This window comes from Microcebus murinus, chromosome 8 (genome assembly GCF_040939455.1).
Source record: "Microcebus murinus isolate Inina chromosome 8, M.murinus_Inina_mat1.0, whole genome shotgun sequence".
NCBI lineage: Eukaryota > Metazoa > Chordata > Mammalia > Primates > Cheirogaleidae > Microcebus > Microcebus murinus.
In genome coordinates, this window is record NC_134111.1 from 63,090,245 (window position 1) to 63,378,602 (window position 288,358).

General features: G+C 33.2%; 3 protein-coding genes and 1 non-coding gene across 9 annotated transcripts; 1 reads left to right on the top strand and 3 right to left on the bottom strand.

Annotated features, from left to right (window-relative positions):
- Window positions 1–2,645: 2,645 nt before the first annotated feature.
- On the top strand, window positions 2,646–5,714 carry LOC105879305 (cysteine and histidine-rich domain-containing protein 1). Its single transcript, XM_012779476.3, has one exon. The coding sequence runs from the start codon at window positions 2,735–2,737 to the stop codon at window positions 3,665–3,667; it is 933 nt and encodes a 310-aa protein (XP_012634930.2). The 5' UTR covers window positions 2,646–2,734; the 3' UTR covers window positions 3,668–5,714.
- A 26,107-nt stretch (window positions 5,715–31,821) lies between these two features.
- On the bottom strand, window positions 31,822–135,895 carry CALCRL (calcitonin receptor like receptor). 2 transcript variants are annotated; one of them, XM_012779474.3, is made up of 16 exons: window positions 135,647–135,894; window positions 114,150–114,217; window positions 72,440–72,530; window positions 72,176–72,265; window positions 70,994–71,086; window positions 68,692–68,824; window positions 66,523–66,633; window positions 66,309–66,421; window positions 64,795–64,886; window positions 47,371–47,497; window positions 44,236–44,389; window positions 42,951–43,011; window positions 42,802–42,868; window positions 39,037–39,255; window positions 38,841–38,882; window positions 31,822–34,827 (listed from the first exon to the last, which is right to left on the bottom strand). In XM_012779474.3, the coding sequence occupies exons 5-16, from the start codon at window positions 71,045–71,047 to the stop codon at window positions 34,612–34,614; spliced, it is 1,389 nt and encodes a 462-aa protein (XP_012634928.1). In that variant the 5' UTR covers window positions 71,048–71,086; window positions 72,176–72,265; window positions 72,440–72,530; window positions 114,150–114,217; window positions 135,647–135,894; the 3' UTR covers window positions 31,822–34,611. The 2 variants fall into 2 exon arrangements, with proteins under 2 accessions (XP_012634928.1, XP_012634929.1); XM_012779475.2 differs by lacking the exon at window positions 114,150–114,217 and having other exon boundaries at window positions 135,647–135,895.
- Window positions 135,896–161,071: 25,176 nt separating this feature from the next.
- On the bottom strand, window positions 161,072–232,642 carry TFPI (tissue factor pathway inhibitor). Of its 5 annotated transcripts, none has more exons than XM_012779469.3 (8): window positions 232,327–232,639; window positions 195,606–195,722; window positions 188,442–188,639; window positions 184,368–184,418; window positions 179,735–179,911; window positions 178,412–178,507; window positions 162,039–162,218; window positions 161,072–161,323 (listed from the first exon to the last, which is right to left on the bottom strand). In XM_012779469.3, the coding sequence occupies exons 2-8, from the start codon at window positions 195,706–195,708 to the stop codon at window positions 161,217–161,219; spliced, it is 912 nt and encodes a 303-aa protein (XP_012634923.1). In that variant the 5' UTR covers window positions 195,709–195,722; window positions 232,327–232,639; the 3' UTR covers window positions 161,072–161,216. The 5 variants fall into 5 exon arrangements, with proteins under 5 accessions (XP_012634923.1, XP_012634924.1, XP_075861855.1 ...); XM_012779470.3 differs by lacking the exon at window positions 232,327–232,639 and adding an exon at window positions 225,041–225,136; XM_076005741.1 differs by lacking the exons at window positions 161,072–161,323; window positions 162,039–162,218 and adding exons at window positions 164,921–165,163; window positions 165,595–165,619 and having other exon boundaries at window positions 232,327–232,640.
- LOC142872805 (U5 spliceosomal RNA) lies at window positions 161,098–161,213 on the bottom strand. The gene has a single exon (XR_012920891.1). It is a non-coding gene; the product is annotated as a U5 spliceosomal RNA (small nuclear RNA).
- Window positions 232,643–288,358: the final 55,716 nt, after the last annotated feature.

The window sequence follows — 288,358 nt, forward strand, 5'->3', positions numbered from 1 at the left end:
CTATTATTTAATACATTTATTTTATAATAATATATCTTCAGCTGGTTTAAATATCATATTAATAGAAATAATTATTACTGTAGGCAGAAATATAAATTATGGAAATAGTAGAAGCCTGAAAAGAGTTAATTCCAGAGAGATCCAAAAAATTGGTTAGTTTCTGCCAGATCAAAACTATAATGACTGTGGGTTAGAAGACAGCAGCAAAGTGCAGCCCAGGCCAGAAATTTGGACTTGACCAAATGGCTTGAGAAGAGATGAAGTAGCTGAAAGAATCTTGGATAGTGGGTGCAATATTTAGCAACAGAAAAATGTAGAAGAACCAAGAAACTAATCTGCTATCTTTACCAAGGCTAGTAGCCAATATAAAAGATAAAATGAAAAAAGAATATAAAAGCAGTGTTGTTTTTACTCTCATTATCACATTTTAAATCTTTGAAACAGTTTTCTATGGCATAGATAACTAGATCCTGCCTCAGGGGAACAATACTCAAAGAGGGAACTACTAGGAAGGAACAGAAGCAAGACTTCTCTCAGATAACCCAACCAAGACAAACATGAGGAATGTCAGATTTACTAGAGGCAGAGCCATGAAGATTTCGGCCTAAAAATTAAAGGTGAAGACAGAGTAAAAGTACTAGAACAAAAATGAGAGCGGCAGAAAGCCAGAGTTAGGCGACAGATTGAGAATCTGGATACATGATCACTATGGGAAGGGATGGTGGATTGATTCTGAAGTCTTAGATAACATTTCTCCTGATTCAAGATGCCTAGTCATGTCCAGTATCAATATAAGAAATCGCATGGCTAAACGAGACTTCTCTTTCTGGAAATCAAATCTTTTAACATCTCTTCATTGCCCAAAGTCATTAGTGTAGCATTTATCTACTCATAACTTAGCTATTGTTGCCTCCTTCTTCCTATCTGGTACACTCACAACATTTTATATGTATTTCTCCTATATAATTTAAAACATTGTATTAAATTTTTGGTTGACATGTTTTCTGCTGCTTTTCTGCCCATTCCCTACCAACTTTGAACTGCTCAAGGGTAGGTATAGAATAGTATAACAGGGTCTCAAGCAATTTTTGTTGAGTGAATGCACTATTAGTACTCACCTCAATATAAATAAGTATGTTTTTAGCACTGTCACAGGTCATAAAATTTTGCAATCAAATTGTAGTCCACTGTCTACTAGTAACGAAAGTGGTCATTACAGCCAAAACTAACACATTTCTTTTCCTGTTGTGGTGACAGAAGGATTTGCTGAATTGGGGCCTTATTCTTAGAGGAAGTAGGTGCTGAGAGGCTTCGCCTACCCTATCAGAAAATTGCCAATACATAGGACTTTAAAAATTTCTGCAACTGTAGTCTTACTTGGACAAGGGCACAATCAGAAGGCCACAGTTAAAAATACACATTGCAGGTACTTCCCTACCTACCTTTCCGCCCCCTCTTTTTCTGAAACCCTAAAGACAGAAGAAGAAATTTCACCTACCAAATGAAATCCTTTTCATTTCCTTTTTACTTATAAACACATTTTTCCTTAGGATACACAAAATGTAAATATTTACTTTCTTAATTATTTGAGTCACAATCAGTGCTTTCTAATTAATATTTGTTTACATTTTTCTGTCTTAAATTTTTAATCAGTGTATCATTGTGCCCATTAAAGTAGCATGTCTAAAACTTATTGGTACAAAGATAGAAAATTAACATTGCATAATTAGGAGAATTAATTACTGAAGGCAAGCTTTATGCAATCCACTGTCTATTTTAACTGATCTAATAGCAAAGTTTACATACCAATATCATGATGAAAGGCTTGCTTGAGAAATATTATTTTAACCACTTAAGTACCAAAAATAAACCTTCTAAAGTCATTGTCTAATTTTATATCTTTATTTTAAAAGCAAATCATAATGCAGTATGGATTAATCTGTTTCTCTAAGGAAGTTTTGTTAGGTTTTGTTTTTAGCTATTATAACATAAAGTTCTGAGATTACTAAAAAGTAATTATTATAGTATAATTTAACCAAGTCTGGAATATTTTCAGTAATTATTTAAAAATCAGCCAAGTAATTAAGATTTTTAGCAGGTAAAACCAAAATTTGTACATTGTTTCAAAAAGTATTTTCAATTTTAATGACAACATATTTATAAATGTATGCTTAAGCATGAAATGTTCAAGTACCCCTACAATTCTGTTGGTGAATTAAGAATAATAGATATTCTAGTTATACTATTTACAAATTCTACATCTGGTATCTAAACATTAGAAACAACTATTTCTAAATGAAATGAAAATGTTTTATACTTCATAAGATTGCTATGCAGGGTGACATAATTAAATCATATTGTCCATTAATTTCAGAAATATATTTTTAACATTACAAAATAATTTTACAAGAAAGTAAAAATTGACCTGAAAGAGGAAAAATATTCCTTAGGTTTCTTTCATAGTAATTTTTAATTTTTTTCTGTTAGGAGGGAAAAACAAGTAAATATTACAAATGTTATGTTAATATAAGAAAACAGACAGCCATTCATTACAATTTATTACTTTTAGAGCTTTGATTTGGCAAGATTTTTTTTGTTATTTTTAAAAAGGCAAAAATCACTTAGAATATGCATTTGGGGTCAGACCGGTGCTTGAGACAGGGCAGTGTTGGACGCGCCGCGTTGCGTTTCCCGGAGTCTGGGCCTTGCGTGTCTGTAACGATGGGAAAGGAAAATGGCCTTGCTGTGCTACAACCGGGGCTGCGGTCAGCGCTTCGATCCCGAGAGCAATTCCGATGATGCTTGTACATACCACCCAGGTGTTCCAGTCTTTCATGATGCATTAAAGGGTTGGTCTTGCTGTAAGAGAAGAACAACTGATTTTACTGATTTCTTAAGCATTGTGGGCTGTACAAAAGGTAGACATAACAGTGAGAAGCCACCTGAGGCAGTCAAACCTGAAGTCAAGACTTCTGAGAAGAAAGAACTATCTGAATTGAAACCTAAATTTCAGGAGCACATCATTCAAGCCCCCAAACCAGTAGAAGCAATAAAAAGGCCCAGCCCAGATGAACCAATGACAAATTTGGAATTAAAAATATCTGCCTCCCTAAAACAAGCACTTGATAAACTTAAACTGTCATCAGGGAATGAAGAAGATAAAAAAGAGGAAGATAATGACGAAATTAAGATTGGGACCTCATGTAAAAATGGAGGGTGTTCAAAGACATATCAGGGGCTACGGAGTCTAGAAGAAGTCTGTATATATCATTCTGGAGTACCTATTTTCCATGAGGGGATGAAATACTGGAGCTGTTGTAGAAGAAAAACTTCAGATTTTAATACATTCTTAGCCCAAGAGGGTTGTACAACAGGGAAACACATGTGGACTAAAAAGGATGCTGGGAAAAAAGTTGTTCCATGTAGGCATGACTGGCATCAGACTGGAGGTGAAGTCACCATTTCAGTATATGCTAAAAATTCACTTCCAGAACTTAGTCGAGTAGAAGCAAATAGTACATTGTTAAATGTGCACATTGTATTTGAAAGAGAGAAGGAATTTCATCAAAATGTGAAATTATGGGGTGTGATTGATGTAAAGAGAAGTTATGTAACTATGACTGCAACGAAGATTGAGATTACCATGAGAAAAGCTGAACCTATGTAATGGGCAAGCCTTGAACTGCCTGCAATCAAAAAGCAGGAAAAACAAAAAGAAGATATAACAGATTGAGTGGGAAAGAAAGGGGGGAAGCTTTTAGCTATTTCAAAATTCTTAATGTGTGATGAAGTGGTGGCTTGCTGCTGTAATCTTTTTTTGTTCTTGTGTTGTTGCTAAATCTGGCATTTCAGGGTCAAGATGAGGTTTTTAAAAACCAAAGTCAGTTTATTTTTTTGTGCCTCCTATCTTCCTTTTGAGTTATGTAACATTGATTATTCATATCTCCTCACTGATAGAACCATGGTTTGTCCTGTACTTGAGGAAGCTGGAAAATAGCTCATAAACATAATTGCAGTATTTCTTAGTATAATACTATGTTAAGCAGAGAAATATTAAGAACCATTTTTTTCACATCACATTTTACTAATTATTATGCCATAATTAGTAAAGCAAGATGAAATGTCAAAATTTTAATCAGTTTTTTCATGGATTTGTGTTCCTATAATACTTGAAAATAAGGAAGAGATGAAGCTTTGTATTATTTTTTTCCATGTGGCATGATTACTTTTTTTAGGAGGATTAATTCTAAGGTAGTATATAGTAAGTAAAGGGGAATGTATGGATTGGTTAACAAATGAGAATTTGTTTACAACGAATTGAATTTAAAAATTACATCAAAACTTGAATTACTTGCCAAGCATTATGATTTAAGAGTATAGGAAACATAAATACAAGTACAGGGGTGTCAATTTGGTTAAAAGTCACCATTTTATAAGAGTAAGCAATAATGTTAAAAATCTTTTCTGATTATTTAAATGTCTTTGTATGATATATGACTAAATTGTACCTGATTTACAGATTAAATCCTCTTAAAAATTTTTAGATCTATATAAAAAGAAATTATATATATCTCAGCTCCCTGATGGAAAGCTATATCTGTAAAATTATAGACTTAAAGGTTTGTGGAAATACATTAGGGGATGAGAAAACTAAATATACAAACTTTATGACAGTTGTCTACTACATGTTAAATAAAACAGCTTAATTCTTTTGGATTTTTTTTTCATTAAGGTTTTCATGAAGAGCTTCACAATTTTAGTGATATAATTTTGATTATATATTGTATTTTATTTATTAAATACAAGTAACAGAATTAGATTGTTTATGCTAATTGGACTTATCCTTTGATAAGTTACTTTTTGAGGCAGTGCAGAACTCAAAAAAAATTAAGACATGTTATGACAGCCAGACTCTGACAGAACTTAATAACTTTGGGAATTAATTAGGCTTATATAAATTAAAAATGAAAAGGGTGGTTTATTTCTCAAACCCCTTGATGATTGATGATGATTCTCAAACCCCTTTTCATTTTCTTGGTATTAATGGCATTCTCGTAAAGAAAAATTTGCAGAAGTGCTAGTTAATAAAGTGTATATATCATTCTACTACCCTTAGCAAATGACAGATGTAGTTATATAATTATTAAAAGGTTAAGCTCTATTATAAATAAAGACAAAATCTGGCAACCAGACTTTCATGACATTAAAATGCCATTATAAATTTTTGGCAGCAAAAGTTGTACTCAAATAGAATGCATAAATGTCTAGTACTTCAAGATGTATTTTTAAAAGTTATCTTTTATGATTTAGGAACCTGGGTTCATTTTAGAGATAAAGTCTTGTTTATTTGGGGAGAGCAGAAGGTTGATACTTTGATTAAAGGTAATGATTAATATACCTTTTTTAATGCTTCCTTTTTGAGGCTGTTTTCCCTTAAACAATGTCTTAATCCATTATATGTAATTGAACTATTATTTAAAGCAAGTGGATTATTGTAACCTCAGATTCAGTTACAAAGCACTGATTTCTTTTTTATATACAGCTTGCGTATTTAGTTTGGTTACATTAGTAACCATCTTATTTTGTTTTTTATTCCTAAGAGTCTTTGAATTTGTTGTCCAGGTAAAAATCTGAATGATATTTATCTTAGATTTATCCATGAAGGGACACAGTTATAGTTAGGTAGAATATGTTTTACTTTCAATTTGTCAAAAAGTTAATAAAAATATTTAATTTTATTGAATCGTTAAAAAAAAAAAAAGAATATGCATTTGGACACCACCACCTTCATTTAGAGAAAACACAAACAAGTGACCATCAAAGAGTGTTTTCCTGTGTGTACTAAATTTGCATGGCAAAAGTTCAAAACAGCTTGACTTTCCCATCTATCACAAGCTGTCCTGGACTATTTGATTCACAGAAATTCCATTTTCCTTTGGTAAAGGGTACAGTTCCCTAAGACTTGAAGGGAAATTTCAGCAGTGCTCTGTAGAAACGGGTACACAGTAGTAAACACACTATTAGTGTGTATTATTGATGCACACTAAGCTCTTAATTTGGTAATAATAAGAATTTTAATTTGAAAACAAAATACAACCACTAATAAATGGTATTATATTATTTACTTAAGAACCCATAGGATGCAAATAAAAACAAATAATTTAGAATCATTTGAAAGCACAGTATTCAGTTGATAAAATGGACTATAAAGTATATAGAGGATTCAATCAATCATTGACAGCTTTTTGGAAAGAGATTACATGAGCACACACACACATACACACACACACACACACATTTCCTTTTTCACAGTGGAAATATTGCCCTTGTATTTAGTACCCAGTTTTATCCCATTGTTTTTGAAGACCAGGATGTGATTCACTCTAAAAATAGCTTTCTCCAGTATAAGGTTTCTGAACAAAAATAGTTTGTTGTTGTACCATTCAGGAAAGTCTAAAAATCTTGTTTGCATGTGTGTGTGTTTGTGCATGTGTGTGTCTGTGTGCATTAACACTTAGCAGGCTCATAACATTTCTAAAGAATCACCATGCAATTGTTATACATTAAAGAATTATTTTAATGGCTTCAGATGTTAAGAACATAAGATAATATATTGATTCTTATATTTAATGGTTATCTATTTTAAATATCAATCTTTTCTATTTACAGTTAAAATCACTTTTGTTCATACTTGTAATAGTAATAACTTGATTACATTTTAAGGTAAACTTTTAAAATTTAATAATTTTCCTCTTTTAATTTACACTATATTTTGTATATTTTAGGTGAACCAATATCCCAGTGGGGATTTTTTTTAATAAATAAAGACTTTCTGACAAAAAGAATTAAGCAATAAAATGAAATATTGTTTAGGTTTGTGAATAACTGTTTTCTATTGTAGTTCATGTCTATTTTGCTTTAAATGAGATTATATTTAGATTTATATTACAGTAGCAAAGGTATTTCTTAAGGTATCTTTTTTGAATTCAAAAATACTGTTAACCAAAAGCCTCAATGATGTTAGATACAATATCCAGGTAGTGAGATTTTTTTTTTTTTAAATCTTCTTGTCTCAAACAAGTAATTATAGCTTACCTAAAGACTCAACTCAGCAGGGCAAACAAAAACATTAATGCCATTAAGATATGGGGATGCTGACAATGAAATACACATCTTAATTTCGACAATTCAGAGTATAATATTCCAGTAGTTTCTTCTGTTAAAGTCCAAAGTGAACATTCCTTTAGTCTACTTGTTCAAGAATCACATCTTAAGGATGTAATGAGCATTGTAGGGGAGAAAGGATTACCTCTATCCCTTTTTAGGGTGAGGCAAAGAAACACACTGTAACCAAAATGTCTAAAAAAATTTTTTTTTGTTAATGGGAGGTGAACAGGTGGAAGGGGGGAGAAGGGGATGGGTATGCACTTTCATGGTGGGTGCAGGGCGCACCACTTGAAGACTGGACATGCTTGAAGCTCTGGCAGAGCGGGGTGGGTGGGGGGCAGGGGCAAGATATGTAACCCTAACAATATTTGTACCCACAGAATTTGGAAAAAATAAATAAAAAATACAAAAAAAAGAATTCATTCAAGTGATAAAATACATATTAATATTAATGCAATAGGTTGTATTCTTGAGTGACAACACAATTCTAGAACAACACAATATTATTTGAAACTAACATTTTTAAAAATTAAATTCTCAAGTACCTTTTGTAATTGTACCAATTTATACCACCCCAACCATTTTTTCTTTCTTTTCCTTTTTGGGGAGTTTTTTTCATTAATTCCCTACCAGTATAATTCAATGTTCAAAAGCAAGAAGTAATCATTAGGGGTGAGACAAACTCTGTTATGTGTTAAAAGAACTGAGGGTTTTCCTTGTTATCCTATTTTTGCAAATGGTGATGAATATTCATTAAGCTAGGAAAAGATTTGCCAGCTGCAAATCTTTGCAAGGTGCCCTGGTTGCCTGAGCCAGAAGGAAAACAAAAATTATAAAGCCTCTATTTATGTGTATTATAAACGATGAAGAAGATAAACTACCAGAAGTATTCTCAGGAGGAAAAGGTTCTATCTTATATATTTTAGAAATATGTGCACTATTTTAAAAACCTGTGATTTTCAGATTTTTCCAGGATCATCTTAAAGTTATATAAAAGGAATCATAATCATACTAATATTTAGTTTTATTTTCCTTCAGCTTTAATATAGGGATGTAGATAAAGGCTAAGGCTCTTTTAAAAAAGTAACTCTTTGAACTAGCCCACAATTTATATTATATTTAGTCAATATGAATGGAGGTGGGATACTTCTGCCTTAAAAGAAACATATCTTTCTGATAAAAATCTGTTAAATTACTGAAATATCAAAATAATTTAATTCTGTTTTCTTGTGTTAAAATTTTACCACTTTTAAAATAAAAACAGAAATATCATCATATATGATAGAAAAATGTTAACTACATTTACTTCTATAGTGTATCTGCAGATTTTTAGACAAGAATGTCCCTATATTTTAATTCAAGCCTAGAATACACAATTTGAAAATTTTACTTCAACTTTTCCCCATAATTCATAGTGTTACTAATTATTTGATATTTATGTTAATTTATAATAAATGAACATGCATTTGTTCACTTTAAGTCATAATTGCAAATGGTAAAACCATTATTTTGTTCTTAAAATTTTTTTTTATTAAAAGACTTTTCTTCTGGACAGGAAGTACTAAGAGTTTCCCACAGTTTTATCTTTATTATCTTACTGGTTTCTTGGAACCATTTGGTTATGAAAACAGTAAACCCAAAGGAATAGAAATGGTTCATTTAAATCACCTCCTCAGGTTGTTTCCATGACCAAACCACCAGGGGATTGGACATATCAGGGGGAGGGAGGAGGCAGGGGCAATATTTGTAACCCTAACAATATTTGTACCTCCATAATATGATGAAATAAAAGAAAAAAAATAAATCACCTCCCCAGGCTATGGTCCCTTTTTGGCAATTTGTGCTAAGGTACTTACATGAAATGGGTAGTGTCTATCTTCCTAATCCATTGATGTCTAAATGGTTATTCTTAATAAATTATAAAGCTTAATGAGGATTCTTTGCCTCCCTATGACTTTATGGTAATTCCAAGTATCAGTATTCTCCCTTTATGAAAATGAGAAACAGATCTATCTCTAAAGAGTGAATATCTTCTATCATTAAATGATCCTTTGGATCTAAATTCATCATAGTACAAATAGGACAAAAGAGTTATTATGTCACACTTTTATAATATAGTTGAAAGATATTACTGGTAGATTAGTTCTCTATAATGTACTTGTATCTACACATAATCATGTAAAGAAAATATTTTTAATGTAATATAGCATATGTACAGTAAGCTCGTTTATTGTTAAAGGTATATTCATTAGTAGATCTCAAATTTAACTAAATGTCCTAACCTTGACTACTCCTATTGAAACAATCTCCCTACTGCCTTTCATCTGCTGGTTTGGCTGCCTTCCAGCTCATTCTAAATGTCCTATTAATATACAGGCTTCATCAGGTATAGGAAATTTTCCACCTGTTGGTGCTATCTCCCTAGTGCCTAGTGATAGATGCTTAATAAATATTGCTTGAACAAATGAATGAATGAATGAAAATACTAATTATTTGTGATGATGATATGATATATTTATTTGTTTTAGGTATCTGATGTCATTCTAATTGCTGGATGTGACCATAATTTTCTACCTATTATTTTGAGTTTCACCAATTATTGGGGACAACATGTAAAGATGTCTTAATCAAGTGAAATGTGTATGAGCATGAAAATAAAAATCAATGTATTAAATTGAGTTATTCCTATGGCAAAAATTGGAAACTTTATGTATTTAAGCATTGATTCCACACTTTATTTCATGTCAGTCAATTTGCTAGGTGCTATTGATGCAGTGTGGATAAAATAGATAAAAATGAATAGTGTTTACCTTTATGGAGCTTACAATTTGTTTCTGGGAGGGGTGGAATATAACTAGCAATCAAATAACTAAAATTCTATAGTATATTATGAAAGGATAACTATAAACAGTATCTTACCTAACCTAGGGAAAGAGGAAGGAAGTTTAGCAAGGCTTCTCTGAGGAAGTGACATTTGCAATAATTCACAAAGAGTCAGATATTTTTTTGAGGTCTTCAAGAATATTATTAATCATTTGAAACATACCCAAAGAATATTCTTTAATCATTCATTTTAAAGCCCACAAATTATATTTCATCAAATAGAACCCCAATAGTAAGTTATAAATCTAAAATATAAATTAATTAAAAAATTAAAATAGGTAACAATTTCAGTTTTTTCAGGATCATAGCAGAGAATATAAGAGATCATCTTGGCATTAGTTTCAAAATCTGATACTGACAAAATGTAAGATCTACAAAATCACGGTAGATTTTAGAAGATAAAGATAGAGATAGAGAAATAGATGAGGGGTAGGGAAGAGAGAGTCTCCTTCACCTAAAGCATAGATACAATTACCAGCTTCTGATATATATATATATATGTATATATATACACACACATATATATATATTTGGTGTTTCTCTGAAAACAATGTTATCATCCATAGGAAAATATTTTTTCCTTAAATATAGACATCTGAGAATAAGAATGTTATCATTTCTGGACTTTACTTAGTGGTAATGTGCAAAGTCCAAGAGATAGAAAAACAGTTTAGTTCAGTTTAGTACTTGCTAAAAGTGGTATAACTTCAATATGGACTATATGGAATTAATGGCATGAAAGGAATTTCTCAATGCCTAACTCAGGGAAGACCTGAATGGTCATATGTGCAAGTATTTCTTTGATACTTGTTTGGACCCTATATGTTATGAATGAAAATCCAGCAACTGTTATGTTTGGATTTTGGAGTATGTTTCAACTGTCAGAAACAATTTGTAAGAGTTGTGTCACTTCTTAATGTTGTTATGTCTACATAAAATTGTGATTCAAAATTTTTATATCATTATTGCAACACAAGGAAGAAGCATTAGCTGATTTAAAAAAGTATAGAGTTAAACATAAAACTACTTTGTCTTCGTACTATAAAAAATAATTTTATACGGCTCTTTATACTCAGTAGCAATTTTGTTGATATTTGTATTTTCAAGAATTACATTTGTTCAAACTGTAACAGATAACAAAAGGGCATTTCCTACTCTTCCTCTTCCATTTGTCTGAATATTTAGGTAAACTCATCCTTTGAATGTCTAAAATTAGACATTTTCACAGTCTTTATGTTTTGTTTTGTTTTGTTGGTAGGGAGTCGGGTACAACCTGAAACATGGCTCTTTATTCTGTTTTTATTTTTTGTTTCTTTAAATGAACATCTTCTCTACCCCAGACCTCAGCAGGCTTCTAAAGCCATGCTGGGTGCATGTGTGTGTGTTAACTTGTGCGGTCAGCAGTATTGACTCCAGAGGCGAAGTATGGATTAATACCTCCAGTCAAATCTTGGACCTGTTGCTCTTTATCTCTGTAACTGTCTGGAAACTGCTTAACTACTCCATACTTTCTTACATTCATTGGTAAAATAAGGATCATAATGTTATACCCACTTCATAATGACTTTGTGAGGGTTGACTGAGTTAATGTATGTGAAGTGTTTAGAACAGTCCTGGTACATAGAAGCAGGATACAAAATGTTAGCTACTATTATAACTGTCACTTTCCTACATGTGCAGGGGAGACAAATATGTAGGCCTGTGTCCTCCTTATTCTGTCTTTTAGACCCTGAGTAATGCAAGGACAAGTGCAGGAATGAAACAGTAATATCGGAGAAGTCATGAAGATTAAATTGGAAAATATTTTGAAGAGTGCCTGATGTATAAAACACATATATATTATATAAAGTCACATATAAATGAATTTAGCCAGCTTTATATTTTTCTTAGTTCATATACTTTATAGATTATTTTTTATTCATTTATTTTTTAACAAAAAGCACAGCCTGACTGCATGAGTGGACAAGAAATTTGAGTTTTACCATTTCAGAAAGGTACCTCAGCTTTTATTGAGCTAAGACCTTTCAGAATATTTAAGTGTTTTATCCAGTCACAGCTGAGATGAAGGCTAGCTCTGCTGTTTCCTAGTTCTTGGGCAAGTTACAAAAGCTCTGTGAATCTATTTCCTTATTTGCAAAATGAAGACATATGCCTATGTGAAAAACTTATTGTGACGTTTAAAAAAAATAGATTAAGGAACGTTAGCATCATGTCCCCAACATAGAGAAGCACTAAATAAATGGTATTATATGCTCTCTGTTTTTTTTCCTAACAGTATAAATTATAATTTACTGTTTGGTTGACCTCAGTTTTTCTTCTTTCTCTCAGTTTTTCTTCTTTCTCCCATTCCTTCTTCCTACTGAGTCAAATGAGGCAACATTCACAAGTAAACATTGGTGACACAAATTGTACTATACACGTTATAATTTTATAGTAAGAATTAATAACTTTTCCACTATGGCTATTATTGATGTTTAACCTTAGGCCATCTGTTTTCTTTTAAATGTTCTCTCACTATCCCTTCTTTTGTATGATTTCAACTATCATCTTTCCAGGCCCTTGGGCATGAAATTTCAGTCTTCCCTATCTCCTTTTTTTCTCACTCTTTTCATAACCAAAATCTGGCAAAATACTCCTCTGTATTCCTTTGAGAGAAAATTGATTTCATTTGTCCCCACTAATCTATCTTCTTAGAAGAATTCCTGGTGAAAGTGTTAGTCACATCATGTATTTTTTTCCCATCAGTGCTCCTTTGTCCTTTGATAAAAGATCCTTCACCTAACCTCTATATTCTCTTATACTTGAGATTTGAAATTCATTGCTATGGACCTCAGTGTTTTCAGATTTCCCCTTATTGATATGACTTATTTCTTTTTTTTTTTACTTCAGTACATAGCCCCATTTTCCTTCAATTTCCTTTTATAAATTGAATAATTTTTAAGATTCATCAGTATTGTTGACCATTGTGTTAATTTTGAACACTAAGAAATGATATAAATGTGATTTTGATTTATATTATTGAATTAATATTGTTTTGGAATAGGGAAATATAATGTTTAACAATTATTTATTTGTTCAAATCTAGTAAAATTCTAACTCGAGACATTATCATTATGACATTTTTAAACATGTCTGGGGGATGGACATGCTTGTAGCTCTGACTCTGGTGGGACAAAGCCAATTTATGTAACATAAATATTTGTATTCCTGTAATATTCTGAAATTTTTTTAAAAAAATGTAAAAAAAAAGAGAAACTGTTATCTATGTAAGTCTACCACAGATATATTAAATATTTATAATGATGTCATAGTGTTTAAGCAAAAAGAAAATCACATTATTTTAACACAAATAAAATGACACATATACAAAAGAAAGATGTTTTCTAGCTACATATGTGTTTGTTTAACTCGCTGGACAAACAGTGGCTGGGAAAGTGAAATTCATTCTGCTATTTCTTTAAAGTTGGCAGTTATTCCAATTTGATGAAATGAGAAAGGGGGTGGAGAAAAAGAAAAGGTTTGAAAAATATTATTCCACTTGCCTTTGTCTTCTTTGCTAATCTTAATTTTTACTATAACAGATCCATAAACTTCTGACATTCTGAGTTGGGTTGAATTCAGCTGTTTAGAGAAAAGTAATTACAACTATTGTCCCCTAGCCAATATAACAACACACCAATTGTGACTAGCCAAGAAGCCTGGAATTCACAAACTGCCTTATATTTATTTATTTCTTCATGTTGGCTGTTTATCAGGAAGTGACTTCAGTAAAGAGGAGCTGTAATTCATTTAGTAAGTAAACTCTCAAAATCCTAAGAAAAATGGCTTGTAGGTTATATTAAAAAACTTTCAAAATATTTATATGTAAACATTCATTGCATTTAACTTGATGAGCATGTTTTCTAATCATTTGGGAAAATAAGGTCATGTTGATATGCATAAATTAGTATTTAATTGCTTTTGTGAAAAACCTTGATCTATGTACATTGTTGAGCAAAGGATACATACATAATTTTTAAAAAATTTTTCTTTTAATAGTAAAACCAACAATAGTATAGCATATGTATTATGATTTCAAGCATCCTAAAAATAGAGTTCAATGTAAAGTTTATATGAATAAACAGAAGGCCAATTTTGATTGAGATGATTTTGATAGGTGTAGATTTAAAAATATTTTTCCTAATGCTATTTGTAGTAAATGCTAGAACCTTTAAATGACAGAAAAACTCTATATGTTTCAATTAACAGAGAGCTTTATCTGTATTTCAAATACTAAACAAAACACCTAGCAATATTTTTGAGAGCTATTTAATTTTTTAATACACTTTTATTTTTGAATTCTTTTTTATTTTAACTTCAAAAGTACTCTTGCCTTGAAATTATTTCCTTCCTGATCTCATTCATTCTTTTTCCCTTGCTTCCTGCTTTTTAAGATCTTAAATTTGGGGGTGATTATGGGTCCCTTTGAGAATCTGATAGATGTTATTTACTCTTTCCCCATTAATATATATATATATATATATATATATATATATATATATATATACACACACACACACACACACATATATTGCAAGTCATTTCATATCCTAAAGTCCATTCATGGTACTGACAATAAGAACATTTGTTTTTCCATCTCACTCTTCTCTTTTACTGGTATATATAAATACATATTAGAGACAAAATAAATCAACCATAAGAAGCAAAAAGTGAAAGGGCGTGATGATTATGTTCATTGGAATTGACTTGAGATTTTGATTAAGGGTTCTGTATTACAGTTCTGAGCAGTCTCTTGCATATGTATCCACACTGTCAGAGAGCACTTATTATTTGAGGTCAAAGAATAAAAAGAAAATAAAGTCCCTTGCCTTTTCTACATTTCAAATAAGAGTCTACTTTCTTCAGTTTAGACAATCTGCTGGTAGAATTGTATAAAGTTTTCTAAATTTCTTCCTATATATCCTGTAACTTTCACATCACACTTATTTATTAGTTATTTTAACTACTGAATTTCCTAAGTCCAGTCTTTTTTACAACATTCAGTATACTGATTTCTGTTTTCATTTAAAATTTAATTAGTTTATTATAGGAATTTATTAATGATGTGTTTTTAGTAACACAATACTTTGTAAGTCTGGCCAATAGAGACTCAATATTAGAAGACTGTAAATGCTATGAGAGAAAATACACTATCTTTATTCACTATTGACTGGATCTCTTGAATAGTGCCTTGCATAGTATAGATAGTGAAAAAGTTTATCCTATTGATTAATGAATCAATAAATGAATTAAAGAAAGCATTATTATAAAACCAGGCAGGATAATGAAATACCATAATAGAAGTTAATTACAGTAGTTCCTAGTATACTTCAGTGTTCTTAAATACAACCCTCCACCTTTGTAAGGAAGTAGAACAGATATTTGAAATGCCCTTATCTTCGGAAACTCCATCACCAAAGCCACAGATTTTACTCTCAAAGAGAGGTCAATAGATTCTTCCTTAAGGGATAGTTATTATAATATAATTATAACATACCTATCCTATAAACTTTAAGCCAAATCATATTTTAAAAAATTATACATGGATAGACTGTAACTTGTAGTCAAACAATAAAAAGAGAAATCATAACTAATAGCCTACTATGAAACCCTGCCTGTAGCACTAAGCCCAAGGAGCAGATCTAGAGTAAGACAAGCAATTCATACTGATGAAGATAAGCACACCTTATAAGGTGGCATGCAGGTTATATGAGTGATCATTGTTTTACAAAAGTTAAGATATTTAAATTATTTTAAATAAAATTACATTAGGATTTACCAAAATTTTGAACCAGTGTAAATCATTACTACATTGACCACTGTAATAATAAGATGAAAGAAGATATGCAATAATTTTAAACAAATATTTGAATAAAAATCTGGCATGTAGGCATTCATTTATGTGTGCATAAATTCAAATGATTATATATTAGGGATGGAGGCACGGATAAATAAAACAGTACTGTGGAGAAGACAGATATCAAAACCAATTATTCCTATAATATGTAACCATTACTATGATCACCATGTGAATACGAGTCTTTGGGAGAAGAAAACAGAACAACTAATTGCCCTAGGGAGTGAGGAAAGCCATGGATGAGATACTTTTGAATTGCTGCTTAATGATAAACAGCAGTTTGCTGAGAGGAGGAGAAAAAATAGCGTATTCTGGGCGCTGCATTCTGAAGCCAGGCGGTTTGTTCAGAGAACAGGGAGAAGTTCAGTGGACTTGGCTCAATACTGTGGATAAGGGAGGAAACGATGGGTAGACATGTAAGGTATGGCCAGGTTATGAAAAAACCTAATGTTCTGTCATAAAGATTTTGAGCTTTATACTACAGGCGATAGTGAGGCAGAGGGCTTAGGTAGAAAAGTCAAATGATCAAATTTAATTTGGGTAAAGAATATTAAATGTTGCTGACAGCATGCTGATAATTACCTAGAGAGAAGAAAGCTTGGGCAAAGAAGGCCAGATTAGAAGGAGAAATTTGCTCTAAGTGAAAGATTTGAAGGAACTTAAACTAAGGCCATTGAAAGGGAAGACAGAACAAACTGAGACAGTGAGAAAAAATCAGCAGGTTGCAAGGATTGATTGAACACAGGAAAAGGGATGTGTGTGAAGGGAGTCCTAAAATTTGGGCTTAAGCAAAGACAGAAGATGGTGACACTTGTTAGATATAGAATACTGGGGAAGATCATGATTAATATGAAAAGTAAATAGTTCTATTTTAAACATATTGGTATGAGTTGATACTGGGATATTAGCCTAATAATAGCCAATTCTCTTTTTGTCTTTCTTACCTTTTCCCCTCTGTCTTTCTGTTTCTCCAATATAAATATGATAGTTGAAGCTGTGACACTGACTGGGATCACCCAGAGAGAGTGAATATGATTAGAGGAGGTGATCGAGGCATCCATTAAATAGCCTACATTTAAGAGATGATTAAAAGAGGAACTGTCAGTAAAGATGACAGAGACAAAAATGATCACAAAAGTAGGTGGAGAAACAAACAGTAATGTCTTAGCCATTAAATAGGAGAGTTTAACAAAGTCAAGTCCTCAAATTCTGCAAATTCTGCAGAGGCTGAAAAGCAAGAGAACATTGGTGGCCTTTGCAAAAGCAGTAAGTTTGAAAAAGTTGAATTCATTTATTTATTCAATAAGCATTTTCAAAAGGTCTCCTATGTATTTGGCCTTGGCACACAAATATCAGCAACACATAATCATCATGTGCATTGCAATAAAATGAGGCTATGTCTAATCTGTCAATAGTTTTTCCAGAAAAGTAGTTCATTATGGGTAGACCATCTTGGTTGTATTCAGGCTTTACATTGCAATCTTCTCCTAAGCATGATATTTCCATCAAAGATGCATTTCATTGTATGGCATCTATCACTTTCTGGTCCATAACCTCTTTTTAATGAATCAAATGGGGATCTCTGTCAAAATGGTTACTAAATATTTGGTTATTTGAAATAAAATTTCTGCAGAAAATTCTCCTAATTATTCCTATCCCTCCCCTCCCCACCTCCATTATCAACAGTCACACATCATTACCTAAAATTCCTATATAAAATGGGAATTGTGAGATGAATTTTTAAATGTTAACAATTAGAAACACAAAAGTTCCCTGCACATTTTAACTACTTAAAGATAAATGGCACATTCAATTATAAACAATGTAAAAATCTGGCCCCAGATATAATCTGTCACATTCTCACTTATTGCTATGTGACTTTTAGACAAATGACTTATCTCGCTTCAGTTCCACATAAGTAAAACAGGAATTATAATACCTGCCTCCCAGAGTTATGAAGTAAGAAGAGATGAGCTAATATTTAACAAATAGCTAAGAAAGAGTTTGACACATAAAGTTTTGATAGGGATTATTAATATAACATAAAGTACCTAGCAATATATATAATATGTAGTAGCTGTTTAACAAATCTAATCCTAAAACTGTGTTCTTTGAAATGTCCATCATTTCTTAATATCCCACTGGGCATTATAAATATCTTAACTAATTCAAACAAAAGTCATAAAAATTGTTCTTCTTGCCTCCTTGCTGAAGAACAAAAGAAATGAAGACACAATTAAGTTAAGCAATATGGCTAAGGTAGGAAATGACAGAACTATGATTTGCATGTTGCCGTTTCTAACTCAAGAATTCTGTGCAACTGCATACTGTGTGTCTCAGCCTGCTTCTCTTTTAAAACTTCTCCTCATTTTCACCTCTTTCTCTACCTTCTGATTTATTTCCTTTTTCTTGTATTTTGCATTACCCATAAATTGTTACCAGGCATCCAGAAAAACAATTGGTTTCCTGAAACTCCTTAGTATATGCTTGCTCCTGAGATCAGTTACTTGGGAAGTCTAAGCTTACAGTTTTGCATAGGGATACTAGACTCTAAAATCTCTCCAGGGATATCAATGATTTTTATTAGATTTACCAAGATTTCATATACCCAAATGAAATCTTCAAATATTTTCAAATATTTTCACCAAGACAAAGATTTTTTCCCTTCCTGACACATACGCTGAGTTATCTTTTTATTTAACTGAACGCATTCACTTTAAAAAGTGAAACCCATGGACAAAAATTAAAATTACAATTAAAGCAAAAGTTAGTAATATAAGTTTTAGAGCTACATTATCTTTTTTGTTATCTTTCATATGAAAAAGAATAATATCAAATTAATAAAGTGATTGGCTATTATTATTTGCTACTTGATAACTGTTCATCATCTCTATACTTGAAAAGGTTAGAAATGACAAAAGTTCTATTAATACTTTCCCAACTGGTTTTCCTCTGAACTAGAATAAATCTTGGAATCTTTTTGAATGCTTTTATTTATTTGATAGGAAGGAAACTAACAAATCACTTTCTTTTATTATTTAGAATTTATATTTTAATCATTCTCCCTGTTGCTGCTCTTGTCAGTAAAAAAATAATGTTCAACAGTGACATGATGCAGGCCTTATCTTTTGAGAAATCAAAGTGGCTTTTTACTTGGATTCATGAATTCTATAAGCCTACAGTCAAATTGGTAGGATTTACTTCAATTTACTAAATATATTTGATTACTGGTTCTCTCATATATTTAGCAATGTAACTCCATTTTGACTTCCATCTGCTGCCCACCATCCTGGGAATATTGTTTGGGTATCCAAATTTCTCCTTTTATCTAATACAAATTAATGCTGGTCCCCTATATATTTTTTCAATTTGGTGCCTTTTCTGTTAAGTCAAATGTTCCATCTTCTTTTAATATGTAAGCTAAGCGTGAATGGAACAGCTTTATAGGCAAAGAACATGTGTACTTTGGGTCCTAGAAGAATGGAAGAAACAGACACGCTCAAGAGGAAATAAAGACCCCGGAGCCAGCTAATCTAATTTGGAGCAGGACTAACTGAATTATAAATGCAAAATCAACCTTTAGAATTTAAATCAATTATAGCTGTAAAGATCCTTTCACTATTCATCAGTTCACATCAAGATCTATTCAATTGGATTTAAAAATGTTCTGTCTTGGACACGTTTCTGAAAAGTGTATGAGGTAGAAATAAGAGGAATAGAATAAGTTCTCTATTGTTACAATGAATCACTCATCACTCAAAAGTGAGACTTCAATTGCTCAGTGTACTTAGAGATCCTGAGTTTTGAATTATGTATGTTTAAAAATATCAAAAGACACATTTATTCTGGCTTAGTTTATTAAATGAAGCATCCTGATTGCTTGCAATGTAAAAATGTGTTCATTTTTCATAAAGATGCTAGTGTTTTCTATTGATTAGTATGGTTATCATTATGAGAAAACACCAGCTTTTTAAGGTATAAATCTTCCTACAATAAGTTTGCTACCCTCCAATAACAGCAACAAAAACATTTGAACACTTTTTTTTTAGTGTATGTGATCTCCACGTTCTTCTGAATTATTACTTGCCAACATTTCTGTAATATTTTATTTATTTCTTTTTCTTTTTTTTATTTTAGCATATTATGGGGTACAAGTGTTAAGGTTACATATATTTCCCATGCCCCCCTTCCCCCTTGAGTAAGAGCTTCAAGCATGTCCATCCCCCAGACGTTGCACATCTTACTCATTGTGGTTGTATATACCCATCCCCTCCTCCCCCTTCCCACCCTCCCAACACCCGATAAATGTTACTTCTATATGTCCACTTAGGTGTTGATCCGTTAATACCAATTTGCTGGTGAGTACATGTGGTGTTTGTTTTTCCATTCTTGAGATACTTCACTTAGTAGAATGGGTTCCAGCTGTATCCAGGAATATACATGAGGTGCTACATCACCATTGTTTCTTAAAGCTGAGTAGTACTCCATGGTATACATATACCACATTTTTTTAATCCACTCATGAATTGATGGGCACTTGGGTTGTTTCCACAGCTTTGCAATTGTGAATTGTGCTACTATAAACATTTGAGTGCAGGTGTCTTATTTTCATAAAGTGACTTTAGATCTTTTGGGTAGATGCCCTGTAGTGGAATTGCTGGATCAAATCGTAGATCTACTTGTATCACTTTGAGGTATCTCCATATTACTTTCCACAGAGATTGAACTAGTTTGCAGTCCCACCAGCAGTGTAGGAGTGTTCCTCTTTCTCCCTATCCATGCTAGCCTTTATTGTTTGGGGACTTTTTGATAAAGGCCATTCTCACTGGAGTTAAGTGATATCTCATTGTGGTTTTGATTTGCATTTTCCTGATGATTAGAGATGTTGAACATTTTTTCATATGTTTGTTGGCCATTATTCTGTCTTCTTTTGAGAAGTTTCTGTTCATGTCCTTTGCCCATTTTTTGATAGGTTGTTTGATTTTTCCTTGCTGATTTTCCTGAGTTCTAAATAGATTCTAGTTTTCAGTCCTTTATCAGATGTGTGGCTTGCAAAATTTTTCTCCCATTCTGTGGGTTGTCTGTTTGCTCTTGACAGTTTCTTTGGCTGTGCAGAAGCTTTTTAATTTGATCAGGTCCCATTTATTTATTTTTGTTGCTGTTGTGATTGCCTTTGGGGTCTTCTTCATAAATTCTTTGCCTCGACCAATATCCAGGAGAGGGTTTCCAACATTTTCCTCTAGAATTCTAGTAGTTTCACACCTAAGGTTCAAGTCTGTTTCCTAGTGTGAGTTGATTTTTGTGAGAGGTGAAAGATGTGGGTCTTGTTTCAGTCTTCTACATGTGGCTATCCAAATTTCCCAGCACGATTTATTGAATAAGGATTCTTTTCCCCAGTGTATGTTTTTGTCTGCTTTGTGTCCCTGTTCTTGTGCCAGTCCAAAGATATTTTAATTATTGTAGCCTTGTAGTATAGTTTGAAGTCTGGTAAATTGATACCTACTATTTTGTTTTTATTGCCTAGAATTGATTTTGCTATACGGAGTCTTCTTTTTCTTCTCTTCGCTTACATATGAAGCGTAAAATTATTTTTTCTATATCTGTGAAAAATGATGATGGTATTTTGATAGGGATTGCGTTGACTCTGTAGGTCACTTTGGGTAGTATAGACATTTTAATAATGTTGATTCTGCTGACCCACGAATATGGTATATTCTTCCATTTGTTTATGTCCTCTGCTATTTCCTTCTTCAGTGTTTCATAGTTCTCCCTGTAGAGATCTGTTACCTCCTTAATTAATATATTCCAAGGTACTTTATTTTCTTTGTTGCTATTTTAAAGGGAATTCAGTCTTTGATTTGGTTATCACTTTTACTGTTGTTGGCATATAAGAATGCCTCTGTATTGATTTTGTATCCTGAGACTTTACCAAATTCATTTATCAATTCAAGGAATCTCTTGGTTGAATCCTTGGGATTTTCTAGGTATAATATCAGGTCATCAGCAAAGAGCGAGAGTTTGATCTCTTCTGCTCCCATTTGGACCCCCTTAATTCTGCTCTCTTGTCTGATTGCTGTAGCAAAGACTTCCAGCACTATGTTAAACAGAAGTGGAGATAGTGGGCGACCTTGTCTTGTTCCAGTTCTAAGTGGGAATGTTTTCAACTTTTCCCCATTCAGAAAGAAAGAAGAAATTGCAATATTTTAAAGCAAATTTCTTCTTTCTTTCAAGCAAAGTGTTGTCCCTGGATCAAGAGCATCAGCATCATCTGGAAGGAAACGTGTTTGCAACACAAATTCTCAGGTTCCTCCAGTCTGGTTGAATCAGAAACTCTGGGGCTGTACTCAGTAATCAGCATTTTAACATGATTTCTAGGAGATTCTGATACATGCTCAAGTTTGAGAACCACTGCTCTTCTGAGCTATGGTGTTTCACTGTTTTGTGTATCTGGGAACACTTTGGCAGGATGGTGAAGCCTGTGAATCTTTTGTCAGAATAATGGTTTTAAGCATCCAAAATAAAACACATAGATTTCTAAAGAAATAGGTTATATTGAAATTCAGTTATCCAAATATTAAAAACAAATTTGTGATACATTAATTAATACATGTACTTCTTTATTGACACATTTGTATAATAGGATCTGTGGGCAAGACTGATAACTATCACAGTTTTGAATATTGGTGATCAAAAAAGTCATTTTCAGATACCTGTAAGCATCGCAATGTAATACAACTATATCTGTGATTTAAATGGTGACAAATTCACATATATTGCAAATACCATTGTGATTTATGGCTATGTTTATAATGGAAGGAGACACTGAATTTCAGCCAGCAGTTCATGAAAATAAAGGTGTGAGTTTTCTTTGAATCCAAGTTCATAGATCCTCTGAATTCTATCCAGAAACTCCTAGGGAAATAGAACCCTTACAGAATGGATGATTTTCAGCCCATCTAAAAACAATGCTTATCTCTTTATCTGATACATGTGAAACATTGTAAAACAACATAGAAGACAGGATGTGAATCAAATGTGTTCTGGAAGCCATAGAATAAATTGTTCTTCCCCACAGCACTTGTGCTCTAACACCTGTGACAGTTAAAGCACGGCTGATTTAATAGTTTAATGGAAATTACTAACGGTGCTCCATATTTTCCTGGCTCATCATACGTTTGTATGCATTATAGTTTTCGATTTCTTTCCACATGCTTTATGAATCTTTACTTGTCCCTTTATGTATTAACAGGTAAGTCTTGATTGTTTAGAACCTCTTAGAAACTGCAAGATTTCAGGTTTTCTCTTCATGTTACTTCCAACTCCATTTGAGAAAACGGATATTCAAAGTTCACAAAAACAAATAGAGGTCATGGAGCATAAGTCAGTGCCATGCCTCCCACTAAGTTTCATATTTCTGCTTCTGTTTTCTGGCCTCAATGGCCATAGCAGCAAAGAGGCAGGGAGCCAACGAGACCTGGCCACTGATTGAGATAGCAGAGTGGCGATATCAGTTGAATGAAAAGGATGAAAAAGGGATTCCATTTGAGTCACTGCATACTGACTATTCAAACAGGAAATAATCATAGTATAAAAGGATGGACTACTTTCATCATGAGATAGAAGAGACAATAGAGTGTCAGAAAAGAAACATATTCATATTTTGTTGTTGGTACTTTGTACAAAAGGATATTTTTTTTTTGCTAATTCTTTCTTTTGGAATCCATTATTTTAAATAATGTGTTTAATGTGTTTTTGTCTTGCAGCTCTTTTTATTTGCAGATTCGTTTCACAAACTTGATTATTAACCACTTCGGTAGGGCGCTAGCCGGCCGGGAAACCTTGCCCAGAGCCGGCACTCATAGTCCGCACAATAGTCTGTGCTGAGCATTGACGACGAATCTGTTTTGCTCTTGTGTGATGAGGAAAGCTTGAAAGCACTGAAAGCTTGTTTTACTTTACAGGCAGCTTTACTTGTAATGTAAATCAGAATAGGTAACATATACATATATGTTTTCATTATGTTATTTTTAAATGTTCACAATTTTATTTTGATAAATGGAAAATTAGAAAAGTCAAGTTTTGTTATGAATGCTAAAGTCGACACTGGGCTGCGCGTGTTCATCTGCGGCTATGGACTATAGCTGATGCTCATGCCGAAGTGGTTAAGGGGCAGTAGGAGGTCCTTCCGAGGGCTTTATTTGAATACATTTTCTTTTATGTTGTCAATTATTGGTATGTATCGTCTGATAACCTGAAATGGACACTGATTTCTAGTCTTTATCATTTGGTAACAGTGTGACATTGACATAAATTTTCAAAAGTTCAATTTTATTATTTATCTATGGAGGATTATATTGACTTTATTGATTCAGATTTCTTTTTATTAGATGAGGAAAGAGGAACAAACATTTATTGAGGGCATATTATGTATCAAACTCTGGTAGAGGAAGCAATGCATTGCAGGAAAGAAAGTGGTGCTCTAATTGGGCAGGCAGGGGTGGAGGAAGAGAGTGAGGATCTGCAGATGTTACAGCTATCCCAGAGCCAGATGCCAACAGTGAGGAGGTGCAGAACAATGAGACTACAGACTAGGAAGAACCCATGAGAGTCTCGGTAGAGTATAAGCGTCTGCAAAATAACAGTAGTAGCAAACATCAACCAAAGCATTATGGTTGGGCAGAGTGCTGTGTTTTCTCCTTTAGCTTTTGCAAGGACTGTAGAAATGTCTGCAGGCAGCTATAGATGGAAAATTAAGAAAGGAGACAGGGAAAAATCTGTCTAATGTAATAAAGTACTCACTATATTTTTCATGACAAGGAGGAGAGACAGCTATATTTTCAGTTCAATTCTATGTATCCTACATAATATCTACTTTTGGTGAGTCAGACAAAAGCACAGAGAAGAATTTGCACAGTTTCTCTGAGGAAGAGAGTGGGAGGATCATTTGTGTGAGGAAACTTCATGAGAACCAGTGTCTCCAAATGGAAAAAAAAGAAAAAACTAACCCACAAACTCTGAAGTTTAATTCCATGCTTAGGAATACAGCAGATATTTATTATTTTTATTATTATTTTAATGCTAGGAAATGAATTTGGAATGATCTTTAGAACAACAGTGAAGCTAGATTTAAAAGTATATCACTTAAAAAAAACTTACAACTTCTAGAGGAACTCTATTGCAATTTCACTTAGTCAAAGATAAAGATTGTTAGTTACTTTGAGGATTGGCCCATAATTCATAGGACCATGCAGGTAAAATATCTGAACTATAGAGTTATTAGAATAACAAGTAAAACATTAGCTATTTTCATGGTTGTTGCTAAGAATTTTTAAGTTGAGACTTGCTGAAAATAGCAGGTAAATATGGGGTTTAGTGTGCATAATAAAAGCATGAAATAGATCTATGACTAAAAAAAAGAGAAAGGCTTAACTATTTAATATGTACGTTTCAACTGGGGACAGGGAAGGGTTAGTAAAAGTGAATATGGGAGCATATAATTCATTATCCTAACCTGAATTCTTGTATCTGGCACAAATAGTCAGATTCTTCTCTCATATCTTTGGGACCTGTGGCAGGAGTACAAATGGAAGCCTATATATTTGAAATATTTTTTCTATTTCTGTGTTTATAAATAATTGTTCATAGCACTCAAGGTTAGCATTCTCAGAATCCTTTGAGTTTTGTGCAAGACCATGTTAGTGTGGGCAATCTGGCCTTTGACCCCCAAAAGGCCCTTTTCTGTCAATCCCCAGCTCCTCCTTGCACTGGTGAGGCTCTCAGGTATGTGCAGGTACACACTTTAGCCTACACATTTCAGTTCTGCCCACTTCTTCATGTAAACAGCCAACCCAAGGCCACCCCTTACTTTAAGGAGTGCGGTTACTGAATATGAGCATAAGCCATTGGGTTGGAGACTCTGGGGTCCTAGGTGGCCAGGATATGGTTATAAGGGGAAGGTTTAAGCCCTAGGTGGGTATATTTTCTTGTCTCAGATAACAACTTATCACATGGACAGACATCAAGCTAGAGTAAGACCAGAATGGGGTCTCTAAAATGCAGAGACAAAAACAGAAGCCCTTTGTTGTGCATCTGAAACTAGTACTGCAATGCTAAACCAGAATTGATCCCAGGACAACTAGTGACAAACCTATATTCTTGAGCAAACTGGGTTGTATGGTCACCCTAAATTTATGGTGCAGATGCTAGAGTATAATCTGCAGTCTGAGAGAGCTTTCTGGACATAGAATAAAAAGGAGAAAAATGATTCTGGCTGCACTTTTGTTACATGAACATGAAGAAATATAAGTTTAAAGTGACAAAGTGAATTTTAAAGAGGGAGAGTTTTCAAGTTTGCGAATAAACTAGATATCTATGAAGAAAGAGAAGGTCAAGAAAATAGCCATTAGCGAATATCCAGAACAGACTTAAGCAAGAAGGTAACTTTTGCAGAACACTTACTTCAGCAATGAAATAACATTTGATTTAGAGTAGGAACATAAATGTTAGTTTTATTGTTTTGTTTGTTTCTTCATGAGATAATGAGTAGCACTCAGAAAAGTTCTAATAAGTTAATGAAGTGTTATGGATTGAATGTTTGTGTCCCCCCAAGCTGTTACCCTCATTGTGACTGTATTTGGAAATGGGGCCTCATTTAGAAAGAAATTAATTAAGATTACCTTTTGGGATTTGAATTTAGTTATAAGTCTAAAAGCAAAGAGGTGGTAGGGTGGTTCCTAAAGAGAATCAACATTGTCTTACCTGACAACTGCTTCTGGGGAAGCCATTACCATTTCTTCAGACAACACAACATTAATTCCCTCTTAAGAAGTAGAAAGACCCCAACACTACTGTGGGTAGTGAGGCTCTTTCTTTTTTTCTGTGGTTGGGAAGGCTACATCCACTGGGGATGGGGAGACATCTTCCACTGGCAGGGAAGACTCATCAGAATTTAGAGGCTCAATGTCCTGAGCTACATCAGGGTCTTCTCACAGGTCCCCATCTCTACTTACAGGATCCTTTTTTGTCCCAATCAATGCCTTTAATAGGTGATACCCATGAGGTTGGGAGTTTAATTCAACCAACCATAGGGTGAGATTCTGCATATGATTTTCAGCAATTTTAGACATGTGGCTACAAGAGATAAGGCTCACTTTCAGGGCACACCTAAAAGATCTTATATCATCTATTCGGTATGTGATCTGGGAATTTGAATCCCTGAGCTTATTCTTTTCATTTACCACTTTGTCAAAAAATCTTAGGAGTAACCAACTAACGTCACTATTATTTTTAGTTTTCCAAAAACGTTTGAAAGTATATCATAAAGAGAGACACTTAGTTCTTGGCTTCTTATAAGAGTTTGATCAGGAATACTCAATGCAGACATTTTTTGTATCTCTATAAACAGTTTAAGGCATGGACTTTCAGTACTGTTTACTACTAGAGATAGAGTCATTATGGTCTTTAAGTCTAGTCAGATTAATGAACCAATTCCAGAAACCCCAGTCCCAATTCAAAACACTCATCTTTCAAATTCTTTTCCTCTAGAACCAGTCTTAGTACTAAAATTTATATTAGAGTTCTCCAGATAAACAGAACCAATCAGATACACACATACACACATACACACACAGAAATTTATTATGGGAGATTGGCTCACACAATTATGGATAATGTGAAGTCCTGTGTTGAATATAAAAATGTGTTTCCAGAAAATATAAGACAATGGATGGAAGATGGAACATACAGCCTGAAATAAGAAGAGAAAGAGGTAAAAGGAAAGTTAAAAGGAAATTGTGAAGGACAAATTGAAGTAGCAAAATATTCAAGAAATACCTTAAAATAAAATTGTAGGATGAAAATATTTGGGATCTCAGGAAGAAAGAGAGATATATTCCAGCTGAAGTCTGAGAGAAGGATGTCTCTCTCTATAGACTTCTACACTTGACAAGTGACAATTTCAAAACATTTTGGACATTTAAAGCCAAGAAAGCAACCGTTAACAGTGATGCGGCTTGCCCATAGCCCCTTTCTTCCTCCTAGTATTCCAGAGGTGGCACAATTTTAAAGACAAGGATGTGAGAAAGGAAAAGAATGAATGCTTTCTAGGTGATAATGTCATTCTATTCCCCCTTCCAAAGATAATTTTACCCTCCCTTGTACTGCAAAATACTTCAAAAAGTAGTATATACACTCTCTGTCCCCTACACACTCCCTCTGTGTCCTAGTCACGTGCTAGTACAACCTTGTTTTAATTATTAAGTTAGATAACAGTTGCTAGGGCTTATTTCCTTGTCCCCTTGTTTTTCTTTTCTTTTCTTTTTCCTCCCTCCCTCCCTCCCTTCCTTCTGTTAGAGTTTTCATTACTACTTATTTCTTCTTATGAAAATTAGAATCAGCATATCTGGTTTCCAAATAATTATCTACTTTTAAAAATTGCATCACATTTATTTTATAATTTATATAGGGAAATATTGACATCTTTTGGTGATGTTCTTATTCAAGACCATGGAAATCCTTCCATGTATTGATAACCTCTGCTGTGTCCTTTAGTAGACTTTAAGATATATTTAATATAGCTATTCATTTCTTATCTAATTTGTTTCTACATATTTTATCTTCTCTTGTTGCCATTGTAAGTTTGCTCCTTTCTTTCCCCACTGCATCTTCCGACTCATTATTATATATATATATTAATAATATTGATTTACATACAATTACTTTATATGGTGATACATTTCTTAATTCTCCTACTGCTTAGATTAGCATTCTAGGTGTGTCCATATTTATCACCAGCAAATTCTGATACTTCTCTTTTCCAAATTTGTTACCACTATCTTGCTTAGTTTTATTTATGTATTTATTTTTGCATTGTCTGATTACATTGTCTGATTCATCTACTTAGATATTAAATAGTAATGGTGATATGGAAGTATTCACATCTTGGTCCTCGCTCTAGGAACAAAGCTTCCAATATTTCTTTTTTGACATGATACTTTATTTTGGGGCTCAGTATCTTTTATTATGTCATTAGGAATTTGTAAATTTCTTATTTCTTATTATTTTTGAAAATCAAATTTATAGTTGTGGAATTTTGTCAACTGCCTCTCTACTATCTTTGGCAATGACTATATGATATTTTTTCTCCTTAATTCTAGTAATATAATATATTAAATTAATAGATTTCCAAAAATCTATTCATCCTTACATTCCTGAAATAAATCTTACTTGATCATAAAATATCTTTTAATGTTCATTCAATTCTGTTTGCCAATATTTTATATTAGTTATTTTTAATAGATCAATATTCATAAGATATTAATTGTTTTCTTTCCTTTAGTGCAATGTCAGGTTTTGAATTTGATGATATCTTACTTCATAGAGATAATAAATTGCTTTCAAAGCCGAAGATAATTGGCTATCTACAGCCGTCTGATCTACTCTCCCTGTCTCCACTCCACAGGCTCATTGAGGTTCCTCAAACTTTTAAGCACAATCCTGCCACAGACTTTAGTGTTTACTGGTCATGGTGCCAGTAGGACCTACCATCCCCAGTAACCACTTGGCTATCTTATTTTCTTTTTCAGGATTCTGTTCAAATGTCACCCCATAAGGGAACCTAAGTGATCACCTAATCAAAAATAATACTTCTTCTATACAATTTAAGTATTTGCTGGAATGACTGAATGAATTCATAGGTGGATCTGGGGCAGTTGTTTATCTATTATCCCACCAAACTTTTAAAAATAAGAATAAAAATCACAGAACAAAAAGAAAACCCCCGGCGTGTTTGAATTACATTGCTTGGTTGTTGGGTGTATCCTGCTTTTGTAAAGCATGGATATGCAGCCAGAAACATGGACTTCGTGAAACTCTTTGAAGTCAACAGATCTATGAGAGCTGTAGGGTCTGGTCACACACATGCAAGTAGCACATATGGTCTATGTTGGGGGCAGATGAGATGGAGGTGACTTTCTGCCATCCCACGTGTTCTGTTTTCATCCTTTGTTCCATGCATGATATAAGCTGAAGTAAATGTTTCAAGCTAGTTAGCATAATGTTTACAACACTCTTGGAATAAAGCATGGGAATTTTGATCCAAGGGAGGAGTTGTCTCTGGGTCATACTCTGAAATTTTTTTGATATAGCCTCCTATTGCAACATAGAACATTTCATTTTGTACTTGGGAACAATGACACTAAATTTAATTCAACTCTTTTATATAACTACGATATGCTTTTATAAAACTACAATAGCTATGTTATAAAATTATTTGTGTAGTTTGAATTGTAGCATTAAATTGCAGCTTTCATAGACTCAAAACAAAGTTGCATAATGCAAAGGATTTAGTTTAGAGATGTCCAGCTGTTTTGGAAAAGTCTGGCAGTTGCTCAAATAAACACAGGGTTACAATATGACCCCATGTTTCTACTTCTAGGTATATGCCATCCAAAAGTGAAAAATTATGTCCAAACAAAAGCTTGTACACAAATTTTATAGGTGTATTATTTATAATAGCCAAAAGGTAAAAACAACATAAGTGTCCATCAACAGACAAATGGATAAATAAAATGTGGTATAGCCATGCAACCAAATATTATGCAGGCATAAAAGAGGAATGAAATATGAGAAAACATCAATGAACCTTGAAAACATTATAAGTGAAAAAAGTCAGTCACAAAAGATCACATACTGTATGATTTCAATCATATGAATGTCCAGAGTAGGAAAATCTATTGAGACAAAATGTAGATTAGTGGTGCTTAGGGTTGGAATGGGAGTAGGGATAGAGAAGTGGTCTGTAAAGGATACATTGTTTCTTCTTAAGGTCATAAAAAAGTAATAAAGAACTGACTGGCAATGGAAGCATGTATCTGCAAATATACTAAAATATGGTGTATTAATATACTAAAAATTACTTTAAATGGATGAATTATATATTATGTGAAGTATGTCTCCATGAAGCTGTTAAAATGCAGTATGGTTCTAAATCTGTAAGACAAATTTAAGTAGATCTATATTGTAAATTAACACTCTTAGGCACCTTATGTAAATGATCATACCAAACCTTATGAGACTAGCAATATTTTAAATCAAGAATATTCTTTCCTTGAGATCAGTATAATCAAATCAAAAGTAGGGAAGATTGTAAGAAAAAAAATTGCAAAAGGCTTTGAAATTCTATATCCTTGACATATATACATAAAATTTTCTTGCAGAAAACTGATAATGCACATTATTCTTGATCATAAAAATACAAATATTCAGTGCAGTGCAACTTATTATTGCCTAGCAGTTTTGCATTTATTTATAAATTCATTTAAACATTTCTTATATTCTCATATATGTATGTATGATATTTTGAATTATCCTTTGAATGCTAACACCTTACTGGTTCCCTCATAATTAATGAGTTAAACAAAGTCTTTGGCACATTTCCATTTTCATTTGTGTGAGAGTTATGAATAAGTCCTCTTTTAAAATTATCTTTAAACACTTCTTCTTCTTTGTCCCTTCTGGTATTTAATACACAACTACACAATGGAATATAGTAGAGAAAGGAGATAAATCCCTGAACACTGGGCATCCTTTCCTTTCTTTCAGCATAAGAAGGAATTTGCATATATTGTAGTTTACTTGGATTTATTTTAGTTTGTAAAACAAATCAAAACTTTTCTTAATTGGTTCATTGAATTCATTTATGGTTTATTGAAGACTTTGAAGGGGAGATATATTTGTTGATTTTAAAAAGTATACCACTGATTGCCAGAAGAATTATGTTTATAAATTAGATTTTTCAGCACTCCAGTAATATTAATGAAAATCAACTTTAACTCATAACTTTAATATTTTCATGCACTCAAAAAATCAAGACATGCTTTAAGTAGGTAAAACATAAATTGTTTTAATTGATCAGAATATTTTGATTATATTTTTACAGATAAATGGTGGTTTCCATTAGCAGATTAAAACCAAGAGAAAACTGAAATAAGTTCACATTTTCAAGGAAAACTATAAGCAATAAATACAGCACTATAATTACCACTACTTCTATATACAATGGATTACACTTAAACCAACACTAAATTACAGAATAGATATTTTATGAATAAATGCACTGGAAAATAAGTTTAGAAAAAGAGATTTAAATTTTTAGAAAATTAATATATGAGTTTCACAAGTAATTGCAGAATATGGCAGATCCACATTTTAAAAGCTAGAAATTCCCACACTTAGTTTCTAGATACCAAAGAAGTTTGCTTTTAAAAAGTATCAGATTTACTTTTTCTTACCAGTATAATACAAAGATCTTAATTAGCACTTTGGCTTTAGATAAGTCTAATATTTAAAAATATTACTTCTAAAAATATATGGGTACAAAATTAACACTGATTAATCATGAACTGACTGGTACACCTGAAGACTGTACAATAGATCAACCCTAGCTATAAAAGAAATCTGATCTGAATTTAATATGATAAAAACACAACAAAAATACTTGAAAATGATAATATTTTAATATAATGTTCTCTGATAATTCAATATTTTCTTACTGTCGTTTATGGTTGAGACTTGACAGTTTGTCTAGAAGAATGCTAAAATATGTGAATACTGTCAGCAAAGGATTTGAATTTGTGTCTTTGAATAATAAATGGCTAAGATTGAGTTTACTAAAAGGAATTTTTGTATAATTTAGGCAGTTGAAAGTCCAGAACAGTCTGTGTTCCTCTTTATGAAAGCTTGCTATGAAATCCATATATTTGAAACTAAATACCTTTCCATGTATAGATAAATTACATATTAAATGTATTGACTAGATCAATTAATGTTAATTTCTACCACCTTAGATAATATTTCTTGGCAATTTCAACTGACTTCTGAACTCATTATGTATTGACAGCTTAAGATACAACTTATGATGACTATTTCATTAGTTTAATCCATTTTAAGCAGATTGACACACTTCAAAAACAGATACACATAATGACTTCCAAATTGACTTTTAATAATTGTTCTTGTTCTTCAGAGATTTTAGTGAAATATAACATCAGAGAAACTGCCATTTAAATGTCACTTTAATTCATTAGCAAGGCTTTATTCCATCTTTATGTAATCCATAAGCATCTGATACCAATTCTTTCTCAATGATATATTCAAGTCTTTCAATGGTTTGTATGATAATATACAGTAACTCTATTAAAAGATTAAAACATTGTATATGATATATATTGTATTCCTCTGGTCTTTTTTTTTTCTTGAATAACCTGGGACATATATCTTCATATAGTAAAAGTCAGCAAAGTAATAGTTTAATTGTGTAAAATCCATAAGAATAGAAGACTGGCATCAGTAGTTGTTTAAAATTTCTGGATTAGAATGTGAGTTCTTCGTCAAAATAAAAAGAGAAATATGTCAAGCACACCTTGATTAAAGTGTGAATCATCAAAAAAATTCAATAAAATAATGGCCTTATATTTTTAAAATAAATATTTTATATTTTATTATAGATGTTTCTGTTTTTTCGTTCTTAAATTTCTGATGCTGGCATCTGGTTGTCTTTAAAATATTTACCAAATATAGAATTCCAGACTCTATTTTATTATAAAATCAGCCCAGACACAGTATCAGATATTAATAGGTATACATTGTTGTATTATGTATTTGCTTTTCAAAAATTACCTAAGTTGTGTGTATTTGATTTTGAAACTGTAAAATAAAATAATGGAGTATTTACAAGCTCATTTTTCACAATTTTTTTTACAAAATTCCAAGAAAATAAGAAATCTTCCATTGATTTCCTTTACTAAAATGATTGCTAATTTGTCTACACAGTAGAAATGGAAGGGGTAAAGTATCTATTTACAGATATAGGGAAACTGATTTCCTCCTACTTGTGTAGTAAGACAGGAAGTTGCTGACAAGGTGTATTTTAGCATCAACCAAGATGTCTCCCTAATGATACAGAATTAGGATTGAAGATCATATATCCTGTTCACCAAGTCTCAAAAAGGGATATGACATGGAGTATAACTGTGATGTATCAGCAAACGAATAGCTCATAGCAATTCTGCTCAATTGTTTTTCTGAAATAAAAGAGAGCCTACAGGGATAATTCACTCTGGGCCATTTGAGAAGGTAATTACAAAAAGGACTAGAGTACTTCCTGGGCAAAAATTTCAACTGCTCCAATGGAGATGGGATAAAGATTTTTAAAGCAAACAATCAAAAAACTCATTTTTCCTTCTGTCTGTAGGCCTTAGCTAGCTCTCTTCATGCAAGAAGAGTAGAATCATGCCCAATGTGTATATGAAGTTTTACAGTCACTCATTGTGAATTTATGCAGTGTTGTGCCGGAACTGGCTCACATCAGCTCACAAGAGTTAATTGGGGTTATCTTTCCTCCAATTCCACATTCAGTGATAATCAGTTCGGTAGCCTGACATCAGTCACAGTGAAAGTATTTACTGGAAAACATTATAAATCAGAAATTTTTTTCCCTGCATAGAGCTGTTTGTTATACATTTAAACACACTACTAATTTCATGTGATGCTTTTCTTTATGACATTCAAAAATTCATTTAATGTTGAAGTCTTCTGGCTGTAAAGTCATGGATTCAAGTCCTTGAGTTAGAAGTTGCACAAACCGTTAGGCAATGATATCTCTATTTTCAATCGTATAACTTTTCTGGTTTTAAGACAACATTTTCAATATCATGGAAACTTTTCCCATTTAAGTGTTCACTAGGACAGTCATGACTATAACCTGGAATGTCACTGATTGTTGACACTGTGTATGATGCACTACGGAGAGCATCTGAGTGGGAAAAACTGTTTCCAAATTGGATTTTGTATTGATTCCAGTTTCTTCTCAGAATTGCTTGAACCTGTTATTCAAAAAGAAATAATGAACAAAAGCAATCCATTAATTGAAATGAAGATACTATATTTGAAGCACAATAAAATAGGTTTTGTAGAAAAGCTTTTAAAAAATTGATGTTAGTGATTAATATTGCTTCATTTCATTATTTAATTTAAAATATTAAGTTTAGTAAACCATCTTTACATAAGGAAATATATTAAGTTACTCTAGATTCCATTAATATTTTTCATTCCATGCCTTGTCTTCAAAGCTTTGATCATGCATATGTATATATTGTTGTCAAATAGTTAATATCACAAGATTACATGTACAACATCTAGTTTTACATTAATGTCTTTATTAATAGATTGAGAAGCTAATTAGTGAGAATATAAAAGAAAAAGGAAAAGACATAAAAGAAAAAGAAGGATATAGAAAATGTAAATCCTCGTCATCATTAGCAGTAGCAGCAACCTTTTATTGAATGATTGCCATATGCCAGAAATTGTGCTATATTCTAAAAAAAGAACAAGGTATTTTTGCTCATGGAGCTTACTATCTAAAGAAAAGTATTGAATAAATAATTACAAATGGGTTGAATATTCTGAAAAAGAAGTTTAGGAATGTAACTACTCTACTTTTATGTATTTGGATCCCCCTCTGCCCAAGGAACTTGAAGTTCAATGATCTTTCTTCTCTGTTTGAAGTTTGAGATCAGGGCTGAATAGATCATGTATAGTAATGTTGGTTTTAATGAATGTAAGACATTCAGGCCATTTTCTTCATATTGGACTGATTGAGTACATAAGCTACATAGCTTCTGACTGAAAGGAAGTAGAATGTAGCTTTGTATAAAAAATTCTACATAAATGTTGAGAAGTTGACAGAAGGCAATATCTTAGCTGTGAGTCTAGTACTTATATTTTTTAAAAAGGAACAATTAAATTCAATTCTAAAAGTGAAATGCCTTTTGAAATATCTGACTGCTCTTGAAATACCTACTTTGATCAAGGTCATCACCCTATTTCTTCCTTGCAACTAAATCATCAGAGAAACCATAGAAATCCAATTTTCTGAATTGTGGTGTCTATTATAGTTAAAAGTAAAATGAATTAAAGACCTTCAAGGCCTTGTAGACTTCTGTTTGTTTATAATATTCTTTGTAAGGATGTTATATTTTTCATCTTCTCTATGACGAATATCACACCTGTTCATCAAAGCATCAAAGAGGCCACTTTTAATAAACTTTTATTAATAATGAGAAAACATTAATAGAGAAGGGTAACAAAGAAAATTATTACTGGAAGGAAAAATAGCCTGGTGTTATTAAAGATTTGAATATTTTTTCATTGTTTTATGCATGAGTGTTATATAAGTAGAAAGGCAAGTGTTTAGAAAATAGCATTACAACTTTTTATGTCCATTAACACCTGATAAGGAACCAACTTTATACTCAATCTACATCAATTAAAATATTTTAATAGAGCTTCATATAAAAATGTCACCTTGTTCTCATTAAAGAATGTATTTTCAGTTCTCAACAAATCTTTTTGCTCACTTTATAAAATATCTAGCCTCAAGTGTTATTAAATACCCCTTCTGGTGACTAGAGCCCCCAGTTTATGTTAACAGTGCACTTCTTTGTCCAAGTGCACTAGGGATGAGACGGAGGTATCTGAGCGCTTGTCAAGCCATAGTTATTTAACTAGTGAGAAATGCTAGTAGGAAGATGCTGGATAAAATGATAGTAAAATAAAAGAGACATTAAGTTAAAGGCAAGCCATTTGAACTAATATGGAAAGCAAGAAGGAAGCTAAACCCAAGTAAATGATTTTAAGAAATACATGACATAGTTGGAACCACACAAAATGAATTTGGCAGCTGTTTCTTCATATTACGAGACTGGGAAATACTAAGAGGCAATGAGACAAAAGGGGAGGGGTTATAGTATCTCTTAAGATGAGAAATGAGTCATATTCAAACAGAGATTATATCTCTAGAGATGAAGAAAAGGGGACAGATTTTAGAGATGTTGTGAAGAACTGAAGGATTTGGTAACAACCTGGCTCAAAGATTTTGTATTATTATAATTTTCTGATGCCAAAATGTTCTCAATTTTAGGACATGGCAGAAGATCAAGGTTCTGTGTCTCTTTTGCTTACACAGACAGAGTGTAACGGGAGTGTTAGGCAATTAGTTTAGATATTCCCTGGGCACTCGTTCTAAATAAAAGGGCCAACTTCAGATTTTGAGTCCAATATGATTAATGTTCCTGTTTGTACATGTATTTTTGGAAATGAGTGATTTGACAAATCTAATAATGAATCTATAATATACTGAATATCTAGTGAGGATGGAGCATGGTGCTAAAAACTTCACATTCCCTAGCTTACATTAATCCTTGAGAGACTTGTATAAGGACCTTGCTTTTATTTCTGTTTGAGAAAAAGGTTGACACAGACTTCTGAAAGTTCTGAGCAATGTCAGGAAGAAAGTGGCATCTTTGGTATTTAAATACATTGCCATGTTCAGTCTACAGTGCTCCCTGTCACAAATTATTATGCCAGTGATTATGTTTTGAATGTTTAAAAATTATACTTTATAAAAATAAAATCTGTTGCTGTAGATACAGAGGTATACCTTTCATATTTTATGCATATTCTTTGGCACATTGTCCATATCACTCTCATGTGTCTTTAATTGTTCCATCCTATATAGGCAGCATATGGATTGTCTAATTCAGTGTAGACTACAATAAATCTGTAGAGGCATATAAAAATGCTATTTAAATTTTATTTTCCAAACAAGTGATTTGCTTAATTGCATTCTCTATCTATACTTCTCACTGAATTCAGTAAAACAGTTTTTCATCCTCTGCATAACAAAAGAATCATGGAAGTACCACTGAAAGGTATGAAATATAGTCCACTATGTTTGGCAGTTCTACACCCCATTGTAAATAAATAAACATATAAAATAAATACCTATATTTTGAAATTAAAATATATTTTAATTAAAATCAAATATTGACTCTTATTATATGCCAAGAGAAGTAAAAAATTACTTAAACAAAGGAAAACAATAGTTTACAGGTTTTCATGATGTGTACATGAATTCCAAGGTTTATTGTTTTATAAGAATGGTTGTCATAAGTTATACCAAGTGGTTCCGTATGTTCCCCATCTGCACTTGATCTTAGCTTAAAGGCCGAAAAGTGATCTTATGTTCCCCATTTGAAACTTTGCGATAAGCTTCACATATATCAAACATCCATGTCTCACTCAGTTGCTATCTGGTTTTCTACACTTTGTTCAATTCTGCCAAAATCCTCCTACAGGTTAAAATTTGTCAAGTAGATTAAAAACATCTAAAGGTCTAAGTCAAACCACTGAGCACAATTGTGCTGTGAAAACACAATTCATATGCATAGAAAATATGGTGCCAGTTTTTAAAATGCCTGAAAACTTCCCAAGTGGGAAAGCCTTGGATAAAAATCTAGAACTATCCAAGAGCACACTGCCATGGTATGAATTAGAGCACACTATTTTAAATTTCATAACCTACTTCATATCCTCCCTGTATAACTGACAGTTTATTTTTTTTAATCCTTTAGTATCTACCATAAAACTGTTTCAAAAAGCCACATTGTGGGACAGAGAAATAAAAGAGGGAAGATGAGTGGATCCTAATTATTATTAGAGTATATGTTCTATGAAGTTAAGGATTGCCTAACACTGTACCTGGGACAAAGTCCAGATTTAGTAGGACTCAAAGGGCAGGTCAAAAGACCAGATGTATAAAATTCACCGATGAAATACTTCAAAGTGAGGCTGATTTTTCCCTAGGTTTGAACTCCAGTATGACCTGGGCTGTTTAGAGAGTTACAGCTATAAAAAGAGATTCTGTGGTTCTTTTTCCTAATAGATATGGAATTTGAAATAGCTGTTTCTGGGGAATTTATGATTTTATCTTATTTTTAAAAAGAAAATATATGTCATAAATATAGAATGATAGAAGGAATAAAACCAATTGCCATACCTCTCCATTAAAGAAGCAGAAAATTGTAGAGACCAGAAGACCCTGTAAAAGAAAAACAGAATGATCTGAATCCAAATGGAAAAGATACATGTATTTGTAACCAACTTGCTGTATGAATGATCAAGAATAAAACCGAAGCTATATGGAAATTTAGTACCAAATTTCTCAAGCTGCCTTCTTGTCAAGAATGCCATACCTGAAAGTGCATAAGGATATGCATGATGTAGTCATAAACCTCCTCTGCAATTTTTCCTTCAGGTCTCCATGGAATCAGCACAAATTCAATGCCAAGCAATGGCACCAGGATAAGAGTAGCTCTCACAGCTTTCATATAGAGATTGGATTCCGCTTGGTGTGTAACTTTTAACTTGGTGATGAGAACACGTACAATATTCAATAGAAAAAAAAGATTCACCTAAAAAGTAAATAAAATGGCATATGAAAATTATATCATTTAATATTAAGAAATCTTATTGAAGATCACCAATCTTACAAATCTTAGAATATTTTAATGTATAAGAATATTTTCTATTAGTATATTTATCTAAGATATTAATTTATATTTCTAGAATTGTGATTTATTTAATAAGTACATCAATTTTAAAGAACTTAAGTTTTAGAAAAATTAAGTTAGGGTAGAATTATTGTGGAACACATTCAGTTAAGAAATATTTGAGTGTTTTTCTCAGCTCATTTGCTCATGCAATTTTTTAAAATTTTTTCCATGGTCCAAAAACTAAAGCTTTTGAACATTTTCATCTCAAAGAAAAGAACTGTTTATAGCAAATTCTAATTTTTAAAGCATCACCTCTTTATCAGTATCCTTATGACATACTTTCCAAATATGTATTATATCATAATAACCATTTTCATCTTTTGGGGACAATAATCCTAACAATCACTCTCTAAAATAGTACTGTAATCCTCTTTATCCTTATGAGAAGACTGAGTCATACAAGTGAACCAGCTTATATTAAACCTAGACTATCCTGAGTTAAAATCATTTGGTATCCCATAGGGCCTTATGTTAGTTACTTTCTGTAATTACATATTTACTATTTATTGTGCCTTGACAACTTTCCCCAAGAGGCAACATTCCTATTGAAAGAGAGACATAAAACTTTGAAAACACAGTGTGATTGAGGAAACAGGGTCCTGCTGAAATATTAATACATTTATCTCTCTCTCTCTCTCTCTCTCTCTCTCTCTCTCTCTCTCTCTGCTACTACTCTTTCTTATTTTCACCCAAGTCAACATCTTTTACGTTTGTCCATTTCTCTGTGCCCATTTCCATTCCTTATGCCTTCCATAGGATTATGGACATTAACTCCAAAAGAATCCATAGCAGCTAATTGCTATTCTCTTTCCTTTTTTCTCATCCTGATTTCTAGCATCTGCCCTTAGTTTAATGATCTTAAAATTTCAAACTCTAAACCAATATGTAGTTTATATCCATACCCTTTAATAAACTGTAAAAATAATGGTAATGTCTAATTTAATATAGAAAAGAATTAGCAAATAACATACATTTGCTAATTTAAGGCATGTGTTATGAAAATAACTGGGCATAGAAATAGTCCACTACTATACTTAGAGAATTCAATGGAACATATGCTTTAAAAATATATAGCTCACTATAATCCTGATGGAAACACATCTATAAAAAGTAGTATGTTTATAGACACAGGAATGTGATAAAGACAAAAGCAGAATAAGCCATTTTAACAGATGTAAGAATAAAATGTGACAAATCAACATGTCAGCTGTTATTCCACCCATCGTAATGTATTCCGTCCCTAAGCATTCACTGCTGTTCTAAACGTTTTCACTAAATTAAAATTAGTACCAGTCCATAGGAGAAAGATAATCTTTTATTTCTTATAAATTTAGAATGTGAATATTTTACAATCCCAACATACAAAATCATAAATTATATAAACAGTAAAAATGTTGCAATGTAGATCCCTATTATATGAAAATTTCTTAAATGTAAAGTGCTTATCCAAAATGGCAAGTCTGATGTAAAATATGACAATAGAAAGTAAAAATCAGAATTGACAATGGAGTTAATCCTTCTGTTAGCTATTCTATAAATAGTTGTGTTACAGTGAATTGGATGCTATTTTCTATGTTATTTTCCACATACCATAGTTTGGAGAATTATGATCCTTTCATCCTACTTCATTTTGTGTAAATACTTTCACTTATTTTAAAGAGAAATAGAACAATAATTTTGAATTTTTCTATTCTTCATTCTCAAAGTTGACTTGGACAGGCTTTTCCAAGGATTGTGTTTGCTGGTGTTAAATTTTGCATTTGCTAGGTGCTTTTACTTTCAGAACCTCTCTGATTTAGGAGTTTGAGTCACATAACTCTCTGTGCAGTCACATCTTTTATAATAAAATATTGCCTGGTATTTGTTAAAGAAGCTCCTAGGTGGCCCAAACGAAGCATCTTAATTTCTTTGAGCTCTCCTCAGAACAGAAACATGGTATTATGCATAAATTACAAGTGAAGAAACTTTTTGGAGAATTTATTCTATTACAGGCACTGTGCTAATCACTTAGCAGAAAATATCTCATTTAATCTTTATAATACGCTGGAGGTTTGTATTATTATTCTTTCACTACAGATGAAAAAATATAGTCATAGAGAGGTTAAAAACAAAACAAAATAGAACTTGGTTTGAGATACATAGCTAGGAGTGGCAGAGCCAGGATTCAGTGCTGGCTCTTTGAATACCAAAATTACAAAGCCAGGCAGTTTCAGCGTACAGCTTGAGCACAGTGTGTCAAACATGTTCTTACTATGTGGAAGGAATAAAAGAAGGAAGTATTTCTGCCTTTGAAATTTTCACTACAATCTACATTAAAGTATATGAAAGTTTTCATAAAGGGCATAAAAAATTTCATGAGAATGGCTTAATGATGACATATTTTTAGAATGGCTTGAACAGTGTTCTAATATAACCATGTATTAAACTGCAGCTAGCAAATATAGTAAAATAATAGAAGAATATTTTATAATAGAGTCTGAAAACAAGAGTCAGAAAGCTTTGAATTTTAGATGAGAAATATACCATCTTTTAAAATATTAATATGCAATTTAATACCAGCTGTAATTGAAGTATCACTCTTAGAGACTGTAATTGCATTATGATCTCTAATACTCTATGAGAGAAAGCATGCTAATTTGTATTAATTTATTTCCCCATTCAAATAGTTTAATAAAAGAATTGAATGTGACTATTGTTTCTCTGTAACCACACTAACAATGTCCAATTGGTGCACTCATATTAAGTGCTGCTTATTATAATAATAAAATGGTTTAAGCGATAATCTCTTTTGTTAAATTAAAACCTTTTCTTTATTGGAATGTTATTCCTATATAGGTATGTTGGCTTTTCTTGTGTGCCCTGCCACTTTACTAGATCCACCCTCAGTTTTGCTTTGTGCTTTGTGCTTTGAAGCTAATGACTGTGGACTGCCTCATTACCCAGGCTTTCTTGCCTTCTCACATTTGTTGTATGGGCTAATGGGAAGAACCAAGAGTTCAGAGCATGGGAAGAGAGAAAAGCTTGAGCATTTGTTTCTGTTGCTTCTTCCCTGCCAGGCTGTGGTTTTGGTGTAGATGTTTTCCTCTACCTAAGGCCAAAACTCTTATTGGGTGACTCTTCTCAATGCTCATCCAACTCTAGTAATGCTGCTTTGTCTGTCCTCTTTTTGGGTCTAGCCATGATAACAGATTCCCACTGTCAGTCCTGAAGGCTCACTATCCCTTTTGGATTAGTTCTTTTGCCTTTCCTGCCCACAAATCATTAAACTCTATGCATTTAAGCACTGTGAATACGTCATCTATGTCCCCTGGGATCCTAAAGGATATCATAGGCCAGGTGATTCAGGCAATGTAGTTGAAATGTGAGCAATGATGAAGAAAGGAGACTTTTAAGAATTATACATACCAGTAAAGCAGCACAAATTGGGCCATGGATAATGTAGAGGAGATGGGTATCAGAACTGATCCAGCAACTAGGGGGAAAATAGGGACATTAGGTTGAAAATTTTTATTTTATTTAGTACCAATAAAAATCATAAAGAGAGATTATCTTACTTGTCATTGTAATATAAGCTTCTGGCAATGGCATGAATGCAAGCGGGAAGCAGTGGAAATCCTGTAAATATCAAATAAAAAGAAAATAAATTGAAACTTTCCATATAGATTGAACTTTTAAAATATTTAATGAAATGTGAAACTCAAAGATATTAGTAAAAAATCTAGGCACCATATATTTATAGAGTAAATATTATCTGTGCAGTAAAGCAATAACCATGATAAACTGTTAGATATTTATATTTTATGTTTTATGTGTATATATATGTATACATTTTCTTCTAATACAAGTCATTTTGAATCAGTGGACTCTAGAGCTTAAGTTCATAAATGTGCTGCCTAAGCTGTAAGGCTTAGAAGAAATTTAGTATGCATATGCTTTCTGTGAGAAGGCATTGGCCAATATTTGGTAGATTATCAGATATAGGAAGAAGCTGAGATTGATGAGAACTTCCACTCCAGAGAAAGATTAATCCTAAGGAATTATCTGAAGAAGAAGAGAAGGAAGAGAAAGAAACTGTTTATGTACCAAAAATTTTTCAGGTTTTAAACACTCTAAATCAGATCCTTCAAATATGAAATGAAGAAATGCTTTATAAATGTAACCAGAATGTACTAAAGTTTGTGTGTCTGTTTATATATCTCTCAGATGATGGATAGATGATAGATAACTGAAATTTTAGTTTTGTTTCTGAAAACTAGACCTGTTGAACTCATTTTCTGCATTTTACACTTGGCATAATTCTAGTTGTTTTTTTAATGTGCCAGAAATATATTACCATTTGCTTTGTGAGTATCATCATGTCAGGAGATTGTGTGTAAAAAAACAGATCTTTTGCATGCTTTTATTCAATGAATGATTCAATTACTCTTATAAAATGACAATTAAAAATATTTTTAGAATGGAACTTCAAAGCTATTTAAGCCCAATGCATTCATTTTACACATGACAAAGAAGAAGATTTGAAACATTGCAAAGACTAGCTCCCTAACTCATGGTTCTAACTCTATTATTTTAATCATTACATATTCTGCCAAGATACACGTTTTCCTTGGAATATTAAATAGAAAAAAGACATTATTAATTGACTTGTGACTACTGAAAACAATGAGTCAGTGACACTTTGCTTTAAATATTTCAACTTAAGCAATAAGCAAAGATTAATCACCTGATATTATTTAAAAAAGATTAATCATACATATATTTGTATGTACAAAGGAAGCTTGCATCTTCCTAAAGCTTTCTTAATAAGTTGAATCAGCAGATGTGTATAATGGCACTTACCCCAGCCAAGAAAATAATACCACATCAAGTGTTGCTTCTCGGCAAACACGGCCACCACGATGAGTGTGTGTAGGTAAATGCCTTCACAGAGCATCCAAAAGTAATTACAGCCCATCAAGTAAAGATGAATGAACTGGGATACTTTGCAACTAACCTGTGAGAAAAAGAAGCAATATTTAGTTGCTTCTGAATTCACATGTAAGACAATAGTCTAGTTCAGGAAATAAGGAATTTTCTTTTCTCTACACAAAATCTTATACACTAATGATTCAGATTTGCAGAATGTCAACCTTCATACTCATCTAATGCTGCCCCAAAAGTTTTTAGCCACAGACTCCAAAGATTTATAATGGTATATCTATCAGAAAAGGTATAAATTACAAATCTACTTCATTTAATAGAATCTGTATATTACCAATGTGTTTTGGTTATTATGAAGTTATAAAAGTTTCATACATTAATAATTACATTCATTTGCATCTATTTTAATTATGTCATCATGAATTCCTTGATTGTTGTGTTCTGTTGGGAAAAAATATTAATAATTTTAGAACCAAATCATTAAAAGTCTGTATCTTTTAATGTAGAAAGTTATGGAAAGTTTTGCATACTACGTGTTAGCTGTGCAAATTCTTATTAAATAATAATCTAATAAGTCCATCTGTTATCCTATGCAAATATGGGGTTTGAAAGTTTCATGCAAGTAAAAAAGAAAAATTATAGTTTCCCTTCCTCTTTTTCTGAGGTCTCTTTTTTTTCTATTCTTCAAGAGGCAGGAAGAGGGAGGTTCAAACATGGGGTAAAGAAAACACAAAGGAATGAGACAGACTTTACTCCCCTAACATGGGAAATAGATTTAAAGCTCTTCCAGAAATAAATGGCCAATTACTCCCATCAGCTCTAGTTTCCACTCTGGAACTCAGTAAATAATTTAGTGACAATTTGTATTATTTTTGAAATAATTTTTTTTTCACTAAAAAGAAAGTTGGAAAGACAATGCACTGGAAAACAAATAGTGGATCATCATAGTATAGTAATAATATTTGCAAAGGAGTTAGCTTAAAAATATATTTACATATATTGTTTTATTTAATCTATCCTGTTAGGTGTGCATTATCACTAGCCATATATTTTATAGGTAAAAAGCTGAGTACTGAAAAAGTTAAATGATTTGCTAATTTGATTGTGATTTGATTACACATTAATCAAAGCTACATCCTGAACATAATTCTTATAATTCCAATGTTGTTTTCACTACTATACACACTGCCTCCTGACCAAAGGATATTTATAAAACCTATCCTTCATTAAATTCATCTGTAGAATGCATTACATTAATTTTTTTTTTTTTTTTTTTTTTGAGACAGAGTCTCACTTTGTTGCCCAGGCTAGAGTGAGTGCCGTGGCGTCAGCCTAGCTCACAGCAACCTCAAACTCCTGGGCTCGAGTGATCCTTCTGCCTCAGCCTCCCGGGTAGCTGGGACTACAGCCATGCGCCACCATGCCCGGCTAATTTTTTTTTTTATATGTATATCAGTTGGCCCATTAATTTCTTTCTATTTATAGTAGAGACGGGGTCTCGCTCTTGCTCAGGCTGGTTTTGAACTCCTGACCTTGAGCAATCCGCCCGCCTCGGCCTCCCAAGAGCTAGGATTACAGGCGTGAGCCACAGCGCCCGGCCCATTACATTAATTTTTAAATGATGTGCCTTTATGTGCAACACATTAAAGTTCTCCCAAAGGTAAAAATGAATTATTAAACTATATATGTATATAAATAGAAAAATAAATTTCAGCTTCAAATTATATATATTTTTAGATATTTATATCTAATCAGGCTTCTAATTCTTGATTTCATTTAAAAATTAATCCATACACTATTATGACAAAAAGAATTTTCAGCATGCTTCAGAAAAAATATTTCTATGCAGGGTATTGGTGATATAAACAACCAATAAATTTTTCCAAAATAACTACACTTCAATCTATAATTTATGTATTAAACATGTCCTGGTATATAAATATGAGATTTAGAATTTCTTGCTCTGCAACTTTATAATCAAACTCTGAATTGTTGTGGCTTGGAGAAATTTACTCTAAAATGGCAGACCATTGGCTAGTTTTTTTTATATTGCTAATTATACCCCAGTGTGTTTCCTAACCTAGTGACTTTAGAGTGGAACATATACAAGATTAAGCAATCCGGATACACATGTGCAAACAATGCAGGGAATTTTAGAATTTTGGAAATTCCCCTAAAAACACACATAAAACATAGATGAGAGTGTTGTTTATTGACCCATTGGGTGAAAATTCCTTCCTTTCCCTGACTTCAGTTACTAGATAACTTATTCTTGGAAAAAAAAAAATAACACTGTATACACACACATATCCATATAAAAAACTGTTGTAGATATACTATAAAGATTATGAAAGTAGATGATTTTAAAAGTTTGAATGTATGTATATGTATGCAGACATTTTAATTTAAACATATTTACATATGCATTTAGCTTGCACAAAATACATAAATTTGATAAATAAATTTTAAATTGTTTTAACATATGTCATGTAAGGAAACAATTTATAAATGTTTATTGAAATTGTGAACTTTGTAGCTCTTTTTAAAATTTCATACTGTGAAGTTTACTGTCATGTATAGATTTATAATTCTTTTCCTGGTTTTATTGACTTTTTAAAGTGGCCTGATACCAAAAATTCAATTTAATTTAAATTTACCATTTTTATATACTGTTTTTTCCTAACTGTACAGTTAATTGCTTTGATTTTTTTCCATTGGATTGAGTAAACATTATGTAGCCATAAACTTATGTTTATGTCCCATTAACAGTAGGACTCTACAGCCATAAAATGAGGTGAAGATATGTGTAACACATATAAATAATTGAAAGTAAAGAAATGTGTTACTCTTTTTGATGTTTACTTTTTATATTTTGGGGGAATTTGAGAAAATTTACCTTTCTAGATTGGAATATATCTACGTATACTCTCTCCATGTCAGACCTTAAAATATATGTGCACTTAATTACTTATATAATATGTATATCAACATATCAGCACCCTCTGTCTTTCCCCACTAGCTCTTGAACCTAAGTACATAATCTGTTTTACTTACAGGATTTGTGGCTACTAAGGCCTGGTTGTTGGCCACAGCAGTGAGATGAATGATTGTTACACTAGAGTTACAAACAAAGGAGAAGAACAGATTCTTGTGCAAGGTAAGCCTTTGGCAACTTAGGCTCCTAAAAGGCAAGAAAAACAAAGTGTGTTGACATTATTAAATGCTTTTCAATAATCATCATTCAAATAAGATAGATTACCAATGTATAGCAGCTGTTCTAATTTTGGAAAAATTTTTTCTCACCAAGATTCACTCATTTTAAAATATTTATTTGAGAAAATATATAATTCCCTAAAATCTTAAGACAAATAGATTGCTTTAATAGAGGTAGACATACATAGGAGTAAGAAATTTGCCTATACAACGCCTTCATATAGTTTTTTTCTGATGATTTCTGAACATGATTAATATTTTAATTCATTATGCAAATGCAGAAACTAGGATTTAGTGAAGTTAGCTGATCAAAAAATGTGCAGCTAATTAATTTGAACACTTTTTGCCTGTCAGATTCTCACATGGGTAATATTCTTTTTATTATAATGTATAGCTTGTTCTATACTATAGCCTGTGTGTTTTGTGGTGGTGGTGGTAGTGATTATGCAGGCCAACTCTGAGAAAGACAGCGTGTATTTAGAATAGATGAATTGATAAAAATATAGATGTAGCAACCAATGAGATCTATTCAGCTTTAGTGAATTGTTCTAATTGGCCCAGCTGTGCATAAGATATAAAATAGTGTCAACTTAATAGAGTTCCTATTGTATAAAACAAAAGAGAAGAATTGGTTGTGTGGCGTTTACAGAGAAGTAAATTTCAGGAAATAGTGTCATTGATGATAAGTGATGCAGTTCTTCAGACTGAATTCACATCCACTTAGCATGGCTGTCCATATGTAATTGCCTTGACCATGCTTAAGCACTACTTTCTTTGTTAAGCATTTACTCAAAGGCTTATTATGGATAAAGTTTTAAAATAATATAATGCAATCTTCTTAAAGGTGAATACTTAACATCAAGTGCAAACACATATGTAGGAAGGAAACACCTAAAATCTCATTTTGTATGTTTTATAAAATTAAAACTTCATATCATTCAAACCAAATATTTCTACTTTGGAAACTTTAAAAAGACTTTTACTTAATTTTATAACTATATCCTCTTATCCTAAATAGACTGTGTTCCTAGAATATTAGAATTAAGATGGGATGCCACGGTGTTCTATATTTAGAAATGCAAAATTTAGGTTATTATTGAATCAGAAATTTTTTCCAGCTATAAGTCTGTAATTCTACGTATGCTCCAGTATTTTACAAAACCAAAAAGTTAATTCAATCCAAATCAATATGGATTGTGAGTACACGCCTTCTATAAAGGTATGTGTTATTAGGGGAGACTTCTATGAAAGCCTTCATGAACAAGATGGCTCTTGGAATGATTGTTAAGTATGAGTAAGACAGTCATGTACTAACAAGTACATGAAATCTGGCTGGAATCCATCAAAACAGAAACAAATGAGAAGAGCTAGTATTTTTATATTAAGGAGTTGTTCACTTTGACTTGATTTTGCAATATGTAGAAGGAATGAGAGGCAGGCAGGAATCAAACCTTATCTACAGAGTATTGATGATATTTTATGGAAAAGAAAAATTTTTGAAAGTTTTAACAAAGAAATGGTAGGATTCCTGTTATTATTTGAGAAAATTCAACATCAGGAGAAGGACAGCCCTATTTTTGATAAAATGCCATAGCAGCAACATGATTATTTTGTGTTCACTGAGCGTGAAGAGAATTGGTGAATATGAGAAAAGGTCTAGTAAAGAATATTCTTTGTAAATCAGTTATATTATGTATGGCTTATTTCTGTAATTTGTCAATCTTCTATGATGAAAGTTATGAACATATAAAATCTGCCCACATGGTCTTATTTTAAAATGCCTGCTTTGAGCTTACCCTGTGTCTACGGAGTGCCAAGTTTTGTTTAGGGAGGAATTGCTTTCTCATGAAATAAGTACTTTTTTAATAACAGAATTTAAGTAACATAGTTACTTAAATAATAGGAAAAAAAAGTGTTTTTCTTAACTGGACAATTTTGCCCTTTTCTGCTGATCACACTTAAGTCCATTGGTTAAGACATGCAGATATATATATATATTGTTGTATATATATATATATATATATATATATATATATATATAACAAAAATTCATAGTTTTCAAATTGTGACCAAAAGACCGGGAAGGTTTGCTTAGATAGCAAATATGACATATTTGTAAGGAATACATTGGAATCAAGGAAAACAAACATTAAAGAAGACTTTCAAAAATAGTAATGCGTAATAGAAATAAGAGCTGAAATACAGGAGCTAGGAACATAATACAAACGTTTATAATTATAGGTTTATATTAATAATATTCACATGTGAAAAGATTGGAGGTAGTAAAATAAAATGCTAACTGTATTTGAAAAAAAATTAATTTTCTTTGTGTACACTTAAATGAGCTTCTATGATGGTTTGTGTTTCTGTTTCTCTCAGAATTCTCTGTTTTCTCATGACCCTGTACCCACCTCAAACTGTCTTGAAAGAAAAGTACTTAAAAATGAGTTGCTAGTATATATTCTCTTCTAAAAATGTGATTATTGTGAGTATAGCCACAAAAAAGTAGCCTCCTATTCTGGTACTATGTGATAAAATGTTATACTGCATTTCCCTCTTTTAGACTTAATGTCAATATGGGCAAAGTTTTGAAATAATAATAGAATGAAATCCAATTGAAATGAACTTAATATTTAATATCAAAACAAAAATACTTAATATGCATTAAGTTATTTCATTACAAAGACATACAAGTTTATTTTGAGTGTTTAAAAAAATTACCTAGATTGACCATATTTTTTGGATTATCTACCCTATGTAACTCAAACCTAAGACTTCTGCTTTGTCAACAGTGATATCCAGGTTAGCTGTCCAAATTGTAATAAACTGGACCATTGCCAAATCACTTCATTTTGGGTTGTATAAATATATCCTACTGTCTAAAGTATTAATCTTTTGTTTTAGTTTCTTCCATTTCTGCCTCCAGGCGCTGTGTAACTTAAACAAATGCTGGCAGATGCTATCTGACATATGATTTCTATCAATGCGTAGTGGTAAAAATGGCTCAGATTTTTCTAGTGATGCATATTGTTTTCTTCTAAACATATTCCTTAACACATGTAAGTGGCTTGGTACAAATAAAATCAACTTATAAATGAAAATCAAATGTAATGGGTAAACAAATGGTTTGTTTAAATAAAACCCTAAAATATTTATGTATTTTTTTCAAATTTTAACCTGAAATCAATTCTTAAGTGTTCTTATTTTATTCTAAATATTAAAATCAATTATTTTATAGGCTTAGGAAAATTTTACAAAAATTCTCTACTTTCTTCAAATTTTGTAACATCTCTTTCTATCCTAGCATAACCACAGAACAGAAAATGTGGTTTGTGGGTCTGGATTGTTTCCGTTTCATATTCTTTACATATAATTACTTTAGAACACAATTTCAGTATGCGTTTCTGGCAAGCAGAGTTATGGAGGCCGTTGGTGCAAGCATGTTAACAAATCATTACACTTTATATGTAATGACACCATGTCCTTTCAACTCTCTGTTTGAACAATTGGAAGCAGGTAGCATAGAGTCAGCAGACATAGTTCAGAGCGTAAATCTAAATTCTGCTACATATGGCAGTATGATTTTGGTCAAGTTATTTAAGATTTCTAATCTTCGATTTCTTCATCTGTATTTTAGGGGTAACAATTGTACTTCATGGGCTTGTCTTGAAGGTTAAATCAGATATATCATTTTAAGTGCCTAGTATAACATCTAACCCATGATGAACACTCAATATTAAGTTAGCTGTTATTTTATTTTACTTTTTTTTTTTTTTTGAGGCAGAGTCTCACTCTGTTGCCCCAGCTAGAGTGTGGTGGCATCTTCCTAGCTCACAGAAACCTCAAACTCTTGGGCTCAAACAATCCTTCTGCCTCAGCCTCCTGAGTAGCTGGGACTACCGGCATGTGCCAACCATGCCCGGCTAATTTTTTCTATGTATTTTTAGTTGGCCAATTAATTTCTTTTTATTTTTAGTAGAGACGGGATCTCGCTCTTGCTCAGACTGGTTTCGAACTCCTGACCTTGAGCCATCCACCCTCCTTGGCCTCCCAGAGTGCTAGGGTTACAGGCGGCTGCTATTTTTTAAACATAATTATCAAATGGCTGATTTTAATCAATACTTTAATGGTTTTCTGTCACAAATAATAAAATAGCATCAAGGTCCATTTTAGTAAAGCAAAACTGCTTCTATATTAAGTATGTTTTAAGTAACAATGAAAACAGTAAAGAAATATCATCTTTTCCTTACAAAACAGAAGAATTTAGCATTAGAAAGATAATTTCCATATGATGAAGAGCGAGACACAAAGCAACTTAAATTATCTTCCCAAGGATTTTCATCCTTCCTATAGTTGTTACCAAATTACCAAGGTCACTATTATGTTGACCCCAAATAGTATGCTGCTCCCTCTTAAAAGTTCTGTGACTGGCATAGGTAATAGCCTTGCCCTTGGTTTCCATTTGCCATGAGCTAAAAATTTCCAAACTACTTTTCTTAATACTAATCATGAACAAAATGAATCACGAAAGGAGAAAATGCATGCAATATAATGAAAGCCCAGTCTACGAAGTGTAATTATACTTTCTTATTCACTTTAATTTAATTCACAATTGTTCAGATCTTTTCCCAAGAAAACACTTAACCATGTATATGAAAGGAAAGCTCATGTCAATCTAAACACTGCCATAAACAACAGGCAGAAAACAACAATTGTATCAAAAGAATAAGAAGTATGACTATCTTTTGTCTACTGCATAGATACTTGAGTTGATGGAATCACCTGATTATATGTGACAAAAGGTAGATATAACCTCTGTTAATAGCTCTCTTTTGGAGGCTGCTGGTGACCCATTTGGCTAGAATACAGGGTGTCCCAAAAGCCCCTATACAAAGGAAAATTTTATAATGAATATTTTGTAAATAAAGGTACATTTAGCTACAATTTGCCATTTTCCCTGTCTTTTGCAACTTTTGGGACACCCTGTAGAAACAGCTTTCAATCATTCAAATTGGAAAGTCCCTCTGGAGGAAAAATGATGTGTCTTCCTCCATCCTGCTCCCTCCTGCCCTTGCCTTTGCCTGTGTGTGCTGCTTATTTAATGTAACATAGGAGTACTGGGCTGCCTATGGAACTTTCATTGTCATTTTGTGTTGTCAACTGATTTCCTTCCATTTATGAACTGCTGTGATATGACTGTTCTTCCTGGTTTCCTAATGGGCAGGAAACCAAGAGAAGAAAGTCTTTCTGAACCCCTGTGATTTTTGGACTCCAAACACACACACACACAAACAAATGCATACCTTTTTAGCAGTAAAATTTATAAAAATAGCAACCAACATATCTTGAACTTAGACTATCCCAGGAACAGAGATAAGCACTTTGCAGTCATTATCTTTAAATACAACAACTTCTTTAAGTATCATTATTCTTTAATAAAACCAAAGTAAGTTTCTCAAGGTCATAGTATTACTATGTAATCTGTTGAATTGGAATGTTGAAGTTTTTAAGGAAGCAATAAGGCTTTTATCAACTTTATTATTCATTTGCTCACTTACTACTTATTAATGTATAGTGATGCAGCGGTCCCCAACATTTTTGACACCAGGGACCAGTCTCGTGGAAGACAGTTTTTCCATGGACAGGGGGATGGAGGAGGGAGGCATGTCACCACCTCAGCTAGACTTCAGATCATCAGAAGTTGGATTTTCATGGGGATCTTCGCAACCTGAATCCCTCGTGTGCGCAGTTTGCAGTTTCATGGTCCTAGGAGGGTCTGATGCCCTCCCCTATCTGATGCGGAGCTTGGGCGGTGATGTGACGATGGGTCATGGCTGTAGGTGCCTGGGGCTTCCCTCCTTACCTCCGGCCTCTGGCCTCCTGCTGTGCACCTTTTTCCTGGAGGGTTGGGCACTGTTACTAGATACTGGGGAAACAGTTGTGAATAATACAAAAAAGGACCCTAATCTCATGTCGTTTATAGTGGAAGGTAAGTAGGCACATAAATGAAATAATGTAATTCTGAATAGTGGTATGTGCTTTTTAGAAATTAAAACAGGATTAAGGAATAAAAAGACTGTGGCCAGGGTGAGGGGAATACTCAAGATAGAACAGAAACAAGAGAAGTGAGAGGAGAAAAGTATTCCAAGCAAAGATACCCTGAGTCAAAGTCCTGAGCTTAATGTTTTTGAGGAGCAAGAAAAACGGACAGTGTGACTCAGTTCAGGCAAAAGTATATTGTTTTATTCCATTCTATAGATAAAGAAAATGAAAGTCAAAGAGCATAGTTTACAAATGAATTTTTTATTATGAAGTTCATACTCTTTTTGTTGCATCTTGGGTTTTTTTTTTTTTTTGGTCAATTATTATAAAATTATTTATTTTATTCTTTATTTTTCTTATCCCCATCTCTTCAATTTAAGAACTTTTCAGTTTTTGACATCTTAATGTTCCATCAGCAAATGTTAGCAGCATAATATCCAGTAATTCCTGATTTTTGTTTTTCCGAAACTAAAAGGATGCTACAGTTTTGAGGGTTTACTTTGACTTTCTCCTCATACATAGTCATATCTGTGGATATGGTCTAGGAAAATAAACTATGTCTGCAAGAATGGAAAACCAAATTGCAAAACATTGTATGACTTTTGAGAGAAAAATGTTATTTATTTTTATTCTCTATTTCAGATGACAAAGTTTTAATCTAATGAAATAACTATAATTTTTACACCAAGCAATGGATCATCAGCTTTGTTAAAATGATTTGTCATTCTATTTCCATGAAAATTTAGGAATGCTTAAATAGTACTTATATTTTAATTTTTTAAGCAAAAAGATGAATTGTACTCATTAAAAAGTTGCATATTTGTAAAAAAAAAATCTATAGGAATAGAAATATGTGATTTTTAGCATGGATTTATAACTTTAAATATACACATTATTTAAAATAAGTCCAAATTCTCTAATATAATTAGTGTATGTATATTTCCATACCTGGCACTCTCCTTCATAAGCCAGTAATAGCAATGATCTTATAGAGCAACTAGTTTTTTTTTTTTTTTTGGAGACAGAGTCTTGCTTTGTTGCCCAGGCTAGAGTGAGTGCCGTGGTGTCAGCCTAGCTTACAGCAACCTTAAACTCCTGGGTTCAAGCAATTCTGCTGCTTCAGCCTCCTGAGTAGCTGGGACTACAGGCATGTACCACCATGCCCAGCTAATTTTTTCTATATATATTAGTTGGCCAATTAATTTATTTCTATTTATATTAGAGATGGGGTCTCGCTCTTGCTCAGGCTGGTTTCGAACTCCTGACCTCAAGCAATCTGCCCGCCTCAGCCTCCCAGAGTGCTAGGATTACAGGTGTGAGCCACTTCGCCCAGCTGAGCAACTGGTTTTTGTTAAAGCAAATCTATTACTTCTTGTGCTACTGTGTCCTTATTCAAATCTGATACTCTAATGTGGAAATCCAATTATTTTATTATATAATTATAGTGGACATATTCTAAAAGTTTTCCAAGCAATATATATATATATATATATTTTTTTTTTGAGGCAGAGTCTCACTCTGTTGCCCCAGCTATAGTGTGGTGTCATCCTCCTAGCTCACAGCAACCCTAAACTCTTGAGCTCAAGTGATCCTCCTGCCTCAGCATCCCGAGTAGCTGGGACTACAGGCATGTGCCACCATGCCCGGCTAAGTTTTTCTATATATATTTTTAGCTGGCCAATTAATTTCTATTTATAATAGAGACAGGGTCTTGCTCTTGCTTAGGCTGGTTTTGAACTCCTGACCTTGAGAGATCCTCCCGCCTCGGCCTCCCAGAGTTCTAGGATTATAGGTGTGAGCCACCTCACCCGGCTGACACTTACATTTTTAAGCTCTTACCACATTCAGTGTGAGGGGGATGGAACTTTTAGTGCATTTATTAAAATTCATTAATTTGGAGATAGAGTCAGTGAGCAGGGTCTAATAACACATAAGAAAAACTATTGTTAAATAAACAATATCCAATGTTAAGCTGAAGGAACTCTGAAATACATGCCACAGAATAAGATATTAAGGACCACAGTGCATAACAAATTTACAAGGAATGAATGTACCATAAGTTAAGAGAACAAGGATGAAGCCTGGTAGGCAGGGGCAGGTATACTATTCAGGAAAACTGTAGATGACTCTTTTTGAAATTAGCACTTGTCAAATCTCTGACAGTTACAAAGTTGCCAGGTTTTAAATAAACTACTTAAGTGAAAGTTGCCAAAACAGGTACATTACAATGAATTGTAGAGCAAACTCTACAGTTTTCAATGTAGGATTTTTTTCACTATTTTAATATTATAATTAATTGCATTTAAATATGATTTAAAGATTAAATCATGCATAATTTTCAAGAAAAAGTTGTAACTTAATGATACAACTATACTTGATTTAATTCAAGACAACTATGAAGAAACTAAAGAGTTCACAATATTGTTTAAATATGGCCACATATAATCCACAAAAAAAAAGTAAGAATCTGGGTAATTAGTCCAGAAAAGCAGAAATACAAGTACTGAAAGGCTATTTTAATAAGTTAAACTGAGAATATTTTGGCCTACTCACTGGATAGAGACCTTTTTTTTTTTTTTTTTGCTGAATTTTACTTGGGACCTATGGCAAATACCTAGAAGAGATATTATTGTCTATCTAATTGCAAATATGCAACTTGGCTTTTAACTGTTTGGAATCAGTGTCCATAATGTCAACAAAGATGTTCTTTCAAAAACAAAAACCACTTTTTTTTTCTATACAAGTAAGACAGATGTTATATGCTCTCTTTTATCTGCAAGAAGATGGAGGCTTTTGTCTGGGTTGAAAGTAAGAGCAAAGTTTGCTATGCTCTCAGATTTTAAACAGTAATTAAAATCTAATTTGTAACTAATTCCAGTGAAGTTCATTATTTTATTTTATTTTTTTTATCTAAAGCGTTCTGCTTTGTTTTTCCAAGGATCATTATGAGTAAGTCATTGCCTCTCAGGGCTTGGCAAACCCCAAAGTCATGTCTCTTTCTCTTTTACCCTCCCTTTCTGTTCGTTTCCCTTTTATCCCTTGCTCTATTTCCTTTAATTGGCTCTAATATAAAACTGAAGTATATCTGGTGAGTGGTGTTTCATGTCCTCTGTTTCTAATTTAAATCATGGATGGGTAGTAAACTTATCTCTCTGTAAATAAAAAATAACAAACAGTTCCTTAAATCAACTTTTTGTATGGTTCTTGGTTGTTATCAGGGTCGATCAGTGACCCCCAATTACTAAAGGGTGGGGGTTGGGTGGGGGGAAATTTCTTATACCAAAAACTAAGCAAGAGGACTGCTGTATGAGGAACTGGGTTAAGAAGCAGAAAGTATATGCTGATAGATATTTTTGTACACAATGATTTTATGTAAAACACTAGCTTCTCTGGGAATTGTTTTCAGATTAGTTGAAATAAAGCTGATAATTTCTGTTGCCCTTGACTCTACAAGAGAACATGCTTCATGAACCATTTAAATTCAGCTTTTTCTGAGGAGGCTCTGGTCTTCTTTGGATCTGGCTGGAGAGTCTCCCACCTTCTTTACACAGATGTTTCTACTGATTAGAACTTTAAGAGTGGTAGTCTAGTGCTTTTCTTTGTTGATGGAGAAACAAAGGCCAAACAAACTCAAGCCACTTGCTGAAAGCTCCAGATAACACATGGTAAAGTCAGTCCTAGAAGTAAGCTTTGAAGCCAGTTTATGTCTTCATTCCTTAAAAGTTATTGAGTGCCTACTATGTGCAAGATCCTATACTAAACCCTGGAGTGTGTAAAGAAACAAAGCTGAGATGATTCCTGCTCTCACAAAGCTAATTCGGTGATATTCTTTCCATTACTCGTAGTAGATTTTCTAGTAGATGGTTTTGCAGAGTGTATATCAGAAATATCTAAATTCCAAGACAACAACTCCTTCAATATGGATTCAAGTATGGAGTAAGCTATGTGGTATCTTGTGGTCATATAAAAAATCTTATTACTTTTGACTGATTTACTTAACCATAGGTTCTTCTGACATAATTATTATACATTATTAATTTGATTTATAAAAGATGTTCAATGTTTACTTAGTTTTCTACATGAACATTATAACAATTTCTTTGTAAATGTGGTATATCTAAAACTAAAAGTCATGTTCTTTGATTTTTAAAGATCCTACTGTTAGGTAAATAACCAGGGATTCTGGGTCTCCTAGGGATGAAAGTGGGTGCTGTTGCCCCATCTTGGTCCTGTCCCACCCTAATCCTGCCCTGAGCTACTGCCATACATGGAGGAGGAGGAAACACCCTATGAATCTGCCAATCATAACTCAGCACCCCAGCTGCAAAAGAATGCAGAGGAATCTCTAGCCCACAGGCCAAGCACCATAGGTACCATAGAGTCTGGAAATTGAACTAGAACAACCCGCATGTGTAGTCAGACTCAGGTCATGCAACTCCCAAGTATCCAATCAATGTGGCTCCATGGCGATATCTGAATCACAAGGGAGGTCCCAATCCAGGCACTATAAAACCAGATGCAGACCATAACTGTCCCCTTTTTTGCACCCTTTCTTTTGCTCTCCCTTTGATGTGACAGTGGGTCTGGTTGTTTTCTGCATGTATGTATCTTGCTCTGTAAACCTGTATCTTGCTCTTACCTTATAATACTGTCTTTCCCTCCTCAGTAAACCACATCTTTTGCTTGCCTAACTTTGTCATGTCTCGTCATTCTTTGGCCATGGGGACGTCAAGAACCAACATTTCAGACTAAAACCTGACACTACTGGTATAATATCGCTACCAGGGCTAAATATCTGTATTACAATCTTTTAACAGATGGATAAGAAAGAGTGCTAAAAATGCCAATAATAGATAGCATCTTCTGAACTAGACACTCTGCTTAAGACTGCATCTCACTGATAATACTACTATTATCTCAGGCCTATAACAAATCTATGATGTAGATACTAATATAACCTGCATTTTAAAGATATAAAATTGAGTATTAGAGAAACAAAAGAACTTCCTTCATGCTACTCAGCCAGTAAGGGACAAAAGTGGAATCTGAGACCAGTTCTGCCTGTCTAGAGAATACGCTCTCCTTTAATGATGTCTAGACATATAAAAAGTATTTAAAGTGCTTTTTCTCATGTTTTACGTAAGGCCTGCGAATGTATAATAACAAAGGAAAATGATTAGTAGCTTTTCTTCTTCCTGTTCAAAATCTCCATTTTTAAAAGATGATTAAAATCAACTAAAATAACTAAGCCAAATAGGAAGAATATGGATGGGGAGAAACCCTGAAGAAGTTAGCTAATTAATTAGAAAATATGTAAAATTAGGTGTTCAACTAAATAGCGTCTGCATTGCTTAAGGTTTACAATTTCTACCTGTTGAAATTGTACCCATCACTGAAGAGTTTGTTTCAATGAGAGCATAACCTCAGGAAACTTCTGATTCTGAGTCAGAATGAGTCTTTCCTTCCTCTGTGTTCCCAAAGCTCTTCGTAGCTCCGGAATAGCACTTGTTTGTTTGTTTTTTACCTTATATTACTATTATATAAGGGTAATGTTGGATAATCTCATAAGTGCAGTCTATGTGCCTATATGATTGATATGAGAAAATTAGTAGCTCTTATCATTTATTGAGAGGTTCCTAAGTGCCAGGTACTGTGTGAGTCCACAATGCCCAGTATTTGTAAAAAACATCACAGCCCATTATAAAAAACAAAACAAAAACAAAACTGAGCCTTATTTAAAAGCAGAATCCAGCTAAATCCTTACTATTAGTAAATGGTGATGACAAGATTTGAACATATCCCACGTCTTAATACTGTCTTTTACTATCCATTAAAACTAAATTGCACCTGAATTCAAGTGTTTACCTATCATACTAACTCACCATTGAAATATTTGTGTTTTTCTTTTAGCTTACTACAGAGAATAGTTAATCGTACTTTTGGTATAAACTTTAGATATAACCAAGGTAATGACTTGAAAATTATATTTCTACTTTTATGTAGAGGCCAAGAACCACATTTCTTATACTGGCAAGATACTCATTTGCTTTAAAAAGGTTTTGTCTATGTAGCATGCGTCTTTTTTTTTTTAAAGCATGGAGATTTTAGCAAATATTAATAACAAATACATGTATTTATTGCATACAGTGATCTTTATTTTTTTACAAAAACTTGTTTTCTTGTTTTAAAATGAGGACCATATTTGGGACAACACAATTTCTGGCATCTCTTTTGGGATGAGTACTGTGTCTATAGATTGCATCTTTAAAGCTAATTAGTATGTATACACATAATTTTAGTTTTAAAAAAGAATTTTTTCATAGATGAAGTAAACTAATTCTGAGGTTTCCAATTTTAGTCCTTCAATTAAAATTTCAAATTACCTGTGAATATCAATTGAATAGTATTTTTAATAAAACATACATTAATATACATATAAATATATTGAACCTGATTTCTTTCAATTTCTAATCAATAATAAATTTAACTGATCTGTGTAGATTACTTTTAGCTTGCAGAATACTTTAACAAATACTAACTTTCCTGATATTGAGATTATGTATTTTGATTAAAAAAATAACTTTCATTATAATCCTTTTTACTAAACTACTGTTTTAATCATTAACTCTTGGGCTTGGAAGGAGATTAGAGATCTTCAGGTCCAGCTTTGAACCCAATATGGGAATCACTCATTTCAACATTCCTAATAAATTGACATCTAATTTCTGTCTGAAAACCATGAGTGACAGGAAGATCAATCAGTGGTTCATAACATCTTATTTAACTGTTAGCTATTTTCTTAATTGAGTTAAATATTTTTTCTCTCCTTGTTATGCAAACCATTCCAAATTATAGTCATTTGGTTTCTTTAAGTCACATATCGTGCCCCCTATATTTTGTTTTTTCCTGTCTTAATATCCTTGGCATCTTGACCCGCTGATCAGTTGATGTTGTACTCTTCAATTTCTTCACCATCCTGATAAGAGAATTCTTAGGACATCCTGTTTTCCTTTTACATAGTGAACCAGGTGAGTTAGTGGTCTGATTAGAGGTTTAGGATTGAATACTATACATTTATTGGTGTAGTCTGGCTTGCAACAGTGTTTTCACTTGGCAGCCTCACTATTGCCTCATTAGTTCACAAGTGAGCATTTGTTCTATTAAATCTTAGGCTCGTTCACATGAGGACGCTTTGTTCATTTTGCATTTGACTTTATGGACTCAGTTCAGGACTTTGCTAAATTCAAACTTGTTTGGGACCATATGGCTTGGAATTCTAGGAGACTATTGTTTTCTCTCTGACTACTGGTTTTGGCATGCAATATAAGCTATTCTTAACTTTATCTCTTTCAAAAATTTAATGGGCTTAGATATTTTGGCTTCTGACATGCAATATAAAAAGAGACCATTTAATCTGACGGGTCTCAGCTGTATCTGTTTTTAATTTGCAGAGATGGTGGTCTTCCAAATGGTAATTAAAATTTTACCCCATGTCCATTGTCTTTAACTGCAGTTTCAGAAATGTTACAGTAAGCAATTCAGCAATATTTCACTAAGAAAATTTATGCTAAAGGTTAGATCTGAAAAATTAATACATTTAATAAGGCTAGGGAGGAGGCAAAGAGAACATGTAGGGTACAATAATGATTTTGATTTTATATGAATTGTAATTCATATTTAGACATGGGATGTCTAAAAATTTTAAAGCAAAGAATGATAAAATCAGATCTATATTTGATCTAAATCTTTGAAAATATTATTCTGGCTGCATTGTTTCAAATCTGTCTTTATTAAGACAGAAGGTGAATTTGTTAAGTCTAGATAAAGCAAGGCTGCTGTTGATGGCAGTAAAGATGCTGCAAATATTGGAGCGATTTCTAAAGGTTAAGTCCATAGGGTATGAGGAAAGAATGACAGGGAGGGAAAAGGAGAAAAAGGTATCACAGACTGCTCCTAAATTTCTGGCTAGTACAACTGGATTGCTGGCAGTGCCATCTGTAAAGATGGATCACTCTGAAAGAAAACCAACTTTGAGTTAGGAGGGGGTGGAAGTTAAGAGTTTGTTTTGAGGCCAGGCACGGTGGCTGACACCTTTAATCCTAGCACTCTGGGAGGCAGAGGCTGGCGGATTGCTCAGCGTCAGGAATTCGAAACCCGAGCAAGAGCGAGACCCCGTCTCTCCTAAAAATAAAAAAAAAAATCAATTGTCCAACTAAAAATATATAGAAAAAAAATTAGCCAGGCATGGTTGTGCATGCCTGTAGTCCCAGCTACTCGGGAGGCTAAGGTAGAAGGATAGCTTGAGCCTACGAGTTTGAGGTTGCTGTGAGGTAGACTGACTCCATGGCCCTCTAGTCTGGGCAACAAAGTGAGACCCTGTCTCAAAAAAAAAAAAAAAAAAAGAGTTTGTATTGAACATGTTGATTTTGAGATACTTTTGAGATGATGTGTTTCAAGACCCATAAAAAGATATATACTTTTTGACCAAGAGATCCTAAGACTCTGGGTATGCAGTCTAAAAAAAAGATAGTATAAAATTGGGAAAAGTTATATTTGAAAATGTCCATTGCAATATTTTTATTAGAAAAAAATAGAAGCAATGTTAATGCTCAAAAATAGAGAAATTATTTAATGAACTTATAAACTTATAAACCTATTAAACATAATATTGTTTTAAAAACTAGTAACATAAAAGCTATATAATACTATTATGAAAATAGTTAAAATAATTTATAACTGCAATAATTTATATACTGCAATATTAAAACTATAGAAACAAATGAATATGAAATAAAACTGGAAAAATATTAGAAATTGTTTGATAAGATGTTAGAATTATTGGTGTGTTTACATCTTTTATTTATTTAAAAATTGCTAACATGTTTATATTGTTTTCTAATTTTAAAAAATATTGCAAATTTAAGCACAGATCTTCTTTCTGAAGACTATAGTTTGTTTTAAAATAGGGTTTCCATTCTATTTCCTGAGGTTAAAAATATTTAACCTTGTCACTTCTTTATTCAAGAATATTTGTAAGACAGTCTTGAAACCCCTATGATTTATATTTTATGCCCTTAGGGTAGAGGCTAATCTACTTTATACTCAGTCATAGTCATAAGGTTCTTCATGTGAAAAAAAACTTAGTTAATATTAATTACATTTAAATTACTTCTGTATGTTTGTGTGTGTAATGGATACATAATTTTCATGATCTAAAAATCTGAGTTCTGGAGTACTGCATAGAGTTTAGGGCAACTAGTTCTGTAATTTGTTTAAAGAGACGAGGTCTTGTTCTGCTGCCTAGGCTGGAGTGCAGTGGCACAATCATAGTTTACTGCAGCCTCCAACTCCTGGGCTCAAGAGGTCCTCATTTCTCATCCTCATCTAACTATGGTGGCTCAGTTTTATAATTTTAATGCATCAGCTATAAGAGTCAGGAGGCTATACTTTCAAATTTAGACATCTTATATTTTTAAATTATAAATATTTTGTTTACAGGAATAGAGAAAAACATGAACTATTTCTTAAACTGTTTGGTTGCTTTATTACACTAAAGGAGAATTTGAAGTTTTAATTTCATTTTGTATCTTTAAGTTCACTTACTTAAATAGTAACCCAGTTTTATTGTCATATTTTTCCAATTAACATCAACAATTTCATCAGTTGGCATAAATAACATATCACTTTGCATCTGAGGATTGTGTTTAAAAATTATCACTTTGGGAAATGGCTTATTTTCCATTCTTTAGAATAGATATTTTTAATCTATTATAAATCGTAATGAAATTTACCTACTCTAAATATAGCAGTTATTTTAAAAATCTTGTGTAATCTAACAGTGTATTCAAGAGTAAAGGCATGAAGTTTTAATAAGCAACTGATGTGACTTACTAATTACCAAGGCAATGACTGAGAACTGGCAGTTAGTTGTGAGCAAGAACACTTGGCAGCTTATTGTAAAATGTAGTATAGTATATTTAATTATTCAAGGAATATTTTCCATGTTTTAGGATGAAAACTCTTTCCAACTAATTTAAATACATTTGAACACAATTTACAAAAGAAAATATCATATTTAAACATGTACACAAATATTTAATTGCTTTATTTAGAGTGAGATTTTGTTATCTTCTAATAGTGTCCAGATAATGTAATAAAACAAGATGCCATTAAAAATTATTCTTGCAGATTTATAATAATAATAATAACTGATGTTGATTCTTAAGGGCAGATTTTCAAAATGGCAATTCTGATGCAATCTTTAAATCTCGTGATTTTAAGCCCATGAGAGATAATGGTTGATTGGTTGGTTTATTATTCTATAATTCTGAATATTTCATGGACTATGGGCTAAAAACTTGTGCTTAAGTTACATATGGACTGAAAATCCAACTCTATGATAATTTCTGGATTTGGCTTATTTGCATGTGCTGCTACTCCAGATAGTTCTGTAGCTGCTAATACCCAAGATAACTGTGGATGCTTATGAAGAAAAGGACAACAATGGTGATGAAGATTCAGTGAAATATAGCTACTTACCCTCGTCACACTGCATTCTATAATTATTGTTGGTGATCAAAATCATGAAAACCATGTTAAGGCATAAAATAGTATATGCATGATTAGGAATTTACCTTTCTATAAATTTAGAAATCACTTGATGATTGGTTGATTCAAGAAATTGGAGTTTACTCCTCCTCCCCCAAAAGAAATGAATTTCAAGTAAAATTGAAAGTATAATTTAACCTTTTTAATGATGACTAGGAAAAATAAATAACCTAACCACAATATATTTAGGTTATATTTTCAATAATATATATTAAATGTCATTGCTATTATTTGCAAAAAACTCAAGTTCCTATAATGCATGTGTATACTGATATTAAATTTGATCAAAATGTTGAACATTCAATTAAGGCCTAAAATATTTGATAGTTCTCAAAACAAATACAGTTATGTTTATAGATTGGTTTGGGCTCCTTTCTTATTATATGACTTTGTTCTAAAATGCCCACTAGTTTTGGAAAATTGGAGTTAAGATGTTTCATCAATCTCTACACATTTTATAAAGCTAAGAGCAACTTATTTTAATTTATTTTAAGCACCTATATTATAAATAATGTATATTTCACATATTTTGTCAGCACATGACATAAACATACACATAACACTGCATTCACCAAAGACAACTGGTAAATTTTAAAAATATTTTCATATACTTACTTGAAATAAAAGAAAATGCCAAGTGAAATAAGCAGTGATGCAATAGATAATCCATGTCCAATTATGGTCAGGTAAAACAAATTCAGTGCAGTCTATAATTTGTACAAATAAAGAAAATTAGACTTATATCAATACTATGAGTATCTATAATCCTACATGTGTAAAAGCTCAAATACAATGGAATATATTTTATTTTTAAAAACATGTGATCTGACAGCCTAGCCTTATAATGATTAGCTGGCAAACAAATAAATACTTGAAAACATCTGGAACGAAGAATATATAGGGAAATTTATCAAGTCACATCAAAATTTACAAATTGTATGCTCTTTTGTTTAAAAAATTAGAAGTCAAATTTTAAATCCATAAAGTAAAACTTTCATTGATCCAGACTGTATAATATATGACACTAGCATTTTATATTTTATGCACCTTAAATCAAATGCTACTTGATGAATTATTTTCCTCAGACTTAAATACCACAGAAGGTTTTTTCCCCACTGGTTTCTCTTTTTCCTTTGGCAAATTTGACTCTCAGTAGAATAACTTATAAGTTCTTATAATCTGTACAAATGTCTTCCTTCTACTGGTTTTGACTTTTTTCTCTTTTATTTTTATTCATCTGCATTCTATTTATTTGTATCCTACAAATTATTGTGTATTTTTATAATTCTCTTCAAACTCTTCTCTGAGGAAGCATAGAATACTTGGTTTATAAATATAATGATAGCTGGAAGTTATCAAGTGCTTACTATATTGCTAATCTTCTAAGTATTTTTCTTATGTTAGGTAAATCCCTATGAAAGCCACGAGGGTGTAATCTATTCTTACTTTCATTGTACACATGAAGGGACTGAGGCAGAGAGATATTAAATGGCTTGTGCCAGGTCACACAGCTAGGAAGGGGCAGAAACAGGAAGTCAGATATCAGGATTCACAGCTTTAATCACTGTGACAAACCGCCTCTAAATATACACATGTGAAATATGTGAGCATTTTCTATCGAAGCTTTATTATTGAGACAAACTGTGATTAACTTTGACTTTTAATATGTGGCATTAAAAATGGGAATGTGAACGCAAGTGACCTAACAGCCAGTCAGAATGAAAGTCTTCTGTTGAGGGACCAGACAGGGATGTTTAAACCCTGCTGAATTCATCCTGTTTATTTGAGCACAAATTCAGAAGTAATTCTAGAAATTCTACTACAAATGAAAGTTTTTCCTCTTCTGACACTTTTAAGGTATGTTTTCTTTGGAAAACTTGAAACCCCAATACTGAGACATTGACTTGTAAATCCACTGTTACCTAACAGGATTGCTTCCTCCGTGTAATGACAAAATCAGTAATAATTCTTTCCACAGTTATTTTTCTTCATTCTTCTTCTCAAATTGTATTATGAAAAGGTTTATAAGGGAATGGAACGCTGACTGAATTTTCTCCAGTATTATATTGGACAACTAAATGCCTGCACAGACAATGCAAATTAAATTTAAATTCACAATTATTATGTACCTTTACTTTCTCGTGTGTGTTCACATTACACTGGGTATAATTTGTCCATGTTCTGTTGCTTGCTGGATGTCTAAACCAGTTCCCGTCTTGGTCACAGATCTTTGTAACTTTTTCTTTAAAATTAAAAGGGAAAAGAAGGAAGACAACAATGTAATTAATCTAGAGCTTATTAAATAGCTGTCAAGGAGATATGTAAATAAATTTCTGCTTTTACCTGAGGGATCGAAGTCTTGAAAGTAATCAGGGCAGAGCTGCATCGATTCGGTTCCTGCTGCAACATCATTCCAGCACAGCCACCCATCCCAGGTTCTGTTGCAGTAAACTCCTTGGGGGGAATTAAAAATTAGGGATAACTAACTACTTCTTAAGACATAAAGTCTTAAGGTGGTTTCACACTGACATAGAAAAAAGGCTGTCTACTGAAAATGCAGATATCATACTAAAAAAAAATCTATAGCTATCACTGGCTTCTTTACCAAGTAATTATTAGAATGCCTAATTTCTAAATTAAATTTAGAAATATCTAAATATATATAAAGTTTAGATTTAATTCTAATTCTCAAAGGTAACTATTTTTTAATAAATCAAATAGTCCCTGCTGGTTGTCCTTAACTATAAAATAGTAATTAGTGTCCTTACACTTGAAATTCAAAAAACATGGGAACTTGGAAACACATTTTATTTTAGAAACTGTACCCTTAGGGCAGGGTATAAGTATTTTTGGAAGCAAACAAATAATAGTACAATATTTCTCATTCTACCATTTTCACCCTGAAAGATTATTTTTCAGTCCTCTCTAGCAAATTCTAACTCTTTGATCCTTTTCTTTTCAAATGAAGTAGATTGTTTAATATCTCATGTTTTTCTCCAACATGAAAGAAATATCTCTTAAATTAAAAAAATATAAAGTTTTTTTAAAAGGCATAGAGAAATTAACCAATGTTCCAATGTTATAACAGTCTATAATCAGAGAAAATAATTTTTTAACTTGTCAGATATAGATAGAATCCTGAATGCTAAATGAGATGTTTATTGTTTTTAAAAGATTTGCACAGCAATCTCAGAATTTATCTAGCCCTTATGAAAATAAAACAAAATTCCAATGGCCTGAAGGGCCAAATAATTTGAATTAAACAAAAACAAAAACACTTTAGATAATTTTATTTTTTTCTCCTGTGATTTTCAAACAATTATTTAAATAGTTTGCATTCATATATTACTAAGTAAAAGACATTTTTGTGGCCTATCAGAAAAATTTTTCTTGATACAGTTCTAGAAAGCCTCTCAAATCTGTCCATATTATATCTCCAAAAGAAATTATCTAATTAATTACAGCACTGGCAGCATGACAGATTGTAAGGTCTATAGGTTTTCAAAGTGTGTTTTAAAGCATTTTAGTGAGATGTGACTAGGCATTCCATTTAAAAAGTTTCTCTGGTCAGATGGATTTTGGAGACACCAAGTTAAAACAAAAACAGTTCTTTATTATAAGACTTTTTAGAGTATTTAAAATTATAAGTGCATTATGAAGCTTCAAGAAGAGGTATTAAGCAGTGATCCTGAACTCATTTTACCACATATTTTATTATGAAACTCTTACAAAGAGATTCCTATTGTTCAACAATTAAATTTAAAATCTATTTTTAGATACATCTAGATTATTTGGAAGAATTAAAAAAATTAGAAATATCTAAAGAGTATATTTTGCTTTTTTTCACTGTGAATTTTACATTTTATATTTTAAAGATAATCCTGTCTTTGAGGTTTGTCAGATAAGATATAGGATTTGTTTTAGTTTTCCTAATCTGTCAAGTCTACTTATATTGCTCATCTTTTTTCTTTGGCATCTAGATAAATGTCCAGGGCTTAGTAAGCGCTCAATAAATGTTACAAAAGAAGCAAAAAATATCTTAATGGAAACAGAAGCACTGAGAAGTCATTAGCTTTGCTACCAAATGTACTATGCAAAGTATGTGTATTACGTTAAAAAATATTTTTGGAGTCATTTTATTATGCAAGCTCTGATCAAGCAGGTTGTGGAAATACAAACTACATAAACTGAAGGTCAACTGTCACTGATTTAATTAAAGACGTGTCTTTGTTTTAATATTAACATTTATTTGATTTTAAATATCTTTGTGCCATAAAAAGAATGATACTAAACAGATCATTGTCACTATTTTTCTTAGATTTTTTTTAAAAAGATAACATGATGTCATAAAATGTTCTTCACAAATAAATAATTAAAATTTCATACCTACCAGAAAACCTAGCAATGAACCCATTTTTAGTAATGGACCTAAGGAACTCAGAATCATATAATGGGGGTAGTTTTCTTTTTAAAATATGTGAAATTCATTCAGAATTAAATAGTTACACTTACCTTCTGCTTGTTGAATGGGGTCTTGCATAATTTTTTGGTAACATTCATATTGAGCTGTCATGATTTTATTTCTAGTAACCCCCAACTCAGTGAAGTCATCAGGGCTTTCTTCTGATTCTGCTCTGATAAGAATCTAATGAGTTTAAAAACAACAACTTCAGTACTGTGCAAATGTCTTTGCAGAGGCAGTCTGTTACACTGGAAAACAGCATGTGCAGTGATGTACTTGAGTGGTAAGTTGTCTCTCTGGAGAAAATTTTCCAATTTGTACTGTTTGCTGATTTCCATGGTATAAATATCCCCACCATGTCCAGTTTCAAACAACCAACAAGATATCACCAATGGCAGAGTTGGGAAGTACAGTTGGCTCTTGGAAGTTTGTGGTAGTTGGCTCCAGGACATCCCTAACCCTCTGTAGACAGCTGTACTGTAAAATCTGTTCCAACATTTTTATCTGCTCTGTGAATGTAGGCAAGATATGTACCGCCCCCTCCCCGCAAGCCTGTGCTTTATTATAAAATAGTATGAAATAGCATGGAGATAGCATCTGGCACATGGAAAACATACAAAATTTGTTGCCATTATTATGATATGTTAATAATCAAAATAATGGCACATTCATTTATGATTTGGTAAATACAATTTTTATTGTATACACATCAATAAAGGTTTTGGAAAAGTTATTTATTTGTGTTCTTCGAATTTACTACCACTATTTTAAGCTTGTCTTCTACTTTAATTTCTACATGATTTTTTCCTGATTTATAATGAAGCCTGAATAAACCTCTATTCAACCTATTCTCATTTTTGCATTACTTCTTTTAACTATCTTTCATAAACACCTGCCCTTCTTTTGTCCCCTCATTCTTGATTTTCTGTTTTCTAGCAGAAAGTTGAACTTGATAAAGTCAAAATAATAACATTCCCTCATTGTTGTGGCACCACTCAAGTTTCACCATCATGTGCTCACCAGTTAACCTCAGCTTCTTCATTCTTGGATTTGTTTTAATGGCCAAATAAGGATCTATATGAGTGGTGATGTACAAGTAATAAATGGAAATTTAGAAAATCAAGAGAATTGATATTTTTAAAACCACATAGCTCCTGTTCTTCTCATGAAGTTTGTAGGATTGCATAAATCGACATCATTTTTAATCCTGCTTGGAATAAACACTCAGATTTTAACACTGTCTTGAATGGATTCAAGAAAAAGGGTCACAATTTCATAAATTACAATAATCAGTTGGTAACTGTTACAGAACTACCTACAGGGAACCATGTTCTGTGCAGCTCACTGACACACTCAATGGAAAGTATGAGCTGAGGAAATGGGAGTCCAGTTTCCTGAATTCAAGTCAGTTGAAAGATAGCATTTAGGAAGTGCAGAATTTGGACTGCAGCTAGACTTGAAACTATTTTTAAATAGGAATGTAGTCTTTTTCTTTTTCTTTCTCATTTATGTTTTCTGTCTGTTTCTTCAGTTTTTTTTACTTTCATCTTTGTGGGGTTTGCTTGGAAACACCACAGGAAAGTTATTTGCTGACACTGAGTTAGGTGACAGTATGTCTCTCGATTTCTTATATTTGTGAAATAAGTGTACAGTCACTGTTTTGATATGAGGCAGAGAAAGATATGAATAATACTTTACTACAAATAAAATTAAATGAATGAGGCATATAACTCCTCTAACAGAGTAATTGGGTTTTGGACATTGTTTGTATACCTCTTATCTGTTGTCCCACTTCCCCAATATATATATGCAGAATTGCATGTCAGTGTGCACACTCAGACACACATCTGCCCAAAATTTAGTACCAATGTCTGTTTATTTGAATAAATGGGTGAGGAAATTTAAAATACAGTACATGGTTCCCAAATGCCTTTCAATCAATATATGTCAATCAATTGGCAGACTGGAAAAACGTTAATAGAAAAATCACTTTTTTAACAGATCTAACTCAGAATCAACAAGCATAGTTGAAAATATTTTATCTACTATGTATAGCTATACTATAACGTCATTCCATTGTTTTCAAACTCTCATAATTACTTTCCTCGGGTGTCTTGCTCCTTTATATCCATTGATATTCCCCATTCTGATGCTCTTACTGCCTCATCATTCTATCTCTGTTAAAGGACTGAAAACATACCTGAAGGGATATAAATTATTGCTGTGTTGATTGGATATAAAATATAAATGATTTATGTATTTAGTGACCGGTATAATTTTGTTGTTATTAACCTTTATCAATTATAGAGATACTAGAAGTGAAAATGGAAATAATTATATGTTTATGCTTACCATAAAAAAAGGCAAAAGGAACAAAAAATACAGGATACACTTTTTCTCCATCATTAAAGCCAAAATGAAGTATGTTATATAATATAAATCAAACTGTAATAGAAAATGAAAGAAATATAATTGATCAATATTCATGAAATAAACGTAGATGGTTCTCAACAATTTCTTTTAAACTATAAAATAATTTTGCATTAAAGATTTGATTAATAGTCTTATATGCTACAAACATTTAAGAGCATCATAGTTTAAAGTACTGAGCTTAATTAAATACATTTTAATTTAATTAGATATACAAACAGAAACGGTTCATACATATATGATTTTAAGTAATTAGAAAACAACTTGCTTTCTTTGCCTTTACCAAAACTGGGATCAAATGATTAAAATATTAAAATAAAGAGCTTAGCATTAACATAATAACATAAATTTTGGTAGCATATTTTGTTATGAAACTTATCTTTATTTTCTATAAGTATTAATCTCACTTTTAATTTTCTTTCTCTTTAGTGACTTCAAGGGGAACTTGTTCTCAGGCTAGTCTCTTGAGAATCAACATCCATACATTATTAAAATGTCCTTACAATTTAATAGAAATTACTCTTCATTACAGAAAATCAAATCTTTTTCAATAAGAAAATAAAAGATTCCTTAAGAATTATCGAAATTTTTGAAATAAGGTTACAGGAGACAAACAATATCAAATAAGTATTTCTGTTAAATATTTCTGTTAAAATATTTCTAATAGTAGATAAAATTCTGATCTAATAAAAAATGATCCCTAAAATGCCACCCACCAGCTTCCTAATTGTAAGAGACAAATATTGCCAGGGTGAAATTCCTAATGTTTACTCCCTATAACGTCCAGAAATAACCTACTCTGATATATTGTCATGGCATAGCCATAAAATATAATATTCATTTAACTGAGTATGTAAAAATTATATTTTAAAGGAGACAAAAAATTCCAATAAACAGACATTTACCATTGCTATGAACTTAGATTTAATTCTTTTAGGAAACCAGTCATGATTTTCATTATAGAATTAATGTCAGAAAAAGAATTTTTAAAACTTTTTTCATAGGCTTACAAGTTTTATCATTTTTATGATTACATGCAACAAAAGCACACCATTAATCATCACATAGAATGTCTGCCATTACTTGACCTCAGCAGTGACTCACCCAGAATCAGCTTTTCTTTTGAACTGCTACAATCTTCCAAATACTATTTTCTCTTCTATCAGCTATCCTGGGTTTTTATTATTGGGTAATCTTAAGAAAAATATAAGCAAAATATCAGGAAGCATTGTATTAATATTAAATATAAAAAACAGTGTTGTAATAGAATACAATGAATCAAGGTTTCTGCAATTCAGTCATTAATGAGTTGACATTTTAGATTTTATTACGTTTTACCATGAGAAAATCTAATTTCCCAATACTTACATGTACAATTGTCTCCAGACTCAAATCACATTTTCTCTTGGATCATACTCGACATTGACTTTAAGAATTTCTTAAATCCAGAGGTCATGACCTGAAATATTGATTGATATAATAATTTAATATTATATTAATGAACAAAAATTATTTCCATGATAAATTAAACACTACAAAGTAAATACCGCTGCTAAAATCATATTTTATTAAGCTATTCCAAGTTTTAAAATTCTCTTTTGCTTACAACATATTTGCCTTAGTATTAAGTATTCACTGCATGTAATGTTTCAATATAAATTATAGATATAAAATGAGAACAAATTTGGTCTATAAATGTATGTTTTGTGTGAGTAAATTATTTTAGAAGAGTGATTATGTTGTTTTCACACAAAAAAGTTGAATTTTAGACATTTACATTTTTTCATAGGATAGCCAAAATGTTTTCCTTATGCATTTATAATATAGGCAAATACTCTGTTTATTATATCTATATTCATATAATTCTATAAACATTGTAAATTATACTTCCTTTAAAAATAAATTTAAAAAAAAATCTTTGCACAAGAACTTTGCCATCCAATATTTATAACATGGTGAAAGAATGGTTTTTGGGTTTTGTACACATTTTCATTGAAGAAACTTCAAAATAGTTACAGATACAGTATAACTCCTAAAAATTTCCTTATCAGGCCGGGCGCTGTGGCTCACGCCTGTAATCCTAGCTCTTGGGAGGCCGAGGCGGGCGGATTGCTCAAGGTCAGGAGTTCAAAACCAGCCTGAGCAAGAGCGAGACCCCGTCTCTACTATAAATAGAAAGAAATTAATTGGCCAACTGATATATATATATAAAAAATTAGCCGGGCATGGTGGCGCATGCCTGTAGTCCCAGCTACTCGGGAGGCTGAGGCAGAAGGATCACTCAAGCCCAGGAGTTTGAGGTTGCTGTGAGCTAGGCTGACGCCACGGCACTCACTCTAGCCTGGACAACAAAGCGAGACTCTGTCTCAAAAAAAAAAAAAAAAAAAAAATTCCTTATCATATCAATGATAAATAATGAAAAGTTAAAGCAATTTAAAAGACATCATTAGATACGTTTCTTATATGCCTGTTTTCCCCTGAAACTAGGGAATGATATTGGATATTTTACCTATTTGTTGTGATCATTAAATATTTTGACAGTGTCATGGAGTCCTGACAGTTCCTGACTCATGGTTTACTCTCAGCCAAGTTTTATTTGCCATGTAATTTAATATAACATAATCGAATGCCAATATATCCGTCTTTCTTTGTTATAGTAACATAAACATTTACTTTATAGATTCCATATACAAATCACATATCTTTATGCATGAATATACTTTATCTTAAACTTATTTTTAAAACAATATCACATTCTTTATAATTATTCATTTTGCAAAATTGTATCATTCAATCCATGACTATATATGGAAAGGCAATTTATTTTTGTATTCACTATTTTAAATAGGAAAAACTGCTTTTGCAAATCACTGATTATTTGGTGTTTAACATAGTACCTGACACAAAGTGAGTGCTCAAAAAATTTTTGCTCAAGAAATGAGAGATTAAAGCTGAATAAATGATTGATTAATATGGCTTTAAAGTTTCTTTCTTTCTAATGAACTAATTTCTTTCTTTCCAATTGTGTACTCTTTATAAATATATTTTCTCATAATTTTTCTCTGTTATTCCTTTAATAATCACCAGTTTTTCTCTTAGTAAAAATTCAGCAATACGGTAGCAATTTAGTGCAGACAGCTGGACTATTTTCTCCCTAAATATACAGCAACCAATGTAGCAGGTGTCACATTTCTCAGTTATCCCATTTTTCTATTTAGAATTTAAAGGACAGTATATATTACAAAAGTTACAAAAAAATTCCAAACCAGTTACGTACAGCAACCCTTTTTTCAGATATATTTTATTTAAATATTTGGTTATAATTTTATTATAAATATTTGTTTTCCATTAAGAGGAGAAACAACAATTTCCATTTATTCAGGATGCTTGGGACATGAGGTAATCTAACTGAATATTTCACTTAAGTAAATTTTAAAAAACTAGAATATGATAAGTCTTTTGAATTAAACTATATTGACTCTTCCTTTGAATAACTATTGGTCTGCACTATTATTATTAGTTATGTAATATCTCTTGCTTATATGGTTTCTGTTTTAAAGAAATTGTTTTTACCTGATATGATACGTTTTTTTTAAGTCAGAAACCATGCCTTATTTTTCTTTGCATGCTTTGTGACTGGCATTTAATGAACATTTATCACATACATGAATGAATAAATGAATAAGATAATGAACCAGTAAAGTACTTTAGGATCCTGAAGTCACAATGAAAAACACTGATCATAAATATTACTCATCATTTCTTATATTAGAAGGTTTTTTTTAGATAGTGTTTGAATCTGTACCGATAATGAAAACGGGGGCAGAAAATGTCAGCATGTCTACTTTCTTACAAAATAAAATCCTGAAAACAATTCAGTTTTGAAGTTTGTGATTATTTGGATTATTGGAATACACAGTAGTTTACTATACTAAATTTGGAACCCATAAAAGTTAAGCCAAATAAAAAAATCGGTAATCTATATTTAAAACATTGGTATTTCATAGTTTTCCATATAAAAGTATATATAAACATGCAAATGAAAATGCAAATAAATATTATTCTCTTTGAAAATCAAATAGGTTTTACAAACAATTCTTTGATGATTTACATATGAGACAAGATTAAATTACCTTTCATATGTACATGGGCTCAACCAATTGAAGACAAAGTGCTTCAAAAAACACGTTTGGAGTTTTTCCAAATCCAACATATTTGAAAGTCATTTCACCCAGCACTACAGTCATTTTTGTTGTTTATCTAATAGACTTCAAAATCAGAGTTCCAAAAAAGTGTCTGAGTGAAAGATCTCTTAGTGGTCACAAAGTCATCCTGTCACCAATAATTATTGGTGACAGGATGAATAAAGAGGACTTTATTCAACTCACACCATATACTTCTACTTTTACAGCTTTCCTTCTTCACCCTATTCCACAGTGACCTGGAAAATGTGCTAATAGCAACAAGACTGCATTTTGTATTGTGTACACTTATGGCACTCCTGATCAAGGGAGTGGGTCTATGGCCCCTGGGTTTATCAAGGATGGAGCAGCAAGTTTGGGTGGCAGTCATTTAAACACATATGGATACCTGCATTCTTCATGAAATCCAGCAATATCAAATTTATTTGGTAATCCAATTTACTTTAGTTATCTACTTTACAAAGGACTTATCAAAGTTTCCTTGCCAGCAGACACACACAGTGAGTGATAGTTATAGAGGAATCACCATTTCACTAAGAGTTTTCTAGTTCAATAATAGATGGATCATGACTGGATATGTAGAAAATGCCATTGCAAACATAGCTAAAGTCAACTTAGATTGAGTTTCTTATTAGTAGATGTAATGGCAGGATTGTTCTTTGGAGAGTATTTTTAACTGTAACCCTTGGTATAGCTCATTGGTTCTTTGCATACTTCCTCTAACTGGCTGATTCAGCAAGTGGTTCTTTCTTCTATATTTGGCTTATTCTAAATATATCTTTGCTGAAATACAACTGATATTGACTGACTCAAGCTGTTAAGCAAATCATTTTGAATCTCTTTCAAATCTTACTATTTACTGACAACTGAACTGCATGTTGCCTCATGAAATACAATAGTTTCCATGCAATTTTGGGGAGAGATCAAGTAAATAATGAAAAGAGGTCAAGTTAAGTGATTAAGTGTGCCAGTGGATTTTTCCACATGTACTGAGGTTTGTTTAGTAGGAAAAGTATTTCAGACTCTGAAAGCTGAAATTTATACTCTTAATTCAATTTGTAATCACAATAGTACTAGTAGTAGTTACTGACATTTTCTCTTTCTAGCTGCTATTATCATACATCCTATAGGTACTATTTTATTTTCTTCTCAAAATTAAAGTCTGCTACTGGAAGTGAGATAATTTTCTTTGTAAGTAGAATTTTAGAAAATGCTTATGTATAAATATTCCTCATACTTTTGCCCCCAACATCTTCAACATTAAAATAAAAAATGACTTATTTCATTACAGAATGAACTTTGAGAAATAACGTCTTAAAACCTCAAATAACTTTTGAAATATAACTGCCTAGTCACTCAAGACTTCATGTAACTTACCATTCTGATTTCATTTCTTGGTACCATCATAGATCTACCCTACAAGACAATTATTCATAGACTCCCATTTCCAAGTCCATACATTTTAAAAGGGCAATCTTGTTGGAATACAAGAGTGTAAAAGCATTGTTTTATTCTATATAAACATTAGAATCTAATATATCTTAATCAATACTAATTTATCAGAACATAAAAACATAAATCCTGTACATGAATACCAGTGCCTTGCAAAACTGCTTTTTTCCTCAGATTTTTATTTTTCCTACACATACTTTCCATGAATTTGTTTCTTTATAATACTTCTTATTTCTAGTTGAGTCACCTAACCCTAATATTAAAAGTATATGTTTATTCCAAGATTAAGGAAATAAAAATAACTCTCCTCTTCTATTTCTCTATCTCTGAGCTTAGATTTTTACAGGCCCTAGGCCATATTTTTTTCATTTATTTATTCAGTCATAATAAAGTTGGCTAACAGAAGCATTTCCCACACATATCTTATTTGCCATAAGTAACCTGATGCTTTGCTCAAGCAAAGTTAATTAGTGTCCTATTCAGTATATGCTTTCCTTTACTTATGGCATATTCAACAAGCTACACTTCTCAATCAAAACCAGGAAAAGGTACTTTTCTCTATTCCCAATATTCCATACCTGTATGGCAAATGGAAACTTCTTTCTGTCATTCTACACAATCTGGAATAGATTGTGTTACTGAGAAAATTGTCAGAGTGCAAGAGCACTTTTATTTTATCCTTACTGTTTATTTTTGGCAAAACCTGTCTTTTTACTAGAATTGTTATTTCAAGTTATTATCTTTATTTCCAATAGAGTGAGAAAGAAATGACCGTGTAAGATTTTAATGACCCACCTGAACCTAGCCTGGAATGTCCCTCACACCTTTAATATGTAAAGCAGTAAGAAAACTGAAATATAAAGAAGCTTCTCTTTGCTAAAGACCTGGTACTGATATAAGAAACTCAAATGATATGTCCTTTTTATGATGTCATTTGGGGCTTGCATTATTTTTTAAGCTATTGAGTGAACAGGTACCAAATCACTGATGTAGTATAAACAGTGGTCCTCAAACAGTGGGTTCATGGGCCACCTTCATCAGCATCACCACCAAAACTTGCTGAAAATATTAGAATGGCCAAGCCCCACCAAAGACTCTCTGAATCAGAATCTTTGGGAGAATAACTTGGGAATCTACATGTTTTATAAGCACCCAAGTAAATTTTTGGCTTGTTAAAGTTGGGGAAGCAAAATATAATTACATCATCTTCACTGGACCATGCTGAAACCTGAACACTCTTGTATTTCTTTGTCTCTAGGTACTGGCCAGACTATTTTTTAAAAAGCTACTAAGTATAAATCAAGCAAAATTATTCTACAGCATTCTCAGACATAATTAATGTCTCAGAACTCCCAGAGCAAGTTATTCAAATATCTATTTTAAAACATATCATGTCATCTTATAATTATTTCTTTGTATGTCAGTTTCTGCCACAAGATTGTGAGCACAGTAAGAATAGGGCAGGCAACATATCCATCCCTATGGATCCAAACCCTAGCAGAGTGACTGCAGAAAGAGGATATACAGAAAATATTTTTTTAAGTAGATTACTTAGAAAATGAATTTAATCAAGTTGAAGAAAACTTGTGCTTTTAGGTATTCTTAATAATTCCAAGCATATTATAATTTTCTGAGTCATTAACAAAAGAAACAAAAAACAAAAAAAAAAACCATTGCCTGGATTCCACTCCAAAAGATTCTGATTTAGTTCATCTTATATGGGCCCAGGGATACACACTTTTTCAAGTTTTCCAGGTAATTCTAATATATAGTTAGATTTGAAAACCAGTAGCATAGATAGAAGGATCATGTGGCAGGCAAAATAATAAGCACCCAAATATTTCCATGCCCTATTCCCCAGAATCTGTGATTATAGATATGATTTAGGTTTTATATCTTAAAAAAGAAATTATCCTACATTATCATAAATTATTTGAGTAAGCCTAAATTTATAACTTGAGCTCTTAAAAATGGAAGGGGAAGGGTGAAGAGTCAGTCAGAGAGATGAAGCAAAAGAGGAAGCAGAAGAGATACGGAAACATGAGAAAGAGTTGGTCCACTGTTGCTGGCTCTGATGTAGGAGCCCACATGCAAGGACTGGAAAGAGGCCTCAAAGTGGCCCCCAACCTGACAGTCAGAAAATTGGGACTTCAGTCCTACAACGACAAGGAATTCAATTCTGCCAACAACCTGAAGGAGTCTGGAAGCAGATTCAACCCCAGAGCCTCCAAAAGAGAAGACAGTTCTGCCAGTACTTTGATTTTGCCCTTGTAACATTTGAAATTAAAGTCATGCAGGGAATTTCATTCCCAAATATGGCTCCCAGGTATAATGAGTATTTTGAGCTAAAAAACCCTTAGAGATCAGCAGGCTTTAGAAGATACTTTCCCCCTAACTACATGAAGACAGGACTGATCCACCAAGGAGAATATTAGCTTGCAGTGCTTTTCCACGCTGATCCTAAATTACTGTGTAATTTTGAGAAAATCAATTCAGCTCTTTTCTTGTTGCTTTACTTAACTGGAAAATGAATGTTGAACTTGATCTTTAATCTAGTTCTCTTTTCTATTGCATGCTTGTCAGAAGACATATACTAAAGTCAAAGAAACATAGTTTCAAACTCTAGTTCTTGAAATACTGGAATGCTCTCTGAGCTCTCTGAGCTGATTTTCTGACCTGAAAATGTGTGTACAAGTAGTGGCTATTTCATTAAATAAAGGTCAATGTGACTTGTAAATGAGATAATACCAACTAATCCCTGGCACAATCAATGTTGCCTATAATTTTTATTATAACTCATCTTGTTGGATAATTTTAAGTGTTACCTGGTAGATATAAAGAACCTGCCCCATACTAAGTATGCAATAACCATTAACTGTTGCTAATATCTATATCACTTAAAATTCTGTTAGCCATGAAAATTATAATCTGAACTGAATGAATCAGGTAAATCCAGCATGCAAATTTAAGTAACTTGGACAAGGTCATGAAGATGCTTAGAGCTGACTCCAAGTGCAGAACTCAGACTGACTCACATAATGGAGTCATTTACTTGCATAATTAAGGATACATTTCTATTTTGCTTATTCAGTTATTTAGCTTAACCATCCAACTGTTTCACTGTATGTCACTTCTATTCATAAACACATTTATGCTTTCTTTCCCCACATGATTTCTTCTTTTAATTCCTTTTCTTAGTGATATTGTCATATTTGCTTTTAAAAAAAAGATTTCCATTAGTAAATGGCTTGAAAAAGCATTCTTGCCATTCTGGTAAAACATGAACATAAAAATCACATGTATTGTCTCACTTTGGAGCACTTAAATGCATTTTAAATGAACAAATATTTTTTCTTGAAATTCAGTTAGTCATCCTGCCCTATTTATTGAGCATCTATTTTCACTTAGTTTGGTAGAGAGATAGAAGTGAGATATAAATTAAGAATTCTGCCTGGCCTCTTACATATTTCTCTAGTTGGAGAGAGGTGATCTTATACTGATTTTAGAGGCTTAGTTCACTGCTTTTAAACATTATCCATAGAATTCATTCATGAGGATCTAAAGAAGGATAATTTTACCAAAATTTAAAACAGGAAGTTAGTAGTCCTGAGCCTCAGATCTACCTCTGTCAATCAACAAGTTTGCGCAAGTTGCATACCTTTCTAGGTGTCTCACTTGTAACATACGGAATTAGGATAAAAGGAATTTAAATCAACATGAATTTTGAAAAGAAAATTTTGAAAAGGGAAAAAAATGATTGGTATATAGAAAAAGTTTTTGTTCAAGGTAACCTAACCCCCAAATACTCTTGAAACCAAGTGCCTCCTGACACTACTTTTTGTTTTGTTTGTTTTTTGGGATTTTTTTTTTTTTTTTTTTTGTGGCTCAGGAATAAGTCTCTTATTACCAATAGCCTAAGGGAGTTTGAGTTTGAATCTAACACAGTAAAAATGGAATTTGGCTAAATCATTTTTCTTTTGTTAAATGGGAATTCAAGGAAAAGACATGTAAGTAAAATTAAAAATCACTGAGCTTACTTCTACCTCTTTACATATTGCCTCTTTTGAGAGATATTCTTACTTTAGAAAGACCATTTGGGGAAACACTAGTTTTCTCTTTTCCACTGCAGAAAGTCCAAATTAAAAAAGCAAATATACTTCTCCATTAGCCCTCTTGCCAGACTTCTCAGAATGAAATCTAATCAGTTCATCTAGCCCAAGCTAAACTTACTACCATCATCATTGCAAGAGCCTTATGCTCCTGGGAATGGAAACCAACACTTTCTGAATTTGGGCTACATTGGGTTTTTATCTTCTTTGCAATGAACAGAATATGAGTTAGCTAAGCAATTTAAAAGTACAGAATAAAAGAAATCATAAGACACATTAAGAAATAATTTAGCAATGCAAAAATTCAACAACCAGTGAAATAAAAGGAAAAATTATTACATTTATTTCATCAGAATTTTATAGATGACCTAATATATATAAAAACACATATAATAGCCAATTATTAAAAATCAATAAAAATTCACAAAAACTTCTGGAAAGTATTTTATTTTTGAAGAGATACTAAATTTAATTATTACTGTTAAAGTCCAAGAAAACCATATATTTTTAATATTGTCCCATTGATGTTACAGTTTTCCTTTTTTCAAGGTAGATGTTGAAATAAAGGAAGTAGCATCCAACTGATATTTAATAATTAGCATAACAAAAGGATCATGTGTGATATCAGTTAATAGGAAAGGCCATAGTTGTACTGATAACAAATGAGTTAAACTTCCTAATGTTAAAAATCCAACTCAATCACACACTAGCAAGTTAAATAACTTCTGTAAAAATAGTATTCTCATGTGCAAAATAGCTCCTAAACCAGAAAGCTATTATAAAAATAAAATGAGATAATGTAGATAAAATCCTTAGAACTCAATAAATCTTGGTCATTCTTATAATGTCACATTAAAATTTTTAGAAATATAAGCTTATACATGTTTTGATTTATTTACCACAATTAAAATATATCGTTGTAAGTGGAAAATTAACACTGTATTTCAAGGTGATGGTCAAATGAATCATGGGTTTTTTACTATTCTGAAGAAATAATGTGTTTATTTTTTATTTTGTCATTTAAGTAGTTATAGTAATATCAAATAAAGTATATTCCAAGATATGATGTCAATCTAGTTGATATAACTGCATTTTTCCTAATACTGAGCCTATGTAAAGATTTAGCAAATTTTTTTGTACACATTATAATCAAATAGTGACATCTTAAAGAATATAACATGCTAAGCCATTTAAAAACAAAATATAAAACCTTCCACATTTGCCTTTAATTTTAAATTGACTATAGTAGCCTTTACTAATACTATACTGGAACAACAATAAAAAAAAAACATTGACCCTATGCTTACTTGCTTGTTTAATGAACATTCCAGGTTTAACAGTTGAATAACTATTATTAAAGAGAAATAATTGTGTGATTAAGTTTGGGACTTCACTTTATACTTTGAAGAACTTACCCACGGGAATAATTTTCCCATTGTGGGCATAATTAGCCCATTTCCGGTGATTTTGGTCACCCTCTTCTTATTTGAAAGAGGCAAGTGGCCAAATCTCAGTCCAATTAGTAAAAGGTGGGAGGGAGCCTGCAAAAAATGCTTTGTACTTGATGGAACACTCTCTCTTCAGGAGATCTAATGTGGAAAGAATTCATTGCTCAAACAGCTCAGAAACAAAACACATCTTTCCAACACTTTGGACTAAGACCTTTATACCTATTTCCACAAAGTCAGTAGTCAAGTTCTATGTGAAAACATGTTTTCTTCCACCAACAATAAAATTGGAAAATATTTAAATTTGCTGGAATTTTAAGTTGTGTAGTAGTCCATGATCAAAGTTATAATGTTCTTGCTATCTGAAGTTTTCCAATCTTTCTCAAAATAAAATTTATACAGCATCTATTAGCACATCTCAACATTTAGAAAGGACAGGAACTCTGTTGATACTGTCTGTCTAGCACATCTTCTCCTTTCTCTTCATAGGAATTTTCTTCCTATTGAGAATCCATTCACTCTGGTTCAAGTGAGATCTCCCTTTTGGTCATTGAGGTAGGACCTGATTGAAATCTGGTCTGATTAGCACAGTCCTCAGATTTAGGTTGGCTTGGTAATGGACATGTGGTCCAAGCTACACCATAAGAAGTCTCTCTGGAACATTTCTATTAGTGTTATCAGGGAAACTTTTTTCTTTTTATTGAGGTTGAAAGGCAAGTAAGGCATGACTACCAGGCTATCCTCATGCATCCTTCCTATCATGTGGAAAAAACCAAGTCCAAAAATGGAGCCAGAGAGGGGCAATTAGCTAAGAGCTGAGGATTAGTAGAGAATCCTGTGATGTTATTAGAGCTCTTGAAACTAGTCATATTTGAAGTCAGCTACAATCCTAGATTTGGAGGTGTAGTGGAATGATCATTAAGTGTGGAATACAAAGGGTCTATTTTGCGTTCTGTGATTGAATGGACTGAATATTCTTTGATTAGTCACTTTGCTAGTCCCCAGTTTCCTGACCTGTAAAATGAGATGACTTCAAGCCCCTTTTTCATTATGTAATCTAACTATCTACAGATTATTTTCTTTTTCACCAAAGCAGGACATCATTATTCATCCCAAAAGCACATTCCATGTCCAGCCACTGGAAGTTCAGAACTAACTTTTTAAATCCAAATACATCTATGAAGTAATTTTTTTCCTAAATCTGAAATAGACTTAGCAGTATATGCTCTTGGATAATATACAACTAATGTGTGCCTGTGGCAAAATATCTCTACCCAGCTCAGAAAAGTAAATACAACTCTAACGTGAAAATATGTGAATAAATTTTTGTCACCTTAGGTTAGGTAATGATTTTGTAGATATGACATCAAAAGCAAAAGTGGCAAAAATAAATGCATTAGACTATATCAAAATCATTAACTTTTGTGTACAAATGAAACCATCAAGAAAATGAAGAGACAACTCAGAGAGTGGGAAAAAATATTTGCAAATCATACATTTGATAAGGGACTTGTATCTAGAACATGTAAAGAACTCTTACTACTCAATAATAAAATGACAATCCAATATTAAAATGGGCTAAGCAGATATAGAATCAACCTAAGTGTCCATCAACAGATGAATAAATAAAGAAAATGTGATATGTATGCACAAGAAGAATACTATTCAGCCATAAAAAGAATGCAATCCTGTCATTTGTGGCATGGTGGAAGTACCTGGAGGACACTATGTTAAGTTAAATAAACCAGGAACAGAAGGATAAATACCACACATTCACACTCATACGCAGAAGCAAAAAAAGTTGATCTCAAAGGAGTAGAGAATAGAATAGTAGTTACTGGATGATAGGAAGCGTGGAGGGGAGGGGTGATAGGAAGAGGGTGGTTAAAGGATACAAAATTAGAGCTAGATAAGAGGAATAATAAATTCTAGTGTTCTATAGCACTGAAGGGTGAATATAGTTAACAATATTTTATTATAATATTTCCAAATAGCTAGAATAGAGAATTTTGAATATTCCCAATACAAACAATAAATATTTTAGATCATGGTTATGCTAATTAGCCTGATTTGATCACTACACATTGTATGTATCTAAATATCATCATGTACCCCATAAATACATATAATTATTATGTGTCAATTTAAAAAATTTTAAATGGCCAAAGGGTCTGACAAATGACCAATAAGCATATGAAAAAATGCTCAATATTATTAGTCATTAGGAAAATGCAATTCAAAACCACAATAAGATACTACTTTATACTCACTAGGAATGCTATAATAAAAAAGACAGACAATAACAAGTATAACAAAGGATATGGAGAAATTATAACCCCCACACATTGCTGGTGGGAATGGAATGTAAAATGATGCAGACACTTTGGAAAACACTAGGAGTAATTTTTCTAAATGTTAAACATTTGACATATGACCAAGCAATTTTACTTCTAGGTATATACTCAAGAGAAATGAAAACATATGTCTAAATAAACACTTGTATGTGAATGTTCTTAGCATCATTATTTTTAATAGAGGGAAAGTGGAAACAGCTCAAGTCTCCATCGATTGGTGAATAAATAAACAAAATATGATATATCCATACAATGGGACATTATTTGGCAATAAAAAGGAGTACTAATGCATGCTATAACATGAATAAACCTTGTAAACATTATGCTAAGTGAAAGAAGCCAGTCAAAAAAGACACATATTGTATAATGCTATTTATATAAAGTGTCCCGAATAGGCAAATCTATAGAGATGGAGAGAATATTAGTAGTTGCCTAGAACTGGGGGAGAGTGGCAATGGGGAGTGATTGCTTATGGTTATAGAGATCCTTTTAAGAGTGATGAAAGTGTTCTAAAATTAGATTGTGGTAATAGTGGGATAATCCTGTGAATGTACTAAAACCATTGAATTGCACATTATAAACGAGTAAACATTTATGGTACATAATTTATATCTTAATAAAGCTGTTTTTTTAAAAAGCCAATGCATAAAAGGCATGTGTATCTAAAGAAGCCTTAATGCCTAAATGAAGAAACATTTAGTTTCTTCTCTTTCTCTCCTTTTTAAGAAACAGATAACACTCAGATTGTAAAATAAAACACACTAACCAAAGAGCCTGCCTAGCTTACATAGTATATCATGCATGTAAACTGAATTTGATACTTTATTTCATGTTCAACAACAAAAATAATCAACTCCTTGATCCATATAGAACTGTTCTGATTTGTATAGGAAAGTACATTTTTCTTAGAATTTGTTTTCAGAACCTATTCATAGTTTTCATTTCATGTACAAAATAATGGATTTCTTTTCATAAATAGATTTTTACTTATAAAAATTAACTTCAGACATAGTTGAGGCAAAAGATCTAGTTATATACTTAGAAAATGTCCCTTAATTTTAGATAGGATTTATAATTGTTTATATTCTCCTGTCAGTCATTTCATTTCTAAAATTTTAAATGTTGATATCTTTTTCACATAGGAGTAGAAAATTGGTAATTGATGTATAAAACTGTAAATGTTTTTACTCTATTTGTGACATATTTTAATTGGGTTATTATGGACAACAATATCAAAGATACAAGAGAAATATTAGGAAGAATAAAAAAGAAAATATTAAACTTCGGTTCATTTTTAGAAATTAATCTAGGTTAGAAATTTTACATCCCAACTATTTCCCTTCTATGGAGCTATCATAAGGTGAAAGAAAAATGAATGAAGGAGAAAAAGGAGAAATTGAGAAAAGAAAGAGGGAAAGAAGGAAGGAAGGAGGGAAGGAAAATAGAGAAAAATCAATGTGTCTCAAGTAAATGCACAATTTATTTCAAGTTAATTACTGTTATTTTTATTAAAAAGTAAATACAATTTTATATACAGAAATTTGTTTATCTACGATGTCTTAATTTCTTACAGCTATTAAACATGAGTCCATCTTAGTTAATTTTATCTTCATTTATTTATTCATTCAAACTTATTTATGTAAAACCAAATATGTTCCAAAAGTTATTTTAAGTTCTGGGGACTCAGAAATGCTATATTTTCTGCTCTCAGAGGTAGCCAAACCTTGCAGAGGAAGAACGACATTTACAAATGTGGATAATAATAAAATGTTAGTCGATAAATATTTTTAGTGTCTAATTGATCAGTTGTAATGACGCATTTCACATGGGGCAAGTATGTGCCCATGCACATGTGTGTGTGTGTGTGTGTGTGTGTGTGTGAGAGAGAGAGAGAGAGAGAGAGAGAGAGAGAGAGACCAAGAAGGCGGGGGAGAGAATGGGAGAGAGGTCTACATGGAGAAAATGACATTTATATGGAGTTCATAATGCCAGATGCTTGAGAAATGCAGAGTACATGAGTAATGAATCTGGTAAGACAAGAAAGCAAATTAAAGATGGTCTCTTCTGTCACATGAAGGAGTTTTGATTTAATGCTTTAGGACAGAGATTTTCATTTTGAATACCCACTCTGATTTACTTGTAGTGGCAGCAGATTGCTGTACTGAGCAGTGTTAAAGTTAGTCTAGATTTGTGAGAAAGAGTCCCCTGATGCATTAATGATGTCTGCCATGGGCACCATCCTGAGAAAGAATGATATGTATTCCATATATTTGCTAATCCTGTTGCAAAAAAAAAAGAAAGAATAACAATTGGGGAGGTGATCAATATGACAAGATTTTCATTTTAGAAAGTAGGAGAATAAATTCAAAGATGGAGGCAGGAAGAGTTGTAGAGAGATAAAATAGAATTCTACTGCAGAGACTTCTAAGCAAGTAAAACAAGCATATGATCATGAGAACTGGAACTAAGAATAACAACAATGAGGAGGGAGGGTGCTATGGATTGAATGTTTATTTCACCCCAAAGTTCATATGTTGAAGCCCTAACCTTCAGTACAATGGTATTTGGATATAGAGCTTTTGGGAGGTAATTGAGTATAGATGAAGTTATGATGGTGAAGCTCCCAGGATGGGATTAATACCCTTATAAATAGAAGAGACAGGAGTGTTCGCTATGCATGTATGCACCAAGGAAAGACCACATGAAGACACAACCTGGAAGGGGGGCCTTCATCAATAATCCAACCACGCTGGCACCCTGATCTCAGACTTGCAGGCTTCAGAACTGTGAGACATTAACCTTTACTGTTCAAGCTATCCAGTGTATGGTAATTTGCATGGTGGCCTGGACTGACTAAGAGTTGGAGAGAAATATTTAACATACAGAGATATTTTTTTTAAAAAGGGTTTCTTGGCTGGGCGTGGTGGCTCACGCCTGTAATCCTAGCACTCTGGGAGGCTGAGGCGGGGGATTGCTCAAGGTTAGGAGTTCAAAACCAGCCTGAGCAAGACCCTGTCTCTACTAAAAACAGAAATAAATTAATTGACCAACTAAAATATATATATACAAAAAATTAGCCAGGCATGGTGGTGCATGCCTATAGTCCCAGCTGCTCGGGAGGCTGAGGCAGCAGGATTGCTGGAGCCCAGGAGTTTGAGGTTGCTGTGAGCTAGGGCCTCTAGACTGGGCAACAAAGTAAGACTCTGTCTCAAAAAAAAAAAACGGGGGGTTTCTTCTATAAAGACATGAGAACTTAGCATGTGTAAGAAACCTAAAAAAATTCCTAAAATTATATCATGAATATCTAAGTAGATTCCAATCACTAATATAGGGATTATAGCAGAAGAAAAAGGGATAGTGGGAAAATATCCGAGCGCAGTTGAGACATCTTGAATAAAAAAGGGTCTAAGATTGTCTAAATAGTTCTGGAGATCAGCAAAGGAGGGTCTTGAAATAGACAGGTCACACCCATCATCACATAATACAATAGTAGTTAAAGAAAGGTGACATTTTGTCTAGAAAAACTGTCTATAAAGGAGAAGGGAGAAGACGATATATTCTAAGAAATGTGTATTTGAATTACATTAGAGCACAATTCCAAACAGTGTTGAAGGTATTCGAAGGAAGTACGAAGGTGTGTTGGCAGAAGACAGAGGATAGCACTTTCTAGGGACAAGGAATTAGAAATACAAACACGTGAATACAGAAATGAGCAAGGTTGTGTGAGTCAAGGTAAAGGAACAGGCGCATGAAATTCTTTGGGAAATTAATGAGTGGAAACCTGGATAGGATATGTGACTGGAGGCATTAGCTAGACACAGTTCCATGATGCACTCTATGAACTGCTATAACTTTACACATAGCAAACACAGCTTATTTTTAATTATTTACTCCTGTGACTAAGTCTGGGTTGTAATTTAAAAATAGATTTTCCAGTGCAAAAGAAGTTGCACAGGAAGGAGCTCCTTGCTGAATTAAGCTGTGCTTAAGTGAGAACTGCCTCTTAAGAACAACACGTTCCCTGTGAAAAAAGATGGCAAATCCATTTCAGTGAGCCTAACCTTTACGGAGTGCTATTATCAACTCAATTGTATGTTTTTTCCTGTTTCACAAACATGTTCCCAAAAGACTTTTAAAATAGCATTCTTTCCTGCTAAATTGTTGTGCCAAGCACTTTTTCTGATTCACAGCCTTCACCAGACCAGGATGTATTAAAAAAAAAAAAAATGCCCTGTCACGCTTGACAGGGTTTAATAGGCCTTAACGAAGACAGTGACACATTTTCTTAACCTGATTGCCCATTTCTCACTGAATCTTAATTGAGACATTACATTTCATCGAAATATGAAATCCCTGAAGAAACTAAAGAAGCAACATCCTCCAAAAAAGTCACAGTGTTGAATCAGGCCATCTAGTCAAAAATCTGTCCACGAAAGTAGGATTTTTTTTCTAACAAGGAGAAGAAAAAAATCACCACAGAAAATAAAACTTTTTTGTGAAAGTTAAAACAATTAAATCAATCATATGAAATGGTTCTCTAGGTATCTAGTAAGTGTCATGTGTGTGTAAAAGCAAACAGCCACAACATCCTGAGGTCTGCCTTGGTCATTTCAAAGTGATTTCCAGGCCTTGCTGGAGTACTTTGCTCCAACTGCAACTTGGCTTGTAGTACATGCATATCTGTCTTTCCGGTGAGGAGTTTCCTCACTAAAATGCCTTCTGAGCTGCAATAACAATGGCCATCTCAAAAAAAAAAAAAAAAAAAAAAAGATGAAAGTAAGTAAAAGATAAACAGTGTCCCATGGACACTTTGGTGGAGGAGGCTGTGGCTGGACAGCTCACATCAGGCTTTCTAGAGCAAGAGTCGATATAGTTATCTCAACAGTTGCTGCTTTTGGCAGCAGATAACAACAATGAAAAATAATACCACTTGGGGACTTATACAGGGGAAAGAAAAGATAGAACAATAGAAAGCGAGACGCACTGCAGAGAGCCCAGGTTTTGCATGGAACAACTCTGGGTTTGGATACCAGCTGCCCTATTTATTAACTTGAATTCAGGCAGAAACTTAGCCTACAACTTTTACCTTGTTTCTGTAGCTATAGTATGGGGAAAATACATGTAGCAAAGGGATACTGTGGAGGGTTAAATGTAATAATCCACACATTCACCTATCACAGCATCTGGGAAGTGATAATTGCTCAGTAAGTGATGGTCTCTCATTCCTTTGCAGAAGAAAGACGATGTCTTGATTTGTATATATGCCCCAGTTATAAGACTTGTAATTACATGTGAACATTTAACAATGCCAACTTTTGTAGCTCTCTATAAACATTTAACAACACCAACTTTTGTAGCTTTGTGGACTGATGAACATGTAAGAATTTTACCATATTTAAGAGTGAGGATGAGCATTTGTCTCCAAAAATCACTTGTTTTCTTATCAAAACTGCTTTTCTCTGTATACACAACCCTGCTGACCCTTGCTCCATTAGCCTGTGCCTTTTTAACTATGTACCAGTCCTCCCTTTTAAGATTAGTCATAAACACTCAAGTATCTCTCATCTTTTTTCATCATCCTGATGGTAGTGTTATTAAAGAGGTAAAAGCTTTTATGCTTTGTCACAAACACAGACTCTAAAATGATTTCTGCATTTGCATTATCAATTCTTGGCTTTTATTTGCTTCATCAATATCCTAGATGAAGAAGAAAACCACTGGAGCTAGAGGTGTCAGATACATTACCTCGAAATAGCAGGGGGTTATTAGTTGGAGATAAATTGGTATAAGGAAGTAAAATATAAATGGTTGAAGGAGAAAAAAAAGCCTGCAGTGATTAAGCTTAGGAAAAAGTTTGGTAGTTTGGAGGAATGGCTGCTGAGTTCCTGAGAGATACTTAGCATGCAAGAACTAGGGAAATAAGAAAATATGTTCTTATGAAGTGGGCCCACTTAGACTATTTAAGGCCCATGTGTGTGTACCTTTGTGTATCTGTATGAAGAAATGTGTGTGTTTATGTTGCATATATTTAAATTATTTTGGACAACCTAGAGTTGCATCTGTTAATATAAAATAGTGCCAATATGGGCTGTGAGGCAGCTGGGCTTTATCACCTCATTGGTAGGATGGCTTGTCAAAATTTGACACCAGACCACCCTGCCACCATCTCCAGCAAAACAAAACAAAACAAAATTACCTGATATGTGGTGTGTGACTATCAAGTTTATCATCTAAAATGATTTTTAAGCTCAAGAATAACTCAAATAATTTGTTTTGTAATATTACATATATTTGATTTAGTTCTTACTATTATAAAAATTATTTGTAAGAAAACATGTACTTTTAAAAATTAGAATTTAATTCCTCAACTAGTACAGATATACAGAATATTTAGTTCACATTTGAAACTTAAGTTTTCTGCTAAATAGCTTCACTATAAAAAACATCTTATGAGAGTTCCCTCTCTGCAAAGATGTGGGGTACCAGTTGGTGAAAAAAAAGAAAAGGCAAAAAAAAAAAAGAGGAATTGGGCTAACTTTTATTTATTTATTCATTTGTTTGTTTTTATTGATGGTCTTTTTAACCAACCATTGCTGATAATGCTGTAGCTGGTACTTAAAAGACCAATAAGTGTTTGAAAAAAGATGTGGTTTGGTCACCTTTTGTAGTGTGTGCATGTTTGTCTATGTTTGTATTCGTATATGATGGTAAAAGAGAGAGACAGAGAGAAACAGCTAAAACTGGAAGACAGAAGACAGAAGGACAGTCCTTCTTGGTTTATTTCCTGTCAAAGAAGGAGTGATTTAATCAATATTATTAAACATGTAAATTAATGATTCAACTGAAAACTCCTTAATCAGATGTATGAAGAGAAGAACTCTGGAAAAAATACAGTTATTTTGTACAATAATGCTAACAATAATTTATGAAGTATTGATCCTTTGTGAAGCATCTAATTACTGATTATCTTTTCAGGACTTGACTCTATCATCCCCAGGAAACCTTATTTGAAGAACTCTTACTTTCTTCACTTTCCATCGACGTTATGCCTATACCAAAGATAGGTTGAATGCAACATCTTTCTGCACCCTCTAACATTACATTATCACACTAGCTAGTCAGGTCAGGGTTTTGTTTTTGTTTTTGTGAAAACTTCCCCACTAAACATAAGTGCTGGTTGAGGTCATTGCCTTACTAATCATTAGGTTCCCAGGGTATTTCCTACTACGCATTAATCTTCACTAAGTTTTTAAGTGAATAAATAAATGAAATAGTTATCCATTACAAAATATGCATCCATAGTCATAATATTTGACTTTTTTTAATGCTTTACAAAGACTGAGCACAGTAAAATTCGTAGGTATTTAGGGCAAGTAAAGACTACTTAGATAATTTGTTTTGTCCATTTGTAAAATAAGTAAGGAAAATCACAAAGGAATTGTTTTCCCATACTTTTGAAGAAAATAACCAGAAAATAGTAGGCAATAATAACACCATGGCAACCAAAATGAGAACTCTGTGAACAAATGGTTCAAATAAACCATTTACTTTAATTCATAGATAATGCATATTCAAAACTTCAGTAGTATATTTTTGCCTATTAATCCTAGAAATTTGTGCTGATACTTTTATGTCACAAAAGAAAAAATCCAATTTTAATAATGAAAGAGTGAAAAGTCATTGGGCATATAGTAAGGACTGAGATGTTGCAAAATATGAATATACAAAGCTTTGACATTAAAACTCTCTTTAGCAGCAAGCATATATTTAGGTAACATATTGCATTTTAAAAATCCAAATAGCATTAAGACAAATATGAATAAATCCAGTTTCTAATTTTAACCAAACCTGGGGATTACAGAGGAGACAGAATGAAGGCTGGTTCTAGCAATAACAGGTGTGATTCTAAGGCTTACCTTGCCCTGTACATGGGTTTTAGTAATGTTCCCATCTCTGCATGTTGTCTTGGTTTCTGTTATTGAGCAAGCTCTACATAATTTGAGCAAAACCAAACCATTTATCTTTTGGTGGCCTCAGTTCTTATTTTTTTTAAGCTTTTACAATAAAAGTATTAGACTAGATTCTAAGGTTCTTTAATTCTATTGTTCTGAGGGAAAAAATTTCATTGTTATGGCAACTAAGACACATATGTTAATGTAAACACATTATGTATTGAAAGCCAAAGTAAAAAGAAAAGTTTTCTCATTAATTTACTTCAGATATACATGAAACAAAATATTACAGTTAATAACATAATGCTATTTTCATATTTATTTACGTATTTATAAAATTTATTTTTAGATTTTACTTTCTAGCTAGAGTAAGTTTCTTTCTCCTCTCAGTGCCTTAATTAATAAAGGAATGAGGTAACACTCTTAAGAAGCATGACGGTATTTATTAAAGTTTATTTAAAGCATAATTAAGAAATAGAGAGTCCAGACATAAACCCATATTAAACATATGAATGTTCATAAAACTGTTATTTACTATATATTTTTCTTTTAAAAAGTTACCATAATACAGAAGCCTAAATGCCTATTGCAGGAATAAATAAATGAATTTACTATAAACTTGTACTAGGGTCCTCTCTTCTGTACAGATGAGAGAAAAAAAAACGTAAATCAAAATAAAACTCCCTTCTGCAGCTGGTTTTGTTTTTGCTCTTGGGATAATCTAAAAAAATTTTGGATTTTATTGTAATTCATGTACAAATTCTCACATCTCAGAAAAGCTATCAGCAAAATTTTAATAAAAGAAATTAAGTAATTTAATCACTGTATAGTGGAGTGAGATAATTATATTCCAGCACTAGTTAAAGAATAGCTACCAGGGGTCCTCAAACTATGGCCCATGGGCCACATGTGGCCTGCTGAGGACATTTATCTGTCCTGCCGGGTGTTTTTGCTGCCTCTCTGGCTGTCCTGCTTAGCAGCTGACTTGTCCCCGGGCCCACAGTGCGCATGTGTAGAATGTGCGCCACACTCTCCAACGGCCCTCCAATGGTCTGAGGGACAGTGAACTGGCACCCTGTTTAACAAGTTTGAGGACCCTGAGAAAAATAAGATTTATAAATGCAGTTTTTCTTTATCATTTCTAATTCCATTCTCTCTCGTGTTCTGTATAGTTAGTAATTAAAACAATGTTTCACAGAAGTACAAAATTTGCTTTTTCTTAAAAATAAGTAGCAATCACATTTTAAGGGGAGCATGAATAAATTAATTCAGAGCACATAAAATGTTCACAACTGCCCTCCGTTTGAGGTCTGAAGTCTTTCCTTCTCCTGCTTCCCTTCCTTTCCTCCAAGCCTGTCACAATCTGGGTGAACTTTTTGTAAAGGGATGTTTTACATGTGAATGCCTTTAATTGACTCCCTTTACCAAATAATGATGGATAATAGCCCTGTTCTCCCTGGGAAACTGCTTGCAACATCAAGTCTTTTTTCCCCCTCCATTGGGTCAGCTTTTCAAACTTATGTGTTTTGATTCTGGAAATAACTTTAGTAGAATATCTGGATGTGTCTCTCGACCAACGGAGATGCTATTGTGATCTAAGCATCTGTCAGAAAATAAATATTTTCTTGTTAAAATACTAGGATTGAATAACTTTAAGCAAGGGACATTTGGCAGCAAATATTTAACTTTGTAGTAATATAAATTTAGTGCAATGACTGCATTCACCATCAAACACAGCAACAGTCCAGTCAACTTACTGAATGGCATTCTGTATTCTCGAAAAGTTTAACTTTATTCACACATTCAACAAATGTTTATTGAGCCACTAGTATGTGCCTGACCCTTGGCTAGGTGTTGGGAAAATAGTGATAAATAAAAGGAGATTAGATGCAGGCCTTTATAAAATTATAAGGGGAAGACAAGTATTAGTGTAATATTCATAACATTTAAAACTACAAATGAAAACAAATCCTATGAAGGAAGAAGATGACCTAGTCTGGAGGATCAGGGATTGTTTCACAGAGGAAGTGGTGTTCTACATACTTGATATCTGAATGGACTGAAGGTATGGGAAAAACTTATGCAAATGCCTCCTATCAGGAAGGAATGCAGGCCAGAGGGCAAAAGAGAGAGTTGTGTCAGATAGGGTGTGAAAAAAGGAGGGACCCTAACAGGGGGAGAGTTAGATGACTTTGTTAAAGACTATGGCCTTTGTCTTAATACACTGGCAAACTTGTTTCCAGTAATTGGCTGACAAGAAAAGATTTGGTTTAGTGCTCAGGAGCAAAAGTCAAAGGGAAATGGTTTAAGGAGTGAGGGAAGAAATCAACAAAAATAAAGAGTTCTTTTAAGAAGGTTGTGAAACCAACCGCCTTGTTCACAAATCAACAATGGGGTGCAAGGTCAGAACTATGGAAGGGGCCTAACTAAAAATAATACACAGACCTACCTAAAAATAATTATAATAATTAGTAAATGTCCCCCTGTAATTGCCACTCTGGAGCCACACAGCTGGTGGTTATAAAGATTCTTAACTTCTCCCAATAGCTGATGTCCATAAGCAAGGGTCCTCAAACTTTTTAAACAGGGGGCCAGTTCACTGTCCCTCAGACCGTTGGAGGGCCAGACTACAGTTTTTTAAAAAAACTATGAACAAATTCCTATGCACACTGCACATATTTTATTTTGAAGTAAAAAAAACAAATGGGCAAAAACACTCGCATGTGGTCCATGGGCCGTAGTCTGGAGACGCCTGCCATAAAGGTTCTTAACTTTCTCCGTAGACAACATCGCCTTTTTGAAACCTAAAGGTAGCTTTTAAGATATCTTCTGGATCCTACATTCCAGTGGATTAGTTGACCCATCCAAAGGACCAGTGGCCCATATCAAGAAACCTACTCAACTGGAATTGTGACCCCAGGGACTGAAACAACACAAGATGATTTCTACACCCCTAAAATTTTGCCCCATTTATGAACCCAATTGCCTAATCCCTTGCCTGTCAAACTATCCTTAAAAACCCTGTATCTTAAATTCTCAGGGAGGCGGATTTGAGAAATTTCTCCTGTTCCCAGCTTAGCCTATGTGGAATAAAGACTCTTTCTTTGCCTTGTGAACCCTGCTGACTAAGTGTATTGGCTTCCTCTTGGGCAGCAGGCATATGAACCTGGTGGGCAGCAACACTTGGCTTTGTAAAGGGAGAAGAAATGGGTACAATGGTGGATGTAGGAGGACCTGCAGAGAAAAGAGTTGTATTTTTAGATGAGAGTGCCTTGAATATTTAAAAATATTAATGGGGAATCCTTTGAAATGAAAAGTTTGAATATAAAAGATACCAGGGATCTTAAATTCCCCCCAAATTGGAGGAAACAGGATGCAAAGCAGCATTGGCAAGCTTTAAATGTTGAGAAAGGAAAAAAGGATACTGAGTCTGATAAGCTTACAGGTGTGACAATCTGCAGGTTGAGGGAGTTGTGTTCTGTAAACTTGTTTTGCTTTGAAATACTGGTTGTTGGAAGGGAAGGAAGAAGTGAAGTGGTTAGCATTTATACAAAGTGCAGAAGGTCAGAAAGGTTATTTTAGACCTGGAAGAATATATTGGCTAAATATATCAAGTAGGATTTCTGTGCAAGAAATAAACTGGTTTGAGCTAAGCTACAGTTTGCTAATGAATAGGGGGGTCATCAGTTCCACAGCCCACAGGGGAAGGATTTTAGGGCATAAAGAAGAATTGATGGTTGGGTCAGAGGATCATAAGGCACTCCAGGCTGGATACAGAGGTCCATGTGTGCACTGTGGGATGAGACCATGGTAGAGGCAGTCAGTCTCAAGGTGTGCGTGTGTGTGTGTGTGTGTGTGGGGGGTAGGTAGGACCATGGGGTTCAACGGCATTTAGATAATTGTTTCTGACGCATCATCCTTCAAACTTGTATATAAAAGAGAGAATCAATAAGTATTTGTTATTTTTTCTGGTGTGTGCTAAAAGAATGAATGCCATGAAACAAAATCAACTTCAGTGACTGAGGAAAGCTTAAAGAACGTAAGTTCTTTTACATTATAGTTGAAAACTTTCCTAACCAAATTTTCTCTTGCTTTGGGGTTCGGGAGGCCAAGGTGGGAGGATTGCTTGAAGCCAGGAGTTTGAGACCTGCCTGGGCAGCATAGGGAGATACCCCTCCCCTGCCAAAATCTCTACAGAAAATTTTTTTTTAAAAGTCAGTCACATGCAGGTCTGTAGTCTTAGCTACTCCAGAGGCTGAGGTGAGAGGATGATTTAAGCCCAGGAGTTGGAGGCCGCAGTCAGCTATGATCATGCCACTGCACTCCAGCCTGAGCAACAGAGTGAGACCCTGTCATAAAAACAAAACAAAACAAAACAAAACAAAACATATAGTAACCCTAGAAGTACTGAAAGAAATGTACTAAAAATACATTTTTAACTCTATCATAAATTGCAATAGTTTAACATTAAGCAATTTCTGTGTATACCTATAAATAAAACACTACTATAAATACTATTAAATTGATTCTCATTCATGAGTGTATGTATTAATGATGTTGATAACAGTATCTGCTACAGAGATACTGTTACTATCTGCTAAAGAGCTTCTAGGTGAAACAACTCATCCACTGCTACAGTTTCTTGGCCAGGCAAAGATACCTTCTCCAAGGGAAGCAACTTATAAGGTAGCAATAACCCATAATAGGATCTAGTGCTAAACGGATGAGTTGAGCCATTTTAAATCTCTTTTTCAAAATTTTAATTAAGAGAAAATTAATTATTTAATGGTAGATGATGGAATGAAAATGATACTTAGAGAAAGGCCAAGATACGGAATCAGCGCCTTAACATATGATAAAGGATATAGAATCAGGCCCATTAAATATCATGAAGTATTGTGCAGACGAGGCAGGAAGAAGCAGAGATAAGGATAAGCTAAAGGAGTAAGGAATGTGGTAGAGAGTGATATACTGAGTGAGGGGAAGGATCAGCACCTTTCTGATGAGAGGCATTGTGAGGCAGAGATGCAGACAAGAACCACGCAGCTGAGACAGTAACAGCACAGGTCTAACCAGAGTGAAGTTACAGGGATTCACACACTGAAAGCTGCGAGAGAGCAGCCCTGGATCCTTCTAGCTTTAGAATTGAGTTTCATCTGTGTGAGATAAAGCTCTAAGTCTTTCCTGGTTTCCTAAAGCATTCCTGCATTTCCTATATCCATTAGTCAGAAGAGCTTGAGCAGGTGTCATTTCTTGAAATCCATAGTCTGTATGGACTGTGGATGATTTTCCCCTTGAGTGGCCCCAAATTGGAAGAGTACTGAAGGAAAGACTCTAGAGAGTGGGGACCACTGGTCTTACTGTGGCTTCTGACTTGAGCGATCTTTGCAAATTCACTTATTTCCCTGACCCTCTCCTTCATCTGTAAAATGAAATATTTAAGTTAAATTATCTCTATTGTTCCTCACTGTCTAACTCTTTCTGGTTTCACATGAAAAGTCTGCTTTTTAGTATATTGAATAGATCTTTACAAAAGATATGACTATATTTGTAAATTAAAACAGACTATTATCAGAACTATTTAAGCTAAAGACAGCCTCTGACTGGCATTATAAAGCTTTTATTATTATTATTATTATTTTTGTAGAGAAGTAGAGGGTACAACTGTGATGAGTAACAGTTGAATCAAACCTTACAGGCGTAAGGCTTAATATAAAACTCAATGGGACATTTAAGTAATGTAAATAGCTTTCAGATTTTCAAGTCTGGGATGTCTCAAAATATTTGTCACTTGGTAAGTAACTCTTGTTAAGTAATTTCCAACATAGAAATAACTATATTTATAGATTGCTTTCTATAAACTGGTATTGTTATAGTTAATATGGATGATAAATATGCTTTGTTTTCTGAGAATTTACAGTCTAGCAGAGAAAGCAAAATAAACACAGAAAACATTCAGTTATCTTGGTTTATGATATAAGGATTAATCTCTGTAAGTTTTCATGGAAGGGGTTATTCAAGTGGGCTGAGATGCCCAGAGTTATGGAAGTGGAAGCTCTAGAGAGGAAAAGTATCTAAGTGTGTACTTAAAGAATAAGTAGGAGAAAAAGTGTGTGTGTGTGTGTGTGTGTGTGTGAGAGAGAGAGAGAGAGAGAGAGAGAATATTCCAGATAGGAGAAGTAACATGGGCCAAGACAAACACAGGAAGAAAAGCATGAACATCACATGGACATAACATTTACATCTGAGAATTTCAAAGAGACTTAAACATCCCTTGTTTTCTTTGGTGTTGTATATTATTATATGTGATTATTGTCAGCTGTTATATTTTAAACTTCATAAGTGAATTACTACTTTATCTGATTGCTGCTCTATCTATAACTGTTATATCATGACTTTTAATTCTATCTATCCCCTCCCAAATGAGGAAAGCCAGAGAATGTTATAAGACTATAACAATGTTTGACATTGAAATTTACATATCAAAAAGACAAAGGTAAGGGCAGATTAAGTCCCTATCAAATACTAGACATAATTCTTTCAGTCAGCAATCTTGATAGGAAAACTGCAAATTAATTGTTAATGGCCTGACTTTGAAATATTCCACTTCATTCAAGCTATAACTTGTTCACTGACAGCACAAGAACTGACACACAAAAAAACTATTTTTAAGTCTCAGTAGATGTACATTACCAAAAAGGGCAATCCAGAGTTGGTTTGCCCACACATATATCTCAGGCAAAGAAGAGTTATTTGGCATTTGAAAAGATGGAAAATTTATATCTAATTATGCAGTTAGACATTGATTGAGGTCGTATTGCATTAAAAATAAATTGATACTATGTATCTATGTAACTTGGGCAAATTACTCTTTTAATCTCAATATATACATAAATACAATGAGGGTAATGGTATTATATCATATATAGTGTTGATATGATTATTATGTGAAAAATCAGTATGTAGAAAGCTAAGAACATTCTCTGGCACATAGTAAGCACTCAATAAATATTAGTCATTACTATAATGCAAATTTAATATTGCTTTTTTAATGGTTGTCACCCAACAGGAGGAATGCTAAACATCATATCTAAATTGGGACAGCAGCAAAACAAATATTTTATTTATGTGCAAATTTTATTTGTAGGAGGGAAGTTTTGGTCATGTTTTATTAGGGTGTGAGTATGGGAAAGTCATATAATTGTAGTTGCCTAAGAAAGTCAATGAGCATATTTTTATGCAAGAAAGTTTCTGAATTTCTCAATATTAGTCAACCATATTTCATTCTTAAATATAAAAATAACTTGAAATAAAAAATTATAAATATGTGGCCACATTTTGAACCCACTACCCATGTCTTAGCATAGGTAATAGCATGTCACAATGGACTCATTTAAAATCCACTTTGCATTAAGAGGGTCATAATTATCAGCAGTCACACTTGTAAGAGACTGAAAACAATCTTTTTTTTTCATAACAGAATAAATAATGCCTAAATTCAAAGTACATGTGTGAATCTTGCCTAAAAATGGTATCTAACCGGCATGCTATGCATGATATACCATCTGCTATCTTTATGCCAACTACACAGAGATTCACAGAAGTGGAAGAAAAAATTATGGAAACACCAACTTTGAAGACAGATTTTATGTAGGCTATGGAGGCATTCCCATTAATGTAGAACTAGACTCAAAAACAACCATTGCCTACCCACCAGACAAAAGTTGACACACACATCACCCCAAATTTACCATTTTCTTTGAAGCTCAGAAAACTGATCTGTACTCATTATGAAATTAGTTATTATAAGTGCTTTTTTTTTTAAATCAAGGCAGCCATTCTTTTCATACTTTTCCCGCCCCCATCCATCCAGGAATTTGATTTTCCAGAAAATAAGATATATATTCTATTTGTTGATTGATGGATTAATTTGGTTAGAAGTAGACACTGGTGCTGTCACAATAATCTCTGTGGTTAAATTTTAATCCCACAAGTTAAAATCTAATAGGCAAAGAATAAAGTAGCAAGAGCCCTGGTAGCAATATATCAAGCTTCCTGAAGAAAGAGGTTTTTATGCATTCTATTGGTCAAAGTGTGAGAGCTTCAGAAGACAGGATAAAAGTGATATTGGGATATTGAATATAAGACAATCCCACATTAGATAAATCCAAATAAATACTGAGACAGATATTGCCTAGATGTTGGGACTTTTGCTAAAAAGCTATGCTTACATGCCTGCCTTTGACCTTTTCACATGAAAAAGGGGTTGTGTGACAGGACCCTAGAGAATAGTGAGTATAGCCAAGGCCAATTCACAAATTGTGTCTGTGGGCAAGCAGGTTTGTCTTCAGGCAAACAAAATAAAATAAGCAAATAAAAAAACTGGCATGACTGAAAAACATTGAGGCACAAAGAAAATCAGGATGTGCAAACACCCCTGTGAGAATGCAGCAAGAAAGTGGCCATCTAAAAACCAAGGAGAGAGAGGTGTGAGGAGAAAAGAAACATACCAGTATCTTGATCTTGGACTTCTAGTCTCTAGAACTGTAAGAAAATAAATTTCTCTTGACTCATCCTCCTAGTCTGTGGTATTTTATGGCAGCCCTTGCAAATTAATATATTTGGATTGGGTCAGCTCGCAGATCTTGACTGTAAAGTGAAAGCTTACAAAAAATTCCAGTTTTGTAAGTGGTACTTTAAAAAATACACTATTTTAAACACATTCTTATTAATGAATAGATCATTTTATTTATTCAAAGATGAGAACAAAGAAATATATTTTAATTTTCAAAAGGAGAATTTATGTTAACTAAAGGAAATGTTTACTGTATGTGAGGTTAAACTGAAAGATGCTAAAAGTGTCTTTCTTGGATTAGTTTAGCTAGTGGTATAAATCTGCCTCTAAAGGTTCTATGATGGCATAATGAATATAAATGACACAATATTAAGCCATTCTAAATAATAGGTTTAAAATGCTATAATTAATAACCATTAGTTCTAGAGCCACATGTTATTCTTTTTAAAGCAGAAGCTGGCTCATATACTGACTTAACCTTTGTACTGCTAATCATTCAACCTTTAGTTGCTATTGTCACACCAAACCACAAATTCCTAACAGAAACTACCCCAAAATCTATAAAATGAAACACATGCTAACATTCTGAAGAGAGCCTTCAGAACAAGAACGTTAAAAACATTTTTATGTAAGTCGTTGAAGTTAATCGAATCTGTTGGTATTAGTAAAAGATCATATTTTCCCCAGATAATGAATATAAGAGAGAATTTTCTGTTTTCATATCAAGAATAAGTTTGATTAAAAGAATCATTTAATGAACTAGTTTTGGAAGAGATCAAAGTTCTTTCATGAGGTTATTACACAATATTCATAATGAATATATTAGAAAAATCTCTTATTTATTGAATAGCTGTTTTGTCAAAGGCAAAGATAACATTGTTGCTCAAACAGGCTGTCATAATCATATTTCTTCTTCTTTTGAAATTTTTGTAGAATAAAAGAAATACCCTTACAGGAACAGGAATTGACCTGTGGTAAAGATTACTGTAGAACAAAATGCCTTTACCAAGTTTCATGTATTTGCCTACAGCTGCAATAAAACTCAGGGCAGATAAAAAAAAAAAAATTGTCTGCTAAAACCATCTATGAATTTTTGTCAACTACTACCAGGAGGAAAATAAATCATTAGGGCCTCATACAACTTAATTGAGAGTTTAAAATAAATGGGAGACAATACAAATTTATATCTCAGGAATATATATATTTGAGTGGCATCTTGAGTGAAAAGAAAAAACAATTTTTAAATGTACATGTTAGGGGATATAAGAGTAGAGGTGTAGGGAAGCTTATTGTTCAGAACAGTGGAGGAAAGACCGCAAATTTCTAATGTCTAGTCTTGGATTATTTATATGGAAATGCAGTAACAATCCATGTCATTTTAAAGTAGACTTAACATATCTGAATATTGTATGCTATACTTGGGTTTTGAGAAAGGATTGAGTTAAGATTGTCAAAGCCATTTGAGAATTTCCTTTGACCACACTAAAAGGTATCTGTGAATACTTGTTTATTATATCATGGCTGATTTACAAGAATTGACTTGCCTTTCTTAGCTAGAACTATCTATACCAGGGATGGATTAATCCTTATGGTTATGTAGATCAGCAAGACCTCCCATGTAGAAGTTGCTATATTCATTTTTTCCCATCTGAAAATAACTTTATTAGGAAATATCACATGCCTTCTTATTGCTAGGTGACTCATCTGAAAGCAAAGATCCCTAAAACAGCTACATAACAATCTTATAGTTCACATACTATTTTCCTAAGTTCAAACACTTTCAAATCTACTCTTGGTTCCATACTACTTATATATTTATCTTTTTTTTCCGGCATATTATGGGTGTACATATGCTAAGGTTACTTAATTATATCTAAATAATAATCTCTTCCATAATTATTCTCAGCAGCCTCTGGATATCAAGTCATATTATCAATAATCCACAAATTCCTAATTTTATCTGCACTTCAGGACATCAGACTGCTGGTGTCCTAAAAAGTTCCAAGTGTTTCTTATAATCTCTAAAGTGATGGTTTACAAGCCAATCTGTTTTGTAGAACTACCATATACCATTCTTTCTCCAGTGCTCTGACCTATTTTGTCTATGTCCTCTGCCCTTAGAGTCAATTGAACTGACTTTGCTCTTGCCGTTACATACTACTGTATCCTGACACTATCTGTTGATGCTTTCATAGTCATCAACCCTTGGGGTGCCAGAGCCTGCTGTGTTCTCTGTGAAATTGGTAAGAATGGCCTTCAACTTTACTCTTTACTATGTTAACCCTGGGCCCCAAGGATGCACAATTCCTGTCCAGACTTTTACTAATTCTCTCATTAAAATGTATTCTTTATCATCATCTCTCTAGAATCTCTAAACCAGATCATATGTCCAGTAAAGGACAGATGCCATGCCAACCTTTGAGCCTTTCTGTCCTCATCATCACAGGTGAAACAAAACAACAGAACAAAACAATACAACTTCCTCTTTCCTCTTCAGCAAAGTCCAAAGCTCCTTTGCATATTATTTCCAGTATATATTATAGATGCTGGTGGGAATGTAGGAGGAAGTGGGCAAAAGGAAGGGCATTTGGACCAAACATTCTATCCTGGTTCTACCTTACTAATAAAAGCAGAAATTGTCAGGAATTCACGGAGGTGCATTAAAAATTTATTACCGAAAAAGCAAAAATAGATACTAGAAATTATAATAAAGGATGCATATCAAATTATATCCACATGTCAGGTGTTCCTTATTACTGAAATTTCAATTGAGAGTACCTTTAGAAAATAGATATTTATATACGGTTTCAGGCATATTAATAAAATCAATGAATTGAAACAGTTGCATTTAATAAATACAGTGGATGCTTTATTTTTGTCTCCTTCACCAATGTGAAGCCAGTTTGATGCCCCTAATAACAAGTTCAGATTGATACTCCTGATAACACACCCAGCTTCATCTTGTGTAATACAGTATATTTTTTTCTCCATCCTGTTCCAATATAAAAAATTACTGTCTGGTCAGTTTCTTAAGTTAGAAAATAACTTGACAAATTCAATGGACAATGGATTGGATATGAATCCAAAGCAGTGGTTTCCTGAAGTCCAGACTTAACAGTATGTGACAATTTGCTTTGGGCATTGTGAAAGCGAAGTTTTCTCAAATCTGTCTATTAATAGTGAGGATCTTACAGCAAATATCATAGAATGGTTTGTTGAGTTCCAAGTTCAACATATAAGAAAGTGTCCAGAAGAACACATTAAAAAAATTAATTTGTATGATAAATGAAGGATTGATTATAGATAACTTCTAAGAGACAGGATTAGGTAGTTTGTAGGCATTTTATAGAATAGTCAATACAAGCATATTGAAGAAAAATGGGCCCTAATTCTGGTTGTGACACTAGGATACTATTTGGTTTGGTAGCTCTTTACAATGGGAATTGATCATTGGGAATTGGCTACTCAATTTCTCTTACTTAAGGTTTAAAGGATATTTATTTGATGCTATATAGACAAAATATTTGAAGGAAGTATTGAATTCCTGTCTGGATATTTTGGTGTCACATAAAACAGCCTAAAAAATTAAGAGTGGTTCTAAAAGTTTGCTTGAGTAAACTAATTATTGGCAAGTCCACTTGCCAGGCTTACTGAATCATGTTCTTACTCTTCTTTAAATCCAGGGTCTGTTTCTCATGGCAGGAATACTTTAAATTCAGCATATCATAAGCTGCAAATATTTATGTTGGGGTTTCTTTTGTGAGATATCTGTAGCAGTCTGAGAGAGCAAAGAACATTTAGCCACAGTGGAAACTTCCTGTAAAAATATAGTAAATGACTATGTTTTCCTTATAAACCACACTCTTTATTCTCCGCAGGTCCCAGCCATTTCTCAAATATTTTAGATAGAAATCTTCTAATTTTAACATGAATCAATAAATACAAATGTTTTCATTTGTTTTTAATAACTACTAGAAATGTAAGTAGAATATTGTCAAATATTTAGCAGGACTCTATATATTAATGCAACAAGCCAAAAAGCATGTGGTCATTCATAAGTATCCTCTGACTGATAGAGTAATATAGACTAATATAGATAATCCTGAAAAGGTATAAAGATGGGCAGTTTAGAAAGAGCTAGCTGTAAGGTAAGAAGAACTAGCAGATTTGTAACATTGACAGGTGTAAATAAATTGTATTATAGCCTGATTGAAAATTTCACTTTATCATATTAATACAGGGGTATACATATTTTAGGAAGGGGAAATATTTTATCAAAATTGATATATTCCAAAAAAGAAAACTAACATACTCAGAAAGGAAGCTTAAGTAAGGCCTGGGAGACACAATGGAAAACAAATGTAACAATAATAATATACTTAAGAACAACAAACAAGGTTTTTGGTGTTAGTGTTATTGTTGTTGTTGTTTTAATGTGGGGGTTTCCACATGGGGGAAATCTTCATCACATGGACTATTAGAATTCATTTGGAGTCTAATGGACTGTGGTTGAATTTTGGCCTGAGGGGTCAGATTATTAATGATATGTCTGAATTTATCCCACAGAACAAACTTTTAGAGTCTGATGAAACTTCTCCATTAGATACTCTGTTCAACTGATTGTTTATTTTAAAGGTCAATCCATTTTGGAAAAAGACTGTGGAGTTTTCCCACATTTTATGATGACATAAATATTGACAACGTCTTGGTTTTGCTAGCATATAATTTTATACATTAGCAAAAATAAAGGAAGCTATTTGCTAACAGTCATGCCACAAATATAGTTATTTCATATAGAATTATAAAGCCTCAGTTGCAATGGAGCTTTCTTAACTTCATTATAATTTATTATCCTTCATAACAACAGAGAAGCCCTTTTGGTATCTTCAACCCATTGCTTGTAAATTGTTATGTTTGTTTGCTTGCCAGTATAGCACATTTCCATTTGATAAATGTAATATTGAATTGCATTATCCAAGATTCAATTTTTTCTCCTGTAATTAAGTCAAGTTTGGAAGATGAAGTTAGTTGCTCTGGTCACAAATGCAATGTCACAATGAAAAGCATATTATAACTCATCATACTTTCATGATAAGAAAAAACTATGCATATTTATTGATGAACTTATTCTAAGAGTGTTCCCCATGGGGGGAGAAAATGCAAAGATGAATGAAACACTCTAGTCAAGAACAGTGTCTTTCAAATTTTTCTGTTGATACCCTCTGTAAAATAATTTTGAAAGAACTTCACTCATTTCAATTGACAGCTCAGTTGCAAAGCATATAATTTTCAGCACATTTTAAATGTTGACATTTGAAACTATAAATGTTATATCATTCTTTTAAATGTTCCCAAATATACAAGTAAAAGAACAATGCAATATCTACCACATTCATTATAAGTAAATGAATGTGCCCTTCTTAAGAGATAGAAATTGTACTTCTTTTCTTTCTCTTCTTGAAATCATAGTTCACTCCATTACCCACCTTTTCCCTGACAGAATTTTATTCTATTGAAATATAGTTTTATATTTCAAATTATTTCTAATGGTTCCCCTTGAGAGTCAGGAAATTTTATTATACAGAAAAAGAAGGAATTAAAGGTAGAGTGCAATAGAAAAGACAAAGAGAGGTAGAAACAGATCACTAGATGAATAGGAAGCATTTTTTTAAAGCAGGTAGCATTTTTTTTTTTTTTGAGACAGAGTCTCTCTTTGTTGCCCAGGCTAGAGTGAGTGCCGTGGCATCAGCCTAGCTCACAGCAACCTCAAACTCCTGGGCTCAAGTGATCCTATTACCTCAGGCTCCCGAGTAGCTGGGACTACAGGCATGCGCCACCATGCCCGGCTAATTTTTTCTATATATGTTAGTTGGCCAATTAATTTCTTTCTATTTATAGTAGAGACGGGGGTCTCGCTCTTGCTCAGGCTGGTTTTGAACTCCTGACCTTGAGCGATCCTCCCACCTCGGCCTCCCAGAGTGCCAGGATTACAGGCGTGAGCCACCTCGCCTGGCTAGCAGGTAGCATTTTAAAATCTGTGATGTTATCTACATTTTCCTTTGCAGTTGTTTGCATTGCTACTATATAAAATTCTCCTAATCTTTTTTCATAAAAAATATTTATCCTACTCAGAAGCTTCTACATGTAAAAATATCTACATGGATCAAATTTTTATTTTAAAAAATTTTCTGTCCAAATGACAGTAAATGAATGTTTTCAAAAACCTTCCCAGATTGCATCATTACAATTTTTATCAGAAATAATGATGATATTGATAATAACAATAGCTAACACTTTTGGAAGGTTTGCTAAACTTCAAGCACTAATATAAGCACTCACTATTTAGGCCTCTACTTGTATCTATTAATATCTATTCATATACAGAGTGGCCGCCCAAATATGGAAACACAAATGATACATAATAAATGAGTCACAGATATTATACTACATTATAATACTTGAATAAGTAATATTTAACTTTCTAGACTTTATGATCACATTATAGGAAACATATTAGGTAAGTACTATAATTAACCCAGGTTTACCTATGAGGAAACTGAGGCCTACTTGGTTTACTAACTTTACCAAGGGATTAAAAAGTGAACAATTCAGGAGGTGGTTTGGCTCTAGAGTCTATACAAAATAAATTTATTATAGATTTTGGTATATAATTTGTTATAGAATTTGCCCTAAACCCAACAATAACATTTTATTAGTGATATATCCTTTAACGAGATAAAGAAAGATAAAACCTCATGTGTCTTTTTAAAAGGAGGCTTGCCAAACATTAATGTATGCCTTATCCCTGTGTTTGTGGCCTAGGGGACTGTTACACCTTGCAAAAATGCTCTGTAGTAACACTCAGAATGGGTGAAAGAACACTTGTGAGGGGTGAGTAAAGAAGTCAAAGGAAGATTGTGGAAGGAAAGGTGGAAAAGGAGAACTGGCTGGAAGCTTGGACCTTAGGAGTTTACTATGGTAGATCAGTTTTAGGAAGGAATTCAAATGGAAGTTGAGTATCTGGAAACTAATTTCTATAAAACAAGCTATCCCTGCCTATGCTTTAGGGGTACGCATACATCATTTTGTAAATCATTAGTCTAGAGGAAAGTGTAAGACAGATTAAATGATGAAACTCAATTATCCCCCAAATAAAAACATGTTGCTTTTGAGACCACTATGCTGGGCAATGTAGTCAGAAAGATAAATAAGACATACACTCTAATTTAATGTAAATAAAATTAAAAAGGAAAAGAATACATAAATAATGTTGTGTAAGTTTATTATGTACATGAGTATAACATGCTTCCTACTAAATTTCAATGGCAATTTATTTTTATCTATTACTACATATTAAATATTTTCATAACATATCTGAATTCCTCTCATGAAAGGGACTGCTCCCTCTGATAAAATACAGTAAAAATCCAGCTGGGATAGAGCAGACTCCTGGTATAAATATTAATATTAGTAGGTGCCCAGATATTAGAAGGAGTCTCCTCTTCATGAGTCAAGATTAGAAAAATACATTATTTTTACTCCTGGGAGGGAAATAGGAAAATGAGTGACAAAAATAAAGAATCGAGTAAAGGCAGAATAGAGTTGAAAAGATGGAGAGATGCTGGAACAGATTATTGGGAGATCTAATTGACATTTAAGAATGGTGATGTCTACCACTTGATATGAAGTTCTTTGTATGGCTGGTACATGAACCTCTCCTAAATCTTTTATTGCAAAAATCTTCAATGGGGTCTAGTATGCCCTGATACAATCTGTGTCAGTGGAATTTTTTATGGAGGTCAACGGAAAGGCTGTTTCAGGGATCAATACAAGGCAGAACAACTTTATGTACTAGAGGAGGGTCTGATTAAGGGCAAATTAGCAAGGAGGACTCAGGGAAGCATATTCACAGGAATTTTAACATTCCTACCGTTTTACAGGAAGAAGAAGAATATGGACATCTTCCAGTGGTTAGAAGGAATATTGGTAGACTTTCACGGCACTGAAGATGAGACTCCCAAGGCACATGATCAAGTACCATACCAACATTTACTTGTTGAGGGGAGGTGTTACATTTAGGTTTATGCTTTATTTTGCTGTGGTATACGAGTGTGTAAGGTAACATGAATGACAAGTATATACAGAAAATATTCATCACCAATTATGCTAACCTCGTTCTGTTGAATCCATAATTTTCATTTTAATTACATTTATTGGACATATTGTTCATTATATACCAAAAATGTGAATAGGTTTTTTTTAAACATTCTGTTAAGAAAGTACATCATTTGATTCTTTAAATACTTATAGCCTGTAGGTCATTATGTCTCTTATATACATGGTAATATACCCATTTTGAACTCTGAGCAATAGGACACTGTACTGTAAAATTTTCAAAGGATGGTAAGATAATTGTTCATGAAGTTGATCTCTTAGGCACATTTCAAAACACTACAGGCAAATTTTTTCTGTAGTATTTTAATACAATTTACAAACATGTTTATTGAATTTATATGATGTAGTAGGCACTATCAGGTATACTATTAAGAGAGTTAAAAGAGTTTTTCATAGATGCCTCTTTAATTTAGATAGGAGACAAGAAACATGGACATGAGAAAGTAAAGGATAGAGGACAGAATGTGAAATTAAATGACAGAGATAAAACCATTAGCCAAAGTTACCAGGAAGAGTTAGAATTAGGGAAGACCTTAGAGTTTATTTAGGGCAATTTTTTTATTTTTTATTTTCAGGTCTAGATCAATCTCCTATTTTACAGATGTGGTAACCAAACCCTAATCTATTTATGTGACATACCCTGGTCCAAAATTTAGCTAGAAGGAAAGAAGTATTACAAACCAGGCCAGTCCTCATTTTCATTGCATACCAGTGTGCCCACGCTCCTTGTTTTCCCTGGCCTTTTTATCAGATGAGATAAAGTTGCCAAATCACTTACAACTTGGAGAATTGTTTGCTGTGGTCTTGGATTGGACAAACATATTCATATGCACCTTCTTTAAGAAAAACAGTGCAAAACCACAAGTGCAAAATTAAATATAGGCTCTTGGAAGGGTCTTATTCAAGTGAAAGTCCTGGAGTCTAAGCTTCATTCGTATAATGGAAAACCTTCCCTCTTTCGTATTTACATTAATTTACTTCCCATTGTTCTAACCAAACTGACCCACTCCTAATTCTCTGAACTACCCATATTGTTTGCTGGGAAACTTTCATCCTGCCCTGTTGTGAAACTCTTACCCAACCTTCAAGAACCAGACAACCTTCCCCACAATATAGAGCGGTTTTGAAGAAAATATATAATTCTTTGATTGACATAAAATATTTTAAGAAATAGATATTTGTATTCATAAATGCAGAATTAAAATTTATAAAGATGCTGTTTATAAAATACTCTAAAAATATAATCAAAGAAACAAATAATTCCAAAATTCAACTGAACAAATAACAAAAAACAAAGCAAATGGAACCTAGAATCCAAAATAATTTTGTTAATATAATTTAGCAAATATAATAAAATTTTTTGAATTTTAAGTCAGTAATGGAAAGGATGAACTATTTAGTTAAAAGTGTTGATACCACTGTCCATTAATTTGAATGAAAAATGTATCTGAGATTCAATTTCAGTTGGATTAAAATTTAAGTGCAAAAATGAATTTATTAACTTATTGGAAATTTATAAGATAATATTTTTACTATCTTAGAGTCAGAAAGAACTTTCAGCAAAATTATGAGACTGTAGTGATACCTAGAAATGGATCCTTCTATTGCCAAAATTCAATCTAGCCAGAAACATTCCCCTTATTATTTTTTTTTCTTTCCCACCTCTTGCCCATCTGTCAGGGCAAGAGTCTGCTAAATGATCATGTAAACAAAACCATGCAAAAATACTTGTACTTGGAGGACTTGAACTATTACAAATCACATCATTTGTTATAAGGAACTTCAGATGATATTTTATTTCCAGCTCTTATTTTTATGGCAGAACAGTTATAGTCAAATATTCCAGAATTTTAGAGTTGTAATGAACCTGAGAAATCTTATAGGATAACCTGCTCATTTTGCAGATTTAGAAATAAAAAGTTCAGGAGAGTTAAGGGATTTGCTTTATATTCTACAGCAGTTATAGATGAGCTAAGTCTAGGATTCCCCTCTCATAAGTCTCAGTTTTGTATTCCTTTTATTAGGTTAAAACTAAACCATATATGACTCAAACAAATATAATGGCAAATTGCAATTCTAGTTCTTAGTTATATATTTTTTATTTTATTATTTTTTGTTTCCCTCCCCCACCTTATTAAGGTATTGACAAAAATTATAAATATTTATAGAATGAAGTTTTGATAAATGTATGCATTGTGAAATGATTAAGTCAAATTAATTAACATATCCATCATCATACTTGTCATATTTTTATGGTGAGAACATTGAATATCTACTTTCTTAATTTTCAAATATAAAATCCATTATTATTATTAACTATAGTCACCATACTGTGTAATAGATCTCCATAACTTATTCACCTTCTCTAACTAAAACTTTGTACCCTTTGGCCAACACCTCCCCACCAGTCCCTAGTAGCGATCATTTTACTCTCTGTTTCCATGAGTTCAACATTTTAGATTCTACATATAAATGAAATTATGCTATATTTGTCTTTCTGTCCTTAGCCTATTTCATTAACATAACATCTTCTAGGTTAACCCATGTTGTCACAAATGATAGAATTTCTTTCTTTTATACGGCTAAATAGTATTCCATTGCATATACAATTTTTTCTTTACCCATTTATCTACTGATAGACACTTAGGTTGGTTCTGTATCTTGGTTGTTATGAATAATGCTACAATGAACATGGGAGTTCTGATATCTCTTTGACATGTTGATTTCATTTCCTTTGGATATATAACAAGCATGCTTGTTGGATCATATAGTAGTTCTATTTTTAATTTCTTTTCATTTTCTTTTTTTTTTTTCTTTTGAGACAGAGTCTCACTTTGTCACCCCAGCTAGAGTGCAATGGCATCATCATAACTCACTGCAACCTCAAACTCCTTGGCTCAAATGATCCTCCTGCCTCAGCCTTTTGAGTAGCTGAGACGACAGGCACACTCCACTGCACCTGGTTAATTTTTCGTTCTTTCATTTTTTACTAGTAAAAAATGGGTCTCATTTTTGCTCAGGCTGGTCTCAAATTCCTGAGTTCAAGCGATCCTCCCACCTCAGCTTCTCAGAGTGCTAGGATTACAGGTGTGAGCCATTTTTAATCTTTCCAGGGATGACTTTTTCCAACCTATTTATTACTATAATTGGAATTCATTTATACCTTAAACTCTATTTGTTACAACTGCAATAAAAGGAATTATGAAAGCACCAATTAACTTCTCTCAAAAAATATTTTACCAGTGCTCTGCAAGTCCTGTGCAATCAAGCGCATAAAAAGAAAGAATTTAAATTTGGACCTTTCATTTTAAGCCAGTTCCAATTTACCTCCTTCAAGCTATCAACTATATGTTATAATTTAAATGTTGAAAAGATACTTGCAAAAAATATATTGTAATCCTCTTAATGTCCACATAAAGACATGACTTGTACACACATAGAGGGAGGCCAAAACCATTTCTTTCCTAGTAAGTGAATTTTTTACCATTATGTGATCTTTTCTACATATAATCATTAAGCAAAATCAGGGCCTTATAAACATTGATCTGGCACCACATCACACAAAAATATTCAGGAAGAAAAATCCAGCTGTCAGATGTAAGTAGGCATTTTCAGCATTCAAACCCTGCACTAAGGAACAGTGAGTCATGTGAAATGTAATGTGCAAAGGAAGCTGACACATAAAAGGATAGAAAAACAATGATGAGTTCCCAAAGACATGCTGTGGGAGAAAGAACAGTTATAGAGGGTCTATTTTTGAGTTCAGCAGTATGATTTCAAAATTTAAAAATCACAGCTTAAGTAAAGAAAAAGAAATTATGTCACCCAGCTTTGAATTTAACAGAAAATAATTTAGTAGCCTTTATTTTTTTATTAATGTTGTTATAGTTTATTAGGATGACACATGCTTGAATTGTTGAATATTTTGCAGCCTAAAAATAAGTTAGGGTAGGAAATCTACTTTAATTCAGTGGGGAAGGAGGCTATGAGATATAATAATAATTGAATAATTAATATTTTACTTGTCATGGTACTTTAATGCCACCTGTAAATAAAAAGACACATCCATCCATAACAGTAATCTTTTAGGAGCACCTCTGAAGCCTATAGTTAATACTCAGGATTGAAATTGACATTGCTCTGCCAAGGGAATTCTAAAAATATTTATTTAGAGTAGTTTAAATTTTTAAAACAACTCATCCCCATTTTCCTGTACCCTTGTTTATATTTAATAAATAAGGCATCCTCTCATGTTTTGATTATGAGAAAGTTTTACATTCACTTACAGGAATATAACAGTGACTATGTGAATCAGAAAACAAAGAACTCTACAGAGGAAAGGATTTTAGTTCAGATAAGCAGCCTAGCCCTATTATTTTATAATGTTAAATGTATTTTATATATATAGTGATAGTTATAGTAAGTTTTCTATAACACACAAATATATGATGTCTGTGGCTAGTATTACTAAATTACTAATAATACTAAATCTGATAGGACACATTTAAATTAATTTAATGCTCCCAGTCCTCTGGCCAAGGGAATAGGAACCTGAGGGCTAACTCCACTCCTCCAAATCCCAAGGATATAATTTTGTAAGTTTGATGGATGTCTGTAATGCCATCTTTATTAGTATTTTGTTGGATTGCCTTTCAAGATTTTCTTTCATTCAGAAGTTAACTCTATATCATTCTGTGAAATCTTTCTTACTACTGTTGACATGTTCTTATTGTCCTTGGCTTTATGGGAAATCCAACATATTATAATACTTTTATAAGGTCATATATATTCTTTTGTAGTATATCCAATACCTGAAGGTAGGGCCATCCAAAGTTTTGACAGGTGACAGCACAAGTGGTTGGTGTATCATCGTAGGACCCTGGTAACAAGAGAACATTTCTGTGAATTTGGTATTATTAGTGGATAGTGGGATTTCACAGAATTTAACTTAAAGTTATATACTAGTTTATTCCTCTGTTAAAACCATAAATATATATTTTTATAGTTGAATGGAAAGTTGGGAGGAGATATACCAGGTACATTTAGGTTATCACCATCCTAACCTAGAAGTCATCAAAAACATTGTTCTGGCATCTTGTGTCCTAGGAATGGGGTCTCTAGATTCTAAGGGGCACAAATACAGAGGCAGATAGTCCCCTTTGCCCAATGTCTGGGCACCAGGAAGAGGTGGAATCTCTGTATGCATGGCTCAAGTCTAGGAGCTGGGGATACAGCAGGCCCTGCCCTCATGGGGCTTATAGTATAAGGAGAAAGTGAACAATAAATGGATAAATACTAAAAAGTTCAGTGGTGATAAGTGTTGTGAAGAAAACTAAAGCTGGCTAAGGGAGTATAGGAAGAAGGGTATGATGGTGGTATGCCAGACAGAATGGCCATGGGAAACCTCTCTGAAGAGGTGGCATTTTTGGAATGACCTGAAATAAGGGGACAGATCATGAAATGTTCAGGAGAGACAATGTTCTCAGAAGGGATGACTTGATCAAAGGCCCTGAGGTGGAATGACTTGGCTGGTTCAAAGGACAAAAAGAGGCTTGACATATAGTGATAGTGGAGTGAATAAGGGCAAAGAACAGAGAAGAATTTGGTCAAAGAGGGACCCAGAGGCTACATCGTGTCAGTAATAAATTTTAACTCTCCTAAAACACAGAATGTTACTAAAAAGTTAACTTTCTCCACTGCTGAACAAAAATTATGTACATAAATGTAATTTATATACATTTTTTCAGGCTCAAACTCATGTTGAAAAGAAGAAATAGTATGATCTAGTTTACCTTGCTTTGTATTTACACAGTATTTGGTCTTTATAACGTAAAAAAAAGTCAAAATTGTGTTTTGCAAATGATTTATCTTAATTAACTCATATTGCAATTTGAGAGGCTTCTATTGACCTTACAATTATGGAATATTAATTTTCTGCTACACCGACCTATAATCTGAGTTATTTCCAAAGATTTCTATAAAGTCAATAGGAATGTTTAGGTGAAGACTCAAATGTATTAAGAAAGCTTATTATTAAAAGTAATATCTGCGATCAAATCTTTTGTGAAGCAAAACGCACTTTTAATTACTTTGTAAAATTACTTTGTTTCACACTTTTGCATATTTTAATAATTTATTATATGTCACTACAAATAGTCTACTATATGTTATATTAGGGTCATGATCTGGTCATTAAAGAGATAAGTATTTATATATTAGCAGACAGTCTGCATATATAGTCATGTGCCATAAAAAGATATTTTGGTCAGTGATAGACCACATATATGACTGTGGACCAATAATATTATAATACTGTATTTTTATTTACCTTTTTTGTGTCTAAGTATGTTTAGATACACAAATACTTACCACTGTGTTACAATTGCCTATAGTACACAGTATAGTAACATGCTTTACAGGATTGTGGCCTAGGAGGAAGAAGCTATACCATATAGGTTAGGTTTGCAGTAGGCAATACCATCTGGATTTGTGTAAGTATACTCTATCATGTTTGCGCAATGATGAAATCACCTAATGACACATTTTCTCAGAATGTATCCCCATCATTAATGATGCATGACTGTACTTAGAATATGGATTTTCTGAAAGCTATTTTGGAAAAAATAAAGTTCTTGTCAGTCGCAGGCCTTATTGGCATATATATGGAATTCAGCAGGTTCAAAGTTGAAGTTTGTTTTGAGTATTTTCCCAACATACTAGAAAATGCTACTAGAAATAGAAATAACTGAGGAGGATTACTTTTTTTTTTCCTGCATGGTTCCAAACATTTCATTTTCCATCAAAGTTGAAAATGCTGTGAAAGCTGGAGCTTGGGGCTCATTCTTTGCCCTCTAAAAAGACCCCATAAGTGCTTCTGTATGCCCCAAGGAATAAAAGGTCTCTTAGGGAGTTCAGGGGTAGCAGCCCTTTCTCTTAGATGCCTGTGTCTTCTGTAAGGAGACTGTCATCCTTGGAGGCAGGCCAAAACACAACCACACTTCCCCCACTGGAGCATTTCAGCCACAGCACACAGCCAGTCTGGTGGCACCACAAATAGCCAGCTGAGCTGCCTTGACAAAGTCTGCTGTAGCTGGGTCAGGGTGGGAGCTGGGAATATATACACTTTAGTGTCCCTGAAGGACAGAGACTGCTGTCATTGCTGAGAAAGGGAAGTGTGAGTGGTTTGTGTGTTTCACAGCTGCCTGCATAAGCTAATCTTATCAAGAGGAGCCCACCATTCCTCATAGTGTCACAGTGCATCTGCCATTCTCCTGCCTGAGCATTCTTCTGGAGCAGGGGAGCACCCAACCCTCACTATCACAGCCAGCGATTGAACCCAGGGAGGCTTGAGGGCTAGTTTGCCAGCTTATTTTCAGTCTGTTCTCACCATGATTCAAGCACATCATCCAGGGGCATGGAAAATGGGGATTACCTAATCTAGTCCACCACTGCTGGCATCTGAACACTCTCCCAGAGCTCTGAGGTCCAACAGACCCAAACTGCCAGTAACACCATAGTGGGTACCTACCAACACAAACCAAGAAGCAATGTACCTATACCTCTCCATATTGAGAAGCAGAGCTCCTAGCAGAGGAAAACAGGTAAAGCACAAAGCTATGTTTTGAGCTGAGGGGAAGAGGTTCAGATGAGAAAGAACCAGCACAAGAATTCTGTTAATATGAAAAATCATGCATTTTGACACCTCCAAAGAATCATGCTAGCTCTGCAATAATGGACTCCAACCAAAAAGAAAGTTTTGAAATGTTGTACTTCGAATTGAAAATATGGATTGCATGTAAGCTCAGTGGGATCAATGAAAAAGTTAAAAACCACCACAAAGAAACCAAACAAATAATTCAGGACAAGAATGAAAAATTCACTGAAGAGATAAATATTATAAAAAAATAACAGAACATCTGGAAATGAAGAAGTAATTTAGGGAATTTCAAAATATAGTGGAAAGTTTTAATAAGAGACTAGACCAAAGAGAAGAAAGAACTTCAGAGTAGAAGACGAGGCTTCTGAATTAACCCAGTTACACAAAAATAAAGAAAAAATAATCAAAAGACATGAGAAAAGTCTCTGAGAAATATACAATAATATAAAACACCAAAACATAAAAATCATAGGTATCCATGAGGGACAAGAAGAAAATCATAAAGCAAGGAAAACCTATTTAAGGAAATAATGGAAAAAACACCTGTGGTCTTGCTATAGATTTAACATCCAAATACAAGAAGGTCCTTGAATTCCTATAATATTCATTGCAAATAGGACATCAGCAAGGCACTAGTTATCAGTCTGGCCAAAGTCAAAGTGAAGGAGTAAATTTTGAGACAAAAGCATTATGTAATTTACAAAGAAAAACACATCAGGCTATTAGCAGACATCTCATCAGAAACCTTACAAACCAGAAGGGATTGGGGTCCCATCTTTAGTATTCTTAAACAAAATAAATGTCAGCCAAAAATCTTGTATCTTGTAAAACTAAGTTTCATAAATGAATGAGAAATAAAATATTTTCCAGACAAGCAAACACTAAAGAAATTTGTCACAACTGGACCTACCCTACAAGAAATGCTCAGAAATGCTTTAAACACCAAAAACAATGATCAATACTCAACTCATTAGTAAAAATAGTAAATGTAAAAGCTCACAGCCCTTATAAAACAGTAACACAAGGGATAATACAAAGCAACGAGGTAACAATCAATATGATGACTAGAACAGTATCTCACTTATGAATATTAACATTAAATGTAAACAGTATAAATGTACCACTTAAAAGACATAGATTGACAGAATGGATTAAAAAATCCAACTGAAATATCTTCTGTCTCCAAGAAACCAATTGATTCATAAAGAGTCTCATAGACTCAAGGTAAAGGGGTGGAAAAAATATTACACATAAATGGAAACCAAAAGCAAGCAGGAGTAGCTATTCTTATTTCAGATAAAATAGATTTTAAAGTATCAACAGTAAAAAAAAAAAGAGAGAGATAAAGATGGCCATTATATGTAATAATAAAGGGATCTATTTAACAAGAAGATACAACAATTCTAAATATATATGCACTTAACACTGGATCTCACAGATTCCTAAAACCAACACAACTATACTTAAGAAATGATAAAAACAGCAACATAGTAATATTAGTGGACTTCAACACTCCACTTACAAAACTAGACAGATCATGAGGCAAAAATCAACAAAGAAACACTGGATTTAAATGGGACTCTACAACAAATGGACCTAAAAGACATTTACAGAACATTCTACCCCCAAACTGCAGAATATACATTCTTCCCATCAGCATATGAAACATTTTCCAAGACAAACCATATGTTAGGCTATGAAAAAGTGTCAGCTCATTTTAAAAAATCAAAATCATACCACATATTTTCTCAGACCACAGCAGAATAAAATCAGGAATCAATTCTAAGATGAATTCTCAAAATTATGCATACAAATACATGGAAACTAAACAACCTGCTGCTTAGTGATCTTTAGGTCAATGACAAAATCAAGAATGGAAATCAAAAAAAATTTTAATTGAATGACAATGAAGACAAAAGCTACAAAATGCCTGGAATACGACAAAAGCAAGGCTAAGAGGGAAGTTCATATCACTAAATGCCTCCATCCAAAAGATGCAGATTAACAACCTACTTTGATACCTCAAGGAACTAGAAAAGTAAGAACAAATCAAACCCTAAACCCCCAGAATACAAGAAATAACAAAGATCAGAGCTGCACTAAATGAAATTGAAACCAAAAGAAATACAAAGGATCAATGAAATAAAAACTTGGTTTTTTGAAAAGATAAACAAAATGAACAGATCACTATCTCCTTCATTAACCAAAAAAAAAAAAGAGAGAGAGAGAGAGAGAGGATTCAAAAAACTTAAATCAAAATGAAAAAGGAGACATTACAATTGATACCTCAGAAATACAAAAGATCATCTGAGACTACTATGAACATTTCTATGCACACAATCTAGAAAATCTAGAGGATATGAATGAATTTTTGCAAAAACATTCCTAACCTTGAATAAGGAAGAAATAGAAATCCTGAACAGGTCAATATTGAGTAGCGAGACTGAATCAGTAATAATAAACCTCTGAACAAAAAAAGCCCAGGAACAGATGGAGTCATAGCTGAATTCTACCAGACATACAAAGAAGACTGGCATCTATCCTATTGAAACTGCTCCATAATATCAGGAGCCAAAAGTCCTCCCTAACTCATTCTACAAATCCAGTATCATCCTCATACCAAAGCTATGAAAGGACACAAGAAAAAAACAAAGTGACAGATCAATATCCCTGATGATGCAAAAATCATCAAAATACTAGCAAACCGAATCCAATAATAATTTGCCATAATCAAGTGAGTTTCATCCCAGGAATGCAAGGATGGTTCAATATTTGCAAATCAATAAATATGATTCATGAAATAAATGGAATTTTTTTAAAAATATAAGATTATCTCAATAGATACAGGAAAAGCATTCAATAACATCCAGTACCCTTAATGATAAAAAAAAAAAAAAGCCTTAGCAAACTAGGCATAGAAAGAACATATCTCAAAATAATAAAAGCTATTTTTTTGAGTTCTAGATAGATTCTTGTTATCAGCCCTTTATCGGATGTGTAGAGAGCAAATATTTTCTCCCATTCTGTAGGCTGTCTGTTTGCTCTAATGATAGTTTCCTTGGCTATACAAAAGCTTTTAAATTTGATCCAGTCCCATTTATGTAGTTTTGCTGCTGTTGTGATTGCTTTGGGGGTTTTCTTCACAAATTCTTTGCCTAGACCAATGTCTGAAAGATTCTTCCCTACATTTTCTAATAGAATTCTTAAGGTTTCATGCTTTAGGTTTAAATGTGTTTATCCATCTAGAATTCTAGATTTTTGAAATAGGTGAGAGTGGAGATCCAGTTTCAATCTTTTGCATGTAGCCATCCAGTTTTCCTAGCACCATTTAGTGAAAAGGATTATTTTCCCCAGTGTATATTTTTGTCTGCTTTGTCAAAGATTAGATGACAATATGTGAATGGTTTCACCTCTGGGTTCTCAGTCCTGTTCCAAAGGTTTATATCACTATTCTTGTGCCAATCAAATGCTGTTTTAGTTACTATAGCCTGTAGTACAGCTTGAAGTCTGGTAGACTGATATCTCCCAGTGTGTTCTTTTTGCTTAAGATTGCTTTGGCTATATGAGGTCTTTTCTGGTTCCGTACAAAGCGTAGAATTATTTTTTCTAAATCTATAAAAATGATGCTGGTACTTTGATGAGGATTGCATTAATTCTGGAGATCACCTTAGGTAGTATGGACATTTTAACAATGTTGATTCTACCAATCCATGAGCAAGGTAGGTTTTTCCATCTGTTTACATCTTCTACAATTTCTTTTCTTAGTGTTTTGTAGTTTTCCCTGTATATGTCTCTCACCTCTTTCATTAAATATATACCTAGATATTTGATTTTTTTTGAAGCTATTGTAAAAGGTACTGAGTTTTTGATTTGAGTTTTGGTTTGACTGTTATTGACATATAAGAATACCTCTGATTTATGTGTATTAATTTTGTATCCTGAGACTTTACTGAATTCATTTATCAATTCAAAGAGTCTCATGGTTGAATCTTTTGAGTTTTCTAGATATAATATCATATCATCAATAAATGGGCAAAGGACATGAACAGAAACTTTTCAAAAGAAGACAGAAAAATGGCCAGCAAATATATAGAAAAAATGCTCAAAATCTCTAATCGTTAGAAAAATGCAAACAAAACCACAATGAGATATCACCTAACCCCAGTGAGATCGGTCTCTATCAAAAAAAAATCCCAAAACAACAAATGCTGGTGAGGATGTGGAGAGACAGCAACACTCTTACATTGCTGGTGAGACTGCAAATTAGTGTAACCTCTGTGGAAAAGAATTTGGAAATATCTTAAAGAGCTAAAAATAGAAATACCAAACCATTAATAGCACTATTAGGCATCTACCCAAAAGAACGAAAGACATTCTCTAATAAAGACATCTGCATCTGAATGTTTGTGGCAGCACAATTCACTATTGCAAGGACGTGGAAACAACCCAAGTGCCTATCAATTCATGAGTGGATTATTAAAATTTGGCATATGTATACAATGGAATATTATTCAATTATAAGAAATGACAGTGATCTAGCACCTCTTATATTTTCCTGGATAGAACTTGAGCCCATTATCCGAAGTGAGGTATCATAAGATTGGAAGAATCGGCTCCACATGTACTCACCATCAAATTGGGACTTACTGATCAATACTATGGTGCTCACATGGTAGTAATATTCTACAGGGATTAGGGGATTGGGGTTAGGGGTAAGCTCACAACTAATGGACACAGTGAGCATTGTAGAGGGGAAGGGCATGCCTCTAATGCTCGCTTGGGTGAGACAAAGACATAAAATGTAACCAAAATGTTTGTACCCTTATAACATCCTGAAATAAAAAAATCTATATATCCCATGAATATACACAATTATTAATTATCAAGTAAAAATAAAATTAAAACAAAATATAAAGGCAATCAAGTGAATTCCAATATGAGGAATCGTGTAAATGACAGAAACTCTAACACCTTCTAAGATGTTTTGACATGTGAGAAATAATTTTTTGCAATAGGTAGAATGAGAGACTGAATCACTTTCGGAGATTTGTTGATTTTAAATTTTCAATAGAATAAAAAAGAAAACACAACAACACAACACACATACACACACAAATAATGGAATTATTTGTTTTCCTCCTTCCCTTATTTTTCAAAGGAGATTTTGATAACTATTTGATGGAGTTTTGAATAAAGAGGAATGGAAAGTTAATGATATGATTCTACGCATTATCAATCTGTGTTTTTGTTCATGATGAGAAATATTATTCATAAATTCCCAGCTTTAAAAGCAATAAAACATATATTTTTTTCCTTTACTTGGCTCACCTAACCAAAGAGAAGTGCCTTCAACAACATGAAGTCACTGTTACCCAATTAGAAACAAATGTTTCAGAGGAAAATTTAATTCATTTTCATACAAATTCACTGTGACTCATAATCAGGGAAATGCAAATTAAAACCAGAATGAGATACTATGTTACACTCAGCGGACCAGTAAAAATTACAAAGTTTGACAATCATACACAGTATTGGAAAAACTATGGTGCAATAGAAACCTCATATCCTGTTCATGGTTGTATAAATTGATACAAGTACACTGAATGCTAAGATCCTGAAATCCCACTCAGAAACATATTCCCTAAAGAAATTCAGACGCATGTGTACCAGGAGATATGCAAAAAAATTGTTTATGATACATTCATATAATGGAACACTGTAATAGTGAAAATGGAAAAACCAGCTGTACTCATTAACAATGATGCATCTCAAGAACATAATGCTGGGAAGAAGAAGCAAGTCTCAAAAGAATATATTCAGGATGATTCCACTTTCATAAAAGTAAAAATAAAAACAGAGAAATGAAATAATATATTAGTTAGAAACACATACATAGGTGGTAAAGCCATAAAGTAAAATAAGGGAATGATTAGTACAAGTTTAGGGTAATGGTTTACTTCTAGAGATGTATGTGTGAGTGAGTCAAGGAAAACCATGATAGACAATCTTAGTTCTAGGCATACAGATGTTTATTTATTTAAACAGTGTATTTATGCCATATATAATACTTTCTATGTAGGAGATTTAAAAATTATAAGTTCTTTTGGTAGAAAAGTATGCAGACTGTGATTCCTTACTCTGTAATCAAGTGTTTGTTGTGAATCTATGAAATGTAACATATTTGGGATAGGTCAAAGGGTTTGGGTGGAAGATGGAGCTGCCTTACACAGTTATGATGAATTTGAAAGTTTACTATATGATTTAGGTGTATAAATTCTACATGATTTCAGGTTACTTTCTTAGTTATGTAGAGGGAATTTTTAAACACCAATGACGACTAACCCTTGAATCAATGTGTGTATGTGTCTGTATGTGTGCTATTTACCCCTGAATCTAATGGTAGTGGAAAGGGTATATAAAGTTATATTTTGGATTACTGCCAAGTTCCTAAGACTTTTAAGCTAGAATGATTCAGACAGGAAAAATATGCCCCAAATCACAAAACTAATAATTCTTAGTCCAGAATTAAAAGGGAAAATATTATATATGTCTTGTTATTTATGGTTAGTTCTATGTAAATTTATACTTATTCTTTAGTTATTTTAAAACACAATCACTTGATTTAAACATGTGCCTTGTTCACTCTCTGATTTTGTTATTATAAGTTTGAACTTAGTGTGTTATTATGTCTTACACAATATCCAGTGTTCGGAAAAGAGAAAACTGTCTCAGGGCACACAGGGATCATTTAAGCATCACCTCCATCTGTGCGCTGAGCCACCCCTGACTAATTCAGTACATTTGGAATACACTGAGAGATTTTCATTTTACCAAACAGCCCTGCTGCTTTAAATGGAGTGTGATTAATGTAGCCCAACCTATTGAGAAACTGTCCTGAGAGACTGTGACTTACCAGTAGGTCAGACTCTATGACACCTTCACTCAAAAGTAGAGTCATTATCTTGATCAGTTTGGTTCAATCCTTAAAACATGAAGGCAGTAATCACCACCCAGGAGGTGGTGTTTTCTTCTCACAAATTCTTTATAAACATTTCTTAGCTTAAGGAATAACCCTTAGGCTTAACATTCAATCCCATTCCCCAAAGAAATAGGTAGATAAAGTTTTTCCATCTAAAATTTTAGGCCAAGCAGCTGGAAGACACTTATATACCAACTAAAAATGGTACCCATTGGAGTACCCATTGTCCATGGCCATGTATCCAAAGCATCTCATCTTAATTCCTGTGATTTAACACTAGATTTTTGTGTCCTAATTTTTCTGGCAAATATATCTTTTTGAACCAATTTATCTTCTTTTATAGCCTCTCCTTTTATTTTCTCTCTCTTTTCCTCTCGTTTCTGTTCACTTCCCTTTTCTTTTTCTGGTTTTTATAACTTTGAAATTCCAACTTCCTCTGGTATTCTATCAATCTTTTCACTTAGTAAGCAATAAGCAATAATTACTGAGTTAATTTTATTCTTACAGTCATATCTTTCCATTCTCTAGATGAGTATTTTTTCTGAATCTTCTCTGTTCTCCTGGTTGGCCCTTCACTCTCTAATATTTTTCCTTCGTTTCTAATTTTATCAACTTTTAGATGAATCTCCACACCCTTTACCTTGCCACCTGTCAAAGACACTGTCACCAGACTTGTGACACAATGCTGTATCTGGGATTTATTCAAAAGGAGAAAAGTTTAGGGTGTGTAATATTTTAAAATTATATGTTTAAAAATGTGATACATATACACTGGAAGAGTGCATACACTTCTTTAGAAACATTGGAGGTGAGGAACTAGGTAGCAATAGGAACTAGTTAAAATAGGGCTCAAGAGAGAATTCTTAATAACATTTGTTTGTGGGTAACATCATGAATTACAAAATTGACTTATATGCTGTAAGCTAGCTAGTTATACCTCTGGTATTACTCTGATGCTTCTAAGCATAGAATAGAGATGCTTAACACAGTGAAGGTGATCCAACCTATATAAGAGCTAAAAGACTACTAAAACAGATCTGAATTTTATACAACATCTTAAAATCCAGTGTGGAATTAGGATCAAGTTATAACAATTAGCAAAACTATTTAAAAGTTATAGCAAATTATTTTTACACTCAGTTTAGTATCAGACTAGTATCGGACTTCAAAATAGACTTTCTTTAATCTACAACTAGTATTTTATTAGAAAAGGTTTCCAAGACTATTTGGTGTCTCTGATGAATCTAGATGAGGGTGAACAAATATTTTGGCACAACTTTTTTTCTGAACAGGAATGCTGGGAGTAACTACTTGCCATTGTAGTACCAATACATTGCCATTGTATTGGTACTAGCTTGAGAAAGTGTGAAGTGTATGCTCATTGTGAGAAATTAGTCATCTCTGCACATAAATTTTAAGTGCAAAAATACTGAAATTGAAATTTCTACCAAGGCTTTTAATTATGTAAAGTGTATTTTAAGTGCATTTCCACTATTTTATCAAGTCCATTCAGATTAGAAATTGTCATGCTTTTGTCTTTTTAAAATTATCATTAGTCCCAGATTTATTTTATTATTATTTTTCTATTTTAAGCTACTTAGGGCAAGGAAAATATGTTATAAAATATGGAGTTGTCTCACTATATATAAACACACCAGACAATTGTGTGACAAACTGAATGTAGACTAATTCTTAAAACAAAATATAGTTTTTGTTAGGACATTCTTATCTTTATGTTTTGTAATAATAACTTAATCATAAATACACTGTTTGATAGTGACCACATCAAATAAAGTCAGAAAGTTCTACAAGAAGAGTTAAAGAACAGGAAAAGACAGTGATAAGAAGAAGACATTTGACAATTTCTTTTATGTTTTGAGCAATACTTCATCTCGGTCAGGTTTGTTTAATTGAAACTAGTATGTTGCTATGGCTTAAAGTCCAGTTGGTTGTGTTATTAGAGAACATGTTGAAGAACAGTAAAATTACAATTTGACACATTTTCTATACACATTTTATTTGAATGCTATGAATGTATTTTTGACAATTAGTCTTCTTCTCAAAGGAAAATTATTGTTTTCCTGAAGGGTATCATATATGTGCTTGAAGAGAAAGCCTTAATTGTGATACTTCTAGGTGGATGAATGATTAGCCGTCTGTTTTTTGAAAAAACAAAGTTAGCTCTATCAGTCTCAAACAATTGGGAAATCTAAATCAGAAAAGAAAACATATTATTATAATGTAAGTTATGTCGATTCAGAAGATATATTTTGTGAAAATCCATAAATTATGATTTTATTTAATCACAAATATGTACTTTAATTTATAAAATAGTCCTTTGGCTTTAAGTTTAGAAAACGTCCAAGATTATATAATGATGTAAGGCCATTGACAGTTGCCATTCTATTTAGAGTTATCTTTAAATATTTATAAATCAACACTTAAAAGCTTAATAAATAAGAGATTAACAAACTCTTACATTAAGTAATAGTGTAAAAATATTTGTTCACTCTCATCAAGATTTAGCAGAGACACCAAACAGTCTTGGAAATTTTTTTTAACAAAATATACTATTTACAGATTGAAGAAAGGCTATTTTGAAATCTGAATAATAGTCTGATACTAAATTGAGTATAACAATTTACTATAAATTTTAAATAGCTTTGTTAATTATTACAATTTGATCTTAATTCCATAGTGGATTGTAGGAGATAGTATACCATTCAGATCTGTTTTAGTAGTCTTTTAGCTTTTATACATGTTGGATCACCTTCATTGTGTTAAGCATGTCTATTCCATGCTTAGTAATATCAGAGTAATATCAAAAGAATAACTAGCTAGCTTGCAGGATGAAATATAATCTTAAGTGATATGACTCATCACTTAACGTAAGATGTAAAATGTTTTGGCAATTAAACAGAATTTGTATTCCATAGTATATTTTGTATAAAAATTCATTTACTTTCTTTTAATTTCATTGCTAAATTATTATTTTTTCCTTCTATAGACTCTTTAGTGCTATTGTCCAGAAAAGCAATAAGTAATGGAGTGAGGCTTTTGTTGGGAGGCAATAGTTGGCAAGTATGCCAGTTTCAACAAGAAATTCTGCCAATTTTAGCCATGGTTTGGCCATTTGGGGAAAGGCTTTAACATTCTGTGTTAAAATACTGAGCAACCTTCTCATTTACCCTAGTTTGAAAGGTCAATCCTTGGAATTCAGTGAAACCTGAATGCTAAATACATTACAGAAAGCAACTTTACTAATTTGTTTTCCCATAAGAAGATAGTAAAACATAAATATTAGGTTGACCTCAGATATTAAAGTGTTAATAAAATTTTGAATGTTTTCTTTTTGGGAATGTATTCCCAAAATGATTCTAACACCTTCAGAATTTCAGCTCGGCATCTATTGTGTACTGCATACAAAATTACTAAAAGTCAATATCTAGTTTTCTGTGAAGTAGAGAGTGGTATAAAGAAACATTCATTCATTCATTTAATTATTTATTAAGTAACTTTTAGGCATCTACCATGTGCAGGCAATTTTCTAGGTGCTTTGGATATAATACTGGAAAAAAGTAGCAGAAATCTTTGCACTTGGGGGTTTACATGTAAGTGGCATGGAAAGAAAATAATAATGTAGCAAATATGTAAACTATAGTAGATGTTTTGGTATAAGGTTAGAATGTCATAAGTGCTAGATGTGAAAAGGTTGGACAAACTAAAATAGATAAAGAGAACATCTAATGTTACCTATCGCTTCTGAAGCCACAGGTAACATTAAAGGTTTTGAACACATGCAGTCTTTTATGATACTTGAGTTGGGAAAGTAGAGAACTTGGTGAACAAACTTCACTTTCAGGGTTAATATGAAAAATTATACACTTAGTGGATATTTTTAAAGAATGTTTGAGTTATACCAAAGCTCAAATATAAACTCTTTGTTAGTTTTATTATATTTATTTTGAAGGAAGTAGGCTGGAATCTGGTTCATTAAATATGGACATATATTAATTTTATGATCAAAAAGGCTTTTCAAACTGATAACTTAGAATATAGTACAGGAAATTCTTTTGGAAAGTGCATAGTTAAGGAAGTTAACTTTTGCGAGAAATTCAATTAATTAAAAAATTAAGTAATATTTAGGAAAATCATTTTTGGATTTTACTCATCAGGTTGTTCTAGACCTTAAGATTTGCTCATATCTCATTTGAAGGCCTTCCTGTTCTAATTAAGCCAAACACTGTGCAAAGCTTTTTTCTTAAGAATATTACTTTCTTTAGACACATTTTGTTTCAAAAATTAAAAATTTCTGACATACAACCATGATATTTACAATGGAATTAGATGCAAGGAAATACTTTCTGTTAGTATGAAAGGTCAAAATTATATTAGAAGTGATTGAAAAGAAGATATTTCAGAATATCTTAACCAAAGCACATAAAATTGTGAACAAAGTAGAATCCATTAGGTTGTTCTTTATTTCAGGGTTGTTTTTTTTTTATGTTTCATAGAAAATTCAATGTTTCTTAAAATAATAAATATATGTATATTTTATATGTATATATCTGATTTATTAGACACGAATGAAAATATCTGATTTATCAGGTTTAGTCACTTTAGAAAACACACTAGTTTAACATGGAGTCCTGATCTTGTGAGAAGATGAAAAAATAGAGTGGCAGCCAGTAGTATATAAAGAGTTCAGACTTTGATCAGCACTGTCTTTGCATGACACTGAGGTGGAGATGATATTGTACAGACCAGGGGACCTGTCTTGCTTACCTTCAACACCTAGCACAGGGCTTGGCACATCATAAGTGCACATTAAACTGAGGGCCATGCTGTTTAATCCTAGCATCCTCTAATAAAAATAATTGCATAGTCCTAAGAGTTAACATATAAATGTTCTATGACAAGTTGGAGTGAACAGAAATCAAAATGCTTTCTTTCTCAAATAAAATACACTGCAATAATACCAAATTTTAATTTAGTTAGAGGAAGAGCAATTTTAGAAGGCCATATGTGGATGACATACAGGAAAATATACTACTCTTGACCACCTGAGGCCAGAATGTAGCTACTGGACATGTGGTTTGAAAGAAAGTGAGGGTTAAGAAGGGGCAAGTGAAAGAATTTAGAGGAAGGAGAGGACTACAGAACGGGAGATGGGAAATTACCAATTGCAGATTGTACCTGTTATACAGTTTTTCCTAGAGGTCTGCAGTCATGTCTTCTGTTTGTTTGTAAATAATCTTATAGGCCATTTATTTCTGATGTCCATGTCTGTTTTTTGAGTGCTGTCCCTTACTCTTTGATCTCTAAACATACTTAAGGTGGCTAAAAATACATATACATATAGTTTACCTCATTCTAAAAGAGCAATTGTCATGTGAATTAATTGGAACACAGTTTCTTAAACTGAGAGTCCAAGAACTCTTAATGGAGCCATCAAAAAGGGAGACGCCATGAAACTCATGTAACTATATGCTAAACGTGAATCTGTAGGAATGTAGTTTGTTTGTTGTTTCTGGAGAAAATATTTATAGTTTTCATGACATTCTCTCTTTTTTTTTCGTTTGCTTTTTTTTAGAAAAACAAACAGAAGTTTATTAACATATATATCTCATATACACATGGGAGATACCCAGGGAAATGAGTAAATCTCCTATAGTTTTCATTACATTCTTAATTTGGGTCATAATTTATAAAATATTCAACAAGAAATTCTTAGAATAAATTATGTTAAATAAAAACCTAAATGTGTTTTTTCCATCGTATACTTTCTTTATAGTTTTTGAAATATAATAAATAAGGAAATATAAGTGTCTGCCATTGGGCAGCAGTAAGAAGTACCTGTAATCAAGACCTTTTTATAAAAATAAAATAGCCAACAAAAATTTAGAATCCTAAACATTGAATTTATTGGATCATTCTTAATGTTCTTTTCATTTTTAGTTTCTGAAGCTGTTATAATAGTCAAGACTAAAAATTTCTTGACAGCCATCTAAATTTACCTCTAATGTACTATATTCCACAAAATTCACATAAGTAATATAAACAAACTCATGTAAATAAACTTATTTTTATTATATTGTGTTAGAAGAGATTCAGTTTACATTTGGTGAATCATTATTCTTATTCTACTTTGTATGACATAAAGAATGAGAGGTATAATAATAAATAATAACAATAGTGTAACAAAATATTTAAGATTTAGGATTGCAATAGACATAGGTTGAAACCAGAGCTTTGTCAGTGAGGATTATGTAACCTTGAGTTTCACTGAGTTTCATGTGTGAAAGGAAGAAACAATCATTTTTCTTTAATATATCTTTTTAAATTGTTACTATAAAAGCCCATTTTAAATGCTCAAGTTCTATAGATAAAAATAATCAACAATATTAGTTTTGTTAGGTTCTGGCATGCATTATCTGATGGAAAAGGGGCGATCATTCTAAAAATTGCGGTGATAAACCACACTTGCTCACTTTCCCTATCTAATGAATAGGATTGTATTCTAATTGTCTGTATGTTTTACTTGGAATGAGATTTTTGCATAGAAACAAATTATGTCTTCAGTCCTATTCACAAAAGACTTATGATGATCAGTAAAATTTATTGAACACCTACTAAGCGCCTAGTGTTGTGCTAAACATTTTCCATGTATTATTTCATGAATTATTCACAAAACCTGACAAGGCAGTATGATTATCACTTCCATTTTATAGATAACATAGAGGAACTAATCAGTGGTGAAGTTTGGGTTCATATGGGGGTGATCAAAATCCAAAGTCCATTAGGCTGCGCTTCTGTAAATAATACATATCTAAATTTCTAAAATTAATCTATAAGTTAATTTTTTTGCCTTAATTAAGAAAGTATATTAATTTTTAGAGAAGACTTAAAACCAAAGTTTTATTAAAAATAAATTTTGAATGAAGGCATATGCAGATTGACCAATAAAACATTAAACATGTTACTCATATTAGTTTTCCATTAACTAAGTCAAAAACAAGCCTCCTATTTTGCCTTACACCTGCAAATAACCGTAGAATTAGAAAAAAAAACCCATGGTTTTGTGTTAATGACACTCTTTTCCCATAGTTTTTATCATTTTATATTTTTTTATTTATGTGTATCTAGTACTTACCAAAGTTACAATTTTCCCTTTAAATTATCCTTAGAAGGGAGGCAAAATTGAAGTTTCTATGCAAAATATCTGCATAATGATTGGAATTAGGTTAATAATGAGCATGAGTTAAAATTAACACTCATTTGTAAAATTTATAAAATTAGTAGCTGGATACAAGACAAATTTATATTAGTTTTGATTGATAAAATCAAATCTGTGTGCTATGAATATGCTATTGATCCCCCACGTGACTAAGCTGTAAGGAGAAGCATAAACCATGTAGTTGCTACTTAACTGGATCATGACTATTTAATATACCAGTTGATAAGCTCAGAATTCACTACTATTTTATGTGAAACATAATTGAGCTTAGATTAACCTAAGCATGAATAGAGAACTATTTCTTGTTTATATAAAAGTTTACACCATATTGATATTTTTTAATTAAAAAATATGTTCCATGTTAAGTGGCAAAAGATTCTGTGAAAATTGGGGTCTATTCAACAAATAAAATGTAAAGCTATATAGCCTCAATACCATAGGAGTTATTTATTTACGTATTCATTTTGTTATGCTGGGTTGATTTGGGTTGGTATTTTTGTCCTTTCAATTTACAGTTAGGTAAAAAAATATATATTTAATAAAACCATTTTGACCACTTTTGCAAACAATATCTTGCTTTGTTAGTTTTGCATAATACTGTCCCTTAAATAAACAAATTTTAAAAAGGGAAAAATGTGTTCTAGAAAATACTTGCAAGTTATTATCTGATAATAATTCTAGTATCCTAGGAATCTTGAGTTTTCACAGTCAGTAATACTATTTTATTTTGTGATCATAGGAAGTAAGACTTTGTGTCCTTAAAAATTATATACATTTCTTCTTTTTTTTGTAAAATAGCTTTTTAAATTAAAAATTAAATTAATTTGATTTTAAGATTACTCAAATATGAGAAAATGTAGAGATTATTTGGTCAAATTTGATTAAATAAAAAAATTATAATCCTAATTAGACAAAAAAATATAAACTGGACTTACTGAGGACTTATGTTCAAATTTGAATTGCAATGAAATAAAAGTATGTTTCCTGTTAGTTAAATTGGTTTTGTTGATTTTATATCACATTTCTAATGCATATTTTCTTCTTTTTTTCTAAATCATGGTAGCTTAATATTTATAATCTAAATTTCACTAGTTATAATTGTATCCTACCTATTATTTCTTCAATTTTACACTAATTAAGACCATGTATTTTCAAAATTATATACCAATTTATTTGTGAAAACTATCTGGACACTTTATTAATAGTTGTCTCATCTATTGATGAAAGAATTTGGACAGTAATGACCACAGGAATAAAAGGGAAAAGGTGAAGTATCTGGTTAGTATGTAGACCTTATCTTATATTTCTGGTAAATTTTTATTTTCTACCTAATTGTATCACAACATTTTTATGTATTAAATGAGAAGATTTCTTGAAATAATTTGTAATCTAGCATGGTACAAGTACTTTGGTAAAAACAGAGAGTATTCCTGAGAAGTTATGAATGCTTATATTAATAGTTTATTATGGCCTTCAAAACCAGACACAGAGAAAGCTTTTAAATATGTGTCCATCTTAAGTGCATTCTCTAAAATTCTGATTAAGTCAAGAACTAAAATGTGCTACAAACTTGACTCTCTTAAGAGTGCTTTTCATTAGCACCATTGCAATGATACAGCTTATGTTTATGGGTTAAAAGCTTCTCTGAATCCCAAACAAAGATAAGATAGGCAATAAAGCTAAAGACTTCAAGTAAGGTTCTTTGAATATATTTGTATTCTAGAAAGCTGACACCATAATCATTATATCTTTAAAAAGAGAATTATTTTTTCAAGTTGAATTTAAAGTCATATATAGAGTATGAAATAAGTTTTGTTTAGTGAATACATATTTTGATCCTTTAAAAATTATTTATTTTTCCTACAGAAGTCTAAGACAACTCTTAAAAATTAAGTTGCTATTAAATTTTAACCATGTAGATAAATTGATTATAAAATATTTTTATAATGGTTCCAAATATGGTCTAAGTTAGAAATATAGAATAGTGCTAGTAACTGAAGTTCAGTTACTTTTTACATATTTATCAAATAATTTTTCCACATAATCTATAAAGCATAAAATTTAATCTTGTTTTAAATATTATTTTTAATTTTTTACTGGATTTTATTTCTGTTATGCATGAAAATAATAGTATGCAGGTGAATGTAAATGTTCTTAAATATGCCAGGTGTTGACTCTGTTGAAATGTCATTATAGCCTAGGAATCACCAGTGAGAATAGCATATACACTTTGGCCATTCATTTATATTAATTTTTTAAATTATAGACCCAGTTTTAATTTTTAAAATTTTTCTGTTATTCCAAGTTTTTCAAAGTGAATGAATAGTTTTATATATTCTAAATATCCACATATTTTAACCTTTAAAATAATGCTTTGACATGTGATAAAATAAATTAGAAAAAAAAATCCTGAAATATAACCTAAAGCATATCTCTTTAAGAAATAGAATATTCAGGTAAAACATATATTTCAGCTCACATCATTCATATAATTTATTTCTAAATTCCGTATTTCCTTTTACATATTTAGAACTGACCGCAGGCTCAATGCATTGATTTTATGATGCTACAGGAAACTATCATCTAGAGAAGCAAATTAATTTCTTTATGGCTAAAAACCTACTATACTGGTACTTTGACATTTTCTTATCATTAAAGAAAGACAATTTTAGAATATAATAATATAAATTTTTATTTCAAACGTCCACTTCCTCAAATAATGTCTTTTTCTAATGACCTTCATTGTTCATTGTCTAGTGTTTTTCAACAGTATTTTTTGAAAACACAGATCATAAACCATGCTATTAGTACAGTCATAAATATTTAATTAAATTATGCAAAGAAAATATGGGTTTGAGGCTATCAATTAAATAAAAAATTAGAGAAGTTTGGGGAGTTACTCATTATAAAATATATAATATTAATATGGTACCTCCTTCTAAGAAAATAATTTGAATTAAAAATGGTGTTGTTTTAATATTTGTTACTAACCCATGGCATTGAGTTATTTCATGTGTTGTTTCTACTCTCTCTCAATTATATAATGGCTATTCAAAATCACACCCTAAAAAGACTTTTCCCCTTTCTCCATATATCAGGGAACTCAGTACAATTAAGGATTGAAAAGAGATAGAAATCAGCCACAATACTTTTAAAGAATCACAAATGTAAGAATTAATTAAAGTTTTTATGATATTGAGAAATCTGTGGAAAAACTGAGTTGAAGATTACTAAGGAGTTACTCAGGATGTTTGTAGTCTACTGCTAATGTGCCACATTATGAGTGATTAAGTACAGGATGCTTCCACTGAAGGAATCCTCCAGAATATAATTTTATTTAAGTATGAAACTATATAATTTAAAAATTATGTCAACGTAATTTGAAGTCAAATCTGACATCTTTCTTTAGCAACAAACTTGTGATATCTCTATACAACTTTTTAAGTAGACACTAGTTTCTTAAATTGTTCAAGACAGTCTGTACTATTGGAATGAGCATTAACAGATGTTTTATCTCAACATTTCAGTAAGTTTTATCCTGGAAGTAGTTTTTTTAATACATACTTTAATTTTTATGTTTAATTATCTAACATGCTTGTTTGGAAAAATGTTACATTTTTTTGTCCACAGATATCTTGATATCATGCCCTCCCCCCAAAGCTTGCAGCGTAATACCAGTTAAGTTGAAGTACTCCCTTAGCTAAAGATTTTGAAATTCAGAATCATTATAAAAATCTCTGTATTTTCTCAAGTCTAGGTTTTTTCTTTTTTCTTTGTAGCTGACCCCATGATCCAAATACAGCGGAAACAGTTCAGGATTAACAAAAGAGAGATTTAAACACATCAGGCAACAACAAACAATGAAAATTCCATTAGTTCAATAATTAGAGATATATGTATAAATGGAGGTGAAAGGCAAATAGAAGGCAGATATAATAAATCCAAAGTGATTACTGTTTTTTAAAACTCAGCAGCATTTTGTTCACCCAGAGAGTGAGACAGACTCCGAGACCCCACAGTAGTTATTCTTTTACCCCTTTCCTAGAATACTTAATAAATGGAAAGTTTAAAGACCCTTCTTGGGGATAAAATGTTTTCCAGCTGTCAAGATTCAAGCTTAGTTAATAGTAGAACTAATTTTTAAAGCCATTGTTCTCTGATTAAGATGTTTGTTCAGAAATATGCATTTTAATCCACTTAGATTTTTATTGCTTGTTAAATTTATTTTCTAGAATGCCACTGTAAATATTACCATCTAGTAGTAATAGATTTCATGTGCATTTTGGGGTAATATGCTATAGTTTCTCTAATATGTGAAATAAATGAGACTATGTTTCAACATCATTTCAATGCCATTTACTATAGTACAAACATTGTCAAACTACATGAGAATACAACTCAAGATAAATATATGTATTTTGAATAATGTACTTACCCAGCACAGCTCCTAAGGAAATTCTTGGTAAAATATTCTCAGGATGGAATTTGATTTTCTGAGATTCAGCAGAAGAGATTTACCCTCAGGCAAGGAGAAGAATGAAAGTCTTGCAATAGGATCCTGCAGGCAGGATGAGATCCACTTAGCAGAGCTTGATGGTCCTAAAGCAGGAGGTGACACTCTGCTGGAGAGAGAAGGGTTGTTCTGAGTAGATTGGAAGTGTTGTCAGATTGTAAGTGATCAGCAGCAGAAGGGAAACATCAGAGCTTCCTGTTACATCACTCTGACCCCGCCTGCTGTTAGTGTTAGGTTACTTTCTTTCTCAAATAGCATACCCCAGGAAAGCTGCACTCCTTTCCTATTCTGAGACAAGAGCAAGAAGCAGCCTGAACAGATAGAGATCACAGGCTGTGTGAATACATTGTTACCAGTAAAAGCTGGCTTGCTTTCTTCACCTTGACTGAGTTTTGTTAGAACTTGCCAAACAGAGCTGCCTGTGATTTGAAGGAAATTTGAATATAATATTCTGCAAAAAGAATCAAAGGAGTGAGTGTGTGTGTGCGTGTGTGTGTGTCTGTGTGTGTCTGTGTTGAATTAGTTTACAAAACATCCTGGAAAAATTTTACCTAACCCATCTTTTAATAAAAGAGCCACGCTCAATTAACTATATACATCATAATTCTTATTTGATTCTTATTAATATGAAGCTATGATAATCAGACATTCCTTTTCATAATTAGATTAAGAAACTTTATCCCGTAGTTTTTAAATATTTTTTTTCATTTTCTTCATGACATAGTATATGTGTGTGTATATGTCATAAAATAATCATGTCTGTGTGTGTGTGTGTGTAGAGTATGGATTTTTTCTTAATATATATTTAAGTATATATGTCAGAGAAATAACCTTTTGAGAATAATTAATAATTTTAAAATAGTTGCACATATTTTAAAATATTTTATATAATTATGTCATCTAAAATCTAAAAAATTATTTATACTATAATATTTTATCTCATAATAGCCTTAAAGAAAATGCAGATATTTTTAAATATAATATTATGAAACAATACAAAATATATATTTTAATTTTTTAGAAACAGTTTTATCTCAAAACTTAATTTATTCTGAATATGTTTAATAAATCATTGGATATGATCAGGGAAGAAAATTATAAATTTGAAATGCATTTATCATTTTTTACAATATGGTAAATGTGTGAAGTGCAACAGTTATAACCCTGCAAACAGCACTAAAAGTTACATAATTTATCTGGGTGTAAATTTTCTCATCTGTAAACTAGAAAAGATGGATCAAATAATACCTAAAATCACTTTTATTTCTAAGACTTTGAATCAACAAATTTCATAATATTTAGAAATAGATAAGATATTGTGAGGATCATTCCATTTTTGGTAAATTAACATCAGAGCACAGAGAAATAGTTAAGTTACAATAATTCAGAAATAAAATGAAGTGCCCATAGACTACTGAAGGTGGTAAAGGCAACATAAATTAAGGAATATCATGTTTCTGAAGCAGGGTACTCCTGTTGACATTTTTATTATCTAGAATCATGGAAGAAAATTATTACATGATCTTTGATTTTAAGACTAGTAGGAACAAGGTCAATAAAACATACATACCTAAAAACAGGATACATATTAATTATTATTAATTATAGTTAAGAGAAAAAACTTATAAGAAACTGAGTTACATAAGTAGAGTTATAAGGAGATAGAAAATAACCAGAGGAATTAAATTGTGATGTTACAGAATATTATATTTTGAGTTAAGGGCTTGGTTTTGATTTGCTTTAGGGGGATGTTGAGCTGTACCTTTTCCGGAGCTGTTTTCTTAGGCCCATGAGAAGAAAAGTCAAATTAATACAAGCTCTACAATGACTCTTTAATCAGAAAACAAATATGAATATTCCTGGGTGAAAACTTTATTGAATTCTTATGTGGAGCTAGCATACTGCTCGGCGAGTCATCAAGAAACAAGCAGAAAGTATTAGGACTGGACCAAGAGATAAGAAATTCTAGTTCTGGTTCTTATATTTTCTGGCATGATCTTGCCAAAGCTTTTTAGGCTTGATGCTCCCATCTTGAAATTCAGAGCAAAATCTCTTCTACTATATATCAAGTGCTATACTTAATGGGGAATCTAATAGAAGTTATAGTATTTATATTTAAAGTATTGGTTAGGTACATAGGCCCCTGGTGGTAGTCCATGAAGACTTATAGATAATTTTTTGTTAATATCATCCATAAGCCTTATTTAGAAATAATAGGAAAATCGTATCTCAGTAATCTGATCCTTAAGAGTTGCCATTTTATAAACTTCAGAAGAAATAAATGGCACAAGGACTTCCAGGTAGCTATTCTGGGTATACTAAGTTATTCAGGGGCAAGTAAAAAGATAGATCACGGAAACTTCTCAAATACACATGGAGTCATGACAACAAATATTTGGAAAACTGTAGCAGAACTAAATGAAAATATTTCAATAATCAATGAGGCCATTCTGAGCCAGTGTGGCATTAATGAATACATTAATTTGGCCTCGTGTATAACATAATTATATGTATCTATATATTGTAATCATTCTCCAGAAGATATTGAAGCCACTTGCAATAATTTAAACAGTGGTAATCAAGCCTGTATTTTGAGTTACATAATGTACCAGTTGTGCTTTAGAGAGTTAAACAAAAATAGGATGTGCCCTCTATCTAGTTATTTACAGCACAGATTGACGAGCACAGAAGGAATCAAGTGCTAAATTTCTGTGTAATTAGCTGCCAACACCGTATCTAGATGTAATGATGAAGAGTACTGTCAATAAGGTTTTCTGTGGAAGTAAGAAAGAGTGTATATTGGCGTGGTGGCTCATGCCTGTAATCCTAGCACTCTGGGAGGCCGAGGCTGGTGGATCACTCAAGGTCAGGAGTTCAAAACCAGCCTGAGCAAGAGCAAGACCCCGTCTCTACTAAAAATAGAAAGAAATCAACCGGCAAACTGAAAACATACATAGAAAAAGATTAGCCGGGCATGGTGGCGCATGCCTGTAGTCCCAGCTATTCCGGAGGCTGAGGCAGAAGGAGTGCTTGAGCCCAGGAATTTGAGGTTGCTGTAAGCTAGTCTGATGCCACAGCACTCTAGTCTGGGCAATAGAGTGAGACTCTGCCCCCCCTCCCCCCCAAAATAAGAGTGTATATAAAATGATCAACAGTGACACGTTTTACATTTAGGAATCCTACATGCAAATTTGTGCCTATACTTAAGCCTTGCAGTCCCATGTAAGGCTTACAGCACCATTGTCTCTCAAAGGGAGTGCTGGTTACCATGTGACATGCACATTGACTCAGAATCAGGAGGAGGCAAACTCAAAAGTCTCTAGATTACTGTTTATATTGACTATGTTAGTTAAAGCAGACCAAAAATGTGGTTTAACAAATTTAGTTTCTACTGACCAAACTGACCACTTATTTTGAATTTGTGTGGATACTGCCTTGGAGCATAACTTAACCACAAGAACAAACAAAACAAAACAGAACACTTTTACATGAAATATATTAAAAATGGAACTTCCCTGGTGAGAGTGCAAGAATAAGGAGTCAAAAGAAAGCATTTTAAAAATGATTTATATGACGTATTTAAGTTATTGTATTGTGAATTAATAATTTCTCTGTGTTCTTAATTGTCTGAAAGTCATTATGTATACTTGGGAATAATTTATACAGTCAACAAAATTATTTGTAACCTATATTAAAAATTCACCAATAATTTGAGGAGATACACATAATTCTTATAATCCTTACATCAAAAAATTCTCCTAGCAAAGAAATCTGTTGACCTAATCTGTTATCATTTTACCTAGCAATTGCTGTTAGCATTTTTTAAATTACTTCCCAAAACAAACCAAAATAAATTGTATTTTGTAAAAAAAAAAAATCTGTATATAATGGCTGGGCAATTGAGAATGAATATGCAATTGTATATAACTAAAACCAAAGAGCCTATTTTTCACTCTAATTGTGAACACAATTATCACTGTACAGGAAAATATAATGTTGCTCTAAAAATATTTACAATGAATAAGAATTTGAAAAGCATAGAAAACTAAACTCAAAATGAGCAGTCATTATTTCAGGTCCCTATACAGATAAATAAAATTATTTTACAGCCAATACATAGTATTTCTTCTAGTATTTTATAATATGTTTTCTTAAGAGAATCAAATAACAAAAAAATAATTTGCCAAATATTTTCTTTTTTCTTTTATTTTCACTATGTTCTCATGGATTTGGATCTTCCAGGGAACTCAATATTATCCTACAGATATTCCTGAGTATTTGAGGGGTGATTATTGCTAGAATAAACAGCTAATACCGACAAACAAGCTGTGTTATGGACTAAGTAAAAGTGATTTTTAAAATACAACAGAATTATAAATGTTTTAAATGAGAGAACAAAATAAACTTCCTGAGGTTAAACACCTTCAATAGGGTGATCATGTGTCCCAGTTTTCTAGGGCAGTCCCAACTTACATTCTTATACTCAAAAGTATTCTGGGATGGATAAAAATTATACAGTATATGGTCAATCTGCCATATTTATCCATTTAGCACTGACAAATGGTACATAAATACTAAGAGTGAGTAAATGAGAAATTCATTTGGGAAACACCTGAATCTCCTTTCCCAGAAGAGTTTAAAATAGATATTATTTCTAGAATAGTTTTAGTTGGCATTGAAAATATGCCCCTTTTAATTCTGGATATGCATTTATTGTGAATTTTTTCCAAAATGCTTTTCATTTGCTGAATATCAAACTTGATCGTGAAAATAAAAAGTTTATTTACATTTGCTAGGCATTTGACTTAAGTAGCATTTGACTACAGGACCAAGTCCTATATTTTGCTTAAATAATATAATCATTAAGTTCTAAAGATGCCAAATAGTATTAATGTTTTTCCAGTACTATTTTTTTAGCTATCATCATATTGATATAACTTACAAAAGTATTATTAATTTATATTTTTTTCAAAAACTCAATCATGTTTAAAATCACTCTGTAAATACAGTGAAGCTTTAAATATAAAGGAATGTGGAATGATGTATAATGCATATATTAAATGATGATGCAATGTATTTGCCTCGGAATTCTTAAGACTTTTGAGAAAGTGTTAGAACCCTCTTCATATTTAGCTTTGAAGACTTGGGTATTTATAGTCTCATCCTGCCATCTAGTGTTAAACATTCTCAAATTACAAAGAGTTGCTCTCTAATCAGAATAAAAATGAAATTCTATCTCTTTTCTCTAATGTAAATTCTCAAAAACTAGGGAAGGTTTCTAAGAAAACCTTCTGATGCACAGATGCACTTGATAACTACGGATATAATGGGCAGGTACTTATCATAGACTATACAAATTTAAGCTTCTATATGTAATACATACATAAAAATAGTATGTGCTTCATGAAATATTAAGTGCAAAAGCAACTGATCACTAAATAAATGTTTAAATATGATATAAATTATTTAAAAAGTACAAATTAAAATAACATAATATTTTTGTCTTCCAATGTGTATGTGTGTGTATATATATACACACACACACATTATATATATGATTCAATCCTGTATATGTATATGATTTAAAGCTAGGCAACTCTGAAGCCATGGCTAGGCCAAAGTGGACTGATGCCTATGTATCTTATCAGAAATATGAAGATCTTCAATATCTCACAGCAGAGTGAAAAATATCTCTCACACCTAAAGGCTCTACTATATCCATTCATGAAAAATATTTGTTCTACCACTATATGTTAGAAAAAAAATCAATCATTAATTGTCTATAATCCTGCTCTGGCCTCATACATCTGACATTTGAGAGAAAGAGTATTTGGTACATACTAATTACTTCCAAGATCTATCTCTAGAAACATTTTTATCATCAAAAAGTAAGGTTTCTGAACAATAGTCATCCATTGACCATATATTAATTGATCATCTACATGTGCCAAGCATGTGGATAGATGCTGGTAATACAAAATTTGGTAATAGGAACATAGTCCCTGTTCTCAAGGAATATACTATCTGCCCTCAGGTGGACATTTAGAAAAAATACACTTATTTTTGCTCATATTGCTCTATATTTATATTGCTTAGAATCAATATCTTCAATAATTGAAACAGACCAGGAATGAGTAGATTAAATGGTAGAATGTAGGGATAACCTACCTCTTGTAGAAAATCATTTTCTCTGAAGATAATAATTATGCTGGAATTGAAAAAGGAAGAAATTATGAGTCTTTGCATAGATTAGAAAGAAGTGTGTTCTTGGTAGGGCTTCCCAGTAGGAGAGCTTGAGAGAAGGATTTGGGTGCCAGTGATTTATTGAGGTTTTACTCTTTAGATTTTAGAAAAAAGCAAGCAACAAGGGAGGGAAGGAAACAGGATTGGAAACAAGAATGAAGTGAGCAAGCCTGTGGTCTAAGTTAAAATTTGTATTTGACCTAATCCACAGGAGTTGGGCTCTGAAGCACAAACTGGGTTTCAGAATTGTCCTTCCTTGAAGCAAGAAGGTCTGTCTTAAGTTGCTACTTATTGGTTTGTCCTTGTTGAATCATCAGGGTATGGGGAAAATATTTTCTAGGGAGAGTGATTGCCATCAGCTGAGGACTTTTTTCTGAAGAAGGATACAGCTGGGAGCTGTTAGCAGTCAATATTCTCAGCAAATGAGAGATGAGTGCATCAGCTTAATAAAAGGTATATGACACCACTCCTGTGCCCAAGAACTCCACTTGGGGTCTTGAGTATTGCTGAACCCTGTCCATGACCACTGGTGTCTGCATAATTCTCCTGATGGCCTAATATGGGCCCACCAAACTTGCTGCTATCACCACAGATAGTACCTACTCACACACACCTGGGGACCTGGGGACTGGCCTGCCCATTCCATTGCAGCCACCACTAACACCAATTCCTGCCCACATACCTACCTGGCCCACCAATGCCACTATTGGCACCAGAGAAAGTCCCCTGGAGGTCTAAGCATCAGACTGTTTGGACCCACTTACATTGGTGCCCATGTATACCTACTGGAAGCCCAAGGACAGGCACTTTTAGCCTGCTGCTGCCACAACTGGGGCCTGAAGACTGACTCTCTTGGCATCCCCATCCCCAAGAAAATTTCACCACAGACTCCACTAACAACTGTAGCCTAAGCCACTGAGGAAATCTCAAATATCACCAATGCTATTTATAGCTAAAGAAACCATACAGAGACTACACTACTGCATACACTCACAATCAAAGCTAAAGTGTACAACCCAAACAATACTATAGGTACATTCTCAGAGAAATGTTTTCCCTTATGAAAGCCAATACAAAAAATTGGAAGAAGCAACTGTTAAACCAGATGCACAGATATCAGCACAAGAAACGTGAAAAAACAAGGACATATGATGCCTCCAAAGGAACACAATAATTCTCCAGCAACAGATTCCAATGAAAAGGAAGTTTATGAAATGCCAGAAGAGGAATTCAACCTAAAGGAGCTCAGTGAGATATACATGAACAGAGATAAACAATATAAAAAAGTCAGAAAAGCAACCCAATATATGAGTGAGAGCCTCACCAAGGAGAGAGATATTATAAAAAAGAACCATACAGAAATATTGGAAGTGAAGAATTCAATGCATGAAGTAAAAAGTATATTTGAGAGGAAATAATCTCAGAATTTTAAGACAGATTTTTTGAAATAACTAAAAGAGAAGAAAGAAAGGAAGAAAGGAAAGGAAGAAAGGAAGAAAGGAAGAAAGGAAGAAAGGAAGAAAGGAAGAAAGGAAGAAAGAAAGAAAGAAAGAAAGAAAGAAAGAAAGAAAGAAAGAAAGAAAGAAAGAAAGAAAAAAAAAAAAAAAAAGAAAAGAATTAAAATAATGAATAAGCCTACATGTTATAAGGGGCACTATAAAGTGACCAAATGCACAAATTTTGAGTATTCCAGAAGATGAAGAGACCAAGGAATAAAATGTATTCAGTAAGAGGATATAAAAATTCTAAATATATATATAATCAATACCAAAGCACCCAGATATATAAAGCAAATATTAGTAGATATAAATGAAGAGATATACTATAATACAATAATAGTTTGGGATTTCAATAACCCACTTTTAGCATTGGATAGATAATCTAGACATAAAATTAACAAAGGAACAATGGATCTAATCTTTACTTTTTACCAAATGTACATAATAGACATGTACAGAACATTTATCCAGCAGCTGCAGAATACATCAACCCATGGAACATTCTCTAGGATAGACCTTATTTTAGGCCACAAAACAGGTCTCCATAAATTTTTAAAAATCAAAATCATACCAAGTATCTTCTCAAATGAAAATTGAATAAAACTAGAAATCAATAATAAGAGGAACTTTGGAAATTGTACAAATAACATGGAAATTAAACAACACATCCCTGAATGAGCATTGGGTCAATGAAAAAATTAAGAAGAAAATAAAAATAAATTCTTGAAACAAATGGAAATGGAAACTCAACATACCAAAACTTCTGGGATATAGTAAAAGCAGTGCAAGGAGAGAAGTTTACAGCAATAAATGACTACATTAAAAAAGTAGAAAGATTTCAAATAAATAATCTTATGATGCACCTCTAGGAATTAGAAAAGCAAGAACCAGAGGCTGTGAAAGTCTTGTGTCTAAGGGGATGGGGATATGAAGAGAGGTTGGTTAGCAAGTGCAAGCATATATTAAATACAAGAAGGAATAAATTCTAGTGTTCAATAGCAGAATAAGCAGTGACTATAATCAATAACAATATATTACATATTTCAATATAACTAGAAGAGAGGACTTGAAATATTTCTAACACATAAAAATGATAAATACTTGAGGTGATAGATACCCTAAATACCCTGACCTGATCATTACACATTTTATACATGTATCAAAATATTAGATGCACCAAATAAAAATCAATAAATGTTATACATCAACTTAAAAAAAGTGTGTGGAGGGACACTAAAACAGAGTCTACTAAAAAGAGTATTACAGGTAAATAAAAGTTGTTAAAATGATGTACCTGGAGTGTTACCAGAGCTTGGAGACCAGTGAGCAAGAAGAGAGCCCCACATGAATACATGAGGACATGGAATGTAAGGCCACGTAGACTGTAGTAAGGAATCTGTATTTGACTCTGTGTGCAATGGGTCATATAACACTAGAAATCTTTGTTCTAGTGGTTCTAGAGGTTGAGGTAAGGAGACAAGTAAAAAATCTTTTCCTGGAAAATGTTTTTATGGGTTTCTGCAAGGTAGTAATTTAATTTAATGTCCACGGTGTTAACCATAGTCCCTTATAAACGATACTCATAAAATTCATTTCTCAAGGTATTTTTTAATATTCAGAAAATAAAAAATACTACACTTGAAGGACTCTCTTTTTGGATTAATTATAATGCATAAAAATTCAATTTTGGGTTATATTAATGGGGATACTGTCATATCTCACTTAATGATGGCAATACATTCTGAGAAAAAAATGTTATTTTGTTTTTGTGCAAACATCATAGAACATACTTACACAAACCTAGATGGAATAGCCTACTACATGCCTAGGCCACATGGTACAGCCTATTGCTCCTAGGCTTTATGTTACTGTACTGAATACTGTGGACAATTGTAATGCAATGGTAAGTATTTGTGTATCTAAACATAGCCAAATATAGAAAAGATACAGTAAAAATATGGTATAAAAGATAAAAAAATGGTGCAACCGTATAAGGCACATACCATGAATAGAGATTGTAGGAGTAGAAGTTGCTCTGGGTGAATCAATGATTGAGTGGTGAGTGAATGTGAAGGCCTAGGACATCACTACTTTAGACTTTATAAACAATGCACACTTAGGGTATGCTAAATTTATATAAAATATTTTCCTTTTTAAAATAAGTTAAACTTTGCTTACTGTAACTCTTTTAATTCATAAACTTTTAAATTTTTTAAAATTATTGTACTCTTCTGTAATAGCACTTAGTTTAAAACACATTGTATAGTTGTATAAAATATTTTCTTTCTTTATACTTTTCTTTTTTTTTCTTTTAAAACCTGTTTATTAAAGACTAAGCTACACACACATACACACTAGCCTAGGACTACACAGGGTCAGGTTCACCCATATCACCTCCACCTCCACATTTTGTCCCACTGGAAGGTCTTTGGGAGCAATAACATGCATAGTGCTCTCATCTCCTATGATAACAAATGCCTTCTTCGGGAATACTCCTAAAAACCCTTCCTGAGGCTATTTTGCAGTAACTTTGTTTTTAATATGTAGAAGGAGGACAGTGTAAGATGATGATTAAAACTATAGTATAATAAATACATAAACCAGTAGTAACATGGTCATTTATTATTATTATCAAGTGTTATGTACTATATGTAATTGTATGTGTTCTACTTTTATACAACAGGAAGTGCAGTACGTTCGTTTATATCAGCATCATCATAAACAGATGAACAATGTGCTGTGCTATGATGTTATGGACAGCTATGACATCACTTGGCAATAGAAAACTTTCCCCTCCATTATAATCTATGGGACAACGTCATATGTTAGGTCCATTATAGATCGAAACGTTATTATGTAGGCGATGATAATATTTTTAAGTACCTAACAATATCTAGTAGCAGTGCTGGGTCTCTGTTTTAATTTAGGGAAAGTTGAGGTAGAAAAGTAGCATTGTTGACAGCTGGCATTTTCCCCAGAAATATGCTGTACTCTTTTGACATTTTCTTTATTTAATTGTATGAAAATTTTATTTCCACTTTTTAGATGAGGGAACAGAATCTTAGTAAGTTTACACAACTGGAAATTGGCAGACCTGAAACTTGAAACTTAAGACGTTTGCATATTAATCTTGTCCTCCTTCTTTACAACATATTACCCTCAATTTTCCATTATTTGTAAAATATTTAATCTGGTAAATTATTTCAGATATTTTTGAAAGAAAACTATATGAACAATAAGACAAATTATACCAATTATTGGGGCTTCAGTTAGATAATTCCACATTGAGAAAAAGAAAATTGTGAGTATTAGTAAGATAGGAAAACACAGCAGAATGCTCAGCAAGTTTACATTAAAACATCAACCACTACTGTGGTTGTTTTTCTATTTTGTATTCCGGTTTCTGGATCATGTTTCCCAATATTGTTCACATGTGGATAATAACCTAGGTTTCTCAATATTTGGGAAGATGGCATGGGAGTGATGGTGCTCATTTTTTAAACTTTTAAAATTTCTTAGAAATATAAGAGATATTTAAATATTTAATATATAATATTTAAATTTATTATTAACTTTATTATTAAATTTAAATTTAAATATTTAGTATATAAATATTTAAATATTTTAAGATGAGTTTTATTTTAACATGAGTTTTATTAGAGAAATAAAAAGAAAAATTCACTGATTTTTTACCCCTTTTTACCCATGCTATAGAAGTTTCCATATTAAAAATATTAGTACCTCTTAGGCAATTATCACAGAAACAAATTATTATAAAATTTACAAAATTCTCTAATATATAATTATTTATATTTTCTTCAATCTTGTTAACAGTAAAACCACTATATATTTATGCTCATTTCTCATTTTATAAAATTACCTTAGGAGACAAATTTGCCTAAAACTGACTACTTTACTTTTTAATAGCCTCTCCTATTTAAATAATTGTTATATCTCAGAGACTTTATTCTAAACCTTTGAAACATTAATTATTCATTAAATTGTAATGCCAGTCACTAGCATTTTATTGAATCCTTATGAGGCAATAAACATTGTGCCAAGCCCTTGTATGCTCTCATTCATCTGCTCTCATTCATCTGCACAACCATTTCACAGACAAAACAATAGAGGGTGAGAGACATGAAGGTCTATTGAACTCAAATCTAAGTTGATCTACAACTAAATGCACACGAAACAATCACATTCATTGGGTGTCGGGCAGATGGGGGGGAGGAGGGGATGAGTATATACACACATAATGAGTGTGATGCACACCATCTGGGAGATAGACATGATTGAAACTCTGACTCAGGTGGGGCAATGGCAGTATATGTAACCTAAGCAGTTGTACCCCTATAATATGCTGAGATAAAAAAGAAAAAAGATTATGCTAAGTTGATATGAATACAAACCCTATATTCTTTATATTTGATTTGGCATTTGATTTGTCTTCCATAATCTGTAATGTATTCTTCATTGGCATCTGATGGTTTATTGGCATCCAGCAGAGATGAGAGAAGCTGTAGGATGCACTGGATTTTAAGGATTTTCTCAGTAACTAAATTCTGTGTGTTCATGTGAGGAAGAAAGATAAAAGGAATATGTAAACAGTTACATAAAAATCTTCTTAACATATAAAGCACTTAGATTTACAATTTTAAAGATTCTTCTCATTGAAAAGTGGCAGATATTTTGAGTAAAATATGGTAATTATTTCTTCATCTTTGGAGTAGCAATTTCTTGGCAAGCTGTATCATTTAGGTAGCTCACAGCTGTTCATATTTTGGAACTCTCTGGAAATTTCCCTACAATGATTTATAAATTTTGTGAAACATTGCATTGACAGTGGGGAGTGATTAAAAAAAGAAAGAAAGAAAGACTACTGGGAAGTCAAAGTTTTTGCTTTTTGATTCCAAAAATTGACTAAAAAGAAGGAAGTAGTAGTTTCCTCTGGTTTCTAACTTGAGAGCACCTACAACTTAGAAAGAGAGTTCTATAAATTTTTAGAAGTACACCCTTTGTGAAAATACAGATTATAGATTAAAACCCCAAAGACATTCAAGTTCATAACTGAATTAGCTGACGTTATCTCACAATTAATGAAGAACAGCAACACATCAGTAATGTCGACAGGAATGAGTTGATTTGGGCTACAATTAGGAATTTTTAAAATAATTTATTAGAATAAATTGTAGATTGAAATAAAAGATTGTACTAGAAAAATTGAGTTTTTGTTCTTAACTAAATTTGACTAACTCTTTTAAGAATTATTAAACAGTAATTCCACTACTGGACATATACCCAAAAGATCAAAAGTCACTTTATGAAAACAAGACACCTGCACTCGAATGTTTATAGCAGCACAATTCACAATTGCAAAGTTGTGGAAGCAACCCAAGTGCCCATCAATTCATGAGTGGATTAATAAAATGTGGTATATGTATACCATGGAGTACTATTCAGCTTTAAGAAACAATGGTGATGTAACATCTCTTGTATTTTCCTGGATAGAGCTGGAACCCATTCTACTAAGTGAAGTATCTCAAAAATGGAAAAACAAGCACCACATGTACTCACCAGCAAATTGGTATTAACGGATCAACACCTCAGTGGACATATAGGAATAACATTTGTAGGGTGTCGGGCGGGTGGGAGAGGGGAGGAGGGGATGAGTATATAGAAACACAATGAGTGAGATGTACAACGTTTGGCAGATGGTCACGCTTGAGGCTCTGATTCGAGGGGGAGGGGGAGCATGGGCAATATACATAAACTTAACACTTGTACCCTCATAATATGCTAAAATAAAAAAAATGAAAAAAAGAATGCTTAAACAAGACACTAAACACTTTCAAAATTGTTTCCAAACTTTTCATGAGCTTGAAATACCTTGATGAGTTAATATAAATCAGATGCTCATTTCTCTGGATATGAATATATGTTATATATACATATCCATATAAAATACTGAAGGAGAAAAAAGTTAACGATTACAGAAAATGTATTTTAGTCACAAACAAATGACTAGTTTGTTTAGTCAACAACCCAAATGTTTAGGCATTCAGAATCTTGTAAAGTAAGTTGAGACCCCTGTAAGTAGTAACCTGGAAACTTCCCATAAAATCTTTTGATATTTGGGAATTTATCAGGCACTAAAAAGGGAAGTTATAGGTGTAGTCAGTTTAGAAATGGTAAGCTGCTTCAATATAGGGTAGTTTTAAAGAATATAGAAGATTGATGTAAATGACAACCTTTTATACTAGAAGGGGTGTGGATATTACCAACAGAGCCTAGTCGATGTTGATTTTTGTTTATAATCACAGAACTTCTCAACATTTTTTGGCTTACCATATGTTGGTATTGGATGCTTTTAAATAGAGTATTCTCATAAAATCTCATAAAATAAGTGTGTGTGTGTGTGTGTGTGTGTGTGTGTGTGTGTGTGTGTGTGTGTAGAGGGGGTGTGTTGGGTGGGTTTCCTTTGCTGAGTACAATACACCATTTCAGCAAAGGAAACCTGTGTCCTTTTGTTCTATAAGAGTTCCCGCTCCCTCCCTTCCAATGTTCAAATTTGAACTGTCTTTACAATTAATAATAAATTATCCTGATTACTAGTTTTTGCTTTTGCCAGATCCCAATGTGGCTCAGTTATTGATCCCACCATTTACAAAATTTATATTTTAGTCATTATAAATGTTTGTTATAATTAATATTTTTACAAAAGACTGCATTATAGTATTATTTATCTTGATTACTGAGATATTTTTATGCCCTCTTAAATAATTTGCTTGAGGCAATTACCTCATTTGCCTTACTCAAGTCTCAGCCCTGCCAGTGAGATTCCAAGTTTCAGATAGTGTTTACACCACCTAGGATGACTTGTGAATCAACCCGGTCACTCAGAAAGCGGTATTTCTCTAAACATGGTGTTTGGATCAAGGCTGGCCATAAGACATCTGGGTCAATAAGCATGAAGCTGGGACTTTAATTCAATTCAAAGTTTTTTAGAAGACTGTACCCAAGGAGGATGTCGACCTTAAATTCTAGAAATTATCTTGAAACCCTGTGAGATTAGAGGCAAAATTCACTGGCTAACAAAATCAAGAAGCATAGATGGACTGAGTTATGATGACTTTACATGAATCTCTGAATCCATCCATACTAAAGTCAAATAATGACAGTCTTTTTAGTTTTGTTATTCAATATCTCTGCTTTGTTTTGAACTAATTGCGCTAGGATTTTAACAATCCTAGCACAAACTGATAAGGAAATTTTATTTATTGTTTTATTTATTATATTATGTTCTATGGTTAAAATCCCTCTTTCTTCTCTCTTTCTCTAGTAAAATGAATCACAACACACCACTACTATCCAAATCCTCTCTTTAAAAGTGCTGTGAATAATTCTAGCCCAGGAACTATCTAAGTAGTTCAGAGACTGGGCCTGAGGGACTGACAAGAGCAGGGTTTTCTGTTCTATATAGCAGCATGCAGGAATAGCAATTAAGATGCATCCAAGCTAAAGTCCTTAACAAAGAACTGAAAGACTAAATACAAGTCTGGAAAAACTAAATACAAATGCTATTTTTATAAAACTAGATAAGAGCAGGAACAGCTGATGAAAGAATCAACACACCCCCTAAATATTAAGTAGCCAATTAATAGTTGGCTATTTCAGTGTCATTTTCTTCCTGCTTCTGGTATAAAGATGGGTCAGGCTGAGTACAATGGTAAGGATCAAAAGTTATTTATATAATGTATAGTTATATGATATATGTGTAAATATACATGTTTATATTTATATAATTATATATGAAATAATTGGTAAAAATACATGTGTAGCAAAGTAAATGTAGAATGTATGAATTGTTAAGGCATAGCATACTGATTTGCTTGACAAATAAGAAATAATACATGGATGTGTACTTGAAATTAAAAAGGAATTATTAGAAAATTCCAATTTAATAACTATATCTTTCAGTTAACAAAGAGCACTAAATTATTTTCTATGTAGTAACAAGTTCATGAATACAAAAATCAGACTTTATTATTTAGGGTACTATATTTTACTTCTTATAATGTAAAAAATAAAATCATTTGAGTAGTTTTCAGCATGACATGTTAATTTTGAATACAGAGAATAAACAAAGTAGGTAAATACACATATATACTATATAATGTAATTTTATATAAAATTCACAGTTAAATGCATTTGATTATGCAAAATGAAGGAAGACAATACTATCAAGAACTTCCCTTTAAAAAACACAGTAGGAGAGAGAAAAATGGCGGAGTAGGGGTGCCCTCCTGGCTCTCTGCTCCCAGAGCAAAAAATGAAGAAAGCGAATAGCCACACTCCAGCGATCTGCACTTCCACGAGACCAGCTTTTCAGGCCTGCAGATATCCAACAGGAAACGGAGGGATAAGACCATTTACAGCCTAAAGCAAAGGTGAACCGATCATTCTTCCGCAAAACTTGGGGATTCGGAGGCACACATCAGGGAGGGAGCGAGGCGCGGCTTAAGCCGCTGCCAGCGGGCAGTGGCGCCAGCCCTAACCGGCACTGAGAAACACCCCTTCCTACACCGAGCTCCACTTCCACGTAGGCCAGGAGGTGCCTGAAGCTGGTGAGAAGTGGCAGCGTGGGACTAAGCTGTGTGGAGAGAAGACTAGAGCAGGGAACGCGCTGAGTTCTCCAGAGCACACAGCGGCCACAGTTTAAGGTGGGAGAGGGTCCGCGCGCAGCAACCGCTCTCCCCGCAGCAGGATCCAGAGCCCGCTCGGGCATCTCCCTGCAAAACACTCCCAGGTCAAAGTTAAGGGGAGTTTACACAGCAGGAGGCTTTGACTTTGGATATGGAGGAGGTTTGGGATAGCACTAAGAGGTCAGAGTGCGTAAAGTTAGACTCCTTGATCCATTAGGACCCCCCTCCCTCTGCCCCTCCGGCACTGCTCCGCCCCTGCATTCCGGTGCTGACTCGGCATTCCAGCGCTGACTTGGGCTCGGGGTTTGGAGAGGAGGCACAGAGAAAGCGCTGGTACTCGCCGCTGCTCCACCAATTTGATATTGGACCGTCACTTGCTGCACAAGGGGCACTGACTCTGTGTTCAGAGAGTGGACCCCTGCCTGGACGGGGCAGAGCTACAGGGGAGATTGCCCTTGGCGGATTTAAGGCAGAGAAAGGTTGCCTTCCTAACTCTCCTGCGACCCGGAGCCCCGCCCTGGGCTCCAAAGTCTCTGTCCCAGCCGTGGGGGCGGAGCTGAGATAGAAACTGTTCTCATTCCTGCCGCTTATCTCCACCTGGGTAATTCAAGAGACAAGAGGCAGGGATAGGTGGGTCCCATTGATTGCCTGCCTGCTTTTGGTCAGTCTCACCCTGCACAGGTCCCCCACGCGCTGTGCCCAGAGTGTGGAGCCCGCCTGGGCAAAGCTGGGCCTTGCAGGAGGCAGCCGTCAGTGGTTATAAGGCAGAGATATTTTACGACCCCCACATCCGGGGATTTGGGGCTAGGCCTTTGGCTCCAAAGTTTGTATCCCCGCCTTGGGGGTGGAGCCGAGATAGACACTGCTCCCATTCCTGCCGCTTATCTCCACCTGTGGAATTAAAGAGACAGAACAAGGGGCCTGTTGGGTCTGGCTTCAGGACAATCTCTCACTGCACAGGTCTCCCGCGCTCTGTGTCCAGAGTGCAGAGCCCGCCTGGGCAGGAGATACCCTCGAAGGAAGCTACCCTTAGCTGCTATAAGGCAGAGAGTCTTTACATCTACCACCGTCCTGTTCCTTGTGGCTGAGCCTTGGCTCCAAAATCTCTGCCCCTTATCTCCACCTGTGCAATTAAAGAGACAGAAGACGGGGATCCCTGGGTTTGGCTACGGGCCTGCTGGCTTCAGGACAGTCTCTATCTGCACAGGTCTTCTGCACTCGGTGTCCAGGCCCTGGAGTTTGCCTGGGCAGGGCCAAGCCTTGTAGGAAGCAGCCTTTGGTGAATACAAGACAGAGAGACGTTACAACCCACACACTCTAGTGACTTGGGGCTGGGCCTTCCGTTCCAAAGTCTCTAGCCTCGCCTTGGGGGTGGAGCTGAGATAGGAACTGCTCCGGTTCCTGCCATCTATTTCCACCTGTGTAATTAAGGAGACAGAAGACGGGAGGCCGCCGGTGCAGCCCGGACACCAGCAGGAAGGGTAGGGTAATTGGCTGTTTCCCCTCCACTACATCTTGGACTGTTGGCTCCCCAGCGGGTTGAGAGACCTGCAGACACCACCCCAGCAAAGGCTGCTGACAGAGAGCAACTCCACCTACTGGCTCAGAAACTAAACAAGACGTGTGAATACCCAAATGAAAACCTAAAGGAAAGAAACAAAACTGAGCAAAATGGGAAGAAATCAGCGAAGGAACTCTGGAAATATGAAGAAACAAACGGAAAACACACCCCCAAAGAGGAGCACCAGCCCCTTAGAAACAGACAACAATCAAAACCTGGCAACTAAAATGACAGAAGAAGAATTTCGAATGTGGATCATAAGAACATTCACTGACCTGCAACAACAACTCAATAACCAACACAAAGAAACCACAAAAAGCCTCCAGGAAATGGAACAAAGGTTCACTAAAGAGATTGACACAGTGAAGAAAACTTTAACCGAAGTCCTGGAGATGAAGAATGAACTCAGGGAATTACAAAATACTGTGGAAAGTCTCAAGAACAGGGTAGATCAAGCAGAAGAAAGAATCTCAGAGATTGAAGATAACACTTTCCAATTAAATAAATCAGTCTCAGAAATACAGCAGAGAAACAAGAGAAAAGACCAAAGCCTACAAGAGCTGTGGGATTATGTGAAAAAACCTAACATGAGGGTCATAGGGTTAGCAGAAGGGCAGGAAGACAACACTGAAGGGCTGGACAAGCTTTTTGAAGATATAATAGAGGAAAATTTCCCAGGCCTTGCTCAAAATCTCGATATACAAGTTCAAGAAGCCCAGGGGACCCCTGGGAGATTCAATGCAAACAGGAAGACGTCATGTCATGCAGTCATCAGACTGACCAAAATATCAACTAAAGAGGCCCTTCTAAGAGCTGTAAGAAGAAAGAAGCAAGTAACCTACAAGGGAAAGCCAATACGAATAACACTAGACTTCTCTAATGACACTTTACAAGCAAAGAGAGACTGGGGCCCCATTCTCACTCTTCTGAAACAAAACAATGCCCAGCCTAGAATCCTATTCCCTGCAAAACTAAGCTTCATATGTGAAGGAGAAATAAAGACATTCCCAGACAAGCAAAGCCTCAGAGAATTCACCAAGACAAGACCAGCCCTAGAAGAAGTACTCAAAACAGTGTTACACACGGAACACCATAATAGAAACTCACGGATATAAAAAAAACCAACACCCAAAGATTAAAGGCCAGATATCTCTATGGATCAAGAGAGAAATCAAAGCAACAACATCCAACCCAACAGAATGAACAGTAATCTACCTTACCTATCAGTTCTCTCAATAAATGTGAATGGCTTAAACTCTCCACTCAAGAGACATAGGCTGGCTGAATGGATAAGAAAATACAGGCCAAGTATATGCTGTCTTCAGGAAACACATCTAACCTGCAAGGATGCATATAGACTAAAAGTAAAAGGGTAGAGATCAATATTCCAGGCAAGTGGAAGCCAAAAGAAGGCTGGCGTGGCTGTTCTAATTTCAGACAATTTAGTTTTTAAAACAACAAAAGTTGTGAAAGACAAAGAGGGTCATTACATAATGGTGAATGGCACAGTTCAACAAGAAGAGATAACAATTTTAAATATATATGCACCCAACTTAGGTGTACCCAGTTTCATAAAGCAAACCTTACTGGATCTAAGCACATGGATTAATAGCAACTCCATAATTGCCGGAGATTTCAACACCCCACTGACGGCTCAAGACAGATCCTCCAAACAGAAAATTAAAGAAATAATGGACTTAAACAAAACTCTAGAACAATTGGGCCTGACAGACATCTACAGAACATTCTACCCAAAATCCACTGAATATACGTTCTTCTCATCAGCTCATGGGACATTCTCTAAGATTGACCATATCCTAGGACACAAAGAAAATCTCAAGAAATTTAAAAAAATAGAAATCATACCATGTACCTTCTCAGATCACAGTGGAATAAAACTAGAAATCAACCCTAACAGAAACACACATTTCTACACAAAAACGTGGAAATTAAACAACCTCCTACTAAATGATTTCTTCGTAAATGAAGAAATCAAGACGGAAATAAAAAACTTCTATGAAGAAAACGACAATGGAGACACAAGTTATCAACTCCTCTGGGACACAGCTAAAGCAGTTCTGAGAGGAAAGTTTATCTCCATAAATGCCTATGACCAAAAGTCAAAAAGATCACAAATAGACAATCTAATGAAAGGACTCAAAGAGCTGGAAAAAGAAGAACAGATCAACCCTAAACCCAGCAGAAGGAGTGAAATCAACAAGATCAAATCAGAACTAAATGAAATTGAAAACAGGGAAGCTATTCAGGAGATTAACAAAACAAAAAGTTGGTTCTTTGAAAAAATAAACAAAATTGACACGCCACTGGCTAAGCTAACGAAAAGCAGAAAAGAGAAATCTCTAATAAGCTCCATCAGGAATAAAAAAGGAGATATCACAACTGATCCCAAAGAGATACAAGATATAATTTATAAGTACTACAAAGATATTTATGCACACAAACTGGAAAATGTGGAGGAAATAGACAAATTTCTAGCAACACACAGCCTCCCTAGCCTCAATCAGGAAGAAATAGATTCCCTGAACAAACCAATCTCAACAGCTGACATAGAAACAGCAATTAAAAATCTCCCTAAAAAGAAAAGTCCCGGTCCAGATGGCTTCACACCCGAATTTTACCACACTTACAAAGAAGAACTAGTACCTATCTTGCAGAAACTATTCCACAACATCGAGAAGAACGGAAACCTCCCCGACACCTTTTATGAAGCGAATATTACTCTGATACCAAAACCAGGAAAGGATGCAACAAAAAAAGAAAACTACAGACCAATATCCCTAATGAATATAGATGCAAAAATTGTCAACAAAATCTTAGCTAACCGAATCCAGACACTTATCAAAAAAATAATCCATCATGACCAAGTGGGCTTCATCCCAGGAATGCAGGGATGGTTCAACATACGCAAATCTATAAATGCAATTCACCACATAAACAGAAGCAAAAACAGAGACCACATGATTCTTTCAATAGATGCAGAAAAAGCTTTTGACAACATTCAACACCCCTTCATGATACAAACACTGAAGAAAATAGGCATAGAAGGGACATACCTAAAAATGATACAAGCCATTTATGACAGACCCATAGCCAACATCATACTGAATGGGGAAAAACTGAAAGCATTCCCACTTAGAATTGGAACCAGACAAGGCTGCCCACTATCTCCACTTCTATTCAACATAGTACTGGAAGTCCTGGCTACAGCAATCAGACAGGAAAGTGGAATTAAATGTATCCAAATAGGGCCAGAAGAGATCAAACTTTCACTATTTGCTGATGATATAATATTATATTTAGAAAACCCCAAAGGTTCAACCAGGAAACTCCTGGAACTGACAAATGAATTTAGCAAAGTCTCAGGATACAAAATCAATACACAGAAATCAGAAGCATTCATATATGCCAACAACAATCAAATCGAGAACCCAATTAAAGACTCAATACCCTTCACAATAGCAACAAAGAAATTAAAGTACCTAGGAATATACTTAACCAAGGAGGTAAAAGTCCTCTACAGGGAGAACTATGAAACACTGAGGAAGGAAATAGCAGAGGATGTAAATAGATGGAAATCCATTCCATGCTCATGGATCGGCAGACTCAACATCATTAAAATGTCTATATTACCCAAACTGATCTACAGATTCAACGCAATACCTATTAAAATCCCATCAGCATTCTTCACAGATATAGAAAAAATAATGTTACGCTTTGTATGGAACCAAAGAAGACCATGAATATCAAGAGCAATTCCAGGCAACAAAAACATATTGGGACGTATTAATATACCAGATATGAAACTATACTAAAAAGCTGTTGTAATTAAAACAATCTGGTATTGGCACAAAAATAGGATTATTGTCCAGTGGAACAGATGTGAGAATCCTGATATAAAACCATCCTCATATAGCCATCTAATCTTTGACAAAGTAGACAAAAACATACTCTGGGGAAAAGAATCCTTTTTCAATAAATGGTGCTGGGAATACTGGATAGCCACTTGTAGAAGGTTAAAACAGGACCCACAACTTTCACCTCTCACAAAAATCAACTCATGCTGGATAACAGACTTAAATCTCAGGTATGAAACCATTAGAATTCTAGAGGAAAATGTTGGAAACACTCTCCTAGACATCGGCCTAGGCAAAGAGTTTATGAAGAAATCCCCAAAGGCAATCAAAGCAGCAACAAAAATAAATAAATGGGACATGATGAAACTACAAAGCTTCTGCATAGCCAAAGAAACAGTCATGAAAGTAAACAGTCAACCTACAGAATGGGAGAAAATTTTTGCATCCTACGTATCCGATAAAAGGCTGATAACTAGAATATACTTATAACTCATGAAAATCAGCAAGAAAAAAATCAAATAACCCTATTAAAAAGTGGGCAAAGGACTTGAACAGAAACTTTTCTGAAGAAGACAGAAGAATGGCCAACAAACATATGAAAAAATGCTCATCATCTCTAATCATCAGGGAAATGCAAATCAAAACTACAATGAGATATCACTTAACTCCAGTGAGGATGGCCTTTATCAAAAAGTCTCCAAATAACAAATGCTGGCATGGATGTGGAGAGAGAGGAACACTCCTACACTGCTGGTGGGACTGCAAACTAGTTCAACCTCTGTGGAAAGCAATATGGAGATACCTTAAAGCGATACAAGTGAATCTACCATTTGATCCAGCAATCCCATTGCTGGCCATCTACCCAAATGATCCAATGACACTCTACAAAAAAAGACACCTGCACTTGAATGTTTATAGCAGCACAATTCATAATCGCAAGGCTGTGGAAACAGCCCAAGTGCCCATCAATCCAAGAATGGATTAATAAAATGTGGTATATGTATACCATGGAGTACTATTCAGCTCTAAGAAACAATGGTGATATAGCACATCTTATATTTTCCTGGTTAGAGCTGGAACCCATATTACTAAGTGAAGTATCCCAAGAATGGAAAAACAAGCACCAGATATATTCTCCAGCAAACTGGTATTAACTGAGCAGCATCTAAGTGGACACATAGGTACTACAGTAATAGGGTATTGGGGAGGGGGGAGGGGGGGCGGGTATATACATACATAATGAGTGATATGCACACCATCTGAGGGATGGTCATGCTGGAAACTCAGACTTGGAGGGGGGAGGGCATTTATTCAAACCTTAAAATCTGTACCCCCATAATATGCCGAAATAAAAAAAAAACACAGTAAAAATAACATTCATATGCATTATACATTGCAAATCATCTCAGTATATGTCTTTCTTAACTGAGTAATGAACTGATGAACTCAGTAATTATTGTTGGAGAAAGCAATCAGTTGATGCACCAATGTGCTGTTTCTATGTCCTTGGTGGCAACTTGCCACATGACCTAAGGAGATTTTGCTACTTATTTAAAACTATTACTATTCCTAAATAAATGACAACAGAGCATATTTCACAAGGGCTTTTGATTTCTAAAAATCTCAAATACTACAACAAAGACCCAATTTAAGGCAATTATTTATGTACTGAACATTTTAAATCAAGATATAAAATTTTCCTTAAGGTAAACAAATTGACAGTATTCGGTAGTAATCTGAATATCTTATGCCATAGTCGAAAGTAATTTGGAATCATATGTTGGGACTTTTCATACTCCATCTTGAAACAAGTGACTCTGTAGCTGACAGCAGCTACACCCCGACTTCATATGAAATGCCTGGAGGGGATCAGATTTTTAAATAGGAAATCAGCATAAAATAAGCTGAGTAATTAAGATTATATTCAGTGAATAGTGACTGCTCTTCACTAAACTGAAGTAGCCATGAGAGAGAAACTATGGTTGGTAAATCCAAAAGTATATATCAAAATTAAATTGTGGGGGTGAGGGTTGTACAGTTAAGTACCAACAAGTGAGTCTTGGGGGGATTTTGAGTAGTGGAGAAATATAAGAAATTTCAAGGAATAACTCAATAATGATTTAAATGATACAGTAAAGAGTAAAAAGCCTAGGGTTTGGATGAATCTTTTGAAGAAGGAAATAAGATTTGGAGACTGATTAGAGGTGGTATATGAGGGGAAATGAAAGAAAAATTGAGTTCAAACTTTCAAGACTGAGGAACAGACAGAATTATAATACTATTGTTAGAGAGAAGTCATGAAGAGAAACCAAATGGATGAGGTGATAAGTTGTTTCTAAATGACAAGTTCAGATTTAAATGGGAAATTTGAGGTGAACACCACAGAAATCAATGTCTCAGAGGCTGTTGAGATGCCAGACTGCACACGGCTCAGCAGAGAAAGACACAGGTCTGGATTTAGTAAATTAACTACAGAGAAGTGTTAAGCCCAAGGGTGAATAGCACATGGGTTTTCTAGTAGAAATTTCCTTACTAATAATTTTCTCTTCTATAGAAATAACATACTTTTTTGAGCATAATTTACTAGTTACATAGTGTGCAAAGCCTAATGATAAATGAGTAAATTTGAGCAGGTTTAATTATTCTTACTATTTTTAGTAAGAGAAAATTTTGTCAAGCAATAAAATTAGGAAGTGCATATTAAAAAGTGTCTTTTGATTGCCATTAAAACATTTCTATTTCATAAAGTTTCTTCTTCTTATGAGATATATTTAACACATAATTATTCAATTATTTTGACTGACAGTATGGCCTATAATCAAACAACAAAAAAAAGTTAGACCAATCCAAATCAGGCAGGCACATGAAGTAGAGTTGACTGTCCTTTGTTCAAAGAGAGTTTGGATCAATATTGATGGAAGTATTGGTTGGTACAAAAAAAGATAAGTATAATCTAGGGAGGGAAGCACAAAATAGGATTGTATTATCAACAAGTTCCTTCCAAATGCACAATTGAGTGATCTTTATCAGAAGCAGGTGTTTGTCACCATTTCAGATGTGAAATCCAAAAAGTACTTGTCTGTTAATAGCTGTATTTCTTAAGGTGGTCACAGGCTATAAAGGAGATCATCATACATATGATCATAAAAAAATAAGGGAAATGAAAAAGTGGACTATTTGATGTGGCCAGCAGTTTGATAATTTGTAGTTAAATGACAGCTAAAAAAGGATCAAGAGAATAGTAAATTCACATTAGCCAGTTAATAAATTATAGACCTAGAACAAGCAATTTGGCCAAGTTAGAAAAGAAACTCTGGTGCAAATGTATTACTAGCAAGTACCATAAGCATAGAAAATTGCTTCATGAACACATCCCTTTAAAGTATTTTAGCAAAGGAAAAAATAGAAAATCATAGTGAAACATTCTGTGTAAAATATTTAGTAGAATTAATGTTCCAATAATATAAAAAATTTATGTCCTCTTTTTATTAGCCTTGCCAAAGCAGGCCTCAAAAAATTGATCAAAAACTCAGAGTTGTTCCTCTCCACAGAAATCTTTAGTAAAAGGCAAAAGAATTATTTGATCCAAAAAAGAAACCAGGGTATAATTTATATCTTTTTAACAAAAATTTCTTCATATACTATTTTCACTGACTGCTTCTTTCTCTTTCTTTTGGTTTTAATTAGTCCTCCTTTAGATATTCTTTGGATGAAACCTATAAAAAGAAGAGTAACAAATTTATGTATGATGAAGTAACACAATGGAGCATTTTATCTAAAGTTTTCTCAAGTTATCTTTTAATATTTCAAACAAAAATATTAGTTTAAAGCCTTTAATTTGCCTTTGTATAGAACACCCTATTTCTAAGGAAGTCATTTTGCATATATGAGTTAATAAAAATGGATACGCATGTGGTTGATTTTTATTAATAGTTCATCTACAGTTAGAAATCCATGCTACTTTATTTAAAAAAGTATAAATATAACTGTATATGGTTAACATAATTACAGATGATTTTTATTTACATTTTCATACTTTCTATTCTATTATAAACATGTATCATTTGTACATTCAGAGGAAACTAATAAATACATTAAAATTTTGTGCATTATAAGAAAGCTTATAGGTATTTTGGTATAATCATTTAAAATGAATACTTAGTATTTAAACATTAAGTGAATAACATGTTTAATTTGCCCTGAATTGCTTCTTTTTCTATGAAGACATATTAATAGGAAATATAGTAATATATCCAGCAATATTATGTAAATTTATTTGAAAACAGAATATTTATTAGCTAAATAATACTTTGTTTTTTATAATAAAAAGAACAGTTCCATGATATTTTTAATAGAATAAAATTCATTTATAATTTCAATACAATTGTTATTTCAAACACTAGTGAATTCATGGGAAAATATCCTCCATACCTTTTTTACATGTCCTAAGACATGCTTTTTTAGAAGTGAAGTTATTTTCATTTCCCCCACATCCACTGTACTTAAATGGGCGGCATTTCCCAATGACTGAATTGTAGTAGAATCTGTTCTCATTGGCTTGACACAATCCTCTGTCTGCTGGTGTAAGACACCATGAGGGGCCATGATATTCTAAAAATATTAAGAAAATGTGGTAAGCCACATGTGAGAGTGCATTTGAGGCCTTCATGTTATATATTTTTTATAGATTAGTCTTATGGCATATCTATATAAAACAGTAATCTGGATGAATAAAAGTTGTGTTTAATAAAAGTCATGTATTTCAATTTCAGAAAAATGCTTAACTAATTCCCAAGTGTCTACTATACTGAATTATAAAGAGCTCATTTGCTAAAGGGAAGTATTATGACTATTCATTATATGAACAAACCAATTGTAACCACTATTCAAATAATTGAATGATTTAAAATTTATTTTACATATATTAACATTTACATATCATTTGTTCATGAATGTCAACTTGGAAAAAATCTTGATGAGTAAAGTTTTTATTCATTGTGTGAAAAAAACACTGAAGTTGGGGAAGAAGTTTAGTCTCTTGGCTAAAAACATTCTGAATAATATAATAGAATACTAATTTAAAGTGCAGGAATTCAAGTGTGGCAAGTTTTAACTTTCAGTAAAAGAGCCCAGAAGAGAGATATTTGATTTAGTAATTACATTTTTTTCTTGTGAATTGAATCATCAGTTCTAGATAAGCTAAATATTTTTGCAAAGGAAGCAATATTGCTAAAGCCAGTAAAATGCAACACTGGTTTGGACCACACATGAGCTGGTCTGTCAATGGGACCAATCACTTTCAAAACAGAAGAGGAAAATGCAGCTAGAGTAATAAGAAACATTCATATGCTAAAGACAAAAGAGAAAATTAGTTTTAGCTTAATAGTAGTTTTTAGCTCATTTGGGTATTCCTGTTATTAGGGGGAAACTCTAATCGTAGTACAGTGGTACATCTAAACTGATTGATGTTAATAAACTAGTACTGCAAGTAAGTTGTTGGAGGGTGAGGAATCAATGTAAGAAAACTCTAGTATCTTTGTCAAATAGTGAGATGTGATATAGCCAATACTGATGAAGAAAATTTGCTAAATATTTAATACTGGAAGGAAATAGAACTCTGAGAAATATAGTAGTCAATGAAGGTGAACAGACTATGCATAAGCAAGAAGCAGTCTTTTGGCAAACAAACCCCAGATGCATAGACTGTATAAGAAAAAAAAAATAAAATGAAAGAAACAGAGAAAAAATGAAAAAAAAATTTAATGCGATAAGCACTTTTACTACTTCTTGCCTTCTAGATATTTAAATAAAAATTAGAGTATCTTGATATAATAACTCATGTAATAGAGAAAACATTTTTGGAAAATATGAGAGGGAGTGAATGTGATCAGAAGAATTTATAAGAAGAAATTATAGAAAGGTAATATTTTTGTGTCAAAATTCAAGAGCAATAATCACAGAAAGAATTTTACATTTTATTTCTGTTTTTGACAAGGTATACACACACTGATTTTAAAAGAAAGTCCTAAGATCTACAAAATTAAAACACTGTTCAAAATCATGTAGACCTTTATGTTTTAAACCGTCCTATGTGGGAATTATAGTATATTATTTTAAATAAATGTTATTGTGTATATTAGAGGTTTTTAATCAGATGTTATGAGATACATATAGATAGTAAAATGGTTACTATAGTGAAGCAGATTAACATATCTAACATCTCACATCTTCACAATTTTTTGTGACAAGAGCAGCTAAAATATACTTATTTAACAAAAATTCCTAATACAATACTATTTTATTGACCATAGTCCTCATGTTGTATATTAGATCTCTAGACTCATCCTTCATGATTGCTATTTTGTATCATTTGACATGTTATTGTGCAAATAGCTCTACTATTGTACAAACTTTTCCAATGTGTGTGATGTGGATTCTCATCATTCTACAGCCTAGAATATGAAATGATTAATTGCCATCACCTTTATCTCATGAGCTTCCAAAGTCATCACCTATATACAGAAATAAAAGAGATACACTAGACACAATTAGACTGATTTGAGAGAAAGCAAAAAGAGAGAAAATTGTTATTCTTCTTTTTCTCAAACACCGACAGATGCTTCCAAATAAATGTGCATGATAAAATGACATATGACTTATACATCAATATCACTTTAGCATTTTGCACAGAAGATGTATCAGTCCACAATAAGTTGCAGATAATATATGTGAATGTATTTTTAAATTGTACCCTCCTTTACCAATGTTAGTTATTATAATATATCATAATAGCAATTCCTGAACTAAAGCTTCTTTATTCCAGGGCAGAGATAATTTTCTGATGACAGAGAGCGAACTCCTCCTTCTTTTCCCCCATAGATAACCTATATTAAACACAGCCCCATAATAAAAGAAAGGCTATTTCAAAGTGAGGTTAAGCTAGCCTGGTTCATCTGGGGCTACAGACCCTGGACTGGAGGTACCACGGGAAGAACATCTGTTATAGAACAAGATCCTGAAACACCAAGTGAAAACTGGAACCATAGCGGACCTTTCCAGTCGAGGTGAAACCATGGAGGATATACTCACAGGTGTGGTGGGGAGCTATATCCTTCTGTCTTCCTTTGACTATCCAGTCATCCAACTATGTTTGCCATTGACCCAACCTACTCAGAACCCAGAGGAAAAGAGTTCCCCATAAAAGCACATGAAGCAAGAGAAGGCAGGGGATTGGTTTTGAGAGCAGTTTGCCAGCAGAGATGACAGCAAAGAAAATTTCACTGCCAGTTAAATTATTCAAGGCATCAGATTGCTACTACCCGACACTCTGCGACTTCTGAATTAGGGGATGTCTGACATGCTGCTTCTGACAGTCTGGGATCTGGTTTGCAGACACAAATTGCCTCTGTTTTCAGATACTTGTTCCTGTTCAGAGTGCCTGTCCATGACTCAACCGTGGCAGTTGTTTGTCTCACTTTGTTTGCCCCGATTTCAATCACTGCTTACACAGATCATTCAACACAACACAGCTTTGACCTAGATCAATAATGAGGTTCCTAACACCAGAAATAAGAATATTTTGATAGTGAGTTAAAATTTGAAATAAATCACTAAGGATATTGTATTATATGTAGTTAACGTTTAAAAGTTTTAAAAATGCAATAAATTATTATCAGGGAGGCTTTATAAGGCGGTTACTCTTCAAAAGATAAATTTTATCTGATATGTAAACTAATTAATTTCTCTTAAGATCACTTTAACTTTGAGCACTAAGACTATGATTGGGTTACTGTAGCATAAACCACAGTATAATTAAAGCAATAAAGCAGACAGTTTCTTAAGGACATTTTAGCTTTAATATTTTTTTGAGTCCTTGATTATCTTCTAGTTAAATCTCCAAAGGTGAGGAAATTAATTTTTTGTACCCATGAGGATATAAGCTTGTTTTCAATTAGCAAATTTATTCTAAATATAGATATGCACTCACCTACTCAAAATCCAGACTTTGGTATCTACAATGAAAAAAAATATAAAGGTTTTGAAGTAATTGCACAATGTGATATTTTTGGGTCTAGATTATAATTATTCAAAGAAATTTAAGATAGAATAAAAAGACACTAACCTGACTTTTGTTCATTTTCCAAAAGGAATTTAATGATCAAATGCATTATATCTTGATTCCGCCATTAGTAATAAGTTGGTTAGCTTCTGTCTAGAGTTTTTGACAGGTTTCAGAAGGATCCTGAATCCTTCTGAAGGATCCACTTTTTTTGCCATCAGGAACTACTATGATTTAGTACAGGTGTCCTCAAACTATGGCCTGTCGTGGGCCACATGCGGGTGTTTCTGCCCGTTTGTTTTTTTACTTCAAAATAAGATATGTGCAGTGTGCATAGGAATTTGTTCATAGTTTTTTTAAAACTATAGTCCGGCCCTCCAATGGTCTGAGGGACAGTGAACTGGCCCCCTGTTTAAAAAGTTTGAGGACCCCTGATCTAGTGTGACTGCTAAACTCTACGGTGGTGCTCCAAAGTCAGTTTTACATGTAAAATGGTTTATATAAATTTACTTTGCAATTTCTATAGTAAACTTTGAATCTTATGCTCACTTTGTTTCTTTGCTGTGGTGTCTTTTCTATAATTCCCATTTTGCATGCCTATTTAGACTTTGCTTTTATCCAACAAATTAGGTTTTATGAAATAACTCATGACTTGTTGAGCAAATTTTTTGTCTTCTGAAACATTTTTCCACAAATTATCTTTGTAAAACTTTCAAATAATACAAAGGTTTAAGAAATTTAAAACAAAAATTCTACATAATTTGATTTCCTGCCCTTTAACCACTATTGGTGGTTTGCATATCTCAAAATTGTTTGCATATGCATATGTATTAGTGTACTGTTCTACACCTTATTACTATGCTTGATAATATTTTGTGGCTTTGTGTCCACATTTTTGATAGATATACCTCATTCTTTTTAATGCATGTACAATTTTTTAATGAATTAACTATAGTATATTTGTTCAATTTATTACTCATGGATATATGGATTAATTTTTTTAATTCCACATAATGACTCATGAACATTCTTGAACACTGGTTTAGATGTTTCTAAAGAAAATATTTCTAAAATTAGAATTATGCAAAAGCAATATTCAATTTAGAATTTGGTAGATGTGAATTTTCCAGTGAAAGTTTGTCAAAATTTGTACACCAATGATGGTATTTAAAAGTGCCTAAACTTTATTTAATAAAATATGGACCTTGCTCTCATACCTTTATTTACCATAAATCAGTTATCCCCCAACCTTTTTGGCACCAGGGACCAGTTTCATAGAAAAAAATTTTTCCACAGACTGAGGAGGAAGGAGAATGGTTTGGGGATGATTTAAGTGCATTACGTTAATTACATTTGCAGCTGCTCCCCAGCACTAGTATCACTGCCTGGGCTCTACCTCAGGTCAACAGGTATTAGATTTTCATTAGGAGCCTGCAACCTAGATCCTTTGCATATACAGTTTACAGTAGGGTTTGTGCTCCTATGAGAATCTAATGCTGCCACTGACCTGACAGGAGGTGGAGCTCAGGCAGTTATGACAGTGATGAGGAGCAGCTGTAAAGACAGATGAAAATTCATTCACTTGCCCCCTGCTCAGCTCCTGCTGCGCAGCCCAGTTCCTAACAGGCCAGAGACTGGTACTGCAGGCATAAATCACTTTTTCTGTCTCCCTTCACTAACAAAAGCAGAAGGGTACTATGTGGGACAAGTAATTGCTTACAGCTCCCTAAATGTTCTGTGAAATACCAGTCACATAGAATTTACGATGCCATTGATTTTAAGATGCATTATTGTTTTATGCACTACTTATAAAGAAAAATACCATTATGCTATTATACACTATCAGTTATAAGCTTAATCATGATGTGAAAATGTGAAAATATATGAATCTTAGAATCAATAAAATATAATTATTTATATTTTTGTGCCAACACACCAAACTCACACACACACACACACACACACACACACACACACACACACACATATACATCACATTTAAATGAGAATGGAAATGGTATATTCTATCCATTGGGCAAAAAGCTGAGAGAATGTGCTATCAGTGGAAGAAGTGATTACTAAAGAGATAGTTTTCTGAAGTAGGGAGCTTAGATGTTTGCTAGGTTACAACGTTAGAAGAAGATTCTTTTGTGCTGAGCTTATTCTGAATTGTTGGGGCTCCTCCAGAAGCTATTTCCAGTCTGTATTTACTTTGTGATGAATTTAAAAACAAAAAAATACAAAGAAATCGTAAAATGAAATATGCTGAAATGCTAACAGTGATTGTGTAATGTGAATATGGACATTTTTTCATCTCTTTTTCTACTTTTCTATTTTTTTAAATTGCTGGCAATTATACTACTCAAGTTATATATAACAAGAAAATAATCTTTTTTTAGAGTGAGTCGATTTCCTGGAATCATATAAAAGGCTAGAGATTGAAATCTGCTTCTGATTAGGAATAGGTAGTAAAACCTGTCCCCCTCTCTGTACTACAGGAAGAATATGCAGCTCCATTCATTAATCTGGGAGAAATGGTATTAAATGGTGGAAATTAACATTCTATATTAAAGAGAAAAGAGGTCAGGGCATGGGAAAATAAATACTGTGGAGTATTTTTTTTTCTTTGTGTACTGGGCTCTTTAGCTGGGGATAAAATGTAAAAAGTGGGTTGCCAGGGAATTTGAAATGGAAAGGTCATGAAGTATAGACTGTGTAAAACCTTATTCAGATGGAGAATCTGTCCACACATTAAAAAGAAAAGAAAGAAATTGAGTAGCTATTTGTTGGGTGGATTTCTTTTCCTAGATACTGCCTAATCCATGGATAAAGTTCACAAAATCATATTTATTTAGGGATTTTTCTAAGCAAAGCCATAAAAAAAGAAAGCCATGCTAAAATTATAAATTATAAAATTGTTATGAATATACTTTATTATAAGATAATTATGTCTAGAATACATGAGTAAAAGTTTTCTTTAGGACATGTGAAAAATGTAAATACTATCAGATTTTAGCAAAAGGTGAAAATGTTCATTTAGTCCATTGATCATCTTTCTAGAAAGAATGGGATTTTAATAAGCAGAGGAGATAGAGGGGCATATGGGTGAAGGAAAGTGAGAGCACATAGGTCATATGCTGTCATATTTCTGGCATGTTTGGGGTACTTTGTAAACTCTAGGCTATCTGAAGAATAAGATACATGAATTGGTACAGTGGGATGCAAGGCTGGAAAAGTACATTTAGAGCAAATTAAGAAGTTCCTTGAATAGTAATATATTTGGATCTTATGATGCAGACATTAATGAGCCACTGAAAGTGTTGAAGAGTGAAGAAGGCAAGTTCTGATAGCTTTTGATACATGAAGCAGACTCAACCAGGCATGTGTAGGTTGAATCCAGTAACTTTCAATAGAGAAGAATATCAAAGGACCCTAACTAAAGCAGTTACTATGGGAGTAGCTAAAATTTAGAACCTGATTGAATTTGGGCAGGGAGAGAGTTAGAGACGAGGTAATTTTAGTGTATCCAGACCAGTTGACTTAAAAAGTATAATATTTTTCTAATGTATTATGAAATATCATTACAGAATAAATTGTACTTATAATAGTTTTATAATGTGTACTATTTTGTGGCTTTCTTTCTTTGTGGCTTTACTTAGAAAAACCTCTGAATGAAGATAGAATTGTAAGCTATGTCCATGGATTAGCCAGTATCTAGGAAAATAAATCCAAGATGGAAGATGGAAGCTAAAACTCAGGTTTTGAGAAGACAGAAAAATTTAATGTTTTAATTTAATTTAATATCATTTAATGGATACAATATTATTGTTACTGTGTCCTCCCATAACCCTTGTGCAGCTCTCTGTCTCAGCATGAATAGATAGGCATTGAGGTCATTTATTTACCTGTTTCCTTCCCTATTTGACAGTACAAGGTAAAACCACCCTCTTGCTTATTATCTGTATACTCCCAGTCCTTGTGATAGTTCCGTTATGTAAAAGGCTCTCAATGTTTGTTGAACTGAACTGAAATCTAAAAGTACACAGACTTGCACCTGTCATAAGATGAAGTTGGAAATATAGGTTTACAAGCCCTTCAATTAAAAATAAGATCCAAAGACACAAAAAATGTATGTGTATTTTTAAATTAGGTTTGAATTTTATAAATGCTGTGTATATATATATATATATATAATTTCAGATAATCATAGTATGAAATACATTAAATGAAGATACTTCAGATCAAAGCTGCAGATGTTATAGTAAAATAATCAATAATAAAATGTACATAAGTAATACTTGTAATTATTTTATTTTTTCTGCTATAAAGCTAAGATGAAACTGGGTGATTATCATCATCGTCATCATCATCATAAAAAGCTCAGAAGTTAATATTTTAAGCTCTATGTGCACAGAATTGAGTTGAAAATTTTATATTTCATTACAATCTTCACAAAAGTTTTGAGATATTACTCTCTACACATAACGAATGAGGAACAAGAGGCCGAGAGAAGTGGTTTGATTTTTTCAAAGCCACAGAGTGAGTCCACAAATAGCAGAACTGGAATTAAAAACCACATATTTCCGTGCATAAGCCAATGCTCTTAACCATTATAATAAGTCATTCTAAAAACTAACTTGAAAATCTAAAAATAACTGATAAAAGTATTTAATAATTTTGTCACATAAAAAGAAAATTGTCATAACTTCTCTTTCTTTCATAACTGGTATCCAAATTCCCTCTTCTCTGAAGCTCAGGTTCAGAACATGATACATGCATCTTACCCAGAGTTACATGTGTGAAGTTGAGGTTTACTAAATTTGAAGAGAGAAAGATATCTAATCAAAATAGGCCACCAAACGAGGCTAGAGACAAGTCTGAAGGGCAGCAGTGCTGAGCCAAACGATATTTAGAGAGCCCACACTTGAAGGAAAGAATTATTGGGTTGGCATGTTGAACCTGGACTGATTCTAGAAATGACACAGCAAAGTTCCAGACTTTTATGTTTGTGATCATATTGGCACTGGTCAGTGATATCCATTTAATGGTATCAGATATGATCAAAAGCTAGAAACCCCACTCTGCCGCATCCCTAGAAAAGATAGAGTTGGGATTTTCCTAGTTGACACATTTTATATCAATGCTTTTCAACTTCATTTCTGCAAAAAATGTCCAGTATTCAAGTAGAAAAAGGGCAGTCAGAGAATTATATACAATGGAAAGTAGCAAAGGCTTTTCTAAACTATTCCTACCTCATTACTAACCTGCTCTATAGTAATCAATACAAAATTTATATTACAATAGGGATTTAAAAAAATTTTTTTCAAAGTATTATGGTGATAATAATGTTCTTGGTTATAAGGATCGCTTTTGTAATGCTTGAGTCAGGATTATAAGTGTGTCCATCACCCAGATAGTGTTCATCATACCTATTAAGTAGGTTTTCACCCATCTCCTCTTCCCCCTCCCCCTGATTGATTTCCATTGAGTTATACTTCCCTCCATGCACATATGAGTTTATCAGGTAGTTCCAATTTAAAAGTAAGTACATGTGGTGTTTGTTTTTCCATTCTTTAGATACTTTACTTAGGACAATGGTCTCCTGCTTCATCCAGTTGCAAAAGGCATTAATTCATACTTCTTCATGGCTGAGTAGTATTATTAATACATGGTATACATATCCCACATTTTGTTAATCCACTTATGAGATGATGGGCATTTGAATTAATTATTTATCTTTGCAATTGTGTATTGTGCTACAATAAACATTTGAGTGCATGTGTATTTTTATAAAAATGACTTTTTTTTCCTTTGGGAAAATACCCAGTAGTAGGACTGCTGGATTAAATGGTAGGTCTACTTTTAGTTCTTTGAGGAATCTCCATACTGTTTTCCTTAGAGGTTGTATTAATTTGCAATCCCACCAACAGTGCGTAAGTGCTCCTTTCTCTCTACATACAGGCCAGCATCTATTGCTTTTGGACTTTTTAATAAAAACCATTCTGACTGGGGTAAGGTGATATCTCACTGTGGTTTTAATTTGCATTTCCCTGATGGTTAGTGATGTTGAGCATTTTTTCAAATGTTTATTGGCCATTTCTCTATCTTATCTTGAAAAGCTTCTGTTTATGTCTTTTGCCCACTTTTTAATGGGGTTGTTTGATTTTTTTCTGATTTGCTTAAGTTCTATGTAGATTCTGGTTGTTAGCCCTTTATCAAATGTATGGCTTACAAATATTTGCTTTCACTCTGTACGTTGTCTATTTGCTCTGTTGATTAGTTCCTTGGCTGTGCATAAGCTTTTTAATTTAACCAAGTCTCATTTATTTATTTTTGTTGTTGCTGTGATTGCCATTGGGGTCTTCTTCATAAATTCTTTGCCTAAGCCGGTATCTAGAAGAATTTTTCCAACATTTTCTTCTAGAGTTCTCATGGTTTCATGCCTTATATTTAATTCTTTTAACCATCTTGAATTAATTTTTGTGAGTGGTGAGAGATATGGATCTTGTTTCATTCTTCTGCGTGTGGCTATCCACTTGTCCCAGCACCATTTATTGAATAGGAATTATTTTCCCCAGTAAATAAATAGGGATATTTATTGCTTTAGCAAAAAAAGAATGCTCTATCAAGTTAGTGTCATCAATTTATTAGTGTTTATACTTTGGGTTATATTAATTTGTAAATAAGTTTTGGTTGATAGTTATATAATGGACATAAGCTTAAGGAGTATCTTCCTACTATTTTACTTGTTCATACAAAATTACTTATTTAAAAAATTTGGTTTACAAATTGGAAGTCTGTGATGTTTCCTTTTTAAAAATATGTCTGTGTATTATTCAAACTTCAGAAACACTTCTCTGAAGGACTCTTATAACAAAAACAAAAATTGATCTTTGTTAAGACTAGAAGTGGTCCAGGAAGAAAGGGATTAGGAAGGTAGGCAGTGGTCATCTAGGGTGACTGCATTTGGATGGCAGCAATTTTGGCAGAGATGAAGTGTCACATTTTTATTCCTCACCAGCTCTCCTGCCAGGAAGTAGAAGGCCTGATGGATACTCTCCAGAAGTTGTTATCTATTTTTGGAAAGCCAGCTTGTTAGAAAATCAGTAGAGGATGCTCCAGATTTACTACGTAGGCATATTTAGATTATAGGGGATGTTTCTATGCTTCTTGGCCTGAGACCACATTATGAAAGGCAAGATACTTCTCTAGAACTATAGAAGTAGATTGTGGATGAAAGGAGGTTTTTTAGAACTATCTACAGTACTTGTGATTAACTGTAGTATGCAGCTGAATGTGTAAGTCTTGAGTTGATAATATATTTTCTTTTCAGAAAGTTTCCACACTTGAAGTATTCCTATTACATGTAATTATATCTTCAAAAAGAGGCCTAATAGGTGACAACATTATCTTGCAGATCTGGAAATTGACTGTATCAGTGATGTTGTTTGGTTGTCACTTAAGCTTTTTGTGAGCAAAACACCTCTTCCAGAAGGCCAATGATAATCAAAACTTTTGAAAAACACTTGAGAACATTAGTTTTTCTTTGGTAGTTCGACATTTACTAATGAGATGTAGTGAGAAGACTATATTCACTATGCATGTAAATATTCAAACTTTATTAGTGGTATGCTATCAAAGGCAATACATATACATATAAATATTAAGTAAATGCCAAAATAACAAATATTAACAGGTGCATAAAATATTATCCAATCCTAAAAAGAACATGGATGCATGAATGCAGAAGGCGTTCAGAAAGACTTGGTAAATATGATCAGCATTCTTCCAACCATCATTTGTTCCTTCTTTTGTAACTGTGAATCATAAAATTAATAAATAAAAACTATGAGTCATCTGTCATGCGCTTAACACTTGGCTTAATGCTGGGATTGGGGATAGTCTATGAAAAAACTACAAAAAACTACAAAAAACACTTGTAATCTGGACAGTGAGGCAGACCAAATATAATACAAATGATATGAGTATTAAATGAATCAAAAATAAGAAGCCAAGGAAAAGAGGGAGGAAGAGGTTTCATTATGGTCGTGAAAAGGCAGTTGAGAGAAGGTGAGATGGGCCAGTGAATTTTAGGTGGGAAAAATCACAGAAGACATCATATGGAATGAGAGTGGATAATTTGTGTTAAGTGACAATGAAGAAAGCAATGTGGATGGATGAAATATTTTATATTTAAGGGACAGCAAGAAAATATGAAATAGATAGAGGGCTAACAGATAATGCAAATTTAAGCCAAGTGAAGGAGGCTAAATTAACACAGAGAAGAAATATACTCATTAAGTATTTTTTGTTTGTATTTAATTTTTCTGTAAAAGAAAAGGGATATGTAAATTTGTTTGATTAAGCTTGTTTGATTAAAGATAGCCTACCTATAATATAACAGATGCATAGGATTAGGACAGTGATCTCAAAAAGATCATATATAATTCATAGATATTTGATTCTATCTCTCTGTCTCAGTCTCTCTATCTCTGTCTGCCTCTCTTTCTATATAAAATATATTATACTTGACTTATGTCAGATATCTGATTATATTATGTGTATTATATACGTACAGTATATCCGAGTTATACTGAGCTCTGTGATATCTATTTATATCTCTCTAACTCATGTCTACATCACCTGTTTGCCTAAGCAAGTATTCATTTATGCTTATTATTTTAAAATATCATGTCTCAAAATATATGTGATTAAAAATATTGAAATATATTTTAAAACTATTTTTAAATATAAAACTATTTTTATAAAGCTAAAAAAGTGACTATTTCAAGTTTTATCAATGCATAGATATTTAAAATAGGTATATAACTTAATTTTTTTAACATCGCCATGCAGTTTCATTAGTGTTCCATTTGGATGACATGTGATTGTTTAGATAATCTAAACATAAAGGGCTGATAATCTGAATCCAACAAGTAAGCTGAAAATAGAAGAGACATAAATGCACATTTCATTGGAAAAAGCAATAGAATTTAATGAATGGCTGGAAGAAGAGAGGCAATCAGAAGAAATTATTAACTGTTCAAACTGGAATAATCAGAAAAACAGTGGCAGAACTCTGAAAGGATGGAAAGCTGGAAATGCTGAAAAGATAAAGAAAAATGATACAAATAAGCTTTTTCTGGCTTTGAAATCACATGATACTTCTCCATGCCAACAATCTCAACTTGTTTCTAATAAACACATTTGAACTGTTTGAGTTTCCATATATGCATTAATTTAGCTTTAGCCTAAATTCTGCTTTAAAGGTTAGTTGTGATTTTGTGACTACATGCTTACAGATGCATTTATCTGAATAATTAGAGATTTCACAAGTGTCTGAATAACAAATTTCTTCTACAAATGGGAATTTACAAAGACTCATTTTACAGATGAGAAACTAAGGCCTGGAAAGTTAATGGTATTGTTCTGAATTACATGAATAATAATAATTAGTAATAATGCATATACCAGCTAAATATCAGGTTCTGTCCTAAGAAAGCTGTGCATATTGACTGAGTTAACCTCACAACAAACCCTATCAGGTTACTACTATCAGACTACCATTTTCATTTTACAGTGGGAAGATGAGAGATATCAGAGAGATATCTCTGAGAGATAAAGAAATATCTTAGGGTCACACAGCTATTAAGTGGAAGAGCTGGGATTTTAACCCTTGTCTTTGGGCTCAAGGGTCTTTTATCTGCTATATCATACTGCCAACCCAAAGGGGGAAATTGAGAGGAACCAACTGTGGTGGTTTTCAATTCTGAAGATTATGTACACTATTCAAATATTACATTTAAGGATTGTTATTTAATGAGAATAATTTTAAAAGAATGCTATTCCACTTAAATTATGGGGCAGATTATTATTCCTGTACACTGAATTGAAACTTTAAAGGATTTCCATCTTTTCAAAATAACCTAATCCCCACAGAGTGCCTTTCACATTTGATAAAACCCTTGAACAACAAGGTTTTCCATAAATGAAGAACTGTATTTCCTTAAACTATAATAATGTATTTATGTAATCTGAGCAGTGACAGATACAACTATATTTGAGCTGAGAAATCAAGAGGTGTCTTTATAGATCTCAGCAAACCCTTTGGAGGGAGTGGAGCAGGTATTGTCTAATTTTTAAGTAGAGAAGAGGGACAGCTGAGTCCCACCTTCTCCATTTTGGATGAGTTGGGCCAGGGATGATGTAGGTCTTAGGAAGAATGGAGGCGTAGCTTCATTGACAACCTTTACGTGTTAAGCCGCCCTTACTCTCAAACTTCCCATGGTAATTGCAACATATTTTTATGTTTTAGACTAGGAAGCTTGCAAAACAAAAGAATTCATTATGCTCCTAGAAAAAGAGGAAAGGGAGTCAAATTGGCTATACAAATATAGATTTTGAATTAAATGTATACAATCAAAAATAAAATAGTTTTCTAAACAAAGGAGACAATTGCCTTAATTTTAAGTGTAGTTGCTATGAAAACATTATCCCTTAAAAGTATATTATTTAAATAAAGATCCATATTAATTTTTTAAATTCATGTTGTCAATTCTTACTGCTTCTTCAGTTAATAATTTACTCATAACATTTCATTTGTTTATTACAATTTTCAATGTGCATCTACATAAAAATATAGAGAGGATATATTTCATGAAATGTTTAATACTCATTAATATAACTTTCTTACACTTATTTTCATTGCCTCCTTTTTGATATGGTAGTATGGTTGACAGAAATCATGAATTTTATACTTTATAAAACTTCAAGGCAAAACTATTCCCTAACCTACACTACTCATTTTAATGATAAATGACTGACGATCTCCACTTTAATGGATAAAATAATTCAAACAAAAAATATTGGGGCATATTGAAAACTGATCTCACATATTTATTTGTTGATATGTTATATCACATGTATCTTTAAACTTACTAATAATTTTTGCATTCTAAACCTTTCACAGCAATATAGTTTAAAGTGGTTTTGAACATGTGATATTTAACTAGATAAAACAAAATACCATTGAAAGACATAGAGTTGGAGAGACATAGGAAATAATGCAATGAAATCCCTTAATTTTACAGGTAAAACATCAAACCACAAAGATAATTATTATCATAAGGCAGTATTTAAAAATTAGGCTTAAATTCATCTGACATTGAATTCACTGCTCTAATTGTAGAATCTAAGAACCTACAGGCATTTAAATATACCACATTATCCAACTTCCACTGAAAGTTTGCATTCCCTTTATGACACCTTAAGTCCTATTAGAACATTGCTTGAATACCAACAATTTAGGGAATTTACTAATCTCTGAGACAGCATCCATTTTTGAAGTTCTCACATCAAAAATAAACATTTAAAGAAATTTCTACTTTAGCCCTCACATATTAATCCTCATGCTTAGGCTGGGTTTAAGGAGATAAAACAGTGAAGATGGGTTATGGGGAGAGTCTAGAACAGGTAGGACTCATGGAGGCACATACGCAACTTAATCCTCCTTTCCCGTGATAGAGTTTCAAGTACTGAGAGCACATAGTATGTTCCCTCTTAGATCTCCTTGCCTCTGTAAGCATGCTTCATATTCCCTCTGTGACTTCTAAGGTGTGGCACTCAGTGCTGAACCAAGTCCCAATGATGATTAGGTCAGTGTGGGACTAAGCTGGACATTCACAGGCCTCATTCTAGATAAATCATAATTGACATTTGCCATGCTTTAAATCCATCTGGCCAGAAGGTGGGTTTGGGGGGCTGTTGTTTTTGGTTTTTTGTTGTTGTTTTTTGCTTTTATTGCTTGCTTGCAATTTGTTTTTTGTTGTTGTTGTTGTTTTATAAGGAGGGGCCATTCTAAGACATTCTGATTCTGAATCCCATCTGATTCTGATACATGGCCAGGATGGAGAACTTCTGGACCAAACACAATTTTTTTTTTATATATCCTAAGGTTGCAATTTTAATACCTACAGAATTCCTTAGACTCATGCCAAGTTTACACTTGACACGTTCACACAGACTGCTTCTAAGCAAAATCTTCAATATCTTAATGAGAACATGTGATTTTTACAATTCAGCTAGGACCTTTATATGTTTAGGTCGTTTCTAACTGCCTAGATATTTGTGGTTTCTGGTTACGTTTTCCAGTATTTTCACTTTTTTCTCAGCTCTGCATTTTTGTGGGACTATTTCCTATATGTTTGTTTAAATCTGATAGATATGTTAACAGGGTAGCACCCAGAAAAGAGACCTACAGAAGGTCAAAAGAAAATTCTCTTCCCCAGAGTGACATACCATTTGGGTATGGTTATTCAACCAACTTCTAATACACCCTGTGACTAACACCAGAGACTGTGCCCAGTGCCACTGACATTAAAAGCACTTTAGACTCCCTTTGACACACTGCTGCCAGTACAATAATTTGCCATCATATACTGAGGCTGATAATTCCTAGTACTATCTTACAGGATAAATTTGGCAGAGTTAAATATCATAGGAAAATTTCTTATGTGATACATAATCAAAAGCCTACTTCAAAGCATACTTTAATATAGCTTTAAGATTTGTCACCTGTATGGGATTGAACGTTTTAAGCACTTTGAATCTCAGTATTTCAATACACCATTATTAAATAACAGAACAGGTATATAATTTTTAAAGGCATATTGTTAATACACAATCCATTTCTATTGTTACCATGATAATGTTTTTCTGGAAGCAATAAAAACAAAAAGATTCTTACCAAAAGTTCTGGGAACCTTGGTTGGTTGGGGAGTCAAGGAATTATTATTCCAAGCATCAAGCTGGGTTTTAAAATCATCCACCTGGAATTCATTCACTGGAAAAAAATACAGCCAATTAAAATACAAGAACATTGTCACAATCTCATACTTGTATACATGAAGCAAAGCACAGAGTTAAGAAAAGTAGACTTCTAGCAATTTTATTCACATTGCTATGTTAAATTACTAAATAGTGAATCTTTAAATATATATATTATAAAGTAATTTCTATAAATAACTTTATAGATCTTGGTCAAAAAAATGTAACAGTTAATGTTTGAGTCATTCCTTTAATAAATATTGTGGGCAGATAAAAGTGATTGATTTTAGGTGATATCTTCCAAATTACTATTTGTCCTGAAATTTTTATTTATAAACATAAGGGATTTCAGCAATTCTACAGTTGTGCTGAAATTATACTGCAGTATTCTAAGGAGTGAAAATTAAATAATGTAACATAAAAAATAATATAAGAGCTATGGAAACAGTTTCCACTAGAGTTAAATTTATTAATTCTTAATGCTTTAAAAAATTTTTTATTTCAGTATATTATGGGGGTACAAATGTTTAGGTTATGTATATTGCCCTTGCCCGCTCTTCCCCCAAAGTCAGAGCTTCAAGCGTGTCCATCCCTCAGATGGTGTGCATTGCACTTGTTATATATGTATATACCCATCCCCTCCTACTCCCGCCCATCTGTCCGACAACCGATGAATGTTATTCCTATATATGCACTTAGGTGTTGATCAGTTAAAACCAATTTGATGGTAAGTACATATGGTCCTTATTTTTCCATTCTTGGGATACTTCACTTAGTAGAATGAGTTCCGGGTCTATCCAGGATAATACAAAGGTGCTATATCACCATTGTTTCTTATAGCTGAATAGTTCTCCATGGTATACATATATCACATTTTATTAATCCACTCATGTATTGATGGGTTGCTGGTGGAACTGCAAACTAGTGCAACCTCTGTGGAAAGCAATATGGAGATATCTCAAAGAGATACAAGTAGATCTACCATCTGATCCAGCAATTCCATTACTGGGCCTCTACCCCAAAGAACAAAAGACATTCTATAAAAAAGACATCTGCACTTGAATGTTTATAGCCACAGTGCTTTTTTTTTTAAAACATACAAATCTCTTTCAAATCCAATGAATACAAATATCTCTTCATTTGCATGCCTAACACAAAATTTGAGTAAACTTGGACATATTCTAAGATGCCTTATTTTTAAAAGGATGCTTATGAATAAACTAAAATGAGATGAGGAACTTACATGTACCCTCACAGGTGTTCTTGCATTCTTCCAGAGATTCAAAGTTGTTTTGATTGCCTAGGCATCCACCATACTTGAAACGTTCACACTGTTTTGACTGATTGTTATAAAAATACCTGGTAATATAACCTCGACAGATTCCAGGATCTTCTTCCAAAAAGCAGAAATCTGGCTTTTCTAAAAATTATATAAATGTCAAAAAGCAATATTCTTTTTTTGCTAGATAATTTAGTCATTTTAATTAAATTTATAAATGATGGGCTAAGATCTTTAAGGAGTAAACATAAAAATTAAAGATAAGAGGTAAAAATATAATGTTATCCACAACTATAGAATATTAAAATTATCTGTCATATCTACTGTGTATTTAGAATAAGGAAGAAACAGCTATTGAGACATGTTTTGTGACTGGTGTTTCAATTTCTAAGTTTCTCTATAAATATATACACCTATTATATACCCATAATAATTAAAAATAAAAAAATATAAAATGGTATGTGTGAGTAAAAGATGGAATATTTATTTGGAGACAAACTGTTACATCTAGATATAAAAACATATCTATGTAAATCATAGTAAATTAATAAGGAAGTAACTATCAACTATTTTATTAATTGAGAGAATGGAAGATATTAGGTTATCTTAACATGTCCCACCCTTGCCTTGTATGTACAAAATATTATGGCAAAATGGGTTTAATTAGTTCTATTATGTTTATATGTAAAACATTTAGAAAAGGTCTGTGAATATTTCATGTTATTGAAGTGTGGAGTATCATTAGGGAAAGCAGTGTAGTGTATTGTTTCATTAGGAATGGTTTGCACCTGCAGTGTGAAAAACATAAATTAGGTCTAGATGGATGTGTGTATGTTTGTGCATGCAACAGAGAGAGAGAGAAAGTGCGTATGCACAAGAGAGATATCTGAATTCTGCCAAAACTGCATAACTGCTAAATAGTGGTTTTTAACATTTTTCTTTCCTTTTTCTGTTTTAAGACTGTCTGAAAAAGATGGGCTTAATCCTTTTACTACAAAAGCATTAACATGAATATGTCCTAGATATTTTGGGATAGTCCTTTATTCTTTTCAACAAGTGGGTTTGTTTTTTTTTACATAGATAATCAAATGTGACTTAATTTATGTCATGGTAATACTTTCAGAATGTGTATAAATTCACAAAACCCAATTAATTTCTTTGTAAAGACAATGTGTCCTCCTAGATTTCAGTTAAGAAAATATGATCACCATATTCCAAGTAGCACGCTTACCTAATCTCAGTTTTAAAACACTTAGCTTCTCCAGTATAACATTTTTATTTTATTTCATTTAATTTCATTTTTTATTTTATTTTTGACACAGGGTCTCACTCTGTCAGCCAGATTGGAGTGGTGCGGTGGTTCGATCATAGCTCACTGCAACCTCCAACTCCTGGGCTCAAACTATCCTCCCGCTTTAGCCTCCCAAGTAGCTGAGACTACAAGCATGCTACCACAACTGGCTAATTTTTAAAATTATTATTTTGTAGAGATGGAGTCTCTCTATGTTGCCCAGGCTAGTCTTAAATTCATGGTCTCAAGGGATCCTCCTGTCTCAGCCTCCCAAAATGTTAGGGTCACAGGTATGTGCCACTGCTCCCAACCTGAAATCATTTTTTTTAAATGTGTATCTTAAATATTTTCTATGAAGAAAAAGCATCTTGAAAGAAACTGTATTCAATCTAGGGTCTGACTTAAGACTTGAAATTTATGATTCCAGTGACTGGGAGAGGGGAGAATAGTGACAATACCATGAATTATATATAACATAGGTCATACTGGAAGGTCTAGCTCATGACTAATATAATTTTTATTTATGTGTATAAACATATTCTTTGTTACCTCCAAAGAGAAAATTAGAACGGTTTAAATTTTTTTTTTATTTTTTTTATTTTTTATTTTTTTCACTGTAGAGGATGGAATCAAAACGGTTTAAATTTTTAAAAGTTGGAAAAGAAGATTTGAAAAGTATAGAAGCTTACATGACTATCCTTAGAAGTTCCTGTATTCTTATGTAGAAATTAATATCTGTACTAGATAGGACATCCTCCACTGCTGTGCCTCTTTTTTTTTTTTTCTTCCAGGCATTGGAATGGCTCCAATAGTGCAGAGGAAGAAAGGAAATACATGTTCAGGGATTGGAGAGGCTTTTGCAAAAGTCTAATACCCCTTCTTTGATAGCGCTCCAAACCAGGCTAAACACAGCTGTCATAAAAGTTGTGCCAATGTGATCTACATTACCAGCTCTGTTTACATGCATCTACATTGCACAGCTCTGTGAAAACAATTGAGGTAATTTTCAAAATCACTATGATCACAAGGCATATTGGGCTTCAATTTTTTTTAGGACAAATCTCCAATTTCTCAATTTATTTTCCTGCAGCTATATTGTCATAGAGGCAAAAAGGAACTGTGGTTTCCTTTTGCATCCTAAAGCAACTATCTCAGGGAAGTAATGCCCATAATTATTTTACTATTTAAAGGTCATGTAATTAATAATGCTAATGACTTCTACCAAAGTTGTAGACCTGGAAAAGAACTAATCTCCTATAAAATTTATTTTATTAAATAAAATTTCCTATTATAATAGTTTTAATCATCTGTATTCTGCATCTTCTCAAAACACCAATTTCAAAGTTGACCTTATTTATTGTTTATCATCTTTTTTTTCAGAGTGAATGTTACTATGATTTTCATATTGCCTTTTATTTTTCAAAGTGAATGTTATTATGGTTATAATACTCAAGTATATTTTATGAGAAAAGAAAAAAATAACTCTACATTTTTATAATATTGTAATAAAGAAAAAAACACATTCAATTATGATCATTTTGATTTACTTTTGTCTTAGTATATGTATTTTATGACATTTTAAATCATCTTAACAGAGGGCATAAGAATTTTATGTTTAACCAATGTGGTAGGTAAAAAGTATTGCATATAAAGAATAAAAAGCATAAATTATGCTAAGTATAATTTAAAAACTGTACAACTAGAAGTTGCTATTATTCATATTAAACCTCATTAGAGTACATAAACCTATTTTAAGTCAAAGTCAAAAATTCACACATGCATGTAAAATAATTCCTTTTAGGACTACCGTTTAAAATATAGTTATAAATCAAGAAATTAATTCCCATATTCTTTAGACAAGCAAAATAATATTCTTGTTGACTTTGTATAGACAACCCCAGCTCTAAATTGGTGCTCAGTTTAAACTGAGTAAGAGAGAATGAGGACATGAGCAATATATCAACTTTCATAAGCCATGGGATTTTTACTATTGATTTTTCTTTAAGCCTACATATTTGGGAATTGACTTAGATCAAATTTTATTTCAAAGGGATTGTAATAAATCTCCACTCTCTTTATAATTACTCTAATGTGAGGAAGCATATTACAAACTTCGAATAGGTAGGAATCTTTGTTATGGATTAGTTTTAGGATCTAAACATTTTTAACATGCATGTAAATAGAGTTTTATTCTTTAATTTTTGTGTATAATATAAAGTAAAAAAGGTTAAATTCTGAATTATCAAATGTACATTTTATAGCAAATTTTTACCCGTATATAATTTTTTTCTAATTCTATGCTTTTGGAAAAAGGTCTTAATATTTAAATGTTGGTATTTCCTTTCATGAAAATATCTTCTTTTACTTCATAGACAAAATTCCCTTTATAAATATGCTGTATTTTTTAAAAACCATAAATAAATACATACATTCACTTATGTTATTTGTAGAAACTTTGCCATTGAATTTATTTTATTAATTTTGATTCAAATTCTGATTAGTGAATAAAGTTTAAAGATTATCATTGAATCACAGAAATTTTCAACTCTTTCCCAGACAACTAAATCAAAATAAGTAAAATTAAAATGCACCTTGCATTTTGTGCTCCTTCATGTCCTGAGTTAAATAATTTAGTCTCTTTGTTTAATATTTTCTCATTCAAATGTAAATGCCATAAATAATAGGACCAAAGCAGTTTCTAAGTCATTACTAAAAAGAGAGTGATTTCCCTGATCTATTGATAACATTGCTTTTGCTGATATATTCATCAAAAAGTAATTATTTTTAATTAAAAACAATAAATAAAATAATTTAAGTCACAAAATTAAAAATGTGCTCATGTACGCTAAATAATGTTGACAAAGGCAATTATTTATTTTTAAATATCTCCATTTACTTTTGCATACAGAACTATTGACAATTCAAAATGTGTCCATTCAGGGAAATATTTAATAAAATTTGCAAAAGCCACAGAATGCTGAGATTAACAAAGGATTAGAGATCAGAGAACTAAAGTAAGACTAGAAAGATGTAAATTACTATCTGGAAGATGTTAAAATAGCATGTGTGGCTCTGGATTGTAAGTGGACTAAAATTAAATGTCATGGTGCATTAGGATGAGAGTACATAGGATGTTTAGAGCCTTCCCCAGCAAATATCATGTCTACATTTTTCTAATATTTCATTACACCCAAGGAAAAAAAACACCATTTCAAAGATCATATGAATTTATGATCAATCTCATATCAGAGAAACCTAGGAATTGAATATCTAGATGCCTTATATAAATGCTAGTAATTTACACACCTGAATATTCAGCTTCTCTGAATGTTGTCTTTGTAAACTTCTTTCCATAATCTGCAATCAAAACAATATATGTATGTTAATTGCTACAATTTATAAAGTAATACCTGAATTTGAATTGAACAAACTAGGATGGTGTATTTATTACCATTAAATTATTCTTATATAGAATTTAATAAAAATTAAATTTCTTTTCTCTAAAAATTAATTTTTTCTATTTATTGTAACCATGAAGCCACTTCATTTTAATGTAATAATGTTTCCAAAACTATGTTAAAAGTTTCTAACACATTTACAAAAATGAGAATTCATGACTAAATTTGCTGTTCAGAATATCTAAAATTAAAATGATTAAGCTTTTCAAAAGAAGACAAATGGCCGATAAACATGAAAAAATTCTCAGCATCACTAACCATCAAGGAAATGCAAATTAAAACTACAAAAATATATCAACTTGCACTGTAAGAATGGCTTTTATTAAAAAGTCCAAAACAACAGATGCTGAAATGGATGCAGAGAGAAAGCAACGCTTATACACTGTTGAGGGGACTGCAAATCAATACAATCTCTATGGAGATTGTATTGGAGATTGAATATGGAGATTCCCCGAAGAACTAAAAGTAGACCTATTATAAAATCCAGCAATCCCATTACTGGGTATCTATCCAAAGGAAAAAAAAAGACATTTTATAAATATAACACTTGAACTCAAATGTTTATTGCAGCATAATTCACAATTGCAAAGATGTAGAATCAACTCAAGTGACCATCAATTCATGAGTGGATTAACAAAATGCGGTCTATGTATACTGTGGAGTACTACGCAGCCATAAAAATGATGAATTAATGCCTTTTGCAACAATTTGGATGGAACTAGGGATAGTTATCCTAAGTGAAGTGTCTAAAGAATGGAAAAACAAATACCACATGTACTCACTAGTAATTTGGAACTAACCAATGAGCACACATGTGCACAGAGGGAAGCAAAACTCAGTGGAAATCAAATAGGGAGACTGGGGGGAGGGGATGCATGAAAACCTACCTAATGGTACAATGAACACTAATTCGGTGACCTGCACACTTATAGCCATGATTCAAGCATTACAAAAGTGATCCATGTGCTGCTATAAATATTCTAGTGCAGATGTCTTTTTTATAGAATGTCTTTTTTTTTGGAGGGGGGGGTAGATGCCCAGTAATGGGATACTGGATCAAATGGTAGTCCTCCATGTAGCTGTTTGAGGTATCTCCATATTACTTTCCACAGAGGTTGTGGAATAGTTTTCAGTCCCACCAGCAGTGTATGAGTGTTGTCATCTCTATGCATCCATGCCAACATTTATCGTTTTGGGACTTAATATGCTCAAGTAAAAAGAAATAATGCCAACAAATAAAAAAAAAAAACAACCAAAAGTGATCCATGTAACCAAAACCATTTGTATCCCCATAATATTTTGAAATAAAAAATATATAAAATATGAAAATAATTCAGGCAGCTTGCTTTACAAATAAAAGTAGATAATTTTTATAGTGAGTTGAGAATAGGGATGGAATGAACCAGCATCATCTCCTTTCCTGATTTCTTCTGTCTTGTTATCTCAACCCAATTTCAAGTTTCATTATTATTACCAGACTCAGAGAAGAAATGAAGAAAAGGCATCTGGGACATATTATTGGTACTAATTGACCGACACTAATGTGCACATATGGGGAATAACATTCACAGGGTGTTGGGCAGGTAGGAGGAGGAGAAGGGGATGGTTAAATCCACACCTAACAGATAATTAGTTGTTCATTCAGAGAGACAGAAAGGTAGAGCAAGAAAGGAGAGAAACAATATGAGTTGGATTATATGTCCTTTTAAGCCACTGAATCATCTTTCTTAAAACAGGCAGATGATCCTTCTACAGCCAAACTCAAAGGGGACCCTAACTAGATTTCTTAGGTGTTTCTGTACAAGTCCACCATCTCCCACACATTGTTACAAAAACTCCAGCTACCTCAGCTTCCTAATTTCCAATATTCACCTACTCTCTTCTGGGAGACCATCATCCTGTACTTGATTCCCTTTCCTTAACTGTGGTTCAGAATAACTTCATACAGAAAGCAGAGGATATCGGAGGGCTCATCTTACATGTCTGTCTTCTCTCAGAGATCAGAATTCTGTGATGCCTTTCAATCATGTCTGCAATCAACTGCTTTATTCATTTTGTCCAGTTTTTAGTACTTTATATTGGAAGAAAAAGTCCAGTTCTAGTTATCTATGATGGCTGAAGATTGAATTCTCTCTTTAGGTGATTTTTAAAAAGTTTAGCAGCATTTTTCCTATGTGCCAGTTATAGCCTTAAGAGTAATCTACTGTATAAAACACTCAGACATTCATACAAAAATATGAAGTGGCTTTTGAAGAGATAATGAGGAGATAGGGGCAAGAGACTTACATTTATATGCTAGTCAGTAATGATGTTATGAAAGAGTATAAGTAGGCTGTCACTGATGAATGAAATGATTACATTTGATTAACTTCTAAAGAAAAGGATAACTTTTACACAACGGTAAACTCAAAGACTTGTGAGTTATTAAAAAAAAAAAAAAGAAAGAAACAGGTATGTATTTCAGGAAGAGACCAGTTGATGAATATAAATAGCCCGTCAAGTGAAAAAAGCAAGGATTACAAAGAATGGGTAAATCAGGCCTCTGGCCATGATATTGAAGACTAAGAGTGATTTTCAACTCAACACAAAAAGATACGTGGCTAACAGGTATGAGAAAAAACGGGGTATAGAAATCTGTGATGAATGGAAAATGACCAGGCCATTATAAAAACCAAAGGCACCACTGAGGACCACTGAGCTGCCTAAACTGTGTCAGTAACATTCGTAGAACATCCATAGAGAGGAAAGAGGGAAATAAGTGCCCAGAGGCTAAAGAAATGTCTTCATGTCTATTCTCTTATGTTAGCTCTAGAGCATACAACAAAGCATCTTATAGAATCATAGAGGAGAGAAGTTCTCTTTTTCCACCACACTGAGATTTTCCCCCAGGCCAAAAGCATCAAGATGCCAAGGCTGTTTAGTAAAACTGTTTTGGAAAGCATTATCAGAGTGAGAATGCAGAGGTGCCTGATTTGCATAATACAAGACATCCAGTGTTACTAACTAAAGATATCTTCTCCATAGTTCAATCCAACTAGCTCTAAAACCATGCTATGGGGGAATATTGGGCTAAAAACTAGGGACATAAAGGCAACTCATACTATTTTATTCCTCAAGTAGTTCACAACTCAGAAGAATAACCTGAGATAAAAAGATTCAAAATTTTGACCAGTAATTACTTTTAATTTTTCTTAGTGAGAAGAGATAAAACCACATATAACATTGTAATTCGTAAAATTTGCCAAAACGTTAATAGGATTAAGCAGAATATAGTTTAATAATTTAATATAATATGATGTTCTTTTAACCTTAGTAAAATAACATAAAAAGAAAAGTTGAGTTTAGGAAAGTATACATGGGTTAGCAGGGATGATATTGTCTTTTTTACAGTATTTCAAGGTTCCAACAGAAAAAAACCTAAAATTTCATTTATATGGTTCTACTAGCTGATGCAGTTTAGAATTTTCCAATTAGGAAATACAAAGCCTCAAAGTGAATTTTCAGGTTCATGATCATGAGAGAGGATCATAATGAGAGTATTGTGTGGATAAAGGAAAGACTAAGTCAATGTGACTAACATTTACTCTCCTGTCAACTCATAGTGCAATTCAGGGAAGCTGAATTACATTCACTTCATACAATGATACTTCACTGTTCTGTGCATTTGAGGGTTTTACTTTCTTTTTTTATTATGGAAAAGAGTACAGGACAATAAATGAGGCTGAATATATTTTATAGTAATTGATTTGAAAAAATTTAAAAAAAAACAATAGTTGAACATGAAAGCTAAGTATGTGAAAATAAAAGATTCTTTGGAATGTTAAAAAAGTATCAAATTATTTTTTTCCTAAAATTACCAAATCTAAGATTAGACCTGATAATCCTTAAGGCTCTTGAGTAATAAAGGTACTCAGAAACCTACCTCTCACACATATTTTTTTGCACTCTTCCAGACTGTCAAATCGATTCTGATTTCCTTCACATCCCCCATATACAAATTCTTCACACTGTTGAGTGAAAATATTGAAGAAAAATCTCTTCATCATTGCTTTGCATGGGCCATCATCCGCCTTCAATGCACAAAATGAATGCAGAGGTTTCAGTGGTGGCAACGCAGTATCTACATGGTAAAAATAAAAGATATAACATGTAATCCTCCATCAACACTTCAATAATATTCCTTTTTTCCTCTATAATATGTCCTGATTTAAAGTAAAAGTACAACAATAAAATATGCTGATAAGAAACCATAAAAAGTTATTCAGTTATCAAAAAGGTAGATAAAAGTTAGTAAATTCACCAAATGAGACATATTTTATAATCTATTAAAGTTTAATAGTTGATTGCTTATCAACTATTAAAGGAAAAATGTATTATAATTTTTTTCTAGATTTTTGTTAATAGGTATTGCTTAAATCTGTGTCAGTTGACTGAGAGGGAATTGAATAATAGATGTAAGGCAACCTCATTCAAATGCATGTGTCTACAACAGACCCCTACATTTAACTCAGTTAATAGATAATTCTTTTGAGTTTCTCTCCCTAAACCACAGCTGTGTCACTTTTCACACATAAAACAACTCTTTAAAAACAACAGTATATTCACATTTATATATATATACATATATATCTAATATACATGTGTTTTATATGTATCATACTATATTGAACCATTCCCTAATTATGAAAATTAACTTGTTTGATGTTACATAAAGAATACACTCCATGGGGCATTCTTTTACTTACTGTGATTGGTTTTTAATAATGCTGAAAAAACTTAAACAATGCTTTTTATATTTTAAATAGAATGAGGCAATTCTTTTGACCTTGAGTTAAATTTTTTTTCTCTAAACATTTAGTCATTAATTTTAATAATGGAAATATTTCCTATCTTGAGAAGGGACAGAATGAGACTCTGTCTCAAAAAAAAAAATCACATAAAATATTTTTATTTTATTTTTTTATTATTTTTTTTAGAGACAGAGTCTCACTTTGTTGCCCAGGCTAGAGTGAGTGCTGTGGCATCAGACTAGCTCACAGCAACCTCAAATTCCCAGGCTCAAGCCATCCTCCTGCCTCAGCCTCCTGAGTGGCTGGGACTACAGGCATGCGCCACCATGCCCGGCTAATTTTTTGTATCTATATATTTTTTTAGTTGGTCAATTAATTTCTTTCTATTTTTAGTAGAGATGGGATCTCGCTCTTGCTCAGGCTGGTTTCGAACTCCTGACCTCGAGCACGCCCGCCTCAGCCTCCCAGAGTGCTAGGATTACAGGCTTGAGCCACCGCGCCCGGCCGCACATAAAATATTTTTAAAGCATGAAATTAAGGAAAAGTTTGTGGATGTATGATCATCTGAAAGGAAATCCAGTTTAAATGTCCTGTAACTTCAAAAATTATGTGAATGTTTTCTAAAAGACAAAATATGCAAATAATAAAAGTAGGATCAGATAATTTTATCAAGTCTCTTCCACCCTTAACCTATTATTATTCTAATTATATATTTTGAATCATTAATAATATCAAGTATAGCTATATTTCAATAATGTTAAAACGCTCTAACAAAGCTATTGGAATGTTACTGCTAATTTTTATGTGAGTCATAAAATGATAGGTAGTCCTTGTAATCTTGGAAAAGTTAAAAATATAGCTTTCTATACATAAGTTGAAATTTTTATGCTGTTTGACTCATATGACACTGATTATTTATGAACATATGAATTTTATCTCAGCTACTAACACAAATTTTAAAAAATTTGAGGTGAATTTATAAAATACCATTTCACTATTTGATTTACTTGATAACTGACTTAACTATTTTTTTAAATTGAAATAAATTGAGCAGACAGACAGAACTGATAGAACAGTAAGTTTTTCAGACCCAAAATTTGATAACGTAGAATAACATATGACGGGGAATAATTATGATAGACGGATACCTTCAGCACTAAACACAGTTGTAATGAACTAGCTAATTGGAAAGTAATAATTCTGGCTAAACCTTTAAGTAAAATTGAGTTTTATACACCTGAGCAATTGTATGTTTCAACTTTCTCTGAGGTTATGTTCCATTAACAAAATATAAAGTTTCTTTTTATCAATATGGTATTTTTTATAATTTTAAACCAAATAAACAATGCCCCTAAATCCAATAAATATCTATAGTATATATGTTTATAACTTTATCAAAATGAGTTAATAATTACTGATGAACATGTACAAGTTTAACTGGCATTTCTTTTCCTTTCTAATTCCTTAAAATTTTATGTTGAACTTATCTGAAATATGATAATTGGCTTTAAAGAGTCTCTCAGATACATCAAGAGTTTCAGGTACCTACAAATATGAATATTGCATGGTAAAAATTTAGAATGATAATTTTTCTTAAATATTTTTAGTCTTCATTGAAATTCTCTACTTTTCTTAACTGCCATGCACAAGTACTTTTTAAAGAGAAAGTCATAACATAAATATAATCATACTTGAGATAAATATAATCATACTTGAGAGGGTTGCAAACATATTTTCCATAGAAAAATATCTGTATATAAACAGCCATGACGTATAAAAACCATGTTTTCTCTCTTCATCACTGAAATTATAATTGTCAATTTGAATTCAAAAATCACTGAAAGCTTTTTCTGAATAATGCATTTACAAATAATTGTAAATGCGTTTATATTCTCTGCATTTACTTAAGGATTTTATAATGCCATAACTGACATTTTGAGTTGTTAAATTGTGACAAGTCAGAACGTTTTGCATGAAGACATTAAGTGGAGCATCTGACTTAGAGCAAGCCCACAATAATATCTTTGAATTATCACTGTATCTACACTATAGACACATATTTTGGTACTGATAAAATTTTGATCTATCAGTTCTATAAATATATGATCTCAGAATCATATATCAGAACTCACATACATAATTTCAAGGAATGAACCAGGAATAAATATATTCTGGCATTTTGAATCTTATAGGGATCTTAAAGCTGTATACCATTATCTCAGAAATTCCTGTAGTACTTCTCATATAGTATCACGGTCCTCATTTCCAAGTTAATGTTACTTTAGAACTTTAGAGACAACAAATTAAGGAAGCAGTGTTTCAGACAGACATCTTTAATATAAATATACAGAGCTTTACATGTAAAATACAAGAAACTTTATCTTAACCTGAATTGCCATATATATTTAGCAAAAACATTTCTTATAAATCAATAATTTATATCAGATTTTTTTTTCATTAATGATTCCTCTTTTTACTCTTAATTTTTTTTTTCCTTTGTAGAGAGATGGGATCTCACTCTGTCGCCCAGGCTGGAGTGTCGTAGTGTGATCATAGCTCACTGCAACCTCCAGCTTCTGGGCAAGCGATTCTCCTGCCTCAGCCTCCTGAGTAGCTGGGACTACAGGTGCACACCACCACAGCTGGATATTTTTACATTTTTTATAGCCGCAGGGTCTCACTATGTTGCCCTCGCAGGTCTCGAACTCCTAGCCTAAAGATATCCTCCTGCCTCGGCCTCTCGGAGTGCTGGGCTTACAGGTGTGAGCCATTGAGCTCGGCCTCTTATTATTTTTTGTACTCCTTATCGTCAAGCTAAATTTTTTCCATTTTCTGTATTAAGGATATTCTCACCCCAAACTCAATCTGCTATTAAGTAATGGTGCCACCAGGTGGTGGTAGTGCACCACAAAACAAAAGATAGTAAACTGCGAGTTGAGCAGTCACGCCTACTAGCAATGACAACACCTAATGTTTACTGAGTAATAACTATGCTCTGGACATTTTGTAATTGTATCACTTAATGATCATAACAACCTAACCTTCTGAGTTATGCATTTTTTTCTCCATTTTATAAATCATAAACTAGCATTTCAGAAATTAAATAAATGGCTCAAATTCACACCATAAATGATGGGTTTTGAATCGATCCCATTTGTTTTTACACCAGATATCTCAAACTTTCTTTATAACTGAGTGATATTGTTACAGATCCATGATTAAGATTCCAAAACTGACATCTGCATCAAGCACACAGATTCAGTTATAAAAAGTTCTGCTCAGTTAATAACATTTCTTTCTAAAATTCACTTTGTAAAACTAAAAATGGCTTCATGGTGGAGGCAAATGATAATTTTATAGCAATTTGCTAAAGAGAAAACACTTAAGTATTAACTTTTATTAACTATATTTTATTATTAGCTTATTCACCTTTATCATTCATATTTTAATGTATTTCCCAGAGGAATCCTATATTAGATTATTCTTTTGTGCTGTGAGCTTGTGCCCCACATCTGAACACAGCATCCCTGGAATTGGGCAGTGGCCAGGTGTGCTGTCTGATCCACAGTTCCCTGATGCTCCACTCAAAAGGGATAGAAGTCTGCCCTGGTTTTCATTTCTTACTTTGAATAAACCTTTATGAATGTTAATAAATGTGTACTGAGCATGTGTCAGGCACTGTGCTGTCACTGCAGATATGACAGTAAATTAGGGGGCAACAAGCAGTTCCTCCTTCATGGGACATACAGACATTAGAGACTGACTTACATAAATAATTAGGAATTTCTGGGTGCTGTGTGAGCATATAATAGGATAGCTAAGCTAGCCTCAAGAGGTCATGGATAAACTTCCTGAGACTTGAAATTGAGACTTGACAAAAATGCTGACAGAGACAAGGATTATCTGCCTCTTGCCAAGAAACTGGAAAACACAGGGTGATCTAATAGGTATTTAATCTGATGAAGCCATAAAAATAGGATTATGGCTTATTTAATCATTTTTTAATTGATGAAATGTATTTTATATCTCATAGTTTGAGGGTTACATTCTTACTTTCCCTTTCCCTGTGTCCTGGGATGTTGGATAGAAGGCTCACTATAATATTTCATACCTGAGAATATGCCATGCCCTTGACTGCTAGAATTCTCCTTCTCCTGGAACTTGTTTGTGAATCTAGGGCTTTTGGGTAACTTGCTAAGAGTCCATGTGCTGCTTGTCTCTCTGACTAAAGGATTCAATTTCTCCAGTAGTGAAGAACACAGACAAGTACTGTTGGCCTTCTCTGCATCATAAAATGTGCCAGATGTTTTTTTATGTGGTTTATATAACAGCCATATGGAATTAGTTACTTACATCATTTATTTACGGCTTAGAACCTTGGAAGTCAGAGAGTTTAAATAACTCAATTAATTTCACAAAGGTACTAGATGACAAACCACAACTACAGACTCAAGACTGTTTGATTCTGAATACTATAAAATATATCTGCCTTTCTCTAAATGTTCCCTGCTAATCTTCTCTCTCCCAGCCCAAAAGTATTTTTCTAAAGCTGTTTTTATTATTTCTGTGGTCTTATCAAGAAGTTAATTCTATATCATCCTCTTTTCTGGTGGATTGATTTTTGAAAAGTCTACTATTGACTTGTGAGAGAAGCAATAAAACTGTACATATTTTTCTATAAATAACAGTACCCTATTTCAGTTGAAATGGATGTTGGTATGATCTTGGCATCATGTGATAAATTATATCTCCAAAACAGAGTTTATTTGGATGTGAGATCATGTTATTGCAAAATGTATTAAAAACAAAGCAAAAACAAAACTAGGTAAGACCGTGCAGCTAGTCAGCCAAGAGGACTTCAAATCTAACTTAAAGATCAAAATTCCTTGTTACCCATCTAGGTTTGGAAGCTACCTTAGAGTGATTTTAAATTATCACTTCATTATTGATGAGTTAACTCTGGTTTATGGTCAGCTGTGGCAGCAACAATTTCAGGAACCTCCTGACTAATGGGTCTTCTCAGTCTGATTGAGGGAGACTGGAATGGGAGAATACCAGGAACATTTGGACCCATTCTCCTCCCACTTCCCAAAACTGAGGCTGCCTGCCTCTTCCCTGCTGGGACTGACTTTATCTTCTACATCCTTTGTTTCCATAAACCCTAGAATATTAGAACTTTAACCCAATCCCTTTTGAGAAAAGAGCTGAATGAAGAAACTCATCTCATAATGATCAAATTCCAATTTGCAAAAGGCACATTATAGTATTACTGTATTAAATAATTTTCCATCTCCAGGAAATTTTTGTAACATCACTTCCCCTTGCCAAGCTCTCAGGTCGACATGCTTAGATGAGTCTCCTTCCTCTTTGCATGGATGGCAGTACCTATGCATGCTTCCTTCTCTGCATTTACTACACTATACTGAAGTAACCTTCCACTCTTCAGTCTCCCTATGAAATTGTGAGATTCTTGAGAACCTGGTCTCAGCCATTGTTGTTTCCCTAGCACCTTCCACACTTTCAGGCACAGAAGATGTTTTATTCAATCTTTATTATGATGAAGTACACTGAACACAATCACTTTAAAGATTTATTAGAGATATGAAATAAGAAGGTGTTTATAGAAATCTTTTGCACATCATAAACTGCTATACAAAAAGAAGGTATTATGTTGTTAATATCCTATCCCTATTTCCGATGACTTGAGATTGCTATCAATAATTTGCTAATTTGCCACAAAATGTTACTTTTAAGAAAGATATACACAATCACTGTATAGTCTTCTCTTGTTCTATTTTTTATCGTCAATGTTTTTATTTTTTTGATGCAGAGCTTTATGGGATAACTTGTATTACCAGGTCCTTTGCTGTCCTGCTTGACTAGATTCTTACACTGAACTCAAAAATTCTTACTTTGGAAATATAGGCAAGAATGAGAGAATCCCTGATGCCTTAGAGGTCTGTAGTTCCCTCTCTTCACACTTTCCCCACCCCAGGGTGGCATCAAGTGCCCTAGAGAGTTGTTCCCACACTATTTTGCTCCTTGCAATATCCCAGGGTTATGCCAGTGTTTGTAGCCTGAAGAAAGGGAAGTCTTTCAGCTAAAGTGATCTTATTTTTGGACTAAGTTTTTAAAAAGTAGAAAAAAAAAGACACACCAGGTATAAGAAGTTTCCAAAGAAAAAATTCACTTCAATAAAAACTAATTTTTCTACACAAAGGAAAAATATGCTAGTGTTTGGATTAAAACTGAGAGCTTTGACTAGCTTAAAAAAATAAATGCATGTAACATTTTACCTGTGATATTTGTATGTTCTTCACCTTCCTCAGGATCAGCTTTAAGAGGGGCAGGGGCAAGACTAAGCAGCAGAGAAGCCCAAAGAACATGTTCTTTCTTCATTGTATAAATCACTTCTGAAATATAGAATCCATACACATCTAATAAATAAAGTGTTAATGTGTACTTGACTACAGACTAGTAGAAATCATGCATCCTTACAAATGCAAATTTCTATGACATTTAACGTAGGTTTACACACATCTCTCTCCACACAATCCATGAGTAATATGTAAAATATGTATGTAGTTTTCAAAATTATGGACAAATGCACTCAGTGCATATATTCAATAATATTCAAGTATACAGGTCATATTCTAACTTTGAAAATGTAAGTAAAAGGGCAATAATTGAGTGACATTGATAACGATGATCACTATGGCTAACTATGTATTAAGATCCATTTTCATGTGCAATTCTACTTTCTACATCTTTCTTATAACTATTCTTCTTTTTTAGACAGAGCTAATTATATTTTTTGTATTTTGCTATGATTTCTTTAATACAACTTTCAATTTCTGATTTCTCTTTTCCTCTGCTCTGCTCTTTGTATTAAAAAGGAAATACATATTTACAATTTTCAACTTTTTAAAAAAAATATGTTCATTTTTATAATCAATTTCTTAGCCAGGTTTTCTATGAGATAGCAGAGAGCCAGAACTGCAGACAAAAGAAATGTCTAACATTCCAGCCACTCCTATTCCCCAGTTCATCCTCCCTCAATTAAGTGAGCTATCTGATTCAAACGAGTTTCACAGTAAAGTGGCTTTGTGAAAAACTGACACTTTTACACTCTAAGGGAAACAGCTTTCAGCAGCAGAGTGAGACACTTCCTGCTTCAGGATGATTTAAAGGTTCATAGCAAAAAATAAAGAAAAACACCTCTAAATACATTTTTTTTAAAAGATTTTTTCCTTTGTATTTAAAGATGGAAGGAAATGTGTAATGTGCATGTAGCACAGGAAGAGAAAAAAGGGAACACGTGCTCATGTTCTCAGCCACTAATGTCACTCAAGTCAGGAAGGAAAGGGAGATCTTATCAGTAAACAGTCACAAATGCAGGGACAGATACTCTATCAAAAACAATCTAGAATTCTCTGGTTTTGTCTGTAGTGGCTCACAGCTTCAACATAGACCATTAAGGTGTGGATAGCCTTATAATAAATAATAAAGTAATAAATATAATTTTTCTTAAAATTTCACTAAAATCACTAGTGAAACATATAATCTATTTTCTCACACTTTGGAAATGTTAACTCATTTGATTTTTGGTCAGTAGAAGTGTTATATACCTTGTAAATCATACCATAAACTGTTTGAATTCACAAATATCTGTGTATGCATATGTACATGATAAGATAACTTTGAAGACTCAACTTTTATTCTTTATCTTACTTTTGAATACATATTTTTCCAACACTCTCCTGTTTCCATTTGATTACTTAAGGTGTAAAATCCTGTTCTACTTTGAGTGTAAAACGAAGCACGTTTATTTGTATCACGTGGCTTAGGGAGCAGGCTGAGGTTGGGTGCTGCTGAGGAACTTGAGAATTAGGGTTCTAATTCCAGCAAGCTCCTTTCTTTAAAAATGGTGGCTTACAGTGTTATCCAAATAGTAGTTTAGAACATTCCTTAGTTGTAAGGATCAGAAGCCAGCTCACAAATATTTAGATCATGGGTTCATTTATTCTAGAAAATGTGAAGCAATCTAGGAATAGAAGGACAGGTTTGTGTTGGATCTCAGAGACAACTAGAGCCAGGGAACTGGCCACCACCAGGTACCTCTCTTTGCTGTTACACTCCTTAGACAAGCTTGATTTTCTCTTAATGCAGCCCAATTTTCTCCACTCAAGCAGGATGCCTGGTCACTGGCCCTGGGTTCTAAACCTTAAGAATTCTTCCATCAAAAAAACATGACTACTTCTCTTTATGAAGCAGGTTCAAACAGCTTGGAGACTAACACTGATAGGTTCACCTTGGAACAAGTGCCACCTTTGGGACTAATCCATTTGAGTTGGGAGCTACAGGAGATCCTCATGGATTTGGTGGACCCTACACTGGTCAGAAGTCAGGATTAAGAAAATAGTATTACAAATCTTAATGGAAGTATGGTTTTGATGGTGGAGTGGACTGGTGTAGCTCTGACAAGGAGGGGGTTGTTGCTTCTAGAAGAAGGGTGGAGTGTTGGACAGATAAAACTATGACTATATTCTACAGCAAGCCATAGTTAATTATTTGCTGATCCAGAACTTTGTATGATACAGTCAATTTAAAAAATAGATGAGCACAATGTAGCAAAATACACACACATCAGAAAGAAAAAAGGCAGGTATATAATTTAAAGAAAAAAACAGGAAAACAAACAAAAAGCAAATAAAGTACATGCATTACAAGAGCAATACAATATTCAAATTTTTACAGAAAAATCCTATTGTGAGTGATAGCAGATTTCATATAGGGATGAAAGCATGTACCAAATCTGATATTTAAGTGTCTCTTTTTTCTTTTTGAGCAACCCAAATTGCTAACATTGGAAAACACAAGTTGATAAACACCATCCAGGGATCTCTTCCCCTATAGTCCTGCAGGGGATTGCCTGTGAGGAACTGCTTGATAAGCACATAGTCCTGGTTTTCTGGTAGAAATATTCTCTTTAAAAAAGTTTCAATTATTTAGAATGGTTTCAGATTTACAAAAAAATCTTGAGAAAAGAGTACAGAGACTTCTCTTGTATCTCAAACTCAGTTTTCCTATTTTTAACATCTTATATTAGTATGGTGCATTTGTTACCATTAATATACCAATATTGATACATTATTATTAAGTGAAGCCCATACTTGCATCAAATTTCCTGTTTTTCCCTAGTCTCTTTTCTGTTCCAGAATCCCATCCCGAATACCATACTACTTTTAGCTGTGATTTCTCCTTAGCTCCCCTTAGCTGTGATAGTTTCTCAGACTTTCCTTGTATGATGATCTTGACAGTTTTGAGAAATACTGGTCTGGTATTTTACAGGGTGCCCCTTTATTGGAATTTGTCTGTTTTCCTTATAATTAAACTAGGGTTATGAATTTGGGGGAAGAAGATCACAGAGGTAAAGTGATATTTTAATCACATCATAACAAGGGTATATATTACCAACATGATTTATGACTGTTGATATTGACCCTGAATATCTGGCTGGGGAAATGATCATGAAATTTCTACACTATGAAGTTACTTCCTACCTCCTCCTTGCCATACTGTACTCTTTGGAAGGAAGTCACCATGTATAGCCCACACTTTAAAGAATGGAGAGTTTTGATCTCTCTCCTTAAGGTTAGAGTATCTACATAAATTGATTGGAATTCTTTTGCATCAGATATTTGTCTCCTCTCCTCTATTTATTAAATTATTCAATCTTTTATATCAGTATGGACTCGTGAATATTTATTTTATACTTTGTGTTATAATCCAATACCACTCAATATTGTTGCTCAAATTGTCAATATTAAACAAACATGAGTTCTTATATATGTGTTCAACACAAGTCATTCTAGCCTCCTTTCTTGTCCTATCTGTAACAGGAAGAATGAAACTTGATTCTCACCATCTACCAACCATTTAATTAATTGTTCAATTCTAATATACATGAATAGCAATATTAGAATTGTTAACTCATATCCTCTCGGTTACAACTTTACTAACTAGTGTGCAGTGTCTATGTGCAGCTACTTTTCCCTTTATATTTATAGACTTCACTTATTTCCAAAGTTACTTAAATCTGCATTGCACCTTGAACACCTCTGGTGAGGTTGTTTCCTACATTTGTAATACATTGAGATTTTCTTGTCACAGTCTATATTCTTTTCTGGGATTCCTGACCTCTTAAATCATATTTTTAATTAGTATACATTGTAGTACACTCTGTCATATAGTTGCAATCATACAGGATGTAGTCTTTTAAGATTGGCTTCATATGCTTAGCCATATCCATTTAAGGTTCCTCCATATCTTTTCATGGCTTGATAGCTCATTCTCAGTTTTTCTTATCACTCAGTAATATTCCATCGTATGGATTTACCACAGTTTATTTACATATTGAAGGACATCTTGGTTGCTTACAGTTTTTGGTGATTATGATTAAAGCTTCTGTAAACATTTGTGTGCAGCTTTTTTTGTGTGGACTTAAGTTTTCAAATCAATTGGGTAAATATCTAGGAGGGTGATTGCTAGATCATAATTTAAGACAATGCTCTCATTTGTAAGAAACTGGCAATCTGTCTTCCAAAATAGCTATACCATTTTATATTCCCACCAGCAATGAAGGAGACTTCCTGTTGATCTACATCCTCACCAGCATTTGGACTTTCAATTTCTTGGGTTTTAGCTATTTTAATAGGTTTCTACTGGTATCTTATTGTTATTTTAATTTTCTGTTTTCTGATGAATGATGACTATATTTTCATTGCTTATTTGCTATCAGTATATTTTTTTGATTAAGTATATTTTCAGAACTTTTGCCCATTTTTAAATTGGGTTGTTTGTATTCTTATTGTTGAGATTTAAGGATTCTTTGTATATTTTGGATAGATGTTCTTTATCAGATATGGGTTTTACAAATACAGTCTGTGGGTCATGCTTTTAATTTTGTTTTTAGTGATTTTTCTGGATTCTACCAAAGGACTTGGTGGACTTTGATTTCTTTGGTCTTGCATCACATTGTGCTAATGTGCCTGGAAATACACTGACATTAAAAACCACTATCTAGGTATAACAAATAGTTCAATATCTCAGAGTTCATTAGTTTTAAAGTACAATTGGAATATTTCCTTAATATTTTGACTTATACTTTCCTGCCTTAAAGTTTATTTACACATTTTTTCCTACAGAATCATATTTTTGCTATTTTACTTTCTTTCTATTTAGTTGATATCTCATTGTTTGGACAACTATAGCATTATTTTAAAGGTATAAATTTTTATTGTATATTATTTCTTTGATATCTTGCAATTGTTCAGTAATCTAATCTTTATAATTTATTTAAACTTTCTTGTTATAGAAGTCAGCTTAATAGAGTTCATAGGTAACATCAGACTGTTTATGACTCAGTGGCTGGATACATTTATAATCAGGCTTCTAAATTAGTTAAACCTATCATAGGTGTACTCTTGTACCTGGTTTCTTTCAAATATCTTTTTCAAATACCCTTTTGTATGATTTATCAAAATATAGTGTGATAGTACAGTCAAGAATGCTTTGGGCATTTATTTAAATTCATGAACTATAGAAAACCATTGTGTTTCAAAGAATATTTAACAGTTTGAAGTTGACTTAGTATTTTTGAAAATGGAAGTAAAAATACAATTTTTTAATAATTTAATTTAAAAATTGAGCATGATTTTTGCATCATCAGAATTAATTAGTCATACTGATTCTTAGATTGGGAATCTTTTTTTGATTTATTGGTTTAAGAGTCTTTTGGTAAACTTTCATTAATTTCTAATTTGGCATCAGAAATTGTTTAAGCAAGGATATATTATAAATGTGTTAAAGCCTAGTTGTGCATGATAACATGTTAGATACTAATGTAAATTAAAAAGTATAGGCAAAGCCTGGGACACTTAAGAAATTTACATTCAAGATATCTTGAGAAATAATGCTACAGAAAAGGAACGTCAATAGATTTTCTGAACCAGAAAAATATTTTACAAAGCATGTTGTGATTTGTGCTTTGTTAAAATCCAGGGTATGTGGAAGGAAAGTGAGAAAGCAATACAATAAGTGGAATTAACAGCTAGAATATCGCAGAGAGTCACATTGAAATTATAAACAGGGCTATCATTGGAGCTACAGACAAAAGGGCAGATGTGAGAGACTCTCTGAGTTAAGTATTGATATAATTGAGTAATTGAGTAGATAAAGGATATTAAAGACAGAGGATTCAAGAATATCCTAAGTGAGTTGTTGTGCTATTCATACAACTAGATAAACTGAAATAAGTGCTGATTGCTGTGCATATTATGGATAAATTCAGCCCTGGAAAGATTGCATTTGAGGTTATTAACTTTTCTAAGTGGACCAGTATAAAGGCAGTTACAGACATGGGGCAGCAGCTAGGTGATGTTCTGCTGTGTCATCATGATCTTCATGAGGCAGGATTGTTTTACCAATGACTTCCAAAAAGTCATTCCCAACTACATCAACTTTGTTTCCTATCAGTCTTTCTCACAAACACTTAGCTTTATGGACTCCACCTAACAGTCTTTTGGGTTCACTGAAACTCTAATACTTGAATACTCTAAGGCTATTCTATGTGTAGTACTTTGAACTTGCTATTTCTTATGTTGGGGACACTCTTCCACCAGATCTGGAATGGAAAATTCCTTCTTTATTCAGGACCCTAGTCAGATATTCTCTTCACCAAAAGATCTTCTTGTACTGTATTTAAACAGAAACCACCACCAGTTCCTCCATCTCTCTCTATCATCATAACCTGTTTTTTTCGATTATCTGTCCTTCATTATTGAATGGTAAGAATTCTTTTTATGATTATGAGTATAAATTCTTTGTTAAATATATGCATTGTAAATATGTTCTGTCCTTGACTTGCCTATTGATTTTTGTACAAGTGCCTTTTTAATTTTTATAAATCTGATTTGTAAAAAATTCAATAGCAATTAGCATACTCACAGACTTTTACAATATCATCACAGACAATTTTAGAACATTTTCATTACCCCATCAGGAAATTCTTCACAGTTTAGCCATCATCCCCAACTCCTCAATTTCCCTATCTCTACATAAGTATAAAACAACTATTCTACTTTCTGGCCCTATATATTGCCTATTCTGGAAATTTTATTTAAATGGAATAATATAATATCTGCCTAATAACGTTTTCAAGGTTTATCCATACTGCAGCATATATCAGTAATTTATTTCTTTTTATTGCTGAAAATATTCTATACTATAGATTTTCCACAATTTATTTATCCATTCATCAGTTAATGTACATTTGTGCTGTTTTTACTTTTTGCATATCGTTACTAGTGCTGCTATGAACATTTGTACACAAGTTTTGCTGTGAACATAGGTTTGCATTTCTCTGGGGTATGTACCTAGGAGTAGAATTGTTGGATTATATGGTAATTCAATATTTAGTCATTTGAGGAACTGTCAGACTGTTTTCCAAAGCAGCTGCACCATTTCACATTTCTACCAGCAATATCTTGCTTCATTTATTCAATAGCACTTATCACCATTTATATACTTATTTGCTTACATGTGTGCTGGCTCCACCACTAAAATGTTTTCCATTTTTAGCACAGGCATTTTACATAACATTCATAATTCTATGCCCAATACTCAAAACTATGACTGATGTAATACTTGATGAATAAATTAGAATAAACTTTGTAGGCTAAAATTAAGCTGCTGTATAGATCTCTGAATATATGTATGTAGTTTTATTTTTTCCAATTCCACCAAAAATAAAGAGATCAGAAACAAGTATTATGAAATGGTGCCATCAATATTTTTTTCTAATTATGTCTTTTGTATTGCTTATTTTACTTACTGCTTATTTACTTATTGCTTATTTTTCTAAAGGTGTGGAATATTTCAATTAATATTTTATTTAAAAGGAAATTTTTAAAAGAAAATGGAATGCAAATGAAGCAGGTTTAATATTTATAAAAGTTTGCTTAAGTGATAGGTATTTTTAAAGTCAAGGGAAAAAGATAAGAATAATTGCTGAAATCCAAGCAAAAGTTAAGTGTGTGGAAGAGATGACTAAAGAAATGTGTGATTTAAAAAGAGATAATTAGGTGAAACAAATGCATTATTTGCTATTTAACCATGTATTTATGATATTAATATCCATTATGAGAGAATATGTGAAAGACAGGGGAGTGGTCTGAGTGGGATCAACTAAGTGAGGAGCAAAAACTGGAATGGAAAAGGGAAGAACTTTGGGATTTTCACTTGTTAAAGATATGAGCTCTTCTACGTACGAACTTCTTATTGACTGTAATCCCCTTAAGAATCCTATCCTAAGAAGTATGATGTGTATCTTAAGGAAACTAAGGATCAGAAAGGAGATATAACTTCCTCAAACAGAATGAGACAGAGTAATATTTGCACTCATCTCTCTCTGACTCCAGAGTTCATGGATACTTTACCATACAGAGCTGACTTCCCCCAAATTAGTCAATTTGTCTCTACCATTTCTGGAAAGCCTCCTGCCTCCAATTGCCTACATGATTATTCTGATGTGCTTGGTTTATCACTGTGTGGAAACAGCTCTCTCCTGTGGGGAAACCAAGGACCCTTAAATCAATCCAAAGGATGCCCCATGCCTTGATCCCAAGTGGCCCCTTTCTTACTATTTTCCTCTCTTCCTCCCTTCTTCCTTTCTTCCCTTTCTCTTCTTCTTTCTCTCTCTCACATTTTTTTTAATTCTTTCTTTTTTAAATGTGTTTGCTTAGTGGTTAAGAGGAGGGGTTTGGCATAAGACCATGTTATGGACTGAACTGCATCCCACTTCAAATTCCTATGTTAAAGCCCTAACCCACAGTACCTCAGAATGCAACTGTATCTGGAAGGAAGGCCTTTTAAGAGGTAACTAAGGACAAATAAAGTCATTACAGGCAGGCCCCAATCCAATATGTCTGTTATACTTATAAAAATGTTAGGACACAGATACACACAGAAAATACCCATCATCTATAAACAAAAGGGAGAGGCCTCAGAACAAATCAACTCTGCTGACACCTTGATCTCAAGCTTCTAGCCTCCAGAACTGTGAGGAAATACATTTCTGTTGTTTAAACTACCCGTCTGTGATACTTTGTTAAGCAAGCCAGCCGTAGCAAGCTAATACAGACTATAGAGCTTCAAATGCCAGTTCTGTAACTTACTAATTATGTGAATTTGACACTACATTAACTGTCTCTTTGTTTCCATTTCCTCAACTATAAAATAGGTATATACTGGAACCTACCTACCATGTATTTATGATATTAATATTCTTTATGTGTAAGGATTAAATGTAAAGGAATTAAAATGGTGACTAGCTTAATAATGCTAGCTATTATAATTTTTATAAGTAATTCTTGACATCATCTTGGGTGCATTGTAAAAACAGATGCTGAATATTCATAGAGTGTATCCTGTGTTGAAAATGTCATTTCAGACTCTTTGAAAGGTCTAAAAAAATAACTGAAACATAGCCCTGATTTAGAAGGGGGTTAGGGCCAAAATAAGAGAAATTTTGGTTCTAATATGGTTAGGTATGGAAGCCGACAATTGCTAGACTACAAGTTGTAAAGTGAAGAAGTACAGATCTCAATGTAAAAGGCATGTTCTCCTGATGATTCAAATCCATTGGAGCTAAAATATTTTGGTACTTTGGCTTTGCTGGCTGTAAGAGAAAAATTCCAAGGGAATAGCAGAGGATATTGAGATCATCCCATGAGAATTTATGGAATGATCCAAAGAGCAAGACACTCACATAGAATGAAAGAGACTTAAAGTAGGGTGAAATTATGACATTAGATTTCCAGTATATCATGTTGGGAAAGGCATGATCCAATTATCAGGCAGTAGTTGATCTACTATATCATTAGTTTGAGGGTACACACATTATTTTATCTTCAAGTTAATGAAAAACCATACATGGTAAGTATATATTATAATTGTAGTGTTCATATACTTTAAACTTTCTAGATCAGAGTTTCTTTATCAAATATTGTTGAAATGTCTTTGTTTTAAAAGTTTTACTATTAATTGATTAGCTCAATGAGTACATTACCATGTCTAAAAGAAATTTAATTTTAGCTGCTTCTTTATTTATGGTATACCAGTGAAATACAGGAGAGACAAAACCTGACAACCAGAAAAGGAGAAAAAAAAGTAACTTGAAGAATCTTTCCAATTTTCTGCTCAGCAGTGGCTAATGTTGTTATCCTCTTGGTGTTTATTGCTTCTATCTACTCAATTTGGCTGATCCCCAGGGGGTCTATCCTTCTACCCACTAGATCCTGCACTTTTTTTTTTAAATCATTAACCTCTGTTCTTTTTATTTTTTATTTTTCAACTGTTCCTCATTTCAGGTGGATTTGCTGCACACTGATACCAATAAAAATGAATAAAGAAAAGGAAACATTAGAATAAAACTATAGTGTGGGAGGGAGACAATAAACTCTACAGAGATTTTTATAGTTTTCTATTTTCTTTTTATGTTTTCAAGTTTACTCTGTATAAGTGGTATTCTCAATAGAAAACTCCAAAATACTTACATTAATGAGGGTCTGGTAATGGATTTTTGTAAAAAAGTTTTCTTAATAGACTTCTAACTCTTGTTCCCTAATGGAGAACTTGCAGGATCTCAGGGAGAGATTTGAGAGTCATATTTTTCTCAGGAAAAAGAGTTACTTTCTGAATAAATACATTGTGGAAATACAAATGTTTGGGCAGCTTCCCAAGGGACATCTAAGGCTGTGCAACTGCACATTTGCCACATACCAAATTCTAACAAGTCAGCACAGAGCCTTGTTTATCTCTTTATTAACTTCCCCCCTGGGTCCCACATTTTTGGAGTATTGAGTCATCCATATAAACATTATTTTTGCATTAAGATTATTTACCTAAGACATAAAATAAAAATAAAATATCATGAAGTTCACTTTATGGTATCTATATCAAATATATTTTAAGAAATTATATTAGAAAGACAATGATATATTGTTACAAAACTTTTTAAAACAATTTACCCTTCTAAAGTGATTTCTTACCTATTAGGCTACTAATCTTGATAATAATGCTGTGCAATCAATTAGGCAGGTATGTTGAATTTATGTTGAAGATGTGTGATTTATGTTCCAATATGATGTGTTAGATGGCTAGTAAGTGACAAGACTAAACTAGATTCTGAGCTGCATTATTCCAGAACATCCCTAAAATAAACAAGATAAATGGAATAGAGACTGAAGTCCAATTTGGAAAAATATAATTAAAAAATATATTAATTACTAATGTTTCTCTATACTTATTTCTCTGGAAATATTACTTTAACTGCAGCTTGAAGAAGATGGTTAGAGAATATGACCAAGAAAACTACCAAGTTTATCAATACTACAAAGGATAAAAATTGGTTTCTCTGATTTGCTAATTTTACAAGTACAGTTCATTAACCAATATATGCTTTTACCTTGATCATTATTATAATTTTGATTCAGTGAGTTGCCTAAATGTTTTCTATACTTTGGAGTGGGGAACCTATGGCCTTAGGGCCACACATGTCCTTCTGGATCCTTAAGTATGGCCTTTGACTGAATCCAAATTTTACAGAACAAATCCTTTTAATAAGTTTGGATTTTGGTCAAGGTTGTAAAACTTGTGTTTGTAAAACCTAAAACCCTGGGGATTTGCCTCTTATACCTGGGACTAGGGCACAGAAGTTTACCCAGCAGTCAAAGCCTGAATGAATAGACTTAGAACAAGCCTAAACAAGGGATGTTTGAATGAGAAACTTGAAAAGCTGTCAAGTATCATATTTTCTTCTTTCTCCTTAAAATTTAGAAGACATAGAAACCATACATAATATATACACACACTAAAAAAAACTTCATTACAGACAAGGGCAAATCCTATTTTATTGGAGCCTCATTTCAAACATGTAATTATAGTCAACTCTTGAATTACCTGGGATTAATTTTTATACTGTAGATTAACAGTAATTTTTATACTGTTTAGATTTTCTCCCTACATGACATTTTGTAACCACCGGGTGGTTAAATTACAGTTTGTCATTTTAACACACTGACTGACATGTGAGTTGTATTTAACTCATGCTAGTTTCAAGCCTTGAGCAGTGTGAAGCAAAACCTTGCAGTTGGTCCACAAAAATCTCACTTGTTGATGTTCTTATTGTTACAATTAATATTGACAATTTAATTCTAAAAATGTGGATTACATTGCGTATAACTCACAAAGAACAATAAAAAATAACACATTAGAAAGCATTGTTTTATTTTAATTAAACACTGTGGCTTCAGGGGTTTTTTTTTCTAGTGTGGCAGTCACTGTGTTAATTATAATAATTAATAATCATAATGAAAATAGCAGTTTCCATTATTGCACCTTTATCATTATTTTGTTTTTCTCATTTTATTTCACACTCATCTTAAGAAAATGTTATCCTCATTTTATAGAGGAAAGAAAAAGGGTTCAAAATAATAAAATAAGTTGTCCAAAAAACAGCTCGCCAGTGGGAGTGTAAGAATATCTGATTCTGAAGCAAATGCCTTCAATCACTTCTCTATATTGTCAGGTTTTTAAAAATAGTGGTGGTGAAAGAAAATTTAAATATTAATAAAAATCATATTTACACAATGATGTGTGGATTAATGTGATTTGTTTTGATAGAAATGGTAAATAAGAATTTGAAAAAGATGAAAAAAATTTGATAAAGGCAGTCACCATCTTACAATGGAATCGTATTTCAAAATATATTGGTAGGACCAGTTATTTGAAACTCTAAACATACTATGTTATAAATGAAATTCACGTTGATAGGCAAAGTAGTAAATAAATAAATGAAAAGGCTCAATGCTTAAGGCAGGTAGCCTTCAATGAACTAGTCTAGGTTAGAGGTTTGGCAAGAATGCTTCATCAGACCCAGTTTAAGGGACTTTCCTTTGCTATCACTTCCAAAGCAGCCAACAAGGCTTCAAATGAATCTTCATCACATAAGAACACAAGTTATTTGTGGATAAAGCTCACAGGAACTGTCTTAGTCTACTAGGGCTGCTATAACAAAATATCACAGATTGGGTGATATTCTATTTTTCTTACACAACAGAAATTTATTTCTCACAGTCCTGGAGGCTAGGAAATCCAAGATCAGGATACTGGCCAATTTGGTTCCTGGTGAGGGCTCTCTTTCTGAGTTGCAGATGGTGGTTGCCTTCCTTCTATGGCCTCATAAGGCCTTTCCTCTGTGTGTGCAGAAAGAGAGAGAGAGAGAGAGAGAGAGAGAGAGAGAGAGAGAGAGAGAGAGAGAGAGAGAGAGAATATCTTCCTCTTTTTATAAGACCACAATCATATTGAATTATGATTGCACTCTTATTATGTCATTTAACTTAATTACCTCCTAAATTCTTTATCTCCAAGTACATTGGGGGTTAGGACTTCAACATTTTGTAGGGACACAATGCAGTTCAGAGCAGAAAACTTCCTAGTCTTTCAATGAAGTGCCTCTAAATTTGGTCAATAAATTTGTCTCAGAAGTGAGGATGACTACCCTTCTCTCAGAAGAGAGGTAGAGATACATATACTTTCTAATGTGTAATATAATAGCTACAGACTTCCCTCTCCATTTCTTGCTGCATTATGAAGCTTGAGGCAGGACTGGTCACAACCTATTATGTTCCTATAAGAAATATAGAAATCACTTACCTCTTGTATTCTCTGTTTTCTATCAGTTTGCCCAAATTATGTGGTTTTGTTTTTGTTTTGTTTTGTTTTGTTTTGTTTTTTTGGTGGTTATTTCAGAGGGAACAAATGTCTTGGGAAAATAACTATACTCTGCAAGTCTCTTCCAAAAAGTAAATGTCTTTTTTTAGTTCACAATAAGGACAGTCTTGGCAGAGATAACAGACCCTCACTGCCTAAACACTTCTCTACCCTCACTCTTCAAGTGCAGTTGAATATCACATGTTAGAGAGCAGAGAACACTGCCCTGAAGATCAATTCTTATAACCTGATTTGGGAATTAATTTGTTTTCTCATTAGTTACTTGTGCGGGCTAACTATGAAACTACTCAAAAGTTTTATTCTGAAATTGGAGATTCTACTTTTCCCTTCTACTTCTCAAATGCCTGCCCATATTCCATGCTTGTTACTCCTATTCTCACAAATCCTGTTGAATGGACAATAATGGAGTCACACCAGCATCTGCCAAAACTGACTCACCAGAACATACTCAGGTCAACTACTGCTCTATTGGAGAGAAGCATGGTAAAGACTTCCATAGAGGGCCAAATATAGAGCAGACACTATGGTGATCTTAATTGTTTACATTGCAGTCTCTGGCCTAGCTCATGACTAAGGTTCTACGATAAACTCTATAGTCTTTCAGCTTTCAAGGTTCTATTATATGAAATGTTTATTGTGTCTACATGAATTCTGTTCCATGACACATAATGTGATATATTTTATCTGCACCTTATTTACATAATAATCGGTTTCTTTCTATAGTTATTACAAAAACAACAGAAAAACAAATGTATTCACAAGATTTTTGCTATGTGTATTTTGTAACCATTTTATTCTAAATAATTGTAAATAATTGTATTTAGAATAATTGTATTGCCATTCAGAGATACAGTGCTAATACACAATTTGCAGGACTCTATAAAGGTGTTTATTTCTTTGTACCTAAGGAGTACCTGTACTCCTTTGCCTAAGGAGTGTATGTGTGTGTGTGCATGTGTATGTGTTCTTTTCAACTTTATCAATTGTTCTTTTGGATTTCAATAAGCATTTAGTGGCTGCTACTCTGGACAGTATAATGGCTGGGAGCAAATTAGAGAAATATTTTATAGAGCATGATAATGCAAAGTAAGGATTGGCAATAATAAATTTCTAGATTTGCTCTCATATGTTTTTTTTTCTTTCAAAATCATTTAAGGATTAAAAAGAGATGAGATGGAGCAAATGAATATATTGATATTTCATGTGTAGGTAAGACAGCATGGTCTTGAAATGTATGAATAAATGAAATGTATTGAATATATATAAGAAAGAAATAAAAAGATCCATGTTTGATTATCAATTTTTTTAAAGGAAAATCCATTAACCAAGATTCAAGTTTTTCATCTGTTAAATGAGGCTATTATAACCTACTTGTATTTATGATAAGTAAAAATAATATGTGTAAATCACACAGCACATAGTGAGTAACCCTAGTAGATTTTCCTTAGGACAATTTTATCCATGCCTGAAGACTTCAACATCTGTAATTTTCTACACAAGTAGAAAATGCCTCCAGATAAAGTTTGATGAGAGTAGTTAGAGAATTAGCAAAAATTGCCTCATTTGTTTTCAGAATGATAGATGGGATTTATCCCAAATCAGACAACACAAAAAAAAGAAATTGAAGGTTTGTGTGGGGGGAAAGTAAGTGTGAAAACAAAGAGTTTACTATCCTTAAATTAAATAAGCATGTTTTGTATCATTAGCTATATTCAGAGAATTAATGACATCTTTAATATCACCACTATCACCCATCATATCATCCTCATTTATAACCCTTACCTATTTGAGTTTAGTTTGACACTAAATAGAAAGAGTTAGATACAAATTCTTCTCTGTAGAAAATTATAAAATAAGATGGAAAAAATGTGTGTCAATGTATCATACTATGCTCAAAATCAAAGAAGTTGAGATGTATACTTGGTATAGGTGGGTTACTTCTCTCAATAATATGAGAGTTATAAACTGGAAGAGAACAATATCAGGAAGATAGATCCTAGTTAAAGTGAAATGTCAAAAACCTTTGAAAAATTGGAAAGATATCTTAACACACTCAGACAAAGAGTGAGCAAAATGTGTGAGAAATTCTATATGTGTAAGTCAAATGAAGGAAGAACTGTTTTTATATAATAAACTTTCTTAGAAGAAAAGAATAAACATTTAATGAAAAAATTAGGAAGCAGGATTAAATAATGACAGATTGTTCAAAATTCTGAAGCACAAAGTGACCCAAACAAGCAACATACTATATAAAAATCTTCAGACACATTATCATATATATCCTCCATAGTCACATTATAGCATGACAAATATTTACCACACACACTTAAAAAAGACATAAAACTAAAAATTTCTCATAAAATATATATTTGAAAGTTTTTATAGCATGATTTAAAGTATATTCTGAAATATCAGAAAACTAGATGCCTCTGGCTCATGTTTTGGAATGAGAAGAACCTATTATATGTAATATAATATTGAAAATAGGATTGGAGAGAGGTAGCCTGATTCATGAGGAAATTAAGAAGTAAATTCAAGACAATTTTATGATTAAATTGATAAGCCGAGTAAGGAAGAGAGAGGAATCAAGGACACTTAGAGCTATCTTCTGACTTAAGCAAAGGGGTCAAGGTTGGTTGCAGGCACTGAGGTATGGAGCCTAAAAGAAAAAAAGCATATTGTCTGAGAGTTCAAGGTGAGGTAGTTTGAGTTTGAAGTATTTGGGATACCACCAGTGGACCCATAAAATAAGAAGCCTAGTACGTAGACATGGAGCTCAGGATAGAATCTCTGCTGGAGACAAAAATGTGAAAATCAGTATATAAATGATGATTATTCCTCTGGAGTGGATGAGATTTATTCACTTAACAAGTACACATATATACATATAGCACTTGATACGGAGAAAGCACTCTTCCAAGTGCTTCTACAAATATTAATTCATGTAACCCTCATAATGACTATGAAGTGAGTGTAGAGATTAGGAATGAATATCCCAGAAGTAAACTCTGAAAAACAAGAAAGAGAAAAATAACTTTGAGAAGACTGAGTAGAAAGGGCCAGTGAAGTAGGAGAAAATCTGGGAGGATGTAGTGACACATACAATAAGGAATGTATTTTCAGAAATTGTCACAGGTCAACAATGTTGAAAGCACAAAGGGTTCCAGAAGGCAAGGACTAACACATATGCCTGGGATTTAGAGACAATGACATCACCAGTACCCATAGGAGAAAGATTTGTTAGTATGGTGCAGCAGCAGCAGGTAAGCTGGGGTAGGCACAAGCACAGAGGCTGAGAAAACAGCAATTTAGAATATGACTTAATAAATCTGTGCTGAAAAGTAAGAACATTTGAAGGGAAATTTTTGTGGAAGGTATAGTTTTATATGGTTCTGCCATTAAAGAGAGAGAGACAAAAGCTAAAAGTAAAAGATATTAAAGGATGAGATCCCAGGCACAGATAAGAGGGTCTAACTTTGGCTTAAAAAAGAGATATATCTTCCATTAAAACAATAGCTTTCCTTGGTTGGGCTAGAAGATACAAACAAATTTGCAAAGTTTGTATGACAGGTGTGTGTGTGTGATGAGAAAAATTTTTCTTGCTTGGAGTCATTTCCTTTGTGAAAAAGAGATTGAGATAGTCTTTCCAAAATGACAAGGAGTCTAAGAATGGACTTATAAAAATGTAAAAGTTTCATGTTTTTTCTAGGTAAAGTGAAATAAGGCATTAATAATTTATCATTCAAAGATTTCTGGGTTGCTTGGATCCTAAATCATAAATTCATAGTAATTTTTGCCTTAAAAATTTGGTACTCCTTCCCTCCAGATTAAACATTTGAATAATTCATAATTGGATTCTATCAGCTGGACAGGGATAAAGGAAAAAGAGTCAGGACTTTAAGAGGAGCAGGTAAACGGTAATATATAAGGGGGTTGGTACTTAATTATCAGCTAATAACTTTTTCCACATGTGTATGTTCTTTGTCTAGAAATGTAGATCATATTTTAAATTAGTAAAATCACACTTGAGAATAAAAATATGAAAATGGCTAAGTGCATATTCATGTTTACTTTAGCAGAGAAAATGATATTACATTTGAAACAATGTAGGCTTCCAACATTATAACATTATTAGACAGGGTGACACATCCATCTACCACATGTAATATACACAGAATTAAATTTGCAGTGTTAATGACTAGAAGATAATGTGGGGAATAATCAGGGTAGTATGAATTTTAAAAGATGTACATAAAAATATATGTGTATTTTAAGATCAACTAAGCAAAAATTGGTGTTCATATAGAAAAAGATAGTAAAGGTAAATACATTAGGTCAATGAGATTATGGATGTATTTAAATCTTTTTTCTTCAGCTTTTTAACATGTTGTTTTTGTCATTTTGTTTGTTTGCTTATGAAACAACCATTCCCTATCACTTTACAAAGTTAGTAGACTCTTTAATATGTTTATAAATCCAGCTCTTTGGGAAAGATATCCTATGCCCACCTAAGGAATAAATCTTCATTAATCCACTTTAATCATGGTAATTCCACTTTCTTTTACTGTGATTGGTTTTGTTAGAGGCAAGGACCCTCAAAGACCCTTAGCTCCCCTATGACTTGTCCTACGCACGGGCTTCGCCCTGGAAAATTCCTAGGACAAAAACAACACCCCACCCTCCAGCTATAGCTCCAAAAAGAATGCATTCCAAAATGCTCCAGGGTGTGCTAACTGCAATTGTTCCCAACCACCTGCCAGGTTGGGGTTGAGTAATCAGTCACAAACAACCTCGATACCGATAAGATGCTGATTGGGGCTGATTAGCCCAAACCCAAGACTCACCGTCACCCCACTGCATTTTTTGTTTCTACTTCCTTGTTTCTGTATGCTTATAAAACCTACTAAGAATCTAAGTAAAGTAGACCTTGACAACCATTTGCTTGGTCTCGTTCCTTTCTCTCCCCCATCTCTTTCAGGCAAGGTCCCCCTTAACCCCCGGGAGTAACAGAAGGTCCCGCGGGCCGGGACAAGTGGCGCCCAACGTGGGGTACGAGGTACGGACTTTTGTCGGATGCACACGGTTTACAGATAGTTCTCCGGAGAATCCCTAAAGAGACCTCCTTTCTGCCGCTCACAGAATCGACGGTCTGGTGAGTAGATTTTTTACATTGTCATCCCAACGAGATGGGCCATTCTTTGTCTAAAGAGGCCGTTTTTATCAAGGATCTCAAGGCCTCGCTCAGAGAGAGAGGAATTAGAGTTAAGAAAAAGGACCTAGTAAAGTTTTTTGTGTTCATTGATCATGCTTGTCCTTGGTTCATTGTTGGTGGACCTGAGATTCACCCACGCAAGTGGCAAAAGGTAGGCAGAGATCTAAACAATTTACTTCTGAATCAGGGCCCAGATGCCGTCCCTGTATCCGTTTTCTCGTACTGGGGACTAATTAGAGATATTGTTGAGGGGGCAGATTCAGACCCCAATAAAAAGCAGCTGCTCTCAGTAGCAGAATTCTGCCTCCGACCCGTGTCGCGGTCCGCTTCGAGAACGTCTTTAAAGACGGCCGAAGGGCCAGCTTCTCCTAATAATCCTGAGGGACTAACATGCCCTTCCTCAGTTTGTATTAATATGCCCCCTCATGCCCCCTCGGCTGAGCTCCAGACATCTAGGGACGAGCCCTCGATTAGTAGGCCAGACACCAAGACCCTCTATCCTCTCTTACCCGAGGGTACAGCCCCTCATGCATTCAATTACCCAGTATTCAAGAAACAACCCCTCCGAGAGTCCCTCGACCCCGCAGAAGAGGCAACCCTCGAAGAGGAAGCGGCCCGATATCACAATCCCAAATGGCCTCCTCCTTACGCACCCCAGATTTGCGCACCTTCATTAATGCCTCCCCTTACAATGCCCTTACTTTTTCGTGCCAAAGAAGACTTAAGTCAAAGGGTTATGCAATTAAAAGATGTCTCACAACTTCAAAAAGAATTTACCCAGCTTTCCAAAGACTTGTCCTCCCTCCAAGATACGCTTAAAGATTCGGTCTTCATTAGCCACCCATGTCATGAGACCGCCCAGTCACATGCCACCTTAAATAAAAAATCCTTAAAGTCCTCCCATAAAGCCCTAGCATTCCCGGTAGTTACCAGGTCTAATAGGCAAGGTGACCTTGCTGCCCCTTCTTCTAGCCAGTCCCTGCCCCAAGATTCAGATGATGAGAATACAGAAGAGAAAGAAAGGGAAAGTGAAAGTGATGACCCCCCCCCCAGGAGACAGTTCCGGGGCCCACTGCAGAGCCCACTGAATTTCGCAGACTAAAGTTCAAAACCTTAAAAGAACTGAATTCTGCTGTTAGGACGTATGGGCCCAATGCACCCTTTACCTATTCCCTCCTAGAGGCAGCCTCAGGGGGCGGCTACCTGCTCCCCGGAGAATGGGTCAAACTAGTACAGGCGGTCCTTTCTCGTGGGTAGTTCCTCTCTTGGAAGGCCGAGTTTCTCTACCGCTGTCAGACCATGGCTGCTAATAATTTAAAAAACCCCAATTCTGCATCTTGGACCCTTGAAAAGCTTAGCGGACAAGGGAGATTTGCTACTGAACAGCACCAAAGGAGACTCCCAATTGGACTTTTATCCCAGACCGCCGCAGCCGCTTTCGGCGCCTGGCCAACACTTCCCTCTACGGGATCTGTTCTTACTCCCCTGACAAAAATCACCCAGGGAGCTCAAGAGGGTTTTAGTGAATTTGTGGGCAGGCTTTTAGAGTCTGCAGAACGAACCCTCGGACACAAAGATGAGAATAATAGGCTTATTAAACAGTTAGCTTATGAAAATGCCAACAGCACCTGTAGGGCCATTCTTAGAGGCAAACTCAAAAATAAAGACCTTAATGACATGATTAGAATGTGTAATGATGTTGACCCCTTTACCCATAAGGTATCGCAGGCCGTACAGCTTGCGGTTGGGGCCGCCATCCAAGGGACCGCGGCACAGAGGGACTGCTTTAAATGCGGTCAACCAGGGCACTTTGCGAGGCAGTGCCCCCTAGCCGTCTCCTCTGCTACCTCTAACCTCAGTGAGACGCCAGGCAGGCCCAGCCCAGCCCTCCTCCTTCTGTCCTCACTGTAAGAGGGGAAAGCATTGGGCCAATCAATGCCGCTCCAAGACTGATGTCTTTGGAAACCCCTTGCCCCCCCTTTCGGGAAACGGGCCTGAGGGGCCAGCCCCGGGCCCCCTGTCCTATTCAATTTCAGTCGGCCTCGGAGAACAGCCGACAAGAGAGCCCTCAGACTTTAGACTCCTCCAAGCAACCACAGGAAGCGCAGGAGTGGACTTGTGTGCCTCCTCCAACACCATATTAAGACCTGAGGATGGTGTTCAAATTTTGCCCACTGGCTCCTTTGGACCCTCCCCCCCCACCCCCACCCCCCCCCCCGCTAATATGTTCTTTTTTATTCTGGGCCGAGCCTCCTCCACTCTTGCGGGGCTCATAGTCCACCCCTCCATAGTAGATAGTGACTTTACCGGAGAAATTAACATCTTAGCCAGTGTGCTTACCGGCCCTGTGTATGTCTCTAAGGGACAGCGCTTAGCTCAGGCATTACCCTTGCCCCTTAATACATCCTTCCCACCCTTAACCACCCTCCCTAAGTCAGACAGATCAGGACTAGGGTTCAAAGACCATTTTTCGTAAGGGCCATTGATCCCCCTGCACTTCAGGCAGATAAAATCACTTGGAAGAGTGACTCACCTGTCTGGATCGATCAGTGGCCCCTCCCATCTAACAAACTAGCCGCAGCTACAGCGTTGATGCAGGAACAATTAGCTGCCGGACACATAGAGCCCTCTACTTCACCATGGAACACCCCCATTTTCGTCATCCAAAAAAGGACTGGCAAATAGCGGCTGCTACAAGATTTACGGGCTGTTAACCAAACAATGGTTCCCATGGGGGCACTCCAGCCTGGTTTGCCTTCGCCCGTAGCTATCCCCAAAGGCTACTATAAAATAGTCATTGACCTAAAAGACTGCTTTTTCTCCATACCATTGCACCTGGATGACTGCAAACGCTTTGCTTTCAGTCTCCCAGTAGTAAACTGTATAGGACCCTCTCCGCGCTTCCAATGGCGAGTATTGCCTCAAGGCATGGCCAACAGCCCCACCCTTTGCCAAAAATATGTGGCTCAGACAATTGATTCTTTTAGAATTCAACATCCTCAGCTATATATAATTCATTATATGGATGACATTCTTCTCACTGGGGCCGACAAGGCAACCTTGCTTCAAGTTACCATGCAGGTTGTCTCAGCCTTACAAGCTCGAGGCCTCCGCTTGTCCCCTGAAAAAATTCAGGTCTGCCCCCCTCACCTGTTCCTAGGCTTTGAATTGTTCCCCAATAAGGTCCTCTCCCAAAAGGTGCAAATCAGAAAAGACTCTCTTCAATGCCTTAATGATTTTCAGTGCCTTCTAGGCGACATTAATTGGCTTCGCCCATATTTAAGATTCACTACAGGACAGTTAAAACCCCTTTTTGACATCCTGCAGGGAGATGCCAATCCAACCTCTCCACGCTCCCTAACTAAAGAAGGGCAGCAAGCGCTTAATTTAGTCGAGCAGGCCACAAATGCCCAGGCCATTGGCTACTTCTCTCCCCATTCCCCCTTGTACTTCATTGTCCTCCCTACCCTCCTCCCCAGCTGTGTCCCCTTTTCCATTTAGCACATCCCTATACCAACCTACCCTGCCCGAGGGGCCCCCCTCCTCTGCAGAACTAATTCTCACCCTAGTCAATGCCTCTGTCAGGACCATCCGAGAGGCCAACAATTCAAAATATCAGGAGTGTTGAGTATGCTACTCCCCCTGGCCTCCCTTCTATGAAAGTGTCGCTACATTTGGTAAACCATTATTTACTAACGACACCAGCAAACTCAGATGGGGCCTAGAGACCCATGATGGCCTGACACTCAGCCAAATCACAGGCCTAGGCCTTTGCCTTCTTAGTCCAAAAATGCTCCCCCCCGCACCCTTAGAGAAAATATGCAATCAGTCAATTACTGTCAACTCCACTTTTCAGTATATTCAGGCATCTAACACCTCTTATTTTGCTTGTTCTTCCGGCCTTACCCCGTATGTAGTCACTGCAATGTTCCTTGAGCATAGAGAATATTGTGTGTTAATCATGCTCTTCCCCAGACTCACTATACGTCCTGCTGATGAATTGCTTAAATTTTGGGAGCGCGGCACCACAATGCCCCGAGAAAAGAGAGAGCCCATCACGGCCATAACACTCGCAGTTGTTCTAGGCCTTGGTGCCACAGGGGCTAGAACAGGCATAGCCTCTCTAGTCACCTCCAACCAGCAATACCTACAGCTCTCTGCTGCCATCATAACGATCTCCGAGAGCTACAGCAGGGCCTAAAATATCTCAAAGAATCCCTTGTTTTGCTTTCTGAGGTAGTGTTGCAAAATAGAAGAGGCCTAGACTTAGTGTTCCTCCAAGAGAGAGGCTTGTGCGCAGCACTTAAAGAAGAATGTTGCTTCTACGCAGATAAAACAGGTCTGGTAGAAGATAGCATTGAAAGGGTTAGACAAAGCCTAGAAGATAGAAAAAAACAGAAAAAACAAAATAAAGCATGGTATCAAAATTGGTTTTCTACATCCCCCTGGCTATCCACATTGCTTCCCAGTGTCTTAGAGCCGCTTGTAGGCTTTCTGTTGCTCCTCACCTTTGGGCCTTGGGCATTCAAAAAACTAACTGATTTTGTCAAGTCACAGGTAGACGCAGCCACACAAAAATCGGTCTCCGTGTTTTACCAACGGCTAGAACTAAGAGGCTCCAGAGAAGACCTCCATGAAGAGTCTCCCAACACACCCACTGAAGGTCTAAATTTCTCAGACCTTGCCGCAGACATGGAACGCAGTTGGTTCCAAAAGCTGTAGAGATGCCCTTGACGGGATTATCGCGATGCCGTATACCAAATGCACACCCCGCCGACGGTGAGGTGACTCCATGACGGGAATATTGTAGGTCCATGCCCGGGGCACACTTCATAATCAGAAGTGCCAGAGCTAGATGCCACCTACATAGCCTAAGACAGAGGCCTCACCTTCACGTTAATGGCCCAATATTATATTTGGGGTGCTGGTCGCGGAAGCCCATTGCATAGCCTAAGACAGGCTCTCCACCAACCTATATAAATCTCCCTCATATTAATAAAGAGAGGGGGAGATGTTAGAGGCAAGCACCCTCAAAGACCCTCAACTCCCCTATGACTTGTCCTACGCATGGGCTTCGCCCTGGAAAATTCCTAGGACAAAAACAACACCCCACCCTCCAGCTATAGCTCCAAAAAGAATGCATTCCAAAATGCTCCAGGGTGTGCTAACTGCAATTGTTCCCGACCACCTGCCAGGTTGGGGTTGAATAATCAGTCACAATCAACCTCAATACCGATAAGATGCTGATTGGGGCTGATTAGCCCAAACCCAAGACTCACCGTCACCCCACTGCATTTTTTGTTTCTACTTCCTTGTTTCTGTATGCTTATAAAACCTACTAAGAATCTAAGTAAAGTAGACCTTGACAACCATTTGCTTGGTCTCGTTCCTTTCTCTCGCCCATCTCTTTCAGGCAAGGTCCCCCTTAACCGCCACGAGTAACAGAAGGTCCCGCGGGCCGGGACATGGTTTGGATGTATTTATATGATAAACCTCTGGCTAATGAGGTGAGAGGAGATTTATGCTATCTTCTAGGGCTGGGGATAGGGTGCTTTTGAAAATCATCCTTCCACTTGTCCTGTCTATATGTTTTACCTGTGGCCGGGGCAGCCATCTTGTAATATTGAGGAGGACTACCCAAAATAAAAAGGATCTGCCATGAATGATGGAAATAAGAAAATGAAAAGAAACTGGTTCCCTGTTGAATAAAACTTGTTGAAGCATCCTATGTCTGTACTTTGGATAATGTGGGATGATAAGTTTAAACTCATTATTTAAGTTACTTGTATTGTAGTGTGTTCCTATCAGTAGCCAAAACTCAGCCTGTCAGTTATTTTGCTGTCTTTACTTTCACAAACAAGCTATTAAGCAATTTTTAAACTTTTTTGATTGAAGGCTGCTTAGAGGATAAGAACATAATATTAATACCACAAACCAAAATCAGAATTCTCTTTTCTTATCATTAAAACTGTTTTGACATTAAAACAATGCCTAAGTTTTTGCCAGTGAAATGACAGTGAAACTTTGAGACTATATTTTATAAATATACCCAGATTAAGATAAAATACGGGAAACAATGAAGCAAAACATTCTGAACCTAAGTAAATTAATATTAGAAACAGAGTGATATAAAAACAAGCAAATAAAAAATGGCAACAAAAAACAAATGCCCCCAGTAATTGCAGTCTCTATTGACTAATCATGTTTACTTACAAATTGGCCAATTCACTATGGAAATGGTTTTTGGATTTGGATTTTATTATAGGAAGTCATAATTTTCCAGAGAATTACTTCATGTGAAATTTCCTAATGTCAGCTAATGACTCAAATCACAGCACATCTGCATTTAGATTGTGACCACTTCACTCAAAGGAAAAAAAGGATTTTTACTCTTTTAGATACAGAAGTAATTATCATATCTGGTTTTATAAAGCAGGGGAGTTTCTTCTAGGAATAAAAATGTTCAAAGCTATTCACTGCACAGACATAACATCTTGTTTTCATAGTATTAAAAAAAAGTAAAAGAAAAAAATTCCATAGAGAGGAAATAGCAATACAGGCAGAAAATAGTAGATATCTTCATGTTACAAGCAACTATAGTAAAGCACACACAAACTAAGTTTATTTAAAAAATGAGAACTGAAATGGAGGCAAGGTCACACAATTATGCACTGTTAGAGCTAAGAGAAACCATAGAGATAAGTATCTGAAATATCAAGACTTTTTAATAATAAGAAAACTGAAGCTCTGAAATTGATTTCTTTTCAAAGTCTCATATTTGCATATTGGAAGTTTCAACTTAGACATAGGAAGTGTGACCATTCAAAGAAAGAATAACTGCAAGCCTCAAAAAGACCCCCTGTTCCAAAATATAGTTTCCTTTTTTCCCCCAAAAGTGAAATTTTGATTACTTACAATCTCTAAAAATTAGCATTTTCATCCAATCACAACTAGGAAATTTTTATTTTCTAATTTGGGTCAAAGTTCTATAAGTAAAATCTAAGCTAAGAAACTTATGAATTAAAACAATTATCTTTCTTATTTTTGTTGTTTATATTTTTGAAAAGTAAAAATAATTTTTCCCTAAATTCTTGTTGTCAGTTAAGAGAGAAGAGTGAGAACCCTAAGTGTGGGGAAGGAAAATGAGAAGCAAGAGAAGTATGGGGATGGTAGAGAGATAATTAGAAAGTATAGAACAGGAAAATGTAAATATATTTCTTAAAATTTGTAATAGAAGTCTGAAGAGAATGTGATATACTATAGACCTTTTACTACTGAAAATACAATGAACAAAGTGAAATAAAATACCATAGAAACACATAATAAAAGAAATAGTGCTATGTCCATTGGCACTAGGACATAGAAAAACAGTTGAGACCTTCCTAACAGGCATTGCAATTCATCTTGATATTACATTTTTTAAATGTCAAAGATCAATAACTAAAATTAAGTTAGTTTTGTCCTTTCCCCTCAAAGTCTGTTTCTTTCTCAGATTTTATTTCTGCTTAAATAAATATGTTGAAGACGTCTTAACTTTCTGCTTCTAATTATCTCAACTTGTAGTATGACAAAAAGAGAGAAAATCTTAGCTCATGTATGGGAATTTCTCACAAAATGTTACTATATTATCTTCATTAGGAAAAAAGGAATAAAATTTATACTCAATATACCTGAGGCTAGATTTTTAGAACATTTGGTTTGATACATGATGAATCAGATAACTTTCTGATTAGAAAAATATTATGGTTTCAAATATTAGCTCAAGTTTTCATCCTTAAGTACAATAGCCATAACAAATTAATAATGATCAATTTTTGCACTTTTATCAGGGATGGTATATCTGGTAGTCAAAATAAGCCTTCTGGTAGTCAAAATAAGCCTTAAGGTGAAAAACTCTGGGATTTCTGATTGTGTGCTAATGGAAAGTATCTGGAAGGAGCCTGAGCTTGGTTCAAGATTGGGACTATAGCTGCTAGTACTTCACCCAACCCTCCAGAGTACATGGTGAGTTCAACTTCTCTGAATCACCACTCTAAAGAAATAAGATGCCCCTGACAGCTGAGTCATGATCTTCCAGGAACCATTAACAAGTTGATCTTCAATCACTTCCATTCAGATAGGAAAATGTCAGAACCATGCAGGATGAGAACTATGGATCCAGAGAACGACAGGCAATTGGTGCCACCTTTTCTAAAGCATGTGATTAATACTTCCCTTTTTTCTTTGTTCCTCATACTGAATGCTTATTATGTTACATATTTAAAAAGACCAGTGTAAAATGTCATTCTTTTTCTTTTCCTATCCAAATCCTAACCTACCACATAATAATATAATCAGGATTCAGATAATGTTTTCCTGTTAAATGCCCTACTTAACTCCCTTAATTATAATTCTCTGGGAATGATGACCAGTGATTTGATTTTTTGTAAAGTACATCAAATCTTAATAATTATGTTAATTTATAAATGATTAGAATTTATCACATTATACTTTTCATATTCTGAAAAGGATCTAATATACAAAAATGCACAGTTAATGCTCAGCTTTAAATATATTAAAAATTGAATCTGCTTATTCAAGTATAATGATAGAACTGAAAGAGATCTCAAAATGGTTCAATTTCTTCCTTGCCTTTCTTCTTTTCTTGAAGATTCCTTATCTATAAAATATCTTATCTCTTCTCCTCCACCCTCTCCCCATGCCATCTGCCTTCAAAATATTTATCTTGCTTCCTTTATATCATTGCTTGACACTTTTTTTGAACCTAATTGCATAATATATACTGTTATCATTAGATATTTAAGCAAGTCCCAGATACATTTTTCATGGTGGTGTGTAAACTCCTGAGAGATCTGAAAAAAAGTGTGTGCTTCCTTCTAAAGTGCAAATAGACACATGCACAGACATTTTTTTAACACACATTTTTGGAGACCATTTACGGACAACCACTTGCTCATGTCTTTTATAGGTGAGGCTTCCTGTGCCTTTTAGGGAGGATAGCTGGTCCCTCTTCCATCTGAGCATGGAGATGATAGTATGGAATGCAGACAAGCAGTGGTGGGGAGAGTAATACTGAGATGATAATGACATGGCAAATACTGGCTCCTAAGGAACTTCTGACTTTTTTGAGGACTCTAATTAATTATTACTAAGAAAGGCTTGAAAAGAACTGACCAGAGCTGACCACATATGTATAAAAAAAAACTCTCTTGCTATATGAGTTGAGCTTAATCTAAATCCCCCCAATTAAATATCTTTCTTCATTTGCCACATTTTTCAGCAATTCCTCAGAGCAAATATACCAAAAAATGTTAATTTTAGGAAGCCTAGAATTAGAATAAAATTACTGACACTGAAAGGAAGGCCTGGATCTTTATAAGAAAAATTTCTTATCTCAAAATTTTTGATAACCCACATTATCTCCAAAACGTGAATGCCATAATTTCTTTGGTGTGTACCTATTTCCTTTCTTCACTGAATAAATAGCTTTGCTAAATGAGAATAAAAACAGAACTCAAATGAGATGCATAGGATCTTGAATAATGTTCACATAGTTATAAAACCGAATTCCAATGCTAATATAAATTATTCCTACTATATTTGTCATTTGAGAGTATCTGTTTGTCCCAATAGGTATAAAAAATTGAGCAGGAAGCATCTGAAACTGTGTTTCCTTTCACACAAAGAAAAAGTTTTAATTTATATTTACTTTACCCAACTTTCTGTATATGAAAGTAGCCAGAAAGCAGGGGAGAAAAGATAGTTATGAGAATTTTGATAGGAAACCATTAGGAAAATCTGTAATTCCTCATAAAACTCTGGAGTCTTTAAGTAAATAACATGAAACACCAACAGCTTTGGAACTGCCTGCTGAACAAGTGACAGCTTGATTGGTTTTATGCATGTGGAGCTCATTTGTCATCTAGAATACAAGAGAATGACATATTAGCTTCTAAAACAGCTATTGTTAACAGAAGAATATAATGAACAAATAAACTGCTTATCTGAGATGAAATAAGTATTTTTTAGAAATTATGAATTTAAGTTCTCCATTGTATAAACATGCAAGTGTATGTACTCACCTAACATAGTTCCTGGGAAATAGTAGGAAGTAAATGTATGTTTATCTTAACCAGGCAAACTGAAAAATTAAAGGTCCTGTTCCTTTCAAATTATTTTTTTCTATTTTTGTTCTTTATTGCTCTTGAAGAGATCATTAAAATATGATTTTAAAAAGTAGCCCTTCCACTTCCAGCCAAAAGGAATTAATAGGATTTATCCATCCACTTGAAATATTAAATATCTTTTACAAATATAAAATTTATGATATAATATTGGTCAGTGGACATTAGTGGTCCATTAAGATTGAAAACAAGAGCTTAGCTCTACATTCCTACATTTGCTCTAGCAGACTGAGTGAAAAGATTTTCTATACTGCAGTTAACAGGACTCTAAAAGAGCCCTGTGGTCTTCCTGAGTTTAGGAGACAAAGCAGAGAGTCTGGGAAAGCCAAGGTGGCTGGAATATGCAGGGCAAGGTATCAGACAGGAGAGAACTATACAGAAAAAGAAATCGAGAGCTCTTCAGATGGATCACAAGTCTTCATGTGAATACTGATCAGGGCATACATGAAAGAAAAGTACCCAAGTCTGGGTAAAGACCCACCTGAAAGGGTTAGAGGGGACGGCAGCACATGGAGCACACATAAAGCTGGAATAGTTCCTGTCCCTAAGTTACAAAAATCTCAATACATGGAGCATCTAGCAGAATACTCAGAGGGTTGTTTGCCTGAGTAGTGAGAAAAAAATTAACCATAGAATAAACATTTCTCTTGTATTGCCTAATAAACCTTAACAGCAAGACAAGAAAATATCAAGCTGATTCCAAGTAGATCAACTTCATCCCAAAAGAAACCTCAAGAATACTTATAGAAATACAATACACATGTACAGCAACAAACAAGGTAAGACTAATAATATTAGGCATCCACATTAAAATTCCTAGCCATGCAAATAATAGTAAAATAAAACTCATAATGAGAAAATTCAAAATGACATAGAAATGACACAGAAAAGAGAATTAGTAGACAATGATATTTAAGTTTATAATTTCACTTTTAATTAAAGCTGTAATCTATATGTTCAATAAGCTAGAGAAAATATTGAGTGTAGAAAGTGAAGGTTTAGAAAATAGAGACCCAAACCAAGTTTCTAGAGATGATAATTAAAATATCTGATATGAAATTTATACTAGATGAGATTATAAATAGATGAGGCATTGCAGAAAAAAAGATTAGTAAATGTAAAGACATAATGATAGAAACTATGCAAATTGAAGTATATAGAGAAAAAAATGACTAAAAGCCATGAATGGAGCATTAATGAGCTGTGAATTAACTTCAAACATCCTAATTAATAAACACATAAGTAGAGTTCTAAAAAGAGAGGAAAAGAACCTGAAGAAGAAAAATGTCACCAGATGGAAATGGGGATCTATATAAATGAATGAGCATACCACAGATGGTAACTACACAGGTAAATATAAAAGATTAAAAATTTTAAATCTCTTTAAAAGGTAATTAGTTCATCAATTTTGACAAATGTACTATAGTAATATAAGGTGTTAGTAAGGGGAAACTTGGTCTAGGGTATATGGGGACTCTATCATCACAGTATTCTGTAAATCTAAATGTATTCCTAATTAAATGTTTATTTTAAAAAGATTACTCAGTGTTTGAAGCCAACATAATAACATTATGGTGCACCGGATATAACATAGGTAAAATCAAAAGGCATGACAACAATAGCACAGAGGGCAGGAAAGGAAAAGTAGTATACTCTTTGAAATTTTTTATATGTACTAGAAGAGAAGTAGCTTAATATCACTTGAAAGCAGACTGGGATAAATTAAACATGTACAGTAGAAATACCAAGATTTATAGCAAATAAGCCAACAAATAATATATATATACATATAATAGTCAGCCCAAAAGAAGGCATAAACAATATAAAAAAGAAAACAAAAACAGAACCAAGAGAACAATGATTGTAGCATGGCAGATTTAAACACAAGCATATCAATTACCACATCAAATGTCAAGATAAATATTATCTGAATGAATAACCCAACTGTATGTTGTCTATAGAAATACACTTTAAATGTGACCACACAAACTAACAGTACAAAGACAGAAAAGGTTTTACCATTTTACACCAATCAAGAGAATCCTGGGGTGGCTATATTAATATAAAATTACATTTTAGAACAAAGGATTTTAAAGGTGATAAAGAGAGTCATTTTATACTGAAAAGGGAAAAATACACCAACAGGACAAAATAATCCTAAATGTTTAAGTAACTAATAACAGAGCATCAAATTACATGAAGCAAATACTGATAACTGGAAAGTGAAGTAGATAAATATAGAATTATAGCCATAGATTTCAATAACCATGTTCCACTATGCAATAAAAAAAAACTACACAAAAATATTTAGTAAGGATATGGAACATTTGATCAACACTATGAACTAACTTGATCTAATTGACATTTATAAAAGCTTGCATTTCACAATAGCAGATGCATTTAATTTTGAAGAGCACAAAGAACATTTACCAAATTGTATCATATTCAGAGCCATAACATAAGTCTCAATAAGCCAGAAATTATTCAAACTATATAAAATATGTACTCTGACCCTAATGTAATTAAACTGGAAATAAATGGAAAAAATATTCAAAATCCTTGGGAAAATACCCAAATATTTAGAAACAAAATAACACTTCTGAATAACCCATGGATCAATGTTAAAATCACAGAGAAATTAAAGAATATTTGAAACAAATAAAAACACACAGCACATCAAAACTAAAAGTAAGTTAAAGCAGTATTTAGAAAGTAATACATGGCAAGAAAATAATAAAGATCAGAGTGAAAATCAATGAAATAAAAATAGAAAAAATAAAGTCAATGAAATCAAAGGGAGGCTCTTTGCCAAAAAATATTAAATTATTAACCTTTCAATATTAATAGATATGAAAAACAAGAGAGAGAAAAGGCACAAATCATTATGCTTATATCAGGAGATTTGACATCATTACAGATTTTATTATGAAGAAATATTAACTTTATGCCAATAAATTAGACAAAAAATTTGAAATGGACCAATTCTTGAAAAACACAAAGTACTAAATCTCACCCAAAAAGAAATGGATAACTTGAATAAGAATTCTACCTAATATTTAAAGAAGAAATAATACCAATTTTATATCAACTCTTGCAGAAATTTTAAGAGAATGGAGGGAATACTTGCCAACTCAGTCTATGAGGTTTGAATTAGCTTGGTACTAAAAAAAGAAAAAAGCAGAAATTTCATGTAAAAATATATTTCAGTTTCTAGAAGGAAGATTCTTTTTTTGTTTTTTAAAATTCGGGCAACCAAAATTATCATATTTGTACTTTTCATCTATTAATAAAGAAAATATAAAGAATATCATCAAGAATCTGGAATTCTTCAAACTGAATTCTTATATCATTTTTATAATTGTTTATTGTGGTAAAACAGATATACCCTGAAATTTGCTATTTTAATCATTTTTAAGTATACAACTCAGAGACATTTATTATATTCACAATGTTATGCAACCACCACCACTGTTTATCTCCAACATTTTTCATCATCCCAAACAAAAACTCTGTACTCATTAAGCAATAACTCACCACTCATCCAGCCCTTAGCAACCTCTAATCTGTTTTCTATCTCTATGAATTTCCCTATTTTAGATATTTGTTTAAGTGGAATCATATGCTATTTGTCCTTTCACATCTGGCTTATTTTACTTAGCATAATGTTTTCAAGGTTCTTTCATGTATCATGTATCAAAACTCCATTCCTTTTACATGTATGTATAATTGATATCAGTAACACAAGAAAGAACAAGAGCAGGTACAAGAAATTTTAATATAACCATTTTGATTCATTTTCTAGATGAAAATTACTCTGGGACTTTGAAGCTTCCTAAAAGGACTTTAATAGTATGATCAAAATATTAACACTATGGTGCTCAAAGGGTGGTGGTGTTCACCAGGGATTTGGGGGTTGGAGGGGTAGTCCCATATCTGAGGGATGTGGTGAATATTATGGAGGGGAAGGACAAACCTCTAACCCTTGCTAGGGAGAGGCAAAGATATAAAATGTAACCAAAATGTTAAGAAAAAAAGAGAAAACATTTGTTGGGTGTGGGGCAGGTGGGAGGGGGGAGGAGGGGATGGGTATATATACACATAGTGAGTATGACGCACACAGTTTGGGGGATGGACACACTTAAAGCTCTGACTCAAGGGGAGAGGGGAGACAAGGGCAATGTATGTGACCTTAATGTTTGTATCCCCATAATATGCTGAAATTAAATAAATAAATAAATACTTTCCTCAGATTTATTAAAAAATATATTCATAAATGACATTATTGTAGAGACTCACCCCATTTCTGATTTTTACTCTATTTCTAAGCCTTGGGAAATGATCAATGAAGAATGCAGTGATGCTTAGACATGAATTATTATGCAATTCAAGGAGTGAAAAGAAATAGATAGGGGTCAAGAAAGGAGTAAAGATAAAATGGGGCTGGCGGCAGAGTAGCAGTGGCTCTGAAGGGGCGGCATAGTTCAAGGGTATCAGTAGCACACTATGCTTGATAATGACAGCACTGCATTTTATCAATGTCCTATTGATGGGTATTTTCAAATTCCTAATATTGAAATAGCCTTCTTATGCCCCAGTCAATGGCATATAATACATCACCACATTTGGATTAGGGAATTAGCTGCAATTATTTTAAGTCCCCCAAGAGATTTGTGGTCCATCAGATGGAACCACTGGGATAGAAGTACTGCAGCACTGAGATATCTATTATGGACTATGGTGTCCTTTTATTCTTTGTTTTTAAAATAATTTTAATGTGTGGTTGTTCCAACTAAAAACACAGAATCTCAAAGGGAGGCTTGAAGAAAACTAAAAACAGGGGATTTGACATGATCCCAGGACTTGTTACTGTTGGCTTTGGGAAGAAGAATAGTGGAGAGACTAGGTTACTCTCAGCCTTTTGGTAGCTGAATCTCAGGCTCTGGTTCTACATGGCACCTGCCAGTTGGAGAAGTGAAGACAGGCAGACAGGGGTAATGAAAAGACTGGGCTACTGGAGTTGATAAGGAAAATAAAGAAAGCAGTCATCAAGGACCTTAGAGAGCCAAGAGAGATGGTCTGTTGTGAAGAAAACTCATTGGAAAAACATGCATCCTTTCCTCATTTTGGTAAGATTTAATATTCAGAAACAGAGACTTCAAAAGGCACTCCATGTTTACTGAATTCAGATTTCTCCTAAGGCACATATAAGTAATCAGAAAAAAATTATAATGCTGCTGTATTTCTATAAAAGATAGCAACAGCTACCTATGACATTAATGACTTTAAAAATACTTTTGTGTTTTAAAAAGGCATCCTGTCAAGTTAAATTCCCCAAATGAGTTAATTACTGTAGATGGTAAACAGAAAAAGGGTGGCTGGCTGTAGAAGGTCTTTATTGAGAATAGATGAGTTGGATTACAGTACAATTCTTAGACCATTGCCACATAGCAAAAATAAAATGGTGATATAATTAACTCATTTTAAGCTATATTATCATTCAAATCATTAATTAATACTAATACATAAGATTTTTTTGAAAAATCCTGTTCTGAGCACTTTCCTTCATTTTTTAAAATTTTATTTTTAATTATTATGGGTACATATTAGTTGTATATCTTTATAGGGTACATGTGATGTTTTGATACAGGCATACAATGTGAATTAATCAAATCAGGGTAGTTGTGGTATCCATCACCTCAGGCATTTAACATTTCTTAGTGCCAGGAACATTTCATTATTGTCTCTCCTTTTTTATTTTACTTTTTTCTGATGAAGATGTTTACTTTGCATCTTTTTCTTCTATTAGGCAGATATAAGTTTTTAAATGTCTTAAAATTTGTGACACTAAATTTAATCAACCAACATTCTTAAAGAATCTATAGCACATTTACTATTTGGTTAGATTGCCAGGAATTCTGAAATTAAATCAAACCTTTTGAGATTGGCGTTTATCCTTCAGTAGTTTGTCATCCTGCCCACTTACCTTTTGAATCTGGTAAGTAACTAAGGTCAAAAAATTAATTCTTGAGAAAGGAGTAAATTAATACTGTAAAAACTGTATTTTAATATAAAAATATTTTCTCATTTTATGTATTATTTTTTTAATTTAAAAATAATGTTTATGATAAAAGGTTCTATTAACATAGTTGTACAACACATAAGGAAATGAAGTATAAAGTTATAATCAATCAGACTACTAAGCACCAGTTGATGGCATAATCCATTTGAATAAGAACCACATTTCCAAAAGGAGTTTTGATCTATTCATTGGAAGTAAAACAAATGCTTAAATATATCATACTGTACCTTAAAGGAAAACAAACAAACAAACAAACAAACAAAAAATCCAACAACTTGTCCAATTCAGCACATCTAATAGAGACATAAACCAAATAGTAATATATGTATGTCATTAAAGTTTTCTAACAAGATTCTACGGTCATCTAAAGAAGACAAATTTGATTTCCCAGTACAACTATTAAAATTGTTAAAAGTATTTTAAGGTGTTACTTGTATTTGAAGATTTTATGTTAGTTATCTGTATTTGCATTAATATTTTTCCATCTCTATTCATCTCTATTGATATTTCATATCCTTTTATTAAACTATAGATCCCAAATTAGTACTTTATACTCAAGCTTTCTAAGACTGTTCACTATTTAGTGTAAGGATTAGATGAGATATGGATAATATGCATTGAAATAATCATGTGCTAGCATGATGAATTTTTAAAATCCTTAAAATGTTTTATAAAAGGATATTGTCAGGCTTAAAAATTTTGCAGTATCTCAAAACTGTCACAACTTTTCTTCTCTGATGTAAATATTATGTCTTCATACATAAAATATGACTCTCTGGGCTGTATATTTCCTGCTTGGGTTCTGCCCTGTGTGTTTATGTTATCTCATATTATACAAAGTCATTTCGTGACTAATTTCCAGAGCACTGAGTCACAGTGTGGCTGTTGCTTATCTTTTCTTTTTTTCCCACATGGTACTACTCTTGGCCCTCATTTTTCTTTTATACCAATAAGTTTTTTGTTTTATAATTAAATAACTGTTTGTCTCATTGTAGTTTTGTGGTTGTACTGCTAAATTATGTGCTTTCTTTTTCTCCCAGAAGCAAAGTTTAATATGGTTTCATACCTAACGAGAAGATGACAGTAATCTATTGCTTTAATTTACAAAACTGTACAACATAACAGACTCGATCATAAGTATTCGCATTTAAATACCTTGTAATATGAGCTTTAGTTTTTGGAGACTTGTATTTACTTAGATTAGTTAATGCTAGCATAAAATATTTAATTTAGATTACAATAATTCTAATGTTTATATTTCATTTTAAGTATCACCCACTAATGACAATGAAAGAAGTTTCTTTAAATAGAATGTTATCAGTCTCTTTACTATAGTTCTTTATATGTTACTAATAAAATTGAAAGGCAAACCAAACCTTCAAAAAATTCCAATTAACCAAACACAGTTAGTAAATAATTTTGCTACAGTCTTAAAGTAAAGTTTAAACTATAAAAAGGCTACATCTCACCAACTACTTAACACAATTGTTTGTGGTCTTAAAAGCATAAACATTGCACATATATTTGCTTAAGAACTAAATGCAAAATGCTGAGAACTTAATTTCACATTGCAATTTGAATTTACTTTGTTTACAAGGAAGGGCTTACTTCAGGGGAAGAGCCAGGGGGTCCTCCCCAACACCATCGCCCCTCAGAACCCCGCTTTTCCCCCACTGCCAAGTACTCACGAGTCAAATCTCTGAAGAAAGTTCTTGGAAAGATTTTTTCAAAGCGGCGTCGAGGTTATTTTGTTTTCCCTTCTAGGTACTGAAGAGAGGATTTATCTTCTCTACGGTCTTTTAAACAGATCAAGAAACTAGGAAGCAGAGAATACTGAGAGAAATGCAATCTGATCCTACCAGCAGTGAAAGAGCGAGGTAAGAATTTGACGGTTATCCAGCCCTAAGTCCCTCCTGTCTATTGGAGCAAAGAGGGAGCCTGAGAGCCTTTTTTCAGAGATCACTGGCAGTTGGGAATAGCCCAGCTTCCTGTTAGGTCACTCCAACTCCGACTCTATTTAGTCTAGTTTTGCCAAACTCTTCAAAGCCTTTTTTTTTTTTTAATGGAGGAAACAAAGGAAACACTTCACACTAAGATTTCAGATGTTACCACTTTTGAATAACTATTTCTTTTGCAGTTTATTTCTTATCTTTGGAAGTTTTCATTTATTTCATACATTGCTAATATATTTATGAAAAAATCTGAGGGCTACTGGAGGTCTCTCTTATTATTAGAGAGACAATCTAGTGCATTATCTATTGCAGAATGTCAGGCTGTAAGTCCTCAGCTACTTGCTAGCTTTGCTACTTCAGCCAAGTAATTTCAGTTCTCTGTGCCTCAGTTTCTTTTTACCTAAGATGGTGATAATAAAAGTTTCTAGGCTTGGTAGACATACTAAATGGCTTAATATTAATACATAAAAAGCACCATCATGTAGCAAACCTTCAAAAAAAGTTGACTATCATTATTGCTGTTGTTATTATTATTTTACACAACATATAAATCATTAAAGATGTCAAAGTTGTTCTGCTGTTGGTCCCTATCATTAAGGTTAACCCCTGGTATCTCTGTAATGGAATTATGGTCATATTAGACTAAAATCAACAGAGATTTAATAAGATGGCAGAATCTACTTTACCAGGATGGCTAAATTACTTCAATCAAAAAAATACACCAGTTTCTTGTTTTCTCCATCTCAGATGCTTTTTGTGCCTTTAACTTTTCTTGCTTCTTTCCTTTGACTTCTGTGTAACGAATAACCTTTTTTTGTTGTTGTTGTTCGGGTTTCCCTTATTTTTTTTCACATTTGATAATTTAATACATTCATATAGTTTGCAAAAGTCAAATCAGTGTACTGGGATATCCATTACCTTAAATATTTGCCTTTTCTATATGTTAGAAGCTTTCAAATTTTTTTCTTCCAGATATTTTGAAATATTAATAGGTTATTGTAAACTATAGTCACCCCACTGATCTAACACTAAGTCCTATTTTTTTTCTATCAAACCATATATTTGTACCCACTAATCAACTTCTCTTCACCTCCCCCTCCCCGCTACCTTTCCCAGACTCTAGTAACCACCAGTCTATTCTCTATCTTTATGAGATCCACATTTTTTAGCTCCTACATATGAGTGATAACATGTGATATTTGTATTTCTGTGCTTGGATTATTTTACTTAACATAATGACCTTCAGTTCCATCCATGTTGCTGCAAAAGATATGCTTTTATGGCTGAATAATAATCCATTGTGTATATATACCACATTCTCTTTATCCATTCATCCAGTGATGAGCACTTAGGTTTATTTCGTATTTTGGCTATTGTGAATAGTGCTGTAATAGAAGCATCACACTCCTGACTTTAAAATTTACTACAAAACTATAGTAACCAAATTAGCATGATGCTGGCATAAAAACAGACATATAAATCAATTGAACAGAATAGAGGCCTGAGATATAAATACACACATTTACAGCCAACTTGTCTTTGACAAAAGTGACAAGAGTATATACGCTGTGGAAAGAACGATCTCTTCAAAAAAATGATGCTAGGAAAACTGGATAACAATATTCAGAAGAATGAAACGAAATCTTTATCTTTCACCATACATAAAAAATCAAATCTAAATGGATTAAACATTTAAATATAAGATCTGAAGCTATGAAACTACTAAAAGAATTGGAGAAATGGTCCATGACATTGACCTGGGCAAAGACTTTTTGGGAAAACCCTCAAAAGTACAGGCAACCAAAGTAAAAATAGACAAATGGGAATTACATCAAGCTAAAAAGCTTCTGCACAGCAAAGGAAACAATCAACAAAGGGAAGAGACAACCCACAGAATGGGAGATATTTTCAAACTCCACATCTGACAAGGGATTAATAACCAGAATATATGTAATGAGCTTAACTCAATAGCAAAAAAAAAAAAAACCAAATGATCCAATTTTAAAAATTGGCAAAAGATCTGAATAGATATTTCTCAAAAGAAGACTTATGAAATGGCCAACAGGTGTATGAAAAATGCACAACATTTCTAATCATCAGAGAAATACAAATCAAATCTATAATGAAATATCTTATTCCAATTAAAATGGCTTTTATCAAAAAGGCAATAATGGATGCTGGTAAGGATGAGAGAAAGGGAAACCCTTGTATATTGTTGGTGGGAATATAAATTAGTACAGGTATTATGGAAAACAGTATGGAGGTTCCCAAAAAAACTAAAAATAGAACTACCATATGATCCAGAAATTCCACTACTGGGTAAATATCCAAGAGAAAGGAAATCAATATATTGAAAAGATATCCTCTTGTGTGTTTTTAATATTAGTTGAATAATTATTAGGTACCTGGCACATTAGTTGTCTTATTTAATTCTCACAACTGGCTTAAGTAGAAGATCCTTTCTGTATTCCCATTTCACAGGCCTACGAAGGTTGACATGTGTGTGGAGCTGTGATTCAAATCATGCAGTCTGACTTCAGAGCACAGATGCATAAATGCTCCTCTATACTTCCTTTTCACTCAAGTTCTGAACTTCATGTTAACAACTCACACCCTTGGTAGTTCATTCCCTGCCACTCAACCACAATCAACTTTCCTTCTCACTCAGATTGTTGTGGAAACTGACCTGTTCTTTGTAATATTAATAGAATGGACACTGATTGAACTTTTGGCCAATATATAGTGTAGGTAGAGGTGAGCTCAGCCTGTCAGATTTCCTTTCTTGAAAACATAAACTAAGAGCTATAGAAAAACTAAATAGTGTAAAAGAAAATAAAATTTCAGGACCCTCTAAATTTAATATGCCAAGGGAAATGTTAAGCTCTGGGGACTAAGTCACGTAACTTGTTTTCAAACCTGCTACTTAGATTATAGTTTAACTCTCTTCCCCATTGTTCTTGTTCTTAATTGACTAGATCAGAGACCACCGCTTGCTTCCCTCTTCCAAGCACTAATCTTTGTCATAGATTAACTGCCTCCTTTATTGTCCTGTACTTAAATCAGACCAGATGGTGCCCAAGATCCCATGACTGTTACATCTTAAGTGTGAAATGTTAAATATACCTTTTCTGAGAGAAAAAGACAACCTTGACTAATAAGATCATGGTAACTATGCATTAAGCCTTACATAGAGAGATGTTGAAATTCTGTTAAGCTTCCCTAAACTTTGTCTATGTAAACAATCCCAAACGTCTATACTTTGGAACCTGACTTCCATTCTTTGGAATCTGTGCTTCACTGGTGACCCATTCTCAAACTTTATGCTTGAGTAAAATCCCTTTAAACTAGATTCTGATCCTTTGGATTATTTTTGGTTGACAACAGTAAATGTCAAACTATTAAAAGTCAAGAGGAGAAAGGTTTGGCAGCCATAAGGTCTGTGTGCAAGATGGTTGTGTGGAGAAAGCTAGTTGACAGGAAATGACAAAAAGACTAGAGGAAAGAGAACATGTAACCTCTGGGAGAGAACTAGGGAGAAAAATGAAAGCAAGAGTAAAAGTGAGACACAAATGTGAGCGTGATGCCTGAGCTCATCTACAGCCGCAGTCCTTCCCCAGGCCTACTTAGTTTTCCTAAGTACTCAAGAACATACAACCTTGTAATAAGCCCCTTTTGTCCTAAAGACATTTAAGAAATCTCTTTTTCTTATAATGTTAAGAACGTATCTGGAAGAGCCACAGCCTAGCTGATTATTATTACTATTATTATTTTTGCCAGAGATCATCCATTTCATAATTAGCTGCAGCTGGCATTAATGAAAACTTTTCATTATTTTGTTTCCCCATGTAAGTTACACAAATTTGGGTATTTTTGTGCTCAAGAGAATGTGAGAATTTGATCTTAAGGTATTGTTAAATCAGCCTGATGGTATAACTTACAGATTCTGTAGACATAGCTCTTCTCATCCTGAGGCTTATGTGAGATCCAGTTTGTGGTTTTATTGCTAGTTTGCTATTCCATTGTGCATTACTCTAAGTTATTCGGTTAAGATACATTTGACTATATGCCATTGTATATTAAACCTGTCTATTATCTAATCAGTATTTGGATATGCCAAGTATTCACCTAATACTAAATACTCTCCATTTCTCATGATATTCTGTTATTTTTTCTTTACAATTCACACAATTAGAATAACATTCTGGGTTCTTAATATGATCTAATATATTTCTTGACCAAGATATAAAAATCATCTTTTTTTCCCTTTGCTTTTTCTATCAGGAGACATTTCCTAATTTTGTCCCTCAAGAAACTTGGCCATTAAAATATATATCGTGCTTCAAGTTCAGATAACTCTGTATGATTGAGACATAATCTGCAGGGAAGGTGGTTCCTTATCAGCGTTGTGACCAGAGTATAGTTTGTTGTAGGATAGAGAACCAAAGTTAGAAATAATATTAAAACTTCAAATTAGAAGTTTTGATAAACTTCCAAAACAAAATTAAATTGTATCATATTGAACATCCATGCCGGGCATTTTTGTCTACTTTAAATCATGTGAAAGATTAGCTATTCCATTATTTTAAAGTTTAACCAATTATTTTTCATACGAAGTGTGACTGCAAAGGTGTTTAACTGGATTGGGTGAGGGGTGAGTCCTCGAGCTTAACTCTTTGTCTCGATCTTCATTCTTATATCCAGAATGTAAACCATATACTTTTTGTGGTTCACTTCTCCAGCAAGTAAATGCCTGAAGACTGATTAGCAAATGGAAACAATGCACATTTTCAGATGTCAGGTGTAAAAAAGAACAGCACCTAGGCTTTACCAAATTATGGTCACTAAAACTCTGTGATAGGCAAGACATATACAAATATTGATGTAAAAATGTCTCTGTATTTATTTCATCATTAATAATATTTATTTAGCTCTTAAGCCCCTATTTTTTGCCAATGTGGCAAATGTAAGCTTGTCTTTTCTAGGTGTTTACTACTGACTAAATTACTAGTCAAAATTTGCCCACTTTGGGGTAAATCCAGGCAATTCAGATGTCTCCTACTCTCACTCCTTCCTTATTCCCTAGGGCATCTGAACCTTTGGGGGTGTTTGGGGAAGACCCCTGACCCATTCACTGCCCTCTGTCTTGACTGCTTTCAGCTGAGAAGTTGTGTTTATTACAACCTGTGTCCCTGTGTCTGTTACAAGTTGGCCAAGATTTAGAATTAAAAATATGTTCTCAGTTCAGATCATAGTTCTTACAATTTAAAGTCTTGTATTTCAAAAATATCTTCCCTCCTGTAGGTTGAAACATTCATTCAAAAGTTACATGAAGCCTTTGCTTTTAGCTTAGTTTTATCTGCCTTGGGTAAAGGTAAGGATAAAAGGATACGGAAAAAGTTATTCTTGTAAATCTAAGTACTATTAACTACAGTCCAGCCACCTCATTTTTAGCCAAATTTAATATCAAGCTCATCTTAACAACAGTTGAGATGCCTAATATTAAGTGTTAAGTATGAGCTTGAAGTCAGAGTACCTGCATGATTAATTTATCTTCAGTCTGTTTTCTCTTTAAACCATTAAGTGGCTAACCATAAAAGAATCCATTTCATATGGAAGCAGGGGCAATTAGGGAGAAGGGCATACTTAGCTTCTTTTCCTGCTCCTCTCTGCAGGAGATTATATTTTTTATTCAAACATATTTGCAGCCCCTCCCTCTAGATCCTTCCTTGGTAACTAGTGAGAAGAGTTTATTTTCCTCCCCACTAACATAAGGTTTTGCTACATTACTAGCATTGGCAAATAGAATTAGCAGAAAAAAATACACACATATATATGTAAGCAACAGCTGAGTAGAATTTTTATAGGCTTTATGGGAATTTTATGAGTTTTATGTTCTACATATTTTTTTTTCCATTTTTTCTGTCAGATGATTGTGATGTCTGAGATAAGGGCTGTTATTTCAAACTGGATCACAATAAGAGGAAATGGAGCTCCAGCACAAATGACCCACAAAGGTAATTAAAAATGAACCCTTTGCTGGCAAAAGCTCTGTAGATCTGGGAGTACTTTGTTATCAAGAATAACTTAGGCAGAAATGAATAATGCACTCTCTACCCCTATGCTTTTTTTCCCTTTGAGATACACTATCTTTATGGAACCCACATTTTTACATAATGTAACCCTAGACAACTGCACTAAATTGAACTACTAGACCCCATGCCTTCCATTTCCTATCTCTTTTCTTCTTCCTATATATTTCATTGCAGGATATGAAGCAATCTGGGGACAATGCTTTCTGGAAATTTACTTGGGGTAAATAACTGCCTTTACAACAATTAAACAATTAATCAATTGAAATATCTTGCAGGTTAAAAAGTAAACTCTTGTTAAGCAGTGTGGTAATAACAAAGGGGTTTTCATGAATTTCTGGTCACAAGCAAGCTGATTCTATCTGCAGGAAAATTCCATCTTCTTAAATTAGGTTGAATTTTCACATGGATATCAAAATAAATTCACATATCCAAAACTCAAGCACCTGAATCATTATGTTATTTTGTTAGATCAAATGTGTATTTCTTATTAATAAGATATTCCTTGCTAATTTAAAAATGGGAGTGATTATTGAGAAGTACTTGTAACATAGGGGACCATGAAGCATTACTCCTGGTATGAGCATTGCTTAGCCCTCAAAGGAGATGTTTTTCAAAGAAATATTAGTCAAAACTTGCATCATTAAAAGGTTAACATCTTGGATTTTGAGCAAATGCTTTTCTTTCATTAGATAAAACATATTAAGTAAGAAAATGGGGAAAGCTAATGTGTTTAGGCATTGCTTTTCACAATAAAATATTACTACTGATTGTTATTTTTTTTTAAAAAAATGTAATGTGCCACACAGAAGAAAAATAAAGCAAGTGGAATTTTTCTGTTTTTCTAAAATCAGATATTCTATTACATAGCATAGTGATACTACTTAGAACTTTCACTTTCATTAATATGGTTACTTCTTAATCTCATTTTTTTGCTTTTCTAATTCTGTATGTGGAATCTGGTAGTATATCTCTAAAATGTGAATAAAGAGGTATTCTGTAAATCTATTTGCTTTTTATTGATTAAACAGGGGTTTCTCTTATGTCTACCTCTGTGAAATAAGTCCTATGCAAGTGACATCAATTATAAAAGTGTCACACAGTCTTAAGTCACAATAAATTATATAAATAGTCTTGCATAGGGAAAGTAATATTGCCACTGTACTTTGCAATCTTTTGCTCAGATTTCTGGACCAAATATTAGGAGAGAAATTTGAAAGCAGAGTGTGTTCAGAAGAGTGAGACAAAAATCATGTTATTTAAAGTGTACAGATTTAGAAACCTTAAAGATATATATGCCTCTCATATCCTAAGAAAACTGAGCATTCCTGCTTAGTAAGTACTTAGATAAACAGAACCTAATGTCTTATGTTCCCTCTCTCAATCACTATCCCACAAGGATAACAACTGTGCTACCTTCTAATAATAGCACAGATTCATTTTCCCTGGTTTTTATATCTTATGGAAATGTACTTTTTTGTGTCTTGTTTCTCTTATTCAACATTATTCATATAAAGTTTATCCATACTGTTGAGTGTAGTTACAGTGTACTATTGCCATGTAGTATTCAATTATGTGAATATACCACAAGTTTTTTATTCATTCTACTGATGATAGATGTTTGGGCATTTTCAGCTTGAGTTTATTAAGAAACCAACATATAGTACATATATTTTGATGAACATAAATAAGCATATCTGTTGCATATGTACTTAAGAGTGTGTAGCTGTATCTTTTTTTTTATTTCAGCATATTATGGGGGTACAAATTTTAAGGTTTCAATAAATGCCCTTTCCTCCTCTCCCTTCACAAGTCTGAGTTTTCAGCATGACCATCCCCCAGATGGTGCACATCTCACTCATTATGTAGGTATATACCCGCCCCCCTCCCCACTCCCACCTGCCCAATACCCTATTACTGTAGTACCTATGTGTCCACTTAGGTGCTGCTCAGTTAGTACCAGTTTGCTGGGGAGTATATGTAGTGCATGTTTTTCCATTCTTGGGATACTTCACTTAGTAGTATGGGTTCCAGCTCTAACCAGGAAAATATAAGATGTGCTATATCACCGTTGTTTCTTAGAGCTGAATAGTACTCCATGGTATACATATACCACGTTTTATTAATCCATTCTTGGATTGATGGGCACTTGGGCTGTTTCCACAGCCTTGCAATTGTGAATTGTGCTGCTATAAACATTCGAGTGCAGGTGTCTTTTTTGTAGAGTGTCACTGGATCATTTGGGTAGATGCCCAGCAATGGGATTGCTGGATCAAATGGTAGATTCACTTGTATCGCTTTAAGGTATCTCCATATTGCTTTCCACAGAGATTGCACTAATTTGCAGTCCCACCAGCAGTGTAGGAGTGTTCCTCTCTCTCTGCATCCACGCCAGCATTTATTGTTTGGAGACTTTTTGATAAAGGCCATTCTCACTGGAGTTAAGTGATATCTCATTGTGGTTTTGATTTGCATTTCCCTGATGATTAGAGATGTTGAGCATTTTTTCATATGTTTGTTGGCCATTCTTCTGTCTTCTTTAGAAAAGTTTCTTATATATATGTTCAGCTTTACTATAATAGATACAGCAGTCATACAGTTTCCCAAAGTAATTGTGTCAATTTTTAACTGTTTTATCCAGCACAAGCAATATTATTAATTTGTTTATTCATTGCAGATTTCAAAATCATAACCGATGGTAGAGATAAGACCCATTTAAATGGACTTGCCACATAAAATAGAATGCTTTGATTAATTAATCATAATACAATATTTTCTCTGAGTAGATTAGAAAGAAAAATACATGCTTCAAAAAATATGAAGCAAGCTGGGATATTTAACTTTAGGAAGAAGAAGCTGGGAGGGTGGGGAGAGTTCATATGCCATGTATTACATCATATTACAGTAGTTAGAAGACTGTTATGTGGAGGAGAGAGTAAATATAATTTATTTTGCTCCAGAAAGAATTAGGTGGGTGAAAATATTGGGGACACAGATTTTAGCATAAAAATCTAGATAACTTTCCTACCAATCATAGTTTCTAAAGATGGGATGAGCTGCCCTACGGTTAGAAAGTGTGTGCATTTCTAGGAGTGATGAAAGAAGGTGTTATATGGAAGCCACTCAGAAGACATCCTGTCTCTGGATGTGAGAACCGGAGTAAAAGATCTGGAGAATTCCCTCCACTATTCACAATAGTTTGAGTTCTTTCATCCTTTGATCAATACTAGGGAAAGTGTAGCCATATATATATAATAGCAATAATACAAATAACAAACATGATAATAGTTAATGTTTATAGATGGCCTACTGAGTGCCAGACATTATTTTAAATACTTTATGCTTAAAAAAAAAAAAAACATTTAATCCCCATGACAAGCCTGTGAGAGTAGGTAATGTTAGCTTTCCCATTTATAGGTCAAGATAAATGTTTAAGTAACTTGTGTAAGTTCAAACAGTTAATAAATAAGTGTGAGATTTGCATCCATATAGTTTGGATTCTGAGCATACAGTCCTAACTACTATACCACACTACCTCTCTGTTTTAGAATTTATGTTACCTTTTATGTATTTCCATAGCCATAATAATAAATATTCATGTTCCTTCTTAAATTAAAAACAAATGTCCAAGGCTACAACTAGTAATTCTGAAATTATGTATAATCTGTAACCAGAAATTCTATCTCTAACATTATAAAAAAAAAAATTGCATCCTGCATTTGTGCACCAGTAAATATTTACAACGATAAATACAGTATTTTTGTAAAAATACAAAATTGAAAACAATTTCAACATTAATCAATGTGGAATGAATAAATACATGTGGTATAGTCATTTGATAGCATATTCCTTGGATAAAATAAATATAGTAGATTATTTATAAATATGTATGAGCATGGCTAGAACTCAGAATAAGGCAGTAAGTAAAGTAAAAATCAAGAATAATATCATTTTCATAATTTTGAAAATACATACACAATAACACTGTTAATATATATTTAAGTATAGACATATATGCAGTAAAAGGACACAAATATATGTTAGTTTATTGTTCTGAAAGGGAAAGGAGAAGAATGCAACTGGGAATGGCTATAAATAATAGTATTGCCTTCAATTATATGTGTAATATTTTATATCTTTCATATAAAGTACTAAATAATACTATATTTTATATACAATATTGATGACAAGTTATAAATTATTACATATAATGTATGTATAGCAAATATGATGAAAATGCTAATATTTATCATCGAGTGGATTTGGGGATATTTTCCTTGTTCTTTTTGATTACAGGTATTTAAATAAAAACAAATTGAGCACAGGAGTTCGAGGCTGCAGTGAGCTGTGATGGCGCCACTGTACTCCAGCCTGGGTACCAGAGGACAAAGCTAAGCCATGTCTCTAAAACAAACAAACAAGGAAACAAAAAACCCCAAATTAGAACATATAATAACAAGAAAACATTAGAGAATGAACATTTTTATGGTTTATTCTCTCCAAAATATTTAATTTTTAAAATTCTAATATCTGCCTAAATTAAAGGAAAATAATGGTTTGGCATCAAAGTAATATTAAAGAAAAGAATTAAGTTCATGAACATTTATTTCATCTGATCATTCTTATCACAACATAATTTAAAAAGTAGGTATTGTTTTACTTTTATAAAATGACATTGTTCCCTTTTATAATATAATATTCAAAGTCATGTGAATAAAAGGTAAAAAAATGTCTTTCCTGATTATCTGCACTAGAAGTGATAACTAACAAAGTGCTAATATAATACCCATGTGAAACTAACTGCACTCCTTTTCTACACGTACCGATTTTTCTTTTCAACAGGTTTTCCCATAAAGCAGCTGAAAATTTTGGCAAGATGTGTGAATTTTAACCTACAGCTCTCTTTGGCTGCCAGTGCCAGGCATGCATGGCAACAAATGCCTTCAGAATTTCACTCTCAGAAAAGGCTTCTTTTTGGCTCTATTTTCCTTTTCTCTTGAGGAAAGCATACAAACAAACTTCCTTTGTGGTATGGTTTCTTTACTCTTTCTAACAGAAACATCAACTCTGTTGAATGTGAGTTGTGTAACTAAATAAATTGAAAGCTATGTTAGCACTCTAAGCATGCAATCTTGACATCACTTTAAGTCTTGCAACATTAAGTCTAAATCTTGACACAAATATTTTGTGGCACAAGACAAAGTATACAAGATAAACTGGCTATTTCTCTTTTTGTGTATGCTTTTTTCTCTTCTGTAAAGAATTGATGTGGGTTAGAGGTGACTAGCAAACTAAATCTCTTGTTTCTTCCTGTCCCCAACTCTAAGTAGAAGATAAAAACATCAGGATGCGGCCTTCTTTCCCACTTGCTTTTTTACCCCTTCTGGGAAATTCCTTAAGAGAGGAAAAAGTCCAGATGAAAAAGGTGGCCTTCTGTGAGAATTTGATAAGCTGTGAAAAAAAAAAGTTCAAATATTTGTTCAATCTCTTATCCCAGGTCTGGCATGTGTGAACTGTACCTGATAAATAAGTGTATTGGTCTGCTCACCATGTTCTCTTAAAGTTTAAGTTTCAGTAGTCACCTGAGTTTCAATATCTACTCTACTTATTTAGGATATTGGTCTGGAGAACCCCTTCAAAGAAAATCAAGTGTGAGGACAATGGAAAGGGGTTGTCTTTTCTTTTATGATTTTCACATCTCTCAGGACTCTTCTTGCTTCTGCACTGGAATGTTAAGTCTTAGAGTTTATAATTTTAACAATTTTGTGTTTTATTCTTTAATCATCTAGACTGTAATTGTTTTGCTTTTATTTATTATAAGTCTTTTTGTTTTAAGTTTTTCATTTTCTAGACCTTTTATTTTAATTCCTTTGTAACACTCTCAATTACTCTTCTAATTTATATTACTTGTATTCTATTAAAACCATTTAATACTATATCCCATTTATAATATTTTATTTTAACTAATTTTATTATTTTCAGTATTTCATTTTTTAGCAAATATCATAAGGATTATTATCAGCACTGTATTAATGTATTAATACATAATGTATGCTGCTCATGTGTATGAATAACCAGGAAAGTTGGGTCTTTATTTCCTTCTAGTTAACGTAGCAGCAAGCCCTGTATCCCCCTAAGAGAGACTATCCTTCCCTCAGCCAAAGTGGTACTCAATGACACTAAGATCACCACACTGAATAATTTGGTAGACCCACAGACAAGACTTACCTATCCTGCCAGAATAGACACTAGAAAATTGCATGACAAGTCTATTTTCTCATACCACAAACCATTTCCTTCTAACTCTTTCTGGGAAATTATGTGTAAGGATAAAAAAAGTTTTATTTCAGTTTCCACTACCAGCATCGATTTATGCTGATTTATATTTCTTTACAGGTTGGGTTTGAGAGATAATTACTTAACAATATATTATCTTATTTTATCTTTCTTATTGAATACAAATACTAAAGAAAGTTTATTCTCAGAGAGAATTATCTTTACATCTCTATTTCTGTTGTTTTAGGTAGCAGACAGGAAAGTAAGCCCTTGATTGATCCTGGCCTCAGGGAGCTGGGATGATTAGATAATACAAACCTGCCTAGAATTTCACAGTGCACAAGACCAGCCAACATCCTCATTCCTTCCTTGATGATAATTTCAAAGCTTCACAAATTCACAAAAGGATCACATGAATTAAGTCAAGACCAGTTCTTACATTATACTCATTTCCTTAGTTGAGAATAGAATCTCATTTTAGAAAGGTTTCAATTCTGCAAAGCAAGTAATGCATAGATGACATGGAGTCATTATAACTTTCTCTAATTTATTGGCCTTCTTGGTGGTTAAATTTAATGTTTGTCCCAGATTTATCAACTTAGGCACTATTGACATTTTTTTCAGGTTTTTTTTTTCAGCATATTATGGTGAATAAATGTTTAGGTTATGTGTGTTGCCTTTCCCCCTGTTCCCTCCCAGAGTCAGAGCTTCAAGCATGTCCATCCCCCAGATGGTGTGCATCACACTCATTATGTATGTATATACCCAACCCTCCTCCCTCCTCCCATCTGCCTGATGCCCAATAAATGTTATTCCTATATGTCCACTTAGGTGTTGATCAGTGAAACCAATTTGCTGATGAGTACATGTGGTGCTTATTTTTCCATTCTTGGGATACTTCACTTAGTAGAATGGGTTCCAGTTCTATCCAGGAAAACACAATAGGTTATATATCACCATTGTTTCTTATGGCTGAATAGTACTCCATGGTATACATATACCACATTTTATTAATACACTCGTGTATTGATGGGCACTTGGGTTGTTTCCACATCTTTGCAATTGTGAATTGCACTGCTATAAACATTCAAGTGCAGATATCTTTTTTATAGAATGTTTTTTGTTCTTTGGGGTAGATGCCCAGTAATGGGATTGCTGGATCAAATAGTAGATCTACTTGTATCTCTTTAGGGTATCTCCATATTGCTTTCCACAGAGGTTGCACTAGTTTGCAGTCCCACCAGCAGTGTAGGAGTGTTCCTATCTGTCTGCATCCATGCCAACATTTATTGTTTTGGAACTTTTTGATAAAGGCCATTCTCACTGGAGATAAGTGCTATCTCATTGTGGTTTTGATTTGCATTTCCCTGATGATTGAGCATTTTTTCATATGTTTGTTCACCATTATTCTGTCTTCTTTAGAAAAGTTTCTTTGCCCACTTTTTGACAGGATTGTTTGATTTTTTTTCTTGCTGATTTTCCTGAGTTCTAAATAGATTCTAGTTATCAGCCCTTTATTGAACGTGTACCTTGTGAAAATTTTCTCCCATCCTATAGGTTGTCTGTTTGCTCTCATAACAGTTTCTTTGGCTGTGCAGAAGCTTTTTAATTTGATCAGGTCCCATTTATTTATTTTTGTTGTTGCTGCGATTGCCTTTGGGGTCTTCTTTATAAATTCTTTGCGTAGGCCAATGTCTAGAAGATTGTTTCCAATGTTTTCCTCTAGAATTCTAATAGTTTCACACTTAGGTTCAAGTCTGTTACCCAGGTGAGTTGATTTTTTTGAGAGGTGAAAGTTGTGGATCCTTCTTCAGCCTTCTACATGTGGCTATCCAGTTTTCCCAGCACCATTTATTGAATAAGGATTCTTTTCCCCAGTGTATGTTTTTGTCTGCTTTGTCAAAGATTAAATGCCTATATGAGGATGGTTTTATATCTGGGTTCTCTGTTCTGTTCCACTGGTCAATGTCCCTGTTCTTGTGCCAGTACCCAAATGTTTTAATTACTATAGCCTTGTAGTACAGTTTGAAGTATGGTAAATTGATACCTCCCACTTTGTTTTTATTGCCTAGGATTGCTTTTGCTATACAGGGTCTTCTCTGGTTCCATAAGAAGCATAAAATTATTATTTTTATATCTGTGAAAAATGACGATGATATTTTAGTAGGGATTGCATTGACTCTGTAGATCACGTTGCATAGTATAGACATTTTAACAATGTTAATTCTGCAGACCCACGAGCTTGGTATGGTTTTCCACCTGTTTACTTCCTTTGCTACTTCCTTCCTCAGTGTTTCATAATTCTCCCTGTGGAGGTCTTTTACCTCTTTAGTTAAATATATTCCTAGGTACTTTATTTTCTTGGTTACTATTGTGAAGGGAATTGAGTCTTTGATTTGGTTCTCAGTTTGACTGTTACTGGTGTGTATGAATGCCTCTGATTTGTGTGTATTGATTTTGTATCCTGAGACTTCACTGAATTCATTTATCAATTCAGGGAGTCTCTTGGTTGAATCCTTGGGGTTTTTTAGATATAATATTATATCATCAGCAAAGAGTGAGAGTTTGATCTCTTCTGCGCCCATTTGGATGCCCTTAATTCGGCTCTTTTGTCTGATTGTTATAGCAAGGACTTCCAGCACTATGTCGAATAGAAGTGTAGCTAGTGGGCAATCTTGCCTTATTCCAGTTCGAAGTGGGAATGCTTTCAATTTTTCCCCATTCAGTATGATGTTGGTTGTGGTTTTGTCATATATGGCTTGTATCTTTTTTAGGTAAGCCCCGTCTATGCCTATTTTGTTAAGCATTCTTATCATAAAAGGGTGTTGAATTTTGTCAATTGCTCTTTCTGAATCTATTGAGAGGATCATGACTCTCAATGACTATTGACATTTTGGGACAGATAATTCTTTCTTGCAGGGGGCTGTCCTGTGCATGGTAGGCTATTTAGCAGCACAACTAGTCTCTATACACCAGATATCAGCAGCGACTGCCCCTTAGTGGCGACAACTAAAAATGTTTCCAGACATTGTCTAATGTCCACTGGAGAACAAAATCTTTCCCCATGTAGAATCATTGTTCTACTCTGAGCCCAACTCTGGAAAACCTTCTTGCATCTAAGGGGTTCTATCTTACTGCCTGTTCCCCTACTAACTGACTGCACATTCTACATTCTCTCTCTGAATCAATTCTCCTAAAATTCTTTGCTGAGAACTTTGGAACTTTTGGGTGGTTTCTCAGGAAAGTTCATCTGAGTGTAGAATGTGGTCATTCTCTCAACTGATTTTCATTTCAGTTAAAATAAAATACTAGTAAAGCAAAATATCTCATTAAAATTTTCTTTTAATTATAGAAAATAAGAAAAGCATAGGAAATATAAAATTCAAATAATATATATTATCATATGCATTTCCAACTATAGACATTAATTTATATTCTCAGTATTAGATCACTCTACAGATATATGTTTCTGTTTTCAGAATGGATTATATTGGATTATATTGAGTCTATCAGTATGTGAACAGCTTTTAATCACCTAACATCTTCTTTAAATTTTATACATCTTCTAATAAATTATTTTATTAGTTCCCTGACTTTAAATTGCAAATATGCAATTAAATTTATTATTTATCAAACCACCATACTATTGTTGGAAAGCTGCATGTATTAAATGAGTGTAAAAGATCTGAATGCTACAGGAAATGCATTTTAGAAAGCCTGGTTTTCTCTGTTATTATATTGGTATTAGTTATTTATTTTATTTCAGAGGAATTATGCCCTAATGCATGAAGTCAGCCAGATTGTTGCCATAGATCTGTTGACTTCTATATTTTATTATGTACATGGCTACATCTTCCAATAGTGGTATGATATTAGTAGAATGTTTACCTCCCAGGGACTAAGATTCTTCTCTTGCAATATGATAGGATTGAAATGAAAAAAAGAAAGAAAGAAATCCTTAGCTGATAATATTTCTTCTATGTTACTACAACATCAGAAAAAGAGAAAGATATAAAGACATAGTAGCATTTGTTGAATAGAGAAGATAATGTACCAGACTTGGGTAGGTTTATTCAAAAACATGACTTAGATCAGGGTACAAGTTCATCTGAGTGAGGATTAGACTAAATGTTATATATAATGTCTACAGAGGCACATTAGTGTATCTGTATTGTATTAGAATCTAAAGGTTATGTTCATGATCATACTGCTCAAAAAAGTTTTAAATGATACCAGATCATGAGTTCAAAAAACTGAATAGACTGCTTTTTTATTCTATTCTAATCATTTGATAATATAAATAATAATTTGGATGGTAATTTGGATATTTTTTATTCAATGTAGTTTTATTTTTATCTCACTCTATTGTTTTCCCTAATCTTTTCTAAAATGAACCAAAAAATTATATTGGCCAGTGCCATTTGGAACTCTGAAGAAAAATGGCTCACTACCATGGTTGTTTAGTGATTATCTCCTTTTGTCTAATGATACAATACACAGTCTACCAAAGTAGAAATGGTTGGTGGACAGAGTTTGTTTAATTTTTGATGCAAATTATGAAAATATTGTTGACAGATAATCTTTGTTTTAGAAATTTAAAAAGTGATTTCTTGTAAGTTTGTAAACTTTTTGTTAAAATATTTTAATTACAAACTTCTTAGAAAAAATTTCAAAGTAAAAATGTGTGAAATAAACTGCATATAAGCATATCACATGAACATATTTATTGAGCTCCAAATATACAACTAACACAGTTCAAGAATTTTTAAAAACAACAAAGAATAAGACAACCAAACCACTTTCTTTTTGCAACTCTCATTTTGATACCATGAGGTGAATTCTGCCAATGAGCACAATTCTTACTCAGTGAATGAAGATTTCCGCAAACTAAATAAAGAATGTCCTACCTTTTAATATATCTCATTTTAAAGCTGCTAAGAAAAAAGTTATGCCAAATCTTTACATAAAATTCTGTTTATTTATGCTTTTTAATTTATACAGAATCATGTTAGTATCTTGTGACCATTTTATTGATTATTTAATATCCAAAATGTGAAGACAAATTTTTATTCATATCATATCCTGATTGATTTATTAAAATTTTAGAATCCCATGGTTAAAATATTATATCTTTATATCAATTTCTAGCCACTGGCACTTCATACTTTATGATAGTACCCACATGCTAACTCTCCCTCTGACACTTTTTAAATTTTTTTCCTCACTTTTCAGGCAAAACATGAAAATATTTTAAATTTGGAGTCCATTGAGTAACAGAGAAGTTGGATGATCATTTTCTTATTGAATATTTTTATTTTTTCTTTTGTGAATTGCTATTTAAGTTCTTTGCCCATTTTTACATTATTTTACATGTAGTTTTATTGCTTTTTAAGAGTTTTCATTTAAAAAGGGATGCAACACTGACCCATGATCCAACATGGATGAGCCTTGAAAACATTATGCAATATCAAGGAAGTCAGATGCAAAGGGCACATATGATATGATCCGGGTGTCCTCAAACTACGGCCTGTGGGCCACATGCAGGTGTTTTTGCCCATTTGTTTTTTTACTTCAAAATAAGATATGTGCAGTGTGCATAGGAATTTGTTCATAGTTTTTTTTAAAACTATAATCTGGCCCTCCAATGGTCTGAGGGACAGTGAACTGGCCCCCTGTTTAAAAAGTTTGAGGACCCCTGGATGATCCCACTTATATGGAACATCCAGAATAGGCCAATCCATAGAGATTGAAAGTAAATTGGTGGTTGCCTAGAACTGAGAGGGGGAGTAGAAATGGGAGGTGCCCGTTAATGGAACAGGGCAATTTTGGGGGACAAAAGTATTATAAAATTAGATTGTGGTGATGGTTGCACAACTCAGTGAATATGCAAAAAAACCCATTTATTTGTACACTTTATATTTTAATTTTATTTATTTATTTTTTAGACAGAGTCTTGCTGTAGCGCCCCTGGTAGAGTGCAGTGGCATCATCTTAGCTCACTGCAACCTCAAACTCCTGGGCTCAGGAGATCCTCCTGCTTCAGCTTCCCAAGTAGCTGGGAACATAGCCTTTGGATACTAATACAATGCAGATACACTAATATGCCTGTGTAGACATTATATATAGCACTTAGTCTAATCCTCACTCAGATGAACTTGTACTCTGATCTAAGTCATATTTTTGAATAAACCTACCCAAGTCTGGTACATTATCTTCTCTACTCAACAAATGCTACTCTGCCATGGTTCCCGGCTAATTTTTCCACTTTTTTTTTTTTTTTTTTTAAGTAGAGATGGGGTCTTGCTCTTTGTTCTTGCTCAGGCTTGTCTCAAACTCCTGAGCTCGAACAATCTTTCCACTTCAGACTCTCAGATTGCTAAGATTCCAGATGTGAGCCACTGCACCCAGCTACTTGTGCACTTCAAATGGCTGAACTGTATAGTGTGTGAATTGTAATATATCTTAAAGCTTTTTTTAAAACAGTTCTCATTTAGTATCCCACATTTTCCTCTTTTAAATAGCTTAAAATTGTGATGAAGTTTAACCTGTTCTTTGTTTTTAATAATTAAAACATGTATCAAGTTTCCAAAATGGGATTCAAGAAAACAAACTCAGTCACTTTTTATTAAAAAAAATATATATACATGCATATATGTACATACAAACATATAAATGTTTAAGAATAAAGTGCAATATTCCTCCTATTATTAGATAGTATTGTCTTAAAACAAAGAAATATATACAGTTAACAGTAATATTAAAATAATAATAAACATTATTGAGCACCAATTATATCCGTAACTCTGTTATACCTTTTTCAAATAATTATTTTAATCCTTAAACAATCCTTGAAAGGCTCTATTCTCACTATTTTAAATTTACAGGAATCTGAACATTGGAAAGCTTGATTAAATTGGCTAGAGATTTAGCACTTACAGAGAGTAACGGACAGTAAGTAACCAAGCATACTTTAAACTTAAATTTGTTGGAATCCTTTTTGATTTTTCTAATGGACACTACTTCATTGGCATCCACCATGCAAGTGATTAGAAGGCAAATAGTAAATGACATTCTGATTCTCATTAACAAGGCCTTTTCTGTCATTATAAAATTATTTTAAAAATCTTTCTTGTTTTATAATATTTTCTTCCTAACTCAAAAGACTGAAGATGTATGCAACAAGGTCTTTGGTTGATAGAAGTCTTTGTTTGGATAGGAAAAAATTAGAATGTGATAAAAAATTTTTAGGAATAAAGAGGAATATGATGGTACTTTGAATACTATTCTCTATCAAATTCTAAGGAAATGATTCCTTTTTGTTCATAGAAACAAGGGACTATTTGTGGTTAATTACTGCCCTCTGTTGACAATATGTTGTATCAATCTTAATTTAGGTTTTAAGAGTTAGAATGACAAGAAACCTCATCTATAAAGATGAGTAATTAAATCCCCCCAAATTGAGATATCTTTCTCAAACATCCATAGCTAGTCAGTAACAGAGACAGGACAAGATTCCAGGTGTCTTAAATTATGATCAATCTTATGCTGAATAAATTAAAAACCAATTTTTATTAACATTTATACATTTTCTGAGACTCAAAAACAAAGTTTCTAATAGTCAAAGAAATTTAAAACCCTCTACCTACAGCCAACCTATCTTTGACAAAGCAGACAACATACACTGGGGAAAGGAAGCCGTATTAAATAAATTTTGCTGGGAAAATTGGATAGCCAAACACAGAAGAATGAAACAGGACCCCTATCTCTCACCACTCACAAAAATTAATTCAAGATGGATAAAGACTTAAATGTAAGGAATGAAACCATAAGAACTTTAGAAGAAAATGTAGACAAAATTCTTAGATATTAGCCTAGGCAAAGAATTTATCACTAAGACCCTAATCGCAATTAAATCAAGAAAAAAATAAATAAATGGGAATTGATTTAAAAAGTGTCTGTATAGCTAATCAACAGAGCAAATAGACAACCTACAGAATGGGAGAAAATATTCACACACTATACATCTGATAAAGGACTAATATCCAAAATCTACAAAGAACTCAAACAAATCAGCAATTTAAAAAGGCAACCCTACTAAAATTGGAATTTTAAAAATATTTTATTTTTGAAAACTTTGAAATCAAATTTATATTCAGGTTAAAAATAAATCCCACAGTACAGAAAAGTGAGAAGTGGAAAATAATCATCTTTCTTTCACTTTCTACTTGATCTCAAATGTGGCAACTATTAGCTGTTTCTTTGTTGTTTTGGAAATTAATTATATATGAATGTAATATTTTTTTAAAAAATTGAAATACGGTTCTCCAACTTTTTTGTAAAAAACTTAAAATGTACATTTTAGAGTTTATTCCATGTAATTACATAGAGATGTAATTTATTATTTAACCTAGCTCCCTTTTATTGACACTTTTAAAGATTACAGACAAGTTTAGAATGCCCTTAATTTAGGTTTGCTTGATATTCTCACATAATTAAATGCAGGTTGTGCCTACCTCCTAGGACACAGAAGTGAGTTTGTTTTGTTCTCATTTTATTCCATCAGGGGGCGCTTGATTTGGTTTGTCTCATTGATGATGAATGTTCACTGATCACTCAATTAAGGTGTCTGCAGGCTTTTCCATTGAAAGTTACCCCATTTTTCTGCTTCTGTGTATGAGAAGAGTTTGAGTGCCAGAAATGCTCAGCTAAGATAAAAAATCAAAATAATTACCCTGTCAAATCCTTTCTCTTGGAGAGCAGGAGTGGAATTGATCTTAGAATTCTAAGTATTGTTTTCCCCAATGTGCTGAGTGTTCTAATTTGATTCTAATTCCTTTTTCTAGAGGAACACACAAATTAATAAGGTATTTTCAACAGTTACATATGGAGAGAAAGGAAACTTTTGCTTTATTAAACTATTCATAGAACTCTGAAATTTGTTAATATGTAGGTCTATACATAATATATGAAGTGGAACAATAATTCTTTTTATTGGCAACTCTATGAACACTGAACACTAGAACTACTGACAGTTTTTTTCTTAAAACATTTAATAAGACTTGACCATATTTTTAAAGATGACTTGAAAAATTCCGTTTCATGTGGCTTTTTGTTTTAAATTTTGATATTTATAATACATTTTTACTTTGCATTTGTACTTAAGAAATAATTTTGAATGCTTTAGAACGGGGTGGGGAAACTTTTCATGTTAGAAGGCTGCATTAATTTAGCTGTAATCAAATAAGGCCACGTTCAAGAAACTTCAATTAGATTTCAAAAATGTACATTATTTTATAAAAATCTAACTACTATGTACTTAATAATTACAAAAAATGAAAACTGTGAATTTTAAAGTTAACTAACCTTTTAATGACTTTGTTTTATGTGATTTTTGTTAGAAAGCACTTGAATATTTGGTTGCATCATGGAGGCCTGCAATTTCTGCTGATCCTTTAGATGGATATCAGTCATTTTTTACCTTACGGGTATTTTGATTTGGGTTAGGTAGGAAAATGTAGATTCTCAGCAATAAGTGGTTGAAAAGCAAGAAGCATTTTTTCAGGCATGTTGCCAAAGGTGTGGGTTTTCTACTGCATTTTTCCGTATTTCAGTTGGATCTTTCTTAGAATCAAACAATGTCACCTATTGAGAGCTCAATCAATTCCATCTGTAGTTCTTTAGGTGCCTTGGTGATATCAACTAGGTGAGGCTGAAATGCTAATTTGAGTGTGATGTCATGATTCTCAAAGTCAGTGAACTTTCCATTGCATTCTCTAATTAATTGATCTGTAACAGCTGCATATTCTTCAAATGATTTGCATATATCATCCTGTTCATCAACAACCTTTGCTAACTAGGGAAAACGTTCATCTGAAATTCCTTTTGAAGAATTGTTTTGAAAAAGGATAGCTTTTTTTTGAAATGCTTGCATATTTTGCCACATATCATATATAGACTTAGTTTTACCTTGCAAAGAAATATTAAAATTGTTTTGATTTGACATGATATCACATAGAAATACTGCATTCCTATAGAAATCTTCTTTCAATAATTCACTTTGCTGATTCTGTTCTTCATAAAATTTAACTCTTTGTTCTTGCAGAAATAAAATTTTGGCTAACACCTGTCCCTGCAATAGTCAACACACTTTAGAATGATATGGCAATCCACACCGAATACTTCCTTGTTCAACTTCAGGATGTTATGAAACTGACAATCCTCAGTTGCATTTTGCAAGAATGCAGTTAAGAGTACTTATAACTTGTTGCAAAATGTCACTTAAAATAGTAGCTTTAACACAGAGATTTTGCTCCCACAAGATACAATGAAAAGAAATGAGAGCATCTGGATCTGTTAATACTTTTTTTTTTTTATCTGTGTAATAAATCCTTCATGTTTTCCTGTCATGAAAGATGCAACATCCATACATACACTCACTAAATATACCAAATTCAGTCCAACTTCACGACATTTATCTTGAAAGTTGTAGAAGATATCTATTCCCTGTGTTCTGTTAGCAAGAGTGGCCAAAGTGAGAAACTCTTTGTAGCAAAGAAAGTCTTCTGTGATGACCTGAATGAAGTATAATACCTTCACTGAGTCAGTAGTTAAATTGATTCGTGCAAAGCAATTGAATAACATATATTTTCCTTTTGAAGTATTGCATGAAGTTCTCTTAAGTTGAAGTGTAATTCATGCTGATTATCAGTTATAGTTCTCTTTGAAAGAGGTATCTGTTTCTACTTTGAAATGTTACGGGAGTCTAAACATCCGACAACTGGGACAATGCATTATTTCAGAATTTCTACATACAAGGGAATGGCTTCCCTTTTTTTCCTGAGTATATAAGCTACTTTATAAGTTGCTTCAGTGGCATATTTCCAGGCCTTATTGCTTCTTGAAAGAATTGTCTTTGCCTTTGCATTTCATCTTTCAGTTTCTGCAACATAACTTTTTTCACCTCTCACTCTAATTTAAAGTATTTATGGTCCTTATGAGTGTTATAATCCTGATGAGCATTGAATTTCTTTAATGTTGATATTTTAGTATCCCAAAGAAAGTAAATCATCTTATCTTTAGCAGAAATAAGATAATATTGCAATTACCAATCCTCCTTAAAAAATGTTTTCTTCCATTAGCATTCTCTTGGTCTTCCTTGACATGATGGACTGTTAAGCAGACAGAATTAAAAAATAGTGTTGAGCTGTGCAACTATTCACAAATTCCACTGCAAACAGAAACATAATGCACCAATGTCAAAAGCTCACAACAGACTGGTGTACTTGATCCCAATAAACTCTCACCAATCAGCCTCATACAATTGTGGCACCAGTCAGGTAGGGGAAGTTAGAACTAAATCATGAGTGTAGCAGCTGTCTATTTAGCCCTTAAAGCTTACTAATGTTCTAATTGTGCTGGTCTATCTGGGAAGATAATTTTGTTCACACTTATTTTATTTTTTGGTATTTTAAATACATTTATTTAAAAAATAAAATAAAAATATAAAAGACAAACAAAATGTATTAATAAAATAAAAGAATTTGCTCTGTAAAATTTGGATTCAGTCAAAAGACCACACTTAAGGACCTAGAAGGCCACATGTGGCCTTAAAGCTGCAGGTTCCCCACCCTGCTTTAGAAGAAAAAACTTTTTGAAAGCATGAACTTTTAAACTGTTTATATTTAATTAAATTTACATTTTTGGCAAAATATTTAAATTGTATAGACAAATAGGGTAGAACAAAATGATTTGACAATCTTGATTACAACCTAATTATTAATTTTTCTGAAATTAAGTCAGGGAATGTAAGTGGGATGAAATAAACACATTGATGCTTATGAATTATTTATGTATTTAGCTTATTATTAATACAAGTATCACTGGCCAATTAACTGAATACTTAAATATGCATAAAAAATTCAACTGAGATGTCCTGATATTTTGTCAACTTTCATCATGTAAAAATTCTAGCTTTACAACATATCTTTCATTTTTATCATTATGAAATAAATTTGTCTCAATGGGATAAAAAATGTTTTATGTAACAATTTGCTAGCTTTATTAATAACTTTTCATATTTAACATATAGTTACTATTTTGCATTGCTGCTTCCCACCTCTTTATAATACAAGCAGAGTATTTACTGAAGCATCCGTTCACCAGCCCTTTGTTGGCTACCTACTACATGCTGCTACAGGGACTATAGCAGTAAACAAACCAGGTAAACATTCCTGTTTTTTTGGAACTTACATTTTAGTACATTTTTCATCAAAGGTGTCAGGAGATATATTCAGGAATATAACATAGCTTTTTGCCACTTAATATCACATACAAACTTTCCCAAATTTTCTTTACTGGCAGGACAAATTTTGGCTGAATCAATGTGTGGTTTTTGTAGAATGTAGTCATACTACAGTTGGATTTATCAGAAGATTGGAGAAAAAGTTTGGCCATAAGAAAAATGAAAACAGAAGAATAGAAAAATGTCAATGCAGACAATAGTATGCTCAATATTTAATAAGTAAAATTCAAACGTGGAAAGAAACGAAAATATAATTTAAATCGAGTTTTTATTTAGGGTTAGAGAGATATTATGGAAGCTGAGCAGAATATGCTTGATTAATTGATACCATAGCATGCAATAAGCAATCACAAAACCACATCCTTTATGGCCCCATGGAAACAAAGTGATAAATAGCTGCTGTCCACTTTGCAGGTCAGGCACAGAAAAGCAAAGTTAATTAGTACTGTATTTGCACATTCAGTTCCATTAACAGCAAAACCAATTCAGGAAAGAATGTTTTCATGGCATGATTTTTTTTCCTGAGTTCTATTAGTATTGTGTCAGTTTTATATATTAGTGACTCATGAGACAGCTTAAAAAGCGGGAGTTCCTGCCCAAACCCACCTTGATTGAGAAGAATATCATTTCTACTCCTTTAGCAATAGTCATTTTTCTTTCTTTCAATGTAGAAGTCATTTAGAATCCAGGTGACATTCAATATAACTCAAAATTACACTAAACCATGAAAGCATAATGACAATACTCAGTTTTCCTCACAAAAAAAACCTGAATAATGAAATGTTTAAATCACAAGAGTAATTGAAATGAAAAATTTTCAAGTTTGTTTTAAACTCAGTGAGTGTCTGTACTTTTCCTTTTACAAATTTCAGTGTCAACTGAGTAATGCATTTACTTTAGGATGATGTTTCAGGTTCATTTGCCTGTAGATCCCTAAGTATGGAAATAATCTTCAATATTAACATTCCTTTATAGCACCTGGGGCAGGAAGCTGTTTTCCATCTTTGGATGTTTCTCCTGATACTTGTTCTGTTCATACTTTGTTGATAGCATTTACCACTCATAGTCAATAAGGACCCAAATTTATTTTACTGTTTGAAACAACCTTAATTCCAGTCCATTCCACAGTCTTTTTTCCTCTTTAGTAGTAGCCAATAACCAGAAGTTGGAATAAATTTACTTCATGTACGATGTTGTACATTTGCTGTATATAATATTTATACAAAAATTTGCATAATTTTTTCTTGTTTGAATGGTAAATAAATAGTATTATATTCATTTTATTTCAATGTATATAATATGAATATATAAATAATAATATATTTTTTTCAAATTGTTTTTATTTTTTGCAACTTGTTCTTCTGAATAGATATGTAGGAGTGGAATTGCTGAGTTGTAGCATAAGCAGTTATTCAATTATATGTGCTGTTAAATTGTTTTACAAAGTGATCTCAACATAGCACAGTTTAAAAGTACTTTTTTCTTCACATACTTGCCCAAAACTGCTGTCAGAGTTTTTAATTTCTGCCAAACTAATAGTTAATAAATGATGTCTCATTGTTGATTTGATTTTTATTTCTCAGATTTCTTCTGAGGATATATTCATGATTATTGCTTTCCTCTTCTGAGAAGTGCCTGTTCATATTCTTTGACCATTAAAAAAAAATTGGTTTTCTGGTCTGTCGTGTTCTTGTTTAAATAATAGATGTTTGTATTTATTCTGGACAAAATCCTTTGTTGATTGTATGGCTTGGAGATGATTTCTCCAAATATGTATCTTGGCTCTTTAGTCTGTTTGCAGTATTTTTTTGTCATGTGGAGATTAATATGGAACTAGATAAATATATCAATATATTCTTTAATTTTTGCATTTAAAACCTTGTTTTAAAAATTCTACCTAGCACAATATGATACATATATTATTCCACATTTTCTTTTAAAATTTTACTTTTAAGTCTTCGTCTTTGACATCTTCACCTTTGTCATATTTCAAAGTTCTTTTGGTTGTTTTTAATGCTTTATATCTTCCATATGCAGTCTAACATCGGTTTGCCATTTTCTTTGAAAAAAATGTAATATTGACTGGTATGTCATGGAATTAATAAATAATTAATTAATAAACACTTAATAATTATTTATTATAAAATATTTTATATTATTATAAAAGATAATTAATTAATTAATAATTAATAAATTTGTGGAGAATAATCTGGAATAGTTCACAAAAGCTGAAATTCAGTGACCAGATAGATGTACTAGCCTTAGCTAGGAGACAAGCAGCTCATCTATAAAAAGAGAAGTAAAGGCTAATTAAAGATTGTCCTCATATAGAGATGTGACTGGTGTGGTCACACAGAATGATGTACCCAGAAGAGACCTGTACTTACTTGGCTCAATGCTCTGCTGTCCCCATCTTGAAATTTGAGTAAGGGGTCCACATTTTCATTTCGTACTGAGCACTGAAATTATATAGCCAATCCTGATCAGTATATACAGTTGCAAAACATGGACAGATAGAGTCCTGAGCGTATATGAAAGTTCTCTTCTGTTGGCCTTTATTTCTTCCAATAAAATAGAAAGTAAAAGTCATCATCTCCCTGTGCTATATCCTGGGCCATTTCCCTGGGTCTCATATTCAATTCACTAATTCTCTCTGTGACTTATGTGTGATTTGGGTGAACTAAAAAATTTTTAATTGCAATAACTATGTTGTAATTTTAGAAGTCCTACTTAATTCCTTTTCAAATCTGCCGTTTCTCATAATTTGGTGCTTGGGCCTTAATGATTTTAGTTTATTGTTTCATATTTAATGACTCTGTACATATTCTTTTCTGGTCTTCTTTTCCATGCATATGTTTTGTCTGTTTTTTGAAGTTTTTAAAACTCTTATTATCCTGTGGGCTATATCTGCTAGTTATCACTTATGATGTTAATAATTTTGGAAATGTATTCACTTTCACAGTGAGATTATTTGATTCTATTCTATTCTGTTTTTGATTGTGTATCTTTTCAGAGAGATCATGCATTTTCATATGTCAGGTATCCCAAATGACTGCTGTTAGCCCCCAGGAAAACTATTTGTTAACATTTCTACATGTAATTTGTTTGATGAAATTGTCAAAATGCATTGAGTTTATTAGAATAACACAAGTTATTGCCATTAATGGAAAATTGTAATAGAAAAGACACAATCTATGATGTCAATGATATAATTCACTCTTCTTGAAAGTAGTACCAGTGTGAAGTGCAAAACCTGCACAAAATTTTATGAAAGTGCTGATTTTACCTATTTTTAAGATTTTTTTTTTAATGGAACTACCTTTTAAGATTCTCCCCCTGCCCTGCCCTTCTACCTTTCTAAGCCATTAGAATTGTGCAGATTTGACTTCAACCTCACTTGAAAAGCATGCTCTGCTCTTTGCTTTTAATTATCAAGGGAAGCTTATATTCTGGCTCTAATTCCAGCAAAATAGTCTTATGATCTACTTGTTCAGGTAGATAGGGATTTCCCTTGTCTGCCTTTTCAGTAATTGTGCAACATTCTGTAGACTTTCAGTACTTTGCAGTTGCCTCAGTATTAATGTCCTGTCTCATATAGACTCAAAACTTATTTCTTGTCCCCAAGCGTATGTAAAACCAGACTTAGTATCCAGCCATAGCCACATGATCAGCTCACTACTTCCATGTCCTATCCTTTTTTTCCCCCTGACCCAGGGGATTTCACATTCTTTCCTGTAAACACAGCAATACATTTTATTAGAAAAGTTATATTTTTATTCAGCACTTTAAGGCATTTGTAGCAGAAAAGTTTGGCATAAACTTACTCTTCCATATTGTCTCAATCAGAATATTTTGAATTGTATCTTTTAACTCAGGAATTTACATTTTCCTTCAAAAAAAGAGGTTACAACTACCAGGACAAAGGTGAGTTTTTGAATTCCAATTCGTTGTTAAACTATTTCTATAATAATATTCCTCAAGTCCCAACTCCAAAACCTTCCTCTTTACTCTCAATAGATCTTATTTTGTATTGAAAGAGAAAGGAGACTGCCAGGGAGTGTGTCACCAAACTTCCTGTTCCCAGCAGGAATCTTGTCTCTATCCATATCCTTTTGTAAAAAGTTGTATGAGTTGTGGTTGAGGTGAAGTGAACAGAATCTACTGTAGTTAAGGATTAATGTATTTATTAAAGTGCCCTACATGGGTTATAAATGTTGAGAGGGTTGAAGAAAGGGACTCTAATATAAACTTCCAATTGGAGACTGGTGCTATTGTGCTGATAATGCACCAGCAGCTCCCTCCATAACAAAGAACTTGTCTGTTGCATCCATAAGTTGTCTTCATAGCTGTTGTTTTCAGAAAAATACCAACACACACACACACACACACACCATTACACCTGCTGGGTTCAAAACTATGCTGTCTCTTACAATACAGGCCACCAATTAGAGAATCATGCATATTGCCTCCCTCATCAATAACTCAGTTCTGATTCCAAACCTCATGTGAGTTTATTTCATTATGGAGCTTAAAACACATTTAGAATTCTAGCTATGAGATAATCAGGAATTTTTAAAAAGCTTTTCTATTCCTGCAACATAGAAAGAAATACTAAAAGGAAGCTGGCATATATATTGGATAAATAAATCCACTGTGTATTTGGAGGATAAATAATATCCCCCAAAGATATTATTTTAATTTTATTTTCTTTTACATATCCAGGCATCTTCAATTAATCACTCCCTTAACTTTCTATCCACATCAGCTCTTTCTGTTCATCAATAACATAATCAGTTGCATCCATCTTTAAAAAGAAAGCAAATTATTCCTAAGAGTTGCATCCTGTTCAGCATTCTACAACCTTCTGTAGTCAAGACTCCTGAAATGGTCAATAGTTTCCATCTGCATTTCTCCACCAGTCCAGTCAATACAAACTTCTTTTCACCCACACTGATCTACTAAAGCTCTTCTTCCCAATGTTTTCATATTTTAAAAGCCAAATGGATTCATTTTAATGATCATCTTGACCTCTCTAGACTTTGGCCTCTCTATATGCTTTCAGAATAGTCACTGTTTCTTTCTAGAGATTTCCAGATGATTTTTTTATATCAATGCCTCAGTCTTATTTTCCAGTTCTTCTTTCTCTGCTCATCCATTAATTGCTATATTTGTTGTTTTTATATACATTTTTTCTGCTAATCTAAAGGCCACATCTAATTTATCCCCTTCTTATTCTATCAAATACACTACATATATATTGAATCCCAGTTATTATTCTCTTTCTAATACTTTTATTCTAAATATAGATGCTATACATACAACTACCTATTGGATGTACCCACTAGATATTCCAAAGACATCTCTAGAACATAATGTATAAAGCTGAACTATGTCACTGATTTTCTAAATTTAATCATTCTTCTTGATATCCTAGCAGTTCTCCATAATATTTTCTTTTCCTCATGTCCTGTAGATTACGGCTCCTAAATAGTTTTTTAAACTTTTCCATCTCCTTTATTCCCATAGCTACTACCTTGCTTCTTCATTTCTCATTCAACAATCACAAAATTGGTCTCCCTAGCTGCAATCTCAGCTTCTAATTTAGTTTCCACATTGATATGTATGTGATCCTTTAAAAATAAAACTCTCATCATGTCAGTTCCTATTTAAATTTGTGATGTATCAACTTTACAAATATCTATTGAACACTTGCTATGTTCAGGCACAATAGAATATAGTCTACTTCTAGCTGCCTCAGAGTTAATAACCTAAAATACTCATTCCAGCGGTCAACCTAGCATATGACACTAAAATGAATTATTTATTAACTCCCTTAAATGACAAAATTATTTTCAATAATGACCATAAAGTTAAATGATACATAATATTGGAGGAATTATATATACCAAAATAGTCTTATAAAATAAGTTTTAATGTAGATATTATTTAAATTTAGAAATATTTTTTATGCATGGTGTAAAAATATTACCAAAATATATTACCAAAAATATTATCCTTCTTAATTCAGACTTTGTTTCAACATTTTAAATTTTAAATGCAGATATACAAACTCCAAGTGGTCAAATAGAATAACAGAATTTAAATCATGTAAGTTCTATTCTTCCTTTTTATAACTCTACTATCATTGTTTATTTTGAATTTACTCTTTAGATATAAAAATATATATTCCTCACACATATTCTTCAGGGGCCAGATAGCCAATTGGCACAGAAAGGGAACTGGTATGATTTTGGATGGTTGTGAATTGAGCATTCAATATTATTGGGAGTTCTCAAAATTAACTTCTACATAGAAAACAATGTTTATTAAAGGATAATTAGTAAAATTGGAGCTTAATAGTCCAATTATCTATTGATATCTAACAAAACACATTAGTAGCTTAAAACAATGACAATCATTTATTTAGCTTGCAAATCTGCAATACAAGTAGGTTCAGTGTAAATAGTTTGTATCTGTTCCAAGTTTGTATCTGTGGCACCAGCTGGGGCAGTTAGAAAGACAGCTGGGTGCTGGAATCTGAGGATTGAATCACTAACCTATCTGACAGGTGAATTTTCCTCTTATCTGGGGCTTTAGCTGAGAGTGAATCAAAGAACACATGGACTGGGAGGAGTTAAACAGGAAGGACAGTTTTAATTTAAGACTATTGCAATTAGGGAGTGATATTGAAGTCAACCCCACTGAAACAAAAGGCAGAAGAATTTTAAGCAATGGGTGTTCTGGTGGAAAAGTATTGAAGGATGTTAATTAGAGGGAGGTTAGTCAATGTGATTAGGTCATCTATATTTACTAATTGGTGTTTATTTTATTTTATTTATTTATTTTTTGAGACAGAGTCTCACTTTGTTGCCCTTGCTGGAGTGAGTGCTGTGGTGTCAGCCTAGCTCACAGCAACCTTAAACTCCTGGGCTCAAGCAATCCTACTGCCTCAGCCTCCCGAGTAGCTGGGACTACAGACATGTGCCACCATGCCCAGCTAATTTTTTCTATATATATATTAGTTGGCCAATTAATTTCTTTCTAGTTATAGTAGAGATGTCATCTCACTCTTGCTCAGGCTGGTTTGGAAAGCCTGACCTCCAGCAATCCACCCGCCTCGGCCTCCCAGAGTGCTAGGATTACAGGCGTGAGCCACCGTACCTGGCCTACTAATTGGTGTTTATCAAAGTTAGATTCCTACCCTCTCACAGAGACTGAGTTAGGTGCAATATTCTTCTTGATTGCATCTCAAAGGTATGGCTTTAAGGCCCTTGAAAAAGACTTCCTAGATTGTAAAACTGCAAGAGACTGGGAGAATATTTACATCTCAAAGGGACAGAAAAAGAATGTACAATTGCAATATTTTCTCTTTAAGTAAATGCTCTAAGAAGAAGATCAAGGCCTATAGATAGGAAAAAACTGTCTAAAGTTTTGTCAAGCTGAGGGGAATGTTAAGTTCTTAAGGCCATCTTGGTCAAGTGTCATCAGAATTGTCTACACGTGACCTCTGCAAGTGACTGCTTGACTTCCTTACAGTAAGCATGGCTAGGTTCCCAAAAGTAAATATTGCCTTACAAGAAAAATCTGTGACTTAACCTTGAAAGGCAAATACAGAATTACTTGTGCTGCGTTATGTCTATTGAAGCGGTCACAAGTCTACCCAAGGCATATAGAGGGGAAAAATATTCCAATTCATGATGGGAGAGTGACAAAATTGTGGGAGAGCATAGGGGACTGGAAATATCACTGCATCTGTTTTTTAGAATACAATCTGTCACTCGAATATATATTACTAAAATGCAGTAGAAAGTGCAGAAATTGTTTAGAATTAGATGAATTTTTCTTCTGGGAAGAGTATTTCATCACTGACATTGTTTAGAATTGCTAGTGGGTGCATAATTTAAAAAAGACCAAGTTTATTTTATTATTGCTTTTACAGTTAGATAAAATGCACTCGATTACCGTCAATATGTGGGAAGCCCCTTGTACTGCAGTTCATTATTTAATAACTCATTTTCTTTTGCTTGGGGCAAATCTAAACAATATTCCTTGAATTAATCTGAATAGTCACTGGATGTCACTGTTGCTTTACCAAACATGACTGTTTTGATCATAAAGAAAAAATTATGTAGAGTATTTTCTAAATAAGCACTAAGCTAATCCATGTCTTAAGTCCCTGTCAGTAATGTTTAGGTCAAAGCTACCTAGAATATAAAAAAATTGTAATTGTCTTTTAACATATATATATACATATATATATACATATATATATATATATATATAAACATATATGCTATGTGTTTCTTCCTAAGCTTATAGTCATGCTTCAAATGGAATTCATTGAGAAAACTGTATAGAAATAATAAAGTTATTTGAACAATGACTTATTTTTCACAACAAAGGAATAAGCCTTAGGCTACATTTGGTGCATGGCTAATATTAAAATTTATCCAGGCATAGTGGCTTGCACTTATAATCCCAGCTACTCAGGAGGCTGAGGCAAGAGAATTGGTTGAGTCCCAAAGTTTGAGGCTTCAGTAAGCTATGAGTGCACTACTGCATGCCAGCCTGGGCAACAGCGTGAAAGCCTTCCCCATCACCCCAAAATTTAAAATTTTATTACTCACAAAATATTTTAAATCATATATGCAAACAAAATATATATTTATATATACTCAAATACTAAAAACTTATACATTTAATGTAAAATTGGAATAAGTTCATCCTACATACATTTTCCACTGCAATCTGATATAGTTACTGAAAATTTTATGTAATTTTTATGTAAAAAGAGTGTATGAAAGAAAGAAGTTTGCCATCACCACCATATAACCACAAGATACCATAACTACCAAATAAAACTGTATGTACAGATCAGCTTATTTTGCAAGGTGCTTTTCTTCTATGGCTCAGACATGCTCCACTCACCATTCCACTGGCTAAAGTTAAGCATCCTTTCCCCAAGGACTTTTATATTGGATAGAACCTTCATTCATTGTATCACTTTAGCACATTACATATTACTTATCTTCTTTTAAAACATTCACCACCCAGGTCAATACCAGTGGAAGCAGTTGAAAGTCCATTTGCCCTACTGGCTATAAACTTCCTGGCACAGTGGCACAGATTTGGCTTTATTGATTGCTAATGTCGCACATAGAAGATTATGTGTTAAATAGTGAAAATTTTGTTAGACAATAACCACTTTGACCCTGCAAAATGTTACACCAGAAGTGATTTATAATGATAATGAGTATTGCTAAATTTATTGTTGGGGATAGAGATGAAGTTCTAAACTAAAATAAATTACAATTGACAAATAATTTTATTAACTATTCCCTGAATTGAAAAACACAAAAATACATATTGGAAGACTTTCAGAACTTACCTTGTTATATACCTTTTATATGCTTTTATTTTCTATTGTATTCTACTTTAAAACAATTACTTACATTTATCATCATTAAGAAAATAATAATGAAACATTGTTGATATATACATCATAATTATGATCAATATTTTAGGTTATTACTTATGAAATATTCCATTTCCTTAAGAATTAAATTTGATAGTTGATTTCTCTGACATTTTACTTTTACACTTCTTTTATTTTTATTGTGAAGGTACATCCTCAGTCTTTCAAACCTACGATTTGACTCGTGATTATCTTTCAAATTTTTCTTAGAGCAATTTTTGTGAAACCATGGGTAAGTCAAAAATTCATGTTATTTTCAAATATGAGCTCCATCATGGAACTAATGCAGCACAGCCAGCTTGAAATTTGAATGAAGTGTTTGGGAAGGATGTGGCTAATGAACACACAGTACACTAATGGTTTGAGAAGTTCTGTTCTGGCAATTTTAATCTTAAAATGAGTCACGTGGGCGACCTGAGACCAACGTGGATACTAATGAGCTGAAAGCTGTAGTAGAAGCAAATCTATCTTAATGTACCTGTGAATTAGTAGCAAGATTTTGGGCTACTATTCCAACAATATCGGACCATTTGAAACAAATCAGCAAGGTAAAGAAGCTGGATAGATGGTTTCCACATGAATTAAACGTATGTCAGAAGAGAAATCGTCTCAAAGCTTGCCTTTCGTTGCTGTCACGACATAAAGGCGAACAATTTCTACAACATATTGTTTGTTATGTGTGATGAAAATGGATTCTTTTTGATAATCACAAGAATTTGGTACAATGGTTGGATAAAGATGAAGTGTTGAAGCATAGTCCAAAACAGAATATTCTTCAAAAAAAAAGCCCCCCAAAACTAATGGTTGTCTGTTGGGTTGGTCTAGTGCTGGTATTATCCACTATAGCTTCACAAAACCTGGCAAATCAATTACAGGGATGTCTACTGCAACCAGTTGGACAAAATGATGTGGATGTTTGTGATTAAGCAGCCAAGAGTGATCAACAGAGACAGGCCAATCCTCTTGCAAGACAACGCAACCACGTCGCACAAACAATATTGCTCCAACTACAGCAGCTGGACTTGGAAATTCTCTATGATTCATGGTATTCGCCAGACCTTGCAACAACTAACTAGCACTTCTTTTAGGCTTTGGATCGCTTCTTGCAAGGAAAAATATTCAATTCTCAACAAGCTGTGGAAAGCTCCTTTCACAATTTCATCACCACTGTCTCTCTAGGCTTCTTTGCTGCTGGCATGAACAAGCTACGTCAAGATGGCAAAACTGTTGACAGTTAAGGTGCATACTTTGATTAATTGTACTGCTTCTTGTTTGATATATAATAAACTACACTTTTGATTCTAAATCAGGTATTTCATGTTTAATGGCCTAAATAAATATTATTTTGATGCACATTTATTTATGTATTTATTTATTTCAGAGTATTATGGGGGTGCAAATGATTTGGTTACATGAATTGCATTTGTACAGTTTAAGTCAAAGTTATAGGTATGTCCATCACCCAGACAGTGTACATTGTGTCCATTAGGTATGATTTCACCCATCCCCTCCTCCCACCTGCTTGATTAAAGTTGAGTTTTACTTCCATGTGTGCACATGAATGTTAATGAATTAGTTCCAATTTAATCGTGAGTACATGTGGTGTTTCTTTTTCCATCCTTGCCATATTCCACTTAGGATAATGGTCACCATTTCCATTCAGGTTGTTATAAAAGGTATTAGTTCATCATGTTTTTATGGCTGAGTAGTACTCCATGGTATACATACACCACATCCACATTTTATTAATTCACTCATGAATTGATGGGCACTTGGGTTGATTCCACATCTTTGCAATTGTGAACTGTGTGACAATAAACATTTGAGTGCAAGTGTCTTTTTTATAAAATGTATTTTTTGCCTTTGTGTAAATTCCCAATTGTGGGATTGATTCTAGTATTAAGGAAAGCACTTTTTAATATAATACTGTCTGTGAGAGACTGCTAGTTTCCCTCCATATTAGTTTAACCAAAAATTTTGTCTTCCAAATTGGAAGTCCCCTGAGAGTGAAAAGGAGTTTAAATCTAAAGGAGGAAAAACAGCTGTACTTACTTAAACTTAGGCAGCAAACTGGGATATGCAGCTACTCTACTTAAGATTAATTCTCAGCTTCTTTTACAGTGATGACATTTTTAAACTAGAGTTATATTCTTCCAAATAAAAATTACTTTTTCCAGCTTTCCTTTAAGCTACATGTAGTCATGTGTTAATTCTGCTGGCTGAAATGTCACTGGTGATAATCATCTCATATTATGTAGACAAGGGCATCAACTAAGAATGGCAAAGAGGATGGAAGGAACTTTATATCTTGATATGATATCATAATGACCACTCCTGATTTTTATGGAGCAGTAACTGTGACTGCCAAAATTTTTAGCAAGAGATAAATAAACTTATATGTCTTTTTAAGCTGCTATTATTATATGTCTGCTATCTGTTCTTTAATTTATCCCCAATAATAAACACAATAGGCATAAGTAAACATGTGTAGAAAATAAAGTGTATGGTAAAAATATTTCAGAATATTGAAAATAGTTAGATGTATTTCTTTAGATAAATGTTGATTAATTTATTTAGAGCAATAACTTGGGACAACATAAGTAGAAAGTATATATCTGGGAATCCTAGTAATTAAATTAACTAATTGATAATTGAAGTAATGCATTAGTTTTAAGAATATTATGGTATTCAAAGAGATGGATAAATTTATCTATCCATCCATCCACATAAGACCCAAATGCTGTTAGTGGAAGATTTGCATATTTGCCCAACTTTGAATAGAATAAATTAAGCAAAATTAATATGATTTAACATATATATCTATGTAGCTGATACAGGATGAATATCTCTTAAACAAAATGCTTGGAACTAAAAGTCTTTCAGATTTGGGCTTTTATGGATTTTTGAACATTTGCATATATATAAGGTATCTTGGGGATGGAGCCCAACTCTAAAAATAAAATTATGTTTCATATGCACCTTTAGAAATAATTTTATACAATATTTTTAATAATTTTGTACATGTTACAAAATTTTAATTGTCTTTTGACTGTCACACATCACATGAGGTTAGGTGTAGAAGTTTGCACTTGTGGTGTGATGTCAATGCTAAAAGGTTTGGATTTTGGAGCATTTCAGATTATAGAGTTTTGGATTAAGGATACTCAACCTATGTAAGCAATTACTACCCTATTTAATTCTTTAGTATGCATTATAAAGCAGGAAATCAGTGGAAAACAAGTACAGCATTGAAATGTGTCTTGAAATGAAGCTTATGTTTTTCCTGACAGATTTATTATCTTATATTTTGAAAATACCAATGCTACCTTTGCTGTGGAATCTGCTATGTTTTAAAAACTAGTCATTGTTTTGCTTCTCTACTTTCAAAAATCAATACTTACACTTTATTCTTAATAAAATCTTATAATTTATAAATATTTTTGTACTCTTACTTGATCTTGATTGATCTGACAAGTAAGTTTCAAGCTTTAACATGCATTTTATGTATTGCTGCATACAAATAAACTAAACACATTGGCTTAAAAAGGTATCAGCAAACTTTTTCTGTAAAAGGTCATATAATAATTATTTCTATACTACAAGTTTCTATTGAATATTATTATTCTTATTTGTCTCTTAAAAATATAAAGGTGATTCTTAACACAAAGTCTCATACATAAATAGATTTCAGGCTGGATTTAGCCTGTAGGTTGTAGTTTCCCAGACCTGGCTTAAAGCGACACTATTTTAATTATTTATAATTTTGTGGATCAGAAATTTTGGCTGGGCTCAGCTGAATGGTTCTTTTGCTGGTCTCATCTGGGGTCATTGTTGTGGCTGTGATCAATTGACAGCTCAACTGGAACTATATAGTCTCAGATAGCCCAATTCACATAGCTTGAGTTGGTGCTTGTTATATGGTATGCTTCTTTCTCTCTGTGGCCTCTCTCATTCTCAGTAGGCTGGCCCCAGCTGCTTCACATGGTTTTCCCAGGGTTCTAAGAAGGTGATATTGGAAGCTGCAAGTGAGAAGGCCAGCCCTGATTCAAGGCGTGGAGAAATGAATGCTGCCTATTGATAGGAGAGTTGAAAGCCACATTATAAAGCAGTGCATATACGTGCACAGGAGTAATTATAGCAGTTATCTTTATAAGCAATATATCATGATTTTGTGATCTGGAAATTTGGTGTTTTTCAATGTCTAGTGATAATACGTTTTCCTAGAAAGGAAACATATGACAAACTAACATGGAATACCAATTTATTAATTTTAAATAGGACTAATGACTGCCAACTACTCAAGAATGCTTGTGTCAGCCAAAATAATATTTTTTCCTCCATAAGCAATCAACATGGAAGGTAAATTTTTTTATTAAAAAGTTATTTGCTTCTTAAAGAGCAAATTGTATTGCGTTTGAGATGGGGGATATAAAGTATGGTAGGGGAAGTTAAATGTTAAATTTTTTAAATGTTTACTATGTTTGGGACAGATGCTCTGAATTGGCTCTGTCAACATACATAATAGCTTCCCACTAGACTGTCTTCCTTTACTGCAGAGGCGTAAAGTGCAAACAGAACTTTGCCAACTCCCCTGAAGCTAATGTCACCTAGATTCTGCCATGCGGTTGCTCCATTATGAGAGTTAGAAAAAATAAATGTATGGCAGGACTTACACAAGATGACATTAGCACATCTTCCAAGCACCATGATTGATGCTGCTTATATACATACCTTGAAAAGCTTCTGGCAGCCCAGTTAACCTTTAAATTCAATATAGTTAAAATTAACACTCCAGGAAAAGTTCTGTAGAATTTGACCACTTAATTCAAAAATTTTCATGTAAGAATTAATGCCCACAGATAGCTAAAAGTGTTCTAAAACAAAAAGAAGATATTTGCTTATATATTTCCTTCCTTAATATTAAGACACATTTTAAGGATCTCATACTAAAAACCTCATGATATTTGCATGTGACCAGAAAACTAAAACAATGTAACAGCATAATCCATAAAATATCCCTTGGATATAGAAAAATAATATATGACTGTTATGCCTTAACAAATTTGTAGAGAAAGAATGGTTTGCATAGGATTGACATGCTAGCTTCCTATTGCATGGGATTGACATGCTAGCTTCTAGCTACAGAAAAATAAAGATTATCTAGAACTCATAGCTATATAAAAGTGAACATTAGATGTATCAAAGACCTCAATATGAAAGGTAAAATATATATTAAATATAAAAAATAATATAATAATTTTATTACGATAATGTGAAAAAGTGTTGTTATTTAAGTCCCCTATGAATAAAATATATTTACATTTTTCTTTGCTAATGAACACTACAGAGAATGCAAGAAGATTAATTACAGACTGGGAGAGGATGACTGAAACCAAGGGATTAGAACCTAAATTACACAGGAAACTGTTTTTCAATAATAAGAAAAACATGGTAAACTAGGAGGAAAAAGTCCAAAGTATATATGTATTTATCAGAAGGATTATCTGATATCTAATATTTTTATGAGGAGATATTCTTCACTAATAATCAAATAATTAAATATAAATAATTAAAACATCAGTGTTAGAGGGTGAATATTTATCCTGGTTTGCCAAGGAGAATCTCAGTTTATGATTGATATCTCTTTGCAGTTATTATCGCTTAACTATCAAAAATATCCTGCTTTGGACAGATAAATGAAATATTTTCTTAATAGTTACCATGTTATATGCATCAGATATGAAAAAAATAGCAAGTCAGACAATAGCAAGTGTTAGTGAGAATACACAGGATTCAGAGCAGGTTTATTTTGTGGTGATGAGTGTAAGCTGGAAAACCTATTATGAAGAGCAAACTACCAATTTTAGTGAACTTGTGACTGTGTATTTCCTATTATACTGCAATTTTGCTCCTGAGCACATGTTTAAGGGGCATTCTCATTATTCATTATTACACAGCTGTCTGTGGTGACAAGTCCTTAAACAGGGAAATAGAAATATGAATTGTAATGGAATACATGCAGAAGTAGGGACAAAACTAGGTAAACATACCAGAAGGATCTTAAAATATAATATTGAACTAAAAATTTGAAAAATATATTAATAGGTGAATATCATTTGTACAAATTAAAAACATATATGCCAAATCATATCACTTTTTAAAAATGAAGATATATGCACATTAAAAACATACTGAACCCATTAGCATGGACAAGGGTAGGAGGGTGCACAGGTAAAAACTAATGATAAAGAGAAAAAAATTAAATGTAAGTCAAGAAGTATCTTGTATAGATGATAATACTATGACCTGGGATGAAAAGTACACTTAATTCTGCCCCTTATATGATCATAACTCATGAACACATAGTATATATATGTACATATATAATGTGACATTCATATATACATATATATGTAGGGTTTAAACTGCTCAATCTTACACTATGCAAGAAATTAGTTTATTTATTTCTTGCATGACTTAGGAATTAGCTTTTATTTTCACTTTCTTGAGCCTATATCTCTGAGTAATAAAGCTAATTAAATTATTTATTTATTTATGCATTTATTTTCCCTTCAATTATTGGAACTATTTTCTTAATCTGTAATTCTTCATTAGGTGAACAGGAATGGTCAAATTACTTTAAATCTTTGTTTGAAAATTGATTCTAAATTTTAAAGAAAAAGTATTAGTATGAATATACCCAGGAATTCAATTAATTACAGCAGACTAACATTGATCAGTTATAAGAACAAACCACTTTTCAATTTATCTTGTGACTATGTAAATCAATTGCTGACACCACCAGCAATGATCCCTATAGACTGATTCTTCTATATTTTAATTAGCTTGGCTGTTTGCTTTTGGCTTTTGTGAAAACAGAACATAATAAAGAGAAGCATAATTACACAAATAAATTTATAAATAAGTTATTAACATCAGAAGATTTCTCTAACTCAAAATTCTAGCAAATCATACAGAGTATCATTGGTTTTAGTCTAGCAATGAGACAGTTATGTTTATCTAAATGAAATATGTTCATTAAAGGGTTTCTCTACAAATTTTTCTAACATTTACTGATGGCCCAGCACTTGACTCTCCTAATTGCTTTACATTCATCACCCTCATTTAATTCTCATAGTAGCCCAGTGAATTAATGTTTATTATGATTCAATTGCATACAGAGCAATCCCTCTATCTAATTCAAGCAGGGAGAGATTTAATACAAAAAATGGGAACTTATTAAATAACATAAAGGTCTGGAGGATCAGTCATTAAGTTGGGTCCCTAAGAATTACTTTCAGCAAGACATCAGAGAACTGAGGATTCCATCTGTGACAATCACAAACCTGTGAAATATGGTCACTTATTCTAGAATCACACTACCTTAATTATAATCTTCCAGTAAGGTAACCAGAAGAATTGATGGCTCTAGGATCCTACTCTCTTAGCTGAAGACTAGGAATCAGAAAGCTACTGATCAACTGTTGCCCTCTATTTACTCTACTGAAAGAAAACAGACACCTTAGCCTTAGCCTCTCTTCCCTACTGATTGACCTCCCGAATCTAAGTTTCAAACAAATGCATCAACTTAGAAAAATATAAATCACATCCAGAGCCATAATTGCAAGGAACCTGGGGAGCGTACCTTTTAGTTTTCTGCCTATGTACATTAAATGAGTTGGAAAACATGTTGAGTGAGTCAAGGCCAGGGAACGGAGTTGGAGGAGTTAAGTCAGCTGTCAAGACTTGCAGCCCCCAACCCGCCACCAGTGGCCTGGTACCGGTCAGGTCCGGTCTGTGGCCTGTTGTTAGGAACCTGGTCTCGCATCACCTCCTGAGTTCCGCCTCTCTGCCCTCCACCCTCGGCAACCCCCACCTCATTCTGAGGAAAAATTGTCTTCCATGAAACTGGTCCCTGGTGCCAAAAAGGTTGGGGAGCACTTATTTAGCAACATATGTTCCTAAATTTCAACTGTAGAAAACTTGAATGAAAAGCACCAGTTTCATTCAAAGAAGGAAAAAAAAAATTAAGACACACAACAAAAACTATAAAAATTGAAAAAAAAAAACTCTGTTCGTGTGTAGACAGTGAACTAGTATAAAGTTGGTAGTTCATATGAACCTCCTACTTTTAAAACTACACAGCATCTGAAACAACCCAGGTTCTTAAAATGCTGCAGCAGTATTTATATGTGATTGCTAAGTATTTAAAATAGCTATAAGACTAGATTTTAGAGAATAATTTTGAGTATTGGCTATCTTGGTATTTGCTAGTAATAAAAATCAACACAACAAATGTCTTGTATCCCTATCCCTTTTGACTCCTCAGAGAGTCCTCTGAAGTTTGGTTTCCCTTACTCTCCATCTTCTCCACTCCATTTCCCTCTAGCATTCTAAGTAATTTCAGTTAGGAAACCCAAACCACAGCTGGGCGCATACATAGGTTCATACCTGTTAATCCCAGCTACTCTAGAGGCTGAGGCAGGAAGATCACTTGAGCCCAGGAAGGAGTTCCAGGCTACATTGAGCTATGATTGTGCCTCTGCACTACAGCTTGGGTGACACAGCCAGACGCCATCTATAAACAAATAAAAAAATATATCAAACCACAATATAATTTTGGTTGGGAATGCTAAATTCATATTTTAGTAATAACTTATCAACGCATCTATAAAAATTTTGACTAAAAATAAGGCATTTATTTTAACCTGTAAAATTGATGTTTGTCTATTTCAGTTTGACTTTCAAAGCAGTTAATATTATTTATGTATCTATTTATAGAAATTTAGAATATAAACATGGCAAAAGTTGTACCTTTATTTTAATGAGGAGCTTAATTTATTACATCAAGTAGTGCCTGAAATTAAAACTTATATATCTATATTTATATCCATATCCATACCCACACCTATTGCCATATTCATTTATCTTTTTATTTGCCTGTCACCATTTATATCTGCAGTTTATGCCATAGATTGCTTTTTTAAGTGCCATAATTATTGTTTAACTCTCTTTTATTAATTATGAGATCTACACAGAACATGATGCATAGATGAGCTATTTTAGGTTTAATATTTTGTAGGGAGGTCTCTTAATTTTTAAAATATAAACCTATTGTATCATAAAATGACTTTGCAACTTCTTGCTATAAGTACAGTAAGTCTGTAGCTATTTCAAAAGTAGAAGGGAAAAATATTTTGCTCAAGCTAAAAAATTCACAAACCGCAGTTTCAAGAAGGCAAACACCAATTTAAAGAGAAAACAAATATACTTTGACTTTTGAAAAAAAGCCATTACACTGATAAATAGAATTATACTATAAAACTTATTTAATGTTATCATTTTATATGCTCAGAAAGACAAAAAATAAAATGAAATAGAAAATGAATATGGTCAGGAACTCTTAAAGTAACATCAGTTTTGATATTAGAGGCTAACAAATTCTAATCATTTGCTAGAGTAAAGGTAGCTTGTTTGAGTTTCCATAAATAAGCTTTGCAATTTATGAATAATTGGCAGCATACCTATATATTTATAAAAGATCTTTTTTAAGGAAACATATTCTTTATAATGGTGCTATCAATTCCCTCTCAGGTAGAACACAAAATGTTAAGAGTAAAATACTATATGGTCAGGATCAACCAGTTCAAATAAATCTATTAGCCTATCTATAGTTTACAGCTACTTATCCTGCCTCACAATATCTAAGATTTTTTTTTAAAATTAAGACCTAACAAAAACTGAAAAAGATTTGTTAATAATTGCAATATACTCAGTAATATTTAATTGAACATTAATACTGTGTAAGAGAATATAATATATATTTATTTATAATTTTCTCCACATTAAGAAATTGAAATATCCTTAGTGAGGTAAGACCTTGAGAATAGTCTTATACTATCCCCATAGGCTGTCATTTCCTTCTGAAATGAATGAAGTGCTGCTGATTCCTTTTTGTTTGTTTTGTGTTTTCTTTAGACATGCTGATTTGTGATGTCATTTTCACTTATGTGAACCATCGTTTTTCAGTAGAAAATTCCCATACTCTCACTGTTTAGTTTTAAAAGAGTGTTCGCAAATTCTATTGTTCCAATATATTGTTTCTGCATATACATATTCATTTGTCCAAAAGTATATGCCCACTAATTTCTACATATCGTTGGTCCATGTATTTTTAGAATTTTATTTTCAAGTGCTATTTTATTTAAAAATGGCATGATTTTTAAATAAAATAGATGATTTAAATAAAAATAGATGATTTACAGAGAATAGAAATCTTTAATTTGTCTAAAGTGAATGGAAGGCTTATTATTTAAAATAACTTTTTTATTCACTATAATCACATAAAAGAAAGATATAATCTTAGAATCTTAGAAAGATATAATCTTAGATGGTTAAAAGGAATAATCTTAGCTTAAACTAAAATGGAAAAACTTACTACTGTATCATTAGTTTTCTTATTTTGATATGAAATATTTAACAAAAGCACAGACCAAAACCAGACTGACATATTAGAACCACTGATCTATAACATTATATAAGATGATTAATTTGTTCCGTTGTCTCATCATACCCTCCAACTGGCATAAGGTAAGACTTGTGAATTTCGTGGGTGTGGGGTCATTGTTACACTTTCTTTGACATAAAAGTGCCTTCCTGGAACTAATACTTCAAGGATGTCATTGATTAACATTTGACCAATAAATATTATATATATTTGTGTTAAATGATATGAGAGAAAGAGAGGGAGACATCATGGTTTAAAGGGATACTAAAATCTATTAAAGAATCTCAATTATTATGGCTACTGTTTCTTATCAATCTAATTGTTGGATAATTTATATATCTTAAAATATTATGTTTATCTGTAGCCCAGAGGTATAATAATATAAAGAAATATCTTGGTCCTATCACAACTTCCTCTTGCCTGTCAAATTATATAACATTTTCAAATACCTATACACACTATGGGAAATAAGTTTATTATAAACGTTCACATCTCCTACTAACTTTACTCTGGTCCCAATATAGAATATTAAGACACATTTAGCATAAGTTAGCTTTTTTATTTTTGTTATTAAGGGGGGAAGCATCAGTTTTACTTAATTTATATATGCAATACTATGCAAAGGGAAAGGGTTTCTAGGGAGGACTGTAGTTGTGAAATGAACAATTTCTTGAATTCTAAAGATAGAAAAAATCTTGTGCATATCTTCAAAGAATCTGTTATTTCACTTACAACTCAGAAAGCCTTAGGAAGGAAATTAATATGGATTTTTTTAGTTTCAAAATCTCAATGCTCTATTACTCAACAGTTAACTAGTACATATGACACTGTGTTGCAAGTAAAAGATATAAAGATACCTGATTCAAAACATTATCAAAACAGCCTTTACTTACAGTGTCTCAAAAAACATTAATCTAATTTTTGAAATTTGCTTTAGGTCCTTCAGGGTCCAGGCTAACTTATGCTTTTGATTTATTGATCAAAAGCAACAAAAATCTGAGAAGATATTCCATATCCTGTGCTGGAATTCTTCACAAGTTAGCATCAAAAGCTTAGTGGAGAGAATACAGACTTTGGAATTTGACAGATCTGGGTTTTAATCTTGCCTCCACCACTTAGGACCTCTGATAAGTTACATAAACTCATTGATACTGAGATTTTTCATCTTTAAAATGAAAATACAACATCAGGTTTGATGTCCAGCTCTAACATTCACCAACTATGTAACTTTGGTCACAGTATCTTAATCCTGTCTTAAGTTTCATATCTGTAAAATGATGGTAATATAAGTACCTCTTTCCAGAGATACACTAAGGAAATGGCTAATAATGGATCCTTCCAAGGTCCTATATCCAATTGTATATTCATAATTTTGGATGTATTTTTCATAAAATAGGAGATAAAAAATTTGATCACTTGGATGTAGAGAGTGGAAAGATAAGAGACACAAGAAATGGTGTACCTGGATGATGGACACCTTAAATATCTTGACTTGATCACTATGCATTATCCACCTATAAAAAATTTCTTATCTACCCCATAAATTTGTATAGATAAAAAAGTGGCTGCTCAATTAAAGGTAGCTTTAGTAATATTAACATCTATTATTAACATTTTTTATAAAGACAAAGTCATCTTATCGACTTTGATTGTATAGGTTTGTATGTGAAATTTATGATTCTTAAATTATTTGCCTAAATAATGTTCCTATACCACTTGATTCTCATTTGCAAAAATATTTTTGATATACGCATATTTTGTTTATTAGTAAAAATAATAATGACCATTTTCACTGTCATTATAGCTAGCACTTATTGAGTACTTATTCAATACCAAGCATTTAATAATTGCTACCAATAATAACAGTAGAGAATAGTAGTAATAGTATTAGTTCATGCTGACTACTTCTGGAATTAAATATTTTTTCATCTTCCTGACTACCTATGAAATTAACATTGGAGTGCAACAGGCCATAGATAAATTATGAAATATGCTCAAAGTCCTAAAGGTTGAGGGGCAGAGCTAGGATGCGAATGTAAGTCTGTCTGACTTAAAGTCTATGTTACTAAAACACTACTCTAAAATAGCTCTTCAAATTTATGGAGAACCTAAAATTATAACCCATTATTTTTGCTATTTTATCTTCTCAGCATTCATTACTCCTTTCTTTAGAAACTCTGATTTCCTTCTCAGTTGTTATTTCATTTTCACTCTGAGTGATATTAGAGGGGCTATAAATCAAGATGTTCTACCTTCCTCAAGGGTCCCTTTTAGAACCTAGTAGAGTAGTGGGAACATTCACATGGGGAGGATTGTCTGTTCAGTTGAGTTTGAACGATGGCTTTTACCTTTATAATAAACTGTCTTGCCATAGATATCAGATTTGCAGACCTAGTTCTGATTGGACACTTGATAATCAGAAAGCAAGCCTTTATAAATAACATCTTTTAATGCATATGAATAATAATACAGTTGACCCTTGAACAGCATGGGTTGGACTATGTAGGTCTACTTATAAGCAGATTTCTTTTTCAGACACAAATCAGAAATACAATATTCATGGGATGCAAAACCTGTGTATACTTTGTTTCTGCAATGCCAACTGCAAGACTTGAGTATGCATTAATTTTGGTATACACAGGAGTCCTGGAACCTGCAAATACCAAAGGATGACTGTAATTATAAAAGACAATATGTAATCATAAATTATCTGTGGTATAAAATTTAGTGAAAAATAGATTTCATATGACAACATTTCTGTTAAATATTGCTGCTTTAAAAAGTTAATAATCTATCTTGAATGAATGACAAATGGAGTGGTTTCCTCAAATCAAAAAATTGTAAAACTAAGACTCTAAAATAAGTTCCAATTAGAAAGTAAAAGCCATCTCATATTGAAGTGAAGGCTATCTTCTATGATGCCCCATAATTCACTGAAACAATGCCATACCTTAGCTCCTTTAGGCCCTCACATAATTGAGGTAGTATGTAATAGCACCAAGACTATGTAGTAATCTCTGACAGATAACATAATCCACTGGAAACATTTAGAAGAAGAGAGAAAATTGCTCTAAGTAATCATAGAGAATTCTTATGTCATGTCTGGCTGATGTTAATGAGCAGTGAAAGGATCTTTAAATGAAACCGTGTGATGTGTGAGCTGGGTAATTGCTGTGGTCAAACTGTAAATCACTGCAGGGCTTCTAAAGGAAGACCCAAATGCCCTTGACTAGAAGTGGCACACGTCAGCAAGTCTGTGAGGAGCATCCAGCTGTGTGACATTCCATATCACTAATGGGTTGGCTTTCTGCATATTGTATAAAAGACTTAGATATGAAACTACAGCTTAAAAAGAATGTTTTATTTGGTAGCAAACAGTGCTGACTTCTGGAGAGAGATTAGCACTTGTCATTCTTTTTTACTTTATACAACATGAATTTATGCAATAACTATCTGCAGAGTATGTTGAATAGGATAAATCGTTTTTACTTTTCATGTGCCACAAGTAGGTTGCTCCTCTAAATCATGCTTTACTGGTCTTTAATGACCTGGAGAATGCTCAGAAGTGACTGATGAGAACACTGCTTTTCGTAGCCATGTCAATGGTCAATATGCCCAGTAGAATAAACCTAAAAAGCAAGTAGAAATATCTTAAAGATAGTGTTTAACAGGAAGAAGAAAATTTACTTGATATGTGGCCTCAAATTTTGGGGGGCCTCTAGACATTCTTCTTTGCTTTTGGTAGTTGGCATTTTAAGGATTAGATGAGATATGATAGAAAGAATGAAAATCAATTACAAAATTACAGAGCATCAGTAATACTGGCTTTTAAATTTGTCTAACAATAAACTGTAACTTATATTTGTTTACCTTGTTTTTGTCCTGTATCTATAATGTGTGAGTACAAGAGCCACATACCTAGCGGACATACACTTAGTTTTGGTTTGTGTAATAAATGAATAGATCAAATTTGCAGATTATCTATGTTAATGCTTTTGAACATGAAAATAAATGGTATGAAAATGTGAAGAAATGCTGTATCTGTCTATATCAATATAGTATTAATATCAATATCTGTTAATATCAATATTGTATGAATATTTCTTCAAATATATTCCAGCATAAAAGAATAGGTATTTGCAATTTGAAAGCTATATTTTATTTTCAGTAATTTTTGGATAAAGATTTATTTTGTGAGCATCAATGAATATTACACACAAATTATTCAAGAAACTTTTTTGTATTTATGAATTATATCCTTAGTATCTCCAATTTCTCTGATGTCCTACTTATAAGATAGTACTTAGATTTATGGATGAACATCATATCATTATTGTCAGAGGTCCTTGAAAAATTCTCTTCTTTATGGATATAGTGTCAGTGTTAAGCCTTTTCATGTGGTAAATGATCTGACAAGAAAAACAAAGAAAATCTTGTAATTCCTCTGAGAGGATAAATATAGTCTTAACACATCATTATGAAAGAGAAGAGATTAAGTTTCCTGGAAATCACAGGTATGAACTGAGAAAACTAAGTTATAAGGATATGTTAGAAATTTATATTTTATGTAGTCAGTAAATTCTCATCAAACAGTCCCTATATGAGATATGATTCAGACTTTACTTTTTTAATAGTTTAGATACTTCCAGGGTTACAAAAAAGATTAAATAAAGCAGTGGTTATTTATACAAATGGGAAGAAAACCAACTTATTTCTCCAATATTAATTTGGTTAGAAGAAACTTAGGTAAATTTATGTCTTGCAAACTATCAATATCTAAAAAAATAACATTTTAAAAGACTAGCTATATTACATGAGTTATTATTATTCAGAATGGAGACCTGAAAATTCTATTATGAAGGACAACAGTCAGAAGCCGATAGACTTCAGCACTATTTATTTGCACACAACATCCATAATACTCAATCTAAAAGTAATAACTAAAAGTAATAACTCTTTCATCAGTACAATCTCTGTAGCTTTCTGATGCAACTTATCATAGTAGGTAAATTATCTCCTGGTGTTGAACTGTAGTAAACATGAATTCAGTGTGGCAAGTTTTGATATATGAATTCTTTTCTTTCTAGTTTCCCATATTACTCTTTACTGGAATATGAAGCGAAGTAGAATATATTGACTAAATCAGGAAGGATAGTTGCTTGATGCAAAGACCGACTTGCCAAAGTAAATAGCTGTTATCCAAGCATAGCAAAGATAACTGAATAGTCCAAGTGATGAGAACAGCAAAAATAAAAGACAATAAAGTGTGAAATTAAAAGTTAAGTGGAGTAGCTAAGACGGGCAAAAACGGACTTCTTTTTAAATCACAGAGTAAAGCAAATGAAGCCCCTCAATTTGTTAACAATGAACACGTTTTTTCATACCTCTGGTGATGTATTTCAAACTCTCCCACTAAAACCTGAGGGTACAACTGTAATTATTATTGTATCTGTTTCTGGAGCAAACATCCCAAGCAGAGGGTTTTAGAATATAAATTAAATCATTGTTTTTCCTGTTTTAAGGGAAAATAGACTCCCATAAAATCATGAAGGCGAGGAAGGGCTAGGGTGGACACCACCTCTGTGTGCTTACTTGCATTGGGGTCATCACACCCCATGGTGTCAGGAGGGCAGAGCTGGAAGAGGAATGGAGTGCATGGTGTGAAGTGTGCAGCACACTTCCTGTGGGACTTCTGCTAGTCAGGCTTGCCAGTCTGCTGCTTATAGGTATTCTGCTATTCATGTTGCAAGTGCTTCCAATGATGATATGACAGTGACTTTAAGAAAACCACTGACAACTAAAGTGCATTGTGGACCATAGTGGTTATAAGCATAGTAACTAGATGCCTTTATTATTAGTTACTTTTTAAGAGTCTCATTTTCCCTCTTTTGGAAAGTAAGGTTCATAACAGCTCTCTCAGTGTTCTGTGTGGGTTAAATAAAATGAGTTAACAAATGTAATATTATTTCATTAGTGTTTGGCATTTGGGGTCTTTGGGAAATACATATGTGTTTGGGATTCACAGGGTTTATTTGCATTATAGGTTGAGCCTGTTCATATAAGTATTTTGAAAAATGGTCTGGGAGATTTTGTGAACATATGCATAATGAAGGAAAGCATAAAGGTCAAGAGGTCCAAAAGGCATTTTTTTTTAACCTATCCTTCACATGGCACACTATTAGAACTCTCATATACCAAAGGAAAACATTGATTTTGATCACTGAGCCTTTGTATTTGTGACCATTTCATTTCCTTATATGCTGTTGCTGGTACAGCAATCTTGACATCGTAGCACTACTCTGCACTACTCTCCATTAACCACCATCTATCAGTGTGATGGCTATTGGCTTGTAACTATTGGTTTTTCACCACTTCCTAATTCTAGGCCTGATGCTAATTCTTTCTGTGTTCTTTAGCATTCACCTAGTAGAAGGATGAATTCTTTAATATCTTACCATATGTTAATGAGTTACGTGACTCCAAAATAATGAGTCAACACCAATTCCCAGATCAGCAAAGAATTCCAACTTTTAAATTTATGTCTATTGCATAAACAAATAATTCTTAAATAATTGATATCAATATTTTTAAAGAAAACAATTACTGAATGTATAATATATTAGATGTATTATAAACAATAAAATATGCATAAAAGTATCTTAAAAAAGAATAGATGAGGTTTCAAGAAGTGAATTTTAAAGAGAAGGTTATGTGGTACAGTTTTATGGCTCTCTGGTTTTATTTCTTAAGATACAAAAAGCTTTATATTTTATTAGTAACATTTGATGACTGTTAATATTATAAATATCTCTCAAAAATATGACTTTAAATAATGGTGAATGATATGAAATATAGAGAAGCAGTGGAAGGCATAATATATACAGTGGTAAGGAAGACTGAGCACTTCAGTGAGGGATATCTTATAAAACCAAAAGTTACCTAAGAATAATTCTAATAAAAACGTGCAAGTCCCCTATCCTAGAAACTACATAACAATGCTGAGAGAAATTAAAAAGTAAATAGAGAGCTACACCAAGTTCTTGGATTAAAAGCATCACTACTGTTAATAGATCAATTATCCCCCAATTTTATCTATAGATTGAATGAAATATCAATCAAAATTCTAGCAGGCATTGGTGTAAGAATCGACAAGCTAATTAAAAAAAATCTGTGGAAATGCTAGGACCTAGACTAGCCAAAGGAATTCTGACAAAGAATAAAGTGGAAGAACTTACCCTAGCACATTGAAGGCTTACTGAAAACCCCAGTGATTAAGACTGGGGAAAACTAGCAAAGATAGACCAGGGGAATGCATTAGAGACACAAGATAACAGACACATACATATATTAGCAATTGATATACAACAAAGATGCTAAGACAATTGAATGGGGAAAGAAAACTACTTTTAACAGATGATGTTGAGAATATTTAACTACCATTCAGAATTGTTGTAGCATATCATTGTTGTGTAATGAATTACTTGAAAATTTAACAGCTTAGATACAAAAACATATTTTCTCACACAATTGCTGAGGGTTAGGATTCCAAGGGGGCTTGGCTGGGTCCTCTGGCTCAGGGTTGCTCACAAAATTATAGTCAAGTTGTCAGTCAGGGCTAAAATCAACTCACGGCTCAACCAGGGCTAGAGGACCTCCTTCCAACATAACTCACATGATTGTTGGGAGGCTTAACCTTCTTTGGCTGTTGACTGGGGGCTTTATTTTTTTTTCCTTGTAGGCCTTTCCACAGGGATGTTCACACATTGCAATTTGCTTACTCCTGGGTGAATGATGAGAGAAAAGAAGGGGAGGGAGAGAGAGAGAGACCAAAATGGAAGGCTCAGGTTTTTAAATAATCTAATAATGGAAATTAAATACCATCCCTTTCTCTGAATGCTATTAGTCACACAGAACAAACCCAGTACAAGGTGGGAGGGTACTGAAGAAGGGTGTGAATACCAGAAGATGAAGATCATTAATAGCCATCCTAAAGCCTGGCTACCACATGAGAATAAAGGAAATTAAATGTATAAAGTACTCAGAACAATTTCTGACACAGCAGCAGTGCTATGCAAATGCTATCTATTTTTATTATAATTATACCAATTATTTTGATATATGGTGACAATAATAAGGTAACATATTCACCATATTACAATTATTGTGTTTATGTGATAGTTGTAATTATGATTTTTGTCTTCTTATATTATTTAAAGCAAGATTGGTAGTTAGTTCACTGAAATTGATGTTTTGAATGCAGAGAAATCATTTTAGTATTTACTCTAAAGTTTTTAGAGTGTGATTTTGAATGAATTCAGTGTCAATGAGAATTCAAAGAATTGCCCTCATAATTACAGGCTGATCCTGATTGCATCATATTCTGTGTTGAAACTTTATTATTCTAGACTTTGATAGATAATGCCTTGTGGCAGTTTCCAGTTTTCAGTGTCAGCAAGTAGAGCAAATGTGCCAGGTGCAAGCTGAGATGATGTTTCAATGCACAAAATTCAGATGCCAATGCTAGTGCTTTACTTCCTCTGGGTCAGCTCATCTTTCCAACCTTGAGCTGTACTGGCTCAGTGCTCTGGTGAGATGAGGTAAAAATAAATGGAAGTCATTGGGGATGATTCTCGCAGGACACATGTCTTTACACAAAAAGTTGTTAATTTTATTGCTGGCTTAATATCTTCCTTTTCAGAGTCAAAATCATGACCTCCTAGAAATTTCATAGGTTGAGTGAGTAGAATTATAGCATCTAAGAATTATTAGGTTGACTTATAAAGTAAGGAATCATAAAACTTTAGATTTTGTGAGACAAAGTAGCAAACATAAGAAGCCGTGTTTGCTTGTCAGCATAATTTTCATATTCCTGACTCTTTTACAAAGTATAGCTCTCTAAAAGGATGCCTTGAAGACAATAAACAGGACAGAGCACACAGTTCCCCACATCTCTTGCCTAGATAATAAATTCCTTAAAAGATATATAACCCTGGTCCTTTATATTTTTTTACCCAAAAGACAATGCCTGCCAAGGTTAGTGATTATGCCCTGTAAACTATAACCAGATGTACTGTTGCACCCAAGTTTTGATATGTTTTTGCATGTACTGAATCTTCACTGCCTGTATAAAAATCGTGAATTGAAATGCTGGACAAATTCTCTGAAAGACTCTCCTGGGTTAAAATCCTTAATAAGACTCTAAGTAAAACTAACTTTAATTATTTAAAGGTCTGATTTTTCTTTAGTCAGCAATTTGAAATAGACAACTGTCTTAGTCCATTTTTATGTGGTCATAAAGGCTAATTTATAAAGAAAAGAGGTTTATTAAGCTCATGGTTTTGCTATCTGTACAAGAAGCATGGTGCTGGCATCTGCATCTGGTGAGAGTCTCAAATTGCTTTTATTCATGGTGGAAAGAGAAGGGGAACCAGCATGTACACAGATCACATGGTGAGAGAGGAAGCAAGAGAGGATGAGAGGAGAGGTGCCAGGCTCTTTTTAACAACGAGCTCTACCAAGAATTAATAGAATGAAAACTCAATAACTATCACAAGGATGGCGACAACCCATACGTGAGGGATTCATTATCATGACCCAGGCACTTTCCATTAGGCCCTACCTCCAACACTGGGGATCAAATTTCAACATGAGTCTTGGCAGGGCAATCTAAAGATTGCCCATATATGTCTATAATTGCTCAATCGTCTTATTAATCTTAACACAATAAATGCTATATCAGGAAAAGATAAGGGGAAGTAGGTTTCTTATCTACTTCCTCTGCACATTATGTAAGTATGTAAAAAGTATATATAAATACTTATATTAAGTATTATGTAAATGAGAATATAACATTCACTATGTCAAATTTTATAATTATATCAAGGTATCACTCATCTAGTCTCTTTTCCTTTTGAATAGATAATTAAAATGGATTAATGTAAAAAATGTTTTCTTTTTCTCATTTATACTTCTGCTTTTTATGGGAAGGAATTAAACCAATTTAATATTTTAGAAATCTATCCAAGATTAAAAATGAGAATATCAGATAATAAATTCAATTGGTTGATTGCCTGATATCAAACTTTTGAATATTAAAGATGACATTTTAAGATTTCTTTTTAATTTTTTTCCTTCTTGCCAGTGCACATTATTTTCAAATATGCTATCTATTCTTGAACTAATTAAGTACCTAAATTATTTTGATAAATGCCTTCTATTTTCTAAAACACAATGATGTAATTGTTTGCATTAAATGCATCATAATCTGGTTCTGTTTCTCTGTCTTTCCCAAAGATAGTTCTTTACTAAGACATTGTGAATTATACAGTTGTTATTCAGAAGCTTAATAGCCATATCATTCTGGAATAAAATGCTTGTCAATCATTGATCTCAATTTTACATATAATATCTAAATTCAGTTCACACAAATTATAATTGCAAATTGCTTCTTGATAGGGAAGAAACTTCATAGGGAGTTAGTATGAATTGATAAGATGCCATGACTCATAGACACAATTTTGGCTTAAATTTCCTTATATTATTTAATCAATATTTTCCAAAAAGAGACAATATCAATAGCAGAAAATAAGAAATTTCAGCAGTTTGTTTAGATGAAAATAATGAAAGTGGTTCTAATACATGCATTAGGATACATGCATGTATACTAACAATAATTTTATATTAGGATAAAAAATTATTGTTAAGTATTGCTTATAGAAACATATTTCTTACCGAAGTTTTACAGATTTAAAAATTTATTAATTTGTTTTTTCTTACAAGGTATCACTGGCATTATCATCTGAATAATTCATATAATAAAAAAAGATTATACTTTATAAATAATGTTCATGATTCTTTATTTATGAATGAATGTATAATTTCTATCTCTTTTTGATGGAGCACAGAAGGAACTCCAATGCTGATAATAAAAATAATATTCAAGGACAAAGAAAACTTAGAGTTATAGTTTAATATAAAAGTTATAGAAATCTCTCAGAGTTTCAGAGACGGATAAAGTTGTACTTAGTAAATATAAGATGAAAACAAATAACATGGCTTCACTGAAGCAAAATTCTAGATGACTTAAAGAGATACAATGAGCTAAATCTTCATAATATAAA

Coding starts and splice junctions, on each gene's coding strand:
- LOC105879305 (XM_012779476.3), top strand. CDS start 2,735: ATGGCCTTGCTGTGCTACAACCGGGGCTGCGGTCAGCGCTTCGATCCC.
- CALCRL (XM_012779475.2), bottom strand. CDS start 71,047: ATGATGGAGAAAAAGTGTATCCTGTATTTTTTGTTCCTTTTGCCTTTT. Junction 44,390..47,370: donor CCTTAGTAGCCACAAATCCT/GTAAGTAAAACA, acceptor TTTTTCTCACAG/GTTAGTTGCAAAGTATCCCA. Junction 42,869..42,950: donor AGCTTATATTACAATGACAA/GTAAGATAATCT, acceptor TTTTCCCCCTAG/TTGCTGGATCAGTTCTGATA.
- TFPI (XM_012779469.3), bottom strand. CDS start 195,708: ATGAAGAAAGAACATGTTCTTTGGGCTTCTCTGCTGCTTAGTCTTGCC. Junction 162,219..178,411: donor CAAGGTTCCCAGAACTTTTG/GTAAGAATCTTT, acceptor TAATATTTTTAG/AATATCATGGCCCCTCATGG. Junction 161,324..162,038: donor TCTTAGGACATGTAAAAAAG/GTATGGAGGATA, acceptor TTCTTTTTATAG/GTTTCATCCAAAGAATATCT.